This window comes from Heterocephalus glaber, unplaced genomic scaffold (genome assembly GCF_053883595.1).
Source record: "Heterocephalus glaber isolate CG9 unplaced genomic scaffold, H.glaber_assembly_v1.0 deba00001428, whole genome shotgun sequence".
NCBI lineage: Eukaryota > Metazoa > Chordata > Mammalia > Rodentia > Bathyergidae > Heterocephalus > Heterocephalus glaber.
The window spans coordinates 20,812,484-21,029,492 of NW_028258293.1; the positions used below are offsets into that span (position 1 = coordinate 20,812,484).

At 42.3% G+C, this 217,009-nt stretch overlaps 6 protein-coding genes, 1 long non-coding RNA gene and 1 other non-coding gene across 23 annotated transcripts; 5 read left to right on the forward strand and 3 right to left on the reverse strand.

Moving 5' to 3' along the window:
* The first annotated feature begins 35,987 nt into the window (after positions 1-35,987).
* Positions 35,988-115,351, forward strand: Scube2 (signal peptide, CUB domain and EGF like domain containing 2). 6 transcript variants are annotated; one of them, XM_087211714.1, is made up of 23 exons: positions 35,988-36,245; positions 37,573-37,695; positions 46,073-46,198; positions 50,093-50,227; positions 63,014-63,139; positions 65,772-65,888; positions 66,595-66,684; positions 70,728-70,844; positions 71,759-71,881; positions 74,707-74,823; positions 76,334-76,456; positions 76,895-77,011; positions 77,257-77,343; positions 80,251-80,355; positions 82,893-83,048; positions 83,430-83,636; positions 100,041-100,211; positions 102,187-102,354; positions 103,064-103,225; positions 105,416-105,613; positions 106,766-106,918; positions 112,652-112,731; positions 113,744-115,351. In XM_087211714.1, exons 1-23 carry the CDS (start codon positions 36,128-36,130, stop codon positions 113,894-113,896), a joined length of 3,072 nt encoding a protein of 1,023 aa, XP_087067840.1. In that variant the 5' UTR covers positions 35,988-36,127; the 3' UTR covers positions 113,897-115,351. The 6 variants fall into 6 exon arrangements, with proteins under 6 accessions (XP_087067840.1, XP_087067844.1, XP_087067842.1 ...); XM_087211718.1 differs by lacking the exon at positions 100,041-100,211; XM_087211716.1 differs by lacking the exon at positions 71,759-71,881.
* An 86-nt stretch (positions 115,352-115,437) lies between these two features.
* LOC147828002 (uncharacterized) lies at positions 115,438-131,524 on the reverse strand. The gene is made up of 3 exons (XR_015451458.1): positions 131,153-131,524; positions 130,582-130,866; positions 115,438-119,480 (listed from the first exon to the last, which is right to left on the reverse strand). It is a non-coding gene; the product is annotated as an uncharacterized LOC147828002 (long non-coding RNA).
* Positions 131,525-131,694: 170 nt separating this feature from the next.
* Nrip3 (nuclear receptor interacting protein 3) lies at positions 131,695-153,339 on the forward strand. The gene is made up of 7 exons (XM_004851397.4): positions 131,695-131,957; positions 146,292-146,453; positions 146,935-147,017; positions 148,981-149,120; positions 149,728-149,780; positions 149,881-149,975; positions 150,252-153,339. The coding sequence occupies exons 1-7, from the start codon at positions 131,784-131,786 to the stop codon at positions 150,265-150,267; spliced, it is 723 nt and encodes a 240-aa protein (XP_004851454.1). The 5' UTR covers positions 131,695-131,783; the 3' UTR covers positions 150,268-153,339.
* A 5,358-nt stretch (positions 153,340-158,697) lies between these two features.
* On the forward strand, positions 158,698-176,679 carry Tmem9b (TMEM9 domain family member B). Of its 5 annotated transcripts, none has more exons than XM_087211723.1 (6): positions 159,864-160,107; positions 160,543-160,763; positions 162,929-163,020; positions 167,724-167,832; positions 169,864-169,998; positions 175,527-176,679. In XM_087211723.1, exons 2-6 carry the CDS (start codon positions 160,665-160,667, stop codon positions 175,680-175,682), a joined length of 591 nt encoding a protein of 196 aa, XP_087067849.1. In that variant the 5' UTR covers positions 159,864-160,107; positions 160,543-160,664; the 3' UTR covers positions 175,683-176,679. The 5 variants fall into 5 exon arrangements, with proteins under 5 accessions (XP_087067847.1, XP_021119423.2, XP_087067849.1 ...); XM_087211722.1 differs by lacking the exon at positions 159,864-160,107 and adding an exon at positions 160,167-160,383; XM_087211721.1 differs by lacking the exon at positions 160,543-160,763 and having other exon boundaries at positions 158,698-160,107; positions 169,948-169,998.
* Positions 176,680-182,752: 6,073 nt separating this feature from the next.
* Ascl3 (achaete-scute family bHLH transcription factor 3) lies at positions 182,753-185,873 on the forward strand. The gene has a single exon (XM_004851394.3). It carries the CDS (start codon positions 183,441-183,443, stop codon positions 183,984-183,986), a length of 546 nt encoding a protein of 181 aa, XP_004851451.2. The 5' UTR covers positions 182,753-183,440; the 3' UTR covers positions 183,987-185,873.
* A 627-nt stretch (positions 185,874-186,500) lies between these two features.
* Positions 186,501-196,591, forward strand: CUNH11orf16 (chromosome unknown C11orf16 homolog). Of its 2 annotated transcripts, none has more exons than XM_004851391.4 (7): positions 186,501-186,654; positions 187,234-187,421; positions 189,026-189,182; positions 190,731-190,965; positions 191,709-192,353; positions 195,530-195,742; positions 196,404-196,591. In XM_004851391.4, exons 2-7 carry the CDS (start codon positions 187,279-187,281, stop codon positions 196,481-196,483), a joined length of 1,473 nt encoding a protein of 490 aa, XP_004851448.2. In that variant the 5' UTR covers positions 186,501-186,654; positions 187,234-187,278; the 3' UTR covers positions 196,484-196,591. The 2 variants fall into 2 exon arrangements, with proteins under 2 accessions (XP_004851448.2, XP_004851450.1); XM_004851393.4 differs by having other exon boundaries at positions 196,260-196,485.
* A 95-nt stretch (positions 196,592-196,686) lies between these two features.
* Positions 196,687-204,653, reverse strand: Akip1 (A-kinase interacting protein 1). Of its 6 annotated transcripts, none has more exons than XM_004851387.3 (6): positions 204,565-204,645; positions 204,150-204,377; positions 203,691-203,771; positions 201,024-201,128; positions 199,297-199,377; positions 196,687-197,058 (listed from the first exon to the last, which is right to left on the reverse strand). In XM_004851387.3, the coding sequence occupies exons 2-6, from the start codon at positions 204,369-204,371 to the stop codon at positions 196,915-196,917; spliced, it is 633 nt and encodes a 210-aa protein (XP_004851444.3). In that variant the 5' UTR covers positions 204,372-204,377; positions 204,565-204,645; the 3' UTR covers positions 196,687-196,914. The 6 variants fall into 6 exon arrangements, 5 of the variants coding, with proteins under 5 accessions (XP_004851444.3, XP_021119419.2, XP_021119420.2 ...); XR_015451459.1 differs by having other exon boundaries at positions 196,840-197,058; positions 198,907-199,377; positions 204,565-204,652; XM_021263760.2 differs by lacking the exon at positions 199,297-199,377 and having other exon boundaries at positions 204,565-204,652.
* A 2,914-nt stretch (positions 204,654-207,567) lies between these two features.
* On the reverse strand, positions 207,568-207,669 carry LOC147828003 (U6 spliceosomal RNA). Its single transcript, XR_015451508.1, has one exon. It is a non-coding gene; the product is annotated as a U6 spliceosomal RNA (small nuclear RNA).
* Positions 207,670-217,009: the final 9,340 nt, after the last annotated feature.

Sequence of the window (217,009 nt, forward strand, 5' to 3'; positions counted from 1 at the left end):
GAGATGAGTTCATTGGTGGTTAAGACTACAGATTATTAGAGCTGAATTGCTTAAGTCATATCTGTATGCTACTGGGACCTGGGCCAAACTACATAACTTTCCTGAACATTAGTGCACTTGTCCACACAGTGGGTCAGTAATAGTGCCTGCCCCCTAGGGCTACTGTGAGGATTCAGTTGCCTAGAACGTGTCAGGCTTATGTAAGTGCTCAATAAATGTCAGTCATTACCCTGTGGCTGGCATAGAGACAGCTGAGACCCAGACGCCCATCCTCAAAGGCAGAGGAAAACGCTGTCAGGGGTTTTGACACCAGGAGGTACTGACCAAGACGAGTTCTGCCAGACTGGAGGACTGCTGGGATGGCCCTGGGTGTCAGGAGGACAGCAGGCATGAAGGCCTAGAGGTGTGAAAGGGCCCGAGGATGGTGAAGCTTGGGGAAGTCCAGAGTCCTGTCCAGGATAGGGAGTGGTACAGGCTTGTGGGCTGACAGCTATTGAAGGGCCTTGAGGAAGTGCGCACTAATAAACATGCTGTAGGCACAAAAGTCAGAGCCATGTCACCAGTGTGTGGCTTTCTTGAGTGTTAATTGCTGCTGTGGCTCTCGTCTGACTGACAGAAATGGAAGCCCATGATCTGAGCACAACCCCTGGACTGGGCAGCTTGGAGATGAGGATGTGTCTCACTGCAGTGTCTCAGTGTGGCCCGAGGGTGATGTGCTCATAACCACAGGGTCTGGTCACCAGCACTCGACAGATTCTGTCTAAGAGGGAGCCATATGTCTCAGAATGGGAAAGCATTGTTTAGGTAATATGGGAATACCTACCCTCCTTTTTTTTTTCTTCCCATTAACTTTGTTGGTACATTTTAGGTATAAAATACAGTTATATTCATCATTGGGATCTTGTACTATTACACGAGGCTCTTGGTTCTTATTTTTTTTCCCCTTCCCTTGTCCTCCCTTCACCCCCTCCACTCTTCCCTATTTGCAAAGACCTTGTTTCCATTTTTTTCCTCTTATATTTTTTCCTTTCCCTTTTTTCCCTTCCCCTACCCCTCCCACACTTCCCCTGCTCTTTTAGACCTTTTCTTCCTGTTACACAATATCAGTTATACATTTTTAAAATTACAATATTAAGATCTAGGAGACATTACCACAGATTTTACAGAATTTAAAAGGATATAGAAAGCATATTACAAAAATCTGTTTTGAAATAAATTTGACAACTTCTAAGAAGTAACTTAGAAGATAAATTAATGCAACTAACTCTGGAGGGTATATAAAATTCAAACAGCACCTATTAAAGAAAGTATATTCCTAGTTTGAAAACCTACCTATATGACAACAGCAGGCTCATAAACATTTTAACTGATAAATTATATCAAACATTTAAAGCAGAGAAAAGAAGGAACACTTCTCCCCTCATTTTAGGAAATCAACATTGTGCTAATCCTAAAACTGGATAAAGATAATAGAAAAAAGTATGAACATAGATAGAAATTTGTTTAACAAAAACTCTCAGAAGTCAGATCTGGCAGTATGTAGAAAATGGTTTTATTATAGGGATGGCAGTGTTGGTTCAGCATTGGAAGATCCACCCCCAAAAGTAATCATTTTAACAGAGGAAAGGAGAAAGACATATGATCCTGTCACTAGTTGGAGAAAAAGTATTGGACTAAATTCTACAGCTGTTCATGGTAAAAGCTATCAGGAGACTAGAAGTAGAACAGAACCTTCTCAACAGATCAAAGACATGTACTCCATACTTCCAACACAAACTTCTATGAATGGAGATGATACAATGCTTTCTCCCTAAAGTGGGGAACAAGGGCATATATGCCTATTCTTCATCTGTCCATTAGACTGTGAAACATAGGTCTAAATGAAAATAGTCTGGCAATAAAATGACACAACTAGGATAGGATTGGCACAGCAGAAGCAAAATCTTTATATGTAGATGAAATGATCATCTACAGAGAAAATACTAAGAAATCTCTAGGAGCCCCTAGAACTTGTACTTGAATTTAGCAGGATTAGAAAACACAAGGTATATGTAAAAATTCAGGTCTGGGTATACTTGCTATAAATGAAGAACTGGATATTGAAATTTAAAAGTTATGAAGGAGTACAAAGGACCCAGAAAAGCCAAAAACAAAAACAAAAACAGTGTTGGAAGATGTTTAGCACCCAGTTTTAAGACTTCTTCTAAAGCTACAGTAATCAAGGCAGTGTTGGTGTAAGGAAAGACATATAGATCATTTGAATAAAAGAGAGAATCTAGAAATAGAACCACATATATGTGGTCCACTGAGTTTTGAAAGATGATTTAATATTAACATTTTATAGAATATAAACTTGATTCAAGAGCCGAGGAAGAGATAGTGTCTTCAGCAAATGGCACTAGAACACCTGGTATCCATATATAAAAAATTAACCTCAACTTTTTTTTCCATACATGAAAATAACTTGAAGGGATCTATGAACCTAAATAAGAAAGCCTAAAAGTATGAAACTTTAAGAAGAAATTATAATGGAAAATATTTATGAATTCAGGGTAGGCAAGAATTACCTAGGATACAAAAAACATGATGTATAAAAGAAAAAAAATTGATAAATGAGATTCCATCAAAATTTAGAACTTTAAATGACATCATTAAAATGAAAAGTAGTCCTCAAACAGACCATATTTACAATGTATATAACCTGTGAGCAGAATATATAAAGAATTCTTAGAGCTCATTAATAGACAACCCAATTAAAATGTAGACATAAGAAGATGATAAATAGCCAGTATAGCACAAGGAATGGTGTGCAACTCTAGAATCAGAAAAATACTAATCAGTACAATAATAAGATTGAATTATACACTCATTAGGGAGATGAAGTTAAGTTTGAAAAGCCTTGTCATGACTTTTTCTTTCTGTTGGATTCTCCCCCTTTGCGTTTAACTTGTCATGCCCACTGGATTCATTCTGCTGGGTTTCCTGGGGTTGTGATCCTCATTGTCTTTTCCTAGGGTATTGTCTAAAATTTTTTGGAGTGCCGGTTTGGTATTCATGAAGTTCCTGAGGTGCTCTTTATCATGAAAGTATCTTATTTCTCCATCAATTTTGAAAGATAGTTTTGCAGGGTACATCAATCTGGGTTGGAGGCTGTTTTCCTTTAGGGCTTGAAATACATCACTCCAAGCTTTTCTTGTCTTGAGGGTTTGTATTGAGAAGTCTGCTGTGATTCTGATGGGCTTTCCTTTGTATGCGATTTGTTTCTTTTCTCTCACTGCTTGTAGAATTTTATTCTTCTGTTGGATTTCTGGAATCCTAACTATTATATGCCTATGTGTAGATTTTTTTTGATTAAGGTTAGCTGGAGTCCTATATGCCTCACTTATCTGTATGTCAAGTTCTTTCCCCCTCCTTGGGAAGTTTTCTGCCATCACTTCTGTGAAGAGTTTTTTTATGTCATCTGCACTCTCTCCTCTTTCTTCATTGACTCCAATCAGTCTTACGTTATTCTTCTTTGCATCGTCTAGCAGCTGCTGGATTGATTTCTCATGTTCCCTTACAATTTTAAAGCAATTTTTCTTTTCCTCCTTACTAATTGCAATCTTATCTTCTATATGTGAAATTCTATCCTCACATTGGTTCATTCTGCTGTGCAGACTTTCGACGGAGTTTTTAATCTCTTGTAAATCTGTATCTGTTTTATGGATTCCATTTGTTTCCTATGGTGGGATTCCATCATGTTCCTCAGATCCTCTATTTTTTTACCTGTGTCCTCTCTAGATTTATTAATCATGTCTTACACCATGAGCAAAATCTTTGCTGTTATCTGAGTAATTATTTCTGATTTCATTTTTCCCAGATCCTCTTTTGTTGCCAGTTCTGAGAGTCCAGGTGGTTGAGTATCAGAGTGTTCCATCTCGTTTCCCTTTAGGGTTGCTGTAGGTGATCTGGAAGTCTGTTTTTGAGGCTTGTTTATGTGTCTTCTTATTTCCACGGCGGGGGCGGGGGGAGTGCTTCTGGTGCCCACGCAGCTCACCTTCTCTGCTCTAGGAGCTTGGGATGGCAGCGGGGGAGCTTCCTTCTGGGTGCTGGGACTGGCTCACCTTCTTGGCCCTAGGAGCCTGGGATGGCATCGGGGGAGCTTCCTTCCAGGTGCTGGGACCAGCTGAGCTTCACTGCCCTAGGAGCCTGGGACGGAGGCAAGGAGCTTCCTTCCGGGTTCTGGGACCGGCTGAGCCTCTCTGCCCTAGGATCCCGGGATGGAGGCAGGGAGCTTCCTTCCAGGCGCTGGGACCAGCTGAGCTTCACTGCCCTAGGAGCCTGGGATGGAGGCAGGGAGCTTCCTTCTGGGTGCTGGGACAGGCTCACCTTCTTGGCCCTAGGAGCCTGGGATGGAGGCAAGGAGCTTCCTTCTGGGTGCTGGGACCGGCTGAGCTTCACTGCCCTAGGAGCCCGGGATGAAGGGGGGGGAGCTTCCTTCCAGGTGCTGGGACCAGCTGAGCTTCACTGGCCTAGGAGCCTGGGATGGAGGCAGGGAGCTTCCTTCCGGGTGCTGGGACCGGCTCACCTTCTTGGCCCTAGGAGCCTGGGATGGCAGCAGAGGAGCTTCCTTCTAGGTGCTGGGACCGGCTGAGCTTCACTGCCCTAGGACCCTGGGATGGAGGCGGGAGCTTCCTTCCGGGTGCTGGGACCGGCTGAGCTCAACCTACCCTCCTTTATGTTCTTTCGGCTTTTAGAAGCTTTTAGAAGTAATGTTCAAGCTAATCTTAGATAACCTTCCCATAGGTAGTGGTGAGTCTCACCTGTGCAACTGACCAGAAGGATGTACAGCACCCAGTGTTTATGTGTCTCAGTGAGGGTGTTGGTAGCCTGGGTCAGCACAGCAGCAAGAAGCTCCACTCTTTCCAGCAGATACAGCTGAGAAGGTGGACGTGAACTGGTTTATATGCCATGGCTCAGCTGGGACCATTTACCCCTCTGCTCTTTCTAATAGCTGATTCTGCTGTGAATGTCTTGCTGCTGTGTTTTGTTTTATAATCTGCTGCAAATCCTTTCTGGAATGATGTGCGATAATGTAGCTCAGTATTTCAAAGACACTCAAGTCAACTGCATCCTGTGTGGGGCCCAGCCAAGCATCTCCAGCATCTTTGGGTAAATCAGGTGCATTTGATCCACCCAGCAAGCAGCCCCAACTGTCATGGCTTCTGCACCTGCTCTGATTCTGTGCTTTCCGACTCTGAGATTTCAGGGACTGGTAAGTAAACAAGCAAGCAAATGAATTCAATGAATTTTTGTAAAGCAAACACCCTTATAATCACCAGCCAGGTCAAGAATAGAACTGTGCCAGTCTCCTTAGTCCTCCAGGGTACCCTGGAGCACCACATCCCCATATGTGTGTATTATATATGTACAACACACACATATACTCCATGATTTTATAGTGATAAATTCAAATTCAGGATCATAGGATTTTTAACTTTTTATATATAGTGTGTCTGTCTCTTTCTATAATGAGAACATGGTTTTCTAGGGCATAGGGATTGATAGAATGGAATATCCTCTAATTAGCCACTTTATCCCACATAATAAACACAGCAGTCTCAAAATAGAAGTATTAATACTTCCACTACCAATTAGGAGAATGGGAAATGGTTAAATGTTTTTTTTGGTATCCCAATTCTTTCCCTCCCAAACCTCCATTTAAAAAATAATTATCCTTTGTCTTTGACCAATCATATACTATTTCTGTCAACTTGTTTTTTTGTTTCTGTTTTTTGAGAAGCAGAAGCTGGGGCAGACAACACCTCTGAAAGCTAAAGGGTGATGAAGCTAGAGTCTGCAGGGAGAGGCTTCAGGTCTGACCCGTGTGAGAAGACAGAGGGGTGGGAAGACTGGGGAGGAAAAACACTGGACTAAGATGAGCTCTGGGAAAAATTCCAGTCCAGTTGATGGGGAGTCCCTGAGCAAAACCTGCTAAGAGGTGAGTCCCATGTGGGCAGGACTGGATGCACCAGTGCCACTTTGTGCTTGTCCTTGCCTAGAAGCCGGCATTCACAAGGGAAGCAGCTTCAGGCTGCTGTTAGTTCTGCTGGCCCTCAACCCTCTGATCTTTAATGGGTTCTTGTGAGAGAGATTTGGATGTTAAATTAACTCAGCCAACACAGTCTGGCCCTTGCACTGCGCACATCCATTTTTTCATGCATTTTTGAGGGATGGCAGTTCTATGCTTTGCATTGTTTCTAGGGGGAAAGCAGTTGTGTCTCAAGAGTAACTTCATCAACTGTGATTATAATTTGTCTCCAAAAACTCCCTCTTCAGCTGTGTCTTCAGCAGGCCATTCCAGTGCTCCTTGAGGTTGGCAGCTTCTGGATGGTGCAGTGTATTAATGACCAGTAGATCTTGGTGTCATGGCCCCCTCCCTCACCTCCTTCACTGTGAAGTGGATCCCTGGTTTTGTGCTGTGCAGGGTAGCTTTCCATACTGGTTGATCAGATATTTTGTGAGCTTCTGGGTATTGATGAGATTCTGTGGGCAGAACAGGCAAATTTATTCTAAGAATAGGTTTCTATCCCAGTGAGGATGAGTTGCTGGCCCTGCCAGGCTTAATATTGACTTGCTGCCAAGTGGCTACCTGGTCTCCTTGAGGAATAATACCATATCTGGCCTCAATGTTGGTCTCTGTTGCTGGCAGACTGGACATTGAAAGTCAGCTGTAGCTAGATCACTGCAGGAGTCTGTGCTGTCAGGCCCATGTATAGCCTCCGTCTCTGCTGCTGTGACCAAGTCCATGCATGTGCCTATTCCAGGATGGCCAGTGATGGAAGTAGCTAAGCCATGTGATCTGCTTGGTTGTTCTGTTCTTTCCTGTGGTAGATCTCTTTCTGCTATGTGCTGTGAGAAACAAAAATCTTCACATTTTGTGCTTACTTCTAAATGTCCATCCACTTTCCTCTACCTTAGATCTCTTTGTCCCCAGTCTTCCAGACTATTTCTGTCCAGGCTCCTGACGAGCTATAGTCTCCTATGTGTAGTTCTCCTTCCATAAGCAGGTATACCACTAATAGCTCTGCTCATTGGGAAGATTTTCCCTTGCCACTGTCTCTCAAGGGAAACCCTGAATGTGGCTGTCACACAGCCATTAGTAAACCCAGTTGAATGACTATTTTCATTGATAGGTCTGACAGAACTCAGATTGTAATGGCAGTTTTTGGACATACTGTCACAAGATAGTCAGAGCATTTCATCTAAATGAGCGCCTAGTCATGTAATGGGAGCTGTTTCTCAAAAGGTGTATAATTTTCTGCTGCAGATCCATAACTTTGCTCCAGAACCCTAGGCAACTGCTTGGTGATTCTTTCAGTGAGGCTTACATAAAAGTCCATATTGCATCTTTACCCATCACTGACATTTTCAACACCATAGAGTTGCTGGGTTATATCATCCAAATGCCAGGCAATTTGCCCAGCTGCTTGGCCTTCATGTAGAGTCCTTTTCTGCCCTAGGGCCCACTCAAAGTTGATAGTTTCTGTGTCACCAGAGAATTCCTAGGAATGGAATGTGTAGCAGCCAGAATCCAAAGTGACCTAACTAGGTGCCATGCTTCCTTTGTGGTAAAGGATGCAAGAAACATCAATTTCTCTCTCTCTCTCTCTTTTTTTTTTTTTGGTGCTGGGAATTGAACACAGGTCCTACCATATTCTGAGTGCATGCTCTAACACTGACTATACCCCCAGCCCTGTCTTTTACTTTGAAGGGGATATTCTGGCACAGTAATCACAGGATGGCTAAAAATTTCATATGTGTTCTTTTCTATTCCAGTGGAATAAAAAGTTCAGAAACATTCGGTGTTCATGTGGGACAGGCAACCATGTTCATTTACGGTTTTCCTCCAGAGCGGTGTTAGCTCTCTTGCCTTCAGGCATTGTCCAGAGAGTTCTGGACCAGCTGGACAGCCCACAGAACATCACACAGATCCACTCCATTGGTGAAATCAGAGTCATTGGATGAGATACGCAAAGGAGCATAGTTCATGAGAGCAGCTGCTCCAGAAGGTGGCTGATAAACCCTGTGAAGGTGCAGGGGCCTGCTATTTTTGTGAAGTTCTGAGGTTCCTCGGCTGGATCTCAACTGTGCAGGGCCATGAAAACCATTAGAAAAACTTAAAAAAATTATTACTCTTAGAGCCCTGAGAAGTCACAGAAGGTTTTCCTGGAGGGGAGTGACATGTTCAGATTTGCATTTTGAGGAAGGGGTGTGAGCACCCCAATTAGTAGCCACAGGGAAGGTGAGTGCAGCTTGGATTGAGGGCAGAGGGTGGAATGGGAGAGAAGGGAGTGATTCTGGTGTTGCTTCAGAGATAAGACTGACAGGATCTGGTTACGGACTAGCTTAGGGTAAGGAAGGAGTAGTATTGTTAAGGATATCTCCTAGGTCCTAGGGGTACGCTTTAGTTCACAATGCAAACTTTTACTTTTAGCCAACTTAAAATGTGTGGTGTGGTGTGTGTTTGAACTCACAGGCTCACACTCATCTGTAGGTATAGCTGTTTGAACTTCCTTTTCTCATACTATTGCAAGAGAGGCTGCTGCACTATGAGAAGCCCTGGAACTTGAAGTTCCTTTCTGTCTTTTGCTGACCTAAAATGAAGCCTGCACTTTCCTTTGGGGTAGAGCAGGTCCTGAACCTTTCTGCTCTGGCCTTCAGACTGGGGTCGAAATGATCTCAACTTCCAGAAGGTTTATTATAGGGTCTGACCTTTAACTCGAGCTGCACAAGCTGGACAGTTGCAGCAACCTCGGAACTGCAGGATTAATTCCTTAGGGCCTGGTTTCTGTTGCTTGAATTTCTCAGCCAGTTCCCTAGGCTGCTCCTGACCCCAGAGTGGGACCCAGTCATCACCGTACTAAACTGTGGGTTACTTTCCATCATGGTTCAACTTCTTGGTTCCTAATCTTCTGCTCCATGATAAGCAGAATGTACCTTCCCAGCCCCCTCAGGCAGTCATGGCCAGTTAGATCTTTTGAATTCTTATGCTCCATTTTCTCAAAATTCTGTATCTCTGCAAGTTGTTACCACTGAGAACCCAAAACACAGAACACATTAGGGACTGGCCTCTCAATGAAGAACCCTTTAGCCAAGATTCCTGGTAAGACTATAAAAACTACTCTTCCTGCCCTTGTGCTTTTGTCTCTTTATTTTACTTTTGGGGTTTGGAGGCACCTCAGATGAGAGCTGGAATTGTGTGAGCTCAGCTCACCACTGAGGCGCACGTGGTTGTGGATTTTCTTAAGCTCAGCCCTGTAGCATCTTGAAGTTCAGGATTGTTTGTTTTTAGACAAGATCTCACCATGTAGTCCAGGCAGGTCTCCAATTCTCAATCTTCTTGCCTCAGACTTCCAAATGCTGGGATTACAAGTATGTGCCACCATATCCAGGTCCCTCTAGCATCTTGAGACCACATGGACTTATACAATTTTATAGCAAAAGTAATACAAAGGTTGAATTAAAATTGGTGCTTGATTTTGTTTGCAAAATTTCACTTTATACTGAATTTGCAACTATATATGATTCTCTTGGGGAATTTTTTAATTTAGTTATGTTGCTGAACCTCAAAGCTAGCATTAACCTTAGACACTGACACAGCTAAGTTTTTGTCTTAAACTGCTGTGGGAGCCACACACCCAGGTAGTAGCCTTTCTGTTTCTCCATTTCCTTTTATGTATAAGAATAGCACAGCAGCCTTGTGTCATTGGGTGCAGAAGACAAAAGGACTTAGCAAATAAGTGAGTTTTAAAAATAAGAGAAAATTAGGCAAGAAAATTAAAAGGCGTCTAGAGTAGAAAGGAAATAAAACTAATTCTATTTGCAGGTGATGCAATATTGTATGGTGAAAATCCTAATTATTAAAAGCCATTAGAGGGCTGGGGATTTAGCTCAGTGGTTCCGGCACCTGCCTTGCAAGCACAAGGTCCTGAGTTTGATCCCCGATACCAAAAAAAAAAACCAAAAAAAAAAAACAACAACAAAAAAAGAAATAACAAAAGAGCTCAGCAAGATTTTCAGGATACAAGATCAATATCCAAAAATAAATTGTGTTATTATGCAGTAGCAATAAACAAACTGAAAATTGAGAAAATTTCATTTATAATAGCATAAGAAAGAATAAAATACTTAGGAATCTTTAACAAAAGAAGTACAGAATACATATCCTAAAAACTACAAAATATCACCTGCCTCGCAAGTGCAAGGTCCTGAGTTCAATCCCTGGTACCAAAAAACAAACAAACAAAACTACAAAATGTCTTTGACAGAAATGAAAGACTTCAATAACAGATATCTCATATTTATGTGTTAAGAGACTTAATATTAGTAATATTATTAATTTGTGTGTGTGTGTGTGTGTGTGGTACCCGGGATCGAACTTGGGTCCTTGCACTTGCAAGGCAGGAGCTGGAACCACTGAGCTAAATCCCCAGCTATTGTTAACTAATATTCTCCAACTAGTCTATAGATTCAGTGCAATCTCTACCATTAAAAATCCCAGGGCTGGGGATTTAGCTCAGTGGTTCTACCGCCTGCCTTGCAAGAGCAAGGACCTGAGTTCAATCCCTGGTACCACACACACACACACACACACACACACACACACACACACAATCCTACTTGCCTTCTTTTCAGAAATTGATAAGCTAATCCTAAATTCATATGGAAATCCAAGGGACCTAGAATAGCCAAAGCAAGCTTGAAAAAGAACAAAGTTGGAAGACTCTTACTTCCCTCTTTCAAAACTTACTGCAGTAATCAAGATAGTGTAGTACTGGCATAAGGATAGACACATAGTTCAATGGAATAGAATTCGCCCACAAATAAATCCTCACACCTATGGTCAATTGAATTTTGGCAAGGGTACCAAGACAATTCAATGGGAGAGATAAAAATCTTTTCAACGAAGGGTGCCAAAGGGTCAATATGCCAAAGAGTAAAGGCGGAGCCTACCTCACATATGTAACTACTAACTCAAAATGGATTGAAGACCTAAATACAATAGCTAATGCTATAAAACTCTTGGAAGAAAACATAGGCATAAATCTCATGACTTTGGATTAGGCAATAGTTTCTTAGCTGTGACATCCAAGGCACAAGCAAAAAGAAATTCGACTTCAGATTTAAAAGCTTTGTGCTTTAGAGGATATGTGTTGCATAAAGTGAAAAGACAACCCGTAGAATAGAATATTTATAATTTGTATATCTGACAAAGGACCAGAATTAAGTCATATAAAGTACTCATACTATAACTCAATAATAAAAAGACAAACAATCCGACTTAAAAATAGGCATATATCTTAAAAGACATTTCTTCAAAGAAGATACAAAACTGGCCAATAAACATGAAAAATTGCTTAAAGTTGTTGGTTGTTAGGAAATGTAAATCAAAACCACAATGAGATACAGGTTGAGTATACTTTATTCAAAATGCTTGAGACTAGAAAAGTTTGAGATTTCAGATTTTTTTTGGATTTTGGAATATTTACATAGACTACTGGTTTAGCATCCCTAATTAATAAATCCAGAGTTCAAAGTACTTCCAAATCCAAGACTTTTTGAGTGTCATGGGCACTAAAAACTTTGGATTTCAGATTACAGATGTTTGGGCTAGAAATGCTCAACATGCACTAGGTGGGCTGGAATCACTGGACATGGCACATACCTGTAATCCCAGGTACTCAGGAGGCAGAGGCAAGAGGATCATTTGAGCCCAGGAGTTTGAGGCCAATGTGGAAAAATGCAAATCCTCAGGCATTGCTAGTGGAAATGTAAACTGGTGTAGCTAACTGGCAGTTCCTCAAAAGGTTAAAAATAAGGCTAAGTATATGACTCACCGGGGATTTAGCTCAGTGGTTTCGCCACCTGCTGCGCAGGCACAAGGACCGGAGTTCGATCCCCGGTACCAAAAAAAAAAAGAGTAAGTATATGACCCAGGAACTCTACTCCTAGGTGTCTATCCAAAGGAAATGAATACATGTTAGCATGAAACGTTGTACATGAAAGTTCACAGGAATGTCATTTGTCAATAGGTGGAAACAACCCAAATGTCCAATACTGAGGAATAGATAAGCAGACTATGATATATCCATATAATTGGATGTTATTTGGTTATACAAAGAGTTATAGCACTGATACATTCTTCCACATGCATGAACCTTAAAAAGAATATGCAGGCCGGGTATGGTGGCTCAAGAGGATCCCTGCAAGTTTGAGGCTAGCCTGGAGTATATTTTTGCCTGTCTCAAAAAAAAAAAAAAAAAAAAAAAGCATGCAGACCATGATTCCATTTGTGTGAAATGTCCAAAACAGGCAAATTCACATGGGCAGAGAGTAGATTGGGAGTTGTGTCGATTTAGGAAGGAGTGGGAGTAACAATTGTGGATATAGAGTTTCTTACTAGGGTGGTAAAATGTTCTAAAGTCAATTGTGATACTCTGTACAACTCTGTAAATACACTAAAAATAATAGACGTTCACACTTTAAATTGGTGAATTTCTGTAATCCACATCAATAAAACCATTATTTAAAAAATGTCAGGGCTGGTGATGTAGCTCAGTGATAAAGTGTGTGCTTAGCATGTGTGCAGTCCTGAATTCAATCCCTAGCAATGATAAAAAAACAAAAACAAAAAAACAACAAAGAAGGAAGGAAAGAAAGAAGGCAGGAAGGGAGATAGCAGTTGACAAATCCAAATTTTTGTACTTCTTCCAAATTCCTTTGATCTGGTTCATATCCCTTTAAGCAGGGTATCCGACTGTGACTAAGGGGTCCCCCAGGATGCAGGATATTCAGTGCTGAAACCTGGAAAGTCCTGAGCCGATCAGGAAGAGCTGGACACCCAACCTCTGGGGACATTTCTTAGGGATGGGGTTAGGAGCTTGCTGACCTTAAAGAAGGAAGTTGTTGGAACTCTCTTGTTCTCAGCCCTGTTCTTGGGGAGCTCTAGAGTGGTGGAAAGAAACAATCTTCTTAAATCTCCTGCAGGTAATTAAACATGCCTTATGATTAAGAAAATAAAAACGAAGCAAAACCAGAAATAAAAGCTTTGAGAAGATCATTTAAGCATGTATCCAATTTTTTGCTCGGTTATACTGTCACATAATAATAACTAGTGTTTTGCGGCTGAGACATTTGTGCTCTTGGAATAGCCATAAACTCCTCTGCACATGTTTACTAGTACCTGGCATCAGGCAGGCAGGCAGGTCTGACCAGTGCTGGGCAGGGAGAAACAGGCATGGGCTCTAGTGTGTCCTCAGGTCCGGGTTGGTCCTCCTTCTTCCCTACCTCTGCCCAGCTTTCTTCCTAGCTGCTGGCCCTGCTGATCTGCAGACTCCAGGGCTACCACCCCGTTAGAGAGGCAACCGTTTTCCACAGACTACTTTGCCAGCTTCTATCACCCTGTGCATTCTAACCCTCGTGACAATACCTTTTGCTATGTCACTCATGGTGGTTCTGCCACCGTGCTCAGGTCCTCACTGACACCAAGAGCTGTGGGATAGCCAACAGTCCCTTGGCCTGAGGTGATGCATCTCTCACCAGGACTCTTGAGACTTGGCCTGAAGACTGCCTGCCTTTCACCAGCTTGGCCACAGGGAGGGGATCCCGTCCTCAAGGCCAGGGCAACTAGAAAAGCAAGATGGCAAATATTTAGGTGCTTGTGAGCTACAGCTGCTGGGGCTGCATGGAATTCCCAAGCTGTAAACACATATCTGGTGTTTTCTTTCTCAATACAAGGAGCCCTGAGGATAGAGATGGGTATCTGGTTTCTGTTAAACTGGGGAGTTTAAACAACAAACATGTATTAACTACAGTTTGGGAGGCTGAGAAGTCCAGGATTAAGGTGCCAGCTGATTTGGCGTCTGGTGAGGGCCCTCTTTCTGGCTCAAAGATGGTAAACTTTTTGCCATATTCTCATAATGGACAAGAAGCAAGTTCTCTTGGGGCTTTTATTAGGACACTAATTCCATGTTTGAGGACTCTGCCTTCTTGACTTCTAATTCTGATTACCTCCCAAAGAGCCCACCTCCTAACCATTAATTGAGGGAATAGGGTTTCAATATATGAATTTAGGTAGGATATAAGTATTCAGTTCATAACAAAAGACAAGTCTGGTGGGTAATCCCCTCCTTTGCATCTACAATGATCGAAGGCCCAGGGTCAGGTGCAGTTCCTTCACTGGTTATACATACAATCCCCACAAAACAGCTGAGAGAGATTCCAAGTAGAAGCCACTCTCTGAAGAGGGGGTCCAATCTCAGGGGACTACTTAGAAGGGAATAGATTTCACTCAGATGTGTAAGTTCTGGCTTTTGTGTGGGTGTGCTGGAGACTGAACCCAGGGCCTAGTGCATGCTTGGTAAGTGCTCTACCACTAAGCTACCCTCCACCCCCTCTTTTAAACGGCAATTTCCTTTGCAACATAGGAATACTTTGGGCTCAGAAAGTCCTACTTTTGTTCTTACATTTATCTGATGAGTAGATTATTTTAAAAGATATTAGAAGTGATGACTAAGTGTAGCAAAAGAAAACAATTTCCTAAGAAGGGACATTGCAGAACTGATTACAGCATCAGGACACATACCTCCTGTGAGTTCCTTGCTAGGCTGTTTCTTCTCTCCAAAGTTGTAATCGGTTAAGTAGGTATTGAATACAAGTTTCACGTTAGCACCTGTGCTGGCAGGAATGTGAGGAGAAATAAATACTGCTAGGCTTGCTCCCCTAGCAGCCTCCCACACAAGCCCATGTGCCAGCCAGTCTGGGGAGAGCCCACAGACACAATGACAATAATGAGGATAATCATGGTAAATATCACTAACATGATGGACTACTGTACCAGCTCTAAACCAAGTGTGGTACAAGTGTTTTATAAGAATTACTCCTTTTTGGTACCAGGGATCGAACTTTGGACCTTGCATTTGTGAGGCAGGTGGTGGAACCACTGAGCTAAATCCCCGGCCCCTGAGAATTACTTATTTGAAGCTGGATGTGGTAGCATACACCTGTGTCCCCAGCACTCTGGGAGGCTGAGGTAGGACAATCACAAGTTCAAGCCCAGTGTAGTCAACTTAGTAACTTAGGGAGACCCTGTCTCAATCAATCAATCGATCAATCAGTCAATTAAACAAGCTGGGAATGTTGCTCAGTGTGAAGGCCTAGGTTCAATCCCCAGTACCTAAAACAGAAAACAAAAAATATTGCTCACTTGACTCTTAAAAACTATTAACATCCCAGGTTTTTTTGGTACTGGGGATTGAAAATTGGGACCTTGCACTTTCAAGGCAGGTGCTGAATATCCCAATTTTGTAGGTAGGAAAACTGAGGCTTGGGGGAGGTGAACTGATTTGCCACACAACTGATAAACTGTAGAGTTGACCAGGGAGGAAGCTCTTGGGGAAGACTTCTGGAGGGAAGGTGGCGTCACAATAGGGAGGAAAGAGGAAGGTGTCATGGTCATCTGGGGCCTGGTCCTCACCCTGTTTGCACTGACCACATCTGCTTGGATTCTGTTGCCAACCTGCCTACATGGGGTCAGCAGCCCTGGGATTCTGGGCTCATCCTGGCCTGTGCACCCCTTGCTGTCCTACTGAGCCTTCTCTCAACCCAGGGAAGCAATAGGAGTGGGGAGCTGCTGGGGTCTCGGAACTTGACCTGGGTACTCGTTCACCAGTTCCCACTACTTAACAACCAAACCTGGTTTACAGGGCCTCTCTCACTGAAGACAACTGGTTTACCAAAGTGAGGCGTAGTCATCATAGAAAGTGCACAGTCATTATCCATGTCTTGGGAAGACAGAACTGACTCCAGCTACTTGTTCAACTTGGAGGAGATGATTTTTTTTTTTTTTTGAGAAGATGATTGTTAAAGATTTCTTGATGACCTTTTGGGTATGAAAGCTCAGGATTTTCCTGCTAGAAAAAGCAGGCCTCATGAAGGAAGCCTCATACTATGCATAAGAAAGCAAAAGAATATGAAAAATTTGACAGTTTGGTGTCAGTGAGGACCCAGAGGGCACAGAGTGTGGGGTCTGGGGACAGAAGTGAGAACATCCAGCTTTCCCAGTGAGAGGCAGGGCTGAGGAGATTGTCCCAGCGATCAGCCAGGACAGTGGGGACAGGGATGCTCCTGCTGACTTAAGGTCATCTACAGTACCTTGTGGAGCTGTCATCCCGCCCCCGAGCAGAGTCTGCTGCAAGATAATCTTTGGGAACTACTCAGCCATAAAAAATGAGAAATTAGAGACATTTATAGCTAAATGGATGCACATTGAGGCAATACTCTTAAGTGAAATAAATAGGACGCACATGTATAAATGCCGAATAGTTTCTCTAGTGTGAGAAACTGAAAGTGTAAATAAGGACTAAAAGGTGTAACAGATAATGTGAAATAGGAAGAAAAGAGGCAAAGGGGAAGAGGAAGTGGGAGGGGGAGGGGAAAGAAAAGAAGCGAATGGAATTAATATAAGAAAATGAAAAAATGGAAACAAAGTCTTTGTAAATAGGGAGAGATGGAGGGGTTGAAGGGAGGGCAGGGGAATGGAGAAAAAATAAGAACCAAGAGAGATTATGTAAAGGTGCAAATTTCCAATAAAAAAATTTTAAGAAATAGATATTTGTTTAAAAAAAAAAAGGTAATCTTTGGGAGAAATCAAGGAAAAAAGGGCGGGGTTCCATATTTGGGTTAACTAGGGACAGAGAGAAGGGAACAGCTGCAAAGAGAGCAGCAGCAGGAAGAGGTAGTAGGAGCGAACATGAGAGCCGACAGGGAAATTTGTTGCAGTGTGGGGGTGGGGGTTGGAAGTGCACACTGTATACCATGAAGACTTAGTCTTTTTTTTTTTTTTTGTACCGGGGATTGAACTCGGGCCCTTGTGCTTACTCAGCAGGCAGCGAAACCACTGAGCTAAATCCCCGGCCCAACTTAATCATTTTTATTTAAATGCTAGGGAAAGGATGATCTTTCAAGGTTGGAACATTAGAGACATAGAGAAGGCAGAGAAATGAGCTACAAATATACCCAAATGGAAGAAAATAAAAATCCCCTCACAACGATCATAAAGAGAGAACAACTGCAATATTTTGGTGTATCTCCTTCAGGCTTATTTCTATACATACATCTATATATATCTAACTTTTTTTTTTTTGGTACCAGGGATCCAACTCAGGACCTTGCACTTGCAAGGCAGGCAACAGAACCACTGAGCTAAATCCTCGGCCCTATATCTAACTTTTAAAGTGGGATGGAATGGCATATTATTATTATTATTATTATTATTATTATTATTATTATTGGTACCGGGGATCAAGCTCGGGTCCTTGCACTTGCAAGATAGGTGGTGTAACCACTGAGCTAAATCCGTGGCCCGGCACATCATTTTATATTCTGCCTTTACCATTCTGCGTGATGTTATGAGCATGCTACCATTTTAATAAATATTCATTGTTGCTATTATTTCTAGGGACTGTGGTAGCATTTTATGGAAATACCATGAGAGAGGGAGAGGGAGAGGGAGAGGGAGAGGGAGAGGGAGAGGGAGGGAGGGGGAGAGAGAGAGAGAGAGAGAGAGAGAGAGAGAGAGAGAGAGAGAGAGAGAAATGAAATTTAAAAATCAAAGAGAGAAAAATTCCTTGTTTCCAAACAAGGAGGAGTAAGAAGAGATGTCAGTATTCCACAGACTTGGTTGAGTTGGACGTTCTTCTGCCCAGCAGAGGAGAATAGAAGTGTTTCCCCATTATTTCTGCGTAAAGAGGAAAGTCCTATCTGACCTGCTATCTTGGGCACCAAGCAGTGTGATCTTAGCAGGAGAGCATCTTTTCCAAGCACTCCTGGGCTTTCATTGTCATCCAGAATCTTAGGGAGGGGTCTCATTAATTTTAGGCTGTGGCCTGAGACAATGATATGTATCATTTCAATTCTTTGAATCTTCTGTTATTATATCGCTTCTCGGCCTTTTGGCTAATATCAAGTGAATCTTCTGTTATTCTCATTCCCCCTTCTGTTACCTTGGTAACTTTATTCTTTCTTTTTTTTTGGTACCGGAGATTGAACTTGGGTCCTTGAGCTTTTGATAGAGGAGGAAATATTTATTGTCAAAATTTATAGTGATGGTTTCACAGGTATATTCCCGTGTTAAAAACTTGTCAAATACATGTAGTTTATTTTATTGTCAGTTATAGCTCAGTAAAACTGATAAAAGTCCAGAATTTAAAAAGTATTCAACTAAGGAAGCACATACAAAAATAAGAATAGTAGGAATGTTGGCTCATTTCCTTTTTTTTTTTTTTTTTTTGGTACCGGGAATCAAACTTGGGTCCTTGCGCTTGTGCAGCAGGCGGCAAAACCACTGAGCTAAATCCCCAGCCCAATAATTTTATTCTTTATTCTTCTTTTAGTGGTTACCATGAAATTATAATATACATTGGCTTATCAATGCCTAATGTTAGTTTTCACTCCTATTTCTTGACAGACAATGTAAGGACCTTTATGATAATAATTTCATTTATCTGAATTTGTATGTTTTTGTTGTTACATATTTTAATTTTCTCTTCCCCCTTTCTCACTCTATGCACACACATAATATTTATCTACATTACATACAGTAATCTAAGTAATAAGTAACAAATATATATTACTTTTATATAATTGAAGCCTTATGAAGATATTCTTGTTAAATTATTGTTATTATTTTATACATAAAATAGTCATCTATTTTCCATTCCTGCTATGGTTTATCCCCTCTGAAAATCACGTACAAATTTAGCCCTCATTGGGACCAGGTGGGGCTTTAGGAGAGGATTAGTCCAGCACTCTTGGAGGCTGAGGCAGGAGGATCACCAAGTTCAAGCCAAGCCTGGGCAACTTAGTGACTTAATGAAACCCTGTCTCAAAATAAAAATGGCTGGGGATGTAGCTCAGTGTGAAGGTCCTGGATTCAATCCCCAGTACCAACAAAAAAAGTTTCTTTTTAAAAATGGGCTGAAGATGTTGATGTTGCTCAATAGTAGAGTGCTTGCCTAGCATGCTCAATACCCTAGATTCAATTTCTTACACCACAGAAAGGGAGAAGGGAGAAAAGAGTTGATTGGGCTCTGTCCTCTTGCAGAAATTAATCTGTTCTCATGATTAATAGGTGGGTTTTTTTGGCTTTTTTTTTTTTGGTACCAGGGATCGAACTCGGGTCCTTGAGCTTGCACAGCAGGCTTCAAAACCACTGAGCTAAATCCCCGGCCCTCATGATTAATAGGTTAATAGTCAGGATGGCCGAGCAGTCTAAGGTGCTGTGTTCAGGTTAATAGATGATCTCAAGAGTGGCTTTGCTATAAAAGCCAGTTTAGCTAGGTCCATCGCATATACTCCTGACCTCTCTCCATGAGCTGCCCTGCACCACCCAGGACTTTAACAGCTAGGAGGCCATCACCAGATGCACCTTGGATCAGGACCTGAGGCAAAAGAAGCCTTTTTCTTCCAAACTCACCCAGTCTGTGGTATTGTGTCCTTAGCAACAGAAAATGGACTGAGACTCCCACTTTCTGATGTTCTTCCTTACTGCTTGGGTCTAGCATCATTTTCCTTCCTGAAGAACACCTATTAATGGTATTTTCCATTAAGCAGGTTTCCTGGAGTTAAATTATTTCATGCTTTTGGAAGAATATTTAACTGAGTATAGGATTCTGGTTTAGTACTTATTTTTGTTTAGAGCTTTGAAGATAGCTACTTCTCTTTCCACTGAGAAATTACTTTGCAGCCATATTGTTGTTCCATTCAAGATGACCTAGTTTTATTGTCATTTTTTCACCTATTTACTGTGCTTTTCCTTTTCTTTAAAAATTATTATAGTACATATTTGCGATGCGGGATGAGTACATTCATCCGGAGGAGTTGGTACATGTACATATAGCATCTTAATCCTTTTTTACTTCTCCTCCTTCCTTTCTTCCACTTCTCTCCATCTCTAGATCCCCTTCCTATCTGCAAAAGGTGTGCCTCCCTGTTTCCTAGCTAGCTTTTATTTTTCTCCTTAAACTACTTATTCTTTGGGTTTCTCATGTAAGAAAAAACCATGGACTATTTAAGTTTGTGTGTCTCACTTGCTTCAGTAGCATTATGGTTTCAAGGTGCATCCATTTTAATACAGATGACCCAAATTTGTCCTTCTTTATGGCTAAGTAGTACTTTACTGTGTCTATATATACACCATATTTACTTAATCAATTCATCTGTTGATGGATATACAGGCTATTTCCATGATTTAGCTATTGTGGGTTGTGCTGGTACAAATACGGGTATGCATGTATCATTGTAGTATGATGTCTTTACCAGAAAGGGAATAGATGGGTTAAATGGGATTTCTTTTTGAGAATCTCCATACTGATTTCCACAGTGGTTGTACTAGCTACATTCCCACTAACAATGTAGAAGGATTCCCTTTTCCCTACAACCTTGCCAGCATTAATTGTTTTTGAATTCATGATGATGGCCTTTCTTCCTAGAGTAAGATGGAATCTCAGCGTTGTTTTGATTACATTTCTCTAATGGCCAAAGATGTTGAACATTTTTTCATGTACTTATTGGCCATTTGTATTTCTTATGATAAGTGTATAGTCATTTCCATTGCCCATTTCTTGATTGGGTCTTTAATTTGGGGGAGGTTCTAATTTTTTTTTTAGTTCTATGTATAGTCTAGATATTAGTCCTCTGTCTGAAGAATATCTGGCAAATTCTTTTCCTGTTCTACAGGATGTTTCTTCTCTCTGCTGGTTGTTTCCTTTGCTATACAGAAGCTTTTTAATTTGATATAATTTCACTTGTTGATTTTTTTGGTATTATTTCTTGTGCAATTGGGTTTCTATTCAGAAAGTCCTTGCCTATGCCTATTTTACCAGTTTTACCTTCCAGGAGATTAAGTGTTTCTGTTTTAATATCTAGGCCTTTGATCTACTTTGATTTTATTTTAGTTCAAGGTGAGAAGTATGGGTCTAGATTCATCCTTCTGCATGTGAATAGCCAGTTTCCCCAGTACTAAGCAGCTATCTTTTCTCCCACATATGTTTTTGACCCCAGGGTACTCTCCGCATCCTCCATTCTGTTCTAATCTGTATGTCTGTTTTTGTGCCAGTACCAAGCTATTTTTTAAAGAATCACTATAGTTTTGTCTAGATACTTTTTCCCCCAGCACCAGGAATCAGTGGTGTGGCACCACTGAGCTACATCCCGGGCATAAATCACTGTAGTTTTGAAATATAACTTGAAATCTGGAATTGTAACACCTCTTGCTCTTGTTACCTGAATTGCTTTTGCTATTCTGGGGTCTCTTCTGTTTCCATATAAATTTTAGTAATGTGTTTTATAGGTCTGTGAAGAATGCTGTTGGTATTTTGATTGGGACTGTATTAAATCTGTATAGGATCAGTTTTGGTAATATGGTCATTTGACAATATTAGTCCTGCCTATCCAGGAACAGGTGGTATTTTTCCATTTTCTAATGTCTTCTTTGATCTCTTTTTTCAGAATACTATAGTTTTCATTACAGAGGTCTTTCACTTCTGTGGTTAGGCTTATTCTTAAATATTTAAATTTTGAAGCTATTGTGAATGGGACTGTTTTCCTAATTTCTTTCTTGGGGGTTCGTTGTTATTGTACAGAAACACTATTGATTTTTGTGTGTTTATTTTGTATCCTGTTACTGTGGTTTTTCTCAATGTGGTGTTTATTATGCTTGGGTTTCACAGTTATCATGAATCTGAGGCTTTGTCTTTGGTCACATTTGGAGATTTTTTTTTTTTAATTATCTCTTCAGATACTGCTTTTTCACATTTTCCTTCTTCTCCTCCCAGGATTTTACTTACACACATATTAGACTTTTGAACTGTTTCTCATATGTCTTTTATGTTCATTTCTGTGTTTTCAATCCTTCTATCTCTCTATGTATTTGGCTATTCAATGAGGATATTTTCTTTTGATCTGTTTTCCAATTTACTTTAGCTGCTATTAAACTCATTCATCAGTTTCTTTTCATTAAATTTTTTCAGTGGTATGTTAGAATTCCAGTATGGTTTGATCAAGATCTGATTCTGTTTCTCTGAAATACTCTAGGCTTTTCCCTCTTCTGTGTATGGGCATTGGCCTCAGATTGTCTTCATTCGTGGTACCAAGATGGAAGCAGGAACTACTTGTTCTGTGGGTCATGTCAAGAAGGAGTGAGGATGCTTTTGTATTAGCAGTCCAAGCAAGATTCTTGAGATATATCATGAGTCTTCTGGCTCTTCATATCCTTGGACCAACATCTCTGGCCAGGAAGATGGAATATGCTAATTTAACCAATTATGATCCAGCCCTGGAGCTGGAATTGGGTCAGTTTTCCAAAGCACAAGTGTAGCTTAGAAGAGAAGTGGATACCTGGATTGGAATGGATAAATGAAAACCTATTCCTTGTTAGGAAGAGAGCAGGGATGTGTATCTGTAAGGAAACCAAGGTCTATTACATCTTTCAGTGAGCACGATGGGCTTAAAACTTTGACTGCTCTTAGAGTCTATACAGCACAAATAGGTATTGGCTGAGATTACCAGTCACTTTCTGTGATGGATTTGTTTGGTTGATACTCAACACTGGCTTCCAAGTCCTTCAGTATGCCTTTCTATACTGCAGAGCTTAATGATCTAAAAAATGAATTTCTAGGCTCCCTTGTAGCTTTGGCTCTGGATAGGTCCTGCCTCTGCTGGATAGGGGACAGAAATTCCTTCTACTGTGTGGCTAATCTGGAATATAAGTCTACTTTCTGCCAGTGAAATGTACTCATGTGAGATTTGAAAGTGGAAGTAAAGCACAGGCCATTTTCCAACTGCTTTTGTCTTTGTTTATTTTTTCTAAAAAAAATGTGCAGAGATGACTCTGTTAACTAGCTAATGGGTGCCAAGAAGCAACTGATGGAATGGTAATTTCTTTGATTCTTGAAAGGTTAGTAGCTTGAGCAAGTTACATGGATAATGAAGGAGAGCTCAAGTAGAGCTCAAGTAGCTTCAGGGCTACTTGGTGACTTCTTGAGGTTTGCACAAGCAGCAGCCCCTTGGTGGGCCCAGTTCTGGTATTTCTGGGATTCCTTCCTGAAGACTCAGCCCAGAGATTCACCCCTCCAGCTCTTCCAATCACACTTCATGCTCTCAATTCTCTCTATTAAATGTTACCTGCTTAAAACATCTAGAGCTGTTTCAGTTTCCCGTGCTGAGACTTTCTCACTAGATGCCCTTCTGTGATCTGGACAAAGCTACCTTATCTCCCCAGATTCCAGGTTTCCTAATTATGATCACACCACAGCTATGGATTAACAACCAGGTTTTTTGCAACAAGCAGGGGGAAGTGTCTGTTCTTTGATGCAGCCATAGAAATAGCCTGAGCAGAGGCACTGAGGAAACATGGCACAGGGCTGAGCTTTCGTGTATACTTGTTTACATTTTTAAAAGCTCTTTTCCTCATTATAAAGGGAATGCATATTAATGGTAGAAATGTTAACATGCCCCATTGGTGTCATGGTAGAAGACGGAGGCAGGGGCTGCTTTTTCTACAAAGGTATTTACTTAATTGCAAAGTCCCTCCTTCCATCACCTATGCTGCCAAGCTTTTGCTGTAAGATGTTTGAACTCTATTTTCTTTCATTTATTTATTTCTTTTCTCTTGAACATTGGGCATGAACAATATTTCAGAGATTATTGACGATCTAGCTTTGTATTAGCCTATTAATAAATGAAAAGATTGCCAGTTACCAGCAAAATGAATCATCAGATAATTGCGAGGAATCACAGGTTACATCTTAATTTATTATCTTATTAATTGGCTCTGTGAGCTAATTTAGAAGTATTGCGGCATTTCTATTATCGGTAATCTTAAACGATGATTTTTATCATATAAAATCACATTGACCAGAAAGAGAGATACAGCAAAGAGTATTTTGAGGACCTATTATCTTCCCACAGGCTGCAGGCAATAGTTACCAATATTGCCACAAGAATTTAAAAGATGTTATCTGTTGCCTGCTTAGCCCAAATTGGTTCAGGAAGAGAATTCATCATGACTGGGTCAACAATTCCAAGGCAGTAGTAGAAAGTTAACATTACATTCTGTGGCTGAAACTGAACTATGTGTAAATCTCAGATGAAAAGTTCCATGGATGAAAAAAAAAAAAAAGAGTCAGGCCGGGGATTTAGCTCAGTGGCACTGCGCCTGCCTTGCAAACACAAGGTCCTGAGTTTGATCCTTGGTACTCCCCCCCCCAAATTAAATAAATAAATTGCATGGATGAACACCATGATTCTCTAAATGTTTGGGATCTGGACTTCATTCAATTTTTTTTTTTTTTGGTACAGGGAATTGAACTCTGGTCCTTGTGCTTGTGCAGCAGGCAGCGAAACCACTGAGCTAAATCCCCGGGCCTTCATTCAACTTTTAAGTTACTTTGACAGTCATGACAATTAAAAATACCTCCTCTTCAGTTCTCCGCTTCCTCTTTCCTTTAGGACAATATATTCAGTCACATTGTCAACAATTAAGAAAGTATAGAGAGATAACCACTGAGTTTCACTCCTGTCGTTTTTTTTTTTTTTTTTGGTACCGGGGATGGAACTCGAGACCTTGTGCTTTTGAGGCAGGCACCGGAACCACTGAGCTAAATCCCCGGCCCTCCCATCCATTTACCCAGTTCCCATCTCTGCTACTGGTAACCATCTGCTTCCTCATTTCTTACATATCTTTCTGATACTATGTATAGTCAAGCACATACAAATAGGAATTCTTATTTTTCTTTCTTCTTTACGTACAAGGTAGCAAAAATACATATTTTCTGTGTTTTTTCCATGTAAAGACATTATCTTTGAAGTCTTTCCATATTAGAGCACATGGAGCTTCTCCACTCATTTTTTTTTTTTTTTGGTACCAGGATCGAACTTGGGTCCTTGTGCTTGTGAGGCAGGCAGTCAAACCACTGAGCTAAATCCCCGGCCCTCTCCCCTCATTTTTACCACTGCATAATGTTCTATTTTATGGATGTCATATGATTTATATTTCTAATCCTCTGTTGATGACCATTTAGGTTGTTTCTAATCTTATGGTAATACATTTTAAAGAGATAGGTAACTTTATACATGTGTCATTTTGCATGTGAGAGTCTATCTGTAGAATAAACGGTCAAAAGCAGGATTTTTGCCAGGTGTGGTGGCACATACTTGTAATCTCACTACTCTAGGAGGCTGAGGCAGGAGAATCACAATTGTGAGCTCATCCTGGGCAACTTAGTGACTTAGTGAGACCCTGACTTAGTGAAACATATAAAAGGGCTGGAGATACAGCTCAGTTCGAAGGCCGTAGGTTCAATCCCCAGTACCACACCACACACACACACACACACACACACACACACACAAAGTGAAACTATTGATTCTGAGTGTTCCCAACACAAAAAATGATAAAGGTTTGAGGTGATGAATTTGCCATTTCCCATGGTCTAATCTTTACGCATTAAATACATGTACTGAAATATCACACTATAACCCAGAAATATGTTCATTTATCATGTGTCAATTTTTTTAAAAGGTGAAATTATTGGGTGAAAAGATACACATTTTATTCACAATTTTACTAGATATTTTAAGATTTCTCTTTATAGAACTTACGTTCATGTATACTTCCTCCACCAATCTTTGAAGTGCTTGTTTTCCCAGTCTAACCATGAGAATATGTTCTCAAACACTGAATTTTTGTCAGGGTGCTAAGTGGCCATTTGTATATCAGTGTTTTATTTTGCATTTTATTCATTATGAATGAAGTTAAGAGTATTTTCATAGTTTAAATTTATTTATTAGTACCATGTTTCTTGTCTCTTCATGTCCTTTGCATATTTTCTGTGGGTTACTTGTCTTTATTTACTGGCTCTTTACATATGAGAGAGAATGCTCTTTTGACTGTAATCAGATATGAAAACATTTCCCCAGCTTATTAGTTCATTATTTATTCTTTGAACTTTATTTATGGTGTCTTTTTATTTTTTTATTTTTTATTTTTTTTGTACCGGGGATCGAACTCGGGACCTTGCGCTTGCAAGGCAGGCGCCGGAACCACTGAGCTAAATCCCCGGCATATGGTGTCTTTTTAAATATGCAGAGCATTTTTCATTACTGTATAGTTGAGTTTACTCATCTTTAATGGCTTTTGAATTTTGGGTGACACAGGCTTTTCTCATTACAAGATGAAAGATATCTTCCATTTTTAGTATTTTGAGATTTTTCTTTTTTCAAGTTAAAATCTTTTATCTATTTGAAGTTAACCTAGTGGAACATGAGGAATGTATTCAATTTCATTTTTGTCACTTATTTGTCCTAATACCATTTACTTAGTGGCCCATATTTTCTCCAATGACTTGAAAAGTCAGCTTTATTATATTGTATCCATATATAATACTGAGACTCCTAGTTACAGTATTCTACTCCATTAGCTTCTCTGTTTATTTATATGCCAGTATTACAGTATTTTGATACTTAAGGCTTTATAACATCTTTTAATATCTAGGAGTGCTGATCTAACTCCCCCAACACTATATTTCTTTACTTTTGTGATCTTGGAGTTTTAACCCAGGGCCTTTGCACTGAGCTATATCCCTAACACCTTAATTGTGATCCTTCTGCCTTGGTGTCCCAGAGCACAGGGATTACAGGCGTGGGTCACCATGCCTGGCCTGGGTTAACTGCTTCTTAAAAGCTTATTACCATCCCCTCTGAAACTCTCCAGACCTGTGGTTTTTGGATGGCGGGGGTGGTGGTGGTGGTGTGTGTAACTCTTTGTCAGTCTTTTCTACTTCTTCCATATAATTTTTGGGGGGTAATTTCTCTCTCCTCTGAGAGCAATTTTGTGTGCATGGCTCTTCTGTTATGTAGTAACTTGGATTTTTCTTCTTGTAATTGCTTTTTATAATTATAACTTTCACAATTTTCTTTACTCTCCATTTCATTAGATAGTATCTACGACTTCCCTATTATGAGACTATTAAAAACTAGTTCATATTCTGTTATTTTATCCTGGAGAACCTGTTTTTACTCTTTCAGTTAACCTTTACTGCCCACTGAGTTCCTGACCTAGCTGAGCCTGGGGAATGCAGGGTTGAATCCGAGACCCCACCAGCCGGTAGGGCTCCAAGTCAAGCTGAGAACCCAGCCAAGGATTCTAACAGATACAACTGAGTGATGGGTGCTGTGGTTAGGGTTAGTGGAGTCGGGTGTGGGGAAGGAGAAGGGAAGGACTGCGCTCAGCCTGGGAGGGGATTTGTTAAGAAAGTCCCCGGGGAGGGTATGGGGCAGCGGCCTCCAGAGGAAGAGGTGTGGCCAGGCAGAGCATTGGAGGCAGAGGGCTGGCCAGAGACGTGGAGTTGCGGTGCTTCCAGAGACTATGAACAGCTAAAGAGGGCTAAGAGAGAGTGTGTGGGGGTTACCTGCTAGAGAGATGGGGCCTCATGAGGCTCAAATAAAAGACAAGAGATCATAAAGTCTCGTGACTGCCATACAAGACTGAGGCTCTTCTTTAGGGTGTGCAGGGTGTGTAGTCAGTCAGATTGGGCCTGTACTCAGAACCGTCCCACAGTTGGTGTTACGCCCTGCTGTTGCTCTTGAAATCCCTAATCACTTCATCGTCTCCCTTGTGTTTTATTAGTGAAGGCTGCAGGACAGTAGTGCATGCACGCGTGCAGTGGAGAGGCGCTGGATGACAGTGCAGTCACACAGGGGCCTGGGCCTGGGTGCCTGGGGCGCATGCGCCTGCCTTGGGATGCATCCGCGGCACAGGCACCGTAGGCCCCACGGCAGCTGTGCTGGGCCCTGGCCCATGCTGTCAGCTGAGATGATGACAGCAGCCCTGGTGGTCACAGAAGAAAGGGAGTCTTTGCATGGGGACAGTGTTGAGACCCTCAGCGGGAAGCTGGCTTGCTGTCCATCCCCAGACCCCGATTCTGTGATGTCTGCACACAAATGAACTCTCTGGCCTAAGAATTGAGACAGGAATTGCTGGCACTCATGCAGCAACTTTGCAGTAAATTATTAAAAAACAAACCAAACATATGGACTCTGTGATAAAACATAGCATATGGAGTATTAAAATTCCATTAAGTTTACAATCTCTGGTGTTCATAACTATGTGTTAAATTGCAAGTGATTATCTGGACACTCAGAATTAGAAATCAAATATAAAAATTGTTGCATTAGGTGAAAAAGAACTTTATTTTCATATGAAGCTTCAGATTATTAACAAGGAATAAATTTTAAAATTAATTTTTCCTTTTAATTGAAGTTGTAGCAATAAATACACAAAACAGGCTTTTTGAATTATACACAAACCATGAAGACATATTCAGTTTCTTATTTAACCACAGATTATGGAAAATGTCAGAGAAAACAATGAAATGGCATTTGCATTTAAAATTTAATTCAGATTTACATGCAATTTATTTGTGTGAAGAATTAAATGTTTTCAAAAAAATTGTTCTGGAAGAATCATCAGCTTTAGATGTACAAACATTTATATTTTAAAATAAATTGTCAAAAATATGTCCCAATGTAATTCTGCCTATAAAACACTCCTAACAAATTCATTATTAAAAAGATTCTCCTGAAAATAAAAAAAATAAAAAATTGTGATTTTCATTTGCCAAGAATGACTAATATCCTTTTAATTATATTGCTTGAAAATGAAATCCTCAAAATATAAATTTTATGATCTAAAAACGATTTTCCAGAAAAATGATAAATCTTATGACCAATCAAAACATTAATATTCCTGGGCTGGGGATTTAGCTCAGTGGTTTTGCTGCCTGCTGCGCAAGCGCAAGGACCCAAGTTCGATCCCCGGTACCAAAAAAAAAAGAAATTAATCTTATTTATTGTATTATAGAAGATTATGATGCCAAAATATTTTTTGCAGTTAAGTTTATGTTTTATTCATGTTACCCTATTATATTTTACAGGTAATAAAATGTTTTTCAAGGGTATTTAAAAATTACTTATTTTTGTTTTTCAAAACATCTCACTGTGTAGTTTAGGTTGGCCTTGAATGCTCTATATAGTCCAAGCTGACCTTGAACTCCTGATTCTCTTGCCTCAGCCTCCCAAGTGCTGAGATTATAGGCATGAATCATCATGTCCAGCAGAAAAAAACTTTTTTCATATCTTTAACAGCACCTTTCCCCCACTTTTGGGCTAAGGGGCCTGGTGTTTTAATTTTGTGCTGGGCCCTGTAAATTAGTTAGTCCTGTGCATGAGGTGGGTTTATAGTATGGGTATAGGTAGAAGGGGGAGCCCCACAGGGTTTTATTTATTTTTTATTTTTAATTTTTTTTTTGGTACTGGGGATCGAACTCGGGTCCTTGCACTTGCGCAGCAGGCGGCAAAACCACTGAGCTAAATCCCCGGCCCCACAGGGTTTTAAATAGAAATTGTCATGCTCATACTTTTGAAGAGGTACAGAGGAGGAATACTTATGTCTGACCTTTTCTGCTGGACTGTAAGCTGCTTTAGGGCAGGGTTGGCCCTTAACTCATCCTTATCTCCCATAGCACCAGGCATACATATGGGCTGTACAGGGCATGACTCAGAAGGGGAGGGAATCTGAAGCCAGACTCCTGGGAGTGAATCCTGGTCTATCATTGCCCAGCAAGTTACTTAGCCTCTCTTCATTTTAAGAGTCTGCAAAATAAGGAGAATGATGGCATCTACTTCACAAGCTTTTGTGAGGATTAAATGAACTAATATATGTGAAGTCTGAAGTGCTTGGAATAGGGTCTGGCATTTAGATTTCTTTCAAATGTTACCATATATCATTTTTTATAGCAAAACATTCATTGGTACATTTTAGGCATACGTAAGGACAACACTCATCATAGGGAATTTGCACCTGTGCATGGTACATCCCACCTCTTTTCCCATCCCCCTTCCCCCCAGCCCCTTCCCCTGTCTGTGTACAAAAGCTCTGTTTCCATTTTTCCTTCTATTTTCACTTTTTTCTTGTCCCTTCCTTCATCCCTCCCTCCTCCCTTGTTCCCCTTCCCATTTGAGCATTTCTTTCCATTTCCCAATATCTATTGTACATTTTAGTCCTTATTTCCACTTTCAGGTTCTCACACCAGAGAAATAATGTGGTATTTAAACATGTGTGCCCAATTTATTTCATACCATATATCATTTTATAGTAAATATTTACTAGAAGAATTTTTAAATGCAGTTCTGGGGATCAGTTTCAGGGCTTTGCCCATGATAGGCAAGCACTCTACCGCTGACCTGCTTGTCTAGTCTGGAAGTATTTTTAGCCTTTTGTAAGCAAAACAGAATGTTGGTACAGTTTTAGAACTATTGAAGAAATAAATAGAGACGAGCCTTGATACCAAGATAGCACCAAATCTGTGATTAAATAATTATTTATTATTTTGAGTCCCAAGAGGATTCAACCCTACCCAACTATCTTTCTCTCATCTTATTTAGAGGATCACCTGCTATTCAGTGAAGTTTCATAATAGAGGCTTATATGGAACCCAAGAGGAATATTTTTTGGGGGGGCTGTAAATAACAAAAAACCACAATGAGTTACCAATTCATATCCATCAGGATGGCTATAAAAGCAGATTGTTAAGTATTGGTGAGGATGTGCAGGAATTGGAGCCCTTGTGCTTTGCTGGATGGAAATACAAAATGGTACAATTGCTAAGGTATGCAGTATGAGAGTTTCTCAAAAGATTATAAGTAGAATTACCATATGCTCCAGCAATTTCACTTCTAGGCACATATAAAAAAGACAGTGAAAGCAGGGACATGAAAAGATATGTGTACATCCACATTCATAGCAGAATTATTTACAACAACCAAAAGTGGAACCAATTCTGACAGATGAATGTATAAACAAAATGTGGTATATACATACAATGGATTATTATTTAGCACTAAAAATGCAGGGAATTCTGACCCAGCTACAACATGGATGAGCTTTGAGGACATTATGCTAAGTGAAATAAGCCAGTCACAAATGCTGTGTTTCTACTCATATGAGTTAGTCAAATTCATAAAAATGTCCGCCTGCTGCGTAAGCACAAGGGCCCGAGTTCAATCCCTGGTACCAAAAAAAAAAAAAAAAAAAATTCATAAAAATGGAAGGTAGAATGGTAGTTGCCAGGAGTTGGGGTGGGGTGGGAGAATGAGGAATTATTGTTAATGGGTACTGTGTCACTTTTACAAGGTAAAAAAGTTCTGGAGATGGGTGTTGATGACAGTTGCCTACAGTGTGAATGTACTTGATGCTTAAAATAGTTAAAATGATAAATTTTATGTGATGTATATTTTACCACAATTTTCAAAAATGAAAATAAAATTTTAAAATAAACTAAATATGGAAGTGTAGTGACATATATAATTGGAGGTCCTGAGGTAAAGAGTGTCTCCTGGTTTACTTCTCAGTGTTTCTCTTGGCTTACTGGGGGAGGAGGTAATCAAGATGGCTGCCATGGTGTTCATTCACCATACCCACCTCACAAGGAAGAAAAGAGCCCTTCTGTTCTAGGCTTTCATGCAAAGAAACTGAGGTTGCCTCTGATTAGAAGGCTGTCATGTGCCCATCTCTAGACCAGTAACTATTGCACGGGGAAGAGTATGAAAGACATTGTCTTAAACCAGCTCTAGAGCCTGAGGTTGGACATGAGACAGGTTCCCTACTAGAGACACGGGTTTCCTAAGAAGCAGAAATATCTGTTAGGAAGGAGAAAGGAGCAGACATAGATGGGTAAGCTACTAGAAAAATGTACTACCTTATATTCAGTTTAGACATAGCAGAAACATTTTCCTGGAGATATGGCAGCCACCTATGGAGGAGAAATTAATGTACATGCAGAGCAGATAGTTTTCTCTGTCTGCATTAGTTCTCAGTACCTGCTAATCTGAAGGCTCAAGTGTTTTCATGCATATTTCATTGCTTTGGGGAATATCCCAGTAAACATCTTTTTTCTTTACAGTGATATTTATTAGTCAAGATGTTACATTTCACTTTTCAAATATTTGTTGATATCCACTTCTTGGTGTCTTTCAGGCAAAGGGAACAGTTTGAGCAGAAGAGATGTATGAGGGGAAACTGACAAACTGCTAAGCAGTACAAGGACATGATCGGATGTGCTGAAGTGTAGCCTGAGTGAGGGAGTGGTAGAAGAGAAAGCTGGTGAAGCAGGACGGGATCAGATTGGCAGGTCTTTGGCTGGGGATATCTTGTCTCAACTTACTGAGGTAAAACATACAAACAGTAAACTGCAAAAAGTATGTTAAATTTTAGACAACATTTCAATGAATTTTAACATATATATAATAAACCCATATAGTCACCATGAAAATCAAGACCCAGAATATTCCCAGCATTCCAGAAGGTTCCTTCATGCTATTTTCCAGAATACTCATCCCCAGAGAAAACTACCCTTCTGGCCTCTATCATTATTAATTAGTTCTGCTTGCTTTTAAACTTCACAGAAGTAGAATTATACAGTATGTGCCTTCTGTACCTGGCTTCTTTAGCTTTACTTAATGTTCGTGAGATGTCTCTGTGTTGTTTTATGTATCAGAGTTTTTATTCCTCCCAATATTCCACTGAATAAATATCCCACAATTTGTTCAGTCTCTAATTTGATGGTCATTTGGGTTACTTCTGGTGTAGTGCTGTAAAAATATAGCTATTAGGAACCTTTCTGTACGTTTCTTTTAGTGAAGATGTACTGTTTTCTGCAGGTCATATACTTAGAAGTGGGCAGATGCATTCTTCTTTAGGAGATATGCCCAACACTCTCCAGGGTTTGGACCAAGGGAGTTTTGACTTTGGCCTGAGGAAGATGGGAGTGATATGATGAAATTTGTTTTACTCTGGCAGCTCCTGTATATTAGTCGTTTTCCCATCACTGGGACACAATACCTGACATCCACAACTTAGGAGGAGAGGTTTATTTGGTTCACAGTTTCAGAGATTTCCATTTATTGTCAGCTGGCTTCATGGCAGAAACATCATGGTGGAAGGAGATGGCAGAACAAAGCTCCTCAGTTCATGGTGGCAGAAGCAGAACAAGGAAACAGTGCCAGAAAGGAAGCAGTAACAGACCAGACATAGACCCCAAGCTCCGGCCTCCACGACCCACTCAGACACACCCCAAAGTATGCTCCATCAATCCTGGGGGTTGAGAGTCCCAAAGCCAGTCAAGTGGACATTCCACTCTAACTGCCGCACCCTGAGTTAGATGTGGGAGACCAGGCGAGGGGTGAGGCAGGCCTGAGCTTGGCATGGAGGAAGAGAATGGTAAGATGGAAGACAGTAAGAAGTTAGAGATGATGCAATTGGATGTTACGGGAAGGGCGAGCATGGAGTCCAGGATGTCTGCCAGCCTTTTGGTGTCAGAAAGATAGTACCCTTCCCCTAAAGAGGGAAGAAATGGGTTTGAGGAGAAGATGAGCTCATTTTGAACATGTTGAATCAGAGGGACCCACAGGAAATGGAGGTGCTATCCAGTAGGCAACCAGACACATGGTACTGAAGCTAAGGGGTGGCTCCAGATTAGAGATTTATGTTATGGATCAAGGGAATGAGTGAAGTATCCAGGGGGAGGATCCCAAGAAGATGGTGGAGAAGGCATTTCCTGAGAGGTGGGAGGAACACCAGGAGTCTGCCTGCTGTCATGCAAACCATGGCAGGGAGACTTTCCAAAAAGAGAAAATAGTTGGCCCCTCAGAGGCTGCTCAAGAGTCAGGAAAGATGGGCACTGAAAGGCGGATGGTGAATGCCTTGTTGTAGGATACTTCCAGTCTTTGGACCAGCCAGAAGCCCATACCAGTGTGACTGGGCTGGTCAGGTTGCCAGGCCACCTCAGGCCTGGTTCATGGCCTCTCAGACTAGTAGGGGTGGAAGAGGCAGGGAGAACAGGCCTTAGTGCAGGGACAGTGCCTGTGACTTTTCTGAGATGTTTGTGGGGACCACAGCTGCACAACAGAGGGCAGACAGCAGCAAGTACAGGGCCAACTGACACTGAGCACAGTGACATTTGAACAGTTTCCCCCTGGAACCTTTCCTCTATGGAAAGTCCCAGTTGTAAACCATATTGACTTTAATCTCAACCAACCAGCTGAAAGTATGTTCGTATGGAAGTCAGGGCAAACAAAATAAGATTTAGAACAATTTTTTTGAGCTCTACACCAGTGGTGAACTTCTCTGGGAAACAGAACAAAAATTGACCCTCTTAGGCAAAAAGGTACTGGGCTTTATTAATTTGTATTTCTACTGATACATAAACTTGGGCAAACAGGGAAGGAAAAGAATAGCACATCTTCTTTCTTTATCAGGCACAAGGGGGCTGGAGGAGGCTCCCCAGAGTTTAATGGGCAGCTTCACGTATTTCTATGCTTTGACTGCAGCTAAAGAGCTCTGTGCCACACAATGGGCAGTTTCTAGTTGGATTTTAAAAGAAATAACTTTGATCATTTCAAAAGCAATGAAGCCTGATACAGCAGAGAGAAAAGAAGGCGGTAATTTATGGCTACCATTAAGGACACAAAGACAAAGGCGGAGAGAACGTTTCACTAAGTGAAGATTTACAAATGTGTAAAAATCACCCTTATGACCAGAAATAGCTGAGTGTCTCTCTCAGCACCAAACACAAAAGGGGTGGGAGGGAGGAGCAAAGACAGAAAAAGGGATGCAACCTGCCTGCCTTCACTGGGGATGAAAAGGTCAAATGAAAACAACCTCAGAGAAGTTACTTTCTCAGATTCTCCATCAGGCAGCAGCACTAGCACCCCCAAAGAGAAGGCTTGGCCTGGGCCCTGGGTGGGTACTGGGCCGGGGCAGCAGCAGAGATGCTGAAGTGGGCAGCTCTGGGTGATAGATAGGCCCCAAAGACATATACTTTCGTACATGACCTAGGTGGGGACTTCTGTGTGCGTGCGTGTGTGTGTGTGTGTGACATTTATTGTTTTCTGACCAACAAACTAATGCATGTGTGTGTATTCATAGGAGAAAATGGAATAAATACTGGACTGAGCAGCTCAATTAAGAACATTCATAACCCTGAATGTACGCTTTGGTTGCACCTAGGGGCCACTAGTGCATTTGTTCCTGCAGTGACCCCAAGTGTAGTGGGCTCCAGGGTGAGGTGGAAGGGCCTGGTCCTGAGGAGTGTAGCTTGGAGAGGTAGCAGGCACTGCTTCTGCTTGCAGCTGGCCAGGCCTGTGAGGCTGGGTGGTCACAGTAGCCATCTGTGCAGCTGGCAAAGTTGGAGGTGCCTCTTGTCCCTGGTGGCCCACCTTTGATCCCTAAACTCTTTTCCCTTCATGGCTTAGGGTGCCCTGGAGAGATAGTGAACTGGTTTACAGCAACATGAGCATTTTCTGCAGTGGTTCTGAGCCCCAGAGTGTGCCAGAGAGAGGGACAGCTTCAGGGTACCCCACCATTGGGACAAAGGGGCCAGTGCCATCCGAGGGCTAGGGGATGGGGGATCAGAGGTCTGGGTAGGGCTGTGTGGAGAAGGGTGAGCAGGGAAGCGGGGGTCTCCTTCTCCACTCAAAATGCTGTTTCTCTGAGTTCTCCTGACCAGGTCAGAAGCATGTGGAGAAAGTCCCAGGGTGGCTTTGGAGTTTGAGGACCTTGTAGGACACTCTGGGTGCCCCGTGGCCGAATACTGCAGGCTGGAATGGCTGTTTGTGCTCACCGGAGCCACTGGGTCAAGTTGTAGGACGCTGCAAGCAGGCGGAGCCTGAAGCTCCCGAGCGCAGGAGCGGGCGGGCCAGGGTGGGCGCCGGGGGCGGCGGTCGCGGCTGACAGCCGCCCTCGGGCCACGGCGGCCGCGCCCCCTCCGCCCGGGCCGGGGAGGGGCGAGGGCGGGCGGGGCGGCACTGCCCGGCCGGGGAGGACCGTGTGAAATGAGGCCGGGGCTCGGGGGACGGGCGAGGCCGGGGGTGTCCGCGCGGCGGGCAGAGCGCCCGCACACACCTCGGGGAGCCGCCGCTGCGCTCGCCGCCCGCGCCGCCGCCTCTGCCCGCCACCGCCGCCGCGCCTGCCATGGGGGTCCCGGGCCGCAGACGTCCCGGAGCGGCCCGGGCGCTGCTGCTGCTTCTGCCGCTGCTGCTGGCGGCCGCCGTCCCGCCTGGCCCGGGCAGCGCCACCGGGCCGCCTGAGGGTGAGTGTCCGGCCCGGGCGCACCTGGCACGGCGTGCGGGCGCCGGGGACCGAGTCCTGGGTCCCCGCACCGCCTCCCGAGCCGGCCGCGCGGGACCGGGCTCGGCGGCCCAACTCGGTGGCCCCCGCTCCCTGAGTTCTCACCCGCCGGCCAGGCCGAGGCGCCACCCGGCTCCGACCAGAGGCCCAGGGCCTGGGGCCTGAGTCCAGGGGCCCGGCCGAGGACCCCGGGCTGGTGACAGTCCCCGCCCCAGCCCCCCCCCCCCCCCCCCCCGTCCCCCGGTCCCCCGGTCCCCCGAGAGTGCCCGCTGGTCAGACGGCGGCCAGCTGAGCCAGGAGGAGGGTTACTGGGGCTCTGGGGTCCAGCTCCCCATTGTGTAGATGGGGAAACTGAGGGTCTGGCCCGGGATCCATCTATGAGATAGGAGCAGCTTTGTCCCTTTTAAAATTCGGAGTCGGGAATTTCTCCAGTTAGCCTCAGGATTGACTCCGTGGACTTCTGTCTACCAAATGCCCCAGTTTGAAGACCTGGGAATGTCTTTAAGCAGCAGTCAGTTTAGGTTTTTGGCAGCCAGAGGTACAAACTCTAGAAGTTCTGCACTAACTGGATTTGAAATACTTTCAATAGTTTTTGTTGTTGTTGTTTTAAATTAACATCTTGGGATGATGTCAACTCAGGAAAGACTCTTGGCAAGTCCAGTTTCCAGGTTGAGACGATGGGCAGGTGTGGGGTGGGGCCAATGGCGACTCAGTTCCCCCTTTGCACCATCTGAGAGCTCTGGCTGGTTTTTGCTCAGAGCCCAGGGCTGCCTTATTCCCATTTCTGGAAACAACCAGTCAGCTATTACAGCTGTTTTGCCAACCTGGTTCTTCCCTCCTTTAGCAGGCATTTACCATTGCCTCCTCCTGTGCCAGGCACTGGACTGGCTTGGCATCAAGGGCTTGAATGAGGTCTACTGTTGGACATTGTCTAGTGGAGAGACAGGCAGGAAAATAGCGACAACCCTGCATGATGTGTGCAGTGAAAGGAGATAAACATGGGAGCACAGGTGGGGACACCTCCCCTGCACTGAGGGTCATAGCAGGCATTGGGGATCTGAACTGAGTCTCAAAGACCAGTAGGCCACGGTGGGTTTGTCATTCCAGTGAGAGGGAGCTGGCTATGCCTGGAAACAGGGAGCGGGGCACAGTATAGCTTGTCGGGACTCCTAAGCAGTTTTGGTTGTGAGGAGTGAGGTGAGGTAGACTGAGGGGAGGTGGCACTAGACAGGGCCAGGGCCATAGCACACATGGGCACCATGACAGGTGCTTGCTGTACTCTTTTGCAGACATAGACGAGTGTGCCCAAGGACTAGATGACTGCCATGCTGATGCCCTGTGCCAGAATACACCCACCTCCTACAAGTGCTCCTGCAAGCCTGGCTACCAAGGGGAAGGCAGGCAGTGCGAGGGTAAGTGACGTGGGGACCTTGGCAGGTGGGCCAAGCGGGGTGGCTTTTTCATCCTTAGCTTGCCATGTATGTTGGTAAAAGTGCTGCCTCAACCTGTGAATTACATTACCTGCTCTTTGAAATGCATTTCCGATCCTTAAGGACTGGAAATATTAGGTTTTTCCCAGTGCAGATCATGTGATTTTATATGGCTCTGAAATGTCCTTTTGTCTAACTTCTAGAAAGGAAAAGAGGGGCCTTAGAATCTTTTGGTCCCACTCCATTTGGGGACAGAAAGCAAACAGACATGCTCACCAGAAAAGCTGTGGCTGCCAGAGCCGGGCAAATCCTGCACCCCTAGGGCAGTTTGTACCCCAACTCTGAAGACTGAATGCTGAATGGAGTCCTGCCCGCTCCAGGGGGCTCTGGAGGCTCCATCTTGACCATGGCTTTGGGCTGTTTGGCACTGGGACATGCTGAGCATTAGAGCTACATCGAGGGCCTGTCTCATTTGAGCTGAAAATTTTCCCTGGAAAGGCATGTGCAGAAGGATATTTTAACCCTTAGGACTTCAGATCTAGGAGTATGTGGTCTGGACTCCTCCCATGGGGGATTAGCCCGATGTCAGGAGCTCTGAAGGTTAGAGTGGGCACTCCCTGCAGGAGTAGAGGGCTGTTGGGATGGAATCATGGCATCTTGAAGCCAGCAGAGCTCTTGAGGGGGCACTGGGCCAATCCATCACTTATTTTATAGATGGACACGGAGGCCCAGGGGACTTACGGCTATGATCACACATTTAGTCTATAGGTGACAGAAAGTGAGGCCTCCACCCCAGCTCTGTCCCAGACCCACCTCCCTCCTAGTCACTCAGCCTGCTGCTGCTCCTCGTTGATTGGGTGAGAAATGCTACAGTTTATGTTATTTATAATCATCTTGTACAGGAAGAAGTTTAAAATTGATAAGGCACGTTGAGCTCATCTCTGCATCCACCTCCTGCCTGCGGATCCGACCTTGACAAGCATGTTTTAACAAATGCCTATTTTGGTTCTCTTCAGTGACCTAGTGTTCATACCCTGATGTTTCAAACCAGTGTGTTTCATCTCCTGGCCTCTGAGTCATAAAGGTTCTTGGTATTAGAACAGTGTGTTATGTCCAGTGGTGTCTCATCTGTGGTAAACACTTGTTCTTGTTTTTCAATAATTGAGCGTGTCAGATGGGCTCAGTCACTGGCAGCACCTTGACACAAGGTCTTTTCCAATAAATATACAAATCTACAAATGAAATATCTAGACATGGAATGCGCAGATGACAAAATATGTGGGTGACTGTCAGATGTTTTTGTTGTGTTGTAGCAATGGCCCGATCTCTCTACACCCCCACCTCCTGGTTTTAGCACAGCTGAGACAAGCTGGGATTTTAAATTGAACTTTGTTTAAAAAGGAGACAAAACCAAAAGGAAATAGAGACAGGAAATAGGAATAACATATGGGATTATGTTGGGCAAGTTCAGGTCTTGCGGCAGGTAAAGACGCCCCTTGGGAATTCATTGGGGCACTTCTCCTTTGAGCCGGAGGAGGACAGCTCCTGCCTTTCCCATCAGAGGAGGCACATGTGTTTCTGGTCAGGTTCACAGCCAGTGGGGTTGGTGGTTCTTCCTCCTCTGGAAGCCCTTGTGTTTCTGAAGCCAAGTTCATTTTTTCCCAGGCAGCCATTTCCCTCTCTCTCTCTCTCTCTCTCTCTCTCCCCCCCACCCCCCACTCTCCCTGTCTCTCTCTCTCTCCCTGTCTCTCTCCTCTCCCCAAGTGATGGGAAGCTAAAAGGCTTTCACTCACAAAAATCCAGAAATACCTCTGGAGCTACTTCATCCTGCACCCTCTCTGAGGTAATTGTTCTATTTGCAGTACTGGAATTCATGTATGTTGGTCCTTTGCTTGGGAGAGAAAAAGCCTTTTTTTTTTTTTTAACCATGTGGATATTCCAGAACCTCCAGTCTCTGCCTACTCTCTAGGGCACAAAACTCTGGCATTTCTTTCTTTTAGATAAAGTATGTCTTTATTAAGTGATGCCGAGTGACAAGTGACATGTTTCCTTACTGAGCTCTTGACATATTACAAATGAAATTGAATTACTAACAGATTATATTTGAAAAGTCTACTATTTAGTTTAAAATAACTAATGGTAGGCTGACATTATATATGTATATATATTTCAAATTAAAAAAATAATTTATCATTATTGTTATAAAAAGTCAAATGCAAAAATGTGCAAGATAGAAAATTAAAGAGCTTCCTATCCCATTATCCACAGCTAATCACTGTTAACAGCAAACATATATCTTTTGTACTGTCATTTTAAACTGTTTTATTTTTTATTTTTTTAAACTGTTTTAAACTGAAGCATTTTAAACTGAAGTATTAGAAGAATTTGATTTTTTGAATCCTATAGTATTAACTTAGTGAGCAAAGATATCCCTGTTTAGTTTGGATTTCTTGCTATAGGAGTTTGGAAAAGGAAATTTTCTCCAATAAGTAAAGAAGAGGAAATGAAAATTGCAGGAATTCAATGATGTACCTCCTTTATCTGTGTGTCTTGGAGTAATGATTTTTAAGCCTTTGGAGTCTGACCCATGATATCATTTATGTTGTGATTATTGCCAGTATCATTCCTCATATTTAAATTTAATGATGGGAACTAGGTTTGCCCAGGGTGTCCAGAATTTTATCCTCCACAAAGTTTCTTCTACCAAAATATTGGAGAAATGAAAAGTAAATGAAAAAGTAAAACCAAATAGCTTAAAAATAAGGATTCAGAAATGGCTTAGATAAGTGATGTTTTATTCCAAATGATTTCTCCTCAGTGGTTAATGTTTATTATATGGTCCTTAAGTCTAGACTTAAGGAACTGAATCACTTTACCAAGGATGAATCTAAACTTGGTCTCTGGGTAAGGAGCTATGTTTTCTTTTTTTAAAAAAAATTTTTTCCCCAGGGCTGGGGAAGGAACTCAGGGCTTCACACAGGCTAGGTGAGTGCAGTACCACTGAGCCACACCCCCAGCCCTAAAATCTTTTTATTTTGAAATAACTCCAGACTTCAGAAAAGTTGCAAAACCCAGTGCAGAGTTCATATATTCTCTTTACTCATTGTACACTAATGTTATCATCTTACAAAACTATAGGATGGTTATCAAAACCAGGAAGATAATGTTGGCACAATATTAACTGAACCGTAAACATTATTCAAATTTCACCAGGTTTTTCCCTGACATTCTTTTTCTGTTCCAGAATCCAGTTTAAGGCCCCATATTATCCAGCTGTTGTGTCCCTTTTGTCTCTCTCAATCTGTGACAATCCCTCAATCTTTCCTTGTCTTCCATGATATCAAAACAGTTTTGATAGGTACTGCTGTGTTCATTTGTCGTAAGTTTTCTCATGATAACAGTTGATATAAAAGAGTGTCTTGTGTTTTCTCATGATAAGATTGGGGTTATGCATTTTGGGCAAGGCTACCACAGAAACTCTGTTGTGTCCTCCATGTATCACATCTGGGTCATGTGGTGTATCCAGGCCCATTCCTGGTGATGTTAACCTTGATTACCTGGTTACAATGGTGTCTGCCAGCTTTCTCCACTGCACAGTTACCATTTTTCCCCTTTAAAATGGAAGCATAGGGCTGGGAATTTAGCTCAGTGGTTCTGGCGCCTGCCTCGAAAGCATAAGGTCCCGAGATTGATCCCTGGTACCAAAACAAAACAAACAAACAAACAAAAAAACAAAAATGGAAGCATATTTTGGGGAATGTACTTTGATACCATGCCGATATCCTGTCTGTCCTTCAGTTTTACCCACTATGAGCATCCAATTATGGACCTACCCACTGGTTGGGTTTTTTTGTGGTTTTTTTGCATTTCCCTTATTCTTTATACATCTATTAATAGAGATTTTTCTGTAAGAAAGTTCTGCCCCTTCTCCCCCACTTATTTCTTTATGCTTATATTTATTTATACCACTATGAATCACAGATTCTGATTTTATTACATCTATAATTATCTAATTATCTATTTTGGGCTCAAATTGTTACAGCTTCAGCCATTAGGAAATCCTTCCCATAATTTCCCGTGTCATTTTGGCATTTTTAAAATAGAAATTCCAAATTTCCTAGTACCATATGAGTGTAGAAAGCTCTTACATTTCCTGCTCCCAGTCATGGAATCAATCGCTTCTCCAGTGGGCCCTGGTTCCTTTGATTGGAAAATGGTGTGAAAAACCAAGTCTTGGGTGGTGGGTGGTTGCTTTGCTACCAGGTGTCATTGTTGCTAGGCCCTCTCAATGCACAGACTAGGAAATGCACAAACGTATACTAGTGCACACACATATATGTGTTTATTCCTTACACTTATTCATCTGTGTATATTAAAAACAAGTTATAATGACACTTCGGATTCCATACCGATACTACAAGATTCATTCTAACCTTCCTCCTTGCTTGTTTAGAACTTCTTTTTCCAACAGTGAGAAATATGGCTCTCATTACCTGCAGTGTCTTTCCCTCATCATTCAAGACAAAGTATTTATAGAATTACTGATTCATAACCCTGTAAGCCAGAGTACAGTACTTACTAACTAGAGAACAACAGATAGGTCTTCTCTTGTTTTTTTTTGGTATCGGGGATTGAACTCAGGACCTTGCCCTTGCAAGGCAGGCGGTAGAACCACTGAGCTAAATCCCCAGCCCACAGATAGGTCTTTTTGCTTTTAGCTTTATAATATCCAGTTGAGGTGTTGCTTTTCAGTTACTTGGTTGGTACTTTTTCCTATCCTTCAGTGTGGTTACATTTATTAATTTACAATGTTAGGCTGATTTGTTCAGTTTTTATCCACTCTCGTCCCCTCCCACCCTACCTCCTGGTTCATTGGTATCATGTATGCACATATGGATGTCCGCATATGTGTGAAACAGCTCTTTGGTTCTGAGAGTCAGGCAATACAAAAAGGCATCCTCAGAGAAGTGGGGGTCCCTTCCCATTTCTATTCCCCTGTTTCCATGCCTCCTTTCCACCCCCTTCCCTGTACCTTGTAGGTCACCAATCTGTAATTTCTGGTTCATCATTCTTTTATTTATTTTGCACAAATAGGCAGATAAATTTATATTTTCTTTTTAGCAACTTTATTGAAATGTCACATACCATAACATTTGCCAGTTTTCAGTATGCAATCAGTAAATTAGCTGAATTGTCCAATCATACTATAATGTAGTTTTCTTTTTTTTAAATTCTTTTTATTTCCCATTAAGTTTATTGGTACATTTTAGGTATAAAATACAGTTACATTCATCATTGGGATCTTGTACCTTTACATGATGTATCTTGGTTTTTATTTTTTATAATGTAGTTTTCAAACATTTTCTTCACTGCAATAAAATGTCTCATGCAACTATATAACTAATCTTTATTCCTGCCTCAGCCCCAGGGAACCAATAATCCATTTTCTAAATCTATGTATTTTTTCCTGGATATTTTATGGAGATGGAATCATTTAATATACTGTTATTTGTGTTTGGATTTTTTTCATTTAGTATAATCCCTTTGAGATTCATTCATATTCATTCTTTTCAATAGCTGAATATTATGTGGTTCTACCATGCTTTATTTATTCACCAGTTGAGAACACTTAGATTATTTCTACTTGTGGGCTATGAAAACTAATATTGCTATGAATATTGGTGTGCGAGTCTTTTTGTGGACATAATTTTCATTTCTTTTGGGTATATAGGAGTAGAATTGCTGGTTGAATGGTAAATTTATGTTTAACTTTTAGGAAACTGCCAAACTGATTTCTTGGATATGACACCAAAGGCACAGGCAATAAAAGTAAATCTAGACAAACTGGACTTCATGAAAATTAAAAAACTTTATGCATCAAAAGATGATATTAACAGGATATAAAAACAACTCACAGAATAGTAGAAAATATTCACAAATCATATATATGATAAGAAATTAATATCTAAAATAGAGAACTCCAAAATTCAATACCAGATAACCCAATTAAAAAACCCAAATAACCCACTGATGCAAAGGACTTGAATAGACATTTCTCCATAGAAGATATATACTTGGCCAATAAGTATACTAATGATTAGGGAAATGCAAATCAAAACTATAATGAGCTATCCCTTGCTCATTAGAATGGCTAGTGTGAAAAACAAAACAGAGCAGAAATAATTGGTGAGGATGTGAAGACACTAGACAACCCTTGTGTATGGTTGTGGGACTGTAAAGTGATATAGCTTCTATGGCGAACAGTATAGTGGTTTCCAAAAAATTAAAAACTGCCATATGGTCTAGCAATTCTACCTCTGGGGATATATCCAAAAGAATTGTCAGGAGAGTTTTAAGGAGCTATGTATTCACTCATGTTCATAGCATTATTCACAGTAGCAACACCTAAAGTGCCCATTGGCAGGGGATGGATAAGGAAAATGTAGTCCATACATACATGGAATATTATTCATCCTTATACAAAGAAGATCTGATCACATGCTACAGTGTGGATGAACCTTGAGAACATTGTGCTAAGTGAAGTAAGCCATTAGCAAAAGACAGTGATTGAGTCCACAAATGTGAGATACTTAGAGTAGGCAAAATCACAGAGACAAAAAGTAGAATGGTGATGGCCAGGGGCCAGTGGAAAGGGAAACATTAGCCATTATTGTTTAATGAGTAAAGAATTTCAGTTTTACAAGATGAAAAGAGTTACGAAGATGAACGGTGGTGATAATTGCACATTATGAATAATTTAATAATACTGAACTACACACTTAAAAAAAAGAGAAAGAAACTGCCAAATTGTTTTCCAAAGTGGGTGTGATATTTTATGTTCCCACTAGCAGTGTTTGAGGGTTTATCATTTATCCACAGCCTTGCACCATTTGTAGTCTTGTCTTTTTTTATTCCAGTGGATGAATGTGAAATGATATCTTGTTGTGGTTTAAATTTTCATTTCCCTAATTACTAGTGGTGTTGAGCATTTTGATGTATTTATCAGCTATTTGCATGTCATCTTTGGTGAAATGTGTCTGTTTAAATCTCTTGCCCCCACTTAAAAATTGAGTTGTTTGTCTTTTTATTGTTGAGTTATGAGTTCTTCATAAATCCTTTAGAAGGTATGTGACTTGCAAATACTCTCCACTCACCTGTAGCTTGCCTTCATTTTCATAATATCTTTTGAATTTCAAAAATAAATTAATCAACTGATTGATTGTGGTACTGGGGATTGAACCCAGGGAGCACTGAGCTATATTTCCATCCCTCTTTATTTTTTTAATATTGAGACAGGATTTCAATAAGTTTCCCAGGCTGGGGTTGAGCTTGCTATCTTCCTGCCTCAGCCTCCTGAGTAGCTGAGATTACAGGCATGCACCACCCTACCTGGCTCAAAAATTTTAAATTTGATGACGTCTATTACATATTTGATTTGTGTATTCGGTGTTATATCAAAGAAATCTTTACATAGCCCATATCTCAAAGAGTTTTCTCATGTATTTTTTCATAATTTTTATTTTTATTTTTGGCTCTTACAATTAGGTCTCATCCATTTTGAGTCAATTTTTTATGTATGGTATGGTCTAAAGTCATTTTTTTGCATATGAATATTCAATTACTCAAAATAGCAATATTAATTGAAAAGACTCTTATTTCTCTCAATGAATTACCTTAGCACTTCTCTCTAAAACCAAGTGATTATAAATAAAAAAGGTTTATTTCTGGACTCTCAATTCTGTTCTGTTAATCTATATGTCTCTTTATGCCCACACTCACTGTCCGGGAAAGGATCACTTTATAGTAAGCTAATTCCTCCAAATATGTTCTCTTTTAAAACCATTTCAGCTCTTCCAAAAAATAAACAAACAAACAAAAACCATTTCAGCTCTTTTTTTTTTTTGAGCCTTTTGCATTTCCATATAGATTCCAGGATAAACTTGTCAAGTTCTGCAAAAAAAGCATGCTGAAATTTTTTGTGTATGTCTTTATATCTCTACATAAAGAGAAATACTGTAGATGTATTTTGATTTTTTTCATTTAATAGTTCATTCTAGAAATTGCTCCAAATCAATTCAGAGATCTCCCTCTGCCTCTTCCTCCTTTTTAAAAAAATAGCTGCATAGCACTCTAATAACTAGATACACCATATTCATTAAACTGTTGACTTGTTTATTGACTTCTAGGTTGTTTCCAGTATTTTGTAATTACAAATATTGCTGAAGCACATAACCTTGTATATATTTATTTTCTTGCTTTGGGCTGGATTCTGAGAAATAGAATGGTTGACTAAAAGATAAATACATATGTCTCCCAAAGATATTGCACCTGTTTGGCTTAATTCTGTTTTATTCCTTAGACATTGATGAATGTGAAAATGAACTCAATGGAGGCTGTGTCCATGACTGTTTGAATATTCCAGGCAATTATCGCTGCACTTGTTTTGATGGCTTCATGTTGGCCCATGATGGTCATAATTGTCTTGGTAAGAAAAACATTTAGAAATGATAATTCTCCTATACCCACCCTCTAGCATCCCCTCCCTTTGCTTTTTGGCCCTCAAGAAATCAGACTCCCTGATAGAAAATCAGGTAGAGTATTTTAGTTTTCATATGATCAGACATAATATAAATCCTTCATCAGCCCAAGGATGTGGGTGGACATTATCATTATTGTCTATTGATTTTCTGGCATTAACTTGTCACCTTTAATATCTTTGCTTGTGGGTTGAAAGGATCTTGACTTGTAACTATTTCATTAATCCTATAAGTATCTTTTTTTCTGAAATTAGGTAGAACTCTTTGTCCTGATGACTTCAAATGGTGCTTGGGTCATTGCCAGATAGATGCAACCCCCACACCCTTTTCTTGAAAGACAGAAAATCAAACAGAAACTTTCCACGAACATCCTCCTAGTATTCCATAGAACAGAAACATCTGTTAGAGTTTCTGTTCCTGAATTAGAGACTGCAAAGAGTATTGTTTTCATTGGTTCTTTGTGCCAGGAATAAAATAGACCTTAGAAATAGCAAGCAATTGGATGGGGTTGGGTGTTGGACAGTCTTCGAGGACGCAGCACACCTGGCAGGTAGGGATTGTGGTTTTCTTCTTAAGGCCAATGTTATCAGTTTACAGGAAGATATTATGGGAGATACATGGCAGCAGGGTCCTTTATGGCAATGACCCTCATGTAGTTACCTGCTGTTGCCAACTGGGGAGCAGCTTAATCAAGGCTCTGGCTCTGTAGGGACAGCTATTGAAATGCCCCTTTATGGTATAGTAGAAATAGCCAGTTGATCAAATAGAGATGCTTTGAGAGCAACACAGAAAGGCCTTATGCTGAAAAGTTCATGCAGAACTTGTAGTTTTTGGAGGAACCTCCAGAGTGGGTCCTAGATGTGACCTTTATCCCGCTTCAGGATCACCTGGAGCTCTGTCCTGATATAGACTGGACTTTCCTGTCTGTGCCTTGTGAGAGAGCTCAGGCTTTGGTCCACAGGGCCTGTGGCATTGTGAGACTGCAGCTGTCAGGAAAAGTTTGTTGAAGGCTAGAGAAGTGGTCACCCCTTGGTAGACTTTCCAGGCAGTCAGCACCACAAAAGGCACATTTGAGAGCAATGCTGAGGGTAGGAACAAACTGAGATAAGTTGGGAATCATAGAGTATGGGTTTTTTGTTTTTGTTTTCCATTTTGTGGGGAAATTTCCCTTTGATTTGCCAGCAGTGGCATTTTGAGGCTTCCTAATTGTAGACCTGGTCATTACTGTTGTGCTCTGATCCACAGCCTGGGGCAAGTGTGAGCTTCCTAAGAGTAACAACTTGAACGATCCAAGGCTTCAGGACCTGGGCCAGGGCTGGGCAGAGTGGTTCTGAGTACAGGCCTGCTCAGAAATCTTGATGCCTGGAGTCTTGCTTTGCCTGAGCCCATAACACAAATGTTTCAGTGGAGTATCTTCATTTCTCCTGCTTGGTTCTCTTTGTGTACTCAATCACAACCATCTGCTTGCAGAGAGACCCTAAGCATCCACCCAGCATGTCTGCAGGGTTAAGGATTCTTTAAAAGTCCCTTTGAAAGAGTAAAACCAGCACACTGAGACCTTCCTGCCATTCCCACTGGGAAGGACAAATATGCTTTGTGGTAGGAAAGAAGCTCAGAGCCAAAGCTCTTCTGGAGTGGCAGGTCCTTGCATTCTCTGGGATGACTCTTGCCCTCATGTCCCCCTGACCACACATTAGTCTCTGGAGGAGGCATCCCGGAATCTGGGTGTTAGCACGGATTGAGAACCCTGTCTCGTAGTCTGGAGAAGCTCACCAGCCTGGTGATATGTACTTGTGTACATGAACACACACACAGTTGGATTTATCTGGCTGCAGTGTGGCACCCAGCTTAATGACACATTTCTGATGGCTTTGGAGAGAAGATGTAGAGAGTTAAATTTGGCAGCTTAAAAGCAGTGCACCTTGACTCATAATCAAGCCAGGATGTGGCGCTCGGGAGACAGACCCCTCCCGCTCACTGTGAGTCCTCACTGTGGACACCTAGGCCAGGTGCACCTCACACAGCTCATCCTCTGGAATGTGCTTCCTTTGGCCTTTGGCGTAGACAAGGGCAAGTTTGTTAGGCTTTGGGGGATGGCTCCAGTCCCATCAGTTTAGTCAGGCATCTGCCCGGTAGTGTGGGAGGACAGATGCCTGTAAGATCTGAGGCTTGAAACCAGATAATAGATATTTAAATGTGAATTTTCTGATTACAGATATGCCCAGGAGCTACTGATAGGCACATGAGAAGTTAGACTGGAGAAAATAAACTGCTCTAGAGCCTTTGTGGTGTCTGACGCTCTTCTGGAAGTTTCCTCTTCCCTGGCTCTGGTGGCGCTGCACTCTCCTGCTTGTTTGTCCATGCATTGGACAGTTCGTGAGTGCTTACCATGTCCCAGGGCTCTGCTAATTAAAACAAAAAGCTCTGTCCTCAAAGGAGTTTGCAATCTAGGGGAGATGGACAGGCAAAGGATTTTGAGGGTGCAGACAGGTGTCTCGATACAGCAGTGTGCAGGATGTCAGAGCCTTGGAGAAGGAAAGTCCCCATGGGGTAGCAGGAGCCCATCAGAGAAGCCTTCTTCCCACACTGCCTTTCTCGTGGCTCCTTTTCCGGGGCTCCTGGGACTCCTGCTGTCTCCTCTACTCTTCCTTGTTCCAGCACCACCCAGAATTCTACCTCTCTCTGCCTCCTTTCTGCACCCCTTTCCTGCTTCCCCACACTCCTGCCTTTGGTTTTCTCTTCCACAGCCATCTGTGCCACATCTGCAAATGAGTGGTCTTCAGAGCTGTGCTGACCCCACCGCCTCTGGACCTAGCCCTGAATCTCAGCATGTCAGGCATCTCCCCTCTCTGCCTTGGGGGAGGTGACAACTGTGTCTCCCTCCCCGTGTCTGCACCCAGTGCTGGTCTCCCCCATGTTTCTCTTCTAGGTGGCCTCGGTGTCAACTTTTCATCCTCCAAGGAACAAGGAAAGGTTGACACCAGCCCCATGGACACCTTGCCCATCCAGTCTTTTCTATGCCTGCCTTCCCAGCAAACCACCACCCTCTCCAGTTCTGTGCCCCGAGAGGGCAGTATGGCCATAGCTATCTCAGGTGCTCATGCGTAGCTGGACTCCTGGGCTTCCTGTTCCTCCTCCTAGGGCCCTACCCTCCGCTGCCTCCCTAATTTTCTCAAAGGCAAGGTCTTGCTGTGTCTCCCCTGCTCCAGTGGCAGGAGCTTCTTTGCCTGGAATTCAGGATCTGCCATGTGACCTCAGTCTATCTCCCCAGCTGTATCTCCTGTGGCTCCTTCCATGTCCCCAGTGCTCTAGCCAAATCAAATGACTCACTGCTGTCTGAGTACTGCATGCTTCCCAGCCTCCCTCCGTGCACCACCCCGTGCTCCCTCCCCTCCCTGCTATCTCTTCTCTCAGGATTTAGAATCGAAGAAATCCTAAGGCCCCTCTTTTATCAGCTTTTGGATAAAGCCCATGCTGATGCCACAATCAGAAGTAACCTCTCTTTCCTCTGTGCCACCTTTCACCTTGTCCCCTCCCCTCTCCTGAAGGGCTTACTTCTGGAGGGCAGGAATGTTATCCTGCCATCTAGCATGGGGCTTTGGAAAGCAAAGGTGTTCAATACCTGTTGACTGAGCTGATTGTCTTGTGTCTGTGCCAGGAGCCTGGCTACGTGAGCCCCAGACCCATGGAGGCTGGGTTAATCATCTGTGGGCCCCATCGCCTTTGATTCTGAGAGCTTCTGTGATGCAGGACTAGAAGAGGGCCCTCATTTCTGCTTGCCAGGCTGGGTGGGGCGTTAGAATCAGTCTCAGAAGCAAAAGCTAATCCCTCTCTCCCTCCAGATGTGGATGAGTGCGTGGAGAACAATGGCGGCTGCCAGCACACCTGTGTCAACGTCCTGGGGAGCTACGAGTGCCGCTGCAAGGAGGGCTTTTTCCTGAGTGACAACCAGCACACGTGTATTCACCGCTCAGAAGGTACAGTGCCTCTGCCCCCCACCCCGACCCAGGGACTGCACAGGGGAGGTGAAGCATACAGGTGTGAGCTTGGAGGTGTGGAGAGGAGTCGGGACTGTGCTGCTGGGGAACTGTGGGCGAGGTATTTACCTTCACCTTCCTCACCTGGCCGAATTGGCATGTCGGTCTCAGGGAGCTCTGAGGTCCTCGCACACTTTCATATTCATGGATTCTAATCTTTAAATAGAGTACGTTGCAAACAGGCCTAGATGGCTCTGGAGAAATAGGATGGATGATCTGCCAAGTTTTTCAAAAAGGTGCCGAAAGCCACAGTACCAGTGTGAGCCTGCCCCTTGCTCTGGCAGGTGAGGAGGGGCTGGACCTTTTCTGTGGAAACTGGCCAGAAATTGCCCTGGTTCCAGCCCCAAGCCAGTTCTGGTCCTGTACTGTGTTTTGCATCTTGGAACTCTGAGCCTCAGGGCTCCAAGGGGCAGAAGCACTCCCTCCCCAATGGGGGTGTCTGTGCTGTGGTTTCTTTCACCCATTTGCCATTCCCCATTCCTCCCTCTGTAATGTGCAGAACATGCTTCTCCTCTGATGGCCTCCTTCTCCTTGTTCTTTGCTTTGAGTTTACACCTTTTTCTTTTTAAATTTTAATGGTATATTTTAGGTATATAATATAATGACATTCATCATTGGAAATTTGCACCTTTACGTAATCACTCTTGGTTCTTATTTTTTCCCCTTTCCTCTGCCCTCCTTTCAACCCCTCCAGTCCTCACTATTTACAAAGACTTTGTTTCCATTTTTTCATTTTCTCATATTAATTCCATTCCCTTCTTTCCTTTTCCCCTACCCCTCCCACTCCCCTTCCCCTTTGCCCTTTTTCTTTCTATTTCACATTATCTATTATACCTTTTAGTCCTCATTTACGCTTTCAGTTTCTCACACTAGAGAAACTATTTGGTATTTACACATGCGTGTCCTGTGTATTCCACTTAAGAGTATTGCCTCAATGTGCATCCATTTAGCTATAAATGTCTCTAATTTCTCATTTTTTATGGCTGAGTAGTATTCCATTTTATTAAAAATCCACATTTTCTTTATCCAGTCTCCAGTTGATGGGCACTTGGGCTGCTTCCAAGTTTTAGCTGTTACAAATTGTGCCACTATGAACATGGGTGCACATATATCACTGTGATATGATTCTTTTAATTCTTTGGGGAAAATACCCAGCAGGAGAATAGTCGGGTCAAATGGGACTTCCAGTCCTAGTTCTTTGAGGTATCTCCGTACTGATTTCTACAATGGTTGTACCAGTCTACACTCCCACCAGCAGTAGAGGAAGGTTCCTCTTTCCCCACAGCCCCGCCAGCATTTGTTATTGGTTGATTTCATGATAGCAGCCATTCTTTCAGGGGTGAGGTGGAATCTTAGTGTTGTTTTCATTTGCATCTCTCGAATGACCAGTGATGTTGAACATTTTTTTGTGTGTTTATTTGCTGTTTCTACTTGTTTGTCTGAGAAATGTCTGTTCATTTCAGATGCCCATCTTTGGATTGGGTCTATAAATTTGGGAGGTCTGATTTTCTTAAGTTCTTTATAGATTCTAGATAGTAGGCCTTTGTCTGAGGAACAGCTGGCAAAGATTTTTTCCCACATTGTGGGTTGTCTCTTCACACTGTTGGTGGTTTCTCTTGCTGTGCAGAAGCTTTTTAATAAGAAGAGATCCCACTTGTTGATTGTTTGTGCTAGTTCATGGGCACCTGAGGTTTTGTTCATAAAATCTTTTCCTACACCAATGTCTTCAAGAGTCCTCCCTAGGGAGGGGAAGGGGAAAGGAAAGAAGGGAAAGGAAAAATTATGAGAAAAGAAAAAAAATGGAAAAAAATCTATGTAAATAGGGAAGGGTAGAGGGGGTGAAGGGTGCACAGGTAATGGGGAAAAAAATAAGAACCGAGATACATCATGTACAGGTACAAGCACCCAATGATAAATGTAAATGTATTATATACCTAAAATGTACCAATAAAAGAATTTAAAAAAAGAAGAATTCTACCTAACCTCTGTTCTAGCTGGTTTAGCATTTCTATTTTAATATTTAGATCTTTAATCTATTTCAATTTTAGTTTAGTGCATTGTGAAAGATATAGGTCTAGTGGGGGTTTTTTTGTTTTTTTTAGGGTCTGCATTTTATTTTTTAAATTTTTTTATTTTTTTTCACTTTATTAAATTCTTTTATTGGTACATTGTAGGTATACAACACAATTAGATTCTCATTGGGAATTGTAGAATTGTACCTTTACATAATGCATCTTGGTTCTTATTTTTTCCCCAATCCTAGCCCTCCCTTCACCCCCTCCACCCTTCCCTATTTACAAAGACTTTATTTCCATTTTTTCCATTTCTCAGCATTTTTCCTTTCCCTTCTTTCCTTTCCCCTGCCCCTCCCACTACCCCTACCCCTTTGGACCTTTTCTTCCTATTTTGCATTATCGATTATTCATTCTAATCATTGGTACATTTTAGGTATACAATATAATGACATTCATCATTGGAAATTTGCACCTTTACATAGTCTCTCTTGGTTCTTATTTTTCACCCTTGCCCAGCCCTCCCTTCAACCCCTCCAGTCCTCCCTATTTACAAAGATTTTGTTCCTATTTTTCCATTTTCTCATATTAATCCCATTCCCTTCTTTCCTTTCCCCTACCCCTCCCACTTCCCCTTCCCCTTTGCCCCTTTTCTTCCTATTTCACATTACCTATTATACATTTTAGTCCTTATTTACACTTTCAGTTTCTCACACCAGAGAAACTATTCAGTATTTATATGTGTGTCCTATTTATTTCACTTAAGAGTATCGTCTCAATGTGCATCCACTTAGCTATAAATGTCTCTAATTTCTCATTTTTTATGGCTGAGTAGTACTTCATTTTATTAAAAAACCACATTTTCTTTATCCAGTCTCCAGTTGATGGGCATTTTGGCTGTTTCCAAGTTTTAGGTATTACAAACTGCGCTGCTATGAACATGGGCGCACATATATCACTGTGGTATGATTCTTTTAATTCTTTTGGGAAGATCCCCAACAGTGGAATAGTGGGGTCAAATGGGACTTCCAGTCCTAGTTCTTTGAGGTATCTCCATACTGATTTCCACAGTGGTTGCACCAGTCTACACTCCCACCAGCAGTGGAGCAGGGTTCCTCTTTCCCCACAGCCCCGCCAGCATTTGTTATTGGTTGATTTCATAATAGCAGCCATTCTTTCTGATATAGTTCTAGTTTTAATCTTTGGCAAGTTGAAACCCTATCTTTCCAGCACCATTTATTAAAGAGGCTGTCTTTCCTCCAGTGAGGGTGTTTGGCTCCTTTGTCAAAGATGAGGTGGCTGAGTGTGTCTGGAGTTGTTTCTGTATCTTCCAATCTGTTCCAATGGTCCTCAGGTCTGTTTCTTTGCCAGTACCATGCTGTTTTTATCACAGTAGCTTTGTAGTATAGTTTCAAGTTTGGGGTTGTGATACCTCCTGCTATGGCTCTGTTGCCTAGGATTGCTTTTGCTATTCTAGGTCTCTTATTGTTCCAAATGAATTCTTGGATTGTTTTCTCAAGGTCCAGGAAGTATGCTACTGGAATTTCAATTGGGATTGCATTGAATCTATATAGCAGTTTTGGAAGTATGGCCATTTTCACTATCTTGATTCTTCCTACCCAGAAGCAAGGGATGTCTTTCCATTTTCTGATATCATCTTCAATCTCTCTTTTCAGAGTGCTAGTTTTCAGAGAAGAGGTCTTTGATTTCTTTTGTTAGGTTGATTCATAGGTATTGCAGTTTTTTGGATGCTATTGTGAAAGGAATTGTTTGCCCTATTTCTCTCTCAGTGAGTCTGTTGTTCGTGCAGAGGAAAGTTATTGATTTTTGTGTGTTGATCTTGTATCCATCTACTTTACTGAATTTGGTTATTAAGTCTAGAAGACTTTTGGTGGAGTTCTTGGGGTCTTCTATACAGAGTATCATGTCATCTGCAAATAAGGACAATTTGACTTCTTCATTTTCTATCTTTATTCCTTTTATTTCTCTCTCTTGTCTAATTGCTGTGGCCAGTGTTTCCAAAACTATATTGAACAGAAGTGGTGATAGTGACCATCCTTGTCTTGTTCTTGATTTTAGTGTGAAGGATTTCAGCTTTTGACCATTTAGTATGATATTGGCTGTTGGTTTTTCATAGATGGATTTTATCAGATTGAGGTAGAGACCATCTATTCCAATTTTTTGTAGGGTTTTTATCATAAATGCATGTTGGATTTTGTCAAATGTTTTTTCTGCATCTATTGAGTTTTTGTTTTTGTCCTTGGTTCTATTGATAATAGTGTATTACCTTTATTGATTTGTGTATGTTGAACCATCCCTGCATCCCTGGGATGAATCCCACTTGGTCAGGGTGTATGATCTTCTTGATGATTTTCTGCATTCTATTTGCCAGTATCTTATTAAGGATTTTGGCATCTATGTTCATTAGTGAGATTGGCCTATAGTTCTCTTTTTTGGTTGGGTCTTTCTCTGCTTTGGGGATCAAGGTGATGCTTGCTTTCAGGAATGAATTCAGGAATATTGCTTCCCTTTCAATTTCATTGAAGAGTTTAAAGAGTAGTGGCAGCAGTTCCTCTCTAAATGTCTTGTAGAATTCAGCAGTGAAGCCATTAGGACCTGGGCTTTGCTTAGTTGGTAGGTTTTTAATTATGTTTTCAATCTCATTGATTGATATTGGGTTGTTTAGAATTTTTATGTCTTCTTCGTTCAACTTTGGTAATTCATACTTATCTAGGAATCTGTCTGTTTCTTCTGTGTTTTCCATCTTATTGGCATATAGGTTCTGGAAGTAGATATTGGTGACCCTCTGGATTTCTGCTGGGTCCTTGTAATTTCATCCTTTTCATTCCTAATTGCATGGATTTGTGCCTTTTCTTTCCTTTTTCTGATTAGTTTGGCTAAGGGTTTGTCAATTTTGTTTATTCTTTCAAAGAACCAACTCTTGGCTTCATTGATTTTTTTTCTGACTTTAATTTTATTTATTTTTTAATAATTAATTTTATTGGTGCATTTTAGTTATACAATACAATACAATGTCAGTCATCATTGGAAAGTTGTACCTTTACATAATCTCTCTTGGTTCTTATTTTTTCCCCCTTCCCCTGCCCTCCCTTCAACCCCTCCATCCCTCCCTATTTACAAAGACTTTGTTTCCATTTTTTCATTTTCTCATATTGATTCCATTCCCTTCTTTCCTTTCCCCTCCCCCTCCCACTTCCCCTTCCTTTTTGCCCCTTTTGGCTTCATTGATTTTTTTGTATCATTCTCTTAGTCTCCATTGCATTGATTTCTGCTCTGATCTTTATAATTTCCTCTCTTGTATGAGCTTTGGGTTTGTCCTGCTCTTCTTTTTCTAGAAGCTTGAGGTTCAGCATCAGGTTGCTTAATTGGGCTTGCTCTGTTTTCCTAATATGAGTATTCACTGCTATGAATTTCCCTTGTAAGACTGCTTTCATTGTGTCCCATAGATTCTGATATGTTGTATTGGCATTGTCATTTAATTGTAGGAACTGTCTGATTTCTTCTTTAATTTCCTCTGTGATCTATTGGTTATTCAGAGGTGTGTTGTTCAATTTCCGTGTGTTGATGAAATTCTTATGGTTTCTTTTGCTATTGATCTCCAATTTTATCACACAATGGTCTGATAATATACAGGGGATAACTTCAATTCCTTTGCACTTACTTAAACATGTTCTATGAGCGAGTATGTGGTCTATTTTGGAGAACAACCCGTGTGTAGCTGAAAAGAATGTGTATTCTGATTTTGTGGGGTGGAACACTCTGTAAACATCTGTTAAGTTCATTTGTTCAAGAGTTTGATTGAGTTCTAGTGTTTCATTGCTTATTTTTTGTCTAGTTGATCTATTTGTGACAGTGGGGTATTGAGGTCCCCCACTACTATTGTATTAGTGCCTATTTGATTTTTCTTGTCTGTTAGTATTTGTTTTATATAGTTGGGTGCACTAGTGTTTGGTGTGTATATGTTTATGATTGTCATCTCTTCCTCTTGGATTGGTCCCTTTACAAGGATGTAGTGTCCTTCTTCATCTCTCTTAATCAGTGTTGGTTTGAAATCCACTTGGTCTGCAAAGAGGATAGCTACTCCTGCTTTTTTGGGGGGTTCCTGTTGCATGGAGTATTGTTTTCCACCCTTTAACTTTCAGTCTATGAGGTTTTTTTTAAATTAAGTGTGTTTCTTGTATGCAGCATATTGTTGGATCTTGCTTCTTGACCCATTCTGCCAGTCTGTTTCTTTGATTGGTAAAATAAGTCCATTAACATTGATGGTTATAACTGATATATATTGACTTATCATTGTCATGACTTTTTCTTTTTGTTTGATTCTCTCCCTTTGCATTTAATTTCTTGTTGTGCCCAATGGATTCAATCTGCTGGGCTTCCTGGGGTTTTGATCCTCATTTTCTTTTCCTAGTATATTGTCTAAAATTTTTTGGAGTGCTGGTTTGGTATTTATGAAGTTCCTAAGGTGCTCTTTGTCATGAAAGTATCTTATTTCTCTATCCATTTTGAAAGATAGTTTTGCAGGGTACATCAATCTGGGTTGGAGGCTGTTTTCCTTTAGAGCTTGAAATAATGTCACTCCAAGCTTTTCTTGCCTTGATGGTTTGTGTTGAGAAGTCTGCTGAGATTCTGGTGGGCTTTCCTTTGTATGTGATATGTTTCTTTTCTCTAACTGTTTATAGAATTTTGTTCTGTTGGGTTTCTGGAATCTTAACTACTATATGCCTATGTGTTTAGTTTTTTTTTTTAATCAAGGCTAGTTCGAGTCCTATATGCCTCACTTATCTGAATGTCAAGTTCTTTTCCCCTCCTTGGGGGGTTTTCTGCCATCACTTCTGTGAACAGTTTTTTTATGTCATCTGCACTCTCTCCTGTTTCTTCATTGACTCCGATCAGTTGTATGTTATTCTCTTCGCATTGTCTAGCAGCTGCTGGATTGAATTTTTGTGGTCCTTTTCTTCTCTTTTTTGGGGGGTGGGGGTACCGGGGATTGAACTCAGGACCTTGTGCTTGCAAGGCAGGCAGTGGAACCACTGAGCTAAATCCCTGGCCCTGGTCCTTTACTATTTTAAAGAAAATTTTCCTTTCCTGGTCACTAATTGCAATCTTATATTCTATATCTGAAATTCTGTCCTCACATTGGCTCATTCTGCTGCATAAACTTTCTTTTCTTTTTTTTGGTACTGGGGATGAAACTCGGGTCCTTGCGCTTGCACAGCAGGTGGGAAAACCACTGAGCTAAATCCCTGGCCCTATGCTGCATAAACTTTCAATGGAGTTTTTAATCTCCTGGAAATCTGTTTGCATCTATTTTAGATTCCATTTGTTTTCTATGTTGGGATTCCATCATGTTCCTCAGCTCCTCTATTTTTTTATCTGTGTCCTCTCTAGATTTATTAATCATGTCTTGCACTATGGGCACAATCTCTGCTGTTATCTGAGAAATTATTGCTGATTTCATTTTTTCCAGATCCTCTTCATTGCCAGTTCAGGGAGTCTAGGTGGTGGAGTATCAGATTGTTCCATCTCATTTCCCTTTGGGGTTCCTTTAGGTGATCTGGAAGTCTGGTTTTGAGACTTGTTTAAGTGACTTCTTATTTCAATGGGGGGTGGGGGTGGGTGGGAGGGGAGGAATATGTGCTGCTGGCGCCCACGGGGCTTACTTCCTCAGCGCTGGGGGGGGTGGTACAGTGGCCCAGAAGGTTCACCTCCTCTGCACTGGGGGCAGCTCTGCTCCCCCAAGTTTATACCTTTTTTATTCTTGTTTCTTTGGTGGAGTCTTGGGAGAGAGGAGTATTAAGGACATGTGGCCAATCAGTTATTTTTAACCAAGTATCATCCTTTTAATCCTCCTTAAGCCAAAAAGCCACATAATGGTGGCTGTATTTCTCTTGTGGTTGCATCTGCCTGTTATTAGGACAAGTGCCCTAAATGTTAGACTATTAACTCCTTTTGCCCTGTGCTGTTTATTTTTTTTTCCATTTAGTTTATTGATACATGTTAGGTATACAGTACCGTTACTTTCATCATTGGGATCTTATACCTTTACATGATGTACCTTGGTTCTTATTTTTTTTCCCCATTCCCCTGTCCTCCCTTCATCCCTTCTATCCTTCCCTATTTACAAAGACTTTGTTTCCATGTTTTTCCTTTTCTCATATTTTTTTCTTTTCCCTTCTTTCATGTGCTGCTTATTTATTCCCATATCTTAAGAGTGAGGTCATTTTAAGTTCTTCTATTTAATTGCAAGTTTTTAGATTTATTGTTTCTTGTGTTTCGAATGACTTTTCAAGGGTTTCTTCATGGAAGACGATTTTGTCTCATTTTCTGGGAATGAAGGTTTATACCTTCCGACTAACTGGAATACCTCCTTGTGTACTAAGAGCAGTCATCAGAGACACCACTGGGGGCCATTGGGTTTGATGGCTATCACCACCCCAAAGTTGCTCATTTCCAGGATTTTGAGCCAGGCAGTCACACACACTGCCTTTAAACAGTTTTGTTTTGTTTTGTTTTGTTTTTTGAGACAGGGTCTCACTATGTAGTCCAGGCTGGCTTTAAACTCACAGTGATTCTCCTGCCTCACCCTCACTTAGTGCTGGGATTAAAGGTGCACCATACCCAGATCCACATAGCTTTTTGTTTTTTAATCTCATGCTAGATGTGGCCCTTGGGTGGGAGTTGGGTTTCATTTTCCTGCTGGGTTCTCTGGACTCTTTGGTGTGCACTGAAGTCCAAAGTGGGAACGCATTAAGTTGCAGTGGAGAGTGATCTTTTTTTTCCCTTTTGGTTGCTCAACGCTGGTTCACGGCAAGTCAGTGTGGTTGTCTCTTCCGGTGGCTGGGTAGGGAGGTGAGACCTGTAGGTAAAATCATTGCTTGCACACCCACTGTATAGATCCCACCCCAACACGGGCGGCTTGTAGGGATTCTAGTCATCTCTTACTCTTGTGCTTCCAGAGACTGATTAGAGACACAGGCTCCTCTCGACAGAGGTAACTACAAATGCAGTTCCTTTCTACAATCTGTGCTGTCTAAATTTTCAACAATTCAGACATTCTTGGATCCCCTGAAGAGTATTTAAAATGAATGTATTTGTCTGGAACTAAAACCCAAATCCAAGAATCCGAGCTGTGGTCTGGAAACACTCTCTGATTTTCTGTTGTGTTTCAACCTCATTGCCTGGCAGATTCATGTCAGCATATGGCAACAGATTATGGCGATTTGTAATGCTGACTCCTCCCATCCTGGGACTTTAGTTCTTCAAGTAGAGCAACCTATAAACAGTGTTTCCCTAGGACTTGTACATATTAAGCTCTTAGAAATTGTATTAATATAGCCTTTTTTTTCCACCCAGTGTCGGAGATTGAACTCAGGACCTTGTGCTTTTGAGACAGACACAGTGCCACTGAGCTAAATCCCTGAGCCTCTTAAAATAGACTTTTAAATGCACAGTTGATACCCTAAAAACAGTTAAAAGGAGGCAACACCACAGGTTAATACTTTCTAGCACTGCTGTTGTTTTTAATAATTCTTTACTAAGTGTTCTTCAATACGGAGTTCTATAGTAGCAGATTCTGAGGGAAAGCTCAAGCTATTGATGTTTTTTAATCCTCGGAGACCCCGAAGCTCTCATAGAAGACTGTGTGTTTTCACCCATGTAATGGGGGTAGACAGGAGAGAAGCACATTGCGCCCAGCCTGCCTTTGTTCCTATTCATGGGTGCTCAGGCTCTCAAAATGAGCATTTCTCTTTTGTTTTGTCTGTGCTGAGAATATTTAGCTGGTGTTGTGGTGCTGGGGCCAGGCAGTAGGGAAGGTGTCAGGGTGGTGAGGAAGGCGCTGGAGCCCCAGCAGGGACTCTTTTCCATTTTATGTAACATTTTTTGGCCCCATTCTCAAGGCATATTTAATTTTTGGTTTCCAGAAATATCCTTCAGTGGCACCCTGAGCCTGGGGAGTGTCAGCACGGGGCATTTTTGCCCCTCCTGAGCCATGACTGCTAGGCGGGTCCCAGGAGAGTCAGGGTCCTTGTTGGCCTCTCACTTTGGACCGGATCCATCTGCTTTCCCAGCAGTGGTCTTGTTTTGAGTCAGGTATTCTGAAAAGCTTCCAGTCACCTCTTGAAAAGCCACTAGCATTTCCAGAGTTGTCTAAGCCTCCATTACCTCATGGTAGCTTTAGGCCTAGCCTCATAGGATAGGGCATCCAGGGATACCTTCTCTGTCTGAATGACATCTAGCACATGGTTGTTCTTACCAGCTTGCTTTTTGTTTATTTGTTTTTGTTTTGTTTTTGTTTTGTTTTGTTTTGTTTTTGGTACTAGAGATTGAACCCAGGGCCTTCACACTGAGCTACATCCTCAGTTCTTTCTTTCTTTTTTATTTTGAGACAGGATCTCACTAAGTCACTAAGTTGCTCAGGGTGGGCTCACATTTGTGATCCTTCTGCCTCAGCCTCCCAGAGTGGCAGGATTACAGGTATGCACCACCATACCTGGCTCTAGCCTGTGTTTTCCTGAAAGTCAAACCTAACTGAAAATAAGCCCTAGCTGGTTGTCACCAGGGTGATGGCTAGTGTCATGCAGAGGATTATATTTCACTATTCTCGTGCTCAGTCGTTATTCTGTAATGGCAGCTAAGACAAGACTAGGGTGATTGGAGCTGGCATTTTTGATCTCTGGTTTTCAAGGCTGAGTGTTTTCCAATTAGGTATTATTTTCAGGAAAACACAGTATTTCTTTTGTACATCAACTATTCTGAGGCAGTAAAGATCACTTTGCAAACATCTTAACAGACATATAAGCAGAATGAAAAAGACAATGAAGATGAAATGACCTGTTTGGGGAGGGTTCTTTCCCAGTATTCCTGCCACCTTTTCTTGGGTATTGTTACATTTACCCGGTTATTTCAGATGCTTCACTGACCCAAGGACAAACGAAATGCTTGGCAGGCCTTCCCAGGAGGATAGGACACTCTCTGCAGGACCTCTCCCTCCTATGCAAACTCAGTACCAGACAGTGAATGACATCTTTGTAACCTACCAGCCAGGGCAAAGAGAGAGCTCCGCATGGAACCAGAATGAGCCTTTCCAGGTTACTTGAGAGCAGCCATTGGGTTGGGGGAGAATCCCAGCAGTGTGTAGCAGATTGGGTGCTGGAGCACAGGCAGCTCCAGTCTGTCAGAGGAAAAGCAAGGTGACTTTTGGAGAGACTCAAGACAGAGGGGATGTCTTAGCTTCTGCACTGTCTTTTGGGATAGGAACAGCACCTGTTGGTGTTGAAATCACTGTTCCATGATGCACAGGTGAACAGTTGTGCGTGAGAGAGGAGACCTGAGATTTTACTAGAGCCTAATGGGATAAGGTTTCAGGGGTACAATTCGGAACAGTATTGGATCTTTGAAAAGTTGAATGAAAACTTTGTGGTTGTGTTTAAAACAGTACTACTTTCAGAATTAGAAAGCGTCTTGTTCCTAGGGAGTCAATGAGAACCAAGCCCAACTCTCAGGGATGTTTTAGAGTTGGTTTGCACAAATATCAAGTGACAACATATGCATGGCTCCCTGGTAACCTAGCAGAACCAACCTTGCAGGTGTCTGAGGATGTGCCTGCCTGTGACACAAGACCCCTCTAGTGCTGGCAGGTAGCAAGTCCCCAAGGAATTGCTTTCAAGATGAGACAGAAGGCGGTTAACCCACAATGGAGTCTACCTTGCATGTAAGACTTAGATGCATGTAAAACCATCAGGATCATAACTACTTCTCCCCTTTCTTACCATTAGTACAAGATTGGGCCTAATAGAAATCCGGAGTACACCTATAAAAATTAGACAGCTGGGCTGGGATTTAGCTCAGTGGTTCTGCTGCCTGCCTCTCAAGCTCAAGAACCCGAGTTTGACCCCCGGTACCAAAAAAAAAAAAAAAAAAAAAAAAAAAAAATATATATATATATATATATATATATATATATATATATATACAGCAGCTAGGGGAGCCATATGTATGCCGTCTCTCTCTCTCTCTTTGTTAGCAACAAAGAGGGGGGAGGACCAACAAGGATCAACAGAGGGTGGTCACATAAGAGGTGCCCGAGCAAGTGTCCATGTGGTGATGTCAAAATACAATAGTTACCCTCACCCCCAAAAGTGTGGCTCTTGTTGGGGTGGAGAGGAGGGTTGACAGTTTTTGAAAAGGTTTGCATTCTTGATCAGTGAGTAAATAAAAATATAGCAGTGATAAAATTCTGGTGGGAGGCTGAGGCAGGAAGATCATAGGTTCTAGCCCACATCTGGAAACTTGTTCCTGGGGTCAGCAGGCTCTCATCCACACCCAGCAGAGCACTGAAGGTTTTTTGGAAAGGGCTACCATCTCCTTAAGAGGGTTGAGACATCATGTCTCTTGGGAGATACGAGAAATCTTTCATATCTCTGATAATTGGCTCAACTTGATTGTAGTGGTTTATTTATTATTTTTCTTAGTACTGGGAATTGAACCCAGGGCTTCACACATGCTAGGCAAGTGCTGTACCACTGAGCTGCATCCCCAGCTCATGATACATTTTTAAAAAATGTGGGGCTAATGGAAACCGAGGAGGGCAGGTCTGTGGCCCTCCCCATGCCCCAGTCCCTAGCAGCTCCCCTGGGGCTCAGAATTCCGTCTGCAACCTGGTCACCTGCTGCATGCCGCTGTTTTGCAGAGGGCCTGAGTTGCATGAATAAGGATCACGGCTGTAGTCACATCTGCAAGGAGGCCCCGAGGGGCAGCGTGGCCTGCGAGTGTAGACCTGGTTTTGAGCTGGCCAAGAACCAGAGAGACTGCATCTGTAAGTAGGAACTGGTGCTCCGCCGTGCTGGGAACGCGTACCCTAGAGGCTGCCTTCTACAGCCACGCATCAGAAACACCACTCCATGGCACAGCGACGCAGCCTCGGGGACAGCAGCTGGCGAGGGTGCTGTCCTCCACCAAGGGCTACCTTCACTGCAGAAGAGTAGTCCCCTGTAGGGAAGGGGAATACGATTTATAAGGACCTAATGAAAAAGGAATGAAATTCAGGAGTAAACAATGTGAATGTTGGGGGACAGGTCTCCCTGTTTCCATAGAAGAAAATCAGATTTCCTCATCTGGCAGTCACAGCTCTTTGCTACCTGGTTCCTGCTTCCTCTATAAACTTCATCTGCATCCTATTTACAGACCCTAAATTCCTTGCCCTTTGGAGAACACCCCTTATTCCTCTAAGCCTTTCCCAGCCTGGCGTGGTGAACACTCCCTTCCTCCCTTCCTGGCGAAGTCAACACTCACATAACCTTCAACATCCTGCCTAACTTCTAATAATGATAAGGATCACAGCTACATTTTTACTTTTTTTTTTTTTTTTTTTTTTTGGTGCCGGGGATTGAACTCGGGTCCTTGCGCTTGCACATCAGGGGGCGAAACCACTGAGCTAAATCCCTGGCACAGCTACATTTTTAAAGAGGTTTATTACATGCAAAAGCTTGTCTCAAGATGTACTACATCCTCTTCAATCCTTACAAGACCCCTTATGAGCTAAGTATTATTATTCACATTTTCAGTTGAGAAAATTGTGTATAAGGTAAAGGGACAAGGTCATACTGGGAGTAAGGGGCAAATTAATTTTCAAACCTATGTCCTCCCGACTCCAAAGATATGTTCAAGTTACCATACTGCCCTACCTCAGAAGCCTTTCCATGGCCTCAGACAGGGAAGCCATTTTGTATTTTGGCTCCCATAGGACTGTTTATTTCAGTCATATTGCGTGACACTGGATTGAATTGTGTTTCAATGTCTGTCTCCCCAACTATCAACTACTCTCAGTCAGGATCCTTGTCTCATTTTTGCTCCTCTGTTTTTCCCTAGTGCCCAGTACACACTCGTTTAACGCATGGGTGAGTGGAAGTGAACACAATGTGGACACAGCTGCCACACAGTGACTGTGGTAACAAAACCCTAATGGGCAACAAGAAACAACTAGCAATTAATGGTGTTCCTAAACCATTACTTATGCCAGAGAAAATAGAGGGTTTCTCTTCAGGAACTCTTTCCAAAGCTGTGGACAAAGACCCTCAGAACTAGCTAGCGATACTTGTTTACCAAGAGGAACCAGTTTCCCAGTGAGAGACTTCTTTTGTCTCCATCCTGAAACAGAGTGGACCCTCCAAACCTGCTGACCCAGGGCTGGTGCCACTGTCCCCCTCAAACAACAGCTTCTGACAGGCTCTTACAGCCCCCCAATGTGAGACTGCCCTGAGGGTTTCCAGGGGTTGAGCAGAGCTGAGGCCACTTTTCCAATCTCCAGTTCTTTGAAAAGAGGACTCCACGCCCTCCAAAACTTACCTGTAGGGCCAGACTGCACTGCAGTTTTTCAGGGCTAACTGCTAGAATAAGAGCACCTGGAAAATCACTTTTTAAAAAAATTTGTACTGGAGATCAAACTTGGGACCTTGCATTTTCAAGGCAGGGAGCGGAATCACTGAGCTAAATCCCCAGCCCTGGAAAACCACTTTTTAAAAATCTAAATGTTTTCAAGATATCACTGCTTAAATAGTATTGTTATATAACATTTGAGGAATTAAAAAAGAACCCCTCCATGTAACTCTAGTTGTTTCAGTTTTTTCCATGTTCTGATTTAGTTGTCATTTATATATGTACATAATTTTTACATACCTATAATCATAGAACAGCTTCCTTCTCACATTGCAAATATGTAATTAGCTCTTTTAAATTAGAAAAATTACAAAGGCCTATGTAAGAATTCAAACACTCCAAAGTGTATAAAGACAACATGTAATCTCGCCCTCCCATTTCCTTTGCCAGAGGTAACTCTGTTACCAGTTTGAGGAATAGATAGTTTTGTAGTTGGCTTTTTAAATTTATTTTTTGGCCTGCCTTCAATGCATTCATACATAGTCTTCATAATTATTGGTTAATGTTGCATTAACTGTGTGCACAGTCATCATTTCCTCTGATTATCTTCTCTTCTAATGAATCTAGATGGAGTCTAGCGAGAGAAGTCCTAACATATGCACAAATTAAATAATGTCCGTTTATTCCAGTTACAAAGTACTGTCATATTTCTCAAAGCTACAGGATAGCTGTGATAACAGGCAAACTTCTGTAGATAAAGCAGAGAAGTAGTCTAGCGTCTTGGTATAATTCCTCCTAAATGGTGATCTCCCCTCAATACACACACATTTCCATCCTCCTGTGTGTCTTTGTTCTAACCTGTATTTCAGCATTTCTACAGTTTGTATTGTGACTATTTGCTTATATAGATATGGATAGGGTCTGAACGGCAGTTATCTGTTTTATGCTTAGTTCTTGGGACATATGAGGTGCTCAAATGCTTGTAGAATGAAAAATCAGAGTTCCTCGGGAGCAAACACAGCCCTGGTTGTGAAAACCTCATTGCTTTATATATTGGTTCACTTTGTTTCCAGTGACCTGTAACCATGGAAACGGTGGGTGTCAGCACTCCTGTGAAGACACAGCTGAAGGCCCAGAGTGTAGCTGCCACCCGCAGTACAAGTTGCACATGGATGGGAGGAGCTGCTTTGGTGAGTGGTAAACCCACACCGGGTGAGATTCTGCCTCAGCCTGTACCTCCCTAGTGCAAACCCTGACCTTCACCCACCCCGTAGTGGTGGTTCTGTGCCTCTGCTCCCAGACGCTGCTATGGGAGGGGTCCAGTTTTTTGGGGGGGGAGGGTCCAGCTCTCTCTGTGCGACCTTAGAAGGCCGTTCCTCCTTCCCTGGGTCAGGCTGCTCCTGAAGCTGATGTTCTGGAGGCTGTGACAACACATCCCAAAGGGTCAGGGTGACATGAAGTCAGAACTAGCTGTTTGTAACGATGTGGCAGGCTTTCTGGTCAGCAGGAGCGGGGGATTCATATTTCTGGCTGAATGATTGCCCTGCCCTGCCGGGTATGTCCTTCATTAGCTATATTTTAGAGGTTTCTAGACCCAAGGTTCTTTTTGCCCTGAACTAAAGGTTCCTGGAGTGAATCTGAAGCTTGCATTTCCTAGTGTCTCCTTGGTCAGTGCAATGTACTTGCAAAACCTTCTCCATATGGAATGTTTATAAGGATCTGCTGCCATTTAATGTGCTGTTTCCCACAGAGATCCACTAGGACACATTTTGATTGAGTGAACAGAGTCACATCTTCCATTGTCCTCACCTCTGAAATTCCAACAGAAGTGGTTATGCAGGGGATGGGTAATCTGCCTCATTCAGCCTGGGAATTTGGTCTTTGCTTCTCTTGTAGAGCAAGAGGACACTGCCCTGGAGGTGACAGAGAGCAATGCCACATCAGTGGTGGATGGGGATAAGCGGGTGAAACGGAGGTTGCTCATGGGTAAGCAAGCATCTCCTCTCCCCTTCCCGGCCCTGCCAATGTCCTTCTTCCTCCAGTCTCACTGCACTAGGCCTGGGCTCAGGGGCCACATGCCCTCATACCAGAGGGACCAGCTGCTAAGCCAGGGTGTGTCTGTTCTTCGCCTGCTGCTGTTGCTTCACTGCCACCCAAGATCCCTGGCACTGTGGGAAGAGTGTCCACCAGGCCATCAGGATAGCCCCACCTGACTGTGAGACTTGGCCAACTGCCCTGAGATGTTGTCTCTAGATCTTCCTTCAAAATGGATGCAATAAAATCTACCTCTTAGGGTTGTTGGGAAGCTTAATTAAGATAATGATATGCAAAAATGGCCAGAGTCCAGTGCCTGGGACGTAGTGGGTGGCCAGGGAATGTCAGTCCCCTTATGAGAGAGGCACTTTGAGCTGCCTCCAGCCTTGCTTGGAGATTTGTCTGTTTTGTGTCCAAGTTGCCATTTCTGACTCAGCCAGTGTAGCAGTAAAGGAGATGAATGGAGAAGAGTGGCACTTGGCTATGGGACAGGGGATGCTCTGCCAGCAGGCCCAACCATCGAGCTGGATAGGAGAGAGAAGTAGACACAGTGCCTGAGGGGTTGGGAACCAGACAGATTCTCTGACATTATTCTGGAGAGTTTGATGCTACCTAAAGAAAACATCTTTTGGCAGCATCTGGATTTAATAGGTAAGATATTGAGCAGCCATTGTTACCAAGCAGGTAACATTTCTGAGCCTTTTTCTCAATTGTCAAATTAAAATAGTACACATGATGAGTATAAAAACTTAATTACCACTCAGTTTGCAATGAAATACATCATTTCTTTATCTCTTGACTTCCCATTTCTTTTCTTTTTGGTACTGGGAATCGAACTTGGGACCTTGCATTTGCAAGGCAGGCACTGGAACCACTGAGCTAAATCCCCGGCCCCGACTTCCCATTTCTTAATCCTGCTTGCCAGAGGCCATAATTCTCAACTCTCCTAGTTGTTTCTTCTCGCTCCTCCTCCCTCATATTCTGAAAAATGAAGTGTGTGCAGCTGTTTCTTGATGTGTCAGTTTTATGCAGTGGCTTTTGACTTCCTGTTACAGAAAACTAAGTTTCAGCTGTCTGTAGCTCCCCTCTCCAGTGTGTGTGCCCATGTGCACACACACATGCATACACACACCCTCTCCCCCATACCCTTAAAATAATTTTTATCACAATTTAAATCATTATATTACATGTCTATGTTATTGTGACTATGGATATCTACATATGATTCACCTCGAGTCCTATAACGTACTATGATTATATTTTCTTTGGTTAGTTTTCTAAGCATTTCTTACACATTCTTCTGCAAGCCTCTGGAAAAACTCTCTTAAACCCTTTGCAGTGTGCCCAATACAGCAGGACATTCTCTGCTGATGTTTCTTCTCTCACCAGCCTCTTTGGAGGCTTCCCTGTGTCTAGGAGGGCCTGACCCCTGGCCGCCAGCGTCTCTCTGCCACCCCTTTCCCAGCGGCCTACAAATTCCCTCCACTGCTCTCCTGATTTGATGGATCCCATGTCTTGTCCTTTTTAAGTTTACACAGTGGATAAGATATAGGTTTTAAAAAACTTTGTGTGCCTGAAAATGTCTTTACCTTTCATCGCTTATTGAGAATCTGGTTCATTACAGAATTTAGTGTCCATGTTAGTGTCTATTGGTTTCATTCTTATTCTTGACCCTTTGTGTGAAATCTGTGAAAGCTCCCTGGAAGTTTTCAGGATTTCCTTGTCCCTGGTGATCTGGAATTTCACAGTAAGGTCTTCTCCTGGGGGGTTTTCCCCACCTGCTGTGCTGTGGACTCAGCCTTTTCAAGATGGCTACTCGAGTTCCTTGATTCTGAGAAATTAAAATAAATTTTAAGCTCCATTTTCTCTGTTCTTTCTTTCTGAAACTCTTATTAGTTGACTGCTATAACTCTGGGATCGATCCTCTATTTTTTCTCTTGTATATTTGTTCTACTTTCTAGGAGATTTCCATTTTTTCCTTCCAATCTTTCTACAAGATTCTTTTTTAATTTCTGCTTCCTTTTTTTTTTTTTTTTGGTATCAGGAATTGAACTCAGGGCCTTCCACTTGCCAGGCAGGCACTGTGTAATTTCTGGTTCCCTATTTTAATTTTTCAAGAACTTCACTTCAGTTGTTTGTGGTAGGAACCTGTCCTTATTTTACAGGTGCTTTTCTTATCTCCCTGAGGAAATTAATTATAAAAGTCTAACTTTTGTTTTTCCCTTGTATTATTTGTTTCCTCCAAGTTTCTTTTTTCTATTTGACTTGATGTATATATTTAATATTCCTAAAATATCTCATGATTCTTGACTGATTTTTCTTACTTAATAGTAAAATGCTAAAAAGCCAATTGAATAATCTGTTAGCCAGTGTGTTTCATATTTGGATGATGAGGCAGTAGCTCAGCCCCTTCATTTGAAGACCCTCAAATCCAGGTATCAATGGGTCTTTTCAATTGGACAAATCAATTTAGCTGCAGAGGAATCCTTCAATCTTCTGCCTGGGGATAGTGGCCTTGCTGCCAGCATTTTGGGAGCTGAGGTGGAGGAAGTGGGTTTGAGATCTTTCGTTGAAGGGGGTTGATTTTTACCTGACCTTGCCTCCATATCCTCCTCTGCTATTCCTGGTGCCTCTCTGGTCCGGCTTCTCCAAAGCATAAACTTCCCTCTGTAGCCTGAAGAGTGAAGGGGTGGTCATGTGGCTGTGTGGAATTAAGAAGGAGCTCTGAAGGTTTATCTGTTTGTTATAGGGGCTCTCGATCAACCAGGGATCGAACTCAGGGCCTTGCGCTTGCAAGGCAGGCAGCGGCACCATTGAGCTAAATCCCTGGCCCATTGATCAACTTATTTTTAACTCCATACTCAGCTCTACCTCTGGGGTAACTTCATACCTTTGATTCCTGAGCCCTTCTGGGATTCTGTGGCTCCTGAGCTTTATGGCTTATTGGTGGCCCTTCCACAGACCCCTAGGATTTGGCTTTTTGCTACACAGTGAACTGTTTTTTCTTTCATATGCCATTTCCAGAATATTTGACATCTTTTATCTATTGCCTCTTCTTCCCACTTTCTTTGTCTTTAAAAATCTGTGAGATTTCGAGAGGAAACAGACAAACAGAGCTGTCACATTTCATTAGAATTAAGCTTGCTTCCCCCAGGCTTTAAAACGAGATCACCATGGGGCTGGGGATTTAGTTCAGTGGTTCCACTGCCTGTCTTGCAAACACAAGGTCCCAAGTTCGATCTGCAGTACCAAAAGAAAAAAAACAAAAACGAGATTGCCATGGAAGTAAAATGATGTTTCTCAGTGCCTATGCGCTAGCAATTGAATGCCTGTTGAATAGCACTTGCTTATTACTTGGAATAACCACATGAAAAGCAGAACTAGAAGGCCATTCCTTATTGTTCCTTATCTTCAGAGCAGCAATTTAACAACTGTGACTTATTTTTCATGTGGTTGTGACAGGCCTTTTTCTGTGTTCAGGGAAAGTTAGATTTCGAGTAAATTGGCAGTTGTAAGGATGAAGCTAGTAGTCTGAACAAGGGAATGATTGGAGTGGGCAATGCTTGCTCTCTCTTGCCATCTTCAGCACCCAGGCTGAAAAAAGGTTTGGGATTAAGAATGGAACATTCCCCTGTGGGCCTGTTCTGCATTCACATCTAGTTTGTCACTGTGATCACACTGAGCAGGTTGCTGGCTGTAGGTTAGCCACGAACCTTTAGTAGCTTTAAATCTGCTGAGGGTGGGGAACCACTCTGCAGATTAGGAGACATCTTCACCCCCTGGTCACCCTGACCAGCTTCCTTAGGAAATATCAATCATTTAGGCGGGAGGGAGGAGCCACACCTGCTCCCCGTCTATCTCACCTGCAGGTGGCAGAGACTTGGGGTGTGACCAGAGTACCCCACCATGGTTTCTGGCTTTCACCAACTTTGTCAAATATTAACAGCTGTATCAGTACTTCTTTGGGAAGCTAACTGACTTTTCTACCTCGTCAGAAACGTGTGCCGTCAACAATGGAGGTTGTGACCGCACCTGTAAGGACACCTCAACAGGCGTTCACTGCAGCTGTCCGGTCGGATTCACTCTCCAGCTGGATGGAAAGACGTGTAAAGGTAGCATTGTATGTGTGTTGGGGGCACCCTATTGCCGAGGGAGCCCCGCACTGCTGATTGTGAGAGTGACTCCAGACTTGCTTATGATTCATATCGATGGAAGCTTTTCCCCTGAGCTAGTGGACGGTTGTAATTGAGTAGGCTTAATTAGAACCATCTTAATTACACTAACTGTTGAGAAGGTCAGCCTCTACAAGCTTCAAATGATCCATTTCTGGCTGTGGCCTTATTAGAAAAAGGCAGTTCAAGGAAACATTCATTGGCAGGAGATAATATCAACCTGTCATAAATAATAGCCTTGAGATTATTGTATAAATAACAGCCAAGATTATTATCCAGAGAACTTAATGAATAACTGTACCATTAACTTTTACTGATGAAGACAGACCCCAGTGACTCGCTAGTAATTCATGGGCAAGAGTACAAAGGATTAGTGATAAAAGATAACCAGTTACCAGATGAAACTGAGAAAAGATAAGATTGAGTATCAGGCATCATTTAAAAACTTTGAGGCTATTTGATCATTATACAATTTGCCAAAACAAATGCTCTAGTCCCTTATAGCTTTAATCATTAAGCTAGAAGAGAAAGCATACTAATGGAGCTATCTTATCTTGGTGAGATACAGGGATGAGAGGCTAACAGGCCCTCACCACTCTTTCCCATCCTTTGTTTCCTTAATGCTTGTCCAGGGCCTTGGGAGTCAGAGTTCTCAAGATGAGGCATTTGTCCTTCCAAACTGGTTCAGCCAAGACAAGGAAACCTGTGTAAGATCCGAAACATTAGCTGACATTCTTACATGCCTTTCTGGGTCTGTTCTTACTTCAGAGAATAATGACTATGGGCAATAGCGCTCCAGCGATTTGTGGGAGGGAAGGCAAGTTCTTTGATTTGCTGATGGTTGCCTGTTGCAGATATTGATGAGTGTCAGACCCAAAATGGAGGTTGTGACCACTTCTGCAAAAACACCGTGGGCAGTTTTGACTGTAGCTGCAAAAAAGGATTCAAATTATTAACTGATGAGAAGTCTTGCCAAGGTGGGTGCTGAAAATATAGCTGTGCTGTGGCCCCTGGTTGAAACAGAGGAGATGTTAACCTGCCTCCACCACCCTATTTTGGTGGAGACTGGCTCACCCAGCTTCCTGACAGAGTCACTAATCCAACCTCCAATCCAGGCTTCACCTCACTCATCCAATAGGTAGAATGAAAACTCAGATACCTTTTGGAGATTAAGCTGTTAATGATCAGAGAACACCTCAAAAAATCCATCTGGTGTGATTACAGCTGAGCTTGTTGCTGAAATGGAATGGAACACAGACTTTAAGCAGAGTTGCACTGGGGTGTTGAGATTATGAATAACTTTCTTCTTCTTCTTTCTTCTTCTTCCTCTTCCTCCTCCTCCTCCTCCTCCTCCTCCTCCTCCTCCTCCTCCTCCTCCTCTTCTTCTTCTTCTTCTTCTTCTTCTTCTTTTTTTTTTTCCCAGTGCTGGTATCAAACCCAGGGCTTTGTGCATGTTAGGCAAGTGCTATACCACTGAACTACATCCTTAGTCCTAAGATTATGAATAATTTTTCTTTTCTAAAATTTTCTTTAATGTTAATAAATTTATAACAAAACATGATGGTAAAAATATGTAGATTTAGATAACATACCTTCCTAGCGAAAAGTTGGGGTCAGTCCACAATTAAGACCATGAACCAGTTGGTGTGTTATATGTATCCTCTTTTGCAGGGGTGGGGAGTGGGGGTGGGGTACTGAGGATTGAACCCAGGACCTCACATTGAGTTACATCCTCAGGTCATTTTTAATTTTTAAATTTTGAGACAGGGTCTTGCTATGTTCCACAGACTGGCCTCAAATTTGTGATCCTCCTGTCTTAGCCTCCCAAGTAGTTAGGATTGCAGACACTCACCAGCACACTTGGCTTTTATAGCCCTTTTTTTGAGTGACCAGCCTTTGATGCTTGGAGAGAGGGAGGATGGAAGGGCAGGAGGAGATTGTGGGAAAGGGATACTGGTTGGACTCCTTTTCAAATGCATCCTTCCCAAGTAAAGGGTGGCAGCAAGGGGACTTCCCTGGCCAGCATCTGGTATTAACAACTCTTTTGGGTGACAGAAAGCTGTTTGAGGGCATGTCATCATTTATACGTTTAGATGAAGCATCTTTTATGTCCTATTGATGTGCAGGAGGAAGCTGCCTGGAAATATGGACTATCTATTCCTGTTCTGTTTCTGGAAATAAGAACTGCTGTACTTATTATTTTTTTAAAGAAATATCTGCATTTAATAAAAGTCAGACTATAAAATTTGATTTAAAAAATTTGATTTCATGTCACATAATAAAGATGTAACATCTTTTTTTTTTTTTTTTTAACCTTTATGGTCTGAATTAGGTTTTTTTTTCCTCTTGTTCTGTTCTTAATACATAATTTGCCAGGCAGTTCAAGTATATTTTTCTTTAAATTCGATGAATTAATTCTAGATGATTATTGTGTGGTTTTCTACAGTTTGACTTGGAAAGCAAATTTGCTCTTCCACATAATGTTTCATAATGTATAGAGCAAGCATTGCTGTTTAAGCTGTGTAAACACATTAAAAAGGAATTAGGAAAGTGATCTCATTATTTTTGGCAAAGCAAAAGCCCATATCGAGCAGCCAAAGTCAGCTACTGAACGAGTCCCTTTCTTGGCAAATGGCTGATATTAATAACAGATTTCACAGAATGGCATCAATTACCAGGGAAGAAACTGACTTTTACTCATTTTTCACCGATCAGTCTTTGTAGAACAAATATTTGCAGAGAACAGATTTGCTGAAGAAAATGCCAGGGTTTCTGGGAAAAGCTAGGGAGCAAAAGGTTTTGCAAGAAGTTGCCCTTTTTATTTCACTTTTTCATTCCTCTGGATCCATCCAAATGTTTGCTTTTTATCAACATAGTTTCTCGTGACATATTTGGTGTTGAAAAAGTGGTCCATCAGTGGCCTACTTGGCTTCCACTGAGTGCTGTCTGGATCCTGGTTTACCCATTTGGAGAGACAAGTTGTAACTGTTAAACCCCCCAAAGAGTTTAGGGAGTGAAGCACTAAAATTCTAGTTCACAGGCAAGAGGTGAGGGCCAGACCGTGGAAGAAGAAGTGATTAGATAGACAAATGCAGCCTGAGAGGCTGGCTTGAATGGCCCCAGCTGCAGCCAAGGGTGCAGCTGCTCTGAGCCAGGTAGAAAACCAAACGACTGGCCAAGTGGATCCAGTGTAGGGCTCAACCACCGTTTCAGTACTGAGGATATTAGTGTTAATGCATTCTCTCAGTGCAGATGCCGTTAAAACCCAGGATTTTAATGCTCAGGAGCCAGAAGACTGATTCTGGAAAGATCAAAAAGAGAAGGGAACCAGATTTACCTCCAATCCAAGTATTTTCTCCTTTCATTTCACCATAGCTTAAAAAATTACAGTGCTGTTTTACCAATAATGATAAGAATAATAACAACAATAATATAACCCTGGCAATGCATAGCTAGCCTTATTACTTATAGTATAGTTTGCAAAAACTCCTTTTAGGTGTGTCATCTCATTTGGGTCTGTTTATGTAATTTAAATTACTCCTGCCAATAAGGATGGATGAGAGAGACCAACTGAGCTTCAAGGAAAGTGAAGTTTGCAACAGTTTGGAAACAAGGGCCCAGGTCGTGTATGTACTTACTGTGGGCTGCTTAACACTTTCTTTGATGCAGTGAGCAAGAAAATGAATATTCTTTCCCTCCTGTGTGTTGTTCTTGTTGTCAGTCCGGGGTGGGTGTGTATGAGGAGCCTCTCCATTCACTGTCAGAGTTGGTTGCAGCTGCCCTCTCCTTTTGACAATTGCAGATGTGGACGAGTGCTCTTTGGATAGGACCTGTGACCACAGCTGCCTCAATCACCCTGGCACATTTGCTTGTGCTTGCAATACAGGGTACACCCTCTATGGCTTCACCCACTGTGGAGGTGAGCAGGTCGTCTCTCTTGGGTTGGGAGGTGGGGTGAGGCTGGGCCTGAGGGGAGTGGGGTGGGAGATTTTCCTACACTGGGGGTGAAGTAAATTCCAGTCCCTGTCCAGTGGCAACAAGTCCTTCCACTCAAGGGAAGCACTTGCTGAAAGGATCTGTCCACATTGATCCCTTTAGCACATCCCTTGTGAAATGGAGCAGAGAGGAGCTAAGCTTTTTCAGCTGTGGATTCGCCCTGACTTTGTTGACTTGGGGCTATATTCAGGGAATGGGAGGACCTTTCAGGAGCTGAGACTCATCAGCTGGACTTCTCAGCAGCAGACCATAAAGACACAGCACTGAGAGAGGCGTGGCAGGCAGCAAGCAGTTCCTCAACCCAGCTGTGCATAAGCACTGGTTGCAAAGCCTTGGCTTGAGCCCCACGGTTGGATCTTTGAGCTGAAAATAGAACCATTGAGTTTATCTATCTGCTATGCCCATTTAGCAACATATTCTCTTGTCTCATCAGCTTATGGTCAAGTAAGAGGTGCCATAAACAGATTTGGTACCAACGAACTCCTACTCTCCTGGCCATCAGACATCTTTGAGAACACAGGTTCAGATCCCAAGCTGGTCATAGTGGTGCCTACCTGTAATCCCAGCACCTGGGAGGCTGAGGCAGTAAGATTATGAGTTCAAGGCTGGTTTTGGCAACTTAGAGAGAGACCCACCCTCAAAAACAAAAACAACACACACACACACACACACACACACACACACACGCACACACCAAACCAAACCAAACCAGATTTAGATTCCAGAGTTTCAAGTCCAGAATGTGTAGGGCCTCCAAGGTGATTCCAAGGATCTGCAGGATTGGGGAACCACTGGTCAGAATATTTCCTGCCCAGTCCTTGTGTCCTGTGCTTCAAGACAAATGGATAGTGGTAGTGCTTTGCTACAGATAATATTGTCTCCCTTCTTTTCAACACATCGTTGGCATGGCTGAAAACATACCCTTCCCAGTCCAGGAAACTCCAACAAAATCTACCCTGAGTACGGATGTGAATCTGGGTTTAGGTGGAGTCACCTTCTGACCTGGACTCAGTCTAAGGTTGACAGGAATCAGTGCAGGCTGCTTCCCCTTTCTGTCTTTCAGCTGTGGAAAGAGTCAAGCAGGGAGTCTTCCTTCCGTCTGTCTCCCTTGCTGTATGGTCTGGAGAGTGGTGGAGTTTTAAATTAGAACCCTGTGCAGTGTCTGAGTTTGGATATCTGAAAGTAGAGCATGGTCCCTTCTGAATGTCCCTAATGGAGCAATGGTTTGGTCGAGGGTAGAACTTGACACCTTGCTGGCAAGGCTCATGACATCAGGGAGCAGGGTATATGTTCAGCAGGTGCCAAGGACATGTCCTGAAGGCACAAAGCACCTTCCAACAATGTGACTCCATGCTGCCCCTTCCTCAACAGAGGGACAGTGTCAGCCCGTTCAGTGATGTGCTGCTGTGACAGGGAAGCGTTTTGTTCCACAGACACCAACGAGTGCAGTGACAACAATGGCGGCTGTCAGCAGGTCTGTGTCAACACAGTGGGTGGCTACGAGTGCCAGTGCCATCCTGGGTACAAACTCCACTGGAACAAAAAGGATTGTGTAGGTAAGGGGCACCCACCATGGCACAGACTCAGCCAGAGGGGCTGCTGGCACAGACTGCTGGCCCAGAGGCCCGAGGCTCTGAGTGCTCCATGTCCCCCCGAGACCAGTGCCCCTGACTTCTCACTGAGTTCTCCCCCATCAGCGGCAGCAGCCGGTCTTTAATTAGTCCAAAAACAGGAGATACTTTGCAGGCTCTTTGGCGTTTCCTTCTGTGCTTCTGTGTAGGTTGGAACTTATGTCTGTTTTCCTGGTTGCTTTTCTGCATGAAAAAATAACGTACAAGGGGCTCCTGGACCATGGTGGAAATGAGGCCTGTTCTATATGGGCATCAGCTCCACCTTCTTTTCTTGGGGCCTTTGGTGCATGGGACTCAGCCATCCTCGTCACGCTTGGAGATGTCCTTCTCTTTCTGTAAGCATCTGTGTTTTGTCCTGTCTAGAAGTGAAGGGGTTCCCACCCACTAGTGTGTTGCCCTACGTGTCCCTGCTTTGCAGTAAGAGTGGTGGAGGAGACAAGTGTTTCCTAAGATGTCATGCTGGCATTCGCCTCTCTTCAGGTGAGTGGGCCCCAGCCCCTGGAGCAAATCCTCATGGTAGGGCAGGGGCTTCCTGGCTGGTAGGTGTCAGATGCTCTCAGAGCCCTTTTAGGTCCTTAACCAGATACTTCCTGACCATCAGAGGCCCCATGGGTTGGGTGTTTTCCTAGCATCGTATGCGGAGCAGGACTGGGACAATTTTAGCTGCTACCAGGATGGCCTGTAACCTTGCTTACTCATGTGACAATCCACATTCTGTCTATTAGGACTGCAAGAGGCCTACTCTGTCACCTGCGGCTCTTCTTCTCCTCTCAGAAGCAAACAGCAAAAATCCAATGACTCTGCTTTTGGGGGTAATTACCAAATCTGTGTATTCTTTCTGGGGCTCACTGTGTTCAATGGGCTTCATTCATGGGGCGCTGTTCTTGGGTGTTAGCTTTGTTTTCTTTTTTTCCTTAATCCCCATGCTGTGAGCATGTGATAGAGTGTTCTTTCCTGCACCCTTGGTGCTGGAAATCTAACTTGCCCATGTAACCATCACTTACCGAGGGTACACTGTGTGCTGTGCTCACTCTGGAGGTCACCGTTCTGGCACAGGGGCCCACAGAGCCTTGGAGCCGGGCCACTCAGGGCTCCCAAACTCCTGGTACCCCAGAGCATCTCAAAGGCCTGCAGAGATGGAGATAGGCCTGGGTAGAACAGGAGCAGCAGGGATTCTTTCCTAAGAAGGAGGCCCAAACCTTTTCCAGTTTGTCAAAAGACTAAGAATGAAATCCAGAGTTTTCAGGAGGTCTTGTCTTCCCAGATACTGACCCATTTGTTCTCATGCCTTGAGAATGTCTGAATGAGACCCATACTGCATCATTTTTGTTCTTTGAGAAATAGGATCTCACTATGTAGTCCAGGCTGGCCTTAAACTCACGGTGGATCCCTGCCTCAGCCTCCTGAGTGCTGTGATTATGGGCATGTGTCACCACACCTGGCCCATGTTACATCTTGATATTCATATAACATTATCAGCAAAGCTAGAGACCCAGATCAAAACAGCAACTGAGCAGTTAAAACATACCAGCTACCTTATTGTATGTATGAGCTGATTTAATCTATATTACATCCCTCTGGGCCAGTTTTTTTTTTTTAATTCTCATTAACCAGACAAACTAAGGCTCAGAGAGGTGAGCTAACTGACCAGTGGTTCAGATAAGAAATAGAGGAGCCAGGATTTGAACCCAGGCAGTCTGGGTTCAGAATCTTAAGCACCATCCTTCCCTGCCCATTTTTCCAGATGTTTGAGAAGGGACATCATGGTCTGTTTCACTAACTCCCTCAGTGATGATTTCTTGATTTAGGCTACCCCAAGGGTAAACAAGCAAACAGCTAACAGTTACTCCATCCTTTTTTTTTTTTTGTATTAAATTCTTTTATTGGTACATTGTAGGTATACAATACAATTACATTTCTCATTGGAAATTGTACCTTTACATAATGCATCTTGGTTCTTATTTTTTCCCCATTCCTAGCCCTCCCTTCACCCCCTCCACCCTTCCCTATTTACAAAGACTTTATTTCCATTTTTTCCATTTCTCAGCATTTTTCCTTTCCCTTCTTTCCTTTCCCCTGCCGCTCCCACTACCCCTACCCCTTTGGACCTTTTCTTCCTATTTTACATTATCGATTATTCATTCTAATCATTGGTAGGTTTTAGGTATACAATATAATGACATTCATCATTGGAAATTTGTACCTTTACATAGTCTCTCTTGGTTCTTATTTTTCGCCCTTGCCCAGCCCTCCCTTCAACCCCTCCAGTCCTCCCTATTTACAAAGATTTTGTTCCTATTTTTCCATTTTCTCATATTAATCCCATTCCCTTCTTTCCTTTCCCCTACCCCTCCCACTTCCCCTTCCCCTTTGCCCCTTTTCTTCCTATTTCACATTACCTATTATACATTTTAGTCCTTATTTACACTTTCAGTTTCTCACACGAGAGAAACTATTCAGTATTTATACATGTGTGTCCTATTTATTTCACTTAAGAGTATCGTCTCAATGTGCATCCACTTAGCTATAAATGTCTCTAATTTCTCATTTTTTATGGCTGAGTAGTACTCCATTTTATTAAAAAACCACATTTTCTTTATCCAGTCTCCAGTTGATGGGCATTTTGGCTGTTTCCAAGTTTTAGGTATTACAAACTGCGCTGCTATGAACATGGGCGCACATATATCACTGTGGTATGATTCTTTTAATTCTTTGGGGAAGATCCCCAGCAGTGGAATAGCGAGGTCAAATGGGACTTCCAGTCCTAGTTCTTTGAGTTATCTCCATATTGATTTCCACAGTGGTTGCACCAGTCTACACTCCCACCAGCAGTGGAGCAGGGTTCCTCTTTCCCCACAGCCCCGCCAGCATTGGTTATTGGTTGATTTCATGATAGCAGCCATTCTTTCTGGAGTGAAGTGGAATCTCAGTGTTGTTTTCATTTGCATCTCTCGAATGACCAGTGATGTTGAACATTTTTTCATGTATTTATTTGATATTTCTACTTCTTTATCTGAGAAATGTCTGTTCATTTCAGCTGCCCATTAGTTACTCCATTCTTGCTGTGTACCAGGCAGTAAGCTAATTTTTTTTTCTTTTTTTTTTTTTGCCATATCTCATTTAATCCTCAGATCAGCCTGGTAATATAGATTCTTAATTATGAGATGTAAGGAGATTAAGGAACTTGCTCAAGTTCTCACCACAAGTCAAAGAGTTAGAATTCACATCTAGATCATAGACTCCAGAGCCTAATATTTGCTTAAGACTGATTCTGGGAGAACAGAGTTCTGCACATCAGCCCCTAAAACCAGGGGCCTCACTCCCTCCCAGCCCTGGAAATCTAACCACTCCTGGAATGGCAGCTCCCTCAGCCCTGTCCTCCCAAGGCAGGAGTAGGAGAGTCTGCTCTTCACCATTTCCCTCAACAATCATAGCACACAAGTGACCTCATCTCTTATTTCACTGGGGAGGCAGTTTGGGGCCCTCTCTTTGTTATATTTGAACATTGGATTCATCTCCCCAAAGGAGGAGTAAGTCTAACTCCTGGCTCCAGCTGTTTGATCTGTGGGGAAATGGGCACTGCATGACCCAACCCTTTCTTGGGCTTAGGCTGTGCGACACTGGGGGGTCCCAGCCAATGGATAGCTTGACGTCATCCTCCTGGTGCTTCCTTCCCTTTGCCTCTGAAGGTAACTTCTCTCACTTGTTTCTTTCTGAAGATGTTGCCACCATCAGGACAAGTATAACCTTGAAGCTAAATGAAGGCAAGTGTAGTTTGAAAAAGGCTGAACTGTTTTCCGAGGGTCTTCAACCAGCACTACCAGGTATGGAATCAGATGCACACTGCTTGCCAGCATGTGGAAAGCTGGAGCTTGCCTGCACGTTGGGAAGGGGCTGAGCTGAGCTGGAGGTCTGAGGGTGGACAGACAGCTGCACAGTTGACTCAGGCACACTCCAGAATCTGTAAGGACTTTGTGCCCCGAGGAAGGAGAGCCTGGCGGAGCACCCCTGTTTAGTTCTGGGGTTCTACCTCAGGGGTTCCTTTAAGAGGTAGCTGATGAGCTCTGGAGAAACCTGAGTCTGCAGGAGTCAGTAAGGTCTTGAGATGAATTACCAATTGGGATTGTATTGGGTTAAATTTTCTAGATTTTAATGTTTGCTTGAAAGATCACCCAAAGAAATGAAAAAAAAAAAAAAAACCCAAAAAGGTTTGGCTCAGAAATGATAACTTTGATGAACAAAGAGGTGATAACCCAGCATTCCAGCTGGGCCTAGTTTTTGGAAACTGTGATTCCATTGGGTTGAGCAAAACAAATGCCATCCAGGTATAACTGGATTCACTGAATGAGCAGAATCTAGTACTACTCTTTCTTCCCCAGCTCGCATTTTCTGTAATGTTTCAGAGAAGGCTTTAGGTGATTAAACAAATCAGAATTTACTTATTAGGAGGTTTCTTTCCCAATCTACTCTCAAATAAATCATACAAACGTAAAGCTCACTCTGGTCGCTTTTGATTGGTAACCAACCAAGATCAGGGCTGGGGATTTAGCTTAGTGGTTCCACTGCCTGCCTTGCAAGCACAAGGACCCGAGTTCGATCCCCGGTACCAAAAAAAAAAATAAACCAACCAAGATCAATTTTGGTTTCTCCATTTGATAGAATCGTATGCTGCTATTAACTGAATGTATTCAATGAATATTTGATGACAGAAGAAAGTGTACTTGTTGTACTTGTTATAGTGTTGTAACAGAAAAGAGGACTGTAACATTTTGTATATCTAATACAATCAAAAATGTGCATGAAAAAGTGAAGAAGATGGAAAAAAAGAAAGCCCACTATATCATTAGGACCTCATATCTAGAGGAGAGGATGATGGATGATTTTAACTTTTTCTGCTTTTTCCATAGTCTCCACAGTGAGCATTTATATTTTAAAATCAGGAGGAAAGAGCTACTGAAAAATAGATTTGGCTTGGACTTTATGGGATTGCACCACTGCTGATATCTCAGACTTTTTTGTGTTCTGTTTTGAGACAGGGTCACCCTATGCAGTTCAGGCTAGCCTTGAACTCACTATGTAGCCCTGGCTAGCTTTGAACTCACAGAAATCCTTCTGCTTCAGCCTCCCAAGTGCTGGGATTATAGGTGTTAACTGCCATACCTGGCTTTAATTTCCTAGTTTTGACAAATATGATGTTAAAGTAAGATGTTAATATTAAGGGAAACCGAGTGGAGGATATACAGGAACTCTCTATGGTATTTTAGCAAGTTTCTATAAATTTAAACTTACTTAAAATGATTTTAAGTAAAATAGAGATAGGAGCAGACTGGAGATTTAGCTCAGTGGTGCTGCTGCCTGCCTCGAAAGTGCAAGGTCCCGAGTTTGATCCCCAGTACCAAAAAAAAAAAAAGAGATAGGAGAATTGAAAATAAAAAGGTTCAAAATGAGTGTCTGTTTGCTTTACAATTTGAAGTTAGCTTTTTGAAAAGGTAAAATATACCTTTGCTGGAAAAATACAGAGAAGAATGAATTTGCCTCTTTCCTTTGACCCCCCCACCATGACCTGTTCCTTTGAATGTCCTTGTAATGTAAAATAATATCATGCAGATAATTCTTCAGCTCGATAAAGTCGGGTTTTAAAACAGAGACAAATTTATTGTGTGGATATGGAGATCTGCTCTTTGGTTTGGGTAAACAGTCATTAGTCATTCACAGGAAGTCACCAGGGGAGGGGAGACAGCCAGAGTCGGCAATAGGGGTGTACAAAGCCCTCCTTACGTGAAACTTCCACCCACATCATAGGTGCTGGCAGGATACTGTTTGGTTCTGTCGATTCTCTCTGCCATGTATTGTTCCTGGCAATTTAAAAATGAGACATCCCTGTTGATGTGCTTTCCAGCTCTCCCTTCGAGTTGGAATCACACCAAGGTCAGTTCGCCTGAAAGCAGGAGTTGGTTTCTTTCCTGTCCCTGAGCTCATTCTCTGTGTGAAGACTTTAGCCTCTGCTCAGGCTGTCACAGAACAGCTGTGGGGAAAACAACCGTGAGAATAGCAGTGCACCTTGGCAAGTAGGGAATGCAGAATGGCCCCTGGTTCTGCCTCCGGGCTGGTCAGTTGGAAACAGCGGTATTTATCCGTGAAAAGAATTGAAAAGATTGTAAAGTTATGTGGGAGGCAGTACTGGGCTTCAAAATGAAAATATTGTCGTGCTCCAAGCTGGGGGCTTGCAACATCTTAGCATGTGGAGTTAATCACGCAGGCCCTGGAGAGTTATTTTAATGAAATGTTTACTGCTCTAGCGAATGTCCAACTGAGTGCTTTGCTAGGACTTGGCTTCCGATGATTTTGTTTCTTCATACAGAGAAGCACAGCTCAGTAAAAGAGAGCTTCCGCTATGCAAACCTTACATGCAGCTCCAGCAAGCAAGTCCCGGGAGCCCCTGGCCGACCAAGCGCCCCCAAGGAAATGTTTCTCACTGTTGAGTTTGAGCGTGAAACTTACCAAAAGGAGGTGACAGGTTGGTCTGAAAGTCACTGTGGTGCCAGGCTTCTCACAGCTTGCTCCTTCTTTCTTTGCCTTTCACTTTTCATCATTGCTGGGGGGGAAAATAGTGCAAACACTGAAGTATCTCCTGTTTTATTTTCATCCCAAACTACACGAAATTGGTTTAGAACCTGACCTGATGATTTTCTCTGCTTCATGAAAACTGAAAGCTACCGTTTTGGTCAACAAATTTCCATTTGAATCACATGCTGCCCAGATTGCTAGGTGCCCACCTCCAAGTGTCTCCCCTTCTGGTCCACTGGGATATCGGGCTGCTGGTGGGTCCTACAGTTAGTCTGGACAGCCCCACACACTGTGCCTAACCTCCGTGCTGCTCTTCCCCTTGTTTCTGCAGCTTCTTGTGATCTGAGCTGCATCACAAAGCGCACGGAGAAGCGGCTTCGGAAGGCGCTCCGCACGCTCAGGAAAGCTGCCCACAGGGAGCAGTTCCACCTTCAGCTCTCGGGCATGGACCTTGATGTGGCTAAAAAGTCTCCCAGAGCATCCGAGCAGCGGGCAGAGGCCTGTGGAGTGGGCCAGGGGCATGTAGAAAACCAGTGTGGTGAGTAGCCCAGGACTTTCCTGCTAACAGAACTGCCTTGAGCCCGTGGACACTAAGGGTAGCCGACAGTAAGTCTGGGCCATCCTCCCTTCTCCAGAGAACTCTCTGGACAGCCTTTGTCTGCTGGTAACTACTGTTCTGCTTACCAGACTGGGAGCTCCCAGGGGCTAAGCATCACTCACCTCTTTCCCCAGTGCCTGGCTTATGGTGGGCACTGAAGTCCATGTTTGTTGAGTTGAAGGACAGAAAGGAAGAGGTAGGATTGGTAAGAAGAGGGAATAGTGCCCTTTAAGGACTTGAGGGACGTTGTCTTCAGAGCAGCATCCCCTAGCTAGGGCAGGCCAGGGGTGTGAGGAGCCCTGAGCCTTCTCCATACTCTTTTATCACAGTTCTTGTAATCACATCCTTCTTTTGACCACTGGTGGCAACGAACAAACCCCTGGCATAGTTTTGTGCAGAGGCAAAGCTGGGGGCCACTCAGTTGTCTTGTGAGATCCTGAGCTTCAGCCTGAGGCTTTTAGGCTGCCACGAGATGTTGTAGGTCTGTGGGTGTGTGTGTGCATGTGTGTGGTGTGCACGTGTGTGTGTGTGTGTGTGTGTGTTCCAGAATTAATATCACGAGATCCAGAACTCTGGCAATATCAGTTCTATTCCTCTGATAAATCTGGCAAGAGGTATAGGGACAAGAGGTTTCAGTGTGGTCAGTTCTGAGATCTGTTTGTCCTGAGAGACAGTTCAGGGCAATTATGCGAGACACTACCTGAAAAGTTCAGATAGGCAAAATCAGGGCCTTCAGTTTTGGTAACAATGGTGATTTTTTGAGTTCTATCTGTTAACAAGTGGAACACTGCGCCCTGAATATGCGTTATCTCATTTAATCCTAATGGTAACCTTACCAGGTAGGGATGATTATTTCCATTTAAGAGGTGAACAGGCTGAAGCTCAGAGGGATATTTTCTTGTTAAGATCTCACTGGAGTCAGGCATGGTGGTGCACGCTTATAATCCCAGCATTCTGAGAGGCTAAGATAGGAGAAAAACAAGTTCAAGCCCAGCCTGGGCAATTTAGTGAAAATCTGTCTAAAGAAAAGAAAAAAATGTAAAATGCCTGTGGATATAGCTCTCTGTAAAGGTCCTGGGTTCAATACTCAGTCCCCCTTCATCTCCCCCCAAAAACCTCATTGATGCTTTAATTCCAAAGCCTGTGCCTTTGCCCCAAGTAAGAGGAAACCGATAACCAGATCCTTAAGTAGATGTCATTTCTGAAGTGTCAGAAGAATCACAAAACCTCAGAAATGAAGGTTAGGTAAGGAGTAATAAGACAGTGTTTCTGAATAAGCAAAGCCAAACCCAGCTTTGTTCTACAGAATTGTCAGCAGCAGTACCACATCTTGAATCTGTTGCTTTGCCATAACTTAGTGAAAATCAAGTGTAACTGCCCACAAGGGGCTGGTTCCTAGACAATTTTGATTTTTATTCCAGCTGATCTTTTTTTTTGGTACCAGGGATTGAACTCGGGTCCTTGCGCTTGTGGGGCAGGCGGCGGAATCACTGAGCTAAATCCCCAGCATTATTCCAGCTGATCGTAAAAAGAAAGAAGAAAAGCAAAAACTCAGCTGGTTGGTTGGTTCTCAAAAGTCTGAGTTTACAACCAAAATAGTGGTGAGAGTTGGCTGTTGCTGCCCTACTTTTCAGAGGAGTTGAAGAAACTCAGGAGAGGCAGGCTGGTCCTCCTTCTGAACTCTCGGAGCTGAGGGAAGGAGTCCTCCTTCCCTCCATTGGCTGTGGTGTTGGTGTGGGGCCTTGTGGGCTCACCAGAAAGTCTTTGTGGCTAGTGAAGAATACAGGAAAAACTAGTGTTAAGGCCAACTCCCAGAGGGAATGCTACTGATACTGCTGTGGTTATGCTTCTGGGAAATCAAGGCCCAAGGAGAAGGAGAAGGGTTGCTTGACAGAGACCTATGACCATGACGACCTATGAAGGACACTCATTGGAGGGCTTTGTCACTGCTGTGCTGTGTGAATGTGTCCCTGGGATACCTCTCATGCTAAATAATTCAGTTGGATTTGTTTCTAAGAGAGACAATGTATCTTCCCTCTAATACTAAATGAATTTTGTAGCCCACATGGGACCATATCAGGTCTAACCTGTCTGACAGCAATGTTTGTCTTTAGCATGCAGAGAAAACAGCATAAGGAATTACCAGTGACATTCCTTCTTTCTGCTAGGAGGAGGAAGTGGCTACAAAGAAGGGATGGGTATGTTAATTAGAGAGGATTTTTGGCTGGCAGGGCATGGCATAGTGTGTACAAGAATATGTGTATATGTTTGCATGTCTTACATTCCTCGTCTAATTGAGGGTGTTAGACGTTCACAAAGATCAGAATTGCTGGTATTTTCTGAACTGTGCATGGTACATACAGCAAGGACAAGTCTATGGTAGATAAGTCTTAGTTCTTTTTTGAAATTATTTTCAGTGTCTGAAGAAAGGAGCCTATATTAATTTAGTTTTGGTTACTATTATAAAATACACAAGGCAGGATTTTTTTATAAAGAAAAGAGATTTATTTTGGCTCAAGGTTTGGAAGTCCAAGGTCAAAGGGCCACATGTGGTGATGGTCTTTTTGCTGGCAGAGCCTCGAGGAGGCACAGGGCAACATATGGTAAGAGATGGGGCCACAGGCACATGTGTGTCTTCTGATCCCCCCACACTTGTTTTTTTCTGAGATGAGGTTTCACTGTGTTGCCCAGGCTGGTCATGAACTCATGGGTTCAAGGGGTCTCCTGCCTCAGCATCCTAAGTAGCTGGCACTATTCTCTCCCTCTTATAAAAGTCATTCAATCACGGGGCCTCTACCCTGATGTCCTTGTCTCATCCAGATCACCTCTCACAGGCCCCACCTCTACATCTCTCAGTCAGATTCAACTTTCCACCTTCTTAATACCTCATGGTGGGAATGGAATTTCAACACAACCCTTGAGGAACACACTTAAACCATAGCCAAAGCATTGTAGAACCCCAGAAAAGTGCTTCAAATGATCTGGAAGGGGAAATGGAGCCATCATGTTTATCTTTTAAAACATTTTAATTTAGTTTCTAATTACAAAAGTGGGACGTGTTCCCAGTGGTACAGAAATATATATGGTAAAGATGAGAATTCTCCCCCCAGAGCCCCAACACCACTTCCCAGCAGTAACCACTGTTATAATTTGTTGTATATTTTTCACATGTTTTTGTGCATCTGTAGAAATGAAATTTTTTTTACTTCTCCAGTAAGCATGTATTGGGCTCCTACTGTGTCCCAGGTAGCATGCTAGGTGCCAGGAATCCAGCCATGAGACACAAGCAAAAATCTCACCCCTCCTGGAGTTGATAATTCCAGAGGGAGGAGCTAGGCAGCTGACCCATAAACAAGGACATACATCATGTAGCAGAAGGCAGCAGATGGTCGGGGGAGTAGGGAGTAGATTAGAAAGGGCCCAGGCAAGGTGAGGGGTGCAGAGAAGCCCACTTCCCCCAGACATGGGCTGTGGTGAGAGAGGGCCTCACCACACAATGTCATTCAGGCCAAGCTGCAAAGGTCAGGAGCAAGTCCATGATGGGGCTGTGTGGGGAACCAGAGTTCCTAGCAAAGGGAACAACTGGCTAAGGCAACACCCAGGCTTATTGGAAGGAAGCCCAGGGTGATGAGACCCGAGGCAGCAACGCAGAATGATGACGGCAGAGGCCCAGGTAGCACAGGAACCAGAAATCCATTCAGACTCTGGCTCTGAATCTAAATGAGAAAGGAAGAGAGCCAGGGCTTTGCACAGAGGAGAGATAGTTTTCTGGCTTACGTTAGAACAGAGTAGCTTTTGCTGCTGTGATGAACATGGGTTTATATGTGAATAAACATTTTAAAAAATAAATCAATACAATTTGAATACTGCTGTGTATTGCTTTTGACTATAGAGTACATCATAGATATCTTTCCACGCTGACAGGAGAGCTACCTCATTTCTTTTCACTTTCTAATCTATATTTGTTTTAAAACACCAGTTGTTTGTTAGCCCCATCCCTATTGGTGGACATTAAAGTTATTCCTAGTTAATCTATTAAAATGGTGCTGCTGTGAGTATCCTTCTTTGTGCATATGTCCATATTCCTGCAGGATAGACTTGCAGTAGTACAATAGCCAGGTCAAAGAATATGCATATTTAAACATAGAATTAGAGACATTTATAGCTAAGTGGATGCACATTGAGGCGATACTCTTAAGTGAAATAAATAGGACACACATGTATAAATACTGAATAGTTTCTCTCGTGTGAGAAACTGAAAGTGTAAATAAGGACTAAATGTATAATAGGTCATGTGAAATAGGAAGAAAAGGGGCAAAGGGGAAGGAAGTGGGAGGGCTAGGGGAAAGGATAGAAGGGAATGGGATTAATATGAGAAAATGGAAAAATAGGAACAAAATCTTTGTAAATAGGGAGGACTGGTGGGGTTGAAGGGAGGGCTGGGCAAGGGTGAAAAATAAGAACCAAGAGAGACTATGTAAAGGTGCAAATTTCCAATGATGAATGTCATGATATTGTATACCTAAAACCTACCAATGATTAGAATGAATAATCGATAATGTAAAATAGGAAGAAAAGGTCCAAAGGGGTAGGGGTAGTGGGAGCGGCAGGGGAAAGGAAAGAAGGGAAAGGAAAAATGCTGAGAAATGGAAAAAATGGAAATAAAGTCTTTGTAAATAGGGAAGGGTGGAGGGGGTGAAGGGAGGGCTAGGAATGGGGAAAAAATAAGAACCAAGATGCATCATGTAAAGGTACAATTCCCAATGAGAAATGTAATTGTGCTGTATACCTACAATGTACCAATAAAAGAATTTAATTTTAAAAAATGAAAAAAATAAACATAGACACTGCCAAAACAGATGCCAGAGTGCCCTCCAGGAAAACTGTACCAGTGTGTACCCACATCCTCGCTAACGTGAATTGTTTAGCATTGATCTTTTTGATTTTTGCAAATCTCATAAGCACAAAAGATTATTTTCAGTTGTTTATCTTTGATTATTAGTAAGAGTTAGCATGCTGTCTTAGATCTATAGTTATTTGGATTTCTTCTGAGAACATGTATAGTCTTTGTGTGTTTTTCCATTCAATTGTTTTGTTTTGTTTTATTTTTAATACTGAGATTGTGTCTTGCTAAATTTCCCAAGGTGACTCCAAACTTGAAGTCTCCTGCTTCAGCCTCTCAAGTAGCTAGTATTACAGATGGGTACCCCCCCCCAGCTTTCCAATATCATTAAAAAATAAATTTAAAAAAAATTCTTTTATCGGTACATTTTAGGTATACAGTACATTTACATTTATCATTGGGTGCTTGTGCCTGTACATGATGTATCTTGGTTCTTATTTTTTTCCCCATTACCTGTGCACCCTTTACCCCCTCACCCTTCCCTATTTACATAGATTTTGTTTCCATTATTTTCTTTTCTCATAATTTTTCCTTTCCCTTCTTTCCTTTCCCCTTCCCCTCCCACCACTCCTACACCTTTGTACCTTTTCTTCCTATTTCAAATGATCAATTATTTGTTTTAATCATTTTAATCCTTATTTACACTTTCAGTTTCTCACACTAGAGAAACTATTCTGTATTTACACATGCGCCATATTTGTTTCACTTAAGAGTGTGTCCTCAATATGCATCAATTTAGCTATAAATGTCTCTAGTTTCTTGTTCTTTATGGCTGAGTAGTACTCCATTTTATAAAAAAACCACATCTTCTTTATCCATTTTCCAATTGATGGGCACTTGGGTTGTTTTCAAGCTTTAGCTATTACAAACTGTGCTGCTACAAACATGAGTGCACATATATCGCTGTGGTATGATTCTTCTAATTCTTTTGGGAAGATCCCCAACAGGGGAATACCTGGGTCAAATGGGACCTCTAGCCCAATTCTTTGATGTATCTCCATACTGATTTCCACAGTGGCTGCACCAGTCTGCACTCCCACCAACAATGGAGAAGGGTTCCTTTCTTCCCACACCCCTGCCAGCATTTGTTTCTGGTTGATTTCTTGTTAGCAGCCATTCTTTCTGGGGTGAGGTGGAATCTCAGTGTTGTTTTCATCTGCATCTCTCGAATGACCAGTGATGTTGAACATTTTTTCATATATTTATTTGCTGCTTTTACTTCTTTGACTGAGAAATGTCTGTTCATTTCAGATGCCCAGTTTTGAATTGGGTCTTTGAATTTAGGGGGGGTCTGATTTTTTTCAATTCTTTATATATTCTAAATAGTAGACCTTTGTCTGAGGTACAGCTGCTAAAAATTTTTTTCCCACATTGTAGGTTGTCTCTTAGCTCTTTTGGTGGTTTCTCTTGTAATGCAGAAGCTTTTTAATAAGGTGAGATCCCAGTTGTTGATTCTTTGTGCTAGTTCCTGTGCTACTGAGGTTTTGTTCAGAAAGACTTTTCCTATGTCATTGTCTTCAAGAGTTCTACCTAACTTATCTTCCATCAAGTTCAGTGTTTCTGTTTTAATATTTAGTATCTTTAATCCACTTTGATCTTAGTTTAGTGCATGGTGATAGGTATGGGTCTAGTTTTAATCTTTGGCAGGTTGAAATCCAGTTTTTCCAACACCATTTATTAAATAGGCTATCTTTCCTCCAATGAGGATGGTTGGCTCCTTTGTCAAAGATGAGGTGGCTGAGTATGTCTGAAGTTGTTTCTGCATCTTCTAATCTTAAAAAAATAAATTTTAAGGGGCTGGGTATTTAGCTCAGTGGTTCTGCTGCCTGCCTCGCAAGTGCAAGGACCCAAGTTTGATCCCTGGCACCAAAAAAAACAAAAAGACCCAAAAAAACCAAATAAAATGTTAAATTAAAAAATGGGCTTTCTTAAAAAAATAAAATAAATAAATTTTAAAGTCCTAAGTTGTACTGAATAATCACTTCTGATCAAATTAAAGACTTTCTTATTGTCATCTGTACATAGTAAAGTTTATTAATTTGGCATTTGGGGACTTTGGGGACAGTCTGCTCTGCAAATGACCTTTGTACCATCTGTGATCAATTTTAGCAAGATGTCAAGAAAAATCATATTCTACAAGGAACAAATTAATTAAGTGCATAGTACTTCATAAAGTCCCTCATCATTTTTAGAGAAATATTAAGTATGACACAGATTTCTAGCTATTATACTTTTATAATATCAGACAAAGGATAAGTTATTTAAGAAACATACTTGATACTATATCTTTTTTATATTTGGTTGTTCTTAAAACTTGCTGAAATTTTTAAAAGGTACAATCCAGGCAACTGGAAAACTGGGAAATATTTTAGTGCCTGGGTTCTTGAGAGACGAAGAAAGCTTAATTCAGTTTTTAACAATAGCTTTCCTCTGCAGAAATTGAGAAAAATTAATTCAACCAGGGTTTATTGAGGTAGTGCTCTGTCGACTCCATGTACTTGGGATGAAGCCATGAAAATATAATGTGCAAAGGGCCTGTTCTCTGTCACATTCTAACAGAGGGAGGTCGAAATTAAAAAGAAAGAAGAGATAGTTCCAGAAGTTCATGTGCTATGAGGAGGATAAAAGCAAGAGGGGTGGAGGGGTCCTTTTGGTAGAGTGGTCAGGAACCAGCCAGCTGCAGCGCTCTGATGGGGGAGGGGCCAGCAAATGCCAAGGGCCTGCAGCAGGACTGGGCCGGGCAGTCTTTCAAAATCGAGAAACTACTTGGAATCAAACAGATAAGAATTTTCTATTTAAGGGAAAAGTAAAGTCTGTATTAGCAATGTAGACTAATACTAGACCATAAATCCAATACTAAACCATAAATCTACATAGGCTGAGTGGGAAATTCTTTTAATTAGAAAAATTTTCAAACATAGTAAAATATTGACATTTCTTGAACACTTAGAATGTGTTCAGCCCTGTGCTAATCACTCGACAGATATTATCTCATTCAATCCTCATCACAAGCCTGTATTCCATCAAACCCTTCTTAAAGATAAGGAGACAAAAGCATGGGGGGGGGGTCCTCATTTTCCCCAGTGGCACCTAGCACATAAGTGGCAGAGGCGGGATTCAAATCCAGGTTGAACTCAAGAGCCTGAGTCCCAAATGCTAGCGGTCTGAATAGCGTCCCCCGTCCTGAGTTCCGCCCAGATGAAGCCCGCTACGGGCCAGCTCTGTGTGGGGTGCCGAGCAGCCCTGGATAAATAAGACACCATCCGTCCAGGGGCGCTTAGCCCTTCCAGGGAGGGGTCAGAAAAGTCAAAAGAAAGGAGCGAAGCTGAGTTCAGAAGGAGGCACAGGCGTTTGTGAGAGGGAGGCGCAGGCAGAGGCGCAGTCTGGGGAGCTGAGAGGATCATGACGTAACCAGTGCCTCTCACTACCCGGATGCCATGGCCACGTCCCGGAAGACCTTGCCTGTGTTGCTAAGGAGCCTCAGCTTTGTCTTCAGGTGACATGGCGCCTCTACAATATTTAATCAAGCAGTGTCCAGATCAGATCTGCAATGTGGAAAGATCTTCCAAGCAGGATTGCAGGGAGCAGGACTAAAGGCGAAAAGACCGATCCAGGGACTTTGGAGTTAACAGCTTAGGAGAGATGGAGACCATGAAGGCAGTAGATGGGTCAGGGGAAAGGCTGCGGGTTAGAACTTAGGAGGAACGATGAGCGGCCCTTGGTGAGAACATGGATCAGAGTGCAAAGAGGAAAGGCTGGAGTGAGCTCAGAGGTTTCCGACTTGGCCTCTCCTCCTGCCTCTGGCTTCCCAGACCGCTCTCATCTCCCCCAGCCCTGTTTCCCATTCAGGAGGTACTGAGAAGAAGCAGTAGGTTGGCTGAATAGCTAGATGAATGTGATCCCTGGGAAAGAAATAGAAGAGATTTATAGGAGAAGCAGAAAAAGAAAAACAAAACGGGTTCTTGAGAGAACATGAGAAAGGACGAAAACTCAGATACAGAAAAGGAGGCTCCAGACTGAATTCTGGAGCCAAAGAACTGAGAGAGGTGGCCCCGGGGAGTCAGATCAAGGAGGTTTTTGAGCCAGCAAGTGAAAGAATCAGAGAAATGCAACAGAAAGGAGAATCTGGTAAAGGGCAGAGTAGGAAGTACAGCAAGCAGGGGAACTAGTGGGAGGATAGTGTGATAAGCCAGATCAGAGACGGTGAGAAAATAAAGGACATGGGTTCTGGGTGATACGGGACAGGGGTGGGTGAAGGGACACAGCTGGAGGGTGCTGCAGCTGAGAGGTGGAGCAGGGCGGAAAGGAATCAGGGATAATTGTGGATTGGAACTGTGGTGACAGGGAGAATATAGACACCTCTGTAAAAAAAGTAAAGCCAAGCCTGGTGGTGGCTTGCGCCTGTAATCCCATCATTTAGGAGGCTGAGGCAAGAGGGTCATAAGTTCCAGGCCAACCTGTGCAACTTCACAAGACTCTAAAAATTTATTTTAAATAAAGGGCTGGGAATATAGCTCGGTACAAAGGTTCCTGGATTCAGTCCCCAGTACCACAAAATAATAAGTGTAAAGCCAGAGAAAGGAAAAAGAAGAGAACCACTCCTCTTGGACAAGTTGAATTTGAGTCACAGCAAGATTTCTGGGCAGAGGTGTGCACAGGCACTGGGGAGTCTAGGAAACACCTTCAGCCCTCCTACCCTGCATCTGCACACCCACTGTGAAGTGCGTCTTATTAGAATGAGTGGTTGGCCCATGCTCCTAAGGCTTCCTCTCCCGCTCATTTCCTCCCAGTGCCTTAAGGATGTTGCCCCCACTGTTGGACCCACAGCTCCCTCTCAGAGTTCTCGTTCTTTATTAGACTACTTCCGGGAGCACCCAAACCCGTCTCCCATCTCAAGAGCCACACTTTCCACTGACCCCATCATTCTTGCCAGATACTGTTTCATTGTTTTGTCCTCTTGTGGTGCAAACCTCTCTGAAAAAGTGGTACTATACTTCCACACCTCCCATTTTCTCCTCAGTCTGGTTTTCATGCCAACCTCCCCACCGGAACTGCTTTTAACAAATTCTGAATGACCACCACGCTGCCGAATCCCCTCGCCAGTCCTCTCTCCTCATGGACACTGGCACTCACTCCCTGCCCTGGGATCACTCTCCTCTCCTGGGTTTCAGACGCTGCACATTTCTGGTTCTCCTTCTGCCCTGGTAGCTGCTCCTTCCCGTTTCGAGTGCTGGCTCCTCCCCCATTTCCGATCTCCTGGGGCTTAGACCTCTGCTCTCTCCTCTCCCTTTGTGCTCCTGGTGACCTCATCCCATGCCACAACTTTGAATATTGCCACATGCTAGTGACTCCCACAATGCCCTCTCAGCTCATTTCTATTTATTTACTTATTTATTTTAAATTACTACACATTTGCTGTACATAATGATTACATTCATTGTGGGAGGTTGGTATGTGTACATAACACATCTTAATTCTTTTTTTATTCCCTTCCCCTCCTTCTCCCCTTCCTTCCCTGTCCCTCTATCTCTTAGTCATTTCTCATTTGCAAAAGTTCTGTCTCCCTATTTCCTATTATCTTTTATTTTACTCTTTATACTTTGGGTTTCTCATATAAGAGAAACCATGCAATATTCAAGCCTGTGTGTCTGATGTATTTCATTGAACATTATGGTCTCAAGGTGCATCCATTTTCCTACAATGACTCCAATTTATCTCTTTTTATGGCAGAGTAGGACTTCATTATGTGTAAATACCACTTTCTTTATCCACTCATCTGTTGATGGGCATATAGGCCACTTGCAAAATTTAGCTATTTTGAGCCGTGCTGCTATAAACATGGGTATGCAGTATCACTGTAATATGATGTTTTTAACTCTTTTGGAAAGATACCTAGAAGGGGAATAGCTGGGTTGAATGGAATTTCTAGTTTTAGTTTTTTGAGGAATCTCCACACTGATTTCCATAGTGGTTGTCCTCTTTCCAGCTCATTTCTATTTTGAGTTACAAACTCTATTCCAGAGGTGTTGAGCATTCCTCTCTCACACTCAAAGTAAACATATTTGAATTTATGAATGTTTACTTATTTGTAAAGTACATAATTATAAGATTGGCTAATTATTGTGTGCAACACATCGCAGAAGATAGAATAAAGCAAAGATCAAATGAATACAACTGAAAAGTAACTAGCTAGCCTCTTAAGGTACTCTACAATTTGACAAGGTTCATTGTTAATAGCAGTCATGAATTCATTTGCCAAATGGGCTTTTTGTTCACTGCTCCTTTGAGAGAACTCTTGTCAGATCTGATGGAATGGTTCCCATTTCTAGCTCATGATGTGCTTTGACAAGAACTAGTGCCAGGGGTAGAAGATGAGTCCACCCTGGCATTTTCCTGTCAAGCACGCCTGCTTCCACAACCTTCAGTGCCAGTGTTCTTTACAGGACTCATCTGAAGCCACTTTGCTTTACCCTGTGATGGTTACTTTGGCTGAAAGTAGATAATGTAGTCAGCACATGTATTTAACAGGCATTGTTAAACTGTAATTCCTCATGGTACATTGAGAGAAAGCACATCAGTTGGTCTCTGCACACCCTGGGTTTGGGCTGCCTGACTTCTCTTTTCTTAGACACCTTTCACCTCACATGTGTCCTGTGACTCCCAGGGAGGTGGACTGAGTCTTACGCCATAGACTTAATCTAGCTTTGTTTCTTATCTATTAGGTAAAAAGGAATATACATAGATGCAAGAATGTGTTGCCCACCACCAGTGGATCATATCTTGTTTCTTTCTTTTCTTTTCTTCCTCTTTTTTTTTTTTGGCAGTACTGGAGTTCGAACACAGGACCTTTATACTGAGCTACATCCCCCGCCTCTTTATACAATTTTTTATTTTGAGACAGAGTCTTGCTAAGTTGCCAAGGCTGGGCTCGAACTTGTGGTCTTCCTGCCTCAGCCTCCCAGAGTGCTGGGATTACAGGCACGTGCCACCATGCCTGGCCATATGGGATGATTTTGTAAGCCCCAGGGTGTAGTATCCTCCCTCAGACTCCAGCAGGCAACCATGCCTTCTCAACATGTGGATAACCAACAGTAGCAACAGGCACCTCAGACTCCTCATGCCCTTGTCCCTCCCACTCAAACCTGCTTCTCCCTTTTCTCAGTAAATAGCACCTGTGTTTACCAGTGGCTCACACCAAAAACCTCAGCCTTCCTGACCTCTCTCTTGCCATGCTTCTTACCCAGCCCACTGGCAAGTCCTGTCACCTCTGCCTTCTGATGCAGTTTTCTCTTCCTCCATTATTACTCTGCTGTCCAAGCCTCCCTCCTGTCCTTGCCTTCCCTTTGCCTGCCTTCAGTCTGCTCTCCATGCAGAGGATCCCTTGGAGACATCACATTGCTCCCCAGGCAGAGCCTGAACACACTTTGCATAAGCCCCAGTTTCCTTACAGTAGCCATTAGGAACCAGTGTGATCTGGCCCTCACTTGTTTTCCAAAATGCATTTCCTGGCACCTCGCCCTCCACCATATTCCTGGGTCACAGACCTTCTGCTGTCAGGTAGTCCCACTGCAAGGCTATTTTCCTCATTCCCTTCTGCTCTCTGCCTGAAGAGGCCTTTCTTGGCCACCCGAGAAACAGCATGCACAGCAGCTCCACCCGCCACTCTGTCCCCTACCTTGTTTCCCTAACCCTCATCACACTGCTCCCTGCTTGGTGTTCTACTGTGTTTGCTTGTTTGCCTGTTTGCTGTCCATGTTCTCCATGAGAACGAGGGCCCAATTAAGGCTGGGACATGTGTGTCATCTTCCCTGCTGCTTCTCCCTCTCCTAGAGCAGCAGCCAGCACTGCTGCATGCTTAGTAAGTAATATTTACCATGAATGAATGAATGAATGAATGAATCTTCCCAGCAATGACAGATGAAATCCCAAGGACAGCCAACAACATGCAAAGAGGGCAAAGTGCAATCTTTGGGGAAATACTTAAATTGAGGGCAAAAAAGGCACTCTAAAGGAAGTGAGATTTTAGCTGCAGTTAATGAGGCATGCAGGGAACACAGCACATGCTTGGGAACCTGTGTGGAACATGCCTAGCTGGGGTCATTTCTCTGCCCCAACCAAAAGTTTTTCAAATAACAAAACTGAGCCTACACCAAACCCCAGACAGACAGTGAAAAATCAACCTCTCAGCCCAAAGAGGCACTATCACTCTTGTCTTCCACTACTTGTTTGGGGGTGCTGAAACCAGAGCCTGAGGCCACAGCACTGCCTGGGGTGCCACTGCCTCCCAGCTGGGACAAAGTGGCAGCCCCAGGACACCCTGGGAATCCCAGTGGGCTGCTTGTGGCTGTCCTTCAGAAGTCAAGGTGTGATTCTTAAGAAAACAGTAGATGCTAGAGAGTGACCCCTTTTAATAGGTTCACATCTTAGCCACAGAGAGGCCATAGTGTTTGTCCACAACCTGAAATACTCAAAGGCCACCGTGCTGAAAGGAGGCCAAGGCTTTAGGCCTCTTTTTCACCATCAATCCTGGACCCTGCTGGTCTCCCCCTTTTGCATCAGAAAAGCTTTCTCCTATTTTTTTTTTTTTAAGAGGAGGAGAAAACAGCTGTGTGGAATTTGAGAATGAGATTTTAATGGTCACTGAAGATGCACAAAAGCTCTGCTACGATAGTGAAGTGTTTGGGGGCAATTGCCTCCTTTGTCCGGGCAGCAGCACAAGCTGCTACTCAAGGAAAAGAGAAGCAGTGGGGCGGGACGGGTGACTGAGGCAGATCTCCAGCACATGTTCAAAAAGTACTCTCCAGGCAGCCCTTCAGGATACTCAGAGTCAGTTTTTAGGGTTTAGTTCAGTTTTACCTTGGGAAAGAAACAGAGATTGTTTGGAAGGTGTTTGGCATGAATTCTTTCTAAGATCTTTTTCTTTGGAAGGAAAATGGAAATCGTGAGTGACAAGCCCAGTTGTTTATGGGAAGTGGGCCTTTCACTGCGAGGAAAGTGAACGTGGCCCTCTTCTCCAGAGGGCACCCTGAGGGGCATTTCTCAGCCTTTTGATCAGCTAGGAAATTGCAACAGATGTGTCATATTGCGAGGCCTCTCAAAATGGAATCTTGAAAGAGCTTTAGGGGTTTAAATAGTTCCAAGGAGGAGTGCCTGAGCCCATTCATTACTCGGGTCAGTGAGAGCCAGGTCTGAGCTTGTCCATCATGGAGGAGACTCATTCTCTGCCAGAGGAGCCTGCCTCTGTATCCAGACTAATGGGGCTCCTGGGAGCCCCGGCTCCATGAGGGTGTTTTCCCTTGAAGTGAAAACAGCTCTTCCCAATATGGAAACGATTCTGGCTTTTATTTACTTTCTGCCAATCTTCATGACAGCATAGCTCTTGAGAGCCATGAAGAAGTTATTCTCTTCCCTACTGGCCCATTATAGACACCGGGATAATTCAGGTGGACACAATGTAACATGTGTGGCCAATTGCTAGTTCATAATTCAGCCCAGCTTTTCAAGAGGTGTAGGCTGGAGGCAGAGTGAGTACGGAGAGCGTTATGCAGTCGGGCTGCTTTTAGAGAGGGAGTCTGGGATTATAGGGTGCCTTCCATACATGTATGCTTCCCATTCATTATAATGTTGTTTGCCAAGAAAGGAAAAGGTAAGCTCACTTTAATTTTTTAGTTTAAAAAAATCATAAAATTATGTATAAATGATACCTAAATATTGTAAAAGAAAAGCCAAACAATACCAAAAAGCATAGAGATTTAGATATTAAAAGAGACTTCATTGGTTGATAGCATTTGATTGCAAAAACATTGGAAATGTGGCATGTCTTTGCTATGACCCAAAAGCCTCATTTTTAAAAAAGATTATGGAGTGAATAATGAAAGACATTTTTATTATTGATACTAGACAACTTTGCCATGTTTGACCCTAAGATCACATATGAAAATTTCACTTGTAGGATAAATGAAAAGAGGTGACCCCCTTTAAAGACATATGAGAGCTATAATAGTTAATTTTATCAGGTGCTATTATTTCTATTTCTTGGCAGCTTAATCATAAAAGAGAATCTGTTTGTTCCATTCAAACTCTTCTGATCCCATAGAGAATCCTTGACACATTCTTGAATTGTGCTTCAGCCTGCACGTTTGTTAAATAACTTTTTTCTCCCTTTAAACTCCAAGCTCTTGATCTTACTATAGGTATATTTCACAAAGTAATTCTGGGACCTCATTTAACCTATATAAGTCTCCATCTCTCTAAAATGGAGCTAATAATAGCACTTCACTCTTTGGGATTGTGTTGGGGAATAAATGAGATAATGTATGCAAAGCTATTAGAACAGTGTCTAGTTATTTATTGTAAATACTTAACAAATGTTAGCTATTAGGCTATTTTGATGGCCATGATGATGCTGCTTGAATATTATTACTAGGGAGCTAAATTTGTCACATTTATTTCATATTCATAACCTAAAATAAGGTTTGAATCCATGTTTAAATCACATCACAAATACAAACATAAGCACAGATTATGAATTTCCTTATTGGTTATTCTTTTAGGAGACATTTACAATAGTTATCCCTTTGGAGTCAGATGTGGTGGCACAGGCCTATAATCCTAACACTTTGGAGGATTGCTGTAAGTTTAAAGCCAGCCTGGTCTAAATAGTGAGTTTTAATGCCAGGCTGAATGACATAGCAAGATCATATCTCAAAAAAATAGTAATTCCAAATTCTTTGGAATGTACTAATTTTATTACTAACCAAAGATATAGCATTGGACAACCCTTGAGGTCATACCCACCCCAGCCGGCAGAGGGAGTGCTTTTCAAAAAACAGTTGTTGATCATTTCCTTTCCCTGCAGACTCAAATCCAAATGCCTGGCACTTGAGAACTTTTGCAATCTATCCTCAACTTCCCTTTCTTCCTTCTGCTCCCACATGTCATGCATGAATCTATGATTTCTCCACTTTTTCACCTGGGGATCTTTTCTTCATCCTTCAAGACCAAACATGAATATGACCTTCTCTAGGAAGTTTTCTAGGATGCCACCAGCCAGAATTAATAACACCTTCCTCTCTTTTTCTCACAGTAGACCTATGTTCAGCGAGTAAAGTTTTGCCATTATTCTCCTCTGATAGCCCTGTGAAATAGGAAGGTCCAGAATTTTAAAAATATCATCCAACTATCAAATGCTTCTGCCTCAAAAATAATTAAGACCCCTATGGTCACTGACTTCAAGAAACTCATGGTAAAAGGAGAGATGGACCTGAAATTGCCTAGGACAGAGGCATAGGGATCACAGTAGAGAGATCTGCATGGGAACCCAGGGGTCTGCACGGGGACTGTGTGGTCAGCACTGTTCATTTACCTTCATTCCAGCACTCAAGTTGTCCTCCCTCAGCCTGTGTCCTTGCACTGACCAGATTGTTCCTCCTTTTGGCTAGTTAGTTGCAGGGCTGGGACATATTATGATGGAGCACAAGAATGCTGCATTTTATGTCCAAATGGAACCTTCCAGAATGAGGAAAGACAAGTTACTTGTGATCCATGCCCAAGACCAGAAAATCTTGGGGCTCTGAAGACCTCAGAAACTTGGAATGTGTCTGAATGTGGAGGTAAGAATGCTGGCTGTCTCCTCTTACTTCTCCAGCCTCCAGTGCCATTATTTAGGCTAAGGCACAGTGACATCCCAGGGACTCTGGCTGATCTACACTGGACCTTAGGCTCCCTACCAGTAGGTGCCACGTTGGATTCATCTGTGGTTCTCCAGTGCCAGTGTTTGCACAAGACATGCTGGGCTGATGCTAACAAGAGCAAGTGAATGAACACAAGATAGGACACACAGGCAGAAAAGTGTAATGTTGCAACTGCACACTTCATTCACTCTAAACGTGTATACTTGAGACTTGTGTGATCGCCCAGTCCGTAGGGACAGCTGGAAAGTGTCCACACATGGAAAACGTAAGTCTGATTTTGTTTTCCAGTTTTGGTCTCAAATTTATAGCATTTTAAATTAAAACAAATGTATCCATCTGGTTATTTTGTGAAAATGGGGACCTCCTCTGTGAAGGGTTTTAATCATCTCATAAAATTTTAACTTTGAAGCCAAGCTCAGTTAGGTTCTGTGGCTTCTTTCCTCTTCATTTTCTTGAATGTTTTCCTTTTGTTAAATGGCAGAAGGGTTGGCTATATGAACACTCTGTGGGCTTGAATGGAAGGTGTGATCTGAGTGGCGATTTCTAAGTGGTGGACACAGCTGCATGGGTCCCCACGCTACCCTGTGGCTCTCCTTGCAGTGACTCCTGGCCCCAGCTCTAGTCCCCACCAAAGTGACTCCAACAAAACTGCAGGGCCATTGCTGGCCTAAATATCAGATCCTCCAGCTGAGTGGGGTGACTCTTCCCATATCTTTGGCCTGCTGTAAAGTTCCAGAACTACGAGGTTGACAAAGAGGGCACTCTGAGACATCAGTTCACCTTTCTATGTGATCTTAAGATATAGCAACAGAATATTAGTAATAATAATAGTATTAGAACAATAAATAATAGTTTAATAAATAGAATACTATTTATTAAATACTTTTGCCAGGCATAGTGCTAAGTGTACAACATGAATTATTTTTTATGTGGCTATATCACTACAACTTTGTGAGGCTAAAGCGACTTATTCAAGGTTATACAGCTAAGAAGAAAAGCTAAGAAGAAAAGGACTGGAAGTCAGAACCCATGTTCAGGCTCCTCCTTTGGATGTGTGTTCTTTTTTTTTTTTTTTTTTGGTACCAGGGATTGAACTCGGGTCCTTGTGCTTTCGAGACAGGTGGCGGAACCACTGAGCTAAATCCCTGGCCCAGGATGTGTGTTCTTTAAATATCATTATTTCTACAACTTAGGGTAAAAAGAAGATCATTAATACTAATAGAGGAGAGATGGTTAGAAATTCAAGAGACAAAAGATTTTTATAGCATTAGCCGATGACAAGCTAATTCCTAAGGGAATGTGTGCTTTTAGGAATCCTGTTATTGACTGTGCTTTTGTCCTAACCCTGAAAAAAAAATGTAAATCACTGTTTAAAGGAAATGTCACCCTCTGTCAATGAGGCCAGGACATGCTTCCATACAAAGGGATGTAACTTAGTAAATGTAATTGCTAGAACAGGGATGATCCTCAGGTCACTCTTTATGTCCCTAGTATGTAATCAGCTGGGCAAAGGTGCACTTCTGGGTCTAATTGCCAGATTTATCCAGATTAGAGGACTCCATCTCTAGGGGCTCCTGCATTACAGGGACCCCTGGGCATTGTGCAGGTCTAGGCCTGAGCTATCCCCAGCCTTTCCTATACTGTGGAAGCAGCTGGTGCTTAACTCCTCAGTTTCCGTCTTGGCACTGTGCTGGGCAGCTCTGTGTAGGCCCTAGCCACTCATCTGCCCCACTCAGAGCCAGCGGCAGGGCTGGGCCAACTGTGTGCTTCTCTCACCGGGGGAGCTGAGGTGAGCATGGGGTTACAGGCCTGGTGGAAGTCTGATGTCATCTGCAGAGAGGTGGGAAATGGTTTGCCTGAAGTTTTACTCACTTAGGGCCGTTGGTCTCCCCAGGTCTGTGCCAACCTGGTGAATTTTCTGTGGATGGCTTTGCACCTTGCCAGCTCTGTGCCCTGGGCACATTCCAGCCGGAAGCAGGCCGTACTTCCTGCTTCCCTTGTGGAGGAGGCCTCCCCACCAAACATCTGAGAGCTACTTCCTTCCAGGACTGTGAAACCAGAGGTGAGCATGGGGCAGCTTGCCTTTTTCTAGAGCTGATTTTCCGTTTTGAATACCACAGGGGTCTGGTGGAGTCCAACCAAACCCAGCCCAGAGATGCCCTGTATGGTGCCCCTAGGGTTAGGGGTTCAAGTCCCTGTGCAAAAGTGCCACCTTGGTCCCTGTCACCAGGGCCGACCAGGGCTGGATGGAGGAGAGAGAAGCAGGTTTTGCACACAGGCTTCCTCTGCTCTTGTCCTTCAGTGCTGCTCCATCTCTGTTCTGGCCTACAGCCCCCAAACCACCCCCATGGGTCCTACCCCTTCTCCAGAACCCCACTCCCAGTGCTTCTTCCCAGGGAGCCCAAGTCTAATTCCAGCCTCAGTCTCCGGCCCTCAGTGCTCACGACTGAGCTTCTGAGGACTTCAGCTGTGGTTCCTGGTGCTCCACTGCACAGACCAGAAACTAAAACCACACGTGCACCTTATCCCTGTGTAGTTTCTCAGTGCTGTGAGCCCCACCCACACTGGCTAGTCTAGGGAATTAAGTGTTGATTGGCCACAGACTGGTAGGAAAGCACCACTTCATTTGGGCATAATAATTTATTTCACAAACTTTGAAACCTTTTATGTTGCATTTGATACAAATACAGTCTTCTTTTTCTCCCTTCTCCTGCTTTCTCCTCCTCCTCCTTTTTTTCTTTTCCTTCTCTGTGTACTCCCCTGCCCCACAGTTCAGTGTTCACCTGGACATTTCTACAACACCACCACTCATCGGTGTATCCGCTGCCCAGTGGGGACATACCAGCCCGAATTTGGAAAAAATAACTGTGTTTCCTGCCCAGGAAATACTACGACTGACTTTGATGGCTCCACAAACATAACCCAGTGTAAAAGTAGGTGTCTCTCTAAGGCTTTTCACAATCCTGATTAAGAGGACAAGTGTCTGGGGTCACCTCTAGGCCAGTGGAAGAGCTGAGAGGGTGCTGTAAGCCCCACCCACAGCTGTGCTGGGGGGGCTGGGTCTCCTCACCTGAAAATGGGAATAAGAACCTCGCCTTTCTTTGTGGTGCTGGGGATCAAACCCAGGGCCTGGGACATACAAAGCATGTCCTCTACCACCAAGCTCCATCTTGGCCCCTACTGCCCTTTGGCGATCCTGGATGTTTCCCCAGGTGCACTCACACCTGTGCCTGCCTTAATGTCCCTGCTGGGACACAGTTCCAGTTCAGCCTGGATCAGCACGCATTGTGTAAGGACCTGAAGAGCCACTCTACTGAGTAAGTCAGCCTGGCTGAGCTGACAGAGAGCCAGGCTGGGGGCAGCAGAGGAAGGAGCCATAGACTGGTCTGGAGAGGTGAGGAAAGGTCTCTAGGGCTTGGAAGATTTTATGGAGAGGGTGGGGCAGGGTGGGGAGAGCTTCATGCCAAGAGGGCAGCTTTAGGGAGCTCAGACTCAGGAAAGTGAAAGGTGTCAGGGAAGAGAGCGCTGGGCCTAAGCACAGGAGAGTTGGGAGTACAGGAAGGAAGGCCTTAATGCCATGCTAAGCAGTTTGGTTTGTATTTTCTAGCAATGGGAGAGCAACTCACTTAAGGACTTGGTGTGTGGGCCCTCCCTCTTAACCATTATATAAAATTCTCTAGTTAAGGACAAAAGTAAATCTCGGCTAATTTAGTATTTTTAAGATAAAATCCCAGGAGGCAAAGAGGTCTCCCCAGACTGGAAGAGCCTGGAATTGAGGAAGGCGGTGAATCATTTAAATTTTATGACTGAAGCTTATCTAGTTTTCTCTCTATGCCCATAAAGTCCTTTCAATAGCATCCTTATACATCGCCAGCGATACAGGTGAAAGTGATAGCACAGGCCTATAATCCCAGAACTCAGGAGTCTGAGGCAGGAGGATCGCCGTGATTTTGAGACTAGGCAGGACTACATAGTGAGTTGAAGGCCAGCATGAACTACATAGCAAGATTCTGTCTCCAAACAAACAAACAAACAAAAACCACGAAACATTTTTCCCCAAATACCTGGTATGACAAGAAACTTACTACCTTTTATAAGCTCCTAGTCTGTTGTTAGTTATACTTTGGGGAAGTCCACAGTGTTAGGAAATTCTTCCACATAATCAGATGACTATTTTGTCTTCTCACTCCCTGGCCCTTGGTGGCTCTTAGGGACCACCACATGGCTATTCCTCTGGTGGCCCTTCAGGTTTGAGGGCAGTTTATTTCTTTTGACTCTGAGGCTATCCCCTCCCCATTATTTTTTTCCAAGAAGGAAAGCCTGTTTACTGCTTCTACTAGTAATAATAACTCCCACTTATTAGAGAAGAAAAAAGTTATCCCTTCAGTATCTCTTGCACAGGTAGGTGTACCTAGCAGTTTTGGACAATAAGCCTGAGGGAAAATGACTGTCTCCAAACTCCCAAGGCTGTGGGTGATGTGTTGGATGAAAGAGGATTTGGTGAACAAAGACAGGGTTGATGTGGGGTGTGTGTGTGTGTGTGTGTGTGTGTGTGTGTGTGTGTATGCACATCCATACACAGTTCTTGCCTTTAGTGCTAGAGGTAAATATCCAGTGTACCCAGAAATGATATCTAATTATAATTCTCATCTCCACTTAAAATACGGTTTTTGGCCTGAGAGAGAAAACAGAAAAAAAGATGTTTGTTTTATCTTCATTAAAGTTTTTGGTCCAATACTCTTGAGGAGCAGTGAGCTCTGTTCTCCCTCTTTTGATGGACCTAGAAGTTCTGTCCTGGCTTCCCTTGACACTGGACTTGTAAACAAAATATTGAAAACTAAATTTGTTCTTTTGTTTATTAATACCTGACCTTAGTGCCTCAGGTTCATGACAAAATGGTGCCTCAGGAACTCAGGGGTGAACTTCTTATGGGGAGTTCATGTCTTTTGGCTCCCAAAGGAGGCCCAGCCCATTATAGGATAGCCTCGTTCCATGGAGAGTGTCATCTCCACCTCCATTCCTCAATGGTGAGAAGGAGCTGCAGTTCTCAGCCAAGCTAGCAGTACCATGACAGAGCGATAACAGTGTTGTGCCTTCATAACACATGGCATTTCCTTTTCCAGACAGAAGATGTGGAGGGGAGCTAGGTGATTTCACAGGATACATTGAATCCCCAAACTACCCAGGCAACTACCCAGCCAACACTGAGTGCACGTGGACCATCAACCCACCCCCTAAGAGACGCATCTTGATTGTGGTCCCTGAGATCTTCCTGCCCATAGAGGATGACTGTGGAGACTACCTGGTGATGCGGAAAACTTGTGCGTCTCTCCTCTGCTTTCCCCCCTTCTCAGGCCAGCTCAGAAGCGTGCAACCTGCTCCTGAGCTTTGGATGTGAGGAGTAGGCTTAGACTGTCACCCTGTATTAGAGCTGAAATGCGACATGAGTTTATAGAGTTGCTAAAAAATAAAACTTAGACTAAAAGTACACATTGAGGCCTCTTGCTGAGCCCCAGAGATAGGGGACCTGCAGGCCAATCTTTCCATCTGTGCCTCCTGGCTTGTTGGGTCCCCTCCCCAGGAACACAGTGAGCAGCAGGGCTCCTGCAGTGCCAACACCAGACACTAGCTCCCCCTGGGGAGTGACTGGAGGCTTGGCAACTGACCAAGGCCAAAGGCATTGTCCAGCCAGGTGGGGCCCCTCCTTCTATCCTGCTGCGGCCCAGTGGCCACAAGGGCTGCTGCTGTCCACATAGCTCAGTGGCGGTGCTGTGAGTGGGCTCATCCCAGTGCATCTCTGCCACTTCCGCCATTTTGAGCAGAGAGTGTGAGCCTCCTGCTCTGCAGTCTCCTCAGCCAGGAAAGTGGGGCAAATAACAGTTGCTATCTCACAGGGTTATTAGGAGGACAAAACAGGTTCAGATTTGTAAAGCACTAAGAACGACATGGCATATGGAGCCACTATTTAAATGTTTGCCACCCTTCTGAGTGGTGGAAATGTCCAAAGTCAGGTGAGAGTTTGAAACTTGACCTACCGCAGACTGGCTGTGTGGCCCTGGGCCAGTCTTTAATCTCCTTATATAAGAGGTAAGCAAAAAAAAAAAAGAGGTAAGCATTTTGTACCAACTTGCTGTGGTTTTCAGAGGATTAAATGAGACAAAGTCTATAAAAAGCTCGGGTCTCAGGAAGCATGGAGTAAGTGGGAGTGATTATTGTCAGAAAACAGTGGCTCAGCTCTGGAAATGGGGACCTTCTCTCTGGCCCCTAGTGTGGACCTGACACCGTGGGTCATGGGGCGGGGCACAATACCAGCTGTTGTCTTCAGGACTTGGCACTCACAGGAGGCTCAGCAGGGCCTGCAGAGCTCTGAGCGTCACCCACACTGTGATCTGAGTGTCTGAGCAGATGAGCACGCTCTGCCCACCCTCTCAGGGCCAGTCTTAAACCTCACCCCCTCCGACTTCCCTTGGCAGCTTCCTCCAATTCTGTGACAACATATGAAACCTGCCAGACCTACGAACGCCCCATCGCCTTCACCTCCAGGTCAAAGAAGCTGTGGATTCAGTTTAAGTCCAACGAAGGGAACAGCGCCAAAGGGTTCCAGGTTCCGTATGTGACATACGATGGTAAGTGCCGCGCAGCTCAGGCTCTGCACAGGCAGGGTGGCTCTGCTGTGAACAGAGCCAGCTTTGGAGCCAGCTGGCCAATTGCTGGCACGCATGCCCCCTCAGAAAGGCAGGGTGACGGGAAAGGACATCTCTGACGCAGGAGAGCCACATTTTAAACAGGCATTTGGGGACACACACCAGGGATGAAAAGACATTTTAGAAAATAAAAGTGGGCATAGCTTGGTGCATAAGAGCATGAGCATTGGAGTCAGTCTGGCTGTTATCTCTTACGTGACTTTGTGTACATTACTTACCATCTCTAAGCTTCATTTTCTTTCTTTTCTGCCTCCAAAGCCTCACACATGCTGAGCACACACTCTACCACTGACCTGTACCTCCAGTAAAGCCTCATTTTCTTACTGTTTGATGAGGATAATCATTAGACCTAATGTGAAAGCTCCCAAAGCACATGGCACAGTCCCTGGCACATAGTAATTGCTCAATAAATCCTAATTTCATATGACTCTGGCTTTTATAATATAGAATCCTGACAAAAGGAAAAAGACCTGAGTTTATTTGCTTGATCTTACATAAAAAGGGTGGCCCTTCTGAGCCCTGGGGCCCTATCTAGCTCTGAGAGTTGGTTGACAAGCATTTATCAGGAGCATAAAATGAACTGAACCTTGGCCTGGAGGACCTCATAATCCATCTAGTGGGGTAAGAGTCATCTGTTCATTCATGAATTTACTCATACACCCAACAAATATTTAATGAGCTTCTACTATGCCAGGCTTAGGGCCAAATTCTGGAGACAGCCTACTTAGATACAGGAACACAAAAATGTATATATTGTCATAGATGCTTTAACAAGGCAGGGACAAAGCATTGTGTGAGCACAGAAGGGACAGTAGTTACTCTGCATGGGCTTTTGGAAGGAACAGAACACCATATTAAGAGATCTGAGGGGAGGGAAGAAATGGAAAGGAAGGCCATTCAGGAAGAGTGAATGACTTGGCCAAGGGTCAAAGTGACCAGTATGAGTGGGGTCTGATTTGGCCAGGGGGCAGGGAGCTTGTGGCCTAGCAGTGAGAGGAACTAGAGGGGGTGAGCTTGGCTGTGAAGGCCTTGAGCATCAAGCTCAGGAGGGCAGGCATTTTAGGCTAAGTGACAAAATTAGATGGTATTTTTTTTAAAAAAGCATTCTGTGTCTTTTCTAAAAATACTTCATGTAGTTTATTTCAAATGTGACAAAAGCCAGGATCCTTATCCCAAACACCCAAGATGAAGGCATTCAGTATCTGACTCCTAGGGTGGACTCAAAGCTTTCCCCGTGGCTCTGCTGAGGGAGACGAAGAGCACAGTTGTCCACCTGGAAGTGGCCACCCAGCAGTCTCTTCTCTCTGGACACTGAGGCTGCAGAATAAATGTCACCAAAGCTCACACACTTCAGTGTGGCTGTTCTCATCTCTGCCTTTGTGACCCATGAAAATGTCTTGATTTTTTTTTTTTAATATAAAAATGAACAGTTGTAGCTTGGGGAAATTATATGTAAGCCTGGTTAGGTTCCTGAGAGTGTCTTGCATGTGTCACAGTTGGAAACTGCTGCTTTGGCTCCCTGGGTCTTCCCTCGAGTCTGTTTTTTAAAACAGATATTTCAAGTAAGTTTGACATCTGTTTTCAAATCCTAGAAATTACATTTTAAAGGTGGGGTGAGATTGCTGAGTATTACTGAATGCTAAAGCAGCTTTCCCCACTTTCATCAGTCCTGGGGTTTGAACCGAGGGCCGTGTGCATGCCAGGCAAGTGCTCTTCTACTGAGCTGCATCCCAAATCTCCAAGTCTTTTAAATTTTATTTTGACACAGAGTCTTGCTAAGTTGCCCTAAACTAGCCTCACATTTGCAATCCTCCTGCCTCAGCCTCCTGAGTAGCTGGGATCACAGGCATGTACCACTGTACCCTGCTTAAAGTATCTTTTAATGATATATTCCTCACAATCACCCCATGAACTAGACATGGGTATTTTATATAAGGCCACTCAGGCTTAGAAATGTAAGCAACTAGCCCAAGTTCAGAGCATGACCAAGTGCCAGAGCTGGGATTGACCCAGGTCTTTGGGACTCAGAGCCTGGTTCTTAGGTCCAGTGCTTCACTGCTTCTCTAAGGACTGGAGCAAGGCAGGAGATACAATAGCTCTTGGGAGCAGAGGAAATACTGTTTAAGAGGCAGCAGTCTGGAAGGATCTGGAATCGTGGCGAACTGCAGTCCCGTTTGCAGTTACTTCAGCACAGCAGCCCACGTGCTGGTGGTGACCTCCCCGCTGGGAAGGAGCCAGGCCTCTGAGGTAGACCCTGCAGCAGGATTCAAGGAAACAAGTAAATCAGATAAAAACGTGTGCTCTTGTTCATATTTTTTGTTCACTAAAATAAAAGGATAAGGAAAAAGACATCACAATAACGGAATAGCAGTGATATTGAACATGTATTAGTCATTATGAATATTATAGCATTAATTTCCGTTTACCATCTCTGAGAGAAACTTTTTCTCCTTAAATTCTTTTATTGGTACATTTTAGGTATACAATACATTTACATTTATCATTGGGTACTTGAACCTGTACGTGATGTATCTTGGTTCTTATTTTTAACCCATTCCCTGGCCTCCCTTCACCCCCTCCACCCTTCTCTATTTACAAAGACTTTGCTTCTATTTTTTTTTCTTTTCTCGTAATTTTTCCTTTCCCTTCTTTCCTTTCCCCTTTCTCTCCCACCACCCCTACACCTTTGGACCTTTTCTTCCTATTTCAAATGATCAATTATTTGTTTTAATCATTTTAATCCTTATGTACAATTTCAGTTTCTCACACTAGAGAAACTATTCTGTATTTACACGTGTGTCCTATTTATTTCACTTAAGAGTATGACCTCAATGTGGATCCATTTAGCTATAAATGTCTCTAGTGTCTCATTCTTTATGGCTGAGTAGTGCTCCATTTTATAAAAAAAACCACATCTCCTTTATCCAGTTTCCAGTTGATGGGCACATGGGCTGTTTCCAAGCTTTAGGTATTACAAACTGTGCTGCTATAAACATGGGTGCACATATATCACCGTGGTATGATTCTTCAGATTCTTTGGGGAAGATACCCAGCAGGGGAATACCTGGGTCAAATGGGACCTCTAGCCCTAGTTCTTTGAGGTATCTCCATACTGATTTCCACAGTGGTTGCACCAGTCTGCACTCCCACCAACAATGGAGAAGGGTTCCTTTCTTCCCACACCCCTGTCAGCATTTGTTCCTGGTTGATTTCTTGATAGCAGCTATTCTTTCTGGGGTGAAGTGGAATCTCAGCGTTGTTTTCATCTGCATCTCTCGAATAACCAGTGATTTTGAACATTTTTCATATATTTATTTGCTGCTTTTACTTCTTTGACTGAGAAATGTCTGTTCATTTCAGATGCCCATTTTTGAATTGGGTCTTTGAATTTGAGGGGTCTGATTTTTTTCAATTCTTTATATATTCTAGATAGTAGACCTTTGTCTGAGGTACAGCTGCTAAAATTTTTTTCCCACTTTGTAGGCTGTCTGTTAGCTCTGTTGGTGGTTTCTCTTGCAGTGCAGAAGCTTTTTATTTATTTATTTATTTTAAAAAGCAGGTTTTAATTTTATTTATTTATTTATTTTTTAATTTTTTTTGGTACCGAGGATCGAACTCAGGACCTCACGCTTGTGAGGCAGGCGGCAGAACCACTGAGCTAAATCCCCAGCCTGCAGAAGCTTTTTAATAAGATGAGATCCCAGTTGTTGATTCTTTGTGCTAGTTCCCACACTACTGAAGTGTTGTTCATAAAGTCTTTTCCTATGTCAATGTCTTCAAGAGTTCTACCTAACTTATCTTCCAGCAAGTTTAGTGTCTCTGTTTTAATATTTATATCTTTAATCCACTTTGATCTTAGTTTAGTATATGGTGATAGATATGGGTCTAGTTTTAATCTTTGTCAGGTTGAAATCTAGTTTTTTCAACACCATTTATTAAATAGGCTCTTTTTCCTCCAATGAGGGTGGTTGGCTCCTTTGTCAAAGATGAGGTGGCTGAGTATGTCTGGAGTTGTTTCTGCATCTTCTAATCTATTCCACTGATCCTTGGGTCTGTTTCTTTGCCAGTACCATGCTGTTTTTATCATAGTAGCTTCATAGTATAGTTTCAAGTTGGGGATTGTGATACCTCCTGCCATGTCTCTGTTGCCTAGAATTGCTTTTGCTATTCTAGGTCTCTTTTGGTTCCAAATGCATTTTTGGATTGTTTTCTCTAGTTCTGTGAAGTATATTGTTGGAATTTCAATCAGCATTGCATTAAATCTATACAGTAGTTTTGGAAGTATGGCCATTTTCACTATGTTGGTTCTTCCTACCCAGGAACAAGGGATGTCTCCATTTTCTTATTTCCTCTTCGATCTCTTTTCAGAGTGCTGTAGTTTTCAATGTAGAGGTGTTTTGCTTCCTTTGTAAGATTGATTCCTAGATATTTCATCAATAGTTGCTATTGTATTATTTTTTTTGGTACCAGGGATGGAACTCGGGACCTTGCGCTTGCAAGGCAGGTGCTGGAACCACTGAGCTAAATCCCTGGCCCTGGATGCTATTGTAAAAGGAATTGTTTCCCTAAATTCTGAGAGAAACTTTTTGACAGCTGCTTCCACACAGTTTCAATGATCTCATAGTTTGTGTGGCCTTGTAGTGCATGATATGCATACAAAAAGGCATTTTTAATATGTCTGGAATTTGGAAAAGATTGTGCTTTGCATATGCTTGATTTGAATTGTGAGTGTGAGAAACAGGTTAGACTTTGGGGGTGCAGGGCTTGCACGTGGAAGATTACTGCATGCAGCGCATTGATGTATATGTCAGGACAAAAAATTATGAATGAGAAAGTGAACAGAGCCTGCTTCCTTTCTGGCCAATCAAATTCTCCATCCCCAGCCCCATTCACATAAAGAAGAGAAGAGGCTTGCTCGGTGGGGAGAAGCCTGACTGCCTTATAGAACATAGCACAAGGACAGAGACAGGAGCAGGGTGGAGAGGATAGGCAAAACCATCCTGCTGGCATTCTTTTAAGAAGTTTTGTGCAAAAGGGAGCAGAGAAGTGGGATGCAAGCTGCCAGAAGAAGAAGTCGAGAGAGGGAAATTTTTTTGGTACTGGGGATTTAACTCAGGTCCTTGCACTTGTGAGGCAGGAGGCGGAACCACTGAGCTAAATCCCCCGCCAAGAGAGGGATTTTAAAGATGAGAGACACAGGGTGTGTTTGTGTGCTAATGGGAAAGACCAGAGGAGAAAAAATTTTATCATCTCAGAAGTACTGGCATGATTGCCCTTGATTTGGTGAGGGAAGATGGGTCTGGGGTACCAAGGGCAGAGCAGGGCTGAGCATCACCTAGATGCAGAGAGCCCATTTGAAGGACGAGGGGACAGAGAGACAGGCGATGTGGCAGTGCATGGAGGTGGTGGGCGTCTGGGCTTCTCTGCCGATGGCCTTCCAGGGATCAAAATGGCCAGTGATGGGCCGGGGATTTAGCTCAGTGGTTTTGCCGCCTGCTGAGCAAGCACAAGGAGCCAAGTTCATTCCCTGGTACCAAAAAAAAAAAAAAAAAGACCAGTGCTGATAGCCACATCTCAGAACCGTATGAGAATCCAAAGAGCAAGCCGGGAAATACTAAACCCTAAGACTGCAAAATATGTCCTTCATTCCAACAGAAGACTACCAGGAACTCATTGAAGACATAGTTCGAGATGGCAGGCTCTATGCATCTGAGAACCACCAGGAAATACTGAAGGTGAGTACCTTCCTCTGGGGGACGGTGGTATCCAGAGCTCCTGGGAGACGTTCCTGCTGCCCCATCCTGCCCCCTTGCAGACCCAAGCTGCCCTGGGCCAACGTCAGACATTCCCTAGTCTTATTATTTATTTATTTATTTATTTATTTATTTAGCTTAAATTCTTTTATTGGTACATTTTAGGTATACAATATGTTTACATTGATCATTGGGCGCTCATACCTGTACATGATGTATCTTGGTTCTTATTTTTTCCCCATTACCTGTGTATTTATTTTTTTTTAAAATAGGTTTCTGGGGCTGGAGATTTAGCTCAGTGGTTCCGTTGCTTGCCTTGCAAGCTCAAGGACCCGAGTTCGATCCCCAGTACCAAAAAAAAAAAAATAGGTTTCTGTCTTTTGTGTTGTCAAGTGAAATTAATTTATCAAGTGAAATTCATTTCGCAATTTGTAGAAGGGCAAGGCTGAGGGGACTTGCTTATAAATCCAAGCCAGTGGCATATGTTTTCATATTAGCTCCGAATAGGGGAGGACCTATGGCTCCTTATTTATCCTGTAAGCCACCAAATTTTAGACACATAATTAGTAACAAATGATTGCCATATCACTAACCCTCTGAATATTTCCCAAATTCCTGTGTTGCATCTCATCTGGTTGAGGGAAAACAAATTTTTTATGTATTAAGTTTTCTTTTAAAAGGTAATGCAAATGATCTCGGAGGCTGAGGTAGGAGGATTACAGCCTGGGAGACTTAGGAACTTAGTGAAACCCTGTCTCAAAATAAAAAAGGACTGGGAATGTAGCTCAGTATGAAGGTCCTAGGTTACTCCCCTCACCCCCCAAAAAAGTAATGCCTACTTATTACAGATAATTGGGAACAATGAAAACTGGAAAGGAAATAAAAATCAGAGGAAACAATTTTCACAAAGCTAATTAACCTACTGCCTAACACTGGCAAAATGTCAGAATGTTTAAATATTTTGGCCTGGTAACAAGAATTCTGTTCTCTTTAGGATAAGAAACTGATCAAGGCTCTGTTTGATGTCCTGGCCCACCCCCAGAACTATTTCAAGTACACAGCCCAGGAGTCCCGAGAGATGTTTCCAAGATCCTTCATCCGGTTGCTACGCTCCAAAGTGTCCAGATTTTTGAGGCCTTACAAATGACTCTGCCCATGTGCCACTCAGGACAGATGTTCCACCGTAGGCTTGGTGGGACCGAGCCATCTGCCTTCTGCAGGCCAGTGTGCAGCATGTCGCTGCCTCCAGTATCGGTGACTCGTTAGAGTTCAATTTTTATAGGTAATACAGCTATTTTGGTAAACTGAACTTGGTTTTTCTTTCCCACCATCGTGGAGTGGACTGAGCCTGGCTTTGAGTGGCCCCGGCTTCTCATTGCTGAGGGCAGATGTCTTGGATGCAGGGAGGGCTGCTGAGCTGGACTTCAGACAGTGCAGGTGAGACTCACCTGTCCTTCTGGGTTTCCACTCCTCCCCCAGGACTCTGTGGTGGAGAGAAAGCCACAGGAGCTTTGTCTGGAGCTTCAGCCCATGTGCAGGGTCTCACTGGGCAGGACAGGCTGGGAGGGAGGCGGGGAGCCCTCCAGGGCGGTCCATCTACACTGAGACCTGGAGGGACTCTGGCTCCCCACAGCCTTCCTCAGCCTGTGCAGTATGTGTGATCCCAGGAGCTTGTGTTCTAAGGAGCGATCATTTAAAAAAATACTGAAAACAGAAAGAATAAGATAAAACCTAGGCTTTTCTGCCGACGTGAGAGTGTGTACCTGCTGCCCTCCTTTTTATCTGCCTGTGGCACCCTGCAGCCAAGGCACAGAGCTAGCATTTGAATCTTTAGACACAGCACTGTATTCAAGCGTGGGGCTCGGGTTGGACAGGATCTCAGGGGGTTGAGATTCTTCCACTGTCACAAGGAGATTTCACCAACTCCAAGTCATTACTGCCAAGGGTCCTACTTTTGCCAGGGGCTCTGCACCAAAGGGGTCTGAGGCTGAGACGCTGCCCAGCTGGTCTCTTGTGCCTTCTTCCCCACCCTCTAAGGGCAGAGTGGTCTCTGCTCCGAGGACCCGGGCAGCACGGCTGAGGAAGTGTGACAGCGCCCCTGGCAGAAGCAGCTGAGTCCTGGCCTCCCCATGGTCCCTCACTTTGGTTAGCACAGGGCACCTCACGATCAATCTCTCCCACATGAATTGGAATTTCTGATAGTATTGAATTTTCCAACATGTAAATCCCTAGGCAAAATCTCATTACAGTGCATTGAGAAAGATTCCTATCAACAAGCTGCCATTTCCTTCAGGGAAGGACTGACCACACAGCCATGGTGTCTTGTGATGTCAGTGTCAATTCACACAATCAATTCTACACCAAAGTACTAAAAAAAGTTTAACAAGTATTTTTTAAGAAGACAAAGTCTACTTCATTATTATCGAACTTGCTTTCTGCCTCAGTGGTTTTTTAAAAAACTCATTTAATAACATCAATTTTTTTTAAAGTCCCACTGAGACTTTCCTTATTTGGAGTGGTCCTAAATGCCCATTTTCACATCTCTTTTCAAGAGTTTAAGTGTCTTCATTAAAAAATAAATCATTGAAACAAGCATTTGGAATTTGTTGTGCTGGAACTTGCCTACTGTGTCTAACCGTTACGTGAAAATTCAGATGTAATAACTCAAATTAGCGACTTGACTGACATGAATGGGACAGGAGGGCTGAGCCATCCCATCTCGTTCAGGCACGTTAGTGACTTTGTGAATGTACTGCCGATTCCACAAGAAGGCAAGGGTGGGCATGGTATGGGTTGGAAGGAGGCTGTGCAGACCTGGTCACTGTGGCGCCTTCTCCAAGAGCAGCCCTCGCCCAGAGCTGTGCTCCCCACAAGCACGAGCCCCTGAGGTCCTCCTGAAGCTTCATCTCCAGACCTTTCAGCCACTTGAAGAGTCTCTGCGGCCCTGCTGGGACAGTGGCAGAGCCACTATTGTTAGTCGCCCCCTCAGTCAGTAGTTACCCAGCATGCTCTGTGCCAGGCCCTGTTTAGGGCCTAGGGTCCCTGCCTTCACGGACCTCACATTTTGGAAGGAAGAGAAAAGGAACAACTAAATCAAGACAAAAAGGACCAGCTGATGCTAAGTGCTAAGTTGAAAAGTAAAACAGGTTAATGTAATAGATGGCTGCAGGGCTACTTTAGAGTGCAAGTGGCCTCAATGGGGAAAGGACATTTTGACTGAAAACTACAGAGCAAGAAGGAAGCAGCCTGTGAAATTCAGGGGAAGAGCATTTCCAAGAGAGGGGAGCCCAGCACAGAGGCTACAGGCAGGAACAAGCCTGTGTTCCTGTTCACAGTCAGTGAGAAGGTGGGCAGCACCAGGGGAAGCCAGAGGACCACACGAGGCCAATGGCGATGAATGGGCTGGGGTTCGGGTTCAGTTCTTCTGGGAAGCTTTGAATGGGGCTAAGAGAGGGGTGAGGTGATTTGGTTTGTGTTTTAAAAGGAAGGGCTAACTCCCGTTTACATGGAATTTAGGAAGCATAGAGAGCGGGAAATTGGCCACCACCACAGAGCAGCACCCATGCCAGGGGAGGCGAGGGTCTGCAGGAAATGGAGGCAGTGGTGGTGAGAGAAATAGATTCCAGACATGTTTCATGGCTGAGCCAACAGAATTTGCTGATGAGGATTGGATGGAGGGGCGAGGGAAAGACATGGAGATGATTCCTAGTTGCTTGAGCAACTGGTAGATGGAGCAGAAGCAGGTTTGGGATGTGTTGAAGTTTTAGAACAAGTCCTCAAATTCTTTGATGTTCTTTCCAAAGAAAGTTAGTGGCTACGTGCTCTCCTCTTGAACCTGGGCTCCGTGATGGTTGGATTGATAGAATGTGACAGTGTTAATGCTTTGCCAGTTTCCGGCCCCACAACCTCAGACACTGGCAGTCTCTGCTTCATCACACTTGGAGCTCAGTCACCAGGCATTGAAGCCACAGCAGAGTGGGGAGAGGAACCTCATCCCCACCTCACAGGCCAGCCTGAGTGTCTAGAGGACAATGGTAAAACTGGCTGCTGTGTGCATGAGCCATCTTGGAAAAGACTCTCCAGTTCCAAGTTGAGCTGTCAGCACTGATGCTTCAAGGAGTGGGCCTTGTGGAGCCACACAAAAGTCATGGATTTATGAGCAGAACTAAGAATACTGCCAGGCATGGTACACATGCCTTAATCCCAGTACTCAGGAGGCTGAGGCAGGAGGATCATCATGAGTCTGAGGCCAGCCTCCAATAATGAGACCCTGTCTCAAGAAACCAAACCAAACAAAACAAAACTAACAATACTGAGGCAGGATGAAAAAATAAACATAGGTAGCAAGGAGACAAGAAAAACCATACTTGTAAGAAAAACTGCAGCGTCAGGACACAAAAACTGCCCAAGGTTACAATGCCTTTTTCCCTTCCAGGAAATCCATTTAAAAGGAATTCCTAAAGGTCTTAAGGATACAATAAGCCCGTTAATTGGTGCCCGTGCTTTACACCTGTAAATTGCCCTTCCTCCCACACGCTCCATCCTAGGCAGCCTCAACTTCAAACTCCTGAAAATGATTTCCATTCATCACAGCCCATCAGATGGGGAGCCTGACAGACGGATGTCCTAGATCAGCCTTCTCGGAGATGCGCCCAAGATCACAGGAACACATCAGCTCTAGGCCATGACCTGCCTCTCGGGGTGGGCACTCTATTCCCTCTGAGAGTGTACTTTTTCAGTTCTTCCTGACAGATCTCTTTCTTAGGCCTCTCCCTGATGCACCTTGAAAATCCCATTTCTATGGTGGAAATCAGAAAAACCCAGGGTGCGTTGAGGTCCCCAGCCTCTCTTTGGGGGACCTCCACAGGCCCCATCTGGTGACAATATGACTGCTTTAAGGTACTAGATTTGGGGGAGATTTCTTATACAGTCATAGGACAGTGGAAAGGGAGAGGGGACGGAGAATTCTATTTTGGCCAGCACAGGTTCAAGCTAGCTCTTAGCCATCCATGTGCAGAGTTCAAACAGGCAAATGGTTATTGAAGCCCCAGGAAAGGTCAGGACCAGAATCGAAGTTTTAATGTCATACAATAAAGATGTGAACTTTTCCCAGGTTAAGGCCACCCGGGAAATGTACAGGAGTCCTCTCCCCCATACTCCCCAGGTCAACTGAGCTCCCAAAATATCAATTGAAAAATTCCAGGAAAAATTTGTAAGTTCTAAATAAGTGTTACTACGGTATATTGTTATCATTGTTCTATTTTATTATTAGCTGTTGTTAATCTCTCACTGTCCCTAATTTATATTTTCTCCAGTTTTTATTCTTAGTACATTTTGCATTACATGATGACACTCCTTGTGGGGAGCTGGTACATGGCACACAACAAACACATCTTAATTTCTTTTCCATCCCCTTTCCCTCCTTCCTCTCCTCTCCCTCCACCTCTTTTTTTGGTACCAGGGATCGAACTCAGGTCCTTGCACTTGCGCAGCAGGCGGTGAAACCACTGCACTAAATCCCTGGCCCTCCCTCCACCTCTTGATCCCCTTCATATTTGGAAAAGCTCTATCTCCCTACTTCCTATTATCTATCTTTTATTTCACACTTCATGTTTTGGGTTTCTTATACAAGGGAAACAATGTGATATTTAAGCTCATGTGTCTGACTTATTTCACTTAATGTTGTGGTCTCAAGGCGCATCCATTTTCCTACAAATGACTCTAATTTATCCTTCTTTATGGTAGACTAGTACTCCATTGCATTTAAATACCACATTTTCTTTATCATTCATCTGTCGGTGGACATATAAGACACATCCAAGATTTAGCTATTATAAATTGTGCTGCTATAAACATGGGTATGCAGTATCACTGTAATATGATGACTTAAGCTTTTTCGGGAAGATACCATTTTTAAACTTTCATTAGTACATGTTTGCAGTACATAATGGTTACATTCATTGGGGGGAGTTTCGTACATGCGCCTAACACATCTTCGTTCTTCTCACTCCCCTTTCCCTTCCCTCTCTTCTCCCTCCTTCTCTTGGTACCCTTCCCATTTGCAAAACTGTCGAATTTATATAGAAAACTTCATCATAGGTGTGTATATATAGGAAATAACAGTGTACATAGGGCTTAGGACTGTGAGTGGTTTCTGGCATCCATAGGCCATGTTGGAACATATCCCCAGGATAAGGGGAATTATTGTTTGTGGATGAAGTAGATCCGGGAGCTCTGAATTCTGGGATTCCCAGGGTGGGTGGCACAGGGACCAGGACTTCGAGAAGGTTATCAAGTGAACAGGAAGAGGCCAGAGCTGAGCTTCTGCCTTCCCTTTAAGAGAGCTAGTTCTGTGGGAGAACTCTGACAGAGTGGAATGTCCTCCCTTCCAGCTGTGGTATTGTTCTTTAGCCACTTACTAAAGTGCTGCATCTATGGATTTAGCAAGTTCCCCTTGAGTCTCCAACGCTAATGAAAGAGTGTTTGCTTTTTCACACCAACAGATGATTATCTTCACTTTGGAAAATTGCTTCCTCTGAGTCATCCTCTGAGCTGTTAAGTGCGTAGTCTGTAGGCACTCTCTGGATTTAGAATTGTAGGTGATTTTACAATGTCATGTGGTAACTCGGGAAAGGCAGCAGCCGAGCAGGAACTCACTTGCCCTCTGCAGATCTTCTCAGAAAGGTGGACCACGCAGTTGCCTTGCCAGGCCCAGCTGCAATCATCTGGACCTAGAAAAGACGCCTTCATTAGGACTGATCTGAGAGCCACACCCAAGTCTACACCACCCCTAGCTGCATTTGGGAGGCAAATGGATCAGCTGAAGCTGAGTACAGTGGTTCCTCAACAGTGGAGAAAGCCTTGTCACCTTGGCCCTCTCATGAAGCAAGCCACCCACTGCCTCCAGATTCAGGTCTTGGAAGAGACCAGGAGGGACCCAGCCATAGGAACTCAGGGGTCGTGTGAAGCTTCCTTCATGTGAGCATCTCCGCTCCAGGGTCTGTGAGCCCAGCTTTTCCCTTTGCCTCCCTTCATGCAACCCTGACCATTCCACAGGAGATGGTCCTTGGGGCACTGTGGGCGCAGCAAGACTGCTCCTGTGACCAAAGACAGTGCTAACCATAGACGTAACTACACGACGGGAAGCTCTTTCCAGAAAACACAACAGCATCAAAATAGACTCAGAAAATGAAACTAATTCACAGGCAGGATTTTCTAGTCAATAAAAGGGATACAAATTAAGCCCAGCTAATTGCAAGTGGTGACAGTAACTCAGTACTCCTTGGTTTTCACATTATTTCATAAGGGAAATTCAACTAGAATTATAATCCTTAGTTACTAATAATTCTTTGTTAGGTGTTTGCTCATTCATTTATTTATGGGACATCTATTTATGGAGCATCTACTAGGCCTTGTAGGAGCTCTGGACAAAAGAACATGTCCCCTGCCCTTGTGGAATTTAGATTCCAGTGAGGAGAGACAGAAATAAGCAAATAAACATATAATGTAAAGTCAGGTAGTGACAAATGTTGCAAAACAGTAGATTTTTCCAGGCACTGTGGCACATACCTCTAACTCCACCTACTTGGGAGGCTGAGACAGGAGGATCCCAAGTTGGAGCCCAGCATGGGCAGCTTAATGAGACCTGATCTCAAAAAATAAAAAAGTACTGGGTATGTATCTTGGAGCTCCCTGGGTTCAATCCCCAGTACTGAAAAATAAAACAAAACAAAACAAAGAAGTAGTGCTCAAGGCTAAAAAACGAGGAGGTGGTGGGAGTGGCTATTCATATAGGATGAGCTCATCATCCGAGTCATGAATCCAGGCTCCTGCCAGGGCACTGGCCTTGGCAAACTCCTTCCCCCAACAAGAATTTGCCATTTCATCGACCAAGGGCCAAGTGGGGAATAAGCAAATTACCAAGCAGGCGCCACCTAGTGGTTGTAAAATGGAGTTGGCCTGCATTTCAGTGGCCCATGCCTTTGCTTGGGAGTTTAAATTTGTACCTCAAATGTGAAACAAAATGTTAGGGCGGTGGGGAAAAGGCTGTCGTTTAATAATTGATTGACTACATATTGATTAACACAGCTCTGGAAGTGTTTCTGTTTAGATGTTTTCCTTTCTTCTGGCTCAAGGAGGAAGTCATCAGCTGTCTCCAATCCACCCCCCCCCAAGCTGTTTTTTATCCTCACGTTTTTGAGTGAAGAAGAATTTTCTTGGGCCACATGAAATAAAATATAAATAATAACTATAAAAATAATTATAAATAATAAAAACCTTGGGGCCAACCGAAGGGAGCCGCGCAGGGACCCTCTGCTGCGCCCCCGGGTCTGCACCTACCCGCCCGGGCGCCGCCCTTCTCCCTGACAAACTACTTATACTGGGTATTTTCCAAGTATGGCAAAGTTGGGAAGGTTACTATAATGAAAGACAAAGATACGAGGAAGAGTAAAGGGGTTGTATTTATATTATTTTTGGATAAAGACTCTGCACAAAACTCTACGAGAGCCATAAACAACAAACAGTTGTTTGGTAGAGTGATAAAGGCAAGCACTGCTATTGACAATGGGAGAGCAGCTGAATTCACCCAAAGGCGAAACTACTTTGATAAATCGAAGTGTTACGAATGTGGGGAAAGCGGACACTTAGGTTATGCCTGTCCGAAAAATATGCTCGGAGAACGTGAGCCTCCAAAGAACAAGGAAAAAAAAAAAAGAAAAAGAAAATTGCCGAACTAGAAGAAATTGAGGACGTAGCAGAAAGTGAAGATGAAGGGAAAGACCAGGCTCTCAACACTCTCAGCCAAGCCATGGAGTCCCAGAAAGCCAAAACTGAAGAACAGAACAAATGGAATCTAATGCAGGGATCTCCTCAACCTCAGAGGATTCACGGCCCGGAGGATAAAGAAGAGCACATACTTCAGTGATGAGGAAGAATTTAGTGATTTTAGTTGTATAATGTAGATATCAGGAAAATAAAAACCATCTGCAGTACAAATTATTTGCATATAAGAACACTTAGGACCAAATAGTATTTTTTAAACCATAAAACAGTGCTTAGAAGATGAAAAATAATTTTTTAAATTATCATGTTTAGAGCTGGGTGCAGTGACATACTCCTGTAATCCCAGCCCTCTGGGAGGCTGAGGCAGGAGGACTGCAAGTTTAAGCCCAGCCTGGGCAATTTAGCTAGTTAGCCAGACCCTGTCTCAAAATAAAAGATTAAAAGATAATTTTAAAAATTGCATTGAGAATGTAGCTCAATGTGAAGGCCTTGGGTTCAATTCCCCATACAGAAAAAAGGTCATATTTCTACTTTGCCTTGGCATACTATAGACTTAACATCTCTAATCCAAAAATCCAGAATGCTCAAGTGGAAAATTCCACACCATGCAACTATGATTCACAGGCAATATTATGAAAACCACTGCATCGAATTGCCTTCAGGTAATGTACAGAAGGCATTTACGAAGCATAAGTGAAATTCATGCTTAGACTGAGGCTCCATCCAAAGAATATCACGTTCTGTATATGTACATATTCCAAAATACTTCTGGTCCCAATTTTTTTGTTTATTTGGTTAGGTTATGAGACAGGGTCTTCCTGTCTAGTTCAGGCTGGCCTTGAACTCACTACATAGTAGCCCAGGCTGGCCTCAAACTTAAGGTGATCCTCCTGCTTCAGCCTGGCTAGTCCCAAGTATTTGGGATAAGAGATACTCTGCTTGAACTAAAACTCAGGATTTGTTAGTAATAATCAAATTTGAAAAGAACTAATTTTAATAAAAATAAAACAAATATTACAATAATGCTATTTTCACCCCATAAAAAGGTAGGTACTAAAATGATTTGAAAACTTTACTGTAAAAAAATAATAATAACAATAAAAACCTTAAAAACTATTTAGAGGTAATTTCAAACTACCAGTGATTCTTTGAGTCACACACACACACCATACTCATCCATTTTTATGGTCTAGGCACCAGGGTAGGTCAGATACATACTGCTGAGCTGAGGGGAAAAGAAGTCAAACGAATGGTGGGGGGACCCAAATTGCATTCTGGTGTGATGTTTCAGACTTCCAGGAGCACCCACCCTCCCTACATTCTTTCCTAGGACTGCAGGAAAACTTTGAGGCATAGTTTGCAGTTTTCTGTCTTTTCCCTACAAGACGCCAAAAGGAGAAATACAAACCTACCTCAACTCTGAGCTTCGGTTCCGGCCTTGCCTCACTACATGCTTTGAGGTTGAACAAAACCAAGAGTTGATGAGCAGGAACTGGAATGTATGCCGCAGGGAGGACAGAGCCCAGTGATGTGTGACATAGCCATGTGCAGCAGAAGAGTGTGGCAGTGAAGAGCAGAGCCTGAGGTGACTGCTGGCCAGGCTTGAGTCACCCTCAACCTGAGGTGATCCTCTGTGTGTGACCACAAATTCATCATCACCACAGGTGCCGATGCAGTTGCCTGTGTGTGATGCCTGGTCATGGCACAAAACTGTGGACAGCAATAGAGGCAGAGCAGGAATGCGTGCCAGAAATCCCAGTGTTAGTTCCAGGTGAGTCAGCTTGAGGCAGGCAGCTGTCTGCAGCCACCTCTGAGACCTCAACTGCAGTTTTGAGTAGTGTGTGCACAAGCTAAAGAGGGTGGGTAAACCTTCACTAGGGGCTCCCCAGGAGGAGGTGGGTTAGGCAAGCAGCATTGCTTGCCCAGTATCCCCACCCCTAAGGTTCCCAGAGTGCTTTTCTGAGAATGTATTTTGTTTATCACAGGGAAGTGTTCCTTCTCTGTGACTCAGGTTTCATCATGCTCATTCTCTCCAAGACTCCCATTATGTTCTCGGCAGTACCTGAATTTGTACCCTGGTCCTTCCGCTTATTAGCTTTGTAACCTGGTACAAGTTACTTAACTTCCTCAGCTTCTTCCTATGATAAACTGAGATAATGGTAGTACCTACCAGCTAGGTCACTTGTGAGCATTAAATGAATTCATATATGGAAAACTCTTGAAACACTGCCTGGCATGTAGTTAGGGCTAATAAATGTTACCTATTATCATCACTATCATCACCTTCCACTTCTTAAGACTTGAGAAGTTCGACCCAAGATACATTCTTCTTTTGGAATAGGGGCAGGGGAGTTCTGGGGATCAAACAGAGATTTCACTGAACTATATCCCCAGCTCTTTTTATTTATTTTGAGACAGGGTCTTGCTAAGTCACTAAGTTGCCCAGGCGGGGCTCAAACTTGCAAACTTCCCACCTCAGCCTCTCAGAGTTCTGGGATTATAGGCATGCATCACTGTAGCTGGCTCCAAGCTACTTTCATTTAACAAGGTCCATACTCTGCTGGGTTCTCCCATTCCACTGAAATAGAATGTTCCATAGTTACAGATTTCCTGGTGGGATGACATCTAGGAATAGAATAGAACTGCAGCTGAAATGAAAGGTCTGATCTGGGGTCTCACATAAGACCTTCTGAAAACTTTGATCCTCCTATATTTGTCAGCTTTTTTTCACTATGACCAAATTACCTTGGAAAAAGAACTTAAAGTAGAAAAGATTTATTTTGGCTCACAGTTTCAGAGGTTTCAGTCCATGGTTGACTGCTTCAAGGTAAAAACGGCATGGCAAGGGAAAACTTCTCACTTTATGGCAGCCAGGAAGCAAAGCAGGGGAGGAGCCAGAGAGACAGGAAGGGGCTGGGGACAGGATGTACCCATCAAAGGCAAACCCCAGTGACCTACTTCCTCCAACTGGGCCATACCTCTCAATAGCCCATTTAACTAGGAACTCGTCAGTGGATTAATCCACTGATGAAGTTAGTGCCTCCACGATCCAATCACCTCTCCAGAGACCCATCCTGAATACTGCTCCACTGGGGATAAAGTCCTCAGTACATGAGTCTCTGGGGAGACATTTCATACTTGAATCATAACACCTCCTGAGCTGGGAAGGTGAAATGAACTCTCGTGGTCTCCTATGATAGCTACTTTCAGATCAGGAACACACATACACACACACACACACACACACACACACACACACACACACACACACACACACACCCTGGCCAATCCATCTCCCTTCATGTTCATCCTTAGCCCCTGGTGCATGAGAATGGTGATCCATTTTCTTGCTGAGCCCGGAGTCACACATTCTCCAAAACTGTCTATTTCAAAGTTGATGTTTCTAGCATGGCCAAACCCAACTTCTGGTCCCAGGAAAGCCAAACAGGTAAGTAAGGCCAGTGAAGATACTCACTTTAGCAGGACTCAAGAAATTTACATGAGGCCCTGTGGGACATGAGGACATAGGCCTGGCCACGGGGGTTCTGACCAGTGTGCAGCATGTGGCTGGGAGCGTATAGAACTCAAAGTGCAATGTCCTGCTGGAGTGTACACAGCCCCCAAAAGAGAGAATTTCATTTTTGCAAAAGTCATGAATCAGAGCATGGGGCAGAGCGGGGGAGAGTAATCACACAGTGGAGAAATCAGGCAACACTGGGACCAAATGATCAAATTTAACACCTCTAATAAAAGGACAGATGAATACCATGTGCCTCCAGATGTGATACTCAAGAACAAAACTCACCTATAACACACTCAGGCCAAGAATTCATAACCTCAATCTAAATACAAGGAAATATCACAGACATAAAATAAGGAATGCTCTATAAAAGAGGAGGGAAAAATAAAAAGAGGAGGGGAGTTGAAAAACAAATTAACTCACATATCAATGAAATTGTAAACATTTGTTTCGAAAGATACCATCAGGAAAGTGAAAAGGCCACAAACCCACAAAATGGGAGAAACTGCAAATCATGTATCTGATAAGGAACTTATTGCTAGATTATATAAAGAAATAATGCAATTTAATAATAAAAGATAAATAACTCAATTTTAAAATGAGCAAAATATCTGAATAGATACTAATCCAAGGAAGATAAATAAATGGCCCATGAGCACCTGAAAAGCTGCTCAGCATCATTAGCATCAGGGAAACGCAAATCACAATGAGATACCACTTCATTCCCACTGGGATGGCTATAATAAAAAACCTGATAATGACAACTGTGAGTTAGAATGTGGAGAAATTGGAACCCTCATATGGTGTTACTGGAGAGGCAGAATGGTGCAGCCACTTTGGAGGACAGTCTGTGAGCTCCTCAAAGCATTAAACATATAGGTACCACAGGGCCCAGTAATTCTACTCCAAGAGAAATGAAAATGTAATGCACAGAAAAGCTTATATATGAAAGTTCATAGCAGCATTAGTCATAATAGCCAAGAAATGGAAACTTCTCAAATGTCCATCAACTGATTAATGGCTAAACAAAATGTGACACATTCATACAATGAATATTACCTGGCCATAATGAAGTACTGATACATGCTATAATATGGACGAGCTTTGAGAAACATTACGGTAAGGAAAAGACGCCAGGTAGAAAAGACCCTACATTGTACAACTCTGGTTATATGAAATGTCCACCACAGGCAAAACCATAGACACAAAAAAGCAGATTACAGGTTGTCTAAGGCTGGAGGATTTGGGAGAAAGTGGAAGAGTGCTGATAATGCGCATGGAGTTTCTTTTGGGGTGATGAAAACAATTTAACTGGTGTGGTGAAGGTTGTACAGCTTTTGAACATATTTAAAAACCACTGAATTTAAGTGGATGAATTGTATGGTACATGAATAATATCACAATAAGACAGTTACTAAAAGGGGGTGATTGTATTCTTTGGTGTCATAGGGGACAAAAAAGTTGCGGAAATGTTCCCGATTAAAGAAAGCTAAGACATGAAAACCAAATGCGATACCTGACCTTAGTGTGGATCCTGTACTGGAGAAATATGACAAAGAACTTGCGTCAAGTGACAAAACTAGACTACAAATAGTTTAGATAAAAAAGATTTTATCAATGTAAATTTATGAAGTTAATATCTGTACTGTGGTTATATAAGAGAAAAAATTTTATTCTTAGGAAATACACAATAAAGTATTAGTGGCAAAGGATTGTAATGTATCCTCAAATGGTGCAGAAAAAAATGTGTATGTTGGTGGGAGCAAATAATACTGCAACTGGAATAAAATGTTAATAACATGTAATTTGGGTAAAGGAAATACAGGTATTCTTTGTACTGTTTTTATACTCGCAACTTGTAAGTCTGAAATTGTTTCCACATCAAAAGGTTTAAATAGCCAGGAAGACTTTTCTCTCCTGGCAGTGGAGAGATGTGTGAAAATAGGTCAGGGTGAATGCTGAGAGCCCACGTGTGTGCACTGTCTGCACCTGGGAGTCTCCACGTGTTCCACAGAGTGCTTCGCCCCTGCTGCACTTGCCCTCAGGCCCTGTGCCCTACCCAGTGCGGGGCCACAGACCCGTCACACCCAAGCGGAAGGAGGTGGCGCCCTCGGTGCTGCCCCGAGGCTGTGCCTACTCTGGCTGGGGCTGCGTGGATGTGGAGTAGCATGTCCAGCCTGGGCTTCACTGGACTCTGAGAGGCTTCCCAGCCTTGCAGGTCTCACTTCCACACCAAGGGTTCACCACTGCCTGCCTCAGCAGGGCCACTCTGTTTCCAAGTTCTCTGCATGTACTGGAGAGGGGGAGAAAGGAGGGACAGGACTCATATTTATTGAGAGCTCAATTCATGCCAGGCCTCTATGCTTTCCGTGTTGTCTTATTTAAAGCATGAAGGGTAAACCGAGACCCAGAGAGCTCTGAAAATTCTGCAAGTTCCTAGAGCAAACAAGGGGCAGACGCAAAGCCAAGCCTAGACTCCCTTCCCGACTTCCACCAGACACTCTTGCTTCAGATACTGAGCACCTCCCACCCTTCTCTCCTTTCTTGCTGTCTGATTTGAGGTCAAAGTCTGTCTTCATCCCAGAAAATGAAACCAAATCATTACTAACAGGAATGGATCCAAAAGACTTAGTTAACTTTGGAAAACACCAGTGGGGCTGCCATCAGCCCTATTTTTTGAGGCCATGGTGATGCTTGGAATCCCCTGAAAGGACAGGAAAATCTCTTGTCTTTGCTTTAACCTGCTAAGGTCAACACTGTTTTTCGAGCTAGGTCTCAACTCGTGGGCACTGTGTAGCCAGAGACCCCGGCACACATCTGGAACCTGCAGTGGGCAACTGTTTAAAGGGAGTTGAGGCCACCAGAGAGGGATGAGAACCAGTTCTCAGCTATAAGGATGTGGGTGGCGAGGGCTCGCTCAGGTACTGCCAAGGGCAACTTGCATGGTGGGAAGGGAGAAGGGTAGAAGTTCCTGGCCAGTGCCGCTTTGTCCCCTGCTCTCCCCTCTATTTTCCTGACCTTCCAGCCTCTGCACTCACCCTTTATCCCATCTCAAAGGCCCCCTGTTAGCTGAAGAGGCACAGGAGAGTTGCTGAGAAGAGGCTGTGAACCTGGAGCTGCCCACAGCTATCAGACAGGAAGAGGTGCCTACTGGGACATCAGGTCAGAAGCTGAGCAGAGTGATAACGTCACTTGAGCCCTGGGATCCAGCTGTGCCTAAAACCCTGTGCTTTGTAATGAGATGAATACAAGTATTTGCATTTCTGCTTAACAAATTTCCAATTGCATTTCTGCCACTTACAAGAACATGAAAAATAACCCTAACTGAAACAGCCTTGGCTTCTCTGGTATGATTTTCACCCTACATCCTCTATGACAGTCCAGGTGGGCTGCAGGGAACTTCAGAACAGAGCCACCGGACACGGTGAATCCAGAAGCTGGAGAGATCCGGGGAGAGAAAGAGAGCTGGCCAGCCTCTGCCTCAGGAGGCCTCAGCCCCAGGAAGGGGGAAGATGCTTGCGTCTGACTTATGTCCCTGGAGCTCTGCAGGGAGCACAACTACCTATGGGTTATTTTTTTTTTTTTTGAGGCTGTCCCAAGTCATGGTCTGTCTACATGCCAGTGTAGTATGGGTATTATTTAATTAATTAATGCCCACAGCACTGAGAGTGATACTACAGGTGCCATTTTCTGGATAAGGAACTGAATGCTCCCAGTGGTGAAGCCACATAACTAGTAAGTAGCAGAGCAGAAATTCAAACCTAGTACATTGGACTCCAAACCTATGCTTTTAACCACTGCCCTATACTTCCTCCAAGATGAATCAATTGGCTATATGAAGAATTAATAGTATTTTTTCTGTTGGTGGAGCCCTTAGAGAGTTTACAAAACACAACTGAATGTGTACTTTCACTACATCTATTTTACAGAAATGGAAACTGAGGCTCAGAGGGAGGAGTTGTCCAGTCATTTAGGCAAACTGGGTACACCTACCAGAGTTGACGCTCCTCAAACTGAGCATCCAGTCTGTATTCTGCAGAAACTTAGACCACATTGACCTATGCTTAAGGGCAGTGATGGCATCAGTCTGCTCAAGCAAGGGCTCTGACAAGCGAGGGAACCAATTAGTACTGTGGCCACAAATCCCATTGCAAAACACAAATCCAAAGAGCTCTGAATTCACAAAAAGATTCCCAGCTCCATTCAGGTCCCATTTATTTTTCAGGAACACCTGATATGGCCAAATTCCAGTTCAACCAGAGATTCAGCTTCCTGGTGTTCCCAAGGGGATCTAGCTGTGAAAAGAGTCCCTTTCTTCTATCAGGACATACTCAGCAATAAAGGCTGCAAGACAGGGTTGAGCCACCTCAGGGATCCCATCGCCCTGCCCCCAGCTTCTAGCTGCTTGGCTTTCTCCCTGAGGAAAGAAGCAGTCCCAGCCCAAGCTATACAGCCCTTCACTGTTGGGCCTGTCCTGATGCTGTGCCAACCTCAGAGGCACCTGTCCCAGAGAGACAAGGCAAAGCTGTCTTTCACTGCTCCCTTAGCAACCTGCCCCTGCAGAAGTGACGAGGCGGGGATCCAAGCACTGGGACAGAAGGAGCCAGGGCGGCCATGTCGTTCACTACTAAAAGTATGCCAGGGACAGGAAAGTGAGCGGCAATCCCACCCGCCTCTTCTAGACCCTGCCCTCTACATTTGGGAGCACAGGGGAAGTAAGAGAGGAATCCAGCTCAGGGCTTCCCTGAAGCCAGGTGAGGAGCCTTCTTGACTTGTTTCCCCACGAGCAATCTGTGCTCTAAAATTAGGGCAAGTGTTGAAGGCAGAAGAAGCAGGTTCATGAGATCAAGCCCAGCCCCTCCAGGTCCCAGAAGTAGAATACAGGTTCTAAGGGCAGATCCAGGCTCCACTGCTTGCTTTCCTTGGGGATAACTTCAACTTTCTGTCATACCTGTACTAGTATTTATTGAGAGCCTTCTACGTGTTAAGGATTCAGTAGTAGGCCAAAAATGGACTCAGTCACCTTGGAGTTTACAATCAATGGTGGAGACAAATATTAAACAAACAGTACTGCACAGAGAGTGAAAAATCCAGGAGAGATAGACAGGATGTACAGCATAATTTAAGGAGACCAGTGATAGCTCTCCTAAAGAATCAATAATGGCACTGAGGTCTGGAAGACACACAGGCATTTGCTGGAGGGCATTCCAAGCACAGGCTAGCCATTTGGCAAGAGGGACAATGGCTCACAAGGGCAGAGTGGAGGGGCAGCTGCAGAGAGACCACACAGGAATGTGGGTCTTTCCCTCAGAGCAACAGGACAGCTTCTGAGGCGCTGTGGTACAGCGGTGAGCTGATGGCCTTGGCAGTTTGAGATTATTTTGTTTGGCATTACAGCCAACAATGGAGAGGAAGGCAACCTGGGGACACTGAGGAGGCCAGTAGGAGATCTCATATTTGCCTGTAATACTGGTACAGTGATAACACTATCTCATAAGCTGTTGCCAGTATTCAACGAGCTAACTCACTTTGTTTAATCCAGAACCTGGTTCATAGTAAAAGTTCCGTAAGTGTCCTTATTCCTACTTTTATTGCTGCTTCTCTTCCGAGTCCTGTGAGATGGGGTGGAGAGAGTAGCTGTGGTGGTCCCCAGGGTTGCAAAGTGGTTTGTACCAAGACACGAGTCCAGAATGCCCGAACGGCCCCTTCAGGATGTCTCAAAAGTATGTCTGATTCACGAAGAAAAATGGGTTCTAACTGTTCCCACGAGGATGCTGGAGAGATCGGTGAAAGACTGCCATCCCCAGCCTTTGCTGAGAAAAAACCAGGGCTTTAGGGAGTCCGAAGGGAAGGGTAGGTGCAGGGCTCCAGGTCCTGTGCATTTCCGAGGAGTTGGGGACCCTCTGCCCTGCCAGTCCCGGGCCAGGCCTCAGGTTTCCAACCGGACCGCCCCCCCCCCCCGACCCCGGGCTCGGTCGCGCGGGTGCCGGGTCCAGGCAGAGGGTGCCAGGAGGAAGAGGGTCCCCGGAAGGCCGGCTGCAGCCCGCCCGGCCGGGCTGCCCCTGCCCCAGTCACGTGGCCCTGTGGGTGGGGACCGACCTGAAGTTGCAGAAATCCCGAGCTCTCGCAACTCTGGAGTGCGCGGTCCTCCCCTCGTGGTGCGAGTGCGGGGGCTCCGGGAGGGTCTGCGGAGGGGAGAATCTGCAAGCCGAGCAGCGGTGCGGGCGGCGGGACGCGGGCATGGCCCAGCTGTCGGTGATCCCCGGGTCGGCCACAGCGTGGACAGGTCAGCAGGGACCCGCGCGACAGCTAGGGTGGAAGAGACTACTGGAGCATCGGCCCTATACCCAACTCAGTGCAGGGATGCAGGGCACCCACGCGGGAGTAGGGGGCCTCTGGGTGAAGCGGCTGGGTGGACCCTGGCCCTCCGAGTCAGGCCCGTCGACGCTGCCTGTCCCCAGATCGCTTTTGCTTCCCCTCCACCAACACCCCCCCACCCCCACCCCGCGCGACTGGCACAGACTTGGGTGGTGGACGCGGGACCCCGGGAGGCGCGCGTGGGCGGGGCGCTGTGCAGTCCCCGCCCCCTGCGCGCACTGGCTGTTCCATGTGACGTCACGCTCGGCTACAAAAGGCACGGCGCGGTGCGTTTGCGGCGCTGGAGGAGCTCGAGGCTGAGGGCGCTGGAGTCCAGGAGCGACGGGGTCGCTCGGCTGCGCGCGCCTCAGCGATGTTTTACTCAGGCCTCCTCACCGAGGGCAGCCGCAAGGAGACCGACATGAGAGAGGCGGCGTCGCTGCGGCAGCAGCGCCGGATGAAGCAAGCGGTGCAGTTCATCCACAAGGACTCCGCCGACCTGCTGCCCCTGGACGGCCTCAAGAAGCTGGGCTCGTCTAAGGACACGGTGAGCCCCGCGGCTGCGCCCGCCTCGGGGTCCCCGCTGCCTGGTCACCTCAGCGCCGAGCGGCCCCAGCCCGACCCTCGCCGCTTTCACTGAGTCACCGGCAGCTAGCAGATGCTCGGCCGGGAATCCTCTACCCCCAGTATCCTCCCGCCGGGGTTGCTCCCTCCCTCCTCTCCGCCTTCTCCCTCGGGAGGAGGAGACCTAGTCCTGTCCTCTCGACCTCAGTCTCCTTTCTCCTGCTGATTCTTAATTCCGAATTCATTCGGTTCGTGGGATATGAGCCTCGCAGTCAGCCCTATGACCCTGATAGAGGTGACTGGCTACAAATGGGGAGTGAGAAAGAGTGGAAAGGGAGGTTCTTGACAGTCACCATGTCTAGATGACTTGTTAAGTCTACTGTTGCCCTATGCAACCATCTGCTTTTTTGACCTTCCATCCTGAGTGGGGCGAGAGGAGTAGAATGTCCAGGTTCCCTGAACCCCAAACAGCTCTTCATCGTTTTCATCTCTCCTCCTTCTCTAGCCCTGCCCCCAAGGAGTGGGTGGAGGGAGAAAGCCAGGCTGTTCCATCTCATTGACCAGCTAATGTGTTCACGTAGTTGGAGCTGGGGCTAGTGCAGTCTTTCTTCTGGCACCGTTGTTCTTGGCATTAAGTAGAAGCCCAGGACTGACTGGCCCCTGGGTTCAAAGACCATGCTGCCCTCTATCTATAAAATAAGGGTGGATGGTTAAGGATTACCAGGGAACTGCATCGGATTCTCATCCCTCAGTCATTGTAATGGTTCTGGTCCATGTTTAACCTTGTTGTTTTATCTGGACTATTTTTCTTGTACTTTGATGGTTTTCTTGAGTTCATAATCACTTTCTTCATCTGGAGAATAATTTATGAAACATTAATTAAATGTCTTTTACAAATGAAATAAGTGCTCTACATAATCTTTCCAGTATTTTTATATATTGAGCTCTTGGAATGTTTCATTTTGGATATGGTTATTGGCCCTGGTTCACTCCAAGTGCCATTTCTGCCCCAGGATGGCAATGGAGAACAGAGCTTCTGTGTCTGTTTTTTTTGTTTAATTAATGACATATCAATATCAACACCAGATTTTCCCTTTCTACCATTAGTTACTTATTTGCAGGGGAAATCTACTCCAGTTATCTTGCTCTGTTTTTTGAGTTATATTTTCTGCACAAGCCACTGGATAGTTGATTTGATCATGCTAACCCAGAGTGATGAGTGATTGGAATGTATTCCTGTCTCTTCCCTTTTTACCTTTAAAGCAGTCTAGATTAATTTAGCAAACCAGATCCAAGTCTTCTTTCCTTTAGACCAAAATAATTTTAGTTCCTAGAAGCATTAGGAATCAATAAAGGGGGAATTATTGGGAGAAGAATTACAATGTGAACTTTTTTCATGTTGGATTTAAGATAATTGACATTTGGTTGTCCTGCATCATTAAAGACCCCACCCTGCCACCCCCCACACATCAAAGAACTATCTCAGCGTCTTTCCTAGGATTGCTTTTACTATTTCATGCTATGTAAAAAAAAAAAATCCCATTTGCTTTTCTGACTATTCTGTCACAGTTGACCCACCAGGAGCTGACAGCATAGAACATATCATAAGGCGGCAAAGAGGATGCATTCTCCAGAAGTAGGGCATTGCCATACATGTGACACATGATAACTGACTATGAAGCCCTGAACCATGGTTCACACTTTCTGTACCCATTATCCTGGAATTAATTTCCCTCTTTCACTCTTCTCACACCTTTAATGTGCAAGTGATTGCACAGAATAGTCAGAACAGGTCACAGAAACCCGGGCAGGACTAGGAGAGATGCAAGTGCTGGGGTGAGACAACATATTTTAAGCTCTCTTGGAGCTGATTTTGCAGCCTCAGTACAATCTTCCAAGTAATCTTAGAAGTACATTCTTGTCACTCTGCTTTATAAATACATCTGATAGGCTAGACCAATGTTGACTCTATTTTCCCCTCTCTAGAAGTTAAATTTGGAGGGTGTTAGAATTAATTGAATAGTTCATATTTGAAGTAGTTTTACAGGACAGTCTCAACAGAAAGGGGACAGAAAAAGGGAGGGTATGAGGAGAGAAGACAAATTAGCTTTCATGACTGGGGTTTGAGCAGTGTGAAGACAGTGATTTGTTTTTCCTCATCCTAGTAACTATTTGAATTATGCTGCTGGCTTTTCTGAATTATCTACTTTATACTATGCTGCTTCTATAATGTTCCCCTTTCAATACCAGCTTGCTAGCCCTTTTTGGGTTGGCAAAGGGCACCATAGGCAATTCAAGATGGTCATGATCTCTTGGCCCTAGGAAGATGCCTTTGCCCAATCCTTATGTGTGTGGAGTTGGCTGCTACAAAGTCTGTTGTGGAAATTAATCTTATTTCTTTTTTTTCTTGGTACCGGAGATTGAACTCAGGACCTTGCGTTTTCGAGGCAGGAGGCTGAACCACTGAGCTAAATCCCCGGCCCTATTAATCTTATTTCTTATGTCTGGCTCTCTTATTTTTCCTTTCATTGTATTGTTTATTTTGTATTAGATTAAGAACTAAAGCCAGAGAGCTGAGTAATATATTTACTTTTTAATCTTTTAAAAAAAATTTTGTTTTTGTTTTTTTGAGACAAGGTCTCACTATGTAGTTCAGGCTGGCCTTGAACCCACTATGTAGCCCAGGCTGGCCTCAAACTGAAGGTGATCCTCCTCCCTCAGCCTCCCCCATGCTGGGATTACAGGCCTGTGCCACCATGCCTGGGCATTTTTTAAAATAAAATCTTGATGAAGCTTGAGGAAAACATCTTCATTCTTTTTTTTGGTCATTATTTACACATCATGGCTGAGAAGATTTTAATTCATTAAGTTTATTGGTACATTTTAGATACACAATATGATGACATTCATCATTGGGAATTTGTACCTTTACATGATATATCTTGGCTCTTAACATCTTCATTCTTGACATTTTGTCTATTCTAATTTCTCTTATTTCAGCTACTAGGTTCATAAAAGTTTTTCTCATTGTGCTAAAGGCATAATTTTAGAAAATAGTATGTTGTATGTTATCTCTTATATGTGACCTTGTTACTAAACTGTGTCCATTAGGCCATATCCTTGTCTGCAGTAGAGAGAGGGTTTTTCTTCTCTATAACTGATTCTGCATATAGCCAAATGCTTTAGCCAAATTGACTAGAATTAGGAATAGAGACTAAAAAAAGGATGGTAGCAGATAGTAAGGCAAACTGACCATGAAATTCCTGATCTGAAATACCTGATCCAGAGCAGCCTAGGGTGGTGTCCCATGCCACAAGTCTTGGGCCAGAGAACTTAGGAGCCTTAGAAGGGAAGCATGAAAATTTCCTGAACTGCACTGCATCCTAGTTATAACGAACATTGTCTGAAGACTTCCTGTGTTCAGCAGATAGTCTAGGTGGTGCTGGGACTACATAAATAAAAATAAAAGTTTCTCTGACATGGAGTTTATAAGTTAGGGAGAAAGACAGGGAAGATTAGTTAATTTATTACACAGATATCTATTGACCACCTATTACATGTCAAGCAATAATTTGAGTATTGGAGATAAAATAGTGAACCAAAACAGAGATCCCACCCTCATGTAACTTGTATTCTTGTGGGAAGAGGAGAAAAATAAAATTAAGTAAATATATCAGGTAAATAAGCTGGGTGTGGTGGTGCATGGCTGTAATCCTATCACTTGGGAGGCTGAGGCAGGAGGGTCACCATGAGTTCAAGGACAGCCTGGACTACATAGTGAGTTCAACACTGGCCTGAACTACATAGAGAGACCCTGTCTCAAAAAACAGTAATAACCCCGTGTGTGTGTGTGTGTGTGTGTGTGTGTGTGTGTGTGTAATATGTATCAGGTAATAATCAGTATTATGGAGAAAATGAATCTGAGTAAGGGCAGTAGGGAGGACAGTGGCCAGGGTTAGGTGGATAAAGGCTTGCTATGTTTTACAAAATGGTCTGGGAAGGCCTTTCTGATAAAAGAGTGCATTCAAGGGGATAGGAAAAGAAATGAGGGAGCAGAGTATCTATGGAAGGAATATTCTTCTAGGCAGAATGAACAGCAAGTGCAGAGGCCTTGACATCCAGTGTGCTTGATGAGATTGAAAAACTATGAGAGGGCTAGTGCAGCTAGAGTAAAATGAGCAAGGGGAAGGTGACATGCGATAACATCAGACATGTAGACTTAGGGCCTTGTAGTCCATTTTTCAGGCATTTGTCTTCTAATCTGAGACGGGAAACCAGTGAAAGATTTTGAGCAGAGGGCTGACATGACATGACTTACTTTATAAAAAACATTACTCAGGCTACTGTGTGGATTAGATCACAGAAGGGCTAGAAACAGGGAGACTGATTGGGAGATTACTCTACAGTAATCCAGGTGAGAGACCATGGTGCCCCAGAGCAATGTAGTAGTTATGAAGGGAACAAAAAAGATCAAATTCACCTGCTGCGCAAGCTCGAGGACCCGAGTTCGATCCCCGGTACCAAAAATAAAAAAAAAAAAAGATCAAATTCTGAATATATTTTGAAGGTCAAGCTGGCAAATTTAGTTGATGGATTGAATGAAGACTCTGAAAGAAAGAGTAGGTAAGGATTGCCTCAAGGTTTTTGATCTAGCAAGTAGAAGAAACAGTTGTCATTGAAATGGATAACACCACAGGGGGAACAGGCTGGGGATAGGGAATAACAATGAGTTTGATTTTTGAACGTTGAGCTTGGGATGTGGATGTTGGTAAACATTCCACAGGAAGATAAATACCACTACCAGGCACCCTGTGCTCTTTGACAAAAATGTTAGTAAGAGCACAGAAGGGCATTAGGCATTCTTACTCTGGCCTGGTATGATAAGGGTGGAGACCAACAGCTTCACCATTCCCTGTGAGCAGCGGGCTGTGAGGTGGAATGGAGAGAATGCTGCCTCCATGGTGTGTGTGTGCTCTGTAGAACCTCAGAGTAAGAATTTTACCAGTTATCTTCTCCACCCATATGTGAATCCTTTCTAACAAAAATGCAGTCTCTGTGTTTAGCTGACAAACCTCCATTTCAGACTAATCCACAAAGCAGATAACAATCAAGAATAAGGCTGCTTTCTTTGAAATGACATGTCCATTGGATCATGGAACAAAGGCAAAGAAACAGAACGCAGAGGACCTGGGGCACTGTGACAGCCTGCCTCAGGTAGACTCCCATATGTTTTCAAACAACTGCAAACCCAAGGACAGTTTGTCTGTTCCCAAAGGGTAGAATGGGTCACATGTTGGGTATTCAGCTAGTAAGAAAGACAAGGCACAGATAGCAGTGCCCTTTTAGATTTACAAGGTCATAGATAGATAGATAGATAGATAGATAGATAAATAGATATTGGGCTTGAATCCGAAGACTGTGTTTGTGTATAGCTGATACATGAGAACTAAAATTGAATAGGATTTCAGACCCTTTTAGGGGGAAAAAAGTGAATGGTATGCAGCTTCAATTCTGGCCTATGCATGAGAATTTAAAATTCATATATACATATATATATATATAACATATATATATATATATATAACATTTGAGTGTTTATATCTGACATGGTGTTAAATGCTTTATATAGATCATTTCACTTAATTCTGACAAAAGCATTATGAGATACTTACTAACTTGAAATCAGTTCTGTCTGACTTCAAAGGAAGTGCTCTTAAATACTACTCTCAGTCAGGGTTTAGAAAAACTTTCTGTAAGGATAAGATAGCAAATATTTTCAGCTTCATAGGCTGGACTATTCATCTCATCTATTTATCTCTGCTCTTATAGTGCAAAATCAGACATGGATACTAAGAAAATGGGGTTGGTTGTGGTCTAATAAACCCTTTTTTTTTTTTTTTTTTTTTGCAGTGCTGGGAATTGAACCCAGGGTGTTGTGCATACTAGGCAAGCGCTCTACTACTACTAAGCTGCATCCCCAGCCTATCCACCTTTTTGAGATAAGGTCTCGTGAAGCCGCCCAAGCTAGGCTTGAACTTGTAATCTGCCTCCCTCAGCATCCCAAGTAGCTGGGATTAGGTGTGCTATAAAACATATAAAAGATAGGTAACAGGATGCATTTGCCAAGTGAGACATATCTGCTGACCCCTGTTCTACCTATCTTTAGTTATGGATGTATTGCTAACTAGAGATCTTGGATTTCTCTTGGGGGAGTAAATGCTACAAAGAAAGCAGATCTCTGTAATTTCCCCTGTTTTTCAATCTGGTCTGCTTTGTGGACCCCAGAAATCCATTTGTTTCTGTCTGGGTTCAGTATGGCATGGGTAAAGGGATTGAAAAAGTGGCTTTAGAAATTCTTGCTCAAATTGTGATTCTGTGGCACCTTTAAGGGTAGTCTGTCTCCTCTTACCTCATTTGTTTTCCTACTCTACAGCTGGGTTGAAGAGATGTTTAAGCAACATGAGTGGCAGAATGAGGAACATCAGCTACTTTCTCCCAGAATACAGCACTCCCCACAGTGCCCTATTCCTTTAGAAGTTCTTGACAGTGATGGTAAGAGCACATTTGAACTTGCCTGGTTAGGGTCAAGAAATAGAGAACCAGGAAGTCTTTGTATTAGTAGCTGACGTGTTGAGGTTTAGCATAAAGTGGAATCCATGTCAGGAAGATGACTTGAGAATTATGTCCTAAAGGCCACTGGGGCACCTGCAGCATCCACCTAGCTAATTAGTACTATGTATTTTTTTAAATTTTTATTTTTTGTGGTACTGGGGATTGAACCCAGAGCACTGTACTGAGGTACATCACCATCCCTGTTTTATTTTTTATTTTGAGACACAGTCTTGCTAAGTTGCCCAGCCTGGGATCAAACTTACAGTCCTTCAACTTCAGCCTTCCAAAGTGCTGGGATTAAAGGCACACATTATTACACCTGGTTTTTAGTGTGAATCTTAAAGGACTTGAGGACGGCTGTTGGAGAGTCACTATTTCAATAAACATAGATGTAAACCACCTAAGCACATTTATAAAGCAACAGTCAAGGATTCAGAATATAAATAATGTAAAATATTTAATATATGAAATAAAAAAAGAGAAATAATATAGAATAGTTGAAGGGATTATGAAAGTAAGAACTAGACAGTCAAGAAATCAGGCAGTCTTTTTTTGTGTGTGTGCTACTGGGGATCGAACTCAGGACCTTGCACTTGTGAGGCAGGCTCAGTGCCACTGAGCTAAATCCCTGGCCCCAGACGTTTTTGAAGAAGAAAGGGCTCAAGATTTGTTCATTCAGTATTGTGTTGAGAGCTGGGAATATAGCTGAGATCAAGACAGCCAAGGTCTTTGCTGTTGCAAAATTAACATTCTGGTGAGAAGAATGAAATAGAAAACAAATAAAATAATTCTAGATTTATAATTATTATGAAAGAAATATGGGATATGGGATATGTTACTAATAAAAGAGCTAAGAGTACCTAGTTTAAATAGTGTGGTCAGGGAAGTTGTGTCCGAGCACGGAAGGTGTCAGGAAGGTGTCTGAGCTGAGATCTGGAAGATAAGAGTGAGCTAACTATTTTAAGTGTTGGAAAACATTTCCAGCAGAGGGGACAACAAGTACAAAGGGTTTGGAATGGGAAAAGGTTTTTGAGCGAGGACACAAGTGAAGATGGAGCTGAATAAATGAAGTAGAGAACAATATATGTGTAGAAGTTGAAGTGAGTAGCAGTGGCCCCATGGTGCAGATCCTTGTAGACCATGACAGAAGTTAGAATTTTGTCTGAAGAACAATAGAAAGCCATTGAAGAGTTTGGAGTAAGGGAGTGTAAGATCTGACTTGTATTTTTAAAAACCTACTCTGGTTCTGTAGAGAATGTGTTGGAAAAAGGTAAAAGAAAAGACAGAAGACAAGTTAGGAGGCTGTTACAGCACAGATTAAAAAAATGATGGTGGCTTGGTTAGATTGGAGGTAATGGTGATGGAGAGTAGTGGATTGACCCCAAATATATTTTAGAGAAAGCACCAACAGTCTTGGGGCGGAAGTTTAGGAAAATAAAAGAACCAGTCATTGTCATCTACTAACTTTGCAGAAAGGAAGTACCCAGAATGTTAAAACTGAACAACAGTTGGCACTCAAACATTTTTTTTTTTTTCCGGTGCCGAGGATCGAACTCGGGTCCTTGTGCTTGCGCAGCAGGCGGCAAAACCACTGAGCTAAATCCCCGGCCTCAAAGGTCTTTTAATACTCTTGAAGAAAGCAAGGCTTAGAGAAAAGTAATGCTCAGGGAGATTAGTGATTTGCTCAAGGTAATATATGTGACAGGTGGTAATTTGCCGAAAGAAAGCCATGGAGGAATAATTAAGCATATGAGATTTGGAAGGAGGATGAGTGGTAGTTAGTGGATGATCTTGAATGCTAAATTGAGGATTTTTGTTCAACACAACTGGCAAGAGAACCACTGTAGAGGAAGGGAGGCATTAAATTTTTCACGATTACAGATGCTGAAATTTAGCAGGAAGAGAAGAAATGAAGAGGACCATAGGAGGTGTTAAGGAGGCTGAATGTCACACACCGATGTAGGGCATGAGGGAGAAGTGCCCATTTTATGCAAATAGTCAATAGGACAAGTTAAATTGAAGTGCTTATGGACTGTCTAAATAGAGAAGTTCAAAAAGACAGTTGGATCTATGGGTCTAAAACTCAAGAATAAGATCTAAACTTGAGATAGAGTCATCATCATAAAGGCAACAAAAGTGGATAAAATTGCCCTGGGACCATATGTAGAGTAAGAAAAAGACAAAAAATAGAACAATGAAGGACACTGACTTTTTAAAAGATAAACAAAGGAACCAGGTATGGTGGCACATGCCTGTGGTTTTAGGAGTTAGTAGAAGAGAGCTTCAAGAAAAATGGGCTGTTGAGTTTATGGCAGCATTGTTTGCAAGAACAAACCAGAATTCTAAATTTCCATTAGTAGTTCAATCATTAAATCAAGGAATATTTATAAAACAGACTCACATATCTATAAAGGATATGCTGCTTTATAAAATGCAGAGGGTAGGGCAAGTGTGAGAAATAGGTGCTAAGCTAGTTATACGGTAATGTAGCATTTTAGGTGTCTAAATTACATTGTGTGCACATATGTGTCTACACACATGTGTGCGTACACGTGCACTTTAGTTTTTGCATGATCTGGCAGACACTGTTGGTTGTCCAACTTATCGCCCATTCTCAGCCCTTTTCTTTTCCTTTTTTTTGGTACCGGGGATCAAACTTGGGACCTTGCGCTTGGGAGGCAGGCGCCGGAACCACTGAGCTAAATCCCTGGCCTCTCAGCCCTTTTCTGTCTGCCTGACTCCTCTTTATAGAGATTAGGAAAGCTAAATTGTGTCCCAGGGTCTCTCTTGCAGCAAGGAATGGCCATGTGAATAAAAAATACAGGCAAAAATACCACTGAGAGAACTTCAGGGAAAGTTTTTGCTTTGGTGATAAAAGGAATAGTAGCACTAATGTACTGTAGTTCCTTCCTCTTTCCTCATTTCTTGAATATGGATGTAATTTCTTCAGCTGGGGAACCCGTCTTATGACTATGAGGGTATAGCAAGGGAATTACAAAGACAGCAGCCCTGAAGTTGTTAATGTGCTGAGTTAAGGTCAGCAATGCCTACCTCCAGACTTCTTATTATGTGAAAAAAAAATAACCTCCGTTTAAACCACTATAATCTGGCTTTCCTTGGGACTGAACTCCTGCCTGTTTTATGGGACATATATTTTTATTTTTATTTTAAAATTCACGTATATAATTTAAAACTTAAATGTAAAGCCATTGCTTGTGTTGGGGATAACCATGTTTCTAAGTAAATGATGATACTGCTACTTCTTGATTTATTGATTTACAATTATCTATTGGTTTTGCTAAAAGGGAGAAAATTTTCATTCTTTTACACCTTCCTATCACATCCCTTCTTCTATTAATATTTTTCTAAATAATTGTTTTGGGTCAAATCTGTATTTACTGCTTATTTATTATGACTGTTCATATTATATACAGCTGAGGCAAATATACTATGATTGTTTCTTTTCTTATATAAATATTTGTTTTTCTCAAAATTAATTTCCTTGGGCTATTTGTACTTAATTTTCAATGTTAAATTTAAATCTCCTGTAAGAACCTTAAAAATATAGGTAATCTAGTAAGTTCATTTTTTTCTTAGAGACATCCTTTATTTTGTTTTGAACTGGCTGCTCATGAGGCTGGACAGACAACCTATATCCTGGACTTTTCCTTCAATACTATTCTCAGAATTTCCTTTGTCTTTCTTCTCTATTGGATCCTTTACTTCTTAGAGCCCATACTTTTCTATTTTTTGGTTTGTTTCCCTCACTTTTTTGGAGCGTCTTTCAGTAGCTTCTTGAGGATGTACCGGAAATATCTTTGTTAAATCTTGATGTAGATATTATGTACTCTCAGATTTTTGAAAATACAATTCCGTTGTCTTTTAGCATCCATTGTTTCTATTGAGTAGTGCTGTAACATTCTGATTCCTAAGTCTTTGTGTTTGGATTATCCTTTTCTTTTTGGAATCTTTTTCACTTGTGTTTCCCACAGAGACGTGAAATCTGGATGTGGATCTTTTCTCCTTCATTATTGTAGGCTCTGTGTGAGCCCTTTCAATCTTTAAACTCATGTCCTTAAGTTCTTAAGTATGAAACTCTACAGTACTAGCTGCTGTAGAAATCTGAAAGCCCAGACAAACTATCAAATAGTCTTTTGATTTACTCTGAGAAAAAGAGTAAACTTTTAGTGTGTTTCCCAGTTGTCTGAGTCAAATAGGAGTCTTATGCAGGCTTTAAACTATTTCCAAACCTAATACCACCCTCTGACTGTACAAGTTCCAGTAAACTGTAACCCTTCAGACTTTTCTGCATATATATATATATAATATATATGATATGATATATATATGATTCAAACAATATATATATTCAAACATCATTGTTTTTCTTAAGTAATAGTACAGTCAGCCCTCAGTATCTATGGGTTCTGTATCTATAGATGCAACCAATAGTGGAATAAAAATACTTGAAAAAAAGTGTGCCTGTACCGAACACATACTTTTTCTTGTCATTATTCCCTAAACAATACAGTATAACAATTACTTCCATAGCATTTACAGTGTATTAGGTATCATAATCCAGCAATGATTTAAAGTATAGGGGAGGATGTGGGTAAATATGACGTTTTATTTAAGGAAGTTGAGTATCCTTGGATTTTTGGTGACTATACCAGTGAAAAACTCAGCAAGACAGCCCTCTTCCATGCAGTCATTTATGGATCCAGGGTTACAATGGTACTTTTGTCTTTAACATGTGGCCTCTAAGAAAAAGGTTATCCTAGGTTTCCACTCCAGCCAGCCAGTAGGGGAAAAGAATATAGAGAAGTATGCTGAAAAGAGTTTTATGAGCCAGTCCTGGAAGCGGAACGTGTCACTTCTCAAATCCCATCCTCTGGAACTTATGCCTAACTGCAAAAAAGAAAACATAATCCGGGTATCTGCTTGGGAGGAGGATGAGAAGGATTTTAATGAGCAGCTGGCAGTCTCTGTCACTTCAGCATTTTCTGAAGTAAAATGATGTGAGCGCTCAGCTTTCGCTAGACTGGGTCAATTACTGTTTTTCTGTCAGCTGTTCAGATCCCAGAATTTTGTCAACATCTAATATATTTTTTTCTTGTTTCCCTAACTGTTATTTTTGTATTTGTGGGTTTGGGCTTTTCTTATTCCTTTAACTATCATTTTTGTGAAATTCTGGTGGGAGCATAGGTAAAACTTGTGGGTATAATGAAATGGGCAAAGAAAAACATCTCTGAGGTTCATATGGGTTTGTTGGCTGTGAATTTTCTATCCCCGAATACTTTTTGGAAATATGAAAGTTATGAGAGTGAGTGAAAACAACTGTAAGTACTGACATAGAAAAATGCCTTTCATATATTAAATAAAAATAGAACATTTCAGAAGTGTGATAGTATGATCTGACATTTGGATATTTTATAAAGTTGTGTTTTGGAAGGACATACTTCAAAATTATTTATAAGGGTTAGGACTTATATATTTATAAGGGTTCTGTATATTTATAGGGGTTGGGAGATCTTGGGGAGGTTTTCATCTTCAGTTTTATATACTTCAGTGATATTTGAATATTTTACATTTACCATGTGTTTGTGCTAAAAGCATACTAACTTTTGTCACCAAAGAAAAGAACAAATAAAGGAAAAGTCAAGCAAGGCCAAATGCTTGAGAGAAGTTAAATAAAATTAGGGCTGAAAAATGTCTACTGAATTTGGGAATTAGGAGATTATTATTGGTGTTGTGGGGTCAGAAGTGATCTCAGTGAAGAATATAGAGTATCAGGAAGTAGACATAGTTTAGGGGTTTTTTTTTAAAGACTATTACAGTGATTAGAGGATCATGAGAGTTAAGGAGGCAGGATCTGAAGTTTCATGGGTGAATTTTCTCCCCCATAGCTGGTGGAGGAAGGATCCAGGAGAAAGGGAGGAATACAGAAGGAGTATTACTTCAAGGAGAATAATTTCAGAACTTTCCTCATTTATCTATTGATGACTTAACTCCTTTGAAAGGGTAAGAATAACTAGGTAAATTTGTGTTCACCAGAACCAATGTGGTAGAGCCCCAAGCTTCAGGTGAGAGGTCATTGATTAGGCGGCCTTGGAGCCACTTTCAATCCTCACTTCTACACATCCAATTTATCTGAGTTGATTTTGCTAAGCATGAACTCAACAGAAACAAATACCCTGTTTCAGTACCTTCGATATGGCTTGATCTAGGAATCCAGGCTTATTAGAGAGATTAGAATGGAAAACTTTTTTTTCTTTTGAGGAGCAAAGCATTCTCTCACTATTGCATCACAAAATCTGACAGAGTTAGCACTCCCTATAATCCCTTATCAAGCTAAGAAGTTCTCATTTTCTTTAAAAGTGTCTCTCCCTTTCCTTTCCCAAAGAATTTAATTTAGGACTTTTTTTTTCCCCATGAATCAGTATTCTGGGAATCCATTTCTTCAACTAACCAGGGCTGAAATGAGTCACAGCTCTGACTCCATCCTTCCTTAGAAATCTGTGACAGATAATGAAGACCACGAATGCTACCACCTTCCCCAGACACATTCTAGGCCCTGGGCTTCTGAGAATGACTCCCTTCCCCCTAGAATTAGAGAAGGAATATGGTAACCTTGAGGCTAACCTCTATCCTTTCAGGGATTTTAAATGTTACTGTAAAATTGGCATGGATGGTTGTATATAGAAATTTTTTTTTTTTTTTTTGGTACCGGGGATTGAACTCAGGACCTTGCACATGCAAGACAGGCGGGGGAACCACTGAGCTAAATCCCCGGCCCTGTATATACAAGTTTCTCAGGTCAAATGACTTCTTATCAAAAGATATCTTAAACTTTCTGGAGACCACCAACTAGTAATGGTGGAGCATGAATATATCTGCACAAGAAACTCTCCTAAGCTCTATCAAAGAGCAGACTTGAACTTACACCCCTCATTCTGCTTCCTAATGTTAAGTATCCTGGCATATATAATCTTCTGATTCTTGGGCAATGTCTGTCTGTATACCCCCCCACTTTTTGCCCTATTAAAGGGATGGAGGAAATGGATGACAATATAGGACAAGAGGATGTCAGTGAAGATGATTTCTGTGGTTCTACCAAGTTACAAAGTATGTTAAGAGGCTTGCTCAGCAGGTATGAATTTTCCCACCCCGTGTGCCCTATGGGTGATTCAACTCACAGTACAGCCAGGCCACTAAGACATCTACAGACTAGGTATAAAAGATAAGACCGTAAAGGAGTGACTTGTCATAAAAGTAAGCAGAGCTTCTGAATACCAGTGCTAAGTTTCTGTAACTTCTGGGAATAAACTGCCACTTCTACAGATTTATAGTCACTTGGAAGATCCAGAGATCACTTATTTCAGACTAAAGCCACTTTTCCTCTGAAATTCCTTTACAAGGAGAGGGAAGGCAGCAGGCAGCATCAACAGCATCTGCCAGTTCTGCTGAACTAACCCTATCCCCATTTCCCCAGTTTTATACCTTGCTCTTTCATTCATTCAGGGTGGCCTATTGCAAATTGGTTTATAGTACCTGGCTGACAATATTAATGAAGGAAAAATAAATAAATAAGCAAAGATAGAGTTCAATTTCATGAGGCTCCTTCATTATTTCTGTGATACTTGGGGGACAATGGGAGAATGGGGAAGTGGCCCGTCACTAAGAAGCCTGTTTTATATTCTTCAAGCAACCTCATAACATTCTGCAGAGGCGCCTCATGGAAACCAACCTGTCTAAGCTCCGAAGCAGTCGTGTTCCTTGGGCCTCCAAGACCAACAAACTCAACCAGGCTAAGTCTGAAGGACTAAAGAAGTCTGAGGATGATGACATGATTTTGGTTTCTTGCCAGGTAATGTTCAGAGAATAGCTTTTCCAGGGTTCTCTGGAAAGTAGGTTTTGGGCCCCTTTGTGATGAATAATAGGCTCTATCCTCCAAACTTTATAGATTGTAAGTCTTATGGAATTTATAAGTGAATTTTCAAGAGGACACTCCATGCAACACTGTACGTGTATGCAATGTTTGTATACATGTCCATCTTTATGAGAAGGACGAAGGCTTTCCTTAGATTTACAAAGGGGAATGTGATTTTTTAAAAGATTAATAGCTACTTGGTGTATAGAATGAAACACCAGAAGTCCTTTGGAATGTTTTGTTAGCCTTGGATTCAGCAGGAAACAGAACTAGTGGCAGATTTAGCAGTGGACACCATCAACCCATAGTGGGAGGATGCTCTCCAACCCTTTCATTTGACATCTGCTGCTTGCTTTCCACATCTCCCTTCCCTTTTACTTCTCTGCCTCCTACTGAACAGTATGCTTCAATCCCACAGTGTGCTGGAAAGGATGTGAAAGCCTTGGTTGACACAGGCTGTCAATATAATCTCATATCCTCAGCCTGTGTGGACAGATTGGGGTAAGTTGCCACTTGTGATGTGTGGAAGTCAGGTGTGAATGGACTTTTTCATTGAATCTCTTTTGAAACTAGAGATGGTGAGGGTCTCCACAGAAGCAAAAAGAGAAATATTCAGATCTCAGCTGGAACTGAGTCCTTAGCATACAAGAAAGTGGTAGGCTATCAGGCGACTGGGAGAGATCAGTAAGCTGGAAAGCACTGGGCTTTCTGTTAACTCCTCTTAGGTTATGAGCAGAGACATCTGGATTCTGGAATGAAAGCGTATGACACTGCTGGTTGCATGTATGCCCTGCCTTGGCCCACAAGACACAGATTAGAAATAAGTGCCCCATTGTTTTGCCTCAAATGAGTAAAAGTGGGGATATGGTTGGCGCTAGTTTTCTCAGGTCCCTTCTGGAGGATACACTGCCTGTCCCCAAGAACCATTAGTGAGAACTGAGAAAAGGCTGCTCTTGCTATTCTCAGGGGGTGATTAACTGGGAATTTCGTAGTTCTTTTCCTCTCTGTGAAGAGCAGATAACATCAGATCTTCTTGTTGCCTGTGCTGGGGATGGAGTGTGAGGCAGACATCTGGTATATTGAATGTCTTCAGTTCTTTAATAGCTGGAATTAGGTTCTCCCTCTTTTAATCAGAAAGCCATTCTGGGTCTTATCTCCTTTTCATTCAGCCTCTACTTTTTTTTCTCAGCCTCTACTTTTATTTCTTTCCTTCTTTCTACTCTTTCCTCTAAAGTATCAGATGGACTCTGAGGTTTAGCCAGGAATCAGTGTGATCAATCCATATTACTTTTCATTATCTCCAGTCCCAAGTACAATAAATCATTCCCCTGGCCCAAATCTCTGTAATGCAGTAATCATCAAGACAGACACAGTGGCCATTCTGAGCTATAGTCAAGATATCCATATTCTTATGTAGGGCTTACACAGAGCTTCATTTGTATAATCAGTGTGCCTACCGCATGATGTATTCCTTCTGTGCCACTCTGTCCTCTACCCTGTACCCCTCACCATCCCTGTGACTAAAATTTTTTCTGGGGTTTTGTGCGTTGCTCTTTAGGGTAGGGATAGGGGAGTCCAGGACTCAAATGTTCTTGGGGGAAGAATCCTGAGCTTTTATGTGGTGCAGAAATGAGGTATGGGGTTCCAGAAAAGCCTAATAATGTCCTGATGCATAATTAGACAGCAGACTGCCATGATTCCAAGGGAATTAATCATCATCTGTAAAACTGCAATTATTTTTCTTTTGGATGCGCTGTAACGCCAAAAGAGAGGAAATGGAAGAAAGCAGAAGTATTGGCACAGAAGGTTCATAATTAAGTACTTATCCACCAACCCATAATATCCTGAGTGCTAACTATTCCAATCAGCTTATGTAACTATGTGAAATCTTGGTGCTATTCCTTTCCTTCCTCTCCTGTATAGACAAGTCAAATCAATAAAAACTTTCTCCATAATATTCCTTGCTGATACCAATATCAGTGCACTTTCCAAATATGTCCTTGCCACCACTAAACTGATGAGGATAGATTAAAATATAAAGGAGAAGGAGAAATTAGACATTGAACAAAGCATTTTCTAAAATTAGGGTTAACCTCCCCTCTCTGGTAGCTATTACCCACAGTTGGATAAAAGGACATGTTAACCAAACTGTCTCACACATAGGTAGGGATGCTATGGTGTAGCATAGGATAGAACTCTCTCAGTGTATCTACTCCCCTCCTTTATCAATGCAGGTAGTGACATAAACTATTTGAAAATAGGAAATAAGTCTTTTCTTTTTACTATCTCCCTGGCATGTTTAGGACAGAGTACTGAAACAAGTATAGGCTGCCTAGCTCTTTTTTGGTGTATTAGTCCCAGGAAATCCCTAGAGAATTCCAGTCCTGGATCAGAAGGCAGGTATTGCCAGATTCTATGAGAAACCTCTGCCAACGGGATTCCGGTACCCTTCTCTCTGATGCAGACTCAAGGAGCTTGTTAAATCTCACAAGTATGAAGGAGAAAAGTTTTCTCTGCCCCGGCATCTTAAGGTAGTGGGTCAGATTGAGCATCTAGTGATCACCCTGGGCTCCTTCCGCCTGGACTGTCCAGCAGCTGTGGTTGGTGAGTAAAATTGAAGACTGGACTTAAAAACCCTAACATAAACCCTCATGAGATCTTGTGCCTGTAAATATTGACCTCTTAAAAATCCCAGGTTCCCATTTTCCCGTGCTATAGAAGTTGTCCCAATTTTGCCTTCCAAAATATCAGATGGGCCCATAGCTGCATCCAAGGAATGCTGAGAATCAATCAGAAAATCAAGTATGGGAGTCAAATTTAAAAATTCATGAAACAAGAAAACAAACACAAACTTGTGTGCAGGCAAAAATATCCCCTGAACTAGTTAGTAGCAGAGGACAGTATCCTCATATGCCTTTCATGATTCCCTTGATAACTTCCAACACACCTCCTACACTTCACATACATTTTATACTACATTAAATTCTTCATTTTTGACTTAAATACCTCTGTTCTTTACAGTGAAAAAAAACCTTCTGTTTGAATCTTGATTCCATCACTTTTTAACTATATGATATAATTACTTAATAACAAATGTTCAATTGTTGTTTATTGGCTGGGTGGATTGCTGGATGGTAGATGGATGGAATGGACTAAGGGAGATCAGGTTGACATCAAGGAAATGGCTAAATCTTAATCTTGTTTTTATTAGAGGACAATGAGAAAAACTTGTCTCTTGGTCTCCAGACTCTCCGATCCCTGAAGGTAGGATTGGCTCCACTCTCCCTTTGATACTTCCTTTCTGAGACAGGGATCCTCTCACATGGGGAACCCATAGTGAGTAGTGATTCTCTTTTGTTTTTAGTGTATCATAAACTTGGATAAGCACCGACTGATCATGGGGAAGACTGATAAGGAAGAGATCCCTTTTGTGGAGACCGTTTCTTTGAATGAAGACAAGTGAGTGCCCAGATTGGTCAGGTGAAATCAATCCATTTGACATGACTTGGGGGGTTCTCAGAGAGTATGTGGGTTTTATCCTGTCTTTGGCTTTCAGTCATACCACCAATCTATCCCTGCCTGCTCTGAGTTCATCATTCCATCATTCAGAGTGAGCAGTAATGATACCACACAGAGCAGTAGGGGAAATAAGCAGCTTTTAAACCAATGCTTTGCTTGTCTTCAGCCTAAGTCCTTGAATTTGGTGTCATTTCTTCTGTTTCTTTTTCATTGCAGCACTTCAGAAGCATAACTGCACCCAGCAGGATGTCTGCATGTGTGCACACACCAGGGTGACAGATTGAGATGGTTCTGAACCAAATGCGTAGCAACTTGCTGTGGACCAAGTCCTTCCTTCCAATAGATGCTCCAGGGGCTCCTTCTCCCCTAGACCTCTCTAGACTATAGTTTGTGCTTAGAGATCTTGTCTGGTTACAGCCATTGTTTTTTACTCCTTTGATCACTTAATTTAATAGATCCTTTTTGACACTGCCAGGTCTCACTTGTGGCCTATTTCTCTGCTTCTTTCAAAAATTTGCTTTTATTAGTCAAGTAAACAGGCTGCCAGGTTCTATTTCTTCATAGATACACTGCTTCTTTTCCTATAGCTAAATATATAATAAATAGGAACCTGACTTACCTTCTTTCAGCTGTTTCAAAGAGGTGTAGGAAACCTTTGTCTTGGAATTAGACTCTCTGCTGATTAATTCATTGATTTCTCAGGTATGAACTGATCTAAAAGAGCCTAGAGTGGTTGCCTACTCCAAACACTTCATTTAAAGGTCCAGAGAGGCAAGTGAATTGTTTAAACTCATATATTACATCAGTGACAAGAGGGACCTAAAACTCAGACCTGATTTCCAAGCCAGGGCTCTTGTGCTGCCTCATTTGTTTTCAAGCCTTAACAGGAAGACAAAGGAGTAAGAGTGTGTGAAAAGGGCAGGGTAGGGGAAGAGTGTGTTTCGGAGACAGATGCCAGGAGGATCTGAATAGACTGCCTTCCTGGGTGCCAAGCCCACCAAAAGTACCCTACCCAAACTGTTACATTTAGGGCCTTCTTTTGGCACTAAAACCTGAGGGTACAGAGATGAAGTGAGGTAGTCTTTCACTGTGAACTTCTTGGAGAGGAGGAAGGGGAGGAGATCACAGACAGATGAATATTAATCCCTGTCTGAGACACATCACTGATGCCTTTAGTAAATAATCTAGGCATTACTGTGAGACACTGATTACCACCAAGATCCAGTCAGTTTTTCAACCCAGCCTGTTAGGTATCTGAAAGAGACTCAAGTATCTGGAAATAGGGGTAGAGAAAGAAAATGAAAAAACCCACAGCAGGGTTAGAATAGAAGGGAGAAGACTGAGTAGAGTAATTGATGGTGAGGCCTACCTGGGGAAAGCTTTCTGGAATGGAGGCACAGAGTGAAGCTTCCAGGCAGGGAACTGAGGATTGGGAAATTCCTCAGCTTTGTTCAGATGCAGGGAAGCTGGTAGTATTAAGAACAACCTTTTATAACTGGGCAGTATTGCCTGACCCTCTCGAAGGGTTGGGGAAATCCTGGGAGTGTTTTTAAGCTTTTTTGTTGTTGTTGTTGTTTCTTCAGGTGTCAGTTTAGGCACACTAGGACAGTGGACCCTTGACTTACAAACTATCAGTTCACATCTGGATATTTACCTGGGTACATACTATACATAACGAGGCGGCTGAATCTTCCAAGTTGTTCATATGTCAGGCCAGTCATAACTTGAGGGTACCTGTAATAGAATCTCCCATTCAGTTCAGTCATAAAAGTGTTTGGACAAGTCAGAAAAATACCCAGCTGTATTCCTTTAAGATAGTCCCAGGTCTACACTTGGTTCATAGCTATAGTTTGCAGGGTGTTTAATGGATCCCACTTTGAACCTTGCCATGTACCACCAACTATCTTGTCCATTCATTGTTCAGTTACTGCCAAACATTCTTCAGTTACCAAACATTTCTTTGAACCCTGAATTTGGCCTCACAGAAGCTCCTAAAAACTGGGAATTTGGCGACCCCCATTTGAACAATCAGGCAGTCAGTTGTCACTGGGTCTTTCCACAGGCTCCTTTCCTATCAGCCTCAATAAAGGTAGCAAAACAAAAACCTAAGCAAGGCTACCCACAGTAGGGGAGGCAACACCTGAAGCTCGGCAGAAGTGATCCTAGGATTGCCAGCTTTCAGCCTGCCTCCAGCTACACCCCATTTCCTTACCTAGGAGGACTTACTCCTTTCCACCAAGGCCTCTCTACACTTCTCCCCTACCTATCATGTCAGCACTTTGGCCTGGTTCTTATCCTAGGATGGCGCTAGAATTCTTCACCCCTCTTCCCTCCTTGAAAGCCTTGACTCTTGGCCACAAGTGAGACATGTTGAAGTTTCCTTCTGGTTTATCCTTATTTGATTACCTGTGGACTAAGTGAGGCCAGGAACTCTTAGGTTCTGGAAAGATGCACCTGAGCCTGGCCCTTTGCATTCAGGATTATGTGGCATCATAAGGATGATCAGATGGTCCTTAGTGATCCTTCTGGTCTCAGAAAATCAGCTAGTGATTTTCCAGTTTGAGAATAAAAACAGCTAAGATGAAGTGGGCTTAGGATATCATAATTTCAATATATTCAAATCACTTGAAATTCTCTAACCAAATAATTATGTTTTAAACCCTAGGCTTGATAGAGCACTTTAAAATGTCCAAAGATAATTACAAGAGATTCATTAACCTTCTTCAGATGTTGCCAAATTGACTACTTTGATAGCCTCCATCTTCCCAGTGTTCTACTTTTGGGGGCTGGCAAGGCAAAAAGCTGAGGTCACTTCTTCCCAGAGTCTTAGAAAATTCTTGTGCCTCAGAGTATGGGAGAAAGAATGTGTTATCCAGGTCACTGTTTTCAGGAATGATACCACCAAGAAGTACCAGACCTATCTAATTCCTTATTAGATGCCCACCTCAAGTACAGGAAGTTTGAAAAATATTTTTATTGTTTGGTATTTCTATGCCTGACTCATTTGAGGAATGAGTATTTTCTGACTTTTCTATTTCCTTGCCCTGCACAGACCCCACCTGGTATGATTTTCTATTTCTTAGCTCAGATTGTCCATCATATAGATTACCCGGTACATCAGCTGCCCTCATATTTGTGTAATAGAAATATCTTTCTAGGCTGGGGACATGGAGGAGATGAACTGGATTCCTCCTTCCTTCTGTTGCCAGGCCTCTCTGCAAGGGCACGTTATCTGCTCAATGTTTATGGTTGTGTTGGGATTATTTGTGAGACTGATATAAAATAAAGTGAAATCTCCCCTCTGTGTGCTTGTCTGACAGTGTCTGTGTCAGGGCCTAACCTGGAAGGTGGGGGAGCCCAGGCCCAGCCTAATTGCATCTTGTTTCTCTCTTAGGGTCTTCTGAACACAAGGCTTTGTGGTTTTTGGTTCCTTCACTGCTACTGGTCCTTCAGCTCCCTCTTAAGGCAGATTAGTGAACCTCACTCAGTTTGGGTTTGTCGCATAATAGTACTTAACTTAGTGTCAAATGAAATAAGCCATATAAAGTGGCTAACATATCATTGTCACACAAAGCTTTATATATGAGAATGGTCTTACAGTGGGTCAATCAGTAGTACGGGAGAGAACACTTCTAGGAAAGCAAATATTTAGTTCAATAGGACAGGTTTGGGAAGGAAAAGAGTTGAATTAACTTTAATATATAGTTAAACCCGTGGTCCAAATGGCATTCCAAGTAAATGCATTTTTACAAGTGATAGAAACTTACCATTTAAGTATTAATATTTAAACCGTGGTTAAACAGTCAACAACCAACGTGCTTCAACTCTGAACGATAGTTATCACAACCTAGAATTATGTTTGACTACTCAAAGGATGCTGCTGTTCTACCTTAAAAGGTTTTCTGGTGTATTTTTTCAAATTATGAAAAATGTCAAAAAGTTTACCTGACCTGACTCTTCAACAAGTAACAGTATATATATATATATATATATATATATATATATATTTTTTTTTTTTTTGTACCGGGGATCGAACTCGGGTCCTTGTGCTTGCGGGGCAGGTGGCAGAACCACTGAGCTAAATCCCCAGCCCCTAGAATCTGTATTTTTAATAGTTTCAGAAGAACAAAAAACAAGTTCTAATTAACTGTGTTCTTGGAGACCTTTTTATTCAGTGTGGTATAGGGTGGGTGTGGCATGGACTGAGACTACCAGATGCCCCTGACCAGAATGGAGAAAAGGCTGGGTCTTTGCCTTTTTTAAGGTAGTGACTCATTCAAAGCTTCTAGCAACCTGACAGCTACAGGTTGTGCTTTGCAGACAGCTACAGCTACAAACAAGTGCTTTGAAGCACTTTTTTTTCTCACAGTCATTCATGGACCAATACTTACTCAGTAAATTCTAGTCCCCATAATAATCAGAGGGGATTTTAATCCTGGCATTTCTTTTATTGGAGCCAGAGTAGCTTTGAAATTTGTAATTAATGCAGGAAACCTAACTGTCCAGAGAACCCAGATACTTCAGTCCTGCCAATGGCCTCAAAAAAGAGAAATAGGTTGGGAAGTTTGGTTGATTGACTAGAGGCGGTTGTGTTTTTCAGAGGAGAGACATGAGGACATAGGGATTGAGAGGACAAAGATATTATCTGTATGATAATCCTAGATAAAGAAATTAACTCTGCTTTCATCACATCTGGGGATTTTATTATGAAATGCTGGGTTTCTTGCACACACTGGATGACCTTGTACTTGGTAGGGGAGGGTGCTATAGTAATTCTCATCTTACTTATCTGGAACTGGGTAACAACATAAAAATTGATTGGTTGTGGAGCAGACTATGATGAAGCAATCACCCTGTTCTGTAACTCCTATGGAAACCTCCAAACATAAACATATCTGAGCTCATACTAGTTTCTCAGTGGTACATAGGAACAACTTGCAAACTGAAAGTATATTAAACAGGTTTCATTAAGACCAATTGGAGCACAAGGGTGTATGAAAGGGACCTATTGGAAGATCTGAAGACTCCAGGAGGATCCGTCTGTGTATGGCCCATGGAGAGGAGAGTTATAGAAATGGCAAGGTTCAATATTGGCAGGTAATGTGTGAGGGGAAGAGTAGACAATCCTCTTTCCCTAGTCCATTCTGCTAGATCAGGGGTCAGTCAGCTTTTCCTATAAAGGCCCAGATATTTTTGGCTTTGTGGGTCAGTCTGTTGGAACTACTCAACTCTGCCATTATAGCATGAAAGTAGCCATAGGCAAAATTTTATAGAAGTTGTAAGTGTCATAATATCTGTAGAATTGTTTTCTCCACCACTTAGAAGTATAAAAATTACCTTGCATACTGTACAAAAATATGATTAGGTTGCAGGCTATAGATTACTGTTATGTCCTAAATTATTTCATAGTTTCCCCATTCCCACTCTAAAATGATGACTTTGCTTTCTATTTCATTCATGAAGTAATTAGAACACCCACCACTGGAATTTGAGAAGAAAAGAGAAAGTATGTGCTAAGTGAACTAAGCCAGGCACAGAAAGACAAATACCATATAATCTTACTTAGATGTGGAATCTAAAACTATCAAATTTTTAGAATCACTGAGTAGAATGTTGGCTACTAGAGGCTTGGGGCCAGAGAGACTAAGGAAATGTTAGAGTGTACAAAGTTTCAGTGGCTAGGAATACATTTTTAAAGACTTAATGCACAGTATGGTGATTATAGCTAATAATATTGCATGTTTCAAAGTTGTTGAATTAATTTCAAATATTCTCACCACAAAAATTTTTTGGTATCTGTATATTTAACATGATGGATATGTTAATTAGCTTGATTTAATCATTCCCATAACATCACTTTGAACCCCATTATATAATTTTTGATTTGCAATACAATTTTAAAATTCTAAATTTTTTTAAAAAGGGAAGGTAAACTGGGGATTTAGCTCAGTGATTCCGCTACCTGCCCTGCAAGCGTAAGGACCCAAGTTTGATCCCTGGTACCAAAAAAAATAATAATAATTTGAGGGGCTGAGGATTTAGCTCAGTGGTTCCACTGCCTGCCTTGCAAGCTCAAGGATCCGAGTTCGATCCCCAGTACCAAAATAAAAAAGAAGGTAGACAAAGTGCTCTAGTAAATTTAGAACATAAAGTAGAAATTTTAAAATTCAAAAGCAGAGTTGGAATTGGAAATCTTTCAAGAAAACAAAAAGAGATTGAAATGAGAAAGAAGAAAGGGTAAAATTATCCCAGGACAAAAGCTCTAAGTAGGTACAGAGAACAACCAGTCCAGAGTGAAGGACAATGAAGGACTCTGGGACCGCTATTCATTTGTTTTTAAAAAACAAATGAATAGACTACCTGATGTGTTTGAGTGTTTTGAGAGAACTTGGGATAAGCTATACATACTTAAAAGGCCAGATCGTTAATAAAGTTTGAAAGGAGAAAAAGGCAATGGTTAGTTTCAATCCAAAGAGAGGAAATGTAATCATGTTCTGCTAATTACATCAACAGATGAAGTATATGTATGCCTTTAAAATAATGAACAGCCTTACTTGATATAAATATATTGAGGGATAAAAGATGCAGAAATACTGCTGCGCAAGCGCAAGGACCCGAGTTTGATCCCCGGTACCAAAAAAAAACAAAAACAAAAAAAAACCCCCAAAACAAACAAACAAAAAAAAGATGCAGAAATAATAAATTATTTTTGAGAAGGCTTTAGAGTACAAAAGCATTTATTTTCTTACAGCAAGAAGTAAAATAATAGCCCAAACTGAATAATTAAATTCTAGTACATAAACATGCTACTTAAAAATATGGAGATCCCAAATAGATAAAATTAAAAAGATAAAGTTAAATAGATAAAGTTAAAAGTTTTAAAAGAAATCATCTTTGGGGAGCAGAAATTGAGAGTGTAGAGGACTGGGGTAGGGCTTACTGTTTTTCATTATAAGTCTAGTGATACTATTTGGTTTTTTAAAAAGTGTAATATGTTGATCAAAATAAAAATAAATGACTAATGTAGTATTTATTTGAAAATATTAGTGATCAGAGAGGAACCGTTCTCTTCCCTCTAAAAACAGATAATATTCTGGCCTCACCATTGATGTTATGGTGGCCATTAGCAAATGATGACATGGTAAAGCACACTTATGTGGCTTTATAAGCAGCAGAAAACATCATTAAATAGGGTTAAGTACAAGGGATCATCTTAGCAGACGCACATAGAGAGGGCTCATTTAGGGCATTCCCAGGATATGCTAAGAAATAGCCACAAGGACTTGTGTGTGTGTCCTGCCGTAATCACTGAACAACAATTCAAGGAAATCATCATTGATACTGTGCATGACTCCAGTTGTTCCTCTGGACTGGTGTGGCCTGAAAAGTGGATAGAATAAAAAAGAACCATGTAGAGATATTAACAGAGTACTAGAGAAGACTGTGAACAAGGAGCTCAGACAGCTGGCAAAGCCTTGGTCCCAGATACACTTGTCCTAGATACATATATTGTCACTTCTGCTTCCTAATTTTCTGACATGCTCACTTAAATTTAGAGGCTTCTTTTGTTTTCTGAATAATCCTCCACCACAGAATTTTTCAGGCCTCACAAAGAAGTGATAGGGCCCAGGCCGGGTGGGAGGATACACTTGGATCTGTGTCACTCCAGAGGAATGCAGTAGGGAAACCTAGTTACAGGGAAGTAAGGAAAAGGGCAGGGGAGAGTGGATACTAAGGCCAGTCCTGCTTATAAACAGAATAATTCCACAGTGATCCAAGGCCTAAGGAGATCTTAGGTTAGAAATCACCCACTATGGTGCCCCAGATCCAGATCCCATTTGTACTTCAGGCATCTCAGCATCACCTCTCATGGTCAGGAAGAAATCAAGCGAGTACCTGATATTCTTTCCAACCAACTAGGGAAGCTTCTCCCATTCCCTTTTCCCCTCTCCCTGGTCCCCACATTTATTGTAGTGATCTGTCTCCAGGTACAAAAATAAGGTCCTTATGCTCAAAGAGCTCACAGTACTTTGGTGGAGATTGGGAGTATAAAGGGAGATACAAAAACATAATTTTACCAAAATGAGGTAAGTTAGTAAAGATTTGCACAAACAGAAAAGAGTTCATTATCAGAGAAGGCTTTCTGACTTAGAAGACCCCTGACCAAAGGAAAGAGTAATCAAGGTCTAAGCAGGGCATAGTGAGATGAACTAATCTTCCCATTTCTGTTGCCTTACCTGAAGTTACTTTCATTTGTTGTCAGACATATTTCTCCCTAGCCCTCATTTCGACCGTTGCCAGTTCCTCCCCATCACCCTTTTTTTCACCTCAACTTTAACCTTCGTTCTCTAGTCACGCTCCACTAATGGCAGTCACACTGTGTGGTCTGCACCAGTGCTGCCTAATATAAGTAGAAAGCTTTCTAGTAGCCATATTTAAGGAGTAAAACAAAAGTAAAAATGTAGTAATATATTTTATTTAACCCAATATACCCAAAATATTTAAACTTCAATCAATACTTTAAGGTATTTACATGGGTTTTTTTTCATATTGCCTTTAAATTTTAGTGTACTGTGCATTTTACATTCACACTATAGCTCAATTCAAACTAGCCACATTTCAAATCTGCATTTACCACAGGTAGTAGTAGGACAGTGCAGTTTTTTGTGTTTTTTTTTTGGTATGGGGATTGAACTCAGGACCTTCCACTTTCGAGGTAAGCAGCGGAACCACTGAGCTAGATCCCCGGCCCACAGTGCAGTTTTAAAGTCTGTCTTGGAGAGGGTGGCTCTAAAATTCTGCCTAGAGTGAGTGTATCCGAGGTTTCTCCATTAAACACCTGGTGCCAGCCAGGTGTGATGGTGCACATCTGTAGTTCTAACTACTCCCCGCAGGCTGAAGTGGGAGGACCACTTGAGCCCAAAACTTCAAGACAAGCCTGGGCAACTTGGTAAAAGCTCGTCTCAAGTAGATTAATGAGTTAAATAAATCCAGATGAAGCCCATCCAACTAAGGCACATTACTGTATATTTCCTTTAAGCCTCTGCATATTCATTAAGGCCTTGAAAACAATTTTGGAGGTGGAAAAGAAAGTGTGTAAGGCTCAAGCTGGAGTAGCACTTCCTTTAGATGCCAGAACTAGACAACCCTAAAACTAATTCCGAATTTGCTGCTGAATCACTTTCAGCAACCAGATCCACAGTGCTTCACGAATAATACACTTCACCCCGGCGTGTCTCCAGATTATCCCCTGGCTGGCAGAATACCAACTACAACGGCTTGATGATTCGCCAGTGTGACAGCATCTTCACAGGAGCCTGCTAAGACAGCATCTAGCCCTGCTGTTCTGGCTCTGGTTGCCATTTGGGACTGAAAGGGGCTAAATATATTTGGTGCAGTAACAAACACCTTCTTGTGTTGAGCGTGTAGCCTAGCAGCAACAAGGGTCACATGGGAGAAAAATACTGAGAAAATTCTGTTAATTAAAACATTTTCACAAACTAGGAAAGGACTTAAAATCTATTTAGAGGAGACAAGAATCATGGGAGTACATTTTGAGGCTAATAAAATTCGGACCCCTTATATTGAGCCAAGAATCAAGAAACTCGGAGAAATGATTTACCCAAGGTCATTCAGCAAATTTCTAGAGGTTGTGATGCACCCCGCATCTCTTCCACTACCTCCACGTCTCCACTAACTGAAAAATACTTTAATGGAGACATTATGCCATCTCCAGGGTGCTCCTAAAGTACCTGCGGAGGAAGACGCACCCTGGGGAGTGGGTCGAATCAGCTGTCCTGAACAGGCACGGCCTCGCCGGGGCGCAGCAGCCCGATTCCCCGCTCCTGGACTCCTGGGCAGAGGCACGGTGCGGCTGGGGCCGCTCTGTAGCCAAGTCCACATATTCGGGAGCCTGGCCTGGGCCTGCTCAGGTCCGCTGCTGTGGCCCACTTCCCAGCTTCGAGCTGCACCGAGCGGTCAGCCTCAAGCGGAAGCCACACCCGCGAGGACGGCTAACAGAACTGTTACAAACACCGTGGAGCGCTGTGTCTGGAAGGCGCAAGGGCGAAAGGTTAGTACTCACGGTGGGGAGACGACCCCCACCGTCCGACTGGGGTAGGCTTCCGGGAAAGGAATGATCGGCCAGTCCCAGCCGCTTCCCCTTGCTTGGCACCCGCCCTGCCTGCGCGGGCCGGAATGGGCCGCCCTCGGCGGATCCTGGGGTCCGGCCCGAATGGGCGCTGGAGGCCTCCGAGACATCCGGAGCTTGCTGGGACCTCCCTGAAGGAGAGGACTTAGAGCGCAATGGCGATTCCTCCAGACCCCACTGCTTCTGCCTCCGGAGAAGGTACCCGAGCGCCCTAAAGCCTTGGCTGGCCCAGGCCGTCGCCCCAGAGCGGTCCCTTCGCGTCCCGGGGCCGAGTGAAGGCCGCGGGACCCGCTGGGACCGCGCAGTCTCCGGCCCCTTCACGTCGGGAACCGTTTCCGGGGCGGATGCTTTTTACAGCTGACCCGGCGCGGCCTGTGACGCGAAGGCCCAGGCGGAAGTGCAGGCGGAGGATCCGAGTGGGATCCCGAGCTGGGATCAGGTCTCGGGGCTCCGGGCTGGGAGCCGGCTGGGCTCCCGCGATGGCAACCCTGTGCGAAGGCCTCCTCCGGCTTGGCTCTATGCTCAGCTTGTCTTGCCTGGCGCTCTCCGCGCTGGTGCAGCTGACAGACGCCGCCAAGGTGAGTCCCGCCCCGCCTTCGCTCCTGACAGGAGCTCCTCCCGAGTCTGCCACAGGCTGCCCGCCCGAGTCCTCCCCATCCCTGACAGCAGCCCCCCACCCTGCCATAGCCCTCGTCGCCTGTAGCACTCACCCTCAGCCCTGACAGCTGAAGTCACCCCCTGACACCACCCCGGCCTGGGCAGCAGCTCCTCCACCGCTTGACACTTCCCTTTCCAGCTCCAACATCGCCTGCTTCAAACTTACCTTTCCAGCTCCGGGAGCCTTTGACTCTCCTCCCCTTAAGTTCCGACTACCTACGCTGCCTGCCACCACCCTCACAAGTTCCACAAGTCTCCAAACTAAATGATTAGAAGCCCTCATCTCAGGAGTCTTTCCTATTCGGAACTCGCCCCAGAGCAGATCCCCTTCCCTCTGTGGGAACTTGCCTCTGCTGGCAGCCCCCTCCTGATACGACCCACAGAGTATCTGTCACTAGCTTAATATTCTCACCTACCTCCTTCCAGGACCTGTTGGCCCCCTCTTACCTTCACTCTTCCCCACGGTTTTCTGGGAAAGGGAAGAACCAAACTATAGGACAGGTGAACCTGTAGCCTTGTCCCTAATTCCATTTCTTAACCCTTCTGTTCCTCTCACTCTCTGGTGCCCTTAATCTCCAGATCTGCCCCGGCCCCATGCATACTTGGGCTTCTTCTTTGATGAGCTAACTCATTATTGGGCAAAAGAGAAGGAATTCACATTAGTGTGTAGGGAAAACAGAATGACATTGCATTTAAAAAAATAGCTGTAATCGATAATATTTTTAAATATAGGGGCTGAAAAAAACCCAAGGTTATAGGGAGGCAGATGTTTGTGATCAGTTCTTTTCAAAAACTTCCTGGGGCTGGGGATTTAGCTCAGTGGTTCCAGCACCTGCCTCACAAGCACAAGGTCCCAAGTTCCATCCCCGGTCCCAAGTTCCATCCCTGGTACCAAAACAAAACAAAACAAAACAAAAAACTTCCTGACCTCCCACCAGCAATTCTCCTGACTTTCACAACATTGGTGGCACTCTCTGGGTATTGTCGTCACTTTATATAGTATATCATGATCGTGTGTTTGTCAGTCTCCCCTTGCTAGGGTGTGGCCTAGTGTGCAGGAACCATGTCTTATGCTTATCTGAATCCACCTCATTGAGCACAAGTTCTGGCACAGAGCAATACATGTCCTAAGTGGTTGCTGAATAAGTTATGAATTGTCAGCAGCTGTCAGATGGATCATTGTATGTAAAGCAGTGTGCCTGGACCTCTTGAGACTAATGAAACACTGCCTTTTCAAGGAAATTCTCCTTTGCTGAAGAACCATTTCCTATTGTTGCTAGATATTTAATCACCTCTTCCTCCACCACTTGAAACTTGTTAGTAGTTCTTCTCTTAGACAACCAAGATTAGAAGCAAAGTCCCCTAGAAAGAGTAGATCAAACTGATCTCAGCTAAAATCAAGCTACTTCCTCAGTGTACTGCCTTTCTAGTTGAAGCTGAATGTCTACAACTTCATCCCTTCAATGAGACTCTAGTTTAACTCATTTTATCCAGATTAGTACCTTTCTACCAAAAAGTAAAGGAAGATAGGTTGAAGAATTGCGACTTGTGTGTGTTTCTAAGGCATTCTGACTATACACTGTACCACTGAGTTATATCCCTAGAATTGTGACTTGTTCATTAATAATTTTTAGTTTGATTCTCCTTCCATTCTTTTGTAATCAGCGTTCTTATTTATAGATACAACTTTTGTCATCTGGCAGGTAGATGTTGATAACATTAACACAATTTGATTGTTACGGGATTCATAAAGATAATAAGTCAAAAATTATGGATTAGGTATTTACTTAAAAATAATTGTATGGGGCCAGGGATTTAGCTCAGTGGTTCCGCTGCCTGCCTCGCAAGCTCAAGGACCCGAGTTTGATCCCCGGTACAAAAAAAAAAAAAAAAATTGTATGTAATATATAATGATTCATTAGCTTTACCATAAATGACCTGTGTCTTTCAAAAACTTGTATCTCTCAAAATTAGGATTTTAGAATATTTGACAAGGGATATCTATCAAAATGTTTATGTGCAGTTTAAAAAAAATATTGATGATAAACTATAAACAAGTTATATCAAGTTTCTATTTTGGTTACAGAATTTTGAGGATGTCCGATGTAAATGTATCTGTCCTCCCTATAAGGAGAATCCTGGCCATATTTATAATAAGAACATATCCCAAAAAGATTGGTAAGTCTTCTAGATCACTGAATTACTTGTCAGATTTTTTTCTGTAGTTGTCATTGTTAGCCCAGAATGTTCATCCAATATATCATTTTCTTTTTAAGTATTTTTTTTTACCATCCTATTTTCATTTGGACAAAATGAGAATAAGGCCCTGAGTGCATGATATAATCCTAAAGGAACCGTAGCCTGAATACTGAGCCCTCATAACCACCTTCCTGTGCCCCCTTATGTTTTGGTGAGGGACCTTTCCCCCTCTTGCTTTTCAGTGAACAGTAAACAGTCCACCTTTATCTGGGTCCTAATTTTTGTAACTTGTAGGTTTTGATGATAATTGCCAAGTCTGGCAGGCTATGTTTAAAAGTGTCAGATGGCTTAGGAATGAACAGGAATAAGCTATATATGTCATACTTACCCATTGGTATGTGTACCTATATTATAGATGTGCCGAGATAGAGTGGGCAATCTTGGGCAATCTGTTGGGCCTATAATGACCGGAATCTAGACTGGTGAGCCAACCACCAGCACCCTTCTTTATCCCTGAAGAGCTGACCACTGGTAGCTTGTTCTCTATATGCCGTGAAACAGTTGGGAAGCAGTTGTGGTATGGTAGGTTGGATGTGCTCCTTGCCATGGAATTGTTGATGTTTTATGGTTTGTAATCATGGTGGAAGATTGGTGGGATAGGAATCAAAGGAAAATGGCTCCAAATGCTAGGTACTTTCATTTACCTCGTTTCAAAGCTCAATAACCAGGAAAGAGTTTGAAATCAAGATTAAATGCATGCAACCACAGTATTCCAAACAGACTTTGGAAAAGGAAAGGCAGTGTTTAAACATATTTAGTTTCTCTAATAACCCTGTTTATTCTTCCCATGATATGCTGTTATAGTTTAGATCTAAATATCTCCCAAGAGCCTCATGTATTCAGAGGCAGGACTTTTGGAAGGTGACTAGATTATGGGGGTATGGGGGTGCTATAGCTTGCTTGCTATTAGAAGGGAGCCTGGTTAGAGGTGGATCACTGGGGACATGACCTGGAAGCACTTGTCTCCCTCCCAGGCTTCTCTCTGCTTCCTGGCCTCCATGACGTGACCAGCTTTCCTCTTCCCAGGCCCTTCAGCCATGCTGTTTCTGTGTTTAAGCCTGCCAAACATGCTCTGAGACTTAGGAACTGTGAGCCAAAATCAATGTCTCCTTCTTTAAACTGCAGGTTTGGGTGTTTTGTTCCAGCAACGAGGAAAGTTACTAAGACATTTGCGTTTAAGTTCAGTCTATTTGCTGTGTTCTTGAGAACTATAAGAGGTTTCCTGTTACAAAGTGATTTGACTATACTACTAAGTGACTTGGCTATATTCCTATAGGTTTTATATCACCAAGTTCCTTTATATAATATAAGCAGAAGAGATTGAGGGCTTACAATTTATTATCAGTAAAAGAATGTGATGCCTATTGTTTGAGCAGCAGATGAAGACATTTGTCAAGTATTCAACACTAATCTTTTCACCAACTTTTTATTATTCCGGGTTCAGAGGAAACCATATGTTGTTTATCCCTGGTTATTTATTAGTCAAAATAGGGAGCTTTGAAAATTTAAACAGTTGAAAACAAACCCTATTTGAGATTTTCTTTCCTGCCTCCCACTTTCTCTTGCTTCTTTACTGAAGCTTAGCTTTTTACTGGGATAGGTTTCCAACTGGCTCTGAAAATGTTTAACTAGCTTTAGAAAGGTAGGCAAATTATGATTAACTAGGATGTGTGGCTTCCTGAGTCCTCCAATAGCCATGAAGCCCCAAATAAATCTTTACCTTATGTTTTCCAGGCCTCTTATTTTGTCCACTTGTTAGCTTTAATTCTTCATTGACTTATGCTGGCTGATTGGAAACTTAAGAAAAATTAGAGTACTTTAGTTTGTGTTTGGGGTGTGGTTCAAAGCTTGTAATGTCTTCTGTTTGGCACGAGGGGGAGGTATTGCCTAGTTTCTAAAGTCCTTTGAGCTGGGTCTAGATCTAGCTGTTCATAGTGATTGGTTAGTCAGAACTCATCTTCCTGCTTCTTGAGCCATGTACAACTTTTGCACAGTACTCAACACTTTTTTGTTGCTAAAATATATTTGTAGTTAGGCATGGTGGCACACACCTATAATCCCAGCACTCTGGGTAGCTGAGGCAGGATTGCCAATTCAAACCCAGCCTGGGCAATTTAAGCCATTTAGTGAGATCCTGTCCAAAAAACAAACAAAAAAAGAATACTGTAAAATGTATTTGTACTTCAAAAGAAATACTCAGTACTTACTAAGTAAGCACTTAGATTTCAAGTGATTCTTAGATATAGTTTCTGAGGCTTGTGAATCTGAAATAAGAAATAGGAAGTAAGTCTCTTTTTTTCCTTCAGGTTCAAAGAGATAAGAGAGGTTGATCTAGAATGCAGGAGACCTAGATCCTGATCATTTTCCAGCTGTTATCCTGTAGAGGTAACTCCTCCGAGTGTTGGGCTGGATGATCTGATTCTGAGATGGAGAGCCCCTTTGGGAGTGTTTAGTTTCCTCTGCCCATTTCATGTGTTCATTAGCTGGACACATGCCTGGTCTTCTGGGACAGATACCACACACTTTTATAGTGTGAGTTGTGGGATCTTACTCTTATTTGAAATTCTTTCAGTGGAGATTTGACTTTTCATTACTATCTCTTTTTTGGTACCAGGGATCAAACTCTGGTCCTTGCGCTTGCGCAGCAGGCGGCGAAACCACTGAACTAAATTCCCAGCCCCTCATTACTATCTTTATTAAAATTAAATTATCGATTAACCCATTATCTATTAATATCTACTATTAATCTATTATCTAATAATCTAATTAAATTATCTATTAATCTATTAAGGATAAAATTACCTATTAAGGATAAATTATCTATTAAGGACACCATACCATTTTGGTTTTTTTATTTGTTTGTGTTGCTGAAGATTAAACCCAGGGCACAACTTGTGCATGCTGGGCAAGCACTCTACCACAAATCTCCATCTCTGGGCCTTGGGTTTTCTTTCTAATGCCACAAAAAAAGTGCATTTTAATAGGGCAAAGAGAAAGACTCAGCCTAGAGCAGTGGGGGTGAATCTATGGCACGTGTGTTACTTTTCTTTTAAAACAAAAGATGTTAATGTAGGAGTTTTTTCTAAAATAAAACTTTAGTATTCAGGTTTAATTGCAGTGTTGGCACTTTGGGATAAATAAGTGGATTTTGAGTTACAGTTTGGGCACTTGTCTCTAAAAGGTTTACCATCACTGGCCTAGAGAGTTGAGTACCTCCAGGAAAAATGGACAGGATAAGATACGATGTTGTAGTAGAGTTCTTCAGGCAGCTAGAAATGCCTAAGAAAAAGATGCCAAAGGAGAAGAAAATTGCCCAGAAGCTGGCAGGAGGGCAAGAAAGCTTTGCCTACTTTTGCTGAAAGTAATCATCAGAATGGTAGACCTTTTTTTTTTTTCCCACTAGGGATTGAACTCAGGGCTTTCACACGGAGCCACATCCCTAGCCATTTTTTTTTTATTTATGTCTTTATTTAATTTGGTACTGGGGATCGAACTCGGGACCTTGCATTTTTGAGGCAGGCAGCGGAACCACTGAGCTAAATCCCTGGACCTTTAATTTTTTATTTGGGCTCAAACTTGATCTTCCTGCCTCAGCCTCCCAGAGTGCTCGGATTACAGGTATGTACTACCACATCCAGCTCCATAGTGGTAGACTCTAAATAACTGAGAGAATAATAATTATTTTTTGGAATTGACAGATTTCTGGGAAAAGATATTTTTAATAGCATTGCTCTTTATAAACCTTTGATTCTTATTTTTATGTACTTATTTAAAGTAATCAGTTTTGTTTAAAATATTTTTGTTATTCCTACTTCTTACTTTTCAGTAGACTCTTTATCATTAAAACTTAATTATTTCTTACTGTGGTTTTGAGTGTTCACTTTTCAGAGTTTCAGAGTGTACTCTTCTCTTAAAAGTGATAGGTTATTCATATGCCACATTGTGGCAGTAAGAATGATGTTAAATCACTACAGACAATCTCTTATTTAAACACTGCCCATGTCACTTTAAACTATCAATTTGTTAAGTGTTTTTTCTTAATCCTAATTGGAATTTTCCTGGTGTATTTGTAACTTAACAATTGCAACTTGAGCTGAGTATGGTGGCACACATCTGTAGTCCCAGCATGCTGGGAGGCTGAGACAGGAGAATAGCAAGTTTGAGCCTAACCTGAGCAACTTAGTAAGACCTTATCTCAAAATTTTAAAATTTTGGGGGTTTTGGGGGCTTTTTGGTACCGGGGATCGAACTTGTGTCCTTGCGCTTACGCAGCAGGCAGAGAAACCACTGAGCTAAATCCCCAGCCCTAAAATTTTAAAATTTTAAAAAGAGCTAGAGATGTAGTTCTGTGTGAAGAAACTCGATTCAGTCCCCAGTACTGGGTCGGGGGAACAGCAACTTGAAAATAAACAACTAACGATGTGTGTCTTTTTGGCTTCTGAGACTGTTAAATCTTACCAAAATGCAAATATACAGAGAAGAAATAATTTCTCTTTGCTTTATTATTTGTTCCTTATATTTTTTCACTGGGTAAGTTCATTATTCTGAATTTCAGGGACGTTTTAATGAATACAAGTGAAAAATCAGGCCAGACTTATGCAGCATTTTATCTGATTTTTCAGTGATTGTCTTCATGTTGTGGATCCCATGCCAGTTCGAGGGCCTGACGTAGAAGCATACTGTCTCCGCTGTGAATGCAAATATGAGGAAAGAAGCTCTGTCACAATCAAGGTGAAATACACTTAAGTTTACATTATGTTATATTGGTTTAATTATATGTGGTTTTCAGAAAAGGCAGAATATTTTCACCTCCTTTCCCAAAGGGAATAATGGGCCTGCTCTTTGCTTGCCCGAGATGCCGTGTGGATTATTTAGGGCAGGTTAGAGAGATAGTGTGAAATGACACCAAAATGTGCCATGTTTACTTAGCATATTCTAGTGATATCCTAGTTTCTCTCTGAGCCATATATGCCAAAGCTTAGTGGGACAGCGTGAGTATGTTTAAGCCCTCCTCTTCCTACCCTCCCAACCTTTTGAATCATGTGTGGCTAACATAGATAGATTATAGAGTAACTGTAATCTATGTATAGAGTATTCTGGAAACATTACTTCTGCATTTTAAGATTTCCCATCAATTCCTGTAGGGAATGGAACATAGATAATTCTCATCACCACTTGGATCATTAATGAGTTCAATTACTTTATTATGGTGGCTCCTCAAAAATTTTTTTTTTTTTGGTACTGGGGATCGAACTTGGGACCTTGCGCTTGAGAGGCAGGTGGCAGGATCACTAAGCTAAATCCCCGGCCCTCCTCAAAATTTTTAATGGCACTTCTCATTCCTTTCCTCAGAAAGAGGCCTTGTGGTGTATCTGGGGTGGCCAGTCAGAACAACTGTTCACAAGGATTTCTGCTGACTGGCCCTGCAGCAGAGCTCCTGCTCCACTGGGTGCAGTGCTATAGAGAAATCCTCACTGTACTTTGCTTTTTAACAAATTTTTTATGTATAATTTTATGTACCTAAAATTAACTCATTGTGAGTGTACAATTCTATAAATTTTAGTAAATTTAGAGCAACTTTTAAAGTATTCCCATCAACCTAAAAGATTCCTCATTCCCCTTTAGGGTTAACCCCTACTCCTCAGTACTGGACAGTCATTATTCTACTTTTTGTCTGTGCATATCTGAACATTTCACTTAAGTAGATTTGTATAATATGTAGTCTTCTGTGACAGGTTTCTTTCACTTAGCATAATGTTTTTGATTGTTGTCTAAGTTGTAGCATATGTCAGTACTTCATTCCATTTTATTGTTAAATAGTATTCCATTGTATGAATATCCATTCATCAGTTGATGAATATTTGGATTATTTCCAGATTTATACTATTAATACTATCATGAAAATCTGTATATGTGTCTTTGAGAGGATATATGTTTCCTTTCTCTTAGATAAATTTCTTATGACAGTGAGGTTATATTTAATTTTTTTGAGAAACAGCCAGCCATATTTTTTCCCAAAAGGCTCATACTTTTTTTTCCAGTACTAGGATTGAGGGCCTTTGGGCACTGAGCTATATATCTCTTTTTTTTTGAGACAGGATGTCACTAAATTGGTACATTGCCCAGGCTAGGCTGGAAGTTGCAATCTTCCTGCCTCAGCCTCCCAGAGTGCTGGGATTACAGACTTGCCTGACTGCCATTTTACCAGTGGTATATGAGGTTTCTGTTTCATCATGTCCTTGCTAATAATCGCCATTGTCTGTCTAATTTACTATATCTATTTCTAGTGGGTGTGTCTTGCTGTCCTTTTGATCAGCACACAAATTAATATCCCAAGAAAATCACTGGCCTAAAAAGTTTTTATAGACTTAAACTGATCTAAAAGAATACAGTATTCTATTGAAATTCACCTGAGTTACAGTTTCTCTAAAGAGTCCCTTTCAGTACTACTGAATCCAGGACACTGTGTTCAGCTGAAAAAAGAAAACCGCTATGCTAGTCATAAAGACAAATGATTACCAGTAGGTGAAAATGGAATTTCAGAGACTTACAGAAAGATCCAAAAGACAAAATGTGTTCTTTCCTCTTCTTCCTTAAATAATACTTTGGTGAAGAGTTGAGTGTGTTTCTTATACTGGAACCTGGTTGGTATAGAAACCCTGTAGGCTAAGCAGAGGCATGTGTTCACTGTGGTTTAATGTTATATAAAATTCTGATTTCTCATCTTGAACAGAGATGTAACTTACTTTCAATTCCCCTTAGGTTACCATTATAATTTATCTCTCTATTTTGGGTCTCCTACTTCTGTACATGGTGTATCTTACCCTGGTTGAACCTATACTGAAGAGGCGCCTCTTTGGACACTCGCAGCTGATACAGAGTGATGACGATGTTGGGGTAAGTTCTCAGCCTGCTTTACTGGCTCATGGCCAGTCTCCATCATCATTAGATATAAAATACAAGTGGAAAATAGTTGCATATAGGTTTGAGTTACCAGAATTGATCCTCAATCTGAAAAGCTAAAGAGAATTCTAATTTTAGTAGATTTTATTTGTGAGGAAATTGTTCTGTAAAACCATAAACATGGCAGTTTAAACTGATGAACCTTGAAGAGGGCACTATACAAGGCCTTAAGAACCCTGTTACATGGAGAAAGCATCTGAGGCAGGTTTCTCCGAAGCTCCTGCCTGAAACACTCTGCCTGTCAGTGTCACCAGATCTTTAGAAGGCACAGAGGCTTTACTGAAGGGAAACATGGAAAACATGACATTCTTTCTTTCTGTTATCGAAAAAGTACAACTTGATCACCTACTGACGTTTTATATTTCCTCCTTTAAAAAAATATAATTTTTTTCTTTATCTCTAGAAGAAAATAAAACCATCACTTCAGATCCTCCTCCTATCTTTAAAACACATGTAGTTCCCACAATCAAAATGCATGTTGTTTCATGGTCTTCTTTTTATTTTAACATTACTTCATTAAGAAATATCTAGAGGGGGCCGGGGATTTAGCTCAGTGGGGCCCCATCTGCCTCGCAAGCTCAAGGTCCTGAGTTCGATCCCAGTAACAAAACAAAACAAAAAATGTCTAGAGCCGTTCAAGGCCCTGGGTTTGATCCTAGCATAACAAACAAAAAAGTCTCGAAATCGACACAGTACACAAGCTTGTTATTCAGTGTAGCTTACAGAGTTATATTGTTTGTTTTATCGTTATCACATTTAGAATTACTTTTTACATTTTCCAATATTTTATTATTATATGTAATTATTATTTAGAAATTATTTTTTCTTTATATTTTATTGGACTATGTTACTGAAAAAGGATAAAATTCAGTATAGGTTCAACGGCCAAATCCAGAGTAAACTTGAGTCAGAAGTCACTTTACTGTGGAATGCCTTTGTGGACATGTTGATAAAAGCTGGGAAAGGAGATCCTGATTGCATAGCTTGGGTTATAACTGTAAACAGAGTTGCTCTTTGATCAACATGGTATTGTCCTGTTGGGAAGGATTTAAAATTTTTTGTCAAGAACTTTCACAGAAACACTTCTGTTTGTATCTTTTCCTCTGCTTCTTTTATTGATTCAACCTACACATACTGAGTTATTTTCTGGGTAAATACTGTGCTGGGTACTAGGAATAAAAAAATGAATGAAGGTCCGGGGATATAGTTCAGCGGCCCCATGCTACCTGGCAAGTGTAAGGTCCTGAGTTCGATCCCCAGTACCAGGGAGAAAAAAAAAAAGCAGAAACAGACATGTAAAAGAAATAACTAGCAATAGTATACTTCCTCACTTTTATTTTTAGTCATAAGAAATATATTTATTTGAAAAGGAGGGCTGGAAGAAAAGATTGGAGCTCTAATGTAGTTTTTAAAAAATAGACATAGTTGGGCCGGGGATTTAGCTCAGTGGTTCCTCTTCCTGCCTCGCAAGCGCAAGGGCCCAAGTTCGATCTCCGGTACCAAAAAAAAAAAAGTAGACATAATGGGGCTAGAGCCAAAGAGAACTAGAAGGACAGGAAGTTGTATATCAGAAGTGTTAGAGTCTTAAGTACTATTTCCACATTAATTTTCACTCACATGCTCAGGGTTTCTCAACTCTGACTTTGTAGATATTTAAGGATGGATGAATAATTCTTTTTTGTAGGGAGCTGTCGTGTTTATTGTAAGATACTCAGCAACATCCTTGACTTCTGTCTGCTAGATGCCAAATGATTCATGACAAATGATTACTATCCTAGTCGTGCCAATAAAAAATATCCACGTGGCATACTCATGTAAGGCCAGCACTGAGGGAGGCTGAGTCAGAAGGATCTCAAGTTTGAGTCCTGCCCGGGCAACTTAGCAACTTAGCAAGACCCTGACTCAAAAAAGGGGATGCAGCTCAGTGATAGAGCAGCCTTGGGTTTAATCCCCACTACCAGGTTGGGATTGGTAAATTCAGTGGGCAAGATAGTTTATGAAAACATTGGTGTCAAAGGCCAGATAAACTGTTTTCATTATAGTCACGTAGATTGAAACTCTGACTTCATCTACATCCATTATAGCATTAAATATCTGTTTCTGGGGCTGGGGATTTAGCTCAGTGGTTCTGGCGCCTGCCTCGAAAGCGCAAGGTCCTGAATTTGATCCCTGGTACCAAAAAAAAATAATAATAAAAATAATAAAATATATATATATATGTTTCTCATTTCAGAAATAAACAATATTAAAATAATACATTCAGAGCATACAGGAAATGAATGTAAAATGTGAACACAAAAACATGTAAGGCAGACATTTGATTGATGGGGTCATGTGCCCAGTAACCATTGTGCCCACAAGTGATTGATTCTGCCTTCATATTGACTATTTGAGGACATTGTCACTGAGAGGCTTGGCTGACTCTTGCATAGCTGTTAAACTGATTCTGGGCAGAGTGAGGTTTTCTGACCAGAGCTGTGGAGTTATGGTAATAATTCCGCACAAAAGAAATTTAAATTCCTACATTTGTTGCTTATTTGAGATGGGAGTTCTTGCCAGGCATAATGGTAAATGCTTGCAATCTTTGCACTCTGGGAGGCTGAGGCCAGAGGATTGCAAATTTGACCCCAGCCTGGGCACTGTGGGGAGTTAGTGAGACTCTGCCTCCAAAAAAAACCCAAAAAAGTATTTATTGCAATGTGTCTCCATCCAAAGGCCCTAGATTTAATCCCCAGTACCACAAAAAACAAAGCAGGAGCTCTTCACTATTTGTGTTCATTTTTAATTTTCAGGGTTTTTTTCATTTTTGTTTAATATAGAGCATTTTAAAGCAAATACAAGTTAGTACAAATAGTTAAGAAGCCTACTGCAAGTAGTCATAATATTTACTGTATCATGTATCCATGACACAGCATTACTATTATCAAAGCATTACATTAAGACATGTTTTGTATTCATTGAAATTTCATCAGGTGTAAAAGGAGCAAACATAAAAGGGTAAATTTCTGTTTGCATTCTTTCAGCATCCCTGCCCATGATCAGCTAGTTCAATCTTGTTCTAATAGGTGGAGGACAGACCAAAAGGATTAATTGGTTTATTTAGTCTTTTAAATTTGTTCCTTACAATTTTTTTCTCCCCCTCCCTTGAAGAGTAGATAACAGGACTCTGCTGACAGAGTATATCCTTCTTCCCAGTCTTGTTTATGTCAAAATAAATCAATGGTAATAATATTTTATATACAAGTTCACTGAAGCCCCATATTCCTATAGTGTCATTTTACTCTACCTGAACAAAATCTATGTGTTGAGGAGATAGGACACCAAGTCAAGGTTAGGCAAGCTGAGTTTTAGTGTCTGTGCTAATGTGTTAAATGACTGCAGGTCAGTTTATTTCCTTATGGGTAATCAAGTAATCATATAATTTTTATCTTGTCTTTTCCTTTCCTTCCTCCCTTTCTTGCTTCCTTCCTTTCTTCCCTTCTTCCTTCCCTCCTCCCCCTCCCCCCCTTTCTCTCTCTCTCTCTCCCTCTCTCTCTCTCTCTCTCTCTCTCTCTCTAACATTTTGGATTTCATGGGATTGTCTTTATTATTTCCATTTCCAAGTTTAGAAATAAATAAATGGGATTTACACAAGCCATTACCATTAAGCAAAAAGTTGAAGACATTTTAGTAAAGAAGGCAAGAAAAGATTCTTTTAAAATATAATCATGATATGAATGTCTTGCTATAAAAATAAGACCAGGTATTATAACACCATATACAGTTGTAGTTAAAGTTATGTGGTTATGCATAGCTTTCCATGTATGAGGTATGATCAAAATATACAGTGAATGTTTAAAATGTAAATTTTTTGCAATAAAAGACACATTGCTGCCATTAACCCTCAACTAATTACTACCCCTTGCTTTAAACACACTATTCCATCATTCCTGCCACTTTCTGAAGCAGTTCTAGAAGTCCTTTTCGGTGACTGTCTTTATGGGGTGTGATAAAAAATGCAATGAATGTGGGCACCAAGGGCCTGCCATCTGATGGAGAGAGGTTTGTAAAAAATATTACGTGTTCATCCACCTTATTTACCAAGCCTGGCACCATGCAACTTCTGGTTCTTGCCCAAAGTAAAAATGACCATGGCACAAAGTAAAAATGACACATTGAGGCAGCCATGATAGAGCAACTAAAGACACTCATGAAGGAGGACTTCGAGACCTGCTTGAGAACATGGCAAGAATGATGGGATACACACATTCAAAGTGAAGGAGAGGATTTTGAGGGGGATTAATGGCAATGTGTATGTTCAGTAATAAATTTTTCAATGATACTTCCTATATCCTGACTCTTGTCCCAGATATATGACAGCTTTTACAGACATGTACTACAGAACAGAGTTGTTTGTAGAGACAAAACTTAGCTTAAGAGGCCCAACTTATGACTTGTGTCTTGTGTTGGAACATTTAGAAACTTTGCTGACATGGGTTTCAGGAAAAGAGATCAAGGAAAAGGCAAAACAAAAACAATAAATTACTATTGAATGCTTTTTGTCATGTAGGCAGCTGTGTTTATATCTTATTCATAGATAGATTAGCCTGGTGGTTTCCTGTGTAATGACTACAAACATCCACTTGTATTAGTTTACTTTGACTGGGAGAGGTAGATTTTCTACACAGATACTAGTGTAATCCTTAAATAGCCTCTTTTCTTTATACAGCAAATAACATATGAGCCATTGAGTGCTCAACAATGAAAGATGCAAGTCTTCATTGAATAAAAATGTGAAGTAAATCGTTCCTCACTGTCCTTGGTCATAGAGGGTGATTTTAGCACTTGAGCTGTGTATGTGTCTTTTCATTACAGTTTACAGAAGGGAGTAACAAAAGTTTTTGGAAAGTAGGCCATTTAGTGTATGTTCTGAAAGGACGGGAAGAGATTAAAACCAACCAAGATAACACTGTGTCAACTCATCTGCCATGCTGAATGAGGGTCCAAGCAAGTAAACAATTCTAATGTAATGAATGGGAGTCAGGAAATTAAAAGTCAGATATTTTCTCTGTGATAGATTAGCTATGAAGTATCAATTAAATCAAGGAAATGCCCTACTTTCTGTATCTGTAACGTGGGCAGAATAACATGCAAATACACTTTCTTTTCCCTACTAGGCAGGGAAGACTTTTCTTTAACACAAATGATCATTCTATTTGTCTTGGTCTCTGTATCTTAAAGGAAACACCTTTGAAAATGGTGACCGATTTCCAAATACTCCCTCATGGCTTATGTCTCTTGACCTATATCTATAGATGAATGTATCCTTCTGATAGTTGATTACCTGTGAAGTGCTTAGTCACATAGATGCTCTATTGTTTGAAAAGCCCACCTGCTCCTGTCTCTGCAGCTGGCTAACTGCTGTTGCCTGTGTATTTTACACTGATATTGCCAACTCTACTATTTTCCATTTGGGCTTTCAGGATCATCAGCCTTTTGCAAATGCTCATGATGTCCTGGCCCGCTCCCGCAGTCGACCCAATGTTCTGAACAAGGTGGAGTATGCCCAGCAGCGCTGGAAGCTTCAAGTTCAAGAGCAGCGAAAATCTGTCTTTGACCGACATGTTGTCCTCAGCTAATGGGAATCAAATTCAAGATGACTAGAAAGAAACAAGGCAGACAACTGGAAAGAATTGAGTTTCGTGGGTTTTGTTTTAATACCCTGTTGATTTTATCAACTCTTGCTGGAAGACTCAAAATTGGAAGCAAAAACATGCTTAGTATTTTTTTCTTGTTAATGTATTAAGAGACATTTTTAAAAGCACACAGTTCAAAGTCAGCCAGTAAGCCTTTTCCTACTCGTGACTTTTACTAATAAAATTAAATCTGCCTGTGCCTGTAAATTATCTTGAAGTCCTTTACCTGGAACAAGCACTTCTCTTTCTTCAGTTTTAACCTGATTTTCAAGATAATTTTCAGGTGGTTTGTGGGAGAAGCGAATGATACAGGGGAAGTGCTTGACACAACTTTTCTCATGTTATTTTACTAAACCAACTTTTGTAAATAGACCTTACCTTCTATTTTCAAATTTCATTAATATATTCCAGTGTAGTCAGCCTCATCAAAGTGCTGATTTACCCATATGACTTTTGCACTGACTGTATTATCTAGACATCTGGTTGGCCTGTGGGTGGATTTCATGGTAAATTGGATCTGAAATGCCTGGTGGCTGTTCACCAAATGCAGATATTCTTCATGTACTGTGATGTCTGATGCAATGCATCCTAGAACAAACTGGCTACTTGCCAGTTTACTCATATGACTAAACATAGTCTTGGTGTGTGTGATCTTCCTCATCTTCTAGTATCTTTAAGGACAAATCCTAAGGACTTGGACACTTGCAATAAGGAAATTTTCTTTTAAGCCCAAGCCTCTCTGGATTGATGACATACACGTGTTGGTCAGCATTTCCGGTCATGCTGAGAGGCAGCTGTTTGAGCTCTAATATGTGCAACTTTGAACTAGGACTGGGGCTCTGGATGCCTCTCTCTGAAAAGTCTAATAGTTATTGGATAACTGGCATTTTTCTTCGATGTCCTCTTTGGAATGTAACAATAAAATAATTTTTGAAACACCTATCAGTGTGTCTATGTCCTCTAGCTCTTTCCTCATTTGCTATATGATAAGCTTGAAGAAACATTGATGTTTTGTACCCTGTTGTGAGACTGTTTTATACCAATATGATCATAACATATTACCACTAAATTATCTGTGTGCATGTGCAGAAAGAAAGAATGTGTGGATTTTTAAGTGGGTCTTTGAAAAGTATACAAATATTCCAATAATAAGTTCTAATAAATATTCTGTTTTAAGAAGTTCTTGGGAAAAAATATAGAAGTAAATTAATAAGGATGTGGTTTTAGGAGCTATTAATGGTTTGTGTTTTGTTTTTTTTTTGGTACCGGGGCTCAAACTTGGGTCCTTGCACTTGCGGAGCAGGCGGCGAGTGGTTTTGTTTTTGTTTAGTAAGAATAACCAGGTTTTTTTAGCACCTCCAGAATCTAACCTAAAATTGATTTTATTGTTAGTATTAAAAAATTTAGGGGGCCAGGGATTTAGCTTAGTGGTTCCATTGCCTGCCACCCAAGTGCAAGGTCCTGAGTTCAATTCCCAGTACCAAAAAAAAAAAAATTTACCCTGGACATGGTGACATACATGCAATCTCAGCCACTATGGAGGCAGAGGCAGGAAGTTCACAAGATCAAGGATAGCCTGGGCAACTTAGTGAGACCCTGTCTCAAAATAATTTTTTAAAAAGCTCAAAGAGTGTAGCTTAGCACTCCCTGAGATCAAGCCTCAGTACCATCAAGAAAAAAGAATTTTGGTTCAACTTTGATCAAATTGGATTTATCCCAGGCATACAAGGCTACTTCAACATTAGAAAATAATATAATTATTACATCTAAAGAAGCAAATCAGATGATCATCAGTCCACATGCAGTCATGACAAAAAACAAAAGCAACTCCCAGCAAACTAGGAATATAAGGGAACTTCCTCAACCAGTACTGCAAAGATCTACAGCTAACATATTTAACAACGAGAAACTAGAAGCTTTCTCACTAAGATCAAGAACAAAGCAAACGTCCTCTTTCACCGCTCCTTTTCAATATCACACTGGAAGTTCTAGCTAATGCAGTAAGACATGAACAAGATAAAAGTTATAAAGATTGGGAAGGAAATAAAACTTCCTCTTTTTTACAAGTGATATGATCGTCTATATAGAAAACCCAAAAGAATCAACAACAACAAAAACACCTGAAATAAATTATTATAGCATGGCTGCAGGATATAAGACTAATATATAGAAGTTAATTGCTTTTCCATATACAAGCAATGAAGAAGTGGAATTTGAAATTTAAAAACAATATCATTTATAGTAATATCCCAAAGATGAAATTTTAAGTATAACGTAACAAAATATTTATAAAATCTATATGAGAAAAATTAGAAAACTCATAAGAAAAGAATGAAATAAAAAAGATTCCATACTCATGGATAGTAAGGCTTGGTATAGTCGAGATGTCTGTTCTTTCCAAATTTATTTATAGATTAAATGCAATCCCAATCAAAATCCCAGAAAATTATTTTGTGGATATTGAAAAATTAATTCTAAAGTTTATATGGAAAGGTTAAAGTTCCAGAATAGCCAACATAACATTAAAGGAGAAACACAAATCCAGAGGACTGACACTACCTAACTTTAAGACTTATTGTGAAGACATAATAGACATCAGTGTAACGGCATGGAGAGCCCAGAAATAGACCCACATAAATACATTCCATTGATCTTTGACAAAGGAGCAAAAGCAATCTAATGGAGAAAAGATAGTTGTATTAGTCAATTTTCTGTCACTGGGACAAAATAACCCAACACTCACAACTTAAAGGAGAAGTTTATTTGGCTCATGGTTTCCAGTGGATTCATTCCAAAGTCAGCTGGCTTCAAGGCAAAAATGGATGATAGGAGGGCATGGTGGAAGAAAAGTGTTCAACTCACAGCCAGGAAAAAGGGGGCAATGAGAGACAGAGCGAGCAGAAACTGGGGATAAGAATACGTGACCCTCTTCCCACCAGGCCCCAACCCCTAAACAGCACATTCAGCTATGAACTCATCAATGGGTTAATCCACTGATATATATAGCAGTCCCGTGATCCAATCCAAAAGCCCCACCTCTGAACACATGAGACTCTGAGGGACATTTTAGATCTAAACCATAATAAGTCTTTTCTTTTTTTCTTGTTTTGTGGCGCTAAGGATCAAGCCTTGTGCATACTAGGCAAGCACTCTGTCACTGAACTACATCCCCAGCTCAAAATCATCTTTAACAAATGGTGCTGGAACAAACAACTGAATATCCATAAATAAAAAAATAGACAATAGACCCTCCACAAAAATAACAAAATAGATCATAAACCTACATATAAAATGCAGAACTATAAAATTTCTAAAACATAGCATTGGAGAAAATCAAGGTGGTATTGACTTTTGATATATAATACCAAAAACATGGTTCTTGAAAGAAAGAATTGTCAAGCTGGATTTTAATTAAAATTTCTCCAGAAGCTAGGGAGGAATGGAGGGGTTGAAGGGAGGGCTGGGCAAGGGTGAAAAATAAGAACCAAGAGAGACTATGTAAAGGTGCAAATTTCCAATGATGAATATCATTATATTGTATACCTAAAATGTACCAATGATTAGAATGAATAATCGATAATGCAAAATAGGAAGAAAAGGTCCAAAGGGGTAGGGGTAGTGGGAGGGGCAGGGGAAAGGAAAGAAGGGAAAGGAAAAATGCTGAGAAATGGAAAAAATGGAAATAAAGTCTTTGTAAATAGGGAAGGGTGGAGGGGATGAAGGGAGGGCTAGGAATGGGGGAAAAATAAAAACCAAGATGCATTATGTAAAGGTACAATTCCCAATGAGAAATGTAATTGTGTTGTATACCTACAATGTACCAATAAAAGAATTTAATAAAGTGCAAAAAAAAAAAAACTTCTCCAGAAGATATTGTCAAGAGAATTAGAAGATAAGCCATAGACCAGGAAAAAAAATTTGTAGAAGATATGTTTGATAAAAGATATTTAGTACTTGACAATAAGAAAACAAAAAAATCCAATTTAAAAATGGGCAAAAGTTCTAAACAGGTATCACCAGAGAAAATACAGTGAGCAAATAAGCATATTTAAAAGTTGTTCCTTCCATATATTTCACCAGGGCAATGCAAATTAAAATAATGAGATGAGACTTCACCCCTATTAAAATGGCCAAAATCTAGAACACTGACAACTTGGAATGCTCATAGACAGAGCAACAGGAATTTAGGTTTAGTGATGGTGGGACTGTAAAATGATACAACTTTGGGTAAGAGTTTAGCAGTTTCTTACAGAACTAAATACACTATAGGATTCAGCAATTGTGTTTATTAGTAATTACCCAAATCAGTGGAAATCTTATGTCCACACAAAAACCTGCTCATGGATGTTGATAGAACCTTTATTTATAATTGCCCAAATTTGGACGCAGCCAAAATTTCTTTTAGTAGATGAATAAATTGTAGTGCATCCACACAATGGAACACTATTCAGTCCTAAAAACAAATGAGCTTTCAAGCCATGAAAAGATATGAAAGAATTTTAAATGCTTATCACTAAGTGAAATAACCCAGTCTTAAAAGGCTACACACTAAATGGTTCCAATTACATGATATTCTGGAAAAGGCAAAAACCATAGTGACAGTATAAAGATCAGTGGTTGCTAGGGGTTATGAGAAGGGAGAGATGAACAGGCAGTGCAGAGAATGTTTAGAGCCCTGAAACTGCTCTATATGATACACTACCGATAGATATAGGCCATTATACATTTGTCCAAACCCATAGAATGTAAACATATAACACCAAGGGTGAAGCCTAATGGAAACTAAGGACTTTGGGTAATGATGCTGTGTCATTGTAGATTCATTAATTGTAACAAAGTTACCGCTTCCGGACAGCATGTTGATAGTGGAGAGGGGCTATACACAGGGACTCTTTCTGCTCAATTTTGCTATGAACCTAAAACTACCCTAAAAAATAAAGTCTACTTAAGAGGAAAAAAAATAAAATGGATATTTTAAAAAGATATAAATTCATATTGACCTTCCTCATTCTGGCCTAAATATCTATTTCTAAAAGAATATTGATCAGTATTTTTGTACATTATGAGACTATTATGTAAAGATATTCTCCATAATAATTTTGATATAAAATCATTTAATTCAGAGGAATGGGGGCAATCTTTAAACAAAAATATGTGTTACAACTGTCCAATTGTGTAAGCAAATCTTTCTCTTTAGTATTATGTGTTGTCATATCGACACATTAGCTAGAAAAAACCCGCTAAACCAGAACCAAGTAGTTCTGTTTAACTGTAAGCTGCTTTGCATATTGTCACTAAAAGACCTCCTATAAATCAGATTAAGTCTGACTCAGCCCGAAATACAGCATCTTGAATGACAAAACTCAGGTAAGAGACACTTCTCAAAAATGGCCAGTGGGAGAGGAATAAAAACATGATTTTTAAGAAAATCCCTAGGCTCAGTGATAAATGGTAAATTTTATCAATAATCTGATTATTCCATTACCTTAAATATCAGTTATCACGCTATAATGAAAGATACAGATTCCACTGGTGATTAAATCACCTGGAGGAATGGGACGCATTTTTGGTTTGGAAGTTCAGGACCTCCAGGTTCTGGCTCCTGCTCTGCTACTCGCTTGGCATGGGAGAAGAGGGTTTCTCAGCTTCCCCCCACCTCTACCACTCCATAATTCAACTATGTGTGCAGTAGAAGCTTTTTGGTTTTGACATGCCACATATATTTCTTAATGTATTAAAGTAGAAGCTTTTATGCTCAATAGAGTATCAAGAATCTCTTAGGATTTTATTATCAAGACATCATTATTTCTCAGAAGAGCTCTGAGATAGAAACCTGAGATTTTCCCAAGGTGAATGTATTAGCCGTGCATACATCTAGGACCTCAGAGACCTAGCACTAACAATGTGTGTTGCTTCTTTTAAAATTGTTCTCAGTTCCTAACAAACACATATCTAGACTCCATTAAGCTTCCTATCTTGATTATCTTCATTGCTGCAATTTTTTCCATTCTCTAACTCTGTTGTTTTATGGCTACATTTTCCTTCTTTGAATAAATATAACATGACCATCTTTAAATGCTACTACATTGATTGGTGGACTTACTGGAAAGGCCTAGTAGAAAAAGTTGCTTATCATTGTGTCTCCGGAGACACCATGCTCTTTTTCCAAAAGTTATGCAATCTTGTTAAAACCTAAAATCGTAATTTCCTGTGGCATATACACATTACTCAGATTTCATCTGGGTCATGATTTACAATATTATTTAAGTTATCTTCCAGGTGAAAATCATACCCAAAATTATAGTTTTGCATTATTGATTTTGATGCCATCTGCTTTATTTTTGGGGAACCTGTTGTTAATCAAGTCCAGCTTGTTAGCTGTAGGTGAAAATAAAGCTGTCATTAAAAATGCAGTAGTGCAGGCTCTATGTCCATCTGCCATCATTTTGCAGCCTCCGCTATACGTGTCCCCTTATCTCTTACCCTTTGGAATTCCTGGCTTGGGAATTTCCTAACTAGTTTCTCTCAGCAACTTTCCTTTTGACAGAAACTTGGCTAGTTTTTAATCTCCTACAGATTTTTGTTTTATGTTAGTTATTTTAGGTCATTTTGACAGCAATTTGGAATCTCTCATTCCTGATTCTCTCTGTTTGATTTTTAATTACTTCTGTCCCACTTATCTTTTCCTCCCCTGCCCCTTTGTAGGAAGAGCTTTTCCTGGCATTGACTCCTTCTCCAGCCCGACTCCCTATGACTCATAACCCTCCCCACTCCTCACCCTCATCCCCCACGCCCTGCAGATTTTCTGTTTCTATATTTCTTGTCATTTCAGCAGCCACACTCAGGCTTTTACACAAAAATTGGAACACACTTGAGTTCTGATCTTGGAGTCCACACCTCCCAGGATATAGCAGAACCTGCAAAGTTCTTGCTGTGCTGAGATAGAGAAACCAGGGCCAGCACGACCTAATCTTGCCCATAAATTCAGACTACTTTTGGGAGTATTTGTTTTGCCTCTTTTTTATTAACTGCTACTATGTTTAAAGAACCCCTCAGAGAACAACCCCTCACTCCTAAAGATATTAGGAGGAAAAAAACCCCAAAACCTTGAGAGATTAGCAGAAAGCTACATATCCTTATTTTATGGAGATCCACAGTTAGACTTCAAATTGCTTTTCCTTTTCCATTTTAGATGTGTTCTTCAGATCTCAACAAACTGATCAATATTTTTATTCTCCAGTGTTAGGAAAAATAGAAACCACGTTTTCTATAAGGTACTGAGAAAGGGATGCTACTACACAAGTATCCATCTGTGAAGAAAGGAAAGAGAAAAAGAACTGTTTGTGCCATATATATATTTTTTTTAAAAAATTTAATCTTCACAACTGCCCTGTAGGATTGTTAATATCTCAAGTGGATATAAGAAACAGCTGAGGCTCGCAGAGGTTAAGAAATTTGCCTAAGGTCACAGAGCAAGGAAAGAGTAAAGCCAAGACTGAAATCTATCTGAAAAAAAAAAAAATCCTCCTCTACACACAGGCTATTATATGTAACCCACTCTACTTTTTTGAAACAAGCTCAGAAACTAGTCATCAAAGCATAAAGTCTTTAAAGTGTTGATCTCTAAGAAAGAAGATCATACCTACTCTCTTGATCTGGCCAAATTAATGAACTTGGTTATATTTCCAGGTTAAAAAGGAAATGATGGACAATAGAAGCCACTCTAATCCTCCAGACACATTTCCTGTCTTCTCTGATTCTGCCCACTTGCCACTACCCAGGTCCTTCTATCTGGACCCCATGGTCACTTTCCACTTGTACCCTGAGGCCCAGGTGCCATCTGCTTACTCTGAAGAGCTGCCATTGTTGCCTTTTCCCAGTGACTCCCTGATCATGGAAAATTATGGTGAACCCTACCCCTTCCCTTTCCCAATGCCTTACCCAAATTTCAGAAGATGCGAATACTCCTATGGGCCAGCCTTCATCAGGAAACGGAATGAGCGGGAAAGGCAGAGAGTAAAGTGTGTCAACGAAGGCTATGCCCAGCTCCGACATCATCTGCCAGAGGAGTATTTGGAGAAGCGACTCAGCAAAGTGGAAACTCTCCGAGCTGCAATCAAATACATTAACTACCTGCAATCTCTTCTGTACCCTGATAAGGCTGAGACCAAGAATAACCCTGGGAAAGGCTCTTCCCTAATGGCAACTTCCAGCTGCCATGCTGACCCTATTTTTAGAATTGTTTGAGTCAGTATTTCCAACAGAAAGAAATAATTTCACAAAATGAGGGGACAGGTGTGAGAAGCTGCCAAAAAAGCACAAAAAGTCTGACAAACGACTACATGATCCTTGTCCTGTACTTTGTAATCACTTCTTGCTAAGTGATCACAATGGACCTCCCTTGATTTGTCAAAATTACAGTTGCAGAGAAACCATGATGAGAAGGCATCTTAACAAATGTAGTTCACAAAACTTTATTGTTGTTTGAAATTATTTCAGACTCATCTTTGTCCTGTATCTAGACTTCCTTAGCCTGCTTTGTACAGGACTTCAGAAGGCAGACTGCAGATTCTGCCTCAATGTGAAGTATTCCTGTACCTCTTCCTCCTATGTCCTGGTTCTTTGTCTACAAAATAAGAAAAACAACAACTCACCATATGTTTATTATGAGTATTAACTGTGCCTGACACCTAATAAGTATCCATTACCATTTTGGATCATCATGTTTATTGTTAAGAACACTTTGAGCATCCAGACCTTTCCTCACCCCTGGGAAGGAGAATCTGCCTTCACCATTGCTCTTTTTCTATTCCCATGGCTCGCTTCGGCTCTTCTTGACCCTTAACTCCCAGGTCCCATCTGTCACCAAGCCTAGCCAGGAACTCCCTCATACTGTCTGTCACACTCATCTCCACTGTTTTGTTTCTGTGAGGTCTTTCTCAGCTTCCTATCTCAGCCATTACTTGCACCTTTATATATATATTTTTCTTATACTTCCCCTCCTGCTATCCTTACACACTTCACACACCTGGCACTGTCTTTTCAGTACACTGCAAGGTCCTTAAAGCCAGATACCATTCATCCCATATTCCTTGTACCCTGCAAAAAGCCTCAGTTTGGGTAGGTATCAGTAAACATATCCGTGGTTACTGTTTTCCTGTTCCAATCTCATTACCTTGTGTCCGGGTCATTGTTAACCATCTCCTTCTGGCCTCTTGAGCTCTGTTTTCCATTGGCTCCACTCTCACGCTGATGTTCCTTTAAAGCATTTCAGCTTACTGAGTCTTTTCACACTGCCTGATGACCTCCTTTTGACTATTATGTTGTTTAAATTTATCTACTCACTTTTTAAAGCTCCCTACAAACTGTCCTCATCCCAAATAGACACCCCTAGATTTTCCCAGGATACCCAATACCCCCCAAAGAAACTTAGTCTTGCAAATGCATCATTCTATCTGTGCTCTTGCTTTCTTCTTTTCTTTCTCTCTCTCTCTGGTTTTTTTTTGTTGTTGTTGTTAGTGGGAATTGAACTCAGGACCTTGCACTCGCCAGGCAGCTGCAACACCACTGAGCTACATCCCCGGCCCTCTTTGCTCTTGTGTTCTACCTAAACAGGAATATTCTGTTTTTCCCTTCCACCACTGGCTTATTCAGGAATCATTCTCTCTTTGCCAGATTTCCTTAGTCTTTCTTAGATTCTGAATTTGTGTACCAAGTAACTAATCCATTAAGGTTTATGGCACCATTGCTCTGCTGACTACAAGGTTATGCTCTATGAGGAAAGTCAGCACCTAAGGTGCTTTCATTGCAAGAAAGGGAAAACACAATCCAAGTCGGCATAACCAATAAAGGAAATGTATTGCCTCATGTAACTGGAAGACTCACAGCTATTGCCAACAATCTGTTTTCCCTCGGCCTGTTTTCTTTAGGTCTATCTTCTCTGGCTTTCTCTGGAAATAGTTTTGTGTTCCAAAAAGGCTATCAGAATCTCTCAGAATTATATGCCTTCTTATTTATGCATAGGAGGCAAGAGAAAGTCAATAAGTCCGAGTTCCCAGCAAAAGCCTCAAGGTTCATTTTGACTGGAGAAGCCTAGAAACATATCATGTGAAAGGAACCCCTGATTCACACACGTTCCACCACTGGACCTGGAGGTACAGCCAGCCTCTCTATCCACATGATGCACAGGCATAGGAACTGGTGGAAAGGATGTATCAGAGACACCCACAAATGTCCCTGCATACTTTTTTGGTATTCTCCGCATGCACAATGACTGTCATATCCTCAAAATACCAGCCTCTATGGGTGTTCAAATAAGAGCAAAGTCCAGACTTCTGTTCCTTTGGCCACACTGTCCACTCCCTGCCCTCCTATTGGTCACCACACCTCTGCTCCTCAGCAGAGTCCAGTCTGCTTCAGACAAATTGTTTTAAACCATGGGCAAATTCTCTTAGAGTCCCTAGGCCTGCCATGGCTCCTCTGTCCCCAGCTGGCCTCATGGCTGCACAGGGTGGAGGCAGAGTCACAGCCCTGAGTCTCTGGAGGAGTCACTTGCCCCCACACACAGGGCTCCCTTGGGATCCATGAGGCTTCCCTCCATCAGTGGCTGACTCTGCTTACAGTAGGGAAACCTCAGCTTTGGGGAACTGAGGGTACACTAGCCTTTACTCTCTCCCTACACCACAACCACCACCACCACCAAAAAAAAAAAAAAAAAAAAAACAATACTTCTCTCCCCTGTGCTCCCAAGTCTCCCAAGGCCTCCTGGCACCCCTCTGCACATGCTCAGTGTTCCCAGGGGCCCACAGTGTTCCCAGCTGGCTTGCATCCATGGACTTGCTTGGCAACCAAGAGTCAGTTGGGCTGAGGCCCTGAGCTCCAACTGTCAGAAGGGGCCAGAGGCTGAGGAGTGGAGGTAGGCTTCATGGCTGTGGGTGAGTCTCTTTGGGGTCAGACCTGTGGACCTGGCAGGGCAGAGCCTAACAAGGGGCTGGTGGGCTAGGGCAGCCAAGTTTGATCATGGGCCGTGGGTGGCCTCTGTCACCTCTGAGCAGGTTGACGGATGCAATGGGCCTGAGGTCTCAGCTAAGTCTGGGCCAGAGTTAGTCCTGTGGGTGGCCAAGTTAGAAGGGGAAGTTTGTCATCAGGCTTACCCTCAGGAGCCCCTCCCCCTAGGGAGGAAGAAGGAGGAAAACCCCAGGGGATCTTGAGCTACTAATCCACAGGCATGGCCTCCCAAGCTGCAGCTGAGCCACAGAAGTTAAATAACCAACCAAGAGGCTGTGACGAAGTGGGATTTCTCTAAAATCACAGCTCCTGCTCCTCCCATTCCTCCCCTGAGCAGAAGTTCCTGAGGCAGATGATCCAACGGGGTCTCTGGGTGTCTGTGGAGCAGGTAGGGTGGTGCCAGGATGTAGCTGGCCCAGAAGTGGCCCACGCAGGCTCTCTCTGCTGGGCTGTAACTGGACTCAAGTAATGATGGTGCTTGTTCCAGGTGGTGTCTTTCTCTGAAGGCCGCACAATCCTCCTGCGGCCCACAATGCCTTTGCCGAAGTACTGCAGCGTGGCCACAACCCTGCAGGCCCCTGGCTGGGGCTGTGCTGCCCTACTGGGGGACCTCTCCTTCGCCTGCCCCTTTGCTCACAGAGCACCTGGGCTCCCCAGGCTCCATGTTCTCACCAGGTACTGGCCTCACCCCTCTTCAGGGAATGGTGCACTCCAAGAAGGAGAGAACTTTATTTCTGGCCTGGAATTTGCATGGGGTAAAGTCTCTTATTCCTGCTTACACGGTACTCCCAGTGACCTCTAGTGACAGGGCTTTGGTTCCTCTTTTAGCAGACCCGCAGCTATGGCAGTTGAGAGAAAGCAGTCAGTCAGGAGCAGTTAAAAGATTTCCAGCTCATCTTACCTTCAACTGTGAGACTTGGAGGGCCAACATACGAGAAATTAGGGTTGTTACTACAGTCAACTAAGCTGAGGTTTCCAGGTCCCTCTTTAGGTTCCCTCAGAAATCGTCCCATATGCATTTTAGCTGTCATCAGGGTTGGGGTTTGTGAGGTCCCTGTCATAGGGAAGGAGGGAGGAAAATTCAATCATATATTGAACTACTTATACTCCAGATGTTTTCCATATATTTTCAGCTGAGTCATAATTCAGCACAGAAGTTAAGCAAGTGTACAGCCAAACAGCCTTCCTTCTAAAATCCTAACCCTATATAACAGTTAAAAGTCCTCAACTCTCCAGGATTTTCTTGAATAGTATCCTCAGTCAGGTGTCTAAAGTACAACCGAAAGAGGGCAAAGGACACAAAGTATAAATAACTCAAAGACGAAAATAAAGATGGATAATAAAAAACCAGGAGATAGACCTTTTGTAAATGGGAAGAGAATCTAGAGATGGATGGGGAAGAGAGAGGAGGAGAAGGGAAAGGGGAAGTAAAAGGGATTAAGATGCCAATGTACATGTACCAGCTCCCCAAGACAAATGTATTCATTGTGTATTGCAATCATGTACTAACAAAAAGGAGGGCAAAGGAACCTCAGCCTACAGCAGATGCAAATTTTGTTTAAATTCTAGGAATCACTTTTGTGTTACTCAGTTCAGTTTGCATGGGTTAGGGACAGGTCAGCCTGGATGGTTTTTAATCGCTCCCTTTCTTGATCAGCCTGTTTGATCCATTCTATTCAAGGCCAAGTTAAGCATCTTTTTTCAGGCTTGACCATGAAACACCTTCTTCAAAAACACAAATATCCACTCTTCAACTCTCTGAGGCCAGCTGGCCCTGCCTGCATACTTCCCCAGACCAGGCCTCTCCTTTTCCTGCCCACAGTTTCATACCCAGCTCCTCTGTGCTGCCCCTTCTCCATCCCTTGGCCCCTGCAGTGCCACTGGCCTTGCAATTTTGCTCTTTTGGCTCCAGGGTCCACATGGTCCAGGATAAGGCCGCGGATCCATGTATACTGGCACTTTAGGACTCACTTCCTGGCACTCTCTCCTGGTCTATCCTTTAATCCCAAACAAGCATTAATTAACTTGAAGGCTATCATGTTTTGGTTCTCAACCCAAAAATGTTGGTTTCCTTCACTGTCCTCACCTTCTGACCTCCCAAAAGTTTACCTTATTTTACCAGAAGTGACACGTTGCCACTTTCCCCATGGATTTCTGTCCCATATCCCACTGAATGTCATTCACAAGTGATGGTGCTTCTCAGACCTAACTGTGAAATGTGTGTATTGATTTTTTTGGGGTTTTAGTGTTTGCCTGTAATTTTGTTTGCTTTTTTCCAGGAATTCTTCGAATCACCCATCTCTCCACATTGCTGACCCAGCCTGGCAGGGCCCGGGCTGGCTGGGAAGAGTTAGAGATCCTGCTAACACCTGGGTCCTGGCAAGGAGGGAACCAGATGGCTTTTATTACCGGGCTCAGATAAAGGCTGCTCCAGAGGCGAGTCCCTAACTCCCAGCATCCTCTGGGAGCCCCTGTTACACATGATTTGCCTTAGTTATGTGTGACCAGCAGTTTGGTTTCTTGGATAAGCACAGATCTGCCATACCCAGATTATAGAAGTGAGCAGGTAACATCAGTGAGTATATTAGTTTGCTCAGACTACACAACAAAGTATCACAACCTGAGTGGCTAAAACAGCAGAAATGTATTGTCTCACATCTCCTGAGGCTAGAAGTCCAGGTATTGGCAGGGTTGGTTCTAAGGGCTCTGAGGAGGAATTTGTTCCATGCCTTCTCTCTTAGCCTCCAGTGTTTGCTGGCAATGTTCTTAGCTCCTCTTAGCATCGCCTAATCTCTGGCTTTGACTTCCCTGTGATTGTGTGTCTGTCCAAACTTTTCCTTTTTATAAGGATATCAATTATATTGGATTAGGGGCCTGCCGTACTCATTATGACCTCCTTAGCTAATTATACCTGCAGTGACCCTGTTCCCAAGTGAAGTTACATTCTGAGTTCTGGGGGGGTAGGACCTCAACAGGTGAATTTGGTGGGAAGGAAGACACAATTCAACCCAGAGTGTTCAGGTAAATCCAGTGTGTTGGATTATGGATAACAGCCTAAAAGAAAGGGCAAAATGTGCCTGCCCACATGCACGTGAGCTTGCTCTGCAGAGATGTTTGCTCCTGGCGCACCAGGAGCCTGGGCTGGGCTTTACTTTGGGGGCTACTTACTTCTTTGGGACTTTTCAGAATCAGACTTCGTGAATGTGGTTCAGTGGAGGGAAGACTAATATGAATTCCCCAAAATAAAACAAAAACAGAATCATGGAATTTCCAACCAAAAGTAATTTTGTCATTTTTGAGGAAAAGGTGAATTCAAATTAAATGTTAGCAGAGGTTTGCTCAAATATAGATCTTGTTGTCCATCTAGTGATTTATTAGAAATGTTTGTAACTTGACTTTCTCTTCAGGTCCTGAGTACTCAAACAACTTCTACTTTTATTTAGTTTAAGTGCTTCTTCTCTTGCATGCTATTCATTTACTCAGCTAAACCTTCCTTCTCTAATTATAAAGACAGATCGTGGGCTGCCCTAAGGCCACAATAACTCCTTATCCATGTTGGCCAGGTAGATGAATAAAAACCCATCCCTGGTTGGTCCTGGACATGGGAACGACACTTCTTGGTGGTGTTTGGAGGAAGGGCATGAGTGGGAGAAAGATCCAGAGGACCTAGGCTACTGTTGGGAATTGCAGGCCAAAAATTTGGTAGGAGGAAAGAAAAACAGGAAAAGGAGGAGAATGGAAAGGGAAAGACAGACTGTGATGAACAAAGCTGCCCATGGCAAGATGAGGTAGAGGGAATAGCAACAGCCCCGCTTGTCTCCACTCTAGTTAGCTCCGAGCAGCACCTGCTCCTGTCTCTTCTCTGCAGGGTCCTCACCCTTTGTAAGGAAGCCCCAGGGCCTGGTTCTGGGGCATCAGAGGGAATCCAGCCATTCCCTGTTTTCCTTTCTAAGACCGAATTTTATTCTGTGTTCTTCTCCACAGCTGGAGAGTCAGAGGGTCCTGCTTGTGGAATTTGAGTCTCCCCTTTTCACAGGCCCCAAGCTGCCAGCCCAGAGGCAGAGTGTGGTCTCAGAAGAAGATGTTATTCAGCTCTCACCATTTGTGGAATATTCACTGCGACCTGGGGACAAGGTGCTGGCAGCATGGGAACCAGGCCGACAGCGGTATGGTCCTGGCATTGTTCTCTTGGGCTCAGAGATTCGAGACAATCAGCCAGGTAAGGGAAGCTGCTCTGACCCATCAGTGTCCAGAGGGAGCCAGGATGGTGATCAGGCCAGAGCTTAGGGGTCTTTGAGCCATTAAAAAAAGAATTCTTATGTCCTCATTTGCTGCTTAACTCTGGGTACCAATAGATACATAATATCGTTTTTGTTTTTGTTTTTGTTTTGGCAGACAGGGTTGCTCTATGTAGTTCAGGCTGGCCTTGAACTTATTATGTAGCCTGAGTTGACCTCAAACTCACGTGATCCTCCTGCCTCAGCCTTCTAAATACTAGGATTACAGCCGTGTGCTACTGGGCTTGGCTCAACAATCATATCCTTCAGATTACAATTTTTTAATCAGGGAAAGTAACCTATAACTACCCTGTCTATGTTGGTTAGTTAAACCACGTATTTAGTTGGTGTTGCACCAGAACTTACCACTGCTCCTTCACCTGGCTCTCTAGGGAAGAACAGTCTTTTCATACAGGGCCAGTCTCCCCACTTGTACTTTACACGATGTTAGGAGGCTTCTACTGAGGGGGGGATTTTGGTTCTGTGTGAAAAACGGACCCCTCCAGCTCATCTTGTTGCCCAGGAGCCAGGGAGGCTGGTGGACCCTGTCAGGATGAGGGGGCTACTGCGGTACAAGGGAGAAGAGAGGAGAGCAGAGGGGCGCAGCTGAGGCCCTGCCTGTGGTGATAGTAGAATCCAAAGATGAGATAATTATAATAAGGTGTTGCCCTTTTCCATTTCATAGCATCAAAGGAGGAGGAAATTACTGTTCACTTCTGGAATGGCAAGACAGCTCAGGTGCCTCTAGGTGGGGTCAGGTGGGTGCCCCCCACTGTCTGGAAGAAGGCCATGGAGAGGCTGAGTAAGCCTCGCACCAGTGAGGACCCCAGTGCCCTCCTCTGTGCCCCTTGCTGCTCTCCGCTGGGGACAGTCACTGGAGGCATCACCAACAGGCTTCCTCCGGACACTGCATTCCTGTGCCCTCCCTGCCATCCCCAGGCCTGCTGCCAGCCGCTGTGCCAGGGCTACTGCTGTCCCCTGATGAGCCCCACCTGGTGGCCTCTCACTGGGACCTCAGATATCACGGCCAGAGAACTCCCGGTGTCAGAGCTGAAGCCCGCAGCACAGCTTTTGCCCCTAGAAGGTCCTAAAGAGGAGGCAGGGGCAGTGCGTGCATCCCTTGCTGTTTCTTCCTCTTCCTCCTCCTCCTCTTGTGAAGAAGATTTGGAGGAGAACCTGGAAATGGGCCTTCCCCAGACACTGATGGTGAACAGCGCAGTCAACACTGACCCCATCCTCCCCAAGAGGCCTTTGGCGCAGAGCGGCCCCCGCCAGCCGGAGTGGAGGTATTGGAAGAGGAACGGACAGGAGCCCCGTCCTGGAAAGCCAGGTAGGCCAAGGGTGAGGGCTTGTCGGCCCAGGAGGGGCTGCTGGCTTCACTTCTGTGTGTTCCTTAGGAATCTGCTGCACCTCCCCATTCAGTTGGCTTGGAGGTATTAATATTTGGAAGGCTGGTGTGGGAAGGGGATACTGAGAAGAGGAAGCGGTCAGTTTCCATTCAAGCTACAAATGAGAGCAAGGATTGGCTGAACTTTGTGCTAAGATTTACATTTAATACCTCTCTTTTTCTCTGGTCTACTGACTGAGCACTGCCATCGTCCACTTTTGCTCCCTGCCTTGTTCCTGGAGTCCTTGATTTGAACAGTTAAAATGCATCCAGGTGTTGATTAGTGTCATCTCCCTGAGAAGCACAGAAACTGGTCCTTAAATACTGGCCACCTGCCCACACTCTCCAGATGGGCACTTTAGTTAATGGGAAAAACTAACTAAAACTAAACTCCTCATTCTTTACAACTAGCAAGGAAGCAGCCACCTCCAAGCTTCTCTCCTTTGATCGAAGGCCTATGGGACATGCCTTGCTTGGGAGAAGCCTATTGATCAGTCCCTCACCCATCTGTGTAAATTCCCAGTGGTGCCTAGAAAGAGCAGGAGGCTGAGTCAGCTGGCAGAGCCAAGCAAAGAGGTGGCCTGAATACACCCAGACCTAGGCTAGATCCTGGGGGTCCAGGGTCACTGACAGGACATTCAGTGAAGGGCAGTGGAGGCAGTCATGCTGCGAACGCTAGGGACACCACTTCTAGGGCTTAAGGGTCTCACACCGGGACCCAACCTGAGTCCTTATTTGAAGCCACTGCCCTATTTCCAGGACAGCTAGGACTGCCCAGCACAAAATTTCAGGGTTGTCCCAGACTTTATTAGTCTTCAGTTCCAGAAAGTTGAAGGATTGTTTCTTTAATTGGGAACTTGGGTGATTTCTGTGGGCCCCTGGGCTTTGGCATGGGTTGGGTGGACATAAGCCTGCTGCAGTTGTATTTCACACAAGGGTTGCAGGGTTTCTCTGGCTTCCAAGGTGTGAGATCTTTCTCCAATCTCTGATTGGGAAACATTAGAGGGACAAGACCCTGTCTGTGGCCAGCTGAGCTCCTCTCTCCAGAAGGAAACTTTGTGTTGAAAATATAAAGTAGAGGGGAAAGACGTTGGTTATCTGTGAAATGGGTCCCGCTGATCTCATGGTCATAGGCTTGGCAGTGGCTATTTAGAAACAGCTGTTTCTTTTATTTTCTTTTTAAAAATTAATTTTATTCTATCCCTTCCCTACCTCAAGCCCCTTCCCTCCCTATGTACAAAAACTTTGTTTCCATTTTTCCTTCTATTTTCACTTTTTTCCTTGTCCATTCCTTCCTTCCTTTCTCCCTCCCTCCTCGTTCCTCCCTTCCCATTTGAACTTTCTAGAAACAGCTGTTTCTGAGATCTGCCTTTCCAACAAGTGATGATATAAAGAGAATTGTGCCCAAATTTAGTTTATTTTTTTATTTATTTTTGAGACAGAGTCTTGCTCTGTAATTCAAGCTGGCCTTGAACTCACTATGTAGCCCAGGCTGGCCTTGAACTTGTGGCAATCTTCCTGCCTCAGTCTCCCAAGTGCTGGGATTATGGCAAATCTAGTTTTCATGCTAACTTTTCCATAGTTTTCATGGCCTCCTGCTTCAGCACAGCCTGGAGATAGAAAAGTTGTACCAGTCCAAGAGAGAGGAGCCTGTGGGAGCAATTGAGACAGCATCAATCCCAGTGTGAGGCAGAGGAACAACAGGGGTAGCCAGGGCCCACGGTGGTCAAACATGGAGTTCCCACTGCTGCAGCTTGCTCCATAGCAATCTCTAAAGTGGTTCCAAACCCTGCTAAGTCCAAACAAATTGTCTCTGGCCCTAAGCATATGATACTCTAATCTCCACTGCCCAAAGCCACTTGGATCCACACTAGGTCATTTTCCCAACACTATATTTAAACAGATCCATTCCAAAGATTTTTCTCAATAAGTTCTGATGATTCAGAGAAATATGGTATCTTCAGGAACTGGATCTTTTGTGACACTCTAGGGAAAGTGTAATTCCAGGGGCTGACCCACAAGCATCACTGGGTGGGGTCCCAGACCATCCCCAGCCCTTGTTGAAGAGGCAGTACAGCCTGTCACAGCAAAGATAGAAGTACAGAAGGCCATGTGTGGACCGGGGATGGAAACAATGGCAAATGACAGCTTATTTTCTTATCTCCAGATTTCCTAGCCTTTTAAGGAAATGTGCTTTGTTTCTCCTAAATATGACTGGTATTTAGATGATAGTTCTGTCAAGTTCCGATGCTTGATAATCTTGAGCTCTGCCCCTCTAGGAGCCTCTTGCGTGTCCTTCTGCCCTGACAACTTTTAGTTCCTTTGAGACAGGGAGTGAGAGGCCACTGATCTTACTGCTAGGGAGTGTGGGCTGCTGGCCTTCATGGTCCCTTCTCACCCACCCTACGATGGGAACAGGATTCAATCTGTAGTTTTAAAGCAAATTTAAGGTATTCCTTCCAGTTTATGTATTTCCTGAGACAGGGCCTGGCTATGTAGTTCAGGCTGGCTTCAAATTCATGGGGATACTTCTGCCTCAGCCTCCCAAGTGCTGCGATTACAGGCATGCTCCACCACGCCCAGTGTACTCCTTTTTAAGATTGTTCCCCTATCCCTCAGAAGTCCCATTTTCTTCTTCTTTCATTTTTTTTTTTTTTGAGAGTGTCACCAAGTTACTAAGTTGCCCAGGTTGGGCTTGAATTTGCAATCTTCCCACCTCACCCTACCAAAGTGCTGGGGTTACAGTTATGCAGCACCATGTCTGGCCTGTTTTTCTTTAGCGTTTTAAAACTTGATTTTCCATCAGCATACTGTCTCACTGTGATCAGTATTAGACGTGTTCCTGATAACACTATGAAGGAGTGGAAGCTCCTTTGACTGGTGGGAGCTGGTTACTCTTCTAAGACTTAAATTTGGTTATCAGATAATAACATTTCCCAAAATGCACAATGGCCAGACAAGATCAATAAACCTTATTTCTCTTTAAAAATCAAAAGCAATGCTAGGAGTTTAGAGATACTTAAGAGATCAGTGAGCCTTGATATAGTTCTACTTGTTATCAAGACAAATTCCATCAAAATGGTGGGTGGCACATCCAATGTGACTGATTTTGGGTTTAGGAATAAAATGTCGCAGCATCCAGAAAGATGACAACAAACAAGAGAAAGTACAAACTGCAGTAGTGGGGACTACCAAGAAGCTAGCCCTGAAAGCAACCATGATGCCACTGCAGACCCTGCCAGAGGGAGCTGAATACAGAAAACTGGGTCCAGGTATCATAAGGCATCAGCAGGACAAAAATCTGCCCAACAGGAAAAGCCCTAAGGATCTAGGTAAGGCTGAGAAGGGGCTTAAGGGCTCCTTACATGGTTCTTAGGCCTTCTGGGGGTCACACTCCCTTTGAAAATGCTAAGGCCTGTGGTCTACTTTCCCAGAAATTTGCACATACCCACAGCTTCACATTTAATAAGATTTAGAGAACCCATGTTCAACAGAGGGTTCTTGGAGGGTGGATCTCTGTTTAAATGACCTTTTGCCTTTCGGTGCTGCATATGGGTCTGTTTTACAAGGCCCTCTGTCCATGGGAGTCTGTTCTTGTAGGAATGCTAACATAGCTCTATTTAACTTTGTTTTCATCACATAAAATACTGACACTTTCCCTAAGACTCACTATGTTCAAAATGGGATGATTCACCAGGCAAATAAACTGGGAGATGCAACAATATTAGTTGGTGGTGTGGCAGCTTAAAGTCTGAGACACATCAGTGACTTCTTCAAAATCAGTGATTTCTGATTCTTAATATTATAGTTAGCATAAGACTCTGAGGAATTTTTTTTTCCCTCTCACAGGAAATGAAAGGATAACAATAGTAAATATTTGAAGAAGGTTACATAGAGCGGCTGACATGGCCTTCAATGCAGAGGTAGCGCACACACCAGAGGTGAGAATCAAATAAACACCTACATCTTCACCCCTTTATGACCTCCCTGCAGATGAGCAGGAGGAAGGCAGCTGCAGGAGCTGGTGGCCCTGTCCCGGCAGTCCTTGCCAAGGGCTTGGTGAGACCACTTGACACCTCTCCCACAGAAGCCAGTGCGTGGTTGGCCAGCTGTGGGAAAATGTGTCCACGGCCTCTGCCATCTTTTCATAAAGCCTACAGTTGTACACGGGGATACTGTATTTCACCTCTTTTGGATACCAATAAAAATGAATTATCTTTGTTTCCAAATCTCTCCCTTTATTATCATAATTAACCTTTACTTAGAAAGCAAGCAGTAAAAACTGTTCAGACTTCATTGTCACATTACTTACAGGCAAATGAGACAGGGACTTCTATCCTCTCAGGTTAACATGGGCACTGAGAGAGACAGATGGCAGTTCCCAGGCTGACCCTCTATGGTCAGAGCTAGAAACAGGATTGATGCATAATTATTAAGAAAATCATATGATGGCTTTAATCTTCTTGCTACTTAAAAAGTGGTGTAGTGACAGTGGCAGCCAACATCATACAGGGAATACCAAGTCCACACTTTGTCCTGAATCAACTGCTACCACGTGAGTCTTCTTGGTCAAGGCATTTGAGGCCACGGTGACAGAATAGGTCCCTGGGTATACTTCTATGTAGAGGTCCTTGGAGATGTTCTCGGCCTGGAAGGAAGAGAGGAAAAGGGCTGTTTAGAGACTATCTCTTTAAGGACACCATGGCACCCCTACTAGACTTCCTTTCCGTGCCAAAGGGATGATGGAATGAAGAGCCCTGATCTCAAGTCTCAGCTTGGTCAACCTCATTAGGTAAGTCTCAGCCTCCACTTATGCTTGTTTATTTCTAAAGCTGTGATAACACCCACCTCACAAATAAGCATATGAACTCTTAAGTGAAATAAATAGAACACACATGTAAATACCGAATAGTTTCTCTGGTGTGAGAAACTGAAAGTGTAAATAAGGACTAAGAGGTATAATAGATAATGTGAAATAGGAAGAAAAGGGGCAAAGGGGAAGGGGAAGTGGGAGGGATAGGGGAAAGGAAAGAAGGGAATGGAATTAATATGAGAAAATGAAAAAAAGGAAACAAAGTCTTTGTAAATAGGGAGGGATGGAGGGGTTGAAGGGAGGGCTGGGCAAGGGTGAAAAGTAAGAGCCAAGAGAGATTATGTAAAGGTGCGTATCTCCAATGATGAATGTCATTAAATTGTACACCTAAAATGTACCAATAAAAGGATATACAAAAAAAAAACCAAAACAAATAAGCATATGAAAACACTCTGTAAATGCAAATGTGTTATAGGAGCATGAAGGATTATAAGAACACTCTAGTTGGAGTAAGAATTAGGCAGAAGGAAAGACTAATGGTCATTGTTTTGGAGATCAAAAGTAGACAGTGACACTTGTGGGCAGAGATTGGCAGTAAGGGCAAAGTTCCTCAGAAAAATGAGAACCATTCTTTTTAACTGTGCTTTGCTGAATTCATTACTGGGAAGATGAAGCATTTTTCTCCTGAAGCTAAGAACAACAGGAGTGGATGCTCCTGAAGCACCACGTCAGCCGGATGGCAAAAGCCCTCCCTTGGAGGACTGGTTCTCCATGGTGCAAAATACTGGAAGCTGGAGTTAACGGAAAGATTCGTGTTTAGAGCAGAACTGGGCAGAAACCATCCTCCAAGGTAGATGTGGCAGGCAGAGGATGGATCTCAATTCAACTGTTGAAGGGCAAAGTTACAACCAAAAAAGAAACCCAAGGGACAGCTGGGATGCCATCACATGCTTGCTCAGTGCTCAGAAAGAGCCCCAGGCAGAAGGTGCCATTTCTAATGCCACATATGGGAAAAACCCCAAAACTACTAGCTAGAAATTCCACTAGCAGGAGTAAGTGATAATATTTATACTCAGCTCCCTCCTTGCCTTAGGTAGATTTGAAGCCAATTTTTTTCAAAAACTGCTTTATTTTATATCTTGTCACACCTATTGGTAGTTACTACAAACTTGGAGATCTATTACCATTTAATCAATATGACTACATAAGACAATGTGCAACTATTTATTGGTTGTTAATTGTGTAAATAAACACAAGTAGAAAATATAAGAAAGTATAGCTGAAAGAAATCAGAGCAGCCAACGCTGCTCCATTTGTCTGCATAAAAGGCAACAGCGGGCTAAGACTGGAGTATCAGGAAGACTAGCATTACCGAAGTGAGCAATGATGGAGGTGTCTAAGCCAACTAATTTATATTTGTACTAGAAGCTGAGTGTTCTTGGTGGCTACAAACTCCAGTATAGTCTAAATCCTGGACAAAAACAAAAAAATAAGGAATTTACTGCAGTAACATGCTCAAGTTCCTTTTCTCAGAATTTCAGCCTGTACAAGTTCCAAAAGATTCCGTTTCATAAACTAATGAGTATTTTATCCTAAAAGTGAAAAACTCATCATTACATGTCTTTAGAAACACTTATTAAACATGGCAACCAGTACCTTACAGTATTTTTGAACCTGTCTCACCAAATGTGTATCTTTCAGAATTTCAGCAATGGTTCCACTTTCTAAGGAGGAGGGTAAGGCCCCCTGCTGCTTGAGCAGATGGTGGAATTCCAGCAGGACTCAATGCCAGGCCAGCTGAGCCGTAGGAACTGAGATATGAATACTTCACATTCTTTCCAACCACAACTATGAGTTCAGACACAAAGAGCACGGCTGATGCTTCCAGTGAACGAAGGATAACAAGAAAACATAATTTTGCATTTGACCAAAATTTTGTGCGCCCTCCTTTAGTTGTAAGAACTTAAAAAATACCACAGAGCCAGTTCAAACAGAGAGCCCTGTAATTAACAGGCCAACTGGCTCATGGAGTTGCAATGGTGAAGCCTAGCATATGTGTAGGCCCACACTCACGGGCTGGGACGTCTCTGAATCGGGCTCTGATGTTCGGTAGATGCCTCCCTGATCCAGGAATGTCTTCTCTCTGTCTATTCTCTGAAGAGACAAGTAGAAATACTGATCAGTGCCTAAGCTTTGTATTCTGGATTATAAAGAGAAATTTTCTCCCACTTATTAGAATTGTTTTATACACTTTTTCTAAGTTGGTGCCTACCTTCTTAAAGCTCTTTTTAGTGAATCCTGTTAAGTATTTTAGTCAGATGTTTACCATGATTACTTTTTATTGTTACATGGGCTTTGCCATCAGACAGGTCTGAGTTTACATCCATTCCCTGCTGTTTACTAAGAGGGAGTGACTAACTGCTGAGCTTTGGTTTCCTAGTCTGCACTATGGGAAACTGGGTTTAGGGAAGATTTAAAGTGCAACAGTGATGACACTTTTAACAAGCTCTCAGAAAATTTTCTGTGCTTCTCCTAGGAGTGGGGGTATTGGAAGGGAACAGTGATCAACAAAGCCAATTCTTGAAGTAAGAGGCACTGTTTTACATCTTATGGGGAGAGGGATGACTCTTGCTCATTTGTAACCTCTGAAGGTCAGGTGCACTTAAGAGAGAGCTAAGGCTAGGCTGGAAAAGGGAACCCAGGATGGTGGCTCCCCACATCTGAGGAAGGGTAATAGGGGGTGCTTCCAGCTGTGCTCAGCCCTTGCTCACCTCCAGGTGCTCACCACCCTCACTTTTCCTAAACCCCCTTGCTTTATCACTCCGAGATGGCCCATCAGGTCAGGGAAGTCAGGAGACCAACTTGGGGATCAGACTCTGGACTTAGTTTGCTCTCTTTGAGTACAGTTAGGGAAGTTTAAGAAAAACAAAAACACAAAAAGCCTACTCTTCTCCATAGCCACCAGTGTTTCTAGGCATGGTGGTGGTGCACACCTGCAATCTCAGCTATTCAGAAGGCTGAGTCAGGAGGATTTCAAGTTTGAGGTAAGTCTGGGGAACTTAGTGAGATCTTGTCTCAAAAAATAAAAAGGGCTGGGAAACTAGCTCAGTGGCAGAGCGCTTGCCTAGCACATGCAAGGTCTTGAGTTCAATCCTTAGTACCAAACACCAAAACCACAACCAACAAACAAACTCCCAAAACCTACCTCTGACACCAACTACTGTTCAACAAGTAGAACCTTCAGCTTCCTCACAATGATGTATAGTAAAAGGCAGGTAAGTTTGCAGTAAGAAGCCTATAACCATTATTTTTGGAAAAAGTATTTTGTGCCGGGGATTTAGCTCAGTGGTACCTTGCCTGCCTCACAAGCGTTAAGGTCCTGTGTTCGATCCCCAGTACCACAAAAAATAAATAAATAATTAATTTAAAAAAGAGAAAGCATTTTGTTAAAATAGATGCCCCCTTTTTGTACGTCCTTTTTAAAAATTAACAAACACATGATAGCAGTACCTCTTAGTAAGATATATAATTATTAAAAATCTCCTTTGCCTCAATACAGAAAAGGATATGTGGAGCTCTTTTAAGCCTGCCCAAGTATTCCACAGCCCAGCTCATATTTTGGACAAACCTGAGCTCCTGCTTGTTGTTGTAAATTGTCTCAGGTTAAGCAATGATACATTTCTGAGGACTGTACTGCTAAGTCACAGATGTCCAAGACAGAGTCCAGCAGGAGCTCCCAAATACAAAGACTTAACCTCAAGTGGCTGCAAGCACAGCGCAGAATGGTGGAAGACACATACCTGACCATACCCTGTGTTGGAGCACACGTGCTGCTGAGACTTCCCTCTGTGATACCGATAGACATGGGTTGCCCCTCCTTCCTCAGGCACTGATGAATAATATTTCTAGAGAAGTAATGTGAAAGATGTGGGGTAGTCTGGTTGAATTTTCAAAAAACAAAACACCTCTCTGATATATGGGCAAAGTATGGTTAAAGAGAGAAGGAGGAGAGCAAAGGTAAACAACCTGTCCTTTCGATAGCCTCTTCAGTCCAGAACAAGACAGCTCACACATCGTGGCTGCAGAGAAGGAACGCATTTGGCATTACTTTGCTGCCATCTGCTGCCTCTGTAGGGCAAGAGCTCTGGCCAGTTTATGGTGGGCAGGCAGGACATCCTCTCATTCCTAGGTTAAATAATTTTCATAACTTTGCTACAATGCCAAATACCAGTACACATGCCCTTTCATTTCCTCCCCTAACAAATTCTGATGAACACTTCCATGTTTACTGTCTTAGACAAGGACACAGGAAGATAAGAGTATCTTTTCTTGAGGTACATCAGGAAACAAAACATAAACCCAAGAGCTCTGCAGCCCTTCTCCCTAGGGTTCCCATGCAAGGGAGTGGTAGGAGAGGTCTCCAAGTTAAGAATAATTCAAAGGGTTGGAAAATGGTTACATTTTTCTTGTCTCTTTCCTTCCTTGACCTTGAAGCTAGCCTTAGATTTGTTCATGATTGTGACTAATGATGAAGACATCACAAGCCTGCTTCTTTTGAACATACTGCAGGGACATTGTCTAAGGCATGTGACTAGAAGAACGAGCAGTCAGAGAAAGTGCTTGAGGTCATGGATCTAATGATACATTTTAGGGGCTGCTTCAAAATCCTGGATTAGGGTCAGGGATTTAGCTCAGTGGTTCCACTGCCTGCCTCGAAAGCACAAGGTCCCGAGTTCAATCCCTGGTACAAAAAAAAAAAAAAAAATCGTGGATGCAAACCCAGAATACTAAATCTCTAGAAAGTCCAGGGGTTCTGAAGCTCCATTCTATAACAAACTTGACCTGAAGCATGAACTGAAAACTAAGATGAAGAGCACCAATCTGCAAAATCTAAAACCAAGGAGAAATGTTGTTTTTAATGAATCATGAGCCAAGTGTTTAATTACTTTACAGTAGAGCTGAAGTTACAGATTTTTCTACAACCACCTCAGTACAAATAAGAACATAAAAATATTCTTTGATCCATATCTCACTGGTTGGAATGCCATTCTTGGAGTCACTGGAATTTTTGTAAAAGATGTAAAAAGATTAAGATTAGTTTTTTTGGATCTTAACAAAACCCAAAAGTAGAACAGAAACAAAGGATTCTCTTCCTTTTCTCTTATTGACCAGTACCCTTAAGACATAAAAGACTCAAAATGTTAAGGCTGAGAGAGATCAGTTCCTTCAATGTTGGCTGGTCCACCTTCAACATTTTCTCAAAGTACATAAAAATGACCTAAGTGTATGGGTTTTAGAAGAGGGTCTTTAAAACATTCACTCATTTTAATGAACACACGAAAAGCCCAGTAGGGCTGTACATGCCTGTAATCGTACCAGTGAGGGAGACTGGCACAGGAGGATGGCAAGTTCACATCCTTTCTGGGCAACTTAGACCTATCTCAAAAAAAAAAAAAAATGGCTAGGATGTAGCTTAGTGATAGAGTACCCCTGGGTTTGATTCCTAGTACTATGAAATAAAAGAGAGAAAGAAGAAAGGTGTAAAAAAAACCTCACTTAAATCCCATGTGTTAGAGTTAATGATAATTTGCTGGCGGAAATCATCATCTCTAGTGGAGACCAAAAAAAAAAAAAAGGCTATAAAGACTGGGAAGGATTTTAGAAATTTTAATTTTATGAAGGGCAGCTAACTAGCTTCACATCTTAAATATTTTCCCCAGCTTCTCAGTGTTCTGGTCACTCTTCTCAGGTAAGGCTGAAAGAAACTAGCTTAAGGCATTACAGCCAGTAAAGGGCAGAACATGGGTTTGGCTACTTGAAGCTGCTCCTGTCATTAACTAACACACTTGACCAAGGAATTGCATCTGTTGCACGTAATAATCTTTGTCACCAACTGATGGGCCCACGGAGACACACTTAACTACCTCACCAGGGACTTAAAAGAAACATTAGAGGTTAAGATCTAATGCTATGATTTTGTTTCAATACATCTTAAAAACAAAGTGATCCTGGACTGGGGATATAGCACCTGCCTGGCAAGTGAAAGGTCCTGAGTTCAATTCCCAGTACTGGCAAAAAAACAAAAACAAAAACAAAAAACCAGAGTGATACAAGTTCAAAGTAAAAAACAAAAACCCAATATTTGACTTGTTTTAGAATTCAGCAAATAAGCTGTTTTCCCCCAATAGACTGAAAACTCAATGAGGGCAGAGACATTTTCTGGCTTGTTCACTACCACATCCTCAACAATAATTACAGAGTTAGGAATTCAATAAATATTTGTTGGATGAATTCTAACTTGGATTTTCCACCAGGTTTAATTGCTGATTACAATTTGCCCGTGAAGATCTGCAGTGCAGGGGACACAGGAGTATCTCAATTATCCCTAAAACCCAGGAAGGAAGGCCCTGTGATCAATTGGCAGGCAATTAGGGGGTTGGGCACAGCTATGGTTCACACCAACTTACCCCACACTGACTTGAAGTATAGTCCATGAATTCAGCCATTATTCTGAAGGAAGCATTAAGGGTCAGGTGTCTTTCTTCTCTCTATTTGAATAAATGGCACGTCACACGTAAGACTCAAGATTCCCTACTGGAGCATGAGTTTTTAAAGTACTTTTTACTTTTGTAAAGGCCTGTGCAACTTTAAGTTAGTAAGGTTCTTACTGAGAAAGAATTCCAACCCAGTAATATAGACAAGAATTTATCAAGGACCTAAAACCTAGGTTCGCTAGTTTTCTCTAACATCAGACGGTAGCATGTAAGAATTTTTAAAGAAAAAAGTAACCATCAGGGCCAAGCACTCTCATTCCGTAGCTGGCCCCCAAGAACCTGTCAAAAACAGAGTTTTCAAAGGACTTTTCCAAGAATCGTCCTGACATGTGCGGGGCAGTGACCCGCCGGTCCCAGCACCCGGGCCCTCACCTCTGTGGGGAGAAAGCGCCGGGGGTCGGCTGCCCGCCGTCCTTCTCGGCAGGGCCCCTCCCGGGAAAGGACTCCCATGCTGCCCGTGGGGCGCTCCTGTAAATGCCAGTCCACTGCCCTCCGCCTGGCCCGCTCCAGCACTTCTTGGCCCAGCCTGGCCGAGCGCTGCAGGGAACGTCGGTCCAACCCGTTCAGCGCCGCTGCTGCCAAACAGTTCTCCATGTTTGCCTGGGCGGGCACACATACAGAAACGCGGCCGGGTCAGCCGGCCAGCCCCGGCTTCCACCTCGACCTCCTCGGCAACCACTCCCCCCCTTCCGCCCGAACGCCCACTCCAGCGGGTGCAGGGCCAGAGCTGAGGATGGACCAATCTACCCTCTCCACTTCCGCCCTCCCCTCACAGGGAAACCCTCACCCGGCCAGCCTCGCGAGGCGCACGCGCCCAGAGATCTTGGGAGGGAGGTGGCTTGGAGCGCGCGGCGCCGGCGCGGCAGGCCATTGGCCGATGGTGAGGAGGGGCGGGATGGCCTGCGCCAGACACGCCTTCTGCGTCCTGGATGGTTACCGCTGAAAACCAGTTGCCAAGGGTCTGAGATGTAGTCCGCAGTCAAGGACTCCTGGACCCGGGCCTGGTTCTTACAGGTCTTCGCTGCTTAACTTGGTCCATCAGATGTCAAGTCAGGTTGTCAAGAGTGTGAGGACATCCGGGCGTGGTGGTGCACACCTGTAATCCCAGCACTCGGGGGGCTGAGGCAGGAGGATCACCGTGAGTTTGAGGCCAGCCTGGGCTTCGTTGAGTTCAAGGCCAGCCAGCCAGAACTACATAGCGGGAGCCTGTCCAAAAAACAAAAAACAACAACAACAAAAGCTATGAGGATTGAGACAAGTCTCTTTCTGCTGGTCTATAGTTAGGGACATCGTTACTGTAAAACCGCTTTTGTTTGCGCAGGTGATTAGGCCAAAGAATGTGGCGGCCAAGATGGCCTTGTCCGGCCAGCGGTCTGATAGCTCGGAATGGAGGCGCTAGGCTGGGGTTCCTGTTGCGCTGGGAGGGGCCGCCTGAGGAGTTGTAGGGTCTCTCATAATCCTGTCACCCCTCCAGTGGAAGGACAGATTCGCACCCTCTTGGACGGCCCTTGGAGTCTGAATCCACCTTTCAAGAATAACTGTACCAGGTTAAAGTAAGGAACTCTACTTATCGTTTACTCCACTGTCTGGAAGATGAGCACCAGGTGACAGGTGACTGGTGTCAGTGTCTTCAGCTACACCACCTAGCGAGCAGCAAAGCCTTGATGCCCAAGAGGGCCTATTAAGTAAGGGACACTGCGTGGTGGGGCTCACTTTAAGAGAACATGCTAGTCAAATATGCCCTTGATGAGGAATAATGAGCTAGCAGACCAGCATTAGGCTACTACTACAACCTCCGTCTGTACTTTTATGCATTTCCTGCTTTCCCTGAAAAAGGAGTGAAACCCCTCATTATCCTTGAGGTGATCCTTCATTTCAGGAGTATTCCCAACTTTTCCTTCCTGAAGTGTTTATCAGGTATCTCCTTTAGAACACAGTGGTTATGTGCATAGGGTCCTGAATATCCAGTCTGGACAGCTGGTTTAAATTTTAACTCTGCCACTTTCTTACTGTGTGATTCTGGGCAAACAAATTACTTTTTTGAGGTCCACTTTTCCTCATCTTCTTACCTGGGGATACTAGTATACCAGCCTCTGTAGACTGTCAGCTTCATGAGGGCAAAAACGGTGTCTGTCTTGTTCACTGAACTTAAGATGCATCTAGTATTTTAGCCCACAATAATGGCTGAAAATAGCTATTGAATTGGGTGTGGTAAGGCTTTTGTGATATAATTCCTTTAAAATGCTTACCACAATGCATCACAAAGAGTAAGCACTCTAGAGATTTAGCTGTGTTACATGCCAGGCACTGTTCTGAGAGCAGCAAGTGGATCACATGAAAGAAAAAAAAAGAGGAAATGATGCACACAAGATCTGTAATGCCAGGACAAAATATTATGACCCAAGATTGATGCAGATAAAATTCTGTGAAGCTTAGAAAGTGGTTCTGTTCAGCTGGGAGGATCAAGAAAAGCCTTGCAGAGAAGGCAGTATTTGAGCTAGACCTTGAAAAATAGACTAGGGATTAATGAGAGAAGAGATAGATAAGATACCTGTTAGCTGCTCTTACAATAAGTATACTCAAGAGTGAGACAGAATTTGGTCTTCTTTATTATTTATTGATTTCAAGAACTTGGCTCCATATCTTTTAGTTGTGTTTGTGCAGTCATGAGCAGGTTACTTAATCTTTCTATACCTCGATTTTGTCATGTATAAAATGAGAATTATAATAGTACATTCCTCCCAGGGTCATGAAGATCAGATAAATTAGTATGTGGAAAGTCTAATAGTATTTGCACATGGTAAGTACTTAATAAACATTAGCCTGTATTATCATCTTAAACTTCAGTCTGATTTCTCAGTATGTTTTCATTCACTCAGTACTATAACATACCTTACCTTGCTTGACTTTCTTCTCCAGTATTCTGTTTGTTTGTTTTGTTTCTTGAGACAGGGTCCCGATATATAGTTCAGACTGGCCTTGAACTCACTATGTAGCTCAGGCTGGCCTCGAATTCACAGTGCTCTTCCTGCCTCAGCCTCCTGAGTGCTGGGATTACAGGTATGCATCACCAGGCCTGGCCTCCAGTATTTCTTAACTATTTCCAGTCATTCTAGTTGAAGAATTAATTTTTTTTGTCAAGTCAGCTCTTTGAAATATTTTCCAGTTATTCCCAGTTACTACAGCTTTTTGTTTTTATATATAATATTGTACTTATCCAAATCCAACTAAAAGTAGTTATGGTTCATTCTTTCCCAACAACCTGTAAACTTCCTGAAGTCAGAAACTGTTCCTTGTTGGCACTTGACTATTCCAAGGTCTATTAAAGAGTGGGTATTCAATATGTATTTGTTGAAATTGATTTAATTTTTTTTACCTAGATAGACCCTTGTTAGACCAGAGAAGAGTTGACTTTAGCCAGGTGTGGAGGTGCTTGCCTATAATGCCAGCACTCTGGGAGGTTGGGCAGGAGGATCACAAGTTCAGGCTATCTGGGCAACCCAGTGACTTAGTGAGACCACTTTCAAAATAAAAAGGGCTGAGGATGTAGCTCAGTGTGAATGCCCTGGGTTAAGTGCTCAGTACTGCCAAAAAAAAATTTTTTTTTGCCTACATGCATTCTTTTCCTTTAAAAATATTTTAATTGTTTTAAATTTTTATTGTTTAGTAGCCCAAGTTTAATAGTTTTAAATAAGAAAACTTACATGTCTGCTTAATAGCAATCAGCACCTGTCTTCATACCCACACAGCTAGGTAGGTTGAAATACTATTATTGATAATTACTGTGTCTAAAAATAAGGAACACTCCCCGAATTTGTGTGTCATCCTTGCACAGAGACCATGCTGATCTCTGTATCATTCCAATTTTAGAATATTGCTATGGAAGCAAGCACCCTACATGCACTTTAATGAATGTAACAAATATGTAGTTGTAACTACTTTTTCCCACAATTTAACATTTAGGAATGTATAGAGGGAGAGGTGGTTGGAATGAAACTAGAGCCTAAGACAGATACTAAATTAAATCCTTACATTGAAAACCTTTTTCTACTTATAAACATTTATGTGTCTATATAATTTCAAGGTTCATTCTATGAACCACAATTCATTTTGTCTTTTAAAAGATTGGTTGGGGACAATAATGGACAATAACCTGCCATCAGGCCCCTTGTAGAGCAAATACAGCCCAAGCCAGGTATTTCTGAAATCCTTTGGTGAGTCTTGGAAATGGAGCAATAAATGGAGAGAGGGAAAGTAATTAAGAATATGTCTGCTTCACAGAGAAACTATCCATGTGAGTCTTTCATGATCTCTGTCTTCAAAGGGTCAATTTACTACCATAGACAAGAAGTAGAAGATATTTTTCTGGGTTATATGTTTTAGGAGATAAATGAGTTGGAAGAAATCTTTAGTCTTAAGATCTCAGGAAAGAGATTGGTACTGTATTTGGGACTTTCTTGAGGAGGAAAAAACCAAGTCTAATGAACATCAATATAAATTCTTTTTTTCTATGTGAAGGAGGGCAAAAAAGGATTAAAAACCCAGGATGCAGAAGCAAGTATCATACCAAAGTTTGACAGTGATCTATCTACAGGGTACATGCCAGAGAATGTATGATTCATTGTCTTTGACAGGTGGTATTTTTATTTCTTTAGCAGATTTAGGGGCTTTAGGATCATTACAGCTTTGTAAAGCAGTATAAAGGATGAGTCATTAGATCATTCATTTTCCCTGATTACATCAACTCATTGGATTATTGAAGAGTGAGGGAAACTCATTATCAAGTGTCACCTTGATTATTAAAGAAAATGAATCACGCTTATGAGAATTAGCTTTCACAACCTGTTAAAAATTGACTGGAAGTTACAATATTGGTTGCAAAGTAGGAATGATTAGAAAAAAGTTTTGTTATTTTTAAGAATCAGAGTTAAAAGGAAAAATATTTGGAAGATATAAACAGTTGAAATCCATGTAGCATTTTAAAAAATTACTTTATTGAGGTATAATGCACATATAAAATTCACCTGAAGTGTAAATAGTACTTTTTAGTAAATTCACAGTTGTGCCAATATTACCACAGCCCAGTTGGGGAACATTTAGTTACCAGAAAATGATGCATAGTGCCTACCCTGTGTGATCATTTCTCAGCTTCTGCTTCTAGACCCAATAACCAGTATTCTGTTTGCCACCTATAAATTTGCCTTTTGGGGACATTTCATATAAATGGAATCATATGATATGTGACCCTTTTTATCTGGCTTCCTTTACTTAGTGTTACATTTTTGAGGCTTATCTACGTTTTACCATCTATCAGTACTTCATTCCTTTTTATGGCCAAATACGATTCCATTGTGCGAATACACCACACTTTGTTTATCCATTCACCAATTGTTGGCCATTTAAATTGTTTTCAATTTGGAGATACTCTGATAGTGCATATGATTTTGTGTAGATACACGTTTTGATTTCTCTTGAGTAGATAGGAATGAAATTGCTGAGGATATAGTTAACATTTTTAAGGAACTGCCAAACTGTTTTCCAAGGTGGCTGCCTGTTTATATTCCCACAAGTGATGTATGAGGGCTCCAGTTTTTCTATGGTCTCTCTAATACTTGTTGTCTGTTTTATTATAGTCATTCTAGTGAATGTAAAGTAGTATCGCATTGTGATTTTGTATGTATGTAATTATGTATGTATGTATGTGTTTTCAGTACTGGGGATTAAACATAGGGTCTTTGCACTGGCCGAGATCCTACCCCTTTTATTATTATTATTATTATTTTTTTATGAGACAGGGTCTCACCAAGTTGCCCAGGCTGGGCTTGGACTTGTAATCCTCCTGCATCAGCTCCCCAGAGTACTGGGATCACAGGTGGCATGCACCACCACACTTAGCTTTGCATTTTCTTAATGAGTAATGATGTTACATACTTTTTTCTTGTAGTTATTAGCTATTTCTGTTTCTCCTTTGGTGAAATATCTGTTCAAATGTTTGCCCACTTTTAACGTGTTTTTAATTATTAAGTTGTAAGAGTTCAAATTCTGGACAAGAATCCCTTATCAGATGTATGATTTGTAAGTATTTTCTTCCAGCCTGTGTGATGTCTTTAATTTTCTTTTTTAAAAAAATGTCTTTCATTTTCTTAGCAGTGTCTTTTGAAGCACAAACATTTAAAATTTTTGATGGAATTTTTATGGGTGATGCGTTTGGTGTCATACCTAAGAAATATTTGCCCAACACAATGTCATGAAAAGTTTTTCCTATTTTTTAAAAGTTATGTATTTTAGTTTTAACAGAATAGAGGATGCAGAAACAACCCTGAGCACATGCAACTATTTAATCTTTGACAGAAGGACCAAAAACATACACTAGGGGAAAGATAGCCTCTTTAGTAAATGATGTTGGGAAAACTGGCTATCCACGTGTAGTAGATTGACTCTAGGAATATATCTCTCACTATATACTAAACTAAAATCAAAATGAATCAAGGAACTAAATGTTAAAACAGAAACACTTAATCTGGTGGAAGATAAAATAGGTAAAACTCTTGAAGTCATAGGTATAGGCAAGGACTTTCTGAACAAAATCCCAGTTGTACAGGAACTAGTACCAAGAATCAACAAATGGGATCATATCAAATTAAAAAGCTTCTGCACAGCAAAAGAAATAACCAACAGAATGAAAAGACATTCTATAGAATGGGAAAATTTTTTTGCCAGCTATTCCTCAGACAGAGGACTAATACCTAGAATAAAGAACTCAAAAAAGGTAGACCCTCAAAATGAAAGAAATTGGGCACGTGAAATGACTAGACACTTCACAGAAGTACAGATGGCCAATAAATACATGAAGAAATGCTCAACATCACTGGCCACTAAAGAAATGCAAATTAAAACAACACTGAGATTCCATCTTACCCCCAAAAGAATGCCCATCATCAAGAAATCAAAGAATAACACATGTTGACAAGGATGAAGGGTGTGGGGGGGGGAGGGTACTCTTCTACATTGTTGGGAGGGAATGTAAACTAGTACAACCACTATGGAAATCAGTATGGAGATTCCTGAGAAAACTAAAACAAAAATTCCATTTAACCCAGCTCTTCCCTTTCTAGGTACTGCATCTTCCTGAAAGAGTTAAAGACATAATTACAGTGATATATGCATATCCATGTTTAAATAGCAACACAATTCATAATAGCTAAATCTTGGAAGCTATGGATAAAGAAAATGTGCTACTTATTATACACAATGGACTAATACTACTCTGCCATAAAGAAAAATGAACTTCAGTTGTTTGTAGGAAAATGGATGCATCTTGAGACCATAATATTAAGTGAAATAAATCACACACAAGTTTTTTTTTGTTTTGGTACTGGGGATCGAACTCAGGACCTTGTGCTTGCAAGGCAAGCGGCGGAACCACTGAGCTAAATCCCTGGCCCTACACATAAGTTTAAATATGAGAAACCCAGACTATAAATTAAAAAAAAATAGATAATGGGAAGTAGGGAGATAGCGCTTTCTCAAATGGGAAGGGGACTAAGAAATGGAGGAGGAAGCGAGGGGTGAGAAAAGGGATGAAAAAGAAATAAATATGTGTTATGTATACGTACTAACTCCACACAAGGAAGGTAAACATTATGTACTGCAAACACATACTAATAAAAATAAATAAGGATTCAAAACATGAAAAATGTCATTTTGTATTAATTTTTGTTTAAGTTATGAGATAAGGGCCTAAATTCAAGTCTTCATGTGAGGATGTCCTGTTGGCTCAGTACCATTTGTCTATTAGACTGTCTTTTCCCATTAACTGGTCTGGCACTTTTGTCAAAAATCAATTAAACATAAATGTAGGAGTTAATTTCTAGACTCTTAATTCTGTTCTGTTGCTCTGTATGTCTGTCATTATGATATACCACACTGTCTTGATTATTGTTGTTTCATACTAAGTTTGGAAACTTGGAAGGTTAAGTCCATGAATTATGTTCTTCAGTTCCAAATTGTCTTGGTGTTCATTTATATTTCCAAAAAATGTATCAACTTCTGCAGAATGACTGTGAGAGTTTTGGAAGGGGTTGCATTTAATTTATAGATCAATTCTGGGAGAATTGTGGTCAACAGTTTTGGATTTTTGAGTTTATGAACATAGAATATCCATCTATTATTTTAATTTTCTTTCATTTAGGAATGTTGTATAGTGTCTTGCATTTCCTTTAGCAACTTTTCATGCTGCTGTGAATGGAATTATTTTCTCAGTTTCATTTTCAGGTTATTTATTGCTAGTTTATAGAGATATAGTTGAAATTTACATACAGATATAGCCTATGAATCATTAATAAGTTCTAGTAGGTTTTTGGCAGATTCTTTTGAATTTTTTACCTATAGGATCAGATCTGTGACTGAAAAAAGTGGTTTTTAAATCTTATATTCTATTAATACAGTGTTTATATGAAGTCAGATGTTAGGCCAATCTTACTTACCTGGGATAAACCCCACTATCTGGTGTGTAGTCATTTTTATATGTTGCTAAATTTGGTGTGCTAGTATTTTTTTTTTTTTTGTACTGGGAATCAAATTCAGGACCTTGCATGTCTGAGCCAGGCGGGGCACCACTGAGCTAAATCCCGGGCCCTGGTGTGGTAATCTGACATAGAAGATGTATGTGTGTATATTCACAAGGAATTTTGATCTCAAGTTTTCTTCTTTGTGTCTTTATATGTACTGATAAATAATAATGGCCTCACAGGATGAGTTAGAAAATGTCCTGTTTTCTGTAAGAGTTTGTGTAAAAATGGTGTTATTTTTGACGTGTTTGATTGAAATCATCCGGGGCTGGACTTTTTGGAAAGATTTTTAATTACTAATTCAATTTTTATATTGGTTTTAGGTCTACTCCTATTTTCTGTTCCCTTTTGAGTCAGTTTCAGTACTTTGTGTTTAAGAACTTGTCCATTCCATTTATCTAATTTGTGGACAAAATGTTATCCATAATATTCTCTCATAATTTTCATTTTTCAAAGATCTGAATATAGTAATCTGTTTATCCTTTCTTTTTATTTTGTTCATTCTAATTAAAGTCAATTTAAAAAATCTTTTCAAAGAACCAATTTTTGGTTTCATTGATTTTTTTTTCTACAGTATTTTTCTATTATTTCATAGACTTCCACTTAGTCATCACTGTCTTCTTCCTTTTGCTTGCTCTGGGTTTAGTTTGTTCTTCTTTTTTAGTTTTTTAAGATATAAGTTTAGGTTATCGATTTGACATCACATATGCACATGTGTGTTTGTGTGTGTGTGTGTGTATGCACGCATGCAAGCGCATGTGTTTCTGGTGTTAGGGATCTAACCTAGGGTGTTAAGCATACTAGGAAAGTGCTCTACCACTGAGCTACAGGTCCAGTGTCTTGTGAATGGCTTGTGGCACTTGAGATTGAACACCTTGCCTTGAGCATGCTAAATGTATGCTTTAACCTCTTGGTTACATCCCTAGCCTTCCTTTTTCTTTTTAAAATAGACATCTAAAACTATATAAATGATTCCCAACTTACCATTATTCAACTTTCAAGTTTTTAACTTTACAGTATTCTGAAACCGATACCATTCAGTAAAACTGTACTTTGAATTTTAAATTTTGATTTTTTTCCTTTGAAGTAGTGATATGCAGGATATTCTCTCACAATTTTGGACAGCCCTACCCTGTACTTTGTTGCCAGTGTTTTTTGAATATTGTGTTTTGTGTTTTGCATCTCATATCTACAAAACATATGAGTATCTACACTTTGTTATTATAAAATAGATTTTGGTTTAGATGATTTTGCCCATCTTTAGGCTAGTAGAAGTTTTCTGAGGATGTTTAAAGCAAGCAAGGCTAAATATGTTTGCTAGGTTAGTTGTATTAAATGCATTTTTCGATTCATTTTACAGATGGGTTTATGAGGACATAACTTCATTGTAAATGAAGGAGCACCTGTACACTTTCCTCTAATTACTGTTTCAGCAGTCTTGCATATATTTTATATGTATACATACATTTGCATACATTTTACATGTATTTTGTGTGTACAAATACCTCTTCAAGACTCTGCTTTCAATTCTTTTTTGTATAGATCCAGAATTACACAGTAATCACACAATAATTCTTTTTCTAACTTTTTGAGGAACCACAATACTGTTTTCCAGGATAACTATAACACTTTACATTACCATCAAGAGTTCAGTGGGGCTGGGGATTTAGCTCAGTGGTTCCACCGCCTGCCTCGCAAGCGGAAGGACCCAAGTTCCATCCCCGGTGCCAGAAAAAAAAAAAAGAGTTCAAAGGGCTCCAGTTTCTCTACAACCTTAGGATACTTCTTTTCTGTGTTTGTTTTTATATAGTAGCCATTCTAACGGGTGTAAGGTGGTTATCTCATTGTGGCTTTGATTTGCATTTCTCTAATGAATAGTGTTTTGAACACTTGTTCATGTGGTTTTGGCTGTTTGTATATCTTCTTTTGTGAAATGTCTACTCAAGTCCTTTGCCCATTTTTGAAGTATTTTATTGTTGAATTATAGGAAATCCCTCTATATATCAGATGTGAGTCCCTTATCAGATATATGATGTGAAAATATTTTCTTTCATTCTCTGGGGTGCATTCATACTCTGTTTATAGCATCTTTTGATATGTCAAATTTAAAATTTTTCATAATGTCCATTTTATCTACTTTTTCTTTTGTTGCTTCTGCCTTTGGTTTCATATTTGAGAAATCAACCTCAGTTTTTCAGTGTTCTGAAGCTTTTACCTTATTTTTTCTTCTAAGACTTTCAGGTCTTACATTTATGTCTTTGATTCATTTTGAATTAATTTTTCTATATGGTATTAAGGATATGACCTCATTCTTGCAACAATAATTGCTACCTTCCTTTGTTAACTTTCCATTAGTATAACAAAATGCCTGAAAAATCAACTTATAAAAAGGAAAAATTTATTCTGGCTCAGTTTTAGAAGTTTCAGTCCACTGGCTGGCCCTATTGCTTTTGGCCCGTGTCAAGGCAGCACATCGTGGCAGAGAATGCATGGAGAAGCAAAGGTCATAGCCAAATTATGAATGGGAAGAGGAGACTCACGTCCCTCCCTTCCCTCCCCTCTTCTGTCTTCCCCTCTCCTCTCTTCTCTTCATTGTACTGGGGATTGAATCCAGGGTCTTCACACTGAGCTACATTCCAAGCCCTTTTTAAATATTTTTAAGAAAATTTTTTGAGGGTTGGGGATTTAGCTCAGTGGCACCACTTCTGCCTCAAAAACGCAAGGTCCTGAGTTTGATCTCTGGTACCAAAAAAAAAAAAGTACCAAGAAAATGTTTTGAGTCTTGCTAAGTTGCCCAGTCTGGGCTCAAACTTGCTATCCTTCTGCCTCAGCCTTCCAGAGTGCTGGGATTACAGGCTTATTTTTTCAAATTTTCAAATTTTAATTTTTTTACTGAAGATTGAACCCAGGGGTGTTCTACCACCCTACACCCTTTTATTGTTTTAAAAATTTGAGATAGTATTGCTAAATTGCCCAGACTGGCCTCAATCTTTGATCCTCTTGCCTCAGCCTCCTGCATGCTGGGATTACAGGCATGAGCTATCATGCCTAGCCCATAGACCCCTTTAAAGGTATACCCTCAATGATCAGCAGACCTCCCAAGAGGCCTCACCTCTTAAAGTTTCCACCACCTTTTAATAGTGCCAAGCTGGGGCCTAAGCCTTTAATGCATGGGCCTTGGGGGAACATTCCAGATCCAGTCTATAGCACTGCCTCTTTGTCTGAACATCTGTGATCAGAAGGTACAATCAGCAGTCAGAGCACAGATCATGATATTTGGAGGACAAGGTCCTTTTTGCTCAAACTGGCTCTTGCACATTGTAATTGCTTCAGGAACACGTGCACAGCTGCCTGCCATGAGGGTGAAGGGTGGGTAGCTTTTGCCTGGCCAAGAGTTGAATTAACTGAAATTTACTGTCTAAGACTTTCCCTGGAAGTTCTAAGCCTTCCATAGACTCCAGAGTTCCAAATTAGTTACTTCAATAGATTCTGCTTGCACAGTTCTTGTCTAGGTAGGGGAGAAATGATTTCTACACCCCAACATGGAGTAGTGCTATTTCCTTCTCCATCATCCTCCCAGAATCCTCTCTCCTTCAGCTTGTGAAGGAACATAAAAGAGCTTCTACCTGCAAGTTTATTTTTCCCGTCAATCATCTATCATAACTAAGGCAAAGATTCCTCATTGAGAGGATATTGGAAGTTAGCTAATGGTTGTGGAACATGGGGAAGATTCCTGAAGTTGCAGTGAGCTCAAACTGTTATATGATGTGTTTTGATTATAGGATTAGGCAAAACAAATAGATATGTACCTTTCATGTTATTTTGTTTCTGGGTCATGGAAGCTTTGCTCCCAGTTGTGACTGGGCGGGATTGGGCAAGAGGTGGGTAGGGCAGAGGATGCTTCCTGTGTGACAAAAGGGGAAAGAAGGTGGGTGGCTGGGATTGGAGCTGAGTAGAACAGGAGATGGGTGAAGAGAGAAAGGAGGTGCAGAAAAGCTGAGTAGACTTTTAGTAGGACAGGAGATTTTTTTTTTGGTTGGTGGTAGTCCTTCTTGGTCATTACCTAGATTATCATTATCTTTTTGCTGTTAAAGATAGTAGAAATATCCAAATGTGGTAGGGCATGCCTGTGATCCCATCATTCGGAATGCTGAAGCAGGAGGGTTGAGAGTTTGAGGGCAGTTTGGGGCTGCATAGTGATAGTCTATCTCAAAACGAACAAACACAAAACAAATACAGTAAAAGTGAAGTGAGGTAGAAGGATTAATTTAGTAAAGATGGTACTGTGATGTTCAGATCTATTTTCTGATACATAGTGGGGACAGAAATATACTAGAAAAAAATTTTTTAGAAAATGTTTTAAACTAATTGGTTCTAGATCTTTTTTCTAGCTAACTTAATCTTTTTTTTTGCTTAAATTCTTTTATTGGTACATTTTAGGTATGCAATACGTTTACATTTATCATTGGGTACTTGTACCTGTACATGATGTATCTTGGTTCTTATTTTTTCCCCATTCCCTGTGCTCCCTTCACCCCTTCTACTCTTCCCTATTTACATAGATTTCGTTTCCATTTTTTTTCTTTTCTCCTAATTTTTCCTTTCCCCTTCCCCTCCCACTTCCCCTACACTTTTGGACCTTTTCTTCCTATTTCAGATTAT

What these genes read in the sequence shown, in the direction of transcription:
- Scube2 (XM_087211714.1), top strand. Translation starts at nt 36,128, where the DNA reads ATGGGGGTCCCGGGCCGCAGACGTCCCGGAGCGGCCCGGGCGCTGCTG. An exon ending in GAACAAAAAGGATTGTGTAG is followed by an intron (nt 76,457 to 76,894) that starts GTAAGGGGCACC and finishes TGTCCTGTCTAG; the next exon opens with AAGTGAAGGGGTTCCCACCC. An exon ending in CCAGGACTGTGAAACCAGAG is followed by an intron (nt 102,355 to 103,063) that starts GTGAGCATGGGG and finishes CCTGCCCCACAG; the next exon opens with TTCAGTGTTCACCTGGACAT.
- Nrip3 (XM_004851397.4), top strand. Translation starts at nt 131,784, where the DNA reads ATGTTTTACTCAGGCCTCCTCACCGAGGGCAGCCGCAAGGAGACCGAC. An exon ending in GCCTGTGTGGACAGATTGGG is followed by an intron (nt 147,018 to 148,980) that starts GTAAGTTGCCAC and finishes TCTCTGATGCAG; the next exon opens with ACTCAAGGAGCTTGTTAAAT. An exon ending in CTGTCCAGCAGCTGTGGTTG is followed by an intron (nt 149,121 to 149,727) that starts GTGAGTAAAATT and finishes TGTTTTTATTAG; the next exon opens with AGGACAATGAGAAAAACTTG.
- Tmem9b (XM_021263764.2), top strand. Translation starts at nt 159,748, where the DNA reads ATGGAGACATTATGCCATCTCCAGGGTGCTCCTAAAGTACCTGCGGAG. An exon ending in GGAAGGCGCAAGGGCGAAAG is followed by an intron (nt 160,108 to 162,928) that starts GTTAGTACTCAC and finishes TTTTGGTTACAG; the next exon opens with AATTTTGAGGATGTCCGATG. An exon ending in AACATATCCCAAAAAGATTG is followed by an intron (nt 163,021 to 167,723) that starts GTAAGTCTTCTA and finishes CTGATTTTTCAG; the next exon opens with TGATTGTCTTCATGTTGTGG.
- Ascl3 (XM_004851394.3), top strand. Translation starts at nt 183,441, where the DNA reads ATGATGGACAATAGAAGCCACTCTAATCCTCCAGACACATTTCCTGTC.
- CUNH11orf16 (XM_004851391.4), top strand. Translation starts at nt 187,279, where the DNA reads ATGCCTTTGCCGAAGTACTGCAGCGTGGCCACAACCCTGCAGGCCCCT. An exon ending in AGATAAAGGCTGCTCCAGAG is followed by an intron (nt 189,183 to 190,730) that starts GCGAGTCCCTAA and finishes TCTTCTCCACAG; the next exon opens with CTGGAGAGTCAGAGGGTCCT. An exon ending in GATTCGAGACAATCAGCCAG is followed by an intron (nt 190,966 to 191,708) that starts GTAAGGGAAGCT and finishes TCCATTTCATAG; the next exon opens with CATCAAAGGAGGAGGAAATT.
- Akip1 (XM_021263760.2), bottom strand. Translation starts at nt 204,648, where the DNA reads ATGGCCTGCCGCGCCGGCGCCGCGCGCTCCAAGCCACCTCCCTCCCAA. An exon ending in ATACTTCAAGTCAGTGTGGG is followed by an intron (nt 201,129 to 203,690) that starts GTAAGTTGGTGT and finishes TTACTTCTCTAG; the next exon opens with AAATATTATTCATCAGTGCC. An exon ending in CCAACACAGGGTATGGTCAG is followed by an intron (nt 197,059 to 201,023) that starts GTATGTGTCTTC and finishes TCTTCCTTCCAG; the next exon opens with GCCGAGAACATCTCCAAGGA.